Here is a 288358-nt window from a genome sequence, read left to right on the forward strand (position 1 = left end):
GATGCCATCACACAAACTGGCATTTAAAGGGAAAACATTCAAAAATGTATTGAATATGTGTTTTCTTTTCTTTTTTACAATAATTTGTTATGCCCATCACAAACACTGGCATTTAAAGGGTAAAATTTCAAAAATTCCTGCACCAGAATGCAGGAAATTAAGTTTTTGTAACAAAGTGTGTGTGTGTGTGTGTGTGTGTGTGTGTGTGTGTGTGTGTGTGTGTGTGTGTGTGTGTGTGTGTGTGTGTGTGTGTGTGTGTGTGTGTGTGTGTGTGTGTGTGTGTGTGTGTGTGTGTGTGTGTGTGTGTGTGTGTGTGTGTGTGAGTGAGAATGACGGACAATTGCTTGCTGTGTGAGAGAGAGAGAGAGAGATAGAGAGAGAGAATTTGCATTTGTACATTTGCTGAAATACAGTTCTTAATTTTCTCACTTGCTATGTGAGAATGTTAGTTATTATGTTCTCAATGCCCCTTGCATTGTATGAGTTGTGTGGAAGCGTTTGCTAGTTCTAGTGCTATCCCTTTGTACATTGTGGCTGTGTCTGACTAAAGTTAACAATAAATAATGGTATTAGGAATACATTTGCCTCCTGCGTGAACTGTGCATAGCTGAATAGACTGTATTTTAACGCCGGTCATATGGTGGTACTTGGAGAGCTAGCTATGTTTTCAGGTGGTACTTGGTGTAAAAAGTTTGAGAACCACTGGTCTAGGGATCAAATAAGTCCTATGAACAAAATGTTGATTAATCTGTTGGTGATCTGGGTTGCGTGAGGACAGCCGGACATTTTCCCAGACTGCATCCCAATCAAAATCTACATCCAACTCCGGGACATCCTTTCTCCAAATCGTATCCAGGGGGAGGTCCTTATACGAGGACGTAAGTAAATGGCGATAAAAGTCAGAAACGAAGCCTCTCGATGTCTCTTTGTCATAAAATAATTTGTGAAAGAGGTGACGCTCTAGTGGAACATCCCATGGAACACCATGAGCCCTCAGGGCTGCTCTTATTTGTAAATAAAAGAAAAAGGAGGTTCCGGGGAGATCATATCCGTTGGATAGATCTTGGAAAGATCGGAGACCAGAGTTATCGAAGATGTCCCCCAGCGTATGGATGCCTTTCTTTTCCCATCTAGGGTACCTAATAGGTTGTTGTCCAATAAGGAGTCAATTGTTATTAAATAGAGGGGAATGTGTGTGCCATTTATGGCGGTTAGTGTATGCTTTTTGGATGTCACGCCAGGTCTGGATCACATGTGTGATAAGAGGGCCAAATCGTAATTTGCATTGCTTAATTGAAATGTTGGTATAGTGGTATACACAATATCTTGAAGTCTATGTGGGGACACCATCTTCTCCTCCAATGGTCGCCAAGACACAGCTGCTTGAGCATCAAACCAAGTGATCAGAGGTCTCGGAGAGAAAGCTTGAAAATAATATTTAAAGTCTGGAAATGCTAAGCCTCCATCGAGTTTACTTCTTTGGGCAGTTGATCTCTTCAAGCGCGGGCGTTTATTATTCCAAACGAATTTATATGAGGCAGAGTGCAACTTCTGCCAATAACCAACAGGAGGAGGCAACGGGCTTCCCCTTATTTTCTGTTGTTGAAAACAATATCAGGTACAGATTGGTGAAAGTACACAAGCAAAATAACTTCCTTCTCTCTGTATTGTTAATACCGGTTTGTGTACATGTTACTTACATATGAATATATATTTGGGGATGATAGCAAATTATTATAATAATAATAATAATAATAATAATAATAATAATAATAATAATAATAATAATAATAATAATAATAATAATAATAATAGTAAACAATATAGGATGAATCGGATGCTTTCTAAATGTCTTTAGCAATCAATATAAATCTGATAACAATGATTTACATGCAACAGAATCACCATGATATACAGTTTAGTGTATTTCTAAAGATTTCGACGCTGAGAGGCATGCAGGTCCACCAGGGTACATATTCATACATATTCCAGTTCCATTTACAAATTAACAGCTCACTTACAGTGTGTATCAATAATCAAGTAAGGTTGACCTCTCAGCTGCAGTTTGCATGTCTGTCATTTGTCAGATGTGAACATAACTATCACATGTGCAACATAATGTGAACAGTTCTTTGTGTTTGAATATGTACATCTCAAATGAGATAGAGGACTTGCAGGTATATACTAGTGGGCTAGATTCAAGGTAACTGATGCACACACACACACAGATATACGAACACACACATGTCGCACAACTGTCTTTCTCTGTTTCATCTCATCTCTTTCTGTTGCTTTCTTTCTCAATCACCCCCTCTTTTCTCACTCTGATTATCTGTATTCTCTCTCTCTTCTCTCTTTTTCTGTGATTCTCCCTCTTCCGTCTCTCTCTCTCCTGTAGAACACGTCGCAGATCTTCCCTCCCACCACCGGGGGCGCTGAGCGGATGTGCGAGGAGCTGAATCTCCCCCTGTTAGGCCGCGTTCCTCTGGACCCCAGGATAGGACGCAGCTGTGACGAGGGGAAATCTTTCCTCAGCGAAGTACCAGACTCCCCCGCTGCCAAGGCCTATCACAGTATAGTACAACGTATGATCAAAAAGATACACGCATTCTTAAAGGGACAGTTCCTCACACTAGCTCCGGCTTGTTAGCCGACTAGATAATGCAAAGTCTTGACCCTATTGACCCAGCATTTGTTTCTGTGTGGCGACCGCCATATCCTGCTCCCATGAAGGACATTCATTGTTTTTGATGACTTGGTGATTTACATGTCTTGTTTGATTCCCAATTACATTGAATGAAAGAAGAAGTGATTGCCAACAAAAGGGGAAGCAGCAGACCAAAGAGGAACAGGAGGTTTATATGAATAAAGAACAATACATATAAGAATGAATGCTCTTTTCCAACATGGACCGGTTTTCTGTTCTGGGTTCACACACCTCATTTTTAACCGTTTGGAGAATTTCAAAATATATTGGTTCAGAACCCCAAAAAGTTGGTTCCCAGCTGGAACCAAAACAAATTGCAGGTTTTCCTTGCGAACCAAGTGGGTGTGTCGTATCCAGCTGGTCGGAAAGGGAGGATGGAGAAGGCAACAATGGAAAAGTCAAGTGAGAAATCATCGGGGGAAAGAATGTGCAGTGGTCTGTCATACAACACGAAAGGAATACTAGAGGGACCTTTCAGTTCGCCCCGGCGAGTTCGGAGTGCAGCTGTCAGTCTGTTTGTGTGGGGAATACTTATTACTGATCTGTCGACAAGGCAAGCTCGTCTTGGAATGGTTTAAAAAGCGATTGCATGCGAGAATTGAGCACCGCGAGGCATACAAGCGTCAGTACATTTAACATAATGGGCCAGTGGGAATCGCCCCGGACCGTTACCTGGAAGGCAAAAGCAACGGCCTCTCCCCGAAGTATTTACTAAACGACCTCTCCACTTAGATTCAGACAGTAGTTACACTAAACAACCTCTCCACTTAGATTCAGACAGTAGTTATACTAAACAACCTCTCCACTTAGATTCAGACAGTAGTTACACTAAACAACATCTCCACTTAGATTCAGATAGTAGTTACACTAAACAACCTCTCCACTTAGATTCAGACAGTAGTTATACTAAACAACCTCTCCACTTAGATTCAGACAGTAGTTACACTAAACAACCTCTCCACTTAGATTCAGACAGTAGTTACACTAAACAACCTCTCCACTTAGATTCAGATAGTAGTTACACTAAACAACCTCTCCACTTAGATTCAGACAGTAGTTACACTAAACAACCTCTCCACTTAGATTCAGACAGTAGTTATACTAAACAACCTCTCCACTTAGATTCAGACAGTAGTTACACTAAACAACCTCTCCACTTAGATTCAGACAGTAGTTACACTAAACAACCTCTTCACTTAGATTCAGACAGTAGTTACACTAAACAACCTCTCCACTTAGATTCAGACAGTAGTTACGCTAAACAACCTCTCCACTTAGATTCAGACAGTAGTTACACTAAACAACCTCTCCACTTAGATTCAGACAGTAGTTACACTAAACAACCTCTCCACTTAGATTCAGACAGTAGTTACACTAAACAACCTCTCCACTTAGATTCAGACAGTAGTTATACTAAACAACCTCTCCACTTAGATTCAGACAGTAGTTACACTAAACAACCTCTCCACTTAGATTCAGACAGTAGTTACACTAAACAACCTCTCCACTTAGATTCAGACAGTAGTTACACTAAACAACCTCTCCACTTAGATTCAGACAGTAGTTATACTAAACAACCTCTCCACTTAGATTCAGACAGTAGTTACACTAAACAACCTCTCCACTTAGATTCAGACAGTAGTTACACTAAACAACCTCTTCACTTAGATTCAGACAGTAGTTACACTAAACAACCTCTCCACTTAGATTCAGACAGTAGTTACACTAAACAACCTCTCCACTTAGATTCAGACAGTAGTTATACTAAACAACCTCTCCACTTAGATTCAGACAGTAGTTATACTAAACAACCTCTCCACTTAGATTCAGACAGTAGTTACACTAAACAACCTCTCCACTTAGATTCAGACAGTAGTTACACTAAACAACCTCTCCACTTAGATTCAGACAGTAGTTACACTAAACAACCTCTCCACTTAGATTCAGACAGTAGTTACACTAAACAACCTCTCCACTTAGATTCAGACAGTAGTTATACTAAACAACCTCTCCACTTAGATTCAGACAGTAGTTACACTAAACAACCTCTCCACTTAGATTCAGACAGTAGTTACACTAAACAACCTCTTCACTTAGATTCAGACAGTAGTTACACTAAACAACCTCTCCACTTAGATTCAGACAGTAGTTACACTAAACAACCTCTCCACTTAGATTCAGACAGTAGTTATACTAAACAACCTCTCCACTTAGATTCAGACAGTAGTTATACTAAACAACCTCTCCACTTAGATTCAGACAGTAGTTACACTAAACAACCTCTCCACTTAGATTCAGACAGTAGTTACACTAAACAACCTCTCCACTTAGATTCAGACAGTAGTTACACTAAACAACCTCTCCACTTAGATTCAGACAGTAGTTACACTAAACAACCTCTCCACTTAGATTCAGACAGTAGTTACACTAAACAACCTCTCCACTTAGATTCAGACAGTAGTTACACTAAACAACCTCTCCACTTAGATTCAGACAGTAGTTACACTAAACAACCTCTCCACTTAGATTCAGACAGTAGTTACACTAAACAACCTCTCCACTTAGATTCAGACAGTAGTTACACTAAACAACCTCTCCACTTAGATTCAGACAGTAGTTACACTAAACAACCTCTCCACTTAGATTCAGACAGTAGTTACACTAAACAACCTCTCCACTTAGATTCAGACAGTAGTTACACTAAACAACCTCTCCACTTAGATTCAGACAGTAGTTACACTAAACAACCTCTCCACTTAGATTCAGACAGTAGTTATACTAAACAACCTCTCCACTTAGATTCAGACAGTAGTTACACTAAACAACCTCTCCACTTAGATTCAGACAGTAGTTACGCTAATAGTATCGCGTAGTAATCTAATATACTGAGCTATATACTATAGCTAATGTCTATTTGTTATAATCTCTAATCTCTCCACTCCGAGAGAGAGAGAGACTCTCAGCCCTCACTATTGGATAAACTAAACAGATTTCTCACCTGTGAGCATTTCCATGATATAGTTAGTGTTAGCAGCTAACATTAGTTAAGGTTTTTACCACGACGTGGGCATACAGGAATGGCATGTTAGACGCATTGGACCCAGAGGAGTTGTCACAGAGCTGTCGAACGCAGGGCTGAATAGCTAGATGCCATAGCTTCTAAAGTGTAAGGTCCGCGCTGCTCTGTGTCTATTATGAAATGACAATTGTGCGTCGACACTGTTGACACGCCCACTACGCAAAGCGTGCTCTCTTTCAAACACACTGCTCCGGTCACGGATCCACTCAACTCATAGAATACGCATCAGGCTATTACTTGCATACTGTGCTCATAAATAATTTTTCCGGTTCGCACACACCTATTTTTAGGGGCAAATGCGAGTGAAATGGTCACACTGTAGAACCCTAAAGATGCAGAATAAAAGCACCCCCCCCCCCCATTAAAATATTGATTAATTAATTAACATTAAAAAAATGCAATATGGGTCCAAAATGTATGTTGTTTAAATTTTGCGTGCATATATTAGGCTTGCAGTCTATCCCCTCCCTACTTCCCATTTCCCCACATGGAATGTACCTGATTAGATAAATGACAGACTGGTGCTCTAGTGCGACATCTAGTGGCTGAATGTTATCTTTAGTACCTTAATACATAGGTATATCAATGACAATATGAGGTCACTGCACTGTAATAGCTTCTGACGCGAGTATAATAAAGGTTAAGGCATCTAACATGTTTGCACTATAATAGCTTCTAACATGTTTGCACTGTAATAGCTTCTCTTTCACTGACTATACATTTACATTTTGTCATTTAGCTGGCGCTTTTATCCAAAGCGACTTACAAGTTCTGTATGACAAGTCCGCAGGAAGGGTACAACTCTTTCAACTGAGTAACAATGATCAAACAATGACTATACCTGCTGTCAACTTTTGTGTAACAATTGTGTTAATCTTACCTGAGCTATCACCATCATCTTTAATGTCTTCATAATCCTTACACCTTATTCTCCCCAGGTATCCAGGACTACTGTTCAAACCGCGTGACAGAGGAGGAGAGCGCCGACTGAAGCCGCTGTGGAGGTGGCCATATTGGACCGGAACACGGGGATATGTCATGTGACCAGGGTCTGGAATCAAGAGGAATTCTTATTATAATTGGAAGAGGGAAACACACAGCATAACAACAAAGGAACATTCATAGCAGTATTATAGCTGCATGTACTGAAGCTTGCCAATCTAAACATAAGTAACTGCATTCAATACATTGGAAATGTGGGGAGCACTGTCTTCAGTGGGCATATGTTTCATTCCACTTGATGTTTTATTATCAGCATGCCACGCTTGAATGGAATACAGTAGATACTGCTGGGGTATCTGAAGGGAGATGTACAGTGAACTATATGTTTCAGACCAATGAGTGAAATTAGGTGCAGTGCGCTTAAGAAGCAGTATAGTTGTGCTGAAACCATTGCAGTTTAAATTAAATGCATAGCATATGTTGACCATAATTCTACCCTTGCTAGTTCTTTTTTTTTTCAACAATTCTCTTGTCAACTTCTATGTTCTGTGAATGTTGTATTGCTTTATTACAGTTTGTTGATCATATATGTTTGGTATGATGCACTTGACTAATTAATAAAATAATTATACATTTGTATATTTGCCAAGGCAATTAATTGCCTCAGCAACTGAAACAGGTTCTTATTTCATGAACATGTGAAACCAAGGTACAACCACTGAATTTTGTAATCTACAGACAGCAAGTTGGATAGTTTGGATGTATGTGTTTTATCTTTAAATAATCCAATAAGGTGGCAACGTCAGGCGTTTTCTTAATAATGGTTACATTCCTCACCAGAAATACAGGCAATATTTTCACAAGGCTTTCACTGTAGACGGGCCTTTTCTTTTTCAGATATGAAGATACACTCATGTAGTTCTCCCCGGTTTGGTCTGTATAATATATATATATATATATATAAGGGGCTGAGGGGAATGGTGATTGATGGCTTCTATGTTCCTGCCTGTTGGCTCCTCCCAATGGAGAGAAGAGGACTGACAGCTTCACACACGCAGCCCCACACACACGACTGTCTCCCAATTAAGCAATCGGCATGCCTCTCAAAGTCAAAGAGGACAGACAAAGAACGTCAGAGTGTGTCTTGGAATGTAGAGTGAGTGAGCTGTAGACATCTAAAACCGTGAGTTGACAACCGGTAAGCCGGACAGCGGCCCGGCCTAGTTAGGGACTGGACTACAATAAATGTAGTTCGGTGCTCCAATGGGAGCCAGTATGATTTTGTTGTTTTGCTTAATTTTCTGTTTTGCTTAAATAAATGGCGGGAAGCTAAAGCTATTTGACTGTTTGATTAATTGTACAACCATAATATTGCACCTTCCACCTACTCCTGTCTGCTACCTTTTTACAATATATATATATATTAATTTACAAGATTAAAAAAAGGTGGGGCACTGTCCCTGCATCCTGTGCTTAGTGCCGCCCAGGAAGATTGTTCCACAAGGAAGCATACTAGGACCGCTACTATTCCTAATTTATGCAAATGACATGTCGTCAGCTTGTGACTGCAACTTGTTCCTGTTTGCGGACGACTCAGCCCTGCTGGTCTCTGACAAGAACAAGTTACAGGTTGAAAAAGCCCTCAGCTCGGAACTAGGCAAAATCTGCATATGGCTCGCCGACAACAAACTATCATTACACATGGGCAAAACAGAGTCCATTCTCTTCGGTTCAAATAACAAACTCAGCAAGACTGACGACTTCTCGGTTACAGTGGGTGACAATATTGTCACAAGGAAAGATGAAATTACCTACCTGGGTTCCATCCTAGAGGCTAATCTTTCCTGTGACAAAATGGCATCCAATGTAATAAAAAAAGTCAACCAACGAACGCGATTCTTGTACCGGATCTCCTCTCTGGTAAACAAGAATACCCTGAAGACTCTAGCAGGAGCACTCATTCAAGGGTACTACGACTATGCTTGCACCTCATGGTACCAAAGCACCTCAAAGGCACTAAAAAACTAATTACAAACATCTCAAAACAAGCTAGTCAGACTACTACTTGACCTGACTCCTAGAACCCACCTCACCCCTGCCCACTTTGACAACCTAGGATGGCTTAGAGTAGACGACAGAGTACAGCAACTTGCAATGGGCCTGGTCTACAAGATACACTACGCGACCAAGGTACCCATGTACATGTCAAAATACTTCCCAAAGGTCAGTGAATACCACGATCACAACACCAGAGGGAGCTCCACAAATCATGTAAAACCCAGATTCGGCTCAAACAAGGGACTAAACACGTTTCGCAATTATGCCACATCAATGTGGAACGCCCTGCCTAAAGCTGTAAAGGAATGTGAATCACTACCCACCTTCAAAAACACTCTCAAAAAACACCTACGTGAGACTGCAATTCGAAACTGGCCCCTACAAATGTCCTAACCTAGTTGTACAGTAAATGACCAAGTAAGGCTTTGTCAACATTCCAATGTACAGTGTAAAATGTGTGTGTGTCCCCTACCCAACCCCCCCCCCCACCTCCAATGTACAGCCCTCACCCAACCCACCCAACCCCACCCCACCAACCTCCTCCAATGTACAGTTTCTACGCCAAATGTATATACACTCCTTTTCTGGACACTTTTGTATCACAAACAGTACTGTATTTGCAAATCTGATATGTCATAAATGTATAGATGTAGCAGTACTGTCTATCTGTATGTCATGTATGTCATATATGTTATGATGAATTGAAAATGGGGGACCCTGGTGGAAACAAGACGAAAGTCTTTCTCTGGTCTGCATCCCCTTAACAATTGTATGTATTGAGATGTACTGTACTGTACCCATTCTGCAATCTGTTAATAAACTTTTCAATCAATCAATCAATGGTTTAAAGCAGGGGTTCTCAAACTTATTTATACCACGACCCCATTTTATTTAGGATTTTTTGGTGACCCCACACTTAATGTATCGCGTAATTTCAACGTGGAAATAAGGAATATCAACATAAAAACACATTGAACTTGATCATGCATATTTATTAAATTAAATTACAGCACTAATGAATATCATAAACAAAAGCAACAGAATTGTTTCTGTATACACATTTATAAAACGAGGCATATTTAGCCCAGTCCAGTGAACTTGACTTTCTCGTCACACGAAAGATCAATTTGTGCCTCCTGCTCAGACAGTGGGAGGCCTGTTGCGTCATGCGTAATGAATGGATCTAGGATCCAGTTGTCCAAATTGTCCGCGTTCTGTGTAATAGTTCCGAAATTGTTCAATGAGCCCTTCTATGTGGCTACAGATGATGGGCTTCAAATTTTGCAACATTCTGTTCTTCCAAAAAGCCACCAAGCTGAGTAAATACCCCAAAATCTCTGCTGATTATCGCACAAACTGAGTTCTGCTCTCCATTTTAGCTGCGAGTCCAAACAGACTCCAGACGCATTGAGGCGGTCAAAGATCTCTGAAGACTAACAGGAGCACTCATTCAAGGGTACTTCGACTATGCTTGACCTCATGATACCAAAGCACCTCAAAGGCACTAAAAACAAGACTACAAACTGGTCAGACTACTGCTTGACCTTACTCCTAGAACCCACCTCACTCCTGCCCATTTTGACATCCTAGGATGGCTTAGAGTAGACGACAGAGTACAGCAACTTGCAATGGGCCTGGTCTACAAGATGCACTACACCACTAAGGTACCCATGTCGAAATACTTCCCAAAGGTCAGTGAATACCATGACCACAACACCCAAGGGAGTTCCACAAATCATGTTCAACCCAGATTCGGCTCCAACAGAGGACTAAACACGTTCCGCAATTATGTCACATCAATGTGGAACGCCCTACCCACAGCCGTAAAAAAAATTTGAATCACTACCCACCTTCAAAACCGCTCTCAAAGAGTACCTACGGGGGAGGCTGCAATTCGAAACTGGCACCTGTAAATGTCTGAACCCCACTCCCACCCCCTCCTAATGTGTTCCCTCCCCCTCGTATGTATATATTTACTGTTAGGATCTGTTTAACAGTATTGTATATCTGTATGTCATAAATGTCATTATGAATTGAAAATGGGGGACCCTGATGTAAACGATACGATGTAAAGTCTTTCTCTGGTCTGCAACCCCTTAACAATTGTGTGTATTGAACTGTACTGTACCCATTCTGCAATCTGTTAATTAAAGTTTTCAATCAATCAATGCTAGATATGCCAGCCATTCATTATCAGCACATTTCTCTGCCGATGGGTTGTTTTTGTCTGCAAGGAAAATCTGCACTTCTTCTCTCTCTCCGCACTTCAGATATATTATATAATTGATCTTTCATTTTTACATTGTCATGGTGTTCAATTGAACATGCCTCCTTTTGACCATGTGTTTGTTCGTCTGAATTCAAGACTTGGAAATTATCTTCTTTAGGCATCTCCTCATCTTTGCCTCCCATGTCTTTAAGAAATGTGTCTATCACTTGATAATCTTCTTCAGGTAGTTGCTATTCCATTTCTTTGTCATCGCTGACCGGTTGGTTGTCCTCTGCATCCACTTCCGTCAGGTCTTCAACACTGTCCAAGACCTGGAAAGAATCCAACATATCCATCGGATGGTCACTCTTACTTTCTTCATCCTCCTCCTCGTTGTCCTCTGGTTCATTCTGAGGAACTCTCCGGGATGGACCCAGCAGGCCACTCCCCATCAACCACTCCCTGGACTCAGGGAACATAAAATGTGATCGAATCATCATCGTCGTCATCTTCATCGTCATCCTCCTCATAATCATCTTCGCTGTCCTCTTGAGGCAGTCAGAACTGCATTTTGGGTCAACAGGCTGTCATCTTGGGCACTTTCTGTTTTATCAATGATTACATGAGACTTTAAGATGCAATTATTTATCAACCACTCACTGGAGGGGACGTAAATGGGGATCGAATCATCGTCCTCTTCTTCATCCTCCTCATCACCATCGTCCTCTTTGTCTTCCTCATCACCGTTCCCTTCATTCTGAGGAACTCTCTGGGAAGGATCCAGCAGGCCACTCTCCATTATCCACTCATTCAATATACATACAATATACACGACTGAGTAAAATGAGTAAACAGTGAGGTGTGTGGAGAGATCAGTGTCAAACTGATCTCAACAAATACAAACAAATCACACTACTACTGTATAACATGACCCCTTGCATAGAGAGTTCTGGCAAAGCCGATGATGCCATGCAGAATGCTTTATATCTTGCATCATTCATATTTTTAGCTGATGGCTGGCCATACAGGTGGCACATATTTGCTAAGACCATCAAAGGTAAACTGGTAGGGTAAAACTGCTACCCAGTTGTGTAAATGCAGTCAGGTAGTCCTTTTTTTCACAGGCAACAGTAAATGTTTTCCTCTTTCCCTTGCCATGAAAGGCACTAGTAGAGTCACAACCTGAGAAGGTATGGATCCCAATAAGTGCTGAACACACATTGGTGCCAAGGGCTGATGACACCTTAGCTATGTCAATGATCATTGTTTTGTTGCCAACTCCTGTGAAAAAATACAACCTACATGGCAGTTCTGCCTGCAGACTTGCAGCAATCACTGCCACATCTGTATCAGACCATTAAAATCTAATTAGAACTGATTTAAAGATGACAAAGATGAATTGAATGAAATTAACAATTTTTATTTCAATAAAATAATAATGACAGACGGGTAGAGGGAGACGAATACATATATTTGAAATATTATTATTCAATATTATCATTAAACATTGAACTATTTGTAGTCAGGGCTAGAACAACTACACCCACCCCAGTTAGTGGAGGTCTGAGAAAACATCGACCCATTGTTTATAATCATAAATCTACCTCAAAACATATCATTCGATGCAAACCTATGCACAACTATGCAGGGCAGGCATCTTATTTTCCTATTTGACCTTTGGATGAATAGAATATTGATTACTCCAGTGGGACAACAGAGTCAGAAAGATTGGATAATGCACAACAAATTACTCCAATCTTGTCAATCAGCGCCAGTGACTCACCTGCTTTTACAGCCATGTGTTCAATGGGCATTGCCCTACTCTGCAGAATTTGGTAATTTCTTCTCACTAATCCTATGACCCTTTCCACGTGAATACGCACATTTGTGAGTTTTCTTGTTTGCTCAACTTCATATGCTGGCTCTTCCCTTTTGTGAAAGCAGGCATCTTCAATGAAGCACAGTAAAATCCTACACTATCCCCTATAGTAAAGCCACGGTCTGCCAGAACAATGTCTCCGGGTAACAAATTATTTAGAAGGCTACTCTCTTCAGTTATTTGCTTGTCACTCACTCTCCCTCCCCAAGCACAAGAGATGTATGTGACATATCCTTGAGGAGCAATGCCAATGAGAAATGTAACTGTGTTATGGTGTTTATAATTGGACCAGGTTTGTGCTCTTGCCAGCAAATTAGATGGCCTTTCAAGGAAAACTTCAAAACAGTCCACTATTACGGCAACCTTGCATCCAAATGCTTGCCTGAATGACATTGGCATTGTAGCTTGCAGCACATCTCGCTCTGGCCACTCTATTATAAACTCTAATCTTTCATGAAGTATGCCAATTATCTTGTGCCAAATTTGAGAAACAGTGGAACAGGAAACATTGAACCTGAAGGCCAAATCTTGGAGTGGAAGGTTTAGTCTCAACCGAATTAAGACCAACATGAACTGTTTAAATTTGGAGAGTGCGGACAAAGAGCTAGAGTTGATGTCTGGCTCACATAGCTGAAACACTTGCATCAAAACTAAGAAATTGGGCAATCCTGTGTAAAATTTAGTCTTCTCTTCGTTGTTCTGAAAAGCATCTGGACTAAATTCTCTGTCCAGTACTTTTTTCCTGAGGTCACTCAGCTCCGCTACTGAGTGATTCAGAACATCCTCCATCTTCACAAGATCATCCATAGTCAGGTCTGTCTGGCATCCTGCATCTACATAGAATATATTTGGCAAAGGGGATAAGAGGGGAAAAGATAGTTTAGTTATATAATTTACTAATTGTATTTATCAAGGTGGTGGTAATTATTTTGGTTAAATTATGATGTAAACAAGTGACATACATAGTTGTCAAAATACTTAATGTAACATTGGCTACATGAAAGCTCCATGCATTATATTTAATTTACCTTTGTAGTATTCCGATTCTGAGGTCCAGCCGAGGTCCAGCAATGCCTCTGCTGCGTCTGTGCAGGTCTCATCTGCTTTTCTGGACCTCAACCTTTCCTCACGTTGACATGATGCCTCTGTCACTGGTTTACCTTGCTGGTAACCAAGATTAACTGTAGGAGCCCAGTCTGGAGAGTCTACATCGTTGGCAGCACTCGGGCGGCCTGAATAAAATAAATAGCAAAGTGATAAACACCCCCACAATGACAGCAAAGAGGGATAACAGTTAGTAGTTTCACATTGTTTAACAGTCTATGGCAGTGGTTCTCAAGCTTAGTCATATCAAGGAGCCTAATTCAGTCCACATTAGGGCCACAGACCCCATTTGATAAGATTTTGTGTCTCTACCACAAATCTGACAATCTTTTTTATTGTTATGATTTTGTCCAGAATTCCAGGACTAACTATCTGTATTTTAGGTAGAGATAAGAGAGAAACTATGATCAAAACAGTCATTCTACTACATTCTGTAATTGCGTTAACTTCTTGTAAAATAATAAATAATGCTGACGTTTAACAATTCATAAGTTTGCTGTGGACTCCCTGGACCCCTGTCCAGGGAGTACTGTATTTGCAAATCTGGTGTGTCATAAATGTATAGATGTAGCAGCAGTACTGTCTATCTGTATGTCATTATGATGAATTGAAAATGGGTGACCCTGATGTAAACAAGACGAAAGTCTTTCTCTGGTCTGCATCCCCTTAACAATTGTGTGTATTGAGCTGTACTGTACCCATTCTGCAATCTGTTAATAACATTTTCAATCAATCAGTCCTCAATCGGACCTCACATCCTCACGTTGAAAACCACTGGCCGTGATAGCTAGCTAATGTTAGCATAGCTAAAAACAAAGACACCGGAAGATAACGTTAGCTATCAATTCTAGCTGCGAAACACAAACACACAGGGTGATATCACTGATGTAACGTTATCTATGTTTCCAGCAATATTGCCTCCTGGTCTGTATTTTTGTCAGTTTTATCCAGCTATGTAAGTAGCTAAATTACTGTAGCCTTACCTTTCACAAAGTGGTCACTGCATATTGATAGTTTTTAGTTCATTGATGTAGTAAATATTTGTTGTCAATATCCTATGTATCCGTGCACCTATTGTCTGATGCACGCTGTAGCCAGGGCGTCTCTCAGTCTGTGACCTGATGATCCCGTTGCTGCATCCATCCTGATTTGGGGCTGTAGCTGTCTCTCGCTACATCTGGAGTCATTACATTTACATTTACATTTAGTCATTTAGCTGACGCTTTTATCCAAAGCGACTTACAAGTTCTGTACGACAAGCCATCAGGAAGAGCACAACTCTATCAGCTGAGTAACAATGTTCATCAAAGTGTTGAGTGCTACAGTGTAGGTTAGTTTATTAGGACAAGTGCATGACAGTATGGTTAGTTAGGGTTAGATTTTTTTTTTTTTTTTTTTTTTTTTTTAATTCAGATAATGGTTGAAGAAGTGAGTCTTTAGTCGACGGCGAAAGATTGGACGTGTTTCGGCTGTCCTAACTGGGGTGGGTAGTTCATTCCACCATTGTGGGGCAAGGACTGAGAATAGGCGACTTCTCTTTGATGACCCTCCCGGAGCTTGGATAGGAGTAGGTCTGAGGCGGCCAGAAGATGCAGAGCGTAGGGGTCTTGAGGGTGTGTAGTTAGAGACCATTGACCGGAGGTAGGCGGGAGCAGTTTCCTTCAGCCCCCTCTCACACACACACACACACATGCGCCTCACACATACACACATCCTCCTCTTCCGACGCGCACACGCACACATTCACGTACACACACACACACATCGCTCACCTACACTTACAAACACATACACACCAACTGTCATGAAAATCACGAAAGTACCCTTGACTAAGTGCTGGGTCAAACAGGTAAACTAGTTACATACAGAGAACTGTCATGAATATCACAAACCATTAGATGGATGTTAACCAGATGGCCCCCTTAGAAAACATCCATTAACAGACACACACACCACACAGACTAGCACACACACACCACACACACACACATACATACACACACAAATACATACACACACACACCCCTCCCCTTCTCTCTCTGTCCAAGAGGGCATATAACGCTGTCATGTCATGCATTCATTCTTCTGATGCTGGTGCGAGAGGCTGAGCCCATGGGCTGCAGGAGGAGAGTTCTCTTCTTCTCTGTGTGATGAAATAAAGACTCCGTGGTAAACAACTTGGTCGTCCCGCGAATCTTTGGTCGACTGGTCCATGACCATATCAATTCAAGAACTCACGAGGGACAGGTTATCCCTTTCAAATGGAGGTTCCAAAGTGAGAATTGATGTGGGCCAGCCGCAACCAAGGACGGAACGAGGAATGGAGACATGGGGGAGAAGACGATGCAGAAGATCCAGACATTCACTACCAGCTGTCTGCAGCGCGTCTGAACCAGGGATGAGATACCAGCAGCAGCCCCTCAGACGTCCGTGACCAGACCACCAGACGACCAGGTGACAGGCAGGAGGAGACAAAGGACAGACGGGCCAGGATGAAGAGAGGCAGACCGGAGGAGATGGCAGCTGAGCAGCAGAGGCCGGAGATCGACAGCAGCCAGGCACCGCAGATCATCTACGACAGGCAGATCATCCACGACGAGAACGGGGGAAGCGGCAGCAGGAGAGACACTGAGCTGAGCTGGAGAGACGGTGGGCTAGCTGGCGAGAGGTGGAGAGGACAGTCCAGAGACACTGAGGGAGCAGCAGACCAGAGGAGACACTTTTGTCTAGGGGGCCGCACCCTGGGACGGGGACCAACTCAGGAAGGGGCCCTTGCCCTCTAGAAGACGGGGCCGACCCAGGATGGGCGGTGTACTGTAACAGAGGGAAGGTAGCGCCCTGATGGACGTTGCGTGTGCCTGAGTAAGGGGGGTCCAGGGGGTTAGTGTATCGTCTGAAAAAGTTGCAAATCTGTGTTTCTCTCTTTCTTCTCTCTCTCTCTCCCGCTCCCCCCCCCCCCCCCCATCTCTCTCTCCTCTCCTGGTGTTGTTATCCCGTCTGGTATTAGATGTGATGCATGTAATGGTTGACAATCGACGGGTACAGATCCATCAATGAACTGTTGTGTTGACGTATTGATTTAACGTCAAAAGGGGGGTTGATAGTTTTTAGTTCATTGATGTAGTAAATATTTGTTGTCAATATCCTATGTATCTGTGCACCTATTGTCTGATGCACGCTGTAGCCAGGGCGTCTCTCAGTCTGTGACCTGATGATCCCGTTGCTGCATCCATCCTGATTTGGGGCTGTAGCTGTCTCTCGCTACATCTGGAGTCATTACTAGCCCCCTCTCACACACACACACACACACATGCGCCTCACACATACACACATCCTCCTCTTCCGATGCGCACACGCACACACACTCACGTACACACACACACACATCACTCACCTACACTTTTTTTTTTTTTTTGATCAAATTTTTTATTATTAATTACACGAAACAGGACAACACAATAACCACAGTAACAAAAAACATAACTTCACAGGAGAATAACAAACAATAATAATACAGAATAATAAATTATAAAGACAAAAGAAAAAGAACAGCGTCCAACCTATCAAATACAGATGGCAATTCAATAACAAAAATGTCTTCAAACATGCCAACCTTTCCCCACCTTTACAAGTGGAGTGACTTAAAAGATTGTTTATGAGAGTGTTGCCGCAGATTTACTGTAGATAGCCTAGGTCCCTTACACATGTTCAAGACTGCCAAACTCGCAGAAGGTAAAGTGTAAGAAGAAAGAAATTCTTCCTCCAAGTTGGTTAACAGGTCAATCAGTCTGCCGATATTAGTCCCTTGGGGAGATGGCATGTGAATTGACATATAGCGCAGAATAGCTAAATACCTACCCCCCCTAAAATCCCCCCAGTCAAAGTTAAGAAGGACAAGACAAAAACCAAGACAGACAAGACATTTCCTCCTCCCCCTCCCCAGAGACCGCCGGACCCCCCCGATCAAGCGCCCCAACCCCGCTCAGCCGCACACGGCGGTCTTTACCTTCTCAGCTGCTGCGAACCACAGGTCAATTCCAGCCTGCCCCACCCCGATCACCCGGGCCGTGGATATCTCAAGATAAATCACATCCAATAGAGTAAGGGACCAGTTAATCATTGTAAGCTTCTCAGGCTCCTTCCATCTCATTGCTATTAGCTTTTTCGCTGCTGTGACGCCCGCTAGGACAACCCTTTTCATTTGTACGGACGCGGGTAGTGTCGTTATATCGTTCAGGAGTAGCGTAACAGCTGTGAATGGGATAGTTAAGCCACACAGATCTGAAAGTTTGTCCGTTATTGACCTCCAGAAGCGGGCCACTGGTGGGCAATCCCAATACATATGCATATAAGTGCCAGTGGCCTTTTGAGAGCACAAAGTGCACCGAGAGTCGGTTATCAGTCCCATAGCAAATAGCTTCCTAGGTGTAAGATAGGTCCTATGAATATAATTAAAATTAATTTGCTGGTGATTGGGGTTGCGGGAAGATAATGCCACATTTGCCCAAACATCATCCCAGTCAAACTCGGGCTCCAACTCCGGGATATCCACACGCCAGATTGTATCCAATGATACATTTTTATACGTGGATTGAATTAAGAGCATATAAAAGTCTGAGACAAACCCTCTGGATGTCGTCCTGTCCACTATGAGCCTGAGGAAGGGGTGTGGGTGCAAAGCTTGAGCCCACGGTACGCCATGCGCCCTCAGTGCTGACCTTAGTTGAAGGTAAAGAAAGAAGGACTCGCCGGGTAGATCATAAAATTCTCTTAAGTCCTGAAACGCACGGAGGCCGTTCTTATCATAAATATCCTCCAGAGTATGCACTCCCCTCCTTTGCCATTGAGGAATATTAACCGGCTTGTGCCCAACAAGTAATTGCTGGTTATTAAAAATTGGAGAGTCCAGGTGCCATGGGCATTTAACCCCACACGACCTCTGTACATTACGCCACGTTTGGATCACGTGAGTTATGATCGGTCCATACCTCAGCCGGCATTTCGAAATAGAGACAGTGGAGTACACTACATCCTGCAATCTTAGCGGAGATACCGCCGCCGCTTCTAAGGAGCGCCACGATACAGCCTCTACAGGGTCTAGCCAGCACATCAGAGGTCTCAGTGAAAAGGACCAGAAATAAAGTTTAAAATCAGGGATTGCGAGGCCCCCCATCTTGTTTTCTACGTTGAGTAGTAGCCCTTTTGATTCTCGGGCGTTTGTTATTCCAGATAAACTTAGATACCATCGATTGTACCTTGCGCCAGTGGTCTATTGGAGGGGGCAGGGGGAGCATTGAGCTAATAAAATTTATCCTAGGCAGGATGTTCATTTTGATTATGGAAGCCCGGGCTTGTAAGGAGTTAGGAAGGGACGACCACCTGTCTAGATCCTGGCGTATCTTATCATAAGTACCCGTGAAGTTGTACTTAGTAATTTGGTTCAGCGTGGGGAATATCTCTATGCCCAAGTATTTAAAATGTTCTACTATGGGGATATCAGCTGGTAGTCGTACCGCCTTGGCCAGCTCATTAAGAGGTAGGCAGGCTGATTTGTTCCAGTTAATCTTAAAGCCTGACAATTTACCAAAGTCGTCGATTATCCTCAATAATTTTGTGGCCGACCGGGATGGGTCGTCCATGAAAATCAGCAGGTCATCCGCATAGAGAGCAATTTTGTGTGGAGTATTATTGACCATTATGGGGACGATGTCCTCCGATTGCCTAATAAATTGGGCCAAAGGTTCGAGGGAAAGCGCGAACAGTCCTGGGCTCAGAGGGCAACCCTGTCTAGAAGATCTGGAGACTGGAAAGAGTGTGGAACAGTTTTTGCCTGTCAGTATCATCGCAGACGGCGAGGCATACAGGACTTTAATCATATGAATAAAACTCTTCCCAAGACCCATGACCTCAAGTACCTTCCACAGGTATGACCACTCAAGTCTGTCAAACGCCTTCATGGCATCCAAAGACAGAACTGTGGATGGAGTTGTATTGTCTTTACTGTTATCGATTACATGCAACAGCCTCCTAAGATTATCTGCAGCCAGACGCCCCGGGATAAAACCAGTTTGATCGCAGTGTACCAATACAGACATAAATCTCTGCAGGCGACGGGCCAGCACCTTGGCAAACACTTTTAAATCGGCCCCGAGAAGACTCAAGGGTCTATAGCTACCACAATCATTGGGATCTTTGTCCTTCTTGAGAAGTAAAGAAATCAACGCCATATTGACATCTCTTGAGAACTCCCCTTGTTCGATAGCGTAATTGATCATGTCGAGCATCAATGGACCCAGTTGGTCCCAGAAAGCTAAATACACTTCGGGTGGAATACCATCCCAGCCTGGTGCCTTACCCCTCTGCATTTCAACAATCGTCTCCCTCAATTCCACGAGAGTAATCGGTCTCCCCAGTTCCTTGGCCTCTTCCTCAGAAATGTGGGGTATCTCAAGCCCACCAATGAACGATTCAAATTTAGAGTCATCAAGATTACCCTCTGAGCTATATAACTGTGAGTAAAACTCTTTAAAAGTGTCATTGATCTTTTTCGAATCAGTAGTGACTGCACCCTGGCTCGTCCTAATCGAGGGGATATCCGAGAAATGATCATTTGAGCGTATTTTCATTGCCAATAGATGGCTAGGTCTGGAGCCGTGAAAATAGTAATTTTGTCTTGTCCTATGTATCAAGAACTCAGACTGTTGTTTAAGTATGGAGTTTATTTCTTTTTTGACTATCTTACGTTGTGTGTTTAGTCGTTCATTATAGTTAGTTTGCAAGGACGCGTATAGGTCCGCATATAATGATTCCAGTCCTTCTAGCTTTTTTGACCGGGATTTTCGCAAATTGGAGGCAAATAGTGTGACATGACCCCTGATAAATCCTTTCAATGCGTTCCACAGGACCCTAGGGTCTTCTACTGTGCCAACGTTGATCTGCAAAAATTCAGCTAGTTTACTCCTGAACTCAGAACAGAAGTCATCGTTCTTTAGCAAGGTCGAATTAAAACGCCATCTGGGAGCTCTTGCGGAGAGCCTGCCAAAGGTTGCCTTAAGGAAAATCCCCTTGTGGTCTGAGAGAGCCAAGGGAACCAATGAGACATCGAAACTATCAAACATATTAGGGGACGCAAATGCATAGTCAATTCGAGAGAAGCTTTTGTGTCTGGCTGACAGGTGAGAGTAATCTTTGAGGGTGGGGTTGGTTAAGCGCCAAAGGTCTGTGAGCCCCGTGTCCTTGGCCCACATCCTAAGGGCCTTAGAGGCCTGTTTTTGGTCGCTCGTTTCAGAGGGCCCGGACCTATCCATCTCCGCATCCCAGCACGCATTAAAATCGCCACCCACAATGAGAGCGTATCCATTAAGTTCCAACATATTCTTCGTGATTGTATTATAGAACGCTGAATCAAATGTGTTAGGAGCATACAATGCTATTATAGCCATCTTCCTATGCAAGAATTCAACTTTTGCTATAGTAATCCTTCCCTCCGTGTCCGACCATACATCCAAGACTTTGATATCAAGGTTACGTCTTGTAACTATGACTACTCCTTTCGTCTTATCATCGGCTGAGGATGAGGAGATAACGTGATATTGCCGATTTGCCAGTCTTGACACGTCACCTACCAATAAATGCGTCTCACTAAGGAGAGCAAGGTCAATATCTCTCCTCTTCAATAGCCAAAGGACACTGGCACGCTTGTGTGGGGCGTTAAGCCCTCCTGCGTTCCAAATTAAAATATTCAATTTAGCCATGGTCGAGCTCGTCTAAATGCGTAGAGAACATACCAGTGCAGCCAGGCTGAGTACAGAGGCGCCGATCCAGGCGGGCCCAGACGGTCAATCCCAGGAGTTCAGAGGAGGAACAATTACACACATATAAGACAACAGTACATAAAACACATAAAAATACCACCCCAGCTACAACCCCCCCTCCTTCTACTCTAAACCCTAACCCACCCGTCCTATTATAAGCCCCCCTATACCCACTCTCCAATCCCCACCCTATGCCCCATCCACTGAGGATGGTCATCTTCCTATCACTTCCCACTAGAGACATGGATCCACTCACCTACACTTAAAAGCACATACACACCAACTGTCATGAAAATCACGAAAGTACCCTTGACTAAGTGCTGGGTCAAACAGGTAAACTAGTTACATACAGAGAACTGTCATGAATATCACAAACCATTAGATGGATGTTAACCAGATGGCCCCCTTAGAAAACATCCATTAACAGACACACACACCACACAGACTAGCACACACACACCACACACACACACATACATACACACACAAATACATACACACACACCCCTCCCCTTCTCTCTCTGTCCAAGAGGGCATATAACGCTGTCATGTCATGCATTCATTCTTCTGATGCTGGTGCGAGAGGCTGAGCCCATGGGCTGCAGGAGGAGAGTTCTCTTCTTCTCTGTGTGATGAAATAAAGACTCCGTGGTAAACAACTTGGTCGTCCCGCGAATCTTTGGTCGACTGGTCCATGACCATATCAATTCAAGAACTCACGAGGGACAGGTTATCCCTTTCAATATACGTGCGTTGACTGACTCGGCTGCTCCAGACTTCAGCCCGAGATTTCGGATCCACGTCTGCCGCTGTTTTTCTGTGACTTTTTTAAACTTCTCCCCTTTATGTATAACCACTTTCGGGACTCGAAAGTAGCCCTTGTTTTTTTCACGATTAGATCGATTGGTACAGCCGTAAGCCGCGCAAAACTTTGGCATTTTAATCAGAGAGTCTCCAACTATAAGTATCTTTGTTATCTGCAAATCACTTCCTGCCCCCCATCTGCAGTTCGTGCCACTTCCACTGGCGCGAACAATAGTATCCAGCTGCAGAGCCGCAGAGCGGCGCTCTCAGGACCGGTGGCGTGAATACTTTCGACAACAAATGTTTGTTTCCGCGTTCGAGTTTTGCGCTCTGATTGGCCAGGTCATGTGACATGTGCGCCAATCGTGGGTCTGCGCCTATTTCCGGGTCTAACAGTCCGCAAACTACCTGGCGTTCTATCGCCATGCTCTAAGACAAACTCTAACCTTAACCAACTTCGAAAGAGTGCCTAAGCTTAACCGTCGAAAGAAGGGCAGGCGTTCTATCGCCATGCTCTAAGACAAACTCTAACCTTAACCAACTTCAAAAGAGTGCCTAAGCTTAACCGTCGAAAGAAGGGCAGGCGTTCTATCGCCATGCTCTGAGAGAAACTCTAACCTTAACCAACTTCGAAAGAGCACCTAAGCTTAACCAGTGTAGAAACTTGCGGTCCCACGATTGGCGCACATGTCACATGACCAGAAATGCGTGGGCCAATCAGAGATGCGGAAACAAACATTTGTTGTCGAAAGTATTCAGGCGGACCGGTGTTGTGCCAAAATCCTACTCCCTGCCACAATCCCACTCCCCCCACTAAAACGGTACAAATTCAATAACTCGCGTGACTGACGGACATTTCCCGATAGCGCGATATCTCCGAACTCATCCACGTTGTTTACCTTACCTGTGCTGTATATAAGTACATTATTATGAAACTGTACATAATTATGTATATTAATATGTAAAACTACTAACTACTAAACTACTCCGCTCAGCAGCGCCACCCACCCAATGGCTAAATTGGAATATTGCACTCACTGACAGCTGTGAGATCCGCGTGAGGCCAGAGGATGTACATACTGTATGAGTAAATTAACTATACTTTTGCTCACACAATATCTTGAATGAATGTGTTTATTTATTTCGAACATAAATTGAAAATAAATAATAATAAACAGATTAAAAAACAAACAAGCAGGACTTGCAGGAGTAGGATTAAGTGTAAACGTATGTATTCCTACCCCCTTGATTGATTGATTGATTGATTGATTGATTGATTGAAAACTTTATTAACAGATTGCAGAATGGGTACAATACAGTACGGCTCAATACACACAATTGTTAAGGGGATGCAGACCAGAGAAAGACTTTCGTCTTGTTTACATCAGGGTCCCCCATTTTCAATTCATCATAACATATATGACATACATGACATACAGATAGACAGTATTCAGTATACCTTACATTTACATTTACATTTAGTCATTTAGCTGACGCTTTTATCCAAAGCGACTTACAAGTTCTGTACGACAGGTCATCAGGAAGGGTACTATTTCAGATAATGGTAGGGTATTATTTCAGATAATGGTTGAAGAAGTGCATCTTTAGTCGACGGCGAAAGATTGGACGGGATTCGGCTGTCCTAACTGGGGTGGGTAGTTCATTCCACCATTGTGGGGCAAGGACTGAGAATAGGCGGCTTCTCTTTGATGACCCTCCCGGGGCTTGGATAGGAGTAGGTCTGAGGCGGCCAGAAGATGCAGAGCGTAGGGGTCTTGAGGGTGTGTAGTTAGAGACCATTGACCGGAGATAGGCGGGAGCGGTTCCCTTTGCCGCACGGTATGCTAGGTCGAGGGCCTTGAAGCGGATACGTGCAGCAATAGGGAGCCAGTGCAGGTCCCTAAGAAGTGGGGTGACATGGGCCGACTTCGGTAGGTTTGAGATCAGGCGGGCCGCTGCGTTTTGAATGAGTTGAAGAGGCTTGGTGGCAGTGGCCGGGAGGCCAGCTAGCAGTGCGTTGCAGTAGTCGAGGCGGGAGATGACTGTTGATTGGACGAGGAGTTGGGTGGCTTCTTTTGTCAGGAAGGGGCGGATCCTTCTGACGTTGCTCAGAAGGAATCTGCAGGTTCTGGTTGTTGCTGCGATGTGAGCAGAGAAGTTCAACTGGTCGTCGAGGACAACACCAAGGTTCTTGGCGGTCGGGGACGAGGTCACAGCTGCATTCTCGACTGTGATGGAGAGGTCGTCAGGGGGGAGGATTTGGCCGGCAGGTGGAGCAATTCTGTTTTGCTTAGGTTCAGTTTGAGGTGGTTGGTCGTCATCCAGGCGGAGATGTCGGACAGACAGGCCGAGATCCGCTCAGAGACGTGGATATCTGAGGGAGGGAAAGGAGAGGAAGAGTTGAGTATCATCGGCATAACAATGATATGAGAAGCCATGAGACGTGATAATGTTACCCAGTGATCTAGTGTAGAGGGAGAAGAGAAGGGGTCCTAGGACCGAGCCCTGGGGGACACCGACAGAGTCCCTCTCCATGACACTTGGTAGGAGCGGTCATTGAGGTATGATGTCAGCCATGTCAGCGCAGATCCAGCCACTCCCATTCCTGCGAGGGCCGCGAGGAGGATCTGATGGTTGACTGTGTCGAAGGCTGCAGATAGATCTAGGAGAATCAGGACAGAGGAGAGGCCTTTCGCTTTTGCTAAGTGAAGTGCCTCTGTGACCGCAATGAGGGCCGTTTCTGTGGAGTGGCCAGTCCGGAAGCCAGACTGTTTAGGGCAGGGGTGGGCAATTATTTTTCCCGGGGGGCCGAATGAGCAACTGAAAATATGTTGGAGGGCCGGGCCAAAATTCCAACCTCAATTATGCATAATATACATTTTATTTCTATATAAAAAGCAGTAAATGGCATTGTTTTGACCCCTGGTAAGAGTGTATGTTATTATTTGGCAATTAAAAGGTGAGGTTAGCTTTCAAAAATATCGTTTATTCAAATAGAATTTATTTCCAAAATGATAAACAAAATGTGAAACATTAACAAAGGGCATGTATGAAAAAGTGCTATACAAATAAAGTTATTATTTTGAGTTTCATATACTATTGAAACAGGGATTTTCTTAGCTTTCTAAAGACATCACATCATCTTATAGCCAAAATAAACAAGACATGTCACTGAACTGTGTAAAGAAAAGTGTCCCAGTAGCCTTTTTTACTTTACATGCCTATATTAAACATTTAATGTTTTCAGAACTGTGCAAAAAAAAGAAAAAAATATCAAGTGTCCCATTTCACTTGTTATATTTCCACATTTTAGTGTTCTTCAGCTCTTTTTTTTTTTTCATTCAATGTGATAAATCCAGTCTCTGTTGAGCTTTAACAAGTCCATCAAAGTCAGGTTGCATGTCTGAGGTGGAGATGCGAAGCACAGCTGCCAGATGTTCACCAGTGAGAGAGGATCTGTACCTGGACTTGGTAAACGTCATGACTGAGAATGTCTGTTCACATATAGGTGGATCCAAAGAGAACCAACATCTTCTGAGCATGTCTCCTCATGTTTGGAAAGTTCTCCTCCTTGAGAGCAGAGTAGAACTCTAGCAGTGATGCTGACTTAAAGTGATCTTTCAGTAGTGAATCAGACTGCAGGTCAATGAGTTCAAGCTGAACAACTATCAACACTGCAGGTAAAGGGAGAGGAAACCAGCTGCATTTCATCCTCAACCTTTTTGAAATCTTGAAAACGCCTTGAAAATTCATCATGCAGTGCTCCCAACATGGATGAGTACCTGTGCCAGTGAGCAGCTGATGGTTTGACTTCTTTCAGGGTTTTCATGTATTTGAGATTGTTGCTGCCTAGTTGCCTTGAAATTAATTGCAACTTTGTCATGAAGGCTTTCACATGGCTATGCATTTCATGAGCAAAAATGCCCTTGCCCTGCAGTTGTGTGTTCAGTAGGGATGGGTACCGTTCACATTTGAACCGATACGGTACCGGTACCTGTGAATTGATACCGGTACCCAACGGTACCTTTTTTCTGTACTTTAGTCTCTAAAAATGTAATCTACCTACCTCAGTTGTGAAAAAAGAAATCCAAACTTCAAATAACCACACTTTCCACTGTTTTCGGCTTGCCCCGACTGCTTTGTTGTTGAATCAAGTAAAATCCTAGGTAAGCGTATATTGTGCGTGTGAACGTTGACATGAAAAGAAAAAAGTACAAAAAAAAAAAAAAAATATTAAAAAAAAAAAAAAAAAAAAAAAATTAATTTTTTTTTATTATCATGTAATCTTTCGCGGGCCGGTCAGACAATGCCCAGGTCTGGGTCTAGGAGGTCATTCTGTAAGAGATAAGCAGTAAGTTGGTTGGATACAGCCAGTGTGCAAACCATACAACGATTTTCAGGGGAGCCCCCCGGGGTGGCATCCGCGGTAATATCCCTGAGAGCGAATTGGGCTTCGGCTTGCGCAAACCAAGCGTTGGCACTCTGCGCAGCTTGAGTGAAACTGCGTTCAAAGTTCTGCGATCTGCGTTCTGTTGTTCAGTTGACATGTTCGATATAATCTCCGAAATACGTCCAAGATCACATCAGGAATGCAGTAATGATAGCGTAGACGGAGTCGTGTTCCGATGCAAAAACACTAGTTTATTACGCACGCTAAGTGTCGCACAAACAACACTTCCATTCAACTTTCACTCGTCTGTCTCTCTTTAACTACGTCATCCCCCGCTAAGGGTCATGGGAGATGTAGTAAACACCACAAAAGGCTAGAATGCCGTGAATTATGTCCCAGTAGCCACTACACGCAAATCATTAATCATACATCAAAATAGCCTAATTTTATTATTAACAGGTGTTAACAGGTGTTTTATTATCTGTCGGTGTTAACAGGGGTCGAATCGACTAAACACAACGCAACAAGATCACACCGGCTACACTACTATGTGTTCTACCCCATACTGCCCTGAGTGGGAGGGTAGTTTGTTTACCAGTGTTGTGGCTATGTTTGTGAAGAAAGTGTTTAAGTAATTGGCTACATCCAGTTTGTCTGTGATGAGCGTGTTGTCCGTCTTTATGTTTATGTTTGAGAACCTGGTTTTGAGTTTTTTACTGCAGCCTAGTTGATTATTGAGTAATTTCCAAAGTTCACATGGTTTATTTTTGTTTTCCTCAGTTTTGTCATTGATGAAATTTTTTTTAGCAGTTTTTATCATGGAGTTTACGTCATTTCTTAGTCTGTTTCTTTCTAGTTTGAGTTCAGTCACGTGGGCTTGGAGTTCACTGCTCGTGCTTTTGGTAAGCTTTGACTGACTTTTACGAAACTCAGAGCATTTTTTGTCTCTGGTTTTCATAGCGGTCAGTATTTCAGTGTGCATCCACGGCTCAGCGCGATTTTTTACTCTGGTGGTTCTTAGGGGGGCCATGTTGTTTAGTATTGTTGAGAATTTGGTTTTGAAGCCAAGCCAGGTTTCTTCAACCAGTGTACCATTGAGCTCATCTGACCAGATGACAAACATTTTGACAACAAATGTTTGTTTCCGCGTCTCTGATTGGCCAGGTAATTTCTGGTCATGTGACATGTACGCCCAATCGTGGGACCGCAAGTGTCTACACTGGTTAAGCTTAGGCGCTCTTTCGAAGTTGGTTAAGGTTAGAGTTTGTCTTAGAGCATGGCGATAGAACGCCTGCCCTTCTTTCGACGGTTAAGCTTAGGCATTCTTTCGAAGTTGGTTAAGGTTAGAGTTTGTCTTAGAGCATGGCGATAGAACGCCAGGTAGTTTGCAGGCTGTTAGACCCGGAAATAGGCGCAGAACTTGCTGTCCCACGATTGGCGCACATGTCACATGACCTGGCCAATAAGAGCGCAAAACTCGCACGCGGAAACAAACATTTGTTGTCGAAAGTATTCATGCAACCCGGGGATCGGGCCAGTCTCCAGGATATAGGGGATATCTAAAGTCCTGTATGCCTCGCCGTCTGCGATGATACTGACAGGCAAAAACTGTTCCACACTCTTTCCAGTCTCCAGATCTTCTAGACAGGGTTGTCCTCTGCCCAGGACTGTTCGCGCTTTCCCTCGAACCTTTGGCCCAATTTATTAGGCAATCGGAGGACATCGTCCCCATAATGGTCAATAATACTCCACACAAAATTGCTCTCTATGCGGATGACCTGCTGATTTTCATGGACGACCCCTCCCGGTCGGCCACAAAATTATTGAGGATAATCGACGACTTTGGTAAATTGTCAGGCTTTAAGATTAACTGGAACAAATCAGCCTGCCTACCTCTTAATGAGCTGGCCAAGGCGGTACGACTACCAGCTGATATCCCCATAGTAGAAAATTTTAAATACTTGGGCATAGAGATATTCCCCACGCTGAACCAAACTACTAAGTACAACTTCACGGGTACTTATGATAAAATACGCCAGGATCTAGACAGGTGGTCGTCCCTTCCTAACTCCTTACAAGCCCGGGCTTCCATAATCAAAATGAACATCCTGCCTAGGATAAATTTTATTAGCTCAATGCTCCCCCTGCCCCCTCCAATAGACCACTGGCGCAAGGTACAATCGATGGTATCTAAGTTTATCTGGAATAACAAACGCCCGAGAATCAAAAGGGCTACTACTCAACGTAGAAAACAAGATGGGGGCCTCGCAATCCCTGATTTTAAACTTTATTTCTGGTCCTTTTCACTGAGACCTCTGATGTGCTGGCTAGACCCTGTAGAGGCTGTATCGTGGCGCTCCTTAGAAGCGGCGGCGGTATCTCCACTAAGATTGCAGGATGTAGTGTACTCCACTGTCTCTATTTCGAAATGCCGGCTGAGGTATGGACCGATCATAACTCACGTGATCCAAACGTGGCGTAATGTACAGAGGTCGTGTGGGGTTAAATGCCCATGGCACCTGGACTCTCCAATTTTTAATAACCAGCAATTACTTGTTGGGCACAAGCCGGTTAATATTCCTCAATGGCAAAGGAGGGGAGTGCATACTCTGGAGGATATTTATGATAAGAACGGCCTCCGTGCGTTTCAGGACTTAAGAGAATTTTATGATCTTCCCGGCGAGTCCTTCTTTCTTTACCTTCAACTAAGGTCAGCACTGAGGGCGCATGGCGTACCGTGGGCTCAAGCCTTGCACCCACACCCCTTCCTCAGGCTCATAGTGGACAGGACGACATCCAGAGGGTTTGTCTCAGACTTTTATACGCTCTTAATTCAATCCACGTATAAAAATTTATCATTGGATACAATCTGGCGTGTGGATATCCCGGAGTTGGACCCCGAGTTTGACTGGGATGATGTTTGGGCAAATGTGGCATTATCTTCCCGCAACCCCAATCACCAGCAAATTAATTTTAATTATATTCATAGGACCTATCTTACACCTAGGAAGCTATATGCTATGGGTCTGATAACCGACTCTCGGTGCACTTTGTGCTCTCAAAAGGCCACTGGCACTTATATGCATATGTATTGGGATTGCCCACCAGTGGCCCGCTTCTGGAGGTCAATAACGGACAAACTTTCAGATCTGTGTGGCTTAACTATCCCATTCACAGCTGTTACGCTACTCCTGAACGATATAACGACACTACCCGCGTCCGTACAACTGAAAAGGGTTGTCCTAGCGGGCGTCACAGCAGCGAAGAAGCTAATAGCAATGAGATGGAAGGAGCCTGAGAAGCTTACAATGATTAACTGGTCCCTAACTCTATTGGATGTGATTTATCTTGAGATATCCACGGCCCGGGTGATTGGGGTAGGGCAGGCTGGAATTGACCTGTGGTTCGCAGCAGCTGAGAAGGTAAAGACCGCAGTGTGCGGCTGAGCGGGGTTGGGGCGCTTGACCGGGGGGGTCCGGCGGTCTCTGGGGAGGGGGAGGAGGAAATGTCTTGTCTGTCTTGGTTTTTGTCTTGTCCTTCTTAACTTTGACTGGGGGGATTTTAGGGGGGGTTGGTATTTAGCTATTCTGCGCTATATGTCAATTCACATGCCATCTCCCCAAGGGACTAATATTGGCAGACTGATTGACCTGTCAACCAACTTGGAGGAAGAATTTCTTTCTTCTTACACTTTACCTTCTGCGAGTTTGGCAGTCTTGAACATGTGTAAGGGACCTAGGCTATCTACAGTAAATCTGCGGCAACACTCTCATAAACAATCTTTTAAGTCACTCCACTTTGTAAAGGTGGGGAAAGGTTGCCATGTTTTGAAGACCCTTTTTGTTATTGAAGTAGCCATCTATATTTGATAGGTTGGACGCTGTTTCTTTTTCTTTTTGTCTTTATAATTTATTATTCTGTATTATTATTGTTTGTTATTCTCCTGTGAAGTTATGTTTTTTGTTACTGTGGTTATTGTGTTGTCCTGTTTCATGTAATTAATAATAAAAAAATTTGATCCAAAAAAAAAAAAGGATATAGGGGATATCTGCAGAGCCGCAAGCCCAACGTCTTGGCGGGGCTTCGGGGCTTGTACTAGGTTTGAGGAGGGTCTTCGGGGCTTGTACACGGTTTTACTGTGCGTGGGCGGGATGTCGGGGCCTGTACCTTGTTTTGTTGGGCGGGGCTTCGTAGTGCCTATTGGCCATTGGCTGACAGATCTGTCCGCCCCCCCGCTGCTGGACTGTAGTTGCGACCCAAACGACTGAGGCGCTCTCAATACCAACACCACAGGGGTCTCTCTCTATCTCTCCCTTACTAGTGCAACAGACACGAATACAGTACAGCTCAATACACACAATTGTTAAGGGGATGCAGACCAGAGAAAGACTTTCGTCTTGTTTACATCAGGGTCCCCCATTTTCAATGCATCATAACATAATGACATACATGACATACAGATAGACAGTACTGTTACATCTAGACATTTATGACATACCAGATCTACAAATATACAGCACTGTTTGTGATACAAAAAGAGTCTAAAAAGAGAGTATATACATTTGAGGGGGAAGAAACTGTACATTGGAAGAGGTTGGGTAAAACTGTACATTGGAGGTGGTTGGGTGGGGGGGACTGTGCATTGGAGGGGGTTGGGTTTGGACATTTAAGTTTGTGACATACAAGATATGCAAATATGGTTAGAGTTACATAGATGGAGAGACTGTTAACTGGTTAGAGTTACATCAGAATCAGTAAATAAGAGGTTGAATAAAATTATATGGGATATAAACTAAATTAAATATAGCACAATGTAACACAGTGGGGGGTGTCAGTGAGGGTCCCGAGCCTTGTTGATATGCCTCACTGCAGAGGGGAAGAAACTGTTCTTGTGGGGTGAGGTTTTGGCCCTGGTGGACCACAGCCTCCTTCCAGAGGGGAGTGACTCAAACAGGTTGTGACCGGGGTGGTAGGGGTCGGCCACAATCTTACCTGCACGCCTCAGAGTTCTGGAGAGGCGTACAGGTCCTGGAGAGATGGCAGATTGCAGCCGATCACTTTCTCAGCAGAGTGGATGACACGCTGCAGCCTGCCTTTGTCCTTGGCTGCAGCGTACCATAGTGTGATGGAGGTGAGGATGGACTCAATGTACCTATAAATACTAACTAGATAGTTGATGATAAACATTTAATTTCATTATCTGAAATATTCTAAAAATCTAATTGTTTTACCCTGTGCACCCCAGACACAAACGTTGGTTACAATTTTAATAATTTTCTAGAGCAGGGGTCAGCAACCTTTTTGACATGGAGTGCCTGTTTGAAATATAGTTGTAACTAGTGTGCCTCAACAATATTCCATGCATCGTAAAAAAGATTTCTCATAATCAGGTATTTTTAATGATAATCTTTACATTATTACATCATTATTGTTATTGTTATTATTAACAATATTATTATGATGGTTGTATCAACCCTAAATCTGAGTTGGGGGGGGGGGATGCAATGTAGACAAACAGCTGCATACAGTGCGACCATTTCACTCACATTTGCCCATTCATTTTTGGACACATCACACACCATCGGTGTGTGTACTGTACGTGTGCTATCATAGCTCCACCTACAGGCCTAATGGATAACACCAGGAGAACACCAGGATGTGAATGGAGGGTGAATGTGAGGTATATCGTGTAAATAAGTTTTGATTGATCGCAAGACTACTGTAAAAAAAAAAAATTATAATAAGTTACCAGAACTTAAAAATATTGAGTTCAGTTACTGTGCATTAAGGTTCAGTTTTCAATCCATAATAAGTTAACAGAAAAATAAGTACACAACCACATTAAATAAAACTTTATTGTCATTGTTTTAAGAACACAAGTTGACTTGGTAATACTCACATTTTGAGTAAAAAAAATTGCTTTTAACATGTGCAATGTTCAATGAAATAGAAAAATAAATAATAAAATTAGTTGATTAATCCCACTGGTCACAATGGTGACCGTAATAATGTTTTTGTTATAAGGCCCTGCAAATGTTACTGAATGATGTAGCAATGTATTTCCAGCTAAATTGAAATAAAGGGTCTCAATTAAATATGTGGTAGTAAAAAGAACCTGTGGGAGGATTTCAACAAGATAAATGTGACAACAGTGCAAAATATTTCACTATAATATTTATAAAAAAAAAAAAAAAAAAAAAATATATATATATATATTTTTTACTGCTGCCCCCTGTGCCTATGAAAACGCGTGCCTAGGATTGCCTACCCCTGTTCTAGAGGTTTAAATTGCTGGGGTGAAATTTACCTCAAGGAAACCAAATGTAATGTAAATTGTAAATTTGAGGATAGCAGGATGTTAAATGCACACGAGATTACTTTAGCCTTTCCTGAGCTAGACATTATCAAACAGATCTGGCATCTTTATGTCATGACAGCTAAAGCTTCTTTCGGTTTAGTGTCTGTGGCTGTGCAGGGATTCATGGGAAAAGAAACTGGTTGATACGTAATGGGCTGCTGGAGTTAATATGACTTGTACCTGAGGCCTGTCTGGACACATGACATAAGTGGTGGTCCACCTCTCACTTTACCATGACTGCACATAAACCTGGCACATAACATACTTCACATATATCATTTTTCTTTCACTCTAAGGAAATATGTCTCGCATACAGTAGACCCCCCCAGTACTTTGTGGAGACGAAGATGCGAGGCCCGTCTATGGACCTGCTGATGAGTACCAGTCTTCTCCTGACATATAAAATCAGTTTTTCACATTAGGATCTAACATCCCAACAGGCCACCTTGTTTATGGTTTGATTCAGTTTTAGTAGAATGTGAAAGACATGAATGATGTGACATACTATAAAATCAGTTTATTTACAGCGCAATGAAATAGTTCTGGATTACTGTACAGTTTAAAGTAATGTTTACCTTCTGTTGGTATCCACAGTTTAAAACCTGAGTCTCCCCTCTTGTCTGACACCCACTCTTAATGGTTTATATGGTATATATCAGTAAACACAATGGGTTTGATAAGCGATTGTTTTGATAATCAACCATGTGAGAAATTACTGTATATCAAGTGCAATGCTGCATATTTCCATCTCTAGATTCCACATACTATAAATACTGCCAACAATGTAGAATGCATTACAGTTACCAGGAATGGAAAGATTGTCTACATAACTTCAACGACATTGATCTACCCTTGTGCCTTTACTTTAGGAATGTTACAGGTTAGAAACTGGCTGACAACTTATTAAATGTACATGGAAATTTGAGGCTCTCACAGATTGAAACTTTATTAACAGATGCAGAATACAATACAGTACGACTCACTCAAGACACAGAACATGAGTATGCAAAATAAAAAATGAACACAGATTTGAGGGCGAATAGAGTTACGAGGTTTAGACAGATGATCTGTTTAATGCTTTCTCTTTTACAAGTCGATTATTCATTTCGATATAGAATATTCGTTGACAGCCCTACAAGTACAATTAGTTATTGCACACTACATCACCCCTGAGTGGAACATGGAAAGACAAACTTTCCCCCACTGTACCGAAAACCCGTACCGAACTTCAAAACCGAGGTACGTTCCCATTGTTTACTATGTAAAACCACACACATTGAGGATGATCTACAGAGTTAATTTATTAAAAATAAAAAATTATATCCTGCTTTCGTGGAAACATGTGCCAAACAATTGCCATTGTCCTTTTCCTTCCTTTAAAGTGTCCTTTTCTTGTGTGTTTAAAGTGACCTGTGGTGCGTTTGTGTGTGTGCGCGAGTGCAGTGTGGGGGCAGCTACAGAGTCCACCCGCATGCGCACTATGAAGCCCCGCCCAACAAAACAAGGTACAAGCCCTGACGCCCCGCCCACGCACAGTAAAACCGAGTACAAGCCCCGAAGTCCCGCCTCAAACAGAGTACAAGCCCCGAAGCCCCGCCCAGACGTTGGGCTTGCGGCTCTGCAGATATACCCTACTCCTCCCCTCTCTAACCCCGAAGCTAACTACCTAACCTACAAAACAACTTCCTACAACCTCACTATTCCCCATCCCTGTCAACCTCCATCTACACTATACTATATACCCCACACTCTATGAATCACGTGTATTTCAACTTTTCTATCTAAATTCCAACTCTGACCCTGTCCCTCACACCCTCACACCCTATCTTAAAACTCTTGACTTGACTTGACTTGACCCCCACACTTCTCAAAAAACCCATCACCACCTTCGCCTTATCTCCCCCTCCCCCACTCAGTATTTCCGTCATCCCCAACCCCCTGACCCCCATCTCCCTCAACCTTCCCTCCATCTCCCTCCTCTGCACAGCATAAGCCCTACACTCCATCAGTACATGCCCCACTGATTCCTCCTCCTCCTCACACCCCTCACAGAGCCCACTCTGATGCTTCCCAACCAGCTTCAGGGTTTTATTAAACCCACAGTGCCCTAGTCTCAACCTCATCCACACTATTTCCTCCCTCCTACCTCTCATACTACCCCCCTCCCGACCCCTAACACTACGCTGGACCTGGAAGAAGTGACGCCCTTTCACCCCCCCCCCCCTCCCACCTCTCCTGCCACACCTGAACTGCCCTCTCCCAAACCAACCCCTTCGCCTCGGCCTTACTGATCCTGACCTGCATTTCCACCGACCCCTTCCTCAAGGCCCCCTTAGCCAAATCATCCGCAGCCTCATTTCCCCTCACTCCTACATGCGCCGGGACCCACAAAAACGTCACCTCTTTCCCTTGGCTCACACACCTAGTCACACTCATCAGGACCTCATATAGCAAATCCTGCCGGCTACTGGAGCGAAAAGACCTCAGGCTAGCCAACACTGACGATGAGTCACTACATATCACCACCCTCCCCACCCGAGCAAGCTCCACCCACCTCAACGCCACCAGCACAGCCACCATCTCAACCGTGTACACACCCAGACCATTCGTAGTCCTCCTGCTTACCGCCACGCCCCTCCCTGGGACCACCACTCCAAACCCTGTCACCCCAGTCTCCGGATCCTTCGAACCATCTGTATATACCGCTGTATAGTCCCCATACGACTCACGCATCAATCCCTCATAGGCACTAACCAACTCCACCCTCTCCCCTGACCTCTTCACTTCCATCATCCTCCAATCCACCTCAGGCCACTCTAACATCCACGGAGCCACGGCTGGATATACCACCGAGGGGCTTATATTAAGACCCCCCACTCCAAACTCCACCGCCACTTCCTGCCCCACCCGGCCAAAATTTTTCTTCTTACCCTTCCCATTCTCCCAGAAATCCCTCAAAACCCCCTTTGTCAGGTGAGAGTCCCCATGTGCCTGCAGACTCGCCCAATAATTTGCCATTAACTGCCCTCTCCTTATCTCCAAGGGCATCTCCCCATTGCCACCTGAAGTGCCTGAATTGGAGTGGACTTGAAAACCCCACTACAAATCCTCAACGCCGTGCCTGAAGCACATCCACCTTTCTCAAATGCGACTGGGCCGCCGACCCATACGCCATGCACCCATAGTCTATCATAGACCTCACTAACGCTACATATACTGTCCTCAACGCCTCACTACTACTTCCCCAGTCCCTACCAGCCAAGCACTTCATTACACTCAACACCTTTTTCCCACTTTCCCCTATCCTCTTCACATGACCCTCCCAAGTGAGATGGGAGTCAAAGACCACCCCTAAGTATTTGAATGTTACAACCCTCTCCAGCTCCTGCCCATACAGCCTAAGCTTGAGCCCTTCCTGCACCCTCTTCCTTGTAAAGAACATGGTCTTCGTCTTTTCCACTGAAAACCTACACCCCCAATCTAACCCCCACTGCTCGACACTATCTATTGCTTCCTGAACCTTGCATACCCCATACTCTACACTCCTCCCCCTCTTCCACAAAGCACCATCATCCGCAAACAGGGATCTTCCTATCCCCCCCACTACCCATCCAAATACATCATTTATCATTATTACGTATAGGAGTGGGCTAATCACACTCCCCTGCGGGGTTCCATTACTAATTGGACCTGACTGGACGCGTGTAGCCTTTTTACAACGCATCCACGTTTCCGTCACGCTCTAAGACAAACTCTAACCTTAACCAACTTCGAAGAGTGCCTAAGCTTAACCAGTGTAGAAACTTGCCGTCCCACGATTGGCGCTCATGTCACATGACCTGGCCAATCAGAGCGCAAAGCGGGAACCCGGAAACGCGGATGCGTTGTAAAAAGGCTACAAGCTGACTGGACAGCACCCCCCCACTTTAACATGAATCTTCCTATCCGTAAGAAAACTCCTCACCCAGTTAAAAAAAAAAAATCCTATCCCCAAAGAATGCAGTTTTATTAATAAGCCCTCCCTCCACATCATGTCATATGCTTTCTCTATATCAAAGAACACATATACCACTGACTCCCTATTACTCTGAGCCCTCCTAACCTCATCTTCTAACCTCAGCACTGCATCCATTGTATTTCTCCCTCTCCTAAACCCACTCTGATATCCCTCCAGCACCCCTCTCCTCTCAAGCACATGCGTCAGCCTATCCGCCACCAGCCTCTCCATTACCTTGCATTATATTAGATGTCAAGGCAATAGGCCCCAGGGCTATTCAACTAAATTGTTCAGGGGGCCACATTGTCAGAAACCCAAGGGGCCAGGGGCCGGACTGCCACGGCGCCTCCCCGTGCTATGAATATATGTACACTTGACACAACACGCAACCACATTTTCACAACTTTTATTTAACTACATTGCAAAAGTAGTATACTTTTCAAAAAAAAGTGCTTCATTTATGTGCCACATCTGCAACATCTCCTGCAGAAAGTGCTTCATTTATGACTGTGCAACAACTGCAACATCTCCTCTTCAACATTTCAATATAAAAATAAAATAAAAAACAAAAAAGTGCATGATGTGCATCTGAACATTCTAACATCAACACTTGAACAAAAAAACACATTTATAGTGCAGCTGAGCTTATGAAAAAGTGCTTCATGTCTGTGCAACAACAGCAAATCACAGCATCTTATTAGCACTTATTGTCCACTCTTAACTCTCAAACATCAGGGGGGTGGGGGGCAGACAGGCCTAGCCTACATACACACAGGGGTGTAGCTCCAGATTCTGGGCCCCATGAAAGAATTTATTTGTAGGCCCCCAGTGAATGCGAGCGTGCGTAAGCGCGCGAGCGGAATTTTGTTTGGCAATTTTTTTATTGATGAAAACGCATAATATGGTTTTTACCTATACATTCGGATCAGCAGTTCAGCACCTGCACTGTTGGTGGGTGAGCCTAGTAAAGGATGTCGCATTGCGTTCATCTTCAATGAATGGACCAATGCAATAGTCTACCAAAGCCCCCCCTCTCTCTCTATATACACACACACACACACACACACACACACACACACACACACACACACACACACACACACACACACACACACACACACACACACACACACACACACACACACACACACACACACACACACACACACACACACACACACACACACACACACACACACACACACACACACACTTCAGAAACAAACATAGTATCAATGAGAGCATCAATAATACACGTGAGTGATGTCTAGTGAAAAAAAAAAAAAATAAAAATGTTGGGCCCCCCCCCCAGCCCTTGGAATCATCCTAAGCTACCCCCCCCCCCCCCCCAGCTACGCCCCTGCATACACACATCTAATGAGAGCGATTGCACTTATTTGACTGGGCAATGGCAGAGAAAGAGGGTTCATAGGAAGTGAGGGCTACCCGCAAACAGTGATGCAAATGCTCATTTGTCAAGGGGCACGGTTGCTTGTTTTAATGGCATTCATGTGAGAGAAACTGGATTCACAGGTGTATGTTGAGCCAAGCATTGTTAGCAAAGATATTGCCAGCGTTTTTATTTTGGGGAATGTCTTGACATGAATACACTTTATCCAAAATGTTGTGGTGGATTCATTCTCAAGTGCCTGCTTCAGAGCAGATGATGCTTGCATGTCAATTATTTCAAGTTGCAGGAGACCTTCATCAATGTGAAGTGATGCAAGGAACTCTTGTCCTTTTGTGGAAATAGCAGCTACATTGGCAAATGGGTTGCTCACAAAATGCATCAATTCTCTGGACATGTCAAATTCATCAAATCGACTTGCAAAGTTTTCCCTCAATTTATCAATGAAATCTGTCATTAATTGAGTGACGTTTGGCTAAATTGTGCGTGTTAACGTTGACATGAAAAGAAAAAAGTAAAAAAAAAAAAAAAAATTATTTATTTTTTATTTTTTTTTATTATCATGTAATCTTTGGCGGGCCGGTCAGAATCATCCCGCGGGCCGGATCTGGCCCGCGGGCCGCCAGTTGAATAGCCCTGCCCTATTGTAAAGGCTCAACAGCTCCCCCATAGCCCCACACCCCAAATTCTGCAGCATCCTATAGCACACCCTATCCTTACCTGGAGTGGTGGGCTTAGACCTTTTAATAGCTCTCACCATCTCCCCCAAGGAGAACGGCTTGTCTAACTCACCGTTCCCCCCCTCCTTCCTACACACCACCCCCGGGTGGAGACTCAAAGTTCCTTATCCCCTCTTCTGATAGATTATCAAGCCCATGTACTTTAGCAAATGCCCTGACTAGCATCTCCGCCTTCTCCCCATCCAATACTGCTCTCTCTTCCCCACTAACTAATACCGGGAGCCCCCACTGTCTTCTATCCCCTCCCATCTTCCTTATCATCCCCCACACTTCCCCCAACGGTGTCGTCCGCACTATCCTGCTGCAGAATCCCCTCCACGCTGCCCTCTTCGCCCCCCTTCACCGTCCTCCTCACTATCGCCTATGCTCTCCTATACTGGATCAAATACTCCATGGTAAGGTTCCTCTTTACTGCCTTGAACGCCCTATTCCTTTCCCTCACCGCCTCCTGACACTCCTCTGACCACCACGGGACCATCTTCCTCTCCCTCACTCCCCTACTCTGGGGAATAGCTCCCTCCGCTGCCTCTCTAACCACCGCAGTGACCTGTTCATTCATTTCATCAACCCGCGCCCTCAGATCAGCTCTCGCCATCTTCTCTTCACTATCTTTCTGAAATATATCCCAGTCTGCCTTTCCCATCACCCATCGCGGACTCCCACCTCTTGCACCCTGCCCCACCCTTCCTCCCAGCACGCACCTCACAGGGTAGTGGTCACTGCCCACTGTTGACTCTGACCACACCTCCCACTCACACCGCGCAGCCAAATGGGCTGAGACCAGCGTCAGGTCTAGCACTGACTCAGTTCCCACCGCCAAATTCACCCTGGTTCCCCTCCCATCATTAACACACACCAAACCCCTCTCATCCATCAGTTCTTCAACCGCTTCTCCATTAGCGTCCGTATGGGACCCCCCCATATCGTACTGTGGGCATTAAAATCCCCACACCAGATCTCCCTCCTCCTGTCCTGCCCCCCGACCCCCACTAGGACCCCAGCCTCCAGCCTCTTACATGGATTATAAAAATTAACCACCGCTACTCCCACTCTCTCTTCCCACAGCTCCACAACAATATACTCTAGCTCCTCCCCCACTTCCATCATCCTAAAAGGAACACCTTGCCTAACAAACGTAGCACACCCCCCACCCCTACCACTGCCCTCCCTATCTCTCCGAACCCCTGAATACCCACATAGCACAAAATCCAGACACGGCTTCAGCCAGGTCTCCTGTATACAGATAACATCTGGCTTGCTTTCCATCTCCCTCAAAAAAAATTTAAACTCCTGGCCATTGGCCAACAGGCTTCGAGCGTTCCATTGTATCAGAACAACCATACATCTCTCAAGCCTTCTGTGAGTCCCCGACCGCCTGAAGTTCCCCATGCACCTCCTCCCAGGGCAGTGCGAATGACCTCACATGCAAACAACCTTATAGGGATTTATCATTGGGAAAATGAATTATCGGCTATTGTAACAATTCTGAAATTGAAAAGCTTTCCATTTTTGCACAAAACAAGTTCCCTTCTATCACTAACATTATTGTTTAAGCATTTTTGGTTGAAATAAAATTGTGATTTTTTTAATTATTTAATTGCTAATATTTTCATGTTGAACTATAGATTGTGGATGAATACGTACAGAAAGGTACACCATGCAAATGTTAATGCGTTATTTGTTTTAAACGAGACGATTTAGAAATGGGCAATGGGGAAATACATTGCGTTGGACAGAGGGTGGAACACGAAAAACGACTGACGTAACCACTACACCTCCCTATAGTACTGTTACATTTGTGACATATACGATTATGCAAATATACAGTACTGTTACCCATAGATCCTAACAGAGAATATATACATATGATGGGGAGGAGACTGTACATTAGGAGGGGGTGGGTGGGAGAGAAAATATACATCAGCTCAAACTTGATACCAGGACAGGCATGGAGTTCACGTTTCACTCCTCCATTTATAGATCTTTTAAGAATGTTTTACAAATCATTTGTTGAACATGAACAAATAAATGGAGGTATAGTCGTTTTTTCATATCCATTTTTCAAAGCATCTACAAATGTGTTACTACACATTAAATAACATTATTTAATGATGAACAAATCAAGTACAAACAATGTTGATAATGAGTTATAAATCATTTGTAAATGTTATACAAATATAGTTATAAATGATTTAATAATCATTTACGAATGTATATAAATGGTTTGTTCATGATTAGTTCATTATCTACAAATACCTTATAAATGTCTTATAACTGAGTGTTATTATAAAGTGTTACTGAAAAATGTGTGCTATATAATGAGACGGAGCACTGTGGCAGTTTTGAAATCGCTAAATCCATAACACTAAAGATGAAATGCCTGCCCTACTGATTCCTGACTTTTCTTTAGACGGACTGCTCTAAAAAGAAAAAAGTTTAAATTCTCACGTGACACTTTTGAGGTCGAGGGCGCCTCGGCTATCCATGTGGTGCTGTAGGTCTCCTCCACTGACGTACTCAAGTCAAGTCAAGTCAAGAGTTTTAATTGTCACGGCATACAAGTATACAATGAAATGCGGGTGGACTCCATCACAAAGAACAGGTGTTCCTGAGGCAAACAAGGTGTCACTGTCAGCTCACTGTATCTTAGTAGATACACCGTATATACCATAGACTTTACATAACAGCTGTTGTCTTCTCATCACATGTACTGTACGTGTTCTTACTTTTGTCTGGAAGGAGCAGCACAAGTGAGAGAGGAAGGGGTTTCCCCCAGCCAGGGTGAGAACTCTCTGCTGCACCAACATGCTCTCTGTGTACTTTCCCACCAGCGCCGCCTTCACCACCTTCACTGCGGAGTATTCCCTTTGGCCCTTCAGCTCTGCCAGCAGCACCTGAGGTACGGTGGGAAGGAGAGAGAGCCAGTGAATATTGTCGACTTGTCACAATCAGAGCCAGAAACACTTTATTCACCAAATATAGCAAGTGTCCTGATGACTTGTCGTACAGAACTTGTAAGTCGCTTTGGATAAAAGTGTCAGCTAAATGACTAAATGTAAATGTAAAAATGTACAGGACTCTGTCTTGGTGACTTTCTAAGTCAGAAACGTTCTGAGGCTTAGAAGGTTCCACAGAACGACACATATACGGTACAATGACAACAGGACCTCACATAGTCTGAGACTCCAGGGGCATTATGGATGAAATGTTAAGAGTTTATAAACAACTAGGCGGCTAGGTGGCGCAGTGGGCAAGGCGCTCGCCACCAACGCAGGAGATGCTGGGTTCGAGCCCAGCTCTCTGCGTTGCTACCAACTTGGCTGGTCGTTCATACTAATACAATTGGCAGTATTAGGGGGTGGGAAGCTGGTGGGTGGGGATCGGACATTGTGGACAGCGACTCCTACAGGTCGGTTGGTGCGTCTGCGCAGTAGAATCAGGAAGCGATGAGGGCGGCGTGTCCCTCCCACGCAGACCCCCGACGCTGAGAGATTGCGCTGTGCAGGTGAAAAGATGCGACGGCTGCCTCCTCGAGTACCGGAGGGGACATGTGATGCAAGGCTTTGTCCACATTGGAGCCGGCTTGCGGGAGGCATGGCCTAACAACATTCGAGACAGGGGAGGGTAGAATTGGACAATACAAAATTGGGGACGGGAGAAAAATTGAAAAATGGGGATAAAAAGTAGATAAAAAAAAATAGTTTATAAACAACTGCCCCCGGGGCAAAATGGTGTGGAAATAGGGAGTCCTGATGTTTGTACTTTCAGCCAGAATGTGCCTGGATTCTCTTCCCATACAGAGCACAGGGACCTGTAGCCTATTATGCTATTGTATGTTTGTATGAACAAGAGGGCTTCAATTCAGTGGGAGGGGAGCATGGAACCTTTGGGTTAGGGATTGGGGGTCAGGGAGGAGGGCTCTAAGAACCTGTGGGTTAGGGATCAGGGAGGAGGACTCTAAGAACCTGTGGGTTAGGGATCAGGGAGGAGGACTCTAAGAACCTGTGGGTTAGGGGTCAGGGAGAGGACTCTAAGAACCTGTGGGTTAGGGATCAGGGAGGAGGACTCTAAGAACCTGTGGGTTAGGGGTCAGGGAGGAGGGCTCTAAGAACCTGTGGGTTAGGGATCAGGGAGGAGGGCTCTAAGAACCTGTGGGTTAGGGGTCAGGGAGGAGGGCTCTAAGAACCTGTGGGTTAGGGGTCAGGGAGGAGGACTCTAAGAACCTGTGGGTTAGGGATCAGGGAGGACTGGAGGACTCTAAGAACTTGTGGGTTAGGGGTCAGGGAGGAGGACTCTAAGAACCTGTGGGTTAGGGGTCAGGGAGGAGGGCTCTAAGAACCTGTGGGTTAGGGATCAGGGAGGAGGGCTCTAAGAACCTGTGGGTTAGGGATCAGGGAGGAGGACTCTAAGAACCTGTGGGTTAGGGATCAGGGAGGAGGACTCTAAGAACCTGTGGGTTAGGGGTCAGGGAGGAGGGCTCTAAGAACCTGTGGGTTAGGGATCAGGGAGGAGGACTCTAAGAACCTGTGGGTTAGGGATCAGGGAGGAGGAATCTAAGAACATGTGGGTTAGGGATCAGGGAGGAGGGCTCTAAGAACCTTTGGGTTAGGGGTCAGGGAGGAGGGCTCTAAGAACCTTTGGGTTAGGGGTCAGGGAGGAGGGCTCTAAGAACCTTTGGGTTAGGGATCAGGGAGGAGGACTCTAAGAACCTGTGGGTTAGGGATCAGGGAGGAGGAATCTAAGAACATGTGGGTTAGGGATCAGGGAGGAGGGCTCTAAGAACCTTTGGGTTAGGGGTCAGGGAGGAGGGCTCTAAGAACCTTTGGGTTAGGGGTCAGGGAGGAGGGCTCTAAGAACCTTTGGGTTAGGGGTCAGGGAGGAGGGCTCTAAGAACCTTTGGGTTAGGGGTCAGGGAGGAGGGCTCTAAGAACCTTTGGGTTAGAGGTTAGGGGTCAGGGAGGAGGGCTCTAAGAACCATTGGGTTAGGGGTCAGGGAGGAGGAATCTAGGAACCTTTGGGTTAGAGGTTAGGGAGGAGGGCTCTAAAAACCATTGGGTTAGGGGTCAGGGAGGAGGGCTCTAAGAACCATTGGGTTAGGGGTCAGGGAGAGGACTCTAAGAACAATTGGGTTAGGGGTCAGGGAGAGGACTCTAAGAACAATTGGGTTAGGGGTCAGGGAGAGGACTCTAAGCTTCCCTGGCATGTTGGAGTGAATAACAAGGGTAACAGCAAATATTCCCACCAGTGTATTGCCTCAGTTGGGAAACAGATTCAGTAAAAAAGGAAATGAAAACACTTGAAAACCACCCACAGTTACCCTGTTGTACCCACTGAAGTGGTGGTTGTACCACTTTGTTAGTTACATACAAAAACTGCAGTTTGTTTTTTTATCAAATATGAACAGTTATTTGTACATCGACTTAGGTGCAATGACCAGACTGGGGTTTCTTATGTAAATGCCTGACTATATTAGTAGGAGTACACACTATGCACGCATATCTAATCTAAAAACCAAAGAGGGCAGGTGCTGAGACAACAGCTTCAAGTTCCTGGGGACCACCATTTCCTCTAACCATAAATGGAACAACAATGTATTTATTTAACCTTTATTTAACCAGAAAAGTCTCAGACATTGAGATTAAAAATCGCTTTTACAAGAGTGTCCTGGTCAAGATAGGCAGCAGCACAGTTACAATTTCAAGTTTACAGACAAAAACTATTTAAAAAACAAACATATAGCAATTAAAACAAAAACAAGGACAATTCACAGAACCACTCACAGATGTGCTGGATTCCATATGACTTAGAAGTGTTTAAAAAAGTGTGTAAAAGCAACCAGTGAGACCAGCTCATGCAAATTCAGGTGTTTTTGTAGCTGATTCCTGGTGGAAGTAGCTGCATACCTGAACGCCATTTTTCCCAGTTCAGTACGGACCCGAAGGACAGTTAGTAAAAATAAGCCCTGGGAACGAAGACCATAACTGCCCATACTTTTTTGGAGAATGTACATCTGTAGGTAAGTTGGCAGCAGTCCAAGGATAGCCTTATAAATAAGGATATGTCAATGGTTGAGTCTGCGGGTGGACAGGGCAGACCATCCCACCCGAGAATACAAAGTACAGTGGTGGGTAAGGAACAATGTCAGCCACATAGTGAAGAAAGTGAAACCAACAACTGCGACAGCTCAGGAATTTGGGGGGGTTTCTAAATCAGGGATGTGTGACTTTTATAGAGCTGTGATAGTGTTCACAGTCAGTGTGGTATGGTAGCTGCTCATATGATGACTGGAAGGGGCTACAGGGTAGTGAAGGTAGCTTCAAAAACCATTAGTCAAGATCTACCAAGCATCAGTGATATATACAATTCCTGCTCGGAACTAGGCAAAATCTGCATATGGCTCGCTGATAACAAACTATCATTACACATGGGCAAAACAGAGTCCATTCTCTTCGGTTCAAATAACAAACTCAGCAAGACCGACGGCTTCTCAGTTACAGTGGGTGACAATATTGTCACAAGGAAAGACGGAATTACCTACCTGGGTTCCATCCTAGAGGCAAATCTTTCCTGTGACAAAATGGCATCCAATGTAATAAAAAAAGTCAACCAACGAACTAGATTCTTGTACCGGATCTCCTCTCTGGTAAACAAGAATACCCTGAAGACTCTGGCAGGAGCACTCATTCAAGGGTACTATGACTATGCGTGCACCTCATGGTACCAAAGCACCTCAAAGGCGCTTAAAACAAAATTACAAACATCACAGAACAAACTGGTCAGACTACTACTTGACCTGAACCCCAGAACCCACCTCACCCCTGCCCACTTTGACAACCTAGGATGGCTTAGAGTAGACGACAGAGTACAGCAACTTGCAATGGGCCTGGTCTACAAGATACACTATACGACCGGGGTGCCCATGTACATGTCAAAATACTTCCCAAGGGTCAGTGAATACCACAACCACTACACCAGAGGAAGCTCAACAAATCATGTTAAACCCAGATTCGGCTCAAACAAGGGACTAAACACGTTTCGCAATTATGCCACAACAATGTGGAATGCCCTACCCAAAGCTGTAAAGGAATGTCAATCCCTGCCCACATTCAAAATTGCTCTTAAAGAGGGGCGGCTACGTGGCGTAGTGGGCAAGGCGCTCGCCACGAATGCAGAGACGCTGGGCTCGCCTGTTCGAGCCCAGCGCTCCACATTGCTTTCAGTTTAGCTGGTCGTTCATACTAATACACATTGGCCGTATTAGGGGGTGGGAAACTGATGGGTGGGGATCGGGCGTTGTGGACAGCGACTCCTACAGGTCGGTTGGTGCGCCTGCGCAGTAGAATCAGGAAGTGTCTGGGGCAGCATGAGCCTCCCACGCGTTACTCCTCGCCACTGAGAGATCGAGCTGCGCAGGTGAAAAGATGCGACTGCTGTTATCTCAAGTACCGGAGGGGACTTGTGCTATGTATGACTTAGTCCACATTGCAGCCGGCTTGTGGGAGGCAAGAAACAGCGTTCGTGACAGGGGAGGGTTGAATTGGATGAAACGAAATTGGGATGGGAGAAAATGTAGAAAATGGGAGAAAAAGTGGATCAAAAAAAAAAACGCTCTTAAAGAGCACCTACGGGAGGCTGCAATTCGAAACTGGCCACCGTAAATGCCCAAAACCCCCACCACCTCCTAATAGACAGTCTCCTCCCCACCGCATGTATATATTCCCTCCCCGCCGTATGTATATTTCTCTCCCACCCACCCACCCCCTCCTAATGTACAGTCCCCTCCCCATCATATCATATGTATATACTCTGTCAGGATCTAGGGGTAACAGTACTGTATATTTGAATACCGTTTATGTCACAAATGTATCAGTACTAAATACCTATATGTCCCTATGCCATAAATGTCATGTATGTTGTGTATGTCATAAATGTCTATATGAATTGAAAATGGGGGACCCTGATGGAAACAAGACAAACGTCTTTCTCAGGTCTGCATCCCCTTAACAATTGTATGTATTGAGCCGTACTGTATTGTACCCATTCTGCAATCTGTTAAATAAAGTTTTCATTCATTCATTCATGCTTGTGAAAGATGAGTCTGAAAATAATCAGAAATCCCTCTCATCCAGGTAATGCAACTTTTTGTCCCTCCCTTCTAGAAGGTTTAAGGGTATTATATGTAAAACCACTGGCTTCAGTAACGGCTTGTATCCGAAGGCAGTGAGGACCCTTAACTCCTCACCATCTGTTCAGGATATGATGTCCAGATCAACCGTGTCCTCTAGGCGGGACCTCTTTAAAATGATGAAACATACTCCAGACACTTTATTATGTATGCCTATGAGTATTACGTTTATTTGCTTACTTTGTGTATTATTTCCATATCTATGCTGATGAGTATTTATTGTACTGTTATGTGTTTACCTGTGCACTCACCAAGACAAATTCCAATCAATGTTTCATCAACTTCTGAATCTGAAAGTGAGCAAATCAACAAATGATTGCACACTGCAGGGCTCCAATAGTCAATGATCTATGACAGTAGTAGTTGTGATGTTTCCAGCTCATGCTCCTCTGCCTGACTATATCACTCTGGTTAGCTGTAAGCTGCTTCTTCATGTGTGAAAGTTAAAAGGGATATTCCTACCCAATGTGCCACTTTGAGTATGAGGAAATAACAGGGAAACGTAAGGACAAACGGAGAAACTTCAACTGGATAGAGGCTGCACCCAGACTTACACTATGGTGCAGGAAGGCCCTGTTGTTATATTCAATGTTGCTGATCCAACTCCATTTATCATTGTTCTGTAAACCTGTACTACATAGTGTGTTGGCTCTTTCTGGTGGTCAAAAGGCTTCAGTGCACGCCATTGTTGATAACCCAAGATAATGTTCCTGTATAATTGATGTGACTACTGTGGTGACATATAAAGGGTTATCTATAAACTGTTCAAAACAAGAGAAATAACCCATTCTCACTCGCTCATTGTTTATTAAATACACATTGAAAAAAAAAACATTATAACATGTGAGTCTGAGGAGGGTGTGATGGAAAGGGTGGAACAAAGCAAGCACTGGCCTGGGTCGCCTACATGACAGTGGAGATTATTATGAATGGGGGTGATTTATAGTGAAGTCCCTGCAATCCATAGCCACGTCACTCTGAATAGATCTGTTAATAGGATTGCATGCATGGACAGAACTGAACCAAGAAGCTGTAGAAGACGACCCAGTGAATAATCTAGACACTGGCCAGCAGCACAACACAGCTGGGAAACTAGTCTTTCACCAGCACCGTACACCACTTTCAAAAATGTTTTCTTACAAAATTAGAATTATCTAGTCAAAAGAAAAGCCACACATTTCTCCAGAATAATTTGGGGACCCGTGTTGGGTACTGATGACCTCCTCTTTGAAAACCCCATCTTCCTTACTTTGTACAGACAGTAGGCTACAATGCAGTTATTTAGTTCATTCATTCATGGATTTTACAAAAACAAAACATTACATTCCCTTGAGAAACCATTTCAGTTATAGCATAAAGGCTTCTTATATCCGTATACGTTACAATGCAGTTAGCATAGCCAAGCTTTGCTCACATAAACAGCACTGAATTTAAAGCTGGCTGGTTGCTGTAGTGAACTTGTTCAGCTGTCTCTAGGCAGCATTGTTGGAAGTAGGATTCACAGGTAGTTGAGGAGGGGAAATCTTTGTTGTGTGAATTCGATCCTTTATAATCATTACATTTGTAATGTTTAATATTTGATTATGGAATGTCAACCCATCATTATGAACAAGAATAGCCTACATTAGACTGATTCATAACTTGTATCAAAGGAACACGCCAACATTATGGGAAATGCGCTTATACCGTCTTCTCCAGAGTCAGACAAGATACCAATTTCCTCTGTGGATTCAGTAGAAAGGTATCCGACTGAACACTAGCCTAGCTTAGCACAAATGAATGGAAGCGGATACGGACCAGTAGGCTAACCTTGCTTAAATCTCCGGGAGAGGTGTTTTTGGCCAATAGCTAAGTTAAAGGTCCGTATCCGCTCCCATTCATTAGTGCTAGGTTAGCTTTCTACTGAACCCACAGAGAAGGAATTGGTATCAATCTTCATGTCTGACTCTGGAGAAGACAGTAAGCGCATTTCCCATAATATTGCCGTGTTGCTTTAAGCTATTGAGTGTGTAACTATGTTTACTGGAATCCTCAATATTTATTTGAATTGTGTTGGCACAGAAGCCTATTATTTGATTGACACCTGAGGGATAAGGCTCAATGAATACAGCAGATTTGTTTATTTCCCCCCCCCCCCCCCCCCCCATATGGTTTATAGTGACATCGATGGGAATGGAGATAATTAGGATTAATGAAATATTGATCCCAAATAGTTAAATTCTAAAGGCCTATTCAGAATATGAAACTACCATCTGCACCCATTGTGAAATACTCTAGTCTGTCTAATTTGCAGTTTAAGTGGTTATCAAGTCAAATTCTGATGATTACACACAATCAATAAAATATATTTTTGCACTGTCATGTTTTTTTTTTTATTGCTCATAATGTCCGTCTGGTAGAAACAAAGACGGTGAAAACGGGACTGGACAATTCACTCGTTTGAGGTTCAGTGAAACAAAACAAGGTTGTACTGCACTGACTTTAAAGGAATAGTGTGCTCAAAACACAAAGTGTAGGTAACTACTAGATTTCAAGGTCATTAAGTTAAGTGCTCTTGTCTGACTTGAGACTAACTGTATACTGAATTTGAGGCCCAGACATGCCTAATAAGTCTCATGTCCTTAAAATATGTATTTTCTTTGTACAAAATATACTATTGTGTCTTATAGATGTATTGTTGACATACTTGATAATGTATTGTAATTAAGTTATTTCCAAATAATTTTCAGTTACAGTATCTGGCTAAGTAATCCTGCTTCTTGGGTTTAGTTTGTCCTTTGCCCAACCACCTGAAGCAAATGGAAGAGTGAATCAACACTTGATTCTGTATTCATTTTTTAGGACCGTTTTCCTTTCCCTGCTGCTATCCAGTTCATTATGCAGTCGAGAGTATATTACCTCTCATAAAACACAAGATAGAGAATGGTTCCAGTCAATTGTACTCTGAATTAATAATAAACACATCGTAAAGGCGAGTAGGAAAAAGTGCTATAAACAATTTATATTTTCACAATTTAAAGGTGCTATAAATAACATCCAGCCACTAGATGTCACACTAGAGCACGAGCATGTCGGATCAAAACAATGGTGCGCTTACAGTACATAGGATTACATCGGGTACGATAATTAGGATAATTACCACCAAACAAAGTTGAGATCAAACTCTTAGACTAGGCATTGTAGATCAAATATGAATCAAGATCTTGCAAATGTATGTGCTATTTATTTAGAAAAATTTCAGAATTATATTTTAGTTCAATTTTAGGTTGAGTGAGCAAGCTGCCATTTTCTTATTGAAAACAGGAACAGAGAAACGGGGACCTCTCAACTAGCAGCACATGTAACCAATCAGGTGCATTTAAAAAAATATTTAAATGGGGGGGGGGGGGGTCAATACTTGAATTCGGCACCTTTCTAAAAGCTCTGTGGATGTTTCTTTTTTATGATTCATCTACATACAAATTGTATCTATAGCACCTTTAAGCAGAAATAAAAAACACCAAGACCATGCTTGAGTCTAGCCCACACACACAGCAGTGTCAAAGATGCAAAGAAAACAGGCTTAATATATCAAATAAAATACAAAAAACCAAAACAAACAAACAAACAAAAAAAGCACTTGTTTCAGCTCCACTTCAAACTGATGTGTCCACTTCTGAAGCTCTTCAACACCAGTTCACATATATCTCAGCAGGGACGGACCAAGTTCTTCCAGCTAAGCTGCTCTAAAGATTAACACTGTATTTATTGTAAGAAAATACAAATGCTTATGGCCCAATTAAACAGGTGTTATGGCAAGACAGAAAACATCAAAGAAACATCTACAAGTTGATACTTTTCCTAATACTTTCTGCATGTTATGCATGCCATGGACACAGCAAGTGGGGGAATGACGATGATTATTGGGGACCCAAGCTATAGGAGGGCCTAATTATTGTATTAACAGGCCCCTCCTACAGCCTTATGTACCCAGTGTCACATCCTGTCATTGGGTACAGAATCCTTAACAGCTACTGATTTCCTGAATGCGAACAGGATTTCCGTCCCTGACGCAGCAGTATGGATGACCACTGGTGGCGTCCTCCAACATGTTATCATTACAGCCAGATCTCACAGTGCCTGGACATGGTTGGTTTGACATGAAACAAAAGGCAACTGATAAAACCCTATATAACCATCTGATATGGATCCGCCTGGTAGGTGGGTTAGTTAGTTATGGATCACTGTGTGCTGCTTGACTGCAGCGTAGACCACTTGGAACACGGTCCAGATCTGAAGTCTCTTCATTCACACAGGAAGCACCGCTCTGGTCCCCTGTAGCCACTTGTGGTTCATTCATTCTAATGTTCTGTCTGGATTGTATCCAGAGTGACTCATACACTATTTGTAGCTAAACTCTAGTGTCCGTATGTATTGCTATTGGATTGGCAACAGATTGCTTGACAGCTGATCTGGGAGGGAAGCAAATGTCTGTCCTGAGCAGGGGTGCAGTCGTGCACACACGCGGTTACACGGCGTGTTATTAGTAGGTCACTCAGGGCAGAAGTGCGCACAATGATAAGTACCCGGCCGTTGTAGAAAGCTACCCGGCCGGCGGCCGGCACTTCTCACCTAGACTTTGCATAATAATAGGAACCTACGAGAAGGTGGGGGGCTGCTTGATCTCCATTGTTATGCATAATAATCATCTGTTCTGTGCGCAACTGAGGGAACATGTATGCGCGTGCGTGTAACCAGTTCCCATATTACGACTGCACCACTGGTCCTGAGCATCGCTGTCCATTCGACCGGTGTCTTCAGTCTACCTCCCTTTGAGGCAAGACAACCTGCGAACACAAGACAAGTAGACTTAAATGTCTTTTACGGTTTCCTTGAAATAATAATGCACAGAGTTTTCTCTAGGTCATTTTGGTAAAAAGGTGCACTTCACTGAAAACATGCTAAGTTATTATGCGCATTAGGGCTGCAACTAATGACTAATTTGGTAGTCGACTAATCTGCCGATTATTTTTTCGATTAGTCGACTAATCGAAAACCAATGTAAACAACAACAAACCAAAAAAAAAAAAAAAAGGATTTTTTTTTTTTTAATTACCTATCTTTGTGAAAGTGGCTTCTCAGCTCTGGTCCAGCTGAAGACAGAGCAGAGGAACAGATTGGACATTGAGCACGACCTCAGAGTTGCTTGTCTACCATCACCCCAGACTTTGAGACTCTTGTCAGGACCAAACAACAACATCATAACATAATGATCCCATAGCAAATTAAAATAATGACTCATGAAACATTTGAATTTGGATCTTTAAGCCACTTTAAATGAAAATGTATTTGAAGAACAATACAGCAATCACTCATAACAAGATAAATAAATTAAATAATACAAATTAAAGTGGAAGTGTACTTTAAATAACTTTTGTTTGCCGTGTGTGAGAGGAGCCCGTGTGTGTGTGTATGTGTGTGTGTCTTACTCTGATCGCTGTGTGAGTGAGAGGAGTGTGTGTACTGTGTAATTTGTGTGTGTGTCTTACTCTGATCGCTGTGTGAGTGAGAGGTGTGTACTGTGTAATTTGTGTATGTGTGTGTGTCTTACTCTGATCGCTGTGTGTGAGTGAGAGGAGTGTGTATGTGTGTGTCTTACTCTGATCGCTGTGTGTGAGAGAGAGGAGTGTGAATGTGTGTGTGTCTTACTCTGATCGCTGTGTGTGAGTGAGAGGAGTGTGTATGTGTGTGTGTCTTACTCTGATCGCTGTGTGTGAGTGAGAGGAGTGTGTATGTGTGTGTCTTACTCTGATCGCTGTGTGTGAGTGAGCGGAGTACGTGTGTAATGTATTGTGTGTCTAGTCTGATCATCATCTCCTGCAGGGGAACAATGTTTTCAATGTCCAAAATTTGCTATGGGATCATCATGTTATGATGTTGTCTGGAACCCTGAGAAGCCACTCTCACAAAGATAGGTAGTGAAAAAAAAAAAAAAAAAAAAAAAAATTAAATATATATTTTTTTTAATGACTAATCGACGCAACAATTTCTCGTAGACGATTTTTTATAATCGACGTCGTCGATTATGTCGACTAATCGTTGCAGCCCTAATGCGCATAATCTCGCACATATCCCAAATTAATTTCGACAGTTATTGAGAGTTAAGGAGGTTGAATATCTCCTCCTGTGATGTCATCAGAGAACACTGAATCCTTGTGTTGTGGTAATTTATGATTGCAATAGGGATTGCTAGTTTTTTCATGTACATTTCATTGAGCTGTAATTAACACAACACAAGGATTCAGTGTCCTCTGATTGACATCACAGGTGGCAATATCCAAACTCATTGGGGCGACAGTGGCTCAGGAGGTAGAGCAGTCGTCTGGCAATCCGGTGGTTCCCGGTTCGATTCCCGCTCCTCCCGGGCAGCGTGTCGATGTGTCCCTGAGCAAGACACTTAACCCCTAATTGCTCCCGATGAGCAGGTTGGCACCTTGCATGGTTGCCTCCGCCGTCGGTGTGTGAATGTGAGTAACAAATTGTAAAGCGCTTTGGATAAAAGCGCTATATAAAAAAGCAGCCATTCATTAACACTCAATAACCTTGGGATACGTGTGAGATTATGTGCAAAAGAAATATGCATTGTTTTTCTGTTAAGTGCCCCATTACGGTGCACTATGTAGTTTGAGAATCAGAGAAGTGAAAAAATGCACAACTGAATGTATAAGGTATACAATAAGTATATATATATATAGAGAGAGAGAGAGAGAGAGAAGGTATAAACTTCATAACTGAATAAACAAACAGTCTGAGTCCCTGGAACACTGTCTCAAGCCAGAAAGCTGCCTAAGAAATGTGACATGTTGTTTAAAAGGTCAGGGCCCACACTTTTGGTTACAAGGCTACCCTTGGTCTTTTTGTATCACAAACAGTACTGTATTTGTAAATCTGGTATGTCATAAATGTATAGATGTAGCAGTACTGTCGATCTGTATGTCGTGTATGTCATATGTTATGTTATGGTGAATTGAAAATGGGGGACCCTGATGTAAACAAGATGAAAGTCTTTCTCTGGTCTGCATCCCCTTAACAATTGTGTGTATATTGAGCTGTACTGTATTGTACCCATTCTGCAATCTGTTAATAAAGTTTTCAATCAATCAATCAATCTTTGGGTCAGTGTCTCAAAATTATTTTGCTTTGATATCTGATGACAAATAGAATACTTGTAAGTATTAGGCTACTTGTATAGGAAATACATTTAGTAAACTAATTGCAGTCTCTGCAATTAGACAGACTGAGGTCCAAACGACACAGAACCACATTGCCCAGCATATTGTTGGCCAATGTGCAATCGATAGGAAATAAACTGGACGACATCAGAGCACGGATCCAATTCCAGAGGGACATTCGGGATTGTAACGTCCTCTGTTTCACAGAAACTTGGCTGAGTCCAGATGTCCCGAATCACGCAATAGAACCGGCAGACCACTTCTTCGTTCTCCGCAAGGACCGGACGGCAGAAGGGTCACTAAAGAAGAAAGGAGGCGGCATTGCCTTCATGATAAACAAGGAGTGGTGCGATTTAGGCAACACAAAGGAACTGTCTAACCACTGCTCCCCAGACCTGGAGTTTATCACGATAAAATGTCGACCCTTCTTCCTCCCAAGAGAGTTAACGTCCATCATCCTCATCGGAGTGTACATTCCACCACACGCGAACACTGGGGTCGCACTTTCAAAACTTCACGACGAGGTAAACAAACTCCAGGCAGCTAATGTTGACGCTGCCATTTTGGTTCTGGGTGATTTCAACAGCGCGCGTCTTAAAAAGGTGTTGCCGAATTTCTATCAGCATGTGACCTGTCCCACCAGAGGCGAGAACATATTAGACCATGTATACTCGCAATTTAAGAATGGGTACAAGTCACAGGCTCTTAGTCCATTCGGTAAAAGCGATCATGCCGCAATATTTCTTTTGCCAAAGTACAAACAAAGTCTCAAGCGAACGCCGGTGGTCTCGCGAGAGGTTAAGCGTTGGGCCGTGACGTCAGAGGAGTCACTCCAAGCTGTACTGGAATGCACAGACTGGAGTGTATTCCGTGATAACACAGCCAATATTAACGAATACACCGAAACGGTGATTGACTATGTCTGTACTCAGGTAGAAGAAACAATCCCCTCCACCAAAATTAAAATCTACCCAAATCAAAAGCCCTGGGTAGACAAATCCGTCCGTGAGGCTCTGAAAGTGCGCACATCAGCATACAACACCGGGCTGGTGACAGGCAACATGGAAGAACACAAGATGGCAAGATACAACGTCAGGAGAGCAGTAATAGAGGCAAAACGGCGTTACAGGGATAAAGTTGAACTTCAGTTTGAACAGGCTGACTCTAGAGGCATGTGGCAGGGCCTCAGAACAATGACAGACTACAAAGGCACCCCCCTCAAACTGAACAGTGACATCTCCTTAGCAAATGATCTCAATTCCTTCTATGCGAGGTTTGAGGCTGTGAATAACAACACCAGCCTACAAACCACGGCAATGGGGGGGGGGGGGGGGGGGGGGGGTCTGCTGATGGAGACCCAGTGTTCAGGGTAACAGAGCATGAGGTGAGACGGATCTTTAAAAAAGTGAATATCAGGAAGGCAGCAGGACCGGACGGCATCCCCGGCCGCGTCCTAAAAGTCTGTGCCGACCAACTGGCCCCGGTATTCACTGACATCTTCAACCTGTCCTTGGAACAGGCTGTCATCCCCACCTGTCTGAAGAAGTCCACCATCATCCCTGTACCCAAAAAATCTACGCCCGCTTGCCTCAACGACTACCGCCCTGTAGCCCTCACCTCCATAGCCATGAAGTGCTTTGAGAAGCTAGTGAAGGGCTACATCTGTTCCTCCCTCCCCATCAACCTGGACCCTCTGCAATTTGCATATCGCCCCAACAGGTCCACGGAGGACGCCATAGCCCATGTGCTGCACACAGCAGCATCACACCTGGACAAGAGGCAGGGGAACTATGTGAGAATGCTGTTCATCGACTACAGCTCAGCATTCAATACCATAGTCCCCTCCAAACTCATAGCCAAGCTCAGGGACCTGGGCTTGAACTATGACCTGTGCCAGTGGGTCTTGGACTTCCTGACGGGCAGACCCCAGGTGGTAAGAGCCGGCAACTGCACCTCCTCATCCATCACGCTCAACATAGGGGCCCCCCAGGGCTGTGTTCTGAGCCCCCTCCTCTACTCCCTGTACACTAGGGTGCATCAAATTGCAATGCAAAAATGTAATCTCAACATATCAATCTGTGTGGGGTTGCATTCTGTTCGGACAAACATAAAAATGATTTGTGCAAAGTTTGGGAAAGATTCGTTGAGATTTAGAGGTACCACACAGCATGTGAAATATATGAAAATTGGCCTTTTTGGGCATTTTACTAGATAACATGACAAGGCAATTTCAAAAACGGCAAGAAATAGTTTGAGAACAACATTTATTAACCCTAACATTTAAGAACAAAATGTTTGATAACAACATTGAAATAGTCTTTCAAACATGTCTCAAGCATCCTAGAGTCCTAGACCTGGTCCAGCTTGCGCTTGCAGCAGCGAAGATTTGGCTGTGTTGAGCGGTCATGCTCAACTGCCTGTAGCACATTCTGCAGGTGCTCCTCGCTCCTGGCTGCTGCCACAAAGTCTGACGTCAGTTTGACGCCACGCTCGGCACAGTCATTCACAACATTGATGGCACGTACATTCACTGCACCCATCTGAAATGCTGTACTGGTAACCCAATCCTCTACATCCAGTGAAAGAAACGCGGGATCGATGTGCAGCAGGTGCATGCCGAACCAGCAGTCTGGGTTGGCGAGGTCAGCCAAGCTGGTGGTCGGCGAGAGGGTTGGAAACTTTGGCTTGCCGAAGCCAGTGCCAAAGCGGAGCTGTGGGGCTTGCATGGATATATCAGCCGGCTTGTGCTCCAATATAGCATCTGCAAGTGCGCGCCGCTCGCCAACTGGCACCTTGGTGCTGAAGAGTGCCAGGGGCAGCATCTCGCCTGACAGGTACCATAGGTGCCGCTTCAGCGCCTTAATCGCTGATGCTGCGATGCCCTCGTCAACAGACTTGTATGCCAGCGTTTCCGTTAGCCGGTAATTACCGGTTTTTGACCGGCAAAATCTGTTTAAGTCCGACATATTTAATATCTCCGGTCTTAATGTCCGGTGAAAATAATTCCCTGAGTCTAAGCACAATTTGATTATTTGAATTGTATTAAAATAGGCTAAAATTAAATAGCCTATGCGATGAACGAAACGATCATTACATTTGTTTCCTCGTTGCTTCTAATAATGACAACGACGTCGTCAGCGAGAGCTTAGTGCTGGGTGTGCGAACTTATGTGAAGCTGCAGAGCCAGAGAGGCAACAGCACAATGCAGTATTCCAGCAGTACTCCAATTCAGCCATTTTCAGCCAATGTTGGGTGGGGGGCGCTGCTGTGCGGTTCCCAGAAAAGAGCCAATAACAGCTAAATCAGCTTCTCTGCAGCGCCATACTCTTTGCAAATAAGTCGTTGCGAGGTGGAGAGAGTCGTCACGCAAACCACGATAATGTTGCCGTCTCTCTGCTTTCTCAGTTCTTCGCTTGATATAATTAATACAAATGTCCAATATAACGGAATTCGTTAGCTCATAAAAATGTGATTATAACAGACTGCTGTTTAGTGTCGGACCGACTGCCGACTGTCTATTTTATTTCAAGTCAGCAGCAGCACGGAGTATCGAGGGACTTATTTTATTTGGAATATATTAATTAATGACTGTATACGCAAAAGTAGCCTAGTTTTAAGTAATAATATTATAAATCTACATGCCTTGAGGATGACATTCTTTATATAGCCTGCCTATTAATTGTTTTAAAGCTCAATAAACTATGACCGGAATTAATCTCATTTGTCCGGTAGATTGAAATCTTGCAGGTCACGGAGACCGGCAACAATTTTTTCTAACGGAAACCCTGTTGTATGCGTACAGGTTGTGGTAGAGTGTAAGGTCATTCCATGCCGCATCTATGGCCGTGTCGCAGGTCAACCACCACGTTGCGTAGATGTGCGTGATGAAGTTGGCAAACGCCCGAATCTTCAGCACCTGCTGCTGCGTAGTGATGGTCCCCTGAGGAAGCAAGGCAATGTGCTGCTCCATCAAGGCCAGCTTGAGAGTGTAGAGCAGCTTAGCCATCCACCGCGCCTTGTGCAGTGCTCCCGGTCGTTGGAAGTTAACTGGAGTGTGCTCTGCACTGTCTGCACTCAGATACACAAGACATAGCTGCGCGAACTCGCGATAGTCGCCTCGCTTGTAGTCGAGCACTCCTGCAGCGCACACAATTAGTTCAGCACGCAACTTGCCCAGGAACGGTGTTTCGGCATCGCCAGGAATGTAGCGGGCCAATGGGCCGCTGTCCTTGTGTGGCAACAGGTTCCAGTTGTCGCGCAGACGTGTAAACAATGTAACCTCTGGCGAGCGTGACGTCTCCACCTTGAGGTCAGTGAAGATGTGGCTGAGGAGCACCTCGCCGATGTGGTGCCGGCACCCGGACCAGAGCAGTGGTCGACCCAGTGAGAGCTGGATGGCAATGCAGGCTGCCGTGAGATGGCCAGTGTTTGACGCGGTGGTGTCAAATGCCATGTTGACAACCTGATCGGTGCAGCACCAGTCCTGCAGCAGCTTGCATGTCAGCCGGGCAATGATCGTTCCACATGCCTCATCAGTCCCCTTCATGTATGCTGGCACACCAAGCAGTTTGAGCCGCTCCGCGTCTCCGATCACCACTGTCAGACGCTCCTCCAACTGGCGCACATTGTTGAGCATTGGCGTCAACTTGCTGTCCCAGTGCAAGGTGCACATGGGAGGTGGTGTCCACTGTTCTTGCTGGTCCTCACTGATGGCCTGCAACACGTGGCGGCGTGCTCGGTCTGCTGTTGCGTAGGATGTGGAGACCATTGCCGAATTGCCACCGGATTCCTCGATCAGACCGCGCGTGAAGGCAGCCTGCTGCATTGGTGTGATCTTCAACCGTGTAGCCAGTGACACAAGACTCGGCCGGCTGAGAATGTCTGATGGAATGAAGGCTGTGGTGCCAGTCTTCTTACGCTCACGGTGGGTGTGTTCTCAGCCGGTGGAGCAGCTGTTTCATCTGCATTGCTGTCTTCATCACTTTCGCTTTCCAACACCACCGCCATGCTGGACCTCGCAGTCATCTCCTGCTGCTCCTTGGTAAAGCATGCCTGCTGCGCTGCTTCACGCTCCTGTCGCCGCTTCAACTTGGATTGCAGATTGGCATCCAATGCTCCAAATGTGGCCACTCTGTCGCCCTTCATGCTGGCCAGGAAAGCAATGTCCTCTGGATCACAGATCAGCTCCTCTGCATTTGGAGACCACAGCGGGAATGTGGCATCCAGCTTGTGCTCCATTGCGTCCACCAGTCGAGCTGTAGCCTCACTGGAGCGCCTGGCCTTTGGAATTTGCCGCAGCTTGTTGCTAGCATCGACAAGCGCTACTATCTTGACGCATGCTCGACGATCACTCACCATTGGAATATTGGCCTTTCCATAAAATGGCTGCACCTGCTCCAAAACGTCCTTAGCCGCATGGAACCGTGACAAGGCTCCGGTCAAACCTGGCCGCTTGGCATGCAGTTGCGTGTCGCAGTTGTACAGCATGCACCGCAAGATCTGGCGAACACTTGGCAGTTTGGCACCAGTGATGATGGCATCTGCATTGGTTATGCTGGGGCCCAGACCAAAGACCAGGCTGCGGCTGCTCTGGCGGGAGCCTAAGGGCGGCGACGCCATCTTGTGAGAACTGTATAGCTGGAGATATAGTTGGAGAGCTGGATCATGTGGTGGGTGATGGTGGAGTTGGGGGTATTGAGTAAACTGTGATGCAGAGCCACACAGGTAAAGCTATTTATAGGCCCATCCCGCCCATCCCCCCAAAAATTGCAGGACCAGGTGCGAGATGAAACAATGTTGCAACTCACACACACACACACACACAGACACACACAGACACTAACAGCAGGCCATGTTGGGAGAGGACAGCATGTACTGATGTACCGTTGCACATCTAAATCACCTCGTATTGCAAAAATATTTTGCATGTATTGTTTTTACATGGATGGTAACACTTTTAGCACCCATACAAATCAATATGCTGGAAATGTGTATTTTGATGCACCCTACTGTACACACATGACTGCGTAGCACAGCGGAACAACAACACCATCATCAAATTTGCTGATGACACAGTAGTGGTGGGCCTGATCTCTGCCAACGACGAAAGGGCCTACCTGGAAGAGGTAGAGAACCTGTCACAGTGGTGTCAGGAGAACTGCCTCTCCCTGAACGTCAGCAAAACAAAAGAGATGATTGTGGACTTCAGGAGGTCGGGGGTCAAGGACTACAGCCCCCTCAGCATCGACGGGGCACCGGTTGAGAGAGTGAACAGTTTCAAGTACCTCGGAGCCCACATATCCGAGGACTTGACATGGACCACACACATTGACAGTAGGGCTGGGCGATATAACGATAACGATAAATATCGCGATATATTTTAATAATCGATATCGAATATCGAAAAAAAAAAATCGAAAAATCGTTTTTTTTTTTTTACCTGCAACAGGGCAGTTTTAGTTTTTAGAGAGTGGACAGACTTGTCTTTCTTGCCTGCAACTTAAAGTAATGGCTTTGCTTGTCCAAATGACAATACTGACCAAATTCAGATTTCTTTTTCTCTTGTTTATTTGGTTTGCTTTCTAATTTAAAATACATTTTGAAACCGTCTGTACACAGTAGGCTATGTGTGCTAGCAGAACTAGACTCCAGTCACGAGTCACAGTGCACATGTGCGGTGGTTTGTCCACCAAAAAAGCGCCAAAAGATTGAAAATAAACTAGCAGAGCCAGAACTGTTCAACTCCTCTGGAGCCACAGCCAGCAGAGAAGCCGGTTTACTTTAGCTTTTAAACCAGCTGCAGCCTGAGAACTGGAGTGTGAGGGGATGTAACACTAAAGATGGCGGCAATGACAAAGAATTGCTGCCAAATAAACATACATCTGTTGTTAAAAAAAAAAAAAAAAAAATGTTTCGATAATTATCGATATCGAGAAATAAAATAAAATTATCATATCGTTATCGCGATATGATTTTTTTCCATATCGCCCAGCCCTAATTGACAGTGTTGTGAAGAAGGCACGACAACGCCTCTACTTCCTCAGGCGCCTAAGGAAGTTCCAAGTCAGTCAGAAGATCCTTAGGAACTTCTACTCATGTACAATAGAGAGCATCCTGACCGGCAACATCACCTCCTGGTTTGGGAATAGCACTGCACAAGACCGTAGCAGACTACAAAGAGTGACACGTTCAGCCGAACGCACAATTGGAGGGGGGCTTCCCACCCTCCAGAACATTTACAACAAGCGGTGCAAGGGGAAGGCTAAGAGAATTATTAAGGACTCGAGCCACCCGAACAACTGCCTCTTTGAACTGCTGCGGTCAGGCAAGCGATACCGGAGTCTTAAGGCGAGCACAGAAAGACTCAGAAGAAGCTTCTATCCCCAGGCCATCAGGCTGCTAAACGAACAATAATCGCTAAACGAACAATAATCACTATGCAACAACCATCAAATGCACACAGCACACACACCCACACGCACACACTCACTCAAACAAACAACACACTGCAGCACCCACTCTCCACACTTTAGATCACACAAACACACTTACACTTTATATTTATTGATAAAGGATTTGCACTACAACTCGTACACCTACTGTGAATTGTACCTAAATTGCACCTCGTCCCATTTCTCCATTTCTGCCTTGCACTATATAGTATTGTATATTAGTACACTGCACAGTATTGTATATTGTATGGTAACTACGTCTATTCTGCATCGAACATTGTACATATGTCTAAACTGAACACTGTGACCTCTTTTTTTTTTACTTCTAATTTTACTATGTTTTTATTTCATACTTATCTTGTCTTGCACAGTCTCTGGAGCGCAACAGTAAGAAGCATTTTGTACAAAAGTATTCTGTACTTTTGTATGACAACTATTAAAGAAACTTGAACTTGCAAATGTGAACAATTATCCATCCCCCGAAACCGCATGTTGCAACTTTACAGTATATTTAGATGTGAAGAACTAGTCAACAACTGTCTGACTGCACAGACGCCACAGTGAGAGCCACGCAGCTCCTCTAAAGACATGATTGTGTTCCATTAAACAGTAAACATCAGTAGCCTGCTGGGCTCATAAGAACTATGTTAGACAAAACATAAGGAACCTGCTATTCTCCGGCAAGGTTATATCACAGGGCTGGTGCATCATGTTCCATTCTAAGTCAACAGATATAGCCACTACACTGCAAAGACCGCTCTTAGTAACACACACACACACACACACACAACTACACAGTATGCGATTAACTGATGGGATATTCATACCCCGTCCATTCCTCTTTCCCAGATCATATTTCTGTTCTGTTCTCTTGATTGATTGATTGAAAACTTTATTAACAGATTGCAGAATGGGTACAGTACAGTACAGCTCAATACATACAATTGTTAAGGGGATGCAGACCAGAGAAAGACTTTCGTCTTGTTTACATCAGGGTCCCCCATTTTCAATTAATCGTAACATATGACATACATGACATACAGATAGACAGTACTGCTACATCTATACATTTATGACATACCAGATTTGCAAATACAGTACTGTTTGTGATACAAAAAGAGTCCAGAAAAAAAAGTATATACATTTAGCGTAGAAACTGTACATTGGATTGGGTAGGTGGGGGGGTGGGGGACTGTACAACTATACAAACAAAACTGTACATTGGAATATTGACAAGACCATACTTGGTAATTTACTGTACATTGGAGGGGGTTGTGTTAGGACATTTACAGGGGCCAGTTTCGAATTGCAGTCTCCCGTAGGTGTTTTTTGAGAGTGTTTTTGAAAGTGGGTAGTGATTCACATTCCTTTACACAGCTTTGGGTAGGGCATTCCACATTGATGTGGCATAATTGCTAAACGTGTTTAGTCCCTTGTTTGAGCCAAATCTGGGTTTAACATGATTTGTGGAGCTCCCTCTGGTGTTGTGATCGTGGTATTCACTGACCTTTGGGAAGTATTTTGACATGTACATGGGTACCTTGGTCGTGTAGTGTATCTTGTAGACCAGGCCCATTGCAAGTTGCTGTACTCTGTCGTCTACTCTAAGCCATCCTAGGTTGTCAAAGTGGGCAGGGGTGAGGTGGGTTCTAGGAGTAAGGTCAAGCAGTAGTCTGACCAGTTTGTTTTGAGATGTTTGTAATTTTGTTTTTAGCGCCTTTGAGGTGCTTTGGTACCATGAGGTGCAAGCATAGTCGTAGTACCCTTGAATGAGTGCTCCTGCCAGAGTCTTCAGGGTATTCTTGTTTACCAGTGAGGAGATCCGGTACAAGAATCGAGTTCGTTGGTTGACTTTTTTTTATTACATTGGATGCCATTTTGTCACAGGAAAGATTTGCCTCTAGGATGGAACCCAGGTAGGTAATATCTTCTTTCCTTGTGACAATATTGTCACCCACTGTAACTGAGAAGCCGTCTGTCTTGCTGAGTTTGTTATTTGAACGGAAGAGAATGGACTCTGTTTTGCCCATGTGTAATGATAGTTTATCAGCGAGCCATATGCAGATTTTGCCTAGTTCTGAGCTGAGGGTTTTTCTAGTTTATTGACTCAGCACTTCATACAGGGACTAACACTAGAGAACGGGTAAATTAGATTTCAGTTGCATTTGTTGTATTTTGTGGCTGTAAAATGTTTGTTTAAGTTACATTTACTGGAGGAAAACGGTTTAAGGAAGTTCCAAAAAGCGTATTTTCAATCTACAGATCATTGAGATCAAACTCTTCCAAGAATGTACATGAATACACCCCACATGGTAAAACAAAAGACATATTTAAGCATGGACAATTTTCCTACATTATTCTGTAAATGTAGTGTTACACACCTAATTAGATGACGGAGCGATGATGCCACTTTGATAAGAGATAATTTCACCTGGACCTTAGTCATCATCAGGTAATTTCACCTGGATCTTGGTCGTCATTTTGTCCTTCAAGACATCGCAACATACTTACTTTTTCACACAGGTGTCTGTGTGACCAAAAGGCGACAGCAATGTCCACTTCAGGACAGTATTTTCCCTCATCGCTGACCAGTATGAGCTCATTTCACTCCTCACATCCACCCCAGGCCTGTGCATCACCGGCTGCAACGCCTCCTCTTCTGGTCCCCTCATCACTCCAGGTACCCCTCGAACACATCAAGTTCTGTGTCTGTATCGTAGAGGACGGAAGCCGGGTCTGATAGCACTCCCAGATCCACCAACGCCTGGTCCATATCCTCGGGAAGGAACACTATCCCCACATTCAGGACGATGTACTCCATCAAAAAGGCATAGTAGAGGATCAGGACATTCACAAAAAACAGCCCCAGATAAAACATATATGGGAGTTCTTCGAAAAGTGATTCCACCGAATCTAGCCGAGCATAAATTGAGTGTGTCATAGAAAAGAGAGACAACCAAAACCTTGGCTTCTATTACTATGATGAGGAGCCAGCGTGGGACAGGTTGGGGTTAAGACATTGCATTGTATTATTGAGGCATGTGTCCTCAGGGAGAGGGAGAGAGGTGGAAAATAAGTGGGCAAGGAGAAAAGGGCCAGTGTCACCGCTAGAAGTGTGGCAGGGTTGCAGTGTCCATGTCCATCTCGGACTGCAGCAGCAGCACTGTCTGTGATTGAATCGCAGCCCCGTCTCTGAAGTTCTGTATATCCAGCTTGGCAAGTTTTGAAATATAGTTTATCTGTGAACACAAAACACAATCTGCTAGTCTCGAACGCATATCGTGCATAGCTAATGACGGACAGTCATAGTAGCTACATCAAAGTATCCTGCTGCTAGCTCGATGCATTCTTCTTGACAGATGATGTTCGGCGGGGTTGTTGCGGAACATGCAGCGTGCCAACTCGCTACGGCTAAAAACAAACAGTAGCTAGCGTCGCGCAACGCTCAAATAAACCTACGAATATGTCGACAAACGAAATAGTTTTAGTTCACATGTATACACGTCCGTATTTGGTAAGTTGTATTACAGTCCGAAATATTGCGATATAAAGCCGTTCGACAGTATTTTCGTCTTATTTCCCTAATAACATTTTCGCAAACTGCATCAAAACAGTCGGACCAGCAGCGCTGCTGAACTCTCTGCACCTGATTGGTTCGCCACTAGCAGGCTGTGTTGTGAAGGGTCAATAAAGACATCAATCAATGTAGTTCCGCCCTCAAGGGGGCACGTCGCATACGTTATACGTCGGTAAAAGGGATTTCACATTTGTAGTTTTTTCATTGGCTTTTGTATGCCAGATCAAGCCCTTATCGCCGCGAGAAAACAGCAAGTCCCACATTTCCCATTCACTCTAAACCTGTTACGCAATGTATCTTCACTGCTGCTATCGCCTGATTAGCCTCTGTTTGCTAGCTAACTAGCTATCGCTGTGGATATTTGGGGAAGTGGGTGTAATGGACTGATCCCACACATAACGTTAACGTGAGCAAAACAACAACGCAGCCGACACAAAGCATATTAACCGCAACAACCATGTTCGGGCGGTCACGGAGCTGGGTTGGAGGACAGGGCAAAACTAAAAATATCCATTCCCTGGACCATTTGAAGTGAGTAACGTTAAGGTTTGCCAGAACACCATCCTTATAGCGTAGCTCTGCTAACCTTAGCCTACATGGCGGTTGAGAAAGGTTGTCTAACCTGCAAGGAAGGTAGACTCAACGTTCCAGCTAGAGCAAACTTTGCCATGGAATTTCTATGAGCTAGACCTGTATGGTTATGTAGCAAGGCTGACGTTACTTCGTTATCTAGCTAGCCAATTTATATGCGAATATGATGCAGTTGTGTAGTTGCTACCAAGGCAAGCTTAGCAGTAGCGCTATTGATATGCTATATCTATATGTATGCATTGTGTATGTAATGCATAACAAAGCTCGTCAATATAGCTATCCTAGCAGCAGGTGTCACAGTGGGTGACAACAGCTAGCTCTGGCCAGGGTGACAGACAGCTCATGATAACATTGTGTTAGGTGTGTCATGCTTGCTGTAGAGGGTGATGATTCTTGAATAGCTCTCTCTCTATTTTTTCTCCCTCTTCCTAACTGTCTTTCTTCACCCTTCTACACAAATCTACCCCCCCCCCTGCCCTCCAGATATATGTACCATGTTCTGTCTAAGAACACCACGGTGACGGACCACAACAGAAACCTGCTGGTGGAGACTATTCGCTCAATCACAGAGATCCTCATCTGGGGAGACCAGAATGACAGCTCCGTATTTGAGTAAGAATAATCCAACATTTTCCCAATCCTAGGGATTTATGCCACCAATCTCATCCATGTGAAATCTTAGTAGAAAGATTCCTACACTGCGACGATATCAGCTTGTCACCTAGGAATAAAAAAAACAGAATCTGTTGATGAAAGCCATGATGCAGCTTTACTAGCCTACACACAGTTGCCACAGACCTGCAGCTTTTTAAACTTGGAAGCAAACCAAATGCTGGGACCACCTGATATTCTTTATTTATTATTATTGTTATTTTTTAAATATTTTGTATTTACATCAGAAGAGTATCAGGTATCAGCTGATATGTCGCAATCTTTTACTCGCTAATATCAGTATCGGCATTGGCCCTAAATATCTAGTATCAGTCAGGCTCTAGTTCTAACCCAGGACCTTCCATTTACCATTTTACTGTGAGGCAGCAGTGCTCTGCTGTTTACGTATTATTTTATTGATTGTTTATTAGATTCCCAGTCCCCTATAGAAACTGACAAAAGACAAAGATTACTAAGCCACTTACACTATCAAATCTTTCCTGTTATTCTTCACCATTGTGTCAACTAAAGCAGGAATGCCAGCAAAATACCCTAACGATAAACTCACATTATATACTATATATAGATAATCCTTGAAATAAGATGATGCTGTGGCTCATGGGGTAGATTGGTTGTAAATGTGTGACTGGCTCAGGAGGTAAGAGTGGTTGTAAAGGTGTGACTGTGGCTCAGGAGGTAAGTGGTTGTAAAGGTGTGACTGTGGCTCAGGAGGTAAGAGTGGTTGTAAAGGTGTGACTGTGTGTCTCAGGAGGTAAGAGTGGTTGTAAAGGTGTGACTGTGGCTCAGGAGGTAAGAGTGGTTGTAAAGCAGTGGCTGCCTGTGGCCCAGGAGGTAGAGTGGTTGTAAAGGTGTGACTGTGGCTCAGGAGGTAAGAGTGGTTGTAAAGGTGTGACTGGCTCAGGAGGTAAGAGTGGTTGTAAAGGTGTGACTGTGGCTCAGGAGGTAGAGTGGTTGTAAAGGTGTGACTGTGGCTCAGGAGGTAGAGTGGTTGTAAAGGTGTGACTGTGGCTCGGGAGGTAAGAGTGGTTGTAAAGGTGTGACTGTGGCTCAGCAGGTAGAGTGGTTGTAAAGGTGTGACTGGCTCAGGAGGTAGAGTGGTTGTAAAGGTGTGACTGTGGCTCGGGAGGTAAGAGTGGTTGTAAAGCAGTGGCTGCCTGTGGCCCAGGAGGTAGAGTGGTTGTAAAGGTGTGACTGTGGCTCAGGAGGTAAGAGTGGTTGTAAAGGTGTGACTGGCTCAGGAGGTAAGAGTGGTTGTAAAGGTGTGACTGTGGCTCAGGAGGTAGAGTGGTTGTAAAGGTGTGACTGGCTCAGGAGGTAGAGTGGTTGTAAAGGTGTGACTGTGGCTCAGGAGGTAGAGTGGTTGTAAAGGTGTGACTGTCGCTCAGGGGGTAAGAGTGGTTGTAAAGGTGTGACTGTGGCTCAGGAGGTAAGAGTGGTTGTAAAGGTGTGGCTCAGGAGGTAAGAGTGGTTGTAAATGTGTGACTGTGGCTCAGGAGGTAGAGTGGTTGTAAAGGTGTGACTGTGGCTCAGGAGGTAAGAGTGGTTGTAAAGGTGTGACTGTGGCTCAGGAGGTAAGAATGGTTGTAAAGGTGTGACTGTGGCTCAGGAGGTAAGAATGGTTGTAAAGGTGTGTCTCAGAAGATAGTGGTTGTAAAGGTGTGACCAGGGGTGCAGTGCTGGGCATAGGCGGTCAAACGACGTTTGGGCTTCGTCACTGAGGCCGAAGTGCGCGCATCCTATTATTATGCAAAGTCTAGGTGATAAGTGCCGGCGCGACGACACAAAAATGACTCGTCGCGCCGTATACCCCGGCCGCCGGCACTTATCACCTAGACTTTGCATAATAATAGGATACCGACAACCAAATACAAGCCCTGTAGGTGTGGTGGGGGGTTGCTTGATCTCCCGACTGGAAGGATATCATCTGTTCTGTGCGCAACCGAGGGAACATGTATGCGCGTGCGCGGGTGTTTGGCCTTCGCCCATATTACGACTGCACCCCTGGGTGTGACTGGCTCAGGATGTAAGAGTGGTTGTAAAGCAGTGGCTGCCTGTGGCTCAGGAGGTAGTGGTTGTAAGGTGTGTTTCATGAGGTAGAGTGGTTGTAAACGAGTGGCTCAGGAGGTAGAGTGGTTGTAAAGGTGTGTCTCAGGAGGTAGAGTGGTTGTAAAGGTGTGTCTCATGAGGTAGAGTGGTTGTAAAAGTGTGTCTCATGAGGTAGAGTGGTTGTAAAGGTGTGGCTCAGGAGGTAGAGTGGTTGTAAAGGTGTGGCTCAGGAGGTAGAGTGGTTGTAAAGGAGTGTCTCAAGACGTAGAGTGGTTGTAAAGGTGTGTCTCAGGAGGTAGAGTGGGTGTAAAGGTGTGTCTTAGGAGGTAGAGTGGTTGTAAAGGTGTGGCTCAGGAGGTATAGTGCTTGTAAAATAAACCCAGCATTGAATGACACCTATAAGCTGCCAACCTAAACCTCTACCCTCCTCCATTAGGCGAATTGTCTGTTAGTGATTTATTCCCATTCTGATGGTCCTACAACTGCAGTTATATATTTAATATGTTTAGCCACATTCCTGAATCATAGGAAGTTAAAGTAGAAAGTAAAACTCTCTCTCTCTCTCTCTCTCTCCCCCTCCCTGTGTGTGTAGCTTCTTCTTGGAGAAAAACATGTTTGCCTTCTTCCTGAACATCCTGCGTCAGAAGTCTGGTCGATACGTCTGTGTCCAGCTCCTCCAAACTCTCAACATTCTGTTTGAGAACATCAGCCACGAAACCTCCTTCTGTGAGTCCCTGTGTGTATGTGTACTATGTGTGTGTGTCCGTGTGCACGCGTGTGTGAGTATGCTGGTTGTACTGCCAACTCCCAGGTGTGAATGTGTGTTGTAGGGCTTTGCTGTCAGGAGTGTACGTGCACTGCACAGCGAGCCTTTCCTGGGTAAATAAAGGAGAAGAAACAAAATAACACATCACTGCAAGTGTTTTAATGATAAGACAGCAGCATGTGACCTGGTTGTAGGGCAGAGCTATTCAACTAAATTGTTCAGTGGGCCACATTGTCAGAAACCCAAGGGGCCAGGGGCCGGACTGCCACGGCGCCTCCCCGTGCTATGAATATATGTACACTTGACACAACACGCAACCACATTTTCACAACTTTTATTTAACTACATTGCAAAAGTAGTATACTTTTCAAAAAAGTGCTTCATTTATGTGCCACATCTGCAACATCTCCTGCAAAAAGTGCTTAATTTATGACTGTGCAACAACTGCAACATCTCCTTCAACATTTCAATATAAAAAAAAAAAAAAAAAAAAAAGTGCATGATGTGCATCTGAACATTCTAACATCAACACTTGAACAAAAAAACACATTTATAGTGCAGCTGAGCTTATGAAAAAGTGCTTCATGTCTGTGCAACAACAGCTAATCACAGCATCTTATTAGCACTTATTGTCCACTCTTAACTCTCAAACATCAGGGGGGGGTGGGGGGCAGACAGGCCTAGCCTACATACACACATCTAATGAGAGAGATTGCACTTCTTTGACTGGGCAATGGCAGAGAAAGAGGGTTCATAGGAAGTGAGGGCTACCCGCAAACAGTGATGCAAATGCTCATTTGTCAAGGAGGCACGGTTGCTTGTTTTAATGGCATTCATGTGAGAGAAACTGGATTCACAGGTGTATGTTGAGCCAAACATTGTTAGCACGGATATTGCCAGCGTTTTTATTTTGGGGAATGTGTTGACATGAATACACTTTATCCAAAATGTTGTGGTGGATTCATTCTCAAGTGCCTGCTTCAGAGCAGATGATGCTTGCATGTCAATTATTTCAAGTTGCAGGAGACCTTCATCAATTTGAAGTGATGCAAGGAACTCTTGTCCTTTTGTGGAAATAGCAGCTACATTGGCAAATGGGTTGCTCACAAAATGCATCAATTCTCTGGGCATGTCAAATTCATCAAATCGACTTGCAAAGTTTTCCCTCAATTTATCAATGAAATCTGTCATTAATTGAGTGACTTTTGGCTCAATTGTGCGTGTGAACGTTGACATGAAAAAAAAAAGTATTTTTATTGTACTGAAAATGTATATATTCATGTTCTATTCATGTCCACCAAGTGGCTTATGTGCACCGAGTGGGACGGTATGTCAAAACATGGCCTACAAGACCATGCTCCTTTTGTCTGTCCCTCAGCAAGGCTGGTCTCTTATTTTCCATTCTGCTCTTTTCTATTCTATTGACCTATTTCAAACCCGCCCTATTTTCTTGATCTTCCAATCACAACCGTTGATTCCCTCAAACAAAGCAACAGTTGTGTTCGGAGGACCAGGGGGTTCGAGATAGGGCAACTCTGTTCTGTTCCGTTTAATTTTTACCCTATATCCTCCTCTGTTCTTTATTCTGTTCCCCCGCCACACAGATTACCTGTTGTCCAACAACCACGTGAACTCCATCATTGTCCATAAATTTGACTTCTCGGACGAGGAGATCATGGCCTACTACATCTCCTTCCTGAAGACCTTGTCACTCAAACTCAATAACCACACAGTGCACTTCTTCTACAATGAGGTGAGGCCGGGGAGGGAGGGATGGATGGATGAATGCGAGAATGGTTAAAACATAGCAGGACTGCCACTCAAAACTCAGAAGGGGGAAGGAAGAGGTGTAAAACACTGGTTAAGTTAATAGGTAGAATGTTAGAGGGCTGTCACTCATTAATTTGCTGTACATTTGCTGTACATTTGCTGAGTCTTTACATTCCTTTTGTCTGCGTCAACTGGTTTCACGCAAGTGGTTCAGAGCTAAGATATGGGGAACGGTCTGCCACTCAAAACTCAACCACCACATCATCCACCTAACGAGAAATGGGAAGGGATTGGAGGGATGACTGGAGAGAAGCTAGGAGGGATGAATGGAGAGAAGGTAGGAGGGATGAATGGAGAGAAGGTAGGAGGGATGAATCGAGAGAAGGCAGGAGGGATGAATGGAGAGAAGGTAGCAGGGATGAATGGAGAGAAGGTAGGATGGATGAATGGAAAGAAGGTAGGAGGGATGAATGCAGGGTAGGAGGGATGCATGGAGAGAAGGTAGGAGGGATGAATGAAGATAAGGCAGGAGGGATGAATGGAAAGAAGGTAGGAGGGATGAATGCAGGGTAGGAGGGACGCATGGAGAGAAGGCAGGAGGGATGCATGGAGAGAAGGTAGGAGGGATGAATGGAGAGAAGGTAGCAGGGATGAATGGAGAGAAGGTAGGATGGATGAATGGAAAGAAGGTAGGAGGGATGAATGCAGGGTAGGAGGGATGCATGGAGAGAAGGTAGGAGGGATGAATGAAGATAAGGCAGGAGGGATGCATGGAGAGAAGGTAGGAGGGATGAATGGATAGAATGTAGGATCGATGAATGGAGAGAATGTAGGATGGATGAATAGAGAGAAGGTAGGAGGGATGCATGGAGAGAAGGTAGGAGGAAGGATTGCAGAGAAGGTAGGAGGGATGAATGGAGATAATGCAGGAGGGATGAATGGAAAGAAGGCAGGAGATAAGGTAGGAGGGATGAATGGAGAGAAGGTAGGAGGGATGAATGCAGAGAAGGTAGGAGGGATGTAGGGCTGGGCGATATGGAAAAAAATCATATCGCGATAACGATATGATAATTTTATTTTATTTCTCGATATCGATAATTATCGAATTGTTATAAGTATAAAAAAAAATATATATATATATATATATTTTTTTTTAACAACAGATGTATGTTTATTTTGCAGCAATTCTTTGTCATTGCCGCCATCTTTAGTGTTACATCCCCTCACACTCCAGTTCTCAGGCTGCAGCTGGTTTAAAAGCTAAAGTAAACCGGCTTCTCTGCTGGCTGTGGCTCCAGAGGAGTTGAACAGTTCTGGCTCTGCTAGTTTATTTTCGATCTTTTGGCGCTTTTTTGGTGGACAAACCACCGCACATGTGCACTGTGACTCGTGACTGGAGTCTAGCTCTGCTAGCACACATAGCCTACTGTGTACAGACGGTTTCAAAATGTATTTTAAATTAGAAAGCAAACAAAATAAATGGACAAGAGAAAAAGAAATCTGAATTTGGTCAGTATTGTCATTTGGACAAGCAAAGCCATTACTTTAAGTTGCAGGCAAGAAAGACAAGTCTGTCCACTGTCTCTGGTTTTAAAACTGCCCTGTTGCAGGTAAAAAAAAAAAAAAAAAACGATAATAATTTCGATATTCGATATCGATTATTAAAATATATCGCGATATTTATCGTTATCGTTATATCGCCCAGCCCTAGAGGGATGAATGGAGAGAAGGCAGGAGGGGAAGGAACAGTAGGATGGGGCTGTCGGTCAGAGTCCACATTGTGAACATGTTACACAGCAAGGTGCGAGCAGGAGCAAAGAGAGGAGAGACGGAGAGTGTTTGGACGGAGGGAGAAGTAAAGAAGAGATTTTGAAGCGCAAAAGAAAGATGTAGTTAACGGCAAGGAGTTGAAGATGGATAGATAACGACATAACTAACGGCATAACTAACTAGTGTTTAAGTCATTAAGCATAACAGAACTGTAGGAGCCAAAGCTATATAATTAGGTTATTGTATTATATGAATGTTTATATGTTTATTTTTATAACCTTACATTGAACCGGCATTAGGATTTAGGAATATTGATTGGATTTAGATAAAGTCATTGAACCGGCTTATTTGTCATAATAGAACATTCTAGAACATTTGTGATGTCACAGTATGATGTCATGACAGAACGTTGTAGAACATTTGTGATGTCACAGTATGATGTCATGATCGAACGTTCTGGAACATTGGTGATGTCACTGTATGATGTCATAACCGAACATTCTAGAACATTTGTGTCTCTATAATAGTCCACAATTCTCTTAGGGCAGGCAGTGTGTAGCTTGAAACAGGACTGAACAGGACTGAACATATAGACTAAACAACATAGACTGAAGCCTGCATTTCTCAACCAAGGTGCCAAGCCTACTGTTTTGCTGTGGAAAGATCCTGGAAAGTTGATTTACGGCTTTCCAGTGTGGAGGAATTTTCATGTGTCGAGTCGGCTGTGATTTTGGAGACTGGGAAAATACAGTTTTCTTACATTGTAGTAGTGACGTGAATATTTAGGAAAATAGCATTAGGACCACTTCTGTAAAGAAAGACTTCGCTGTGGAAGAGAAATAAACCATTTCGATATCTTTGTTTTACATTGGAGCGGCTGTGGACATTATTTTTCTTGTCAACGAACGTACTACTCACGAGTAAGCAACTTTAACCAGTAGAGTGGAACGTCGGCCCTCATAAGAACCTAACCTAATGTGCAAGTCATTAACCTCTTAAGCCTGATTGCCCCGGTACGAGATTTATTTCACGTCGTAAATAGATCAATACAGTCCGTATTAAGTAATGTTGCTTTTTTTTTTAAAATGTAGCCAAGAGTAAAGACCCTAACCCTATCAAAACAGCAATCAAAGTGTGTATTTTCAGCACTACGTTTGTTTACCAATGATTTTAAGTGTTATTAGCTAAATGTGAGCTTAAAAAAATCTCTGCGCATTGCACCGGAAAATGGACGATTTAGCCATGAGAAGAAGAAGCTACCATTGTAGTCCTAAGAAAGAGGAGACCCGGGTGGCTACGTGGCGTAGTGGGCAAGGCGCTCCCCACAAATGCGGAGACGCTGGGCTCGCCTGTTCGAGCCCAGCGCTCCACATTGCTTTCAGTTTAGCTGGTCGTTCATACTAATACACATTGGCCGTATTAGGGGGTGGGAAACTGATGGGTGGGGATCGGGCGTTGTGGACAGCGACTCCTACAGGTCGGTTGGTGCGCCTGCGCAGTAGAATCAGGAAATGTCAGGGGCAGCGTGAGCCTCCCACGCGTTACTCCTCGCCACTGAGAGATCGAGCTGCGCAGGTGAAAAGATGCGACTGCTGTTACCTCAAGTACCGGAGGGGACTTGTGCTATGTATGACTTAGTCCACATTGCAGCCGGCTTGTGGGAGGCAAGAAACAGCGTTCGTGACAGGGGAGGGTTGAATTGGATGATACGAAATTGGGATGGGAGAAAAAGTGGACCAAAAAAAAAAAGAAAGAGGAGACCCAGGGCTTTCGATGGATGTCTAAATTTCATAAAACTACACTACCCAGCTCACACTGGCCGCTGGCAACGGAAGTCCGACCATTTTTCATGTCATTTTTCACGTAATTTTTTCTTTTTTTTTTATCTACTTTTTCTCTCCATTTTTCTATTTTTCTCCCATCCCAATTTTGTGTTATCCAATTCTACCCTCCCCTGTCTCGAACGTTGTTAGACCATGCCTCCCACTGGTCGGCTGCAATGTGGACCAAGCCTTTCATCACGTGTCCCCTCCAGTACACGAGGAGGCAGCTGTCGCATCTTACGATCTCTCAGCGGCGAGGAGTAACGCGTGGGAGGCTCACGCTGCCCCCGTTGCTTCCTGATTCTGCTGTACAGGCGCACCAACCGACCTGTAGGAGTTGCTGTCCACAATGTCCGATCCCCACCCACCAGCTTTCCTACCCCCTAATACTGCCAATTGTATTAGTATGAACGACCAGCCAAGCCGGAGGCAACGCGGAGAGCTGGGCTCGAACCCAGCATCTCCTGCGTTAGTGGCGAGCGCCTTGCCCACTGCGCCACTTAGCCGCCCTTCACGTAATCTTTCTGATGTGATTTTTGTTTCTAATCTCACAGGTTGAACAAACCTCAACGTTATTGCCATAAAACACAACGTATATTGTTTCTTTACCTTTCTGTGAACGTCTAGAAAAAAAAATAAACGTTGCAATCCGGTAAAAAATGGTGGAGCTATAGACATTATACAAAAGTAACTGTACTATTTAATTCACAGTCTTTGCTGCCCTGTAAAGGGCGCCTGGTGGTACTAACCAGATTTAACTCTGCCATTGGAAAGAAGAGATTTGGCCCGATCCATAGATGTATGACTTGGCCATAATAAGGGAATTTATAGGCCTGATATTCTATATTCATATTTCAAATTGCATGTGTCCCGATGGCAGAATTCAGTACTGTATGTAAATCATTTGCCCTTTATTAATTTGCTTAGATTCTTAGTACACTTGATCTCAAGAAGGTGCTGAATGAGCTCAGTGGCAATTTTTCACTTTTGGTCAATGTTGGCATGGTGTTATTCACAGTCAAAGACGGAGAATTCTTTTTAAATAATAATCATTTATATTCTCCTTACAATTTACTCAAGCATAGTAACAGACACAATATATAGCGGCACGGTGGTGTAGTGGTTAACACTGTCGCCTCACAGCAAGAAGGTCCAGGGTTCTATTCCCACTTGGGGACCAGGTTTCCATGATGCCAGGTACCCAGGTGGGGTATCTCCCAGGCCTTTCTGTGTGGAGTTTGCATGTTCTCCCCGTGCTCGCAAGGCTTTCCCCCCGATAAGATAAACCCAATGGAAAAACATGCACAACAACAGATCGCTAACGCTGTGGCGTCCTTGACGAAGACTGGCAGGAGCACTTGGATTGGTCCCCGGGGCGCGGCTCACGTTGACGCCCTATCTGCTCCCGGCTGCCCATGGGGGGAAGGACGACGGGATGGGTTAGGCGCAGAGACTCAATCGCATCGGTGACTGAGAAAAAGACAATGCATGATGTGTGTGTGTATCCTGGTGTGTGTGCCGCTCCAATTGCATGTCCAGTTCGTTGCATGCCAAATAAAGACCCCTAAAGAGGTCCTGCATTATTATTATTAATATTTCGGACACTGGGAATACATTCCATGAGGTCCATAGATGCCCCTAGATACCAATAACATTGTAGAAGTGGAGCAATCTTCCATTTACTTGGGTATGTACTTTTAGGCGAATTTTCAGAAACTACGGCTAGGTCTTAACACATTGACCGCCAATCACGTTGTACGACGGGTTTCAAGGTCATGCGAACGGTAAGAGGACGCTGACGTCATTTTCAGCGTGAGTGTTTATTATTATTAATGCAAATTGCTCTGATCAATATATCACCCATACTACATAAAGCATTTACTGACGATCACGGAATTATAAACGAACCCCCCCCCTGTTAATCCACGCATGATGAGTCATAACGTTTAGGATCGTATTCAGTTGGATTTTTTTAATATAGCGTGTATCACGAATAAACTGCAATCGATAATCTATATTATGCGTTTAGGCCTATAACTAGCGTTCTGCAGAAAACGATAACATATTTATATTCTAGACGGTATTTTCGTATGAATCTATGAATGAAAAAGTATAACGTTCCTACATCCTGAACGATAGATAATCGATGTTGAATGGGCCATAGTAATGTCAATTTAGCAATACAATTTAAAAAGTTATAGCCCTGCAAAGAAGGTAAACATCTCCATAGGCTTAGAGTGGTGGCAGAGAGTGGTATGAGAGGGGCAAAATGCCTGGCGGTCAATGTGTTAAGAGGTTAAGCATAACATAACGAAGGTTATCCTATAACCCTAGTTATATGAATACTGGCCGAGCGTCTCGATCTAGCCATTATGAGATATCATCTCCATGCACCTATTGTGCACGTGAAAAAGCTGACTCATGCACGTCACTTGCACGTGACCACGCCCGCTCCCGTGTTTCCCTACAAAACACAGGGTGTGGTCACGCTCACGCCCTTCCAAGCAGGGTTAGAAAAAAAAAAAAAATTCAAGGGCTTTTTTTTGCCCCCCTTAATTGATTTTCAGGGGCTTTTTTTTGTATTTCGGGGGCACTGAATTTTTATGATAAACGGTAGGTGTGGGACGGTTCACAAAATGGACGGTTCGGTTCGTATCACGGTTTTCGGTTCGGTTCGATATACGTAAATTTTTATTAAAAAAAAAATAACACTCAAATCTAAACATGCTTCTCATATATATATATATATATATATATATATATATATATATAAAGGTTTACAGTGTTTACAGCCTTAAATAATGTTTGGCACACAAAGACCGAACTGACTGAAAAATATAGGCTACATTTGTCAAAGTATTAACTTAGTGCAAACAAACAATATGCTCAGCCAGCACTAGACTTTCCTTTCTATAATATAAACACAAAAAAACAATGTCAACCATGTTTAAATTCCCTGATTGTCAGTTCTTAATGGAAAGATTCGTTTTCTGCTTGAAATTATTATGTATCTCTACATTTATTTAGACTAACATTATTTAAATATTGAGTGCAACTGTGGTGGATTACGTAATTCGTTGAGTTGGAACTATCTATGGGTTGGCGCCGGGTCCCCACGGACATTTTAGCGTGTGGCACCTTCAGCTCCGGTAACGTTAGGAGGAGATCATAACATCAACAAGCAGCACGAAAGCGGCAATAGTCCCGGTTGGAGTTAGTAAAACACAGTTGTATGTTAGCCTTCTTGGATGTTGAATAAACGCCTATCATTGTCTTTAAACACCCCGCCTCTCAGACTCTCATTCCCTCCTTTGCTAGCTAGTGGCTACGATAACATTTCATTGACTGTATTAGCTGGGGCTAGTGCTACCATAGTTAAAACGTGCGTTGTATTGTACAAACTGCTAACGCTATGGCAAGATGTGTGTAGGCCTATGTAATGTTAATGGCTATGTTTTTAAAGTCGTAATGAAGATTGATTTAGATTGTGCTTGCCATTTGTACACAAACTGACTAGCACCTGCAGTGCTGCTGCTGCTGCAGCAGCCAGTGCTCACCTCCAAATGATTTTTTTTATTTGCGCGTCATCTGAACCGTACGATACACAGACGCTCCATTACCGGATAAATATATATATATAATTAGTAAACTGTCTGGGGCATTATGTGCCCCCCTTAACTGATTTTCGAGGGCATTTTGTCCATTTTCAAGGGCATTATGCCCCAAGCCCCCGTTAATTTCGAACCCTGCTTCCAAGTCTGAATTTCATGCGTGAAAAACATCCAAGGGTCCTCAGGGCGCTGAAGAGCGAGACGCTCAGCCAGTATTCAACTAGGGTTATAGGATAACCTTCGTTATATATTATCTGGCTTTCGCGTCTCGCTCTAGCCATTATGAGATCAAAAGGGGTAGAACGTCAAATGCACCCCCTGAGGGCCCATAAGCCCCTGAACAGGGAGGAGGGGAGACCCGTCCACCCGCCCCGTCCTAACGAGGGGGGGGGGGGGGGGCAGTCAACTCCGACCAATGTGTGAAAAAATTGTGGAGGCCGCTACTCCATGAGTGGAATGTGCCCTGACGCCCGTGGGGGAAACCTGTTCGGCCAAAGTGTAGCAGAGGGCAATACCCTCGCATAACCAATGTGACAGGCGTTGCTTGGACAACGCCTTACCCGCGTGGGAGCCACCGTAACAAACAAACAGTTGATCGGTAGCCCTGAGGTCCTGCGTGCGGCTAAGGTAACCCATCAGCGCACGGACAGGACACAACCGGTGAAGGCTCGCCTCCAACTCACTTGCGTGAGGGGGAGGGTGAAAAGCCTGGAGCACAATATCCCTGGAGCGATAAGAGCTCCGGATATTCTTTGGCACAAAGGCCGGATTAGGCCTCAGAGTCGCGCTGTTATCAGCCTGAATAGACAAGCACTCGGGCCGCACCGAGAGAGCACACAGCTCACCCACGTGTTTAGCGGAGGTGATGGCCAGAAGGAACGCGGTCTTGAAAGACAGTCGATCCAATGGCGCCCGCTCAAGAGGCTCAAAGAGGCTTTCCAGGACCAGTTGGAGGTCCCAGCTCGGGGACAGAGCACGTTCCATAGGCAGGAAACGTCTCACGAGAGGGTGGCTGAACAGCGTTCTGCCCTCAAAGCCCACATGACAAGACGATATAGCTGCGGCGTATACCTTCACCGTCGAGGCCGACAGCCTATCCAGGATAGACTGGAGGAAGGACAGAACCGAGTTCAGGGGGCACAACACCGGGTCCAGGCCCCCAGTCTCACACCACTCTCGAAACATACGCCACTTCCCTGCGTAAACCGCGGTAGTGGATGGAGCTTGTGCGCTCTGGATGGTGTTAACCACAGTAGAGTTGAGACACATCCCCTCCAAATTCACCCTTTCAGCAGCCAAGCCATTAGAGGCTGCCCCAGAACAGGAGGCAGAAACAGTGTGCCGTGTGCCTAAGAGAGGGCCCGCGGCGACCACGGAACAGGCCACGGCGGGGCCACCAAGAGTTGAATCGGGGCCGGGAACCGCACAGCTGTGCCCCGGTCCGGCGCGACCAGGATCAAAGTCCTGCGCTCCTGACGTACCCGCTCCAACAGCTGAGCTATCAGGTGTATGGGGGGGAACGCATACAGAATCCCGGGCGGCCACGGGTACATCAAGAAGGCATCCACTCCCAGAGATGGGTTGTCCTTCCGACTGACCGAGAACCACAGAGGGCACTGGTAGGACTGCCTGCTTGCAAACGGGTCCACCGCGGCCTCCCCGAATCGGTTCCAGACCTGTCTGACTATGTCTGGACGTAGTCCCCACTCGTCTGGACCGCCCCGTGACATCAAGTCTGCACCCACATTCTCCCTGCCGGGGATGTGGAGAGCCCTCAGGCTGCGCAGATTGTGAGACGCACATAGCCAGAGTTCGACCGCCACCCGGTGGAGACTGGGGGAGCGCACTCCTTCCTGTCTGTTGATATACGACGCCGTGCTGTCCGTCCTGATCAGAACATGCTCGCCCACCACATGATGGCCAAGCTGTTACTGAAATGTTTCAGACAAAAGGCTGTCTTTAAAATATTCCTCCACTACAACCTCCCCATAAATGTCATATATGCTGTTGCTCCCATAGTTTCAAGTTTCAAGTTTCTTTAATAGTTGTCATACAGAAGTACAGAATACTTTTGTACAAAATGCTTCTTACTGTTGCGCTCCAGAGACTGTGCATGACAAGATAAGTATGAAATAAAAACATAGTAAAAATTAGAAGAAAAAAAAGAGGTCACAGTGTTCAGTTTAGACATATGTACAATGTTCGTAGACGTAGTTACCATACAATATACAATACTGTGCAGTGTACTAATATACAATACTATATAGTGCAAGGCATAAATGGACGAGGTGCAGTTTAGGTACAATTCACAGTAGGTGTACGAGTTGTAGTGCAAATCCTTTATCAATAAATATAAAGTGTAAGTGTGTTTGTGTGATCTAAGTGTGGAGAGTGGGTGCTGCAGTGTGTTGTTTGTTTGAGTGAGTGTGTGTGTGCGTGTGGGTGTGTGTGCTGTGTGCATTTGGTGGTTGTTGCATAGTGATTATTGTTCGTTTAGCGATTATTGTTCGTTTAGCAGCCTGATGGCCTGGGGATAGAAGCTCCTTCTGAGTCTTTCTGTGCTCGCCATAAGACTCCGGTATCGCTTGCCTGACGGCAGCAGTTCAAAGAGGCAGTTGTTCGGGTGGCTCGAGTCCTTAATAATTCTCTTAGCCTTCCCCTTGCACCGCTTGTTGTAAATGTTCTGGAGGGTGGGAAGCCCCCCTCTAATTGTGCGTTCGGCTGAACGTGTCACTCTTTGTAGTCTGCTACGGTCTTGTGCAGTGCTATTCCCAAACCAGGAGGTGATGTTGCCAGTATGTAAGTCACATGTCATGGGTGGATGCCCATTAATTCATGCACAGGAATATTGACCACTATTATTTCCATGCTTTCATCTCTCTTTGGACAGCATGAAATATGGCCACTATGAGCTGACGTGACAGAAGCCGCCCCAATAGTAGTCAATGGACCTATCTAAAACCCACCCCCTATTTTCTTGATCCTCCAATCACAACTGTCAAACTTTGTTTGTCCGAGGGAAGCGACAGTTGTGATTTGAGGACTGAGAAAAGAGGGCAGGGTTTGAGATGGGTAAATTCTTGAAAGCCTCGCTCCGTTTCATTCCTGGATGTTTTTTCTGATGTAACTTCATTCCGTGGTCAGTTAGAATATGTTCAACTTCAACCCAAGTGATGGAAACACACTTGTGTTCGTTCGGCTTCTTTTTTATAAAAATATTTCAAAGGTTTGCCTATAATTGGATGGAAACATGGTTAGCTAGTGATATCTTATAGTTGGTCACTCACACCAAATATAATAGAACAGTTTATCATGAGTGTTCTGCACTAACCTCATATTTACCAAAAGGTTTTGAATACAATAAACTGTTGATTATCCTGTTGGTTCCTGTGCAATTTGAACACTTATCTTTTAGCATTTTCAATGGTTTATCTCGTCCCAGGTTCATGTCAATGTTTGCAGAAATGCACAAGAAACATTCCAACTAGAATTTACAGTAGAAAATAGTAATACATCAATCCAACAAGAGACCTATCTCAAGCCTCAGTTGTTTGAGATAGGACTATTGCAAAACATTTATTTTTGCAGGACAGTGACTTTATGTTATCTTTATGACATTGTTACTAACCATGCTTTGTTTCAGCAGTATTCTAGATCTAACATTGGCCTGTGTGTCTGGGGGAAAGTTATTGGTGTACTGTAGATGGTAGCACTCTGCTAGACCCTGATGCCCAAACCAGACCCAGGGATGTTATGTAGATCTGAGATAACTGGACAGGTGTAAGCAACATGGCCAACCATTCAACCTTTGCTGAGAAAAAATCAAAGTAGTTAATAAGACTATTATGTGTAATGTGTGATTTGACAGCAATTTTGAGACATTACACAATAGTGGTCATTTAAACTTTTAAAGGAACATGCCAACATTATGGGAAATGCGCTTACCGTCTTCTCCAGATTCAGACAAGAAGATCTTCAGTAGAAAGATATCCAGCTGCAAGCTAGACTAGTCCATCCTGTGTGATTTCTTTCCGTAGCCTTTGTTTGCGAAGACACTCTGATTGGCTAGCCCGCGTACAGCGAAGACCCTCTCTGATTGGTTTAGCTCCGAAGGGTCTCTTCCGCCTTGTACATAATATTCTCTGCTTTGAAGTGGTTATGCTTTGGCCCTCTTTCGAAGTGGGTTATGCTTAGTTAGGGTTAACCCTAACTCTAAGCATAACCCACTTCGAAAGAGGGCCAAAGCATATACTTCAAAGCAGAGAATATATATGTACAATTCGGACATTTCTATCCCAGAGCCCTTCGGAGCTAAACCAATCAGAGAGGGTCTTCGCTGTACGTGGGCTAGCCAATCAGAGAGCGTCTTCGCAAAAAAGGCTACGGAAAAAAATCACACGTCCATCCCTATCCGCTCCTACGGACCGTAGCCGCTTCCATTAATTTGTGCTAAGCTAGCTTGCAGCTGGATAGCTTTCTACTGAATGCACAGAGAGGAAATTGGTATCTATCTTCTTGTCTGACTCTGGAGAAGATGGTAAGTGCAGTTCCCATAATGTTGGTGTGTTACTTAACAACCATTTCTCAAGATGGAACAACCGATCACTAGCTTCTCCTATCGCTGTCAGATCTGCACCAGCTATATTTTACATCTTTAGAGAATAATTTCTGGACTTGGCTTTGGTATCAGGGTCCATTTTCTTCATTTGCTGTGACCTTCATATGACCCGGTGAACTCTGACCCCCACTGTGATTGGTTGGAGGTCTCTGCAAATGAGGAACAGCCTGGATGGAGGGACAAGGCATCCGCTCAGAGAGAGAGAGAGAGGAGGCTGCTAGATGCAGACATGTCCAATCCAATTCACTTACCGTAATGTGCTGGCATGCTGCTACATGCTGACTTGCTGCCCTGCTCTGTTCTACTGGGATGAAATGGCCCCTTAACAGGCTAGCTCCTAATCCACAGTTAGTGAGTTTGGAATTGACCTATCTCAAACCCGCCCTCTTTTCTTGATCCTCCAATCACAACTTTTGCTTACCTCGGAGGGAAGCAACAGTTGTGATTGGATGATCGAGAAAAGAGGGTGGCGTTTGAGATCGGTCAATTGACTGAAATACTGGACCATGCTTCTACTCTGGAAGGATACGTTCAATGGCATCTTACGTACTGGGACAGGGAGCTGATGTTGGTCTATTTTGCAAAACAGAAGACTAAAAGCTGACATTCTGTTATTTTACCACATATTCATCTGTTAATAAAAATTCAAATAAAAATCAATATTGAACTATAGAGGAATCAACAGCGAAGCAGGTTGACTTGAGCTCATTGTCCTAATACTGTAAATCTACGTGGCTTTTCTTTTACCCCTCAAGTCAGCTGCCTAGTATTACAAAGACTCCTTTAGGAACGGCTGAATTCACACTGGAGGCTGTGGCTTAATGCTTTGCATGTCCTCTTCTAATACCAGCGGGGGGGGGTCGAGTGACGTGATATTGGCCGGGTTACCTTTTCTTCATCTCTTATATCTCTGTCTCTTATGCTGTCTCGCTTTATTCCGTCCACATTTTGTTGTCTGTACATTCAGAGGGACAACGTAGTTTATCAGAGATGTTTTTTACGTTATCTTTTTTCTCCTATGAAAGGGAAGCGATAATATGTGACAGATTCTTAGACAAAACATGACTTTTGTGTTGGTTGTCCCAACTGACTGCCCCGTGGGTCGATACCTGTATGGTGGCAGAGTGAAGCAACTTGTCTTTAGACGATAGAGTTGTTAGAGGAAAAGTAGCCTGGGTGGTGCTGCTGTTATTATTAGATATATAAACACTAGATGACTCAAGGCGGAGTCTCCCGCATTTTAAGGTCACGATCTGCACAAACAAAAATACTCAACTAGCTGAAATCTTGACAGATTTACAAACGGTTTGGTTTATTACAAACGTTATTAACACTTTGAATGCCCATCACGACATAACTCGTGTTATCAGCCCAACGCCTGAATGCCCATCACGACAAATATCGTTTTATTTTTTTATTAGCGATCTGAATTCATATTTCATCAACCGAGTCTACCGTTGGGAAACCATCCCCATCAGGCACTCGGATGTGAAAAAAGCGCCCCCTATCGTCTCCCAGATGGTAATGCACCCTTTTGGAATGGACTCAATGAAAATGGATGAGAAAAAAAAACTCCGGAATCCATATTTTACTTCTCACGCATGTAACCGGAGATGATCCCAGTCATTGTGGAGCCTCAGGAATGCGTGGAATATGTGTTTACAGTACGTTGCATTGGATCAATAAAAGGATCGATTTTTGGAATGGCGATCAGGAATTGGAATAATCTTTGTGGATACCATCTGATCTCGGGTAATGAATCTATTTTACCAGTCTTAGGATAATCAGACCTGTTTTCACGGAGATATAAGCTTTTCCCCTATGTTTGATATGGCTGTTTGACTGTGCGAGCGATCAGGAACTAAGGGAATCGATTTTCAGCTCGCGGCACCAGCGTGCATACGTACACATACTATCGATAATCTAGCGTTTATTTGAAAACTATTCATAAATAGGCCGAAAAATGACCGTTCTAGAATATTCCAGTACAGGGCGTTTATCACGGAAAAACCATTGAAATGGATGGTGGGCATTCAAGCACTAAATGTGCGCCCCCTGCTGGGCACTGAAAGTGTTAACGTGGCTATGATTCTTGCTTGGAAGAATCTTTTTAATTATTATAATTTCTTTTCATATCAAAGTCCATTATAAGTATGGAGTATGATAACTACATCTCTGACGGTTGAAAATGTAGCAAGCTATGGTTATTTCAATAGTACATTCACCATAGACATGCATGTTATGAGTGGGCGTGCTCCACCCACGCAAGATGGCCGCCATGTGGCAACGTCGGTCTCCATTGGCCAGCAGCACGGGTGAGTCATCTAGTGATATATATCTATGGGAAAACTAGCCTGGGTGGTGCTTCTACTGGTTTTCAGTGACACTAAACATGGCCGTACACGGCCTGAAGTTCCACCCGCTCTAGTTTCCATTTCCAGGACCCCGGAAGCTGACTTTTAATTTCTTCATTGTGAAACGGGGCAGCAGCTCCGTGGTCCCTCCTCCCACTTTTAGGCCAGATCTCATCCCCTTTGCTTTAGACAGAATTCAGCTTCTCTCTCTCTCTCTCTCTGGTTGTTTGTTGCCATGCTCACCAGCGCCCCCCTCTCTGTCTCCCATACACAGCACACTAATGACTTTGCCCTGTACACCGAGGCCATAAAATTTTTCAACCACCCCGAGAGCATGGTCCGAATTGCAGTCCGCACCATCACACTCAACGTATACAAAGGTGAGTGGAAAAGGCAGCGGACACACACACACATGACTCCGGGACTGCCTGCTGCTTCTGTCAGTTCTATTTTCGTCCTCCTTGCTTCTGCCGGTGCTGGTGCATGATTAACCGACTACTTAAGAGTCATCTTCCTACTGAAAAACCCAAGCCGTAGTTATGTCCACACATGGCGGGAGACCTAACTTTTCTATCTACCAGCCTCTGTAGCTGGTAGATCCATAAACACACAGAACACTTTCATTATTCTACCAGGCAAATTACATATTACAATAGAAAAGTCATCTAAATAGTCGTCGTCGTTTAAACAAACTTACCAACCACATAGACACACTTGACCAGCATTTGGCTAGTGGTTTACTTCTTGCTTGAAGTAAATGGAACATGTTCTGGTCCACTCAGTGGTTACCATGACAAACCATGAAGGTATGGCAGTTCAGGACGAGCTTTAGGACCAGTGTGGTGCTAAGATTGTTCCGGTTGCGAAATGAGTTACTACTTCCAGGTCATGAACTAACGCAATTAAGTTAACACTATATAAAGTTCATATTTACATATCGCATCAAAGCGTTAACGTCGGCCTGTCATCGTCTGTACGTATGTCAGTTCACGACATATAAAACCATTTCCACAGCATAGCGTTTCAGTTTGTGAGCTTAGTATAACGTTAGCGAAGCATTGTACATGGGTTGCTAGCCAAGATGGCCGACATCTGCTAGCTAACTGTTGTTTCTATCAAGGTAGTCTGTTTCTAAATTGTACAGATTCACGTTACCATTTTGAAATGCAGCTTTATATTGTTTTAACTTATCACTTTAGTTTCAAACCGGAAGTCGTTCAAAACAAATATTGCAACCAGAATGATTTGGGCACCAGATTACCGTAGCTCTAGAGGAGGTCACTGATAACTTTCTTTTTTGATAACCCTTTTCAGATGGCTCATTGTCTGTATACAGAAGTTGAAGCAGCATCAGTTAGAATTCATTAAGTGTTCATCAAAGTCTTCACTAAGTTACAATGTATTCATACTTGCAAATGTTATATCACACACTTATACTATTCATAATTGCATAATTGTCAACACACAACATAACACACAGCCTACTAAAAACACACTAGTTCAGCAGCCCAACTGAATAGCAATAGCAAAGAAAACTCTTCATCCACGTCAAACTACATTACAGTGGGAGCCATTGTAGAAGTCCCTCACACTGCATCCTGCATTAACAAACAATTCAACCATCTCAAACCCCACCATCTTTTATTGATCCTCCAATCACAACTGTTGCTGTCCGTTGTTCTCTGCATTTTGCTGCAACTACGGCTCTCCCTCCCTTCCTCTGCTGGAGCTCTCACTGTGTGGGGTGTTTGTTCAGGCTTGTAGCCAGGGATAGAGGCTGGATGCTTGGGTTGGGTCTGGGAAAAAAGGCAGAGGTAATGTTGAAGAGGTGAGAGGGTGTCTTGGCTTTTGCACAGGGTCTGTTTCTCTACTACACTGTTAACCTTATTTACACGGCCAGCATCATGTTTGTTGATGGGGTGGGAAGTGCCTTCACATTCACTTTAAATGTTAAAGCTTTGTTATAAAAAATACCACTTCAATAGAACCAATATAATCAAAATAGCAGGCAGATTATGTAATTGTACAATGTAATGTATTTGTACAATATGTAATTGTGTAATGTAATATGTACGGGAACATATTATATGACAATATGACATATTTCCACTTGTTATTTGTATAATTTTGATTCCTAGTCATAACATGGGAGTCGATGCAGTTCTCCTGGTTTTCCCACCCCAGCCTCATCTCCGTTAAAGATGGCGGCAACAAGGCTTAATACACAACAGTGCTTCACTACTCTCATTGCACTGTTTCTCCACGGGACGCTCTCCTGTGCTGTCTTCTGTCTTGTCCGTTTGCCTCTCTGTTTATTCAGTCCTGCATGTAACAATTGCATACATTTGTCTTTTAGTTATAGACCTCTTGTATATGTACCAGGCGCGTATCTAACGGTGACAACGTAGTTAGAACTACTAACTATTAGTTTGTAGAATTAATAACTGTGTACTAAGTAACGCCATTGTGTGGGAAATGTTTGTGTGCTACTGTAGTCTGATATGGTAAGGAATCGGGTTAAAGAGGGAAGCATCAAATTGTTTTAAAGGCAACGTCCAATGTTTAAGTCCATGTCCACTGTTTATCAAGCATCTGAGTGTTCCTGGACCACATGGTGTGAAGCGTGTCACTACATGCAGGCCACGACGCAACAGTTTCACAGTTATCGCAATAGTCAACAATGTGTCACGCAACACTATTACGGAGGGTCATATGTTTTTGTTTTAAAACAGAAAAGCTCATCTTTAGAGCTTTTGGTCAATGTGGTTTATATTACGTAGATGATGTCACTAAATTTACATACTGGTAGTCACATTTTTAAAGCCTTGTTAACAGTAATACATAATGTAGACACAGGAATATATATGGATCACAACATAATGATGGTTATTTCTCTCTTTTGTAATTGATGCTTCCTGCTTATGTTGATTCCTACTGTCATGGGTGTTTTAGTACTGTACCTACAGGCAACAGAACCCCCTTCCTCCACCCACCCCACAGCTACAGTACACCCCTTTACTCACATTAACCCTGTGTCTGTTTCCCCTCTCCCTCAACCACTCCTGCTCCACCTCTCCCCCATCTCTCTCTCTCTCTCTATCTCTCCCTCCCTCCCTCCCTCTGCGCGTCCCATCTGCCTAACTCCAGTCTCATGTAAGTTTGTCCCATTCACTAGGTTTTATTTGTTATGAATGTACTGGTATGAATAATATTCTCTGTTATTCCTGTTGTAATTAATTATTGTATCGTCCACATACAGTAGAGGCAGACAGCCTGCATGGCTTTTTGTTTTGTTCCTGAGTTTAATTGTATCACACAACCTTTTATTTCAGATGGACACGTGGTGTGGTATTTGGTGGTGTTTTTCTTTCAGTTTTTTGGACCATATTGATACATTTTTGTATGATTATTATTAATTTGGTGGTCACTAAAATGTCTGCCTCTGTGTTTGTGTGAGTTCTTGAGTCATCCACACATGGACACTGGACGAGGAATTTGGCCAGGCTGTGTTTATTGTAACGCTTCTTCTTCATTTCCCAATTCTTTACTCCGATTCCCAATACATTTTTGTTCTATAGAAAGAAAGAAAAATCTTTTTTGATGCTCTTGTTTTAACAACCACGCCAGTCTCATTCTGTTTATGGAAACAGACCACTCATCTCTCTCCTGTATTCCCTGTAGTCCTAAATTAGTAGTCCTAACTTAACAGAACAACCTAACCTAACTTAACAACATCTCACCGTACCCCCATCTACTTTAAGTCTAGTCTAATCATTGTATTTCTGACATCAACACTTTTCACACTGGACCTTCTTGGCCCAGAGTTATCCTGAGCAGGAAAATTAAGGTGAAACTGAAAACAAAAAAAACAGGGCTAGCCTACTTAAAAGGGGAATGTCATCAATTTTAAGAATTCACGTGCTATTCCTTTTCATTAGGATACCGGTAGTTCAGTCAAGCCCTAAAATTCGGTTTTTATTCTAGTATGGCTTAGGTTTGAACCTCATGTGGGTGTAAATGGTTTGGTGATGTTTTACATTCAGGTGACAGTGGTGTATGTTTACACATATTGGCTGATCTCTCCTGGAGCACAGGAATAACACGTGGAATATTGTTATGGGTGGCATTCCCGATTTTAAGAAAAACATTTTATTTAACACATTGGTCGCCAAAATCGCTTTTCAGCGTTATTGCCCGCCATGCGTTGACCGCCAACATCGCTGTACAGCGTTTTTGAGATCAATATAAAATTTTCGCCATGGCATTCATAATTCATCCACCCAACCCCCGATGCCCTAGCGGGAACCTAGATGGGACTGCAACGGCTCAATACCGCCGCCTGGTGGATGGTCGGGCGAGTTACACTCTCGCAAAAACCGGACGTGTCATCGGTGCATCGAGGAAATTCCTCCGGCAGTCACATCTCGCTACGGGACTCCTGACAGACACTATAGTACATATGGATCGCGTTCTAAACTTAATAATCGATATGATTTCGGCGTTTATTGCGCCATACAAACCGGAAATGGACCTAGGCGATCGGCGTCGAATAATTGGGATCTTTCACCGCCAGTCTCATCGGCCCACGGTAAGAGAACTAACGTTATTTTCAGCCCGATTGTTTATTCATTTAACTGATTCATTCATTTAATCTGATCAATATATCACCCATACTACATAAAGCCGTTACTGATGATCAAGGAATTATAAACGACCCCCCCCCCTTTCCTCCACGCATGATGAAGCATAATGTATACCGATCATATACATTTGAATTTTTTAATATAGCGTGTATGGGAAAGAAACGCCATTGATAATCTATCATATGCGTTTGGGCCTATAAGTATAACTAGCGTTTTTGGAATTACTGCTGAAAAGATTAAAAACATACTTATATTCTCGAAGGTATTAACACAACAATGTATGAATGAAAAAGTATAACGTTCCCACATCCTGAACGATAGATAATCGATGTTGAATGGGCCATAGTAATGTCAATATAGCAATAACATTTAAAAAGTTATAGCCATGCAAAGAAGGTAAACATCTCCATAGGCTTTTAACGGTGGCAGAGAGGGGTATGAGATGGGCACAACCCTCGGCGGTCAATGTGTTAAGAAAGAAATGTAAGATTTCCAGAGAGCCCAGTGGTCTAAAACCCAGTTTCAGTGCAGTGTGAGAAGCCACTGCGCCCTAGCTTTACTGTCGACCTCACTCCCCTGCTTTACTGTCGACCTCACTCCCCTGCTTTACTGTCGACCTCACTCCCCTGCTTTACTGTCAACCTCACTCCCCTGCTTTACTGTCAACCTCACTCCCCTTCGATGCAATAATTCCCCTCCTGGGTTGACTTTACCAATCCATTCATAAAATTTTACATAATTCATTGGTTAATTCACTTAATTTGCTCTCGTTTTAATGGTTTGATATATTTTCCTGGGTGTGCGGGTTGCCAGAGGGGGGTGTGCTTGTGCACTGCAGGTGTGTAACCGTGGTTAACGACCTCTTTCCCCTGACCCCCTGCAGTGGACAACCAGCACATGCTGCACTACATCCGGGACAAGACGGCCGTCCCCTACTTCAGCAACCTGGTGTGGTTCATAGGGAGCCACGTCATCGAGCTGGACAAGTGTGTGCAGACGGACGAAGAGTACGTTCACTCGGACTCGTCTTCATCTCCGTCGCTCTCTATCCATCTGTCCGTCGACCCTATCTGTCCACCAAGTTGGGCTGGTTCATGTGCAGTCATAACCAGTGTTGTAGTCGAGTCACTAAATCTCCAGGTCGAGTCTCGACTAGTCCCCAGTGTTCAAGTTAGAGTTCAAGTCTGAGTCACCAAAGAGGAGCCAGAGTCGAGTCCCCATTACATTTACATTTAGTCATTTAGCTGACGCTTTTATCCAAAGCGACTTACAAGTTCTGTACGACAAGTCATCAGGAAGGGCACAAATCTATCGGCTGAGTAACAATATTCATCAAAGTGTTGAGTGCTACAGTGTAGGTTAGTATATTAGGACAAGTGCATGACAATAAGGTTAGTTAAGTTATGGTTAGATTTTGTATTTGTATTTTTATAAAAAAAGATTATTTCAGATAATGGTTGAAGAAGTGCGTCTTTAGTCGACGGCGAAAGATTTGACGGGTTTCCGCTGACCTAACTGGTGGGCAGTTCATTCCACCATTGTGGGGCAAGGACTGAGAATAGGCGGCTTCTCCTTGATGACCCTCCCGGAGCTCGGATAGGAGTGGGTCTGAGACGGCCAGAAGATGCAGAGTGTAGGGGTCTTGAGGTGTGTAGTTAGAGACCATTGACCGGAGGTAGGCGGGAGCGATTCCCTTTGCCGCATGGTATGCCAGGTCGAGGGCCTTGAAGCGGATTTGTGCGGCAATGGGGAGCCAGTGCAGGTCCCTAAGAAGTGGGGTGACATGGGCTGACTTCGGTAGGTTTGAGATCAGGCGGGCCACTGCGTTCTGAATGAGTTGAAGAGGCTTGGTGGCAGTGGTCGGAAGGCCAGCAAGCAGTGCATTGCAGTAGTCGAGGCGGGATATGACTGTTGATTGGACGAGGAGTTGGGTGGCTTCTTCTGACATTGCTCAGGAGGAATCTGCAGGTTCTGGTTGTCGCTGCGATGTGAGTGGAGAAGTTCAACTGGCCGTCGAGGACAACACCAAGGTTCTTGGCCGTCGGGGACACAGCTACCCTAGTCCGAGTCATCAAGGTTGAGTCCACTCCACTCTGGCAGTCAAAGAGCTGACATACAAATAAAAATAGGTCTACATTAAACATAAATGACAGCGGTCACCATTTCAAAGGGAGTTTATTTACTTTGTGACACAATAGCCAAAGAAATGCACTAGCCATCAATATCTTATGCCAAATGATTAGGACCTATTACAAAAAATAAATAAATAAATAACTATTTATCAATTAACAAGTCCGAGTCCGAGTCTGCACCGTCCGAATGCAGTCAATGCTCCGAGTCCGAGTCATCAGAGCTCTAGTCCAAGTCAAGTCACTAGTCCTGAAAATCAACACTTATGACAACACTGGTCATAACATCATTACACTGGCCCTCGCTCAGCCCTGACGCCAGCATTGAACGCTCAGTTCATCATCCACACACGCATCATCTGATCTCCTATGAAGCGCCTGCCAGCTTGTTTATTTATTACTTGTGTGTGTTGAGATTGATGAACTGGTGTTCTCACTTTGGCCAGTAGGGGTCAGACTTGTTGCAGCCCTTGACGCCCCGGCTCAGACTGGCGGACTAAGTTTGACTTTCAGTTTGTCAGTTTGTAACCTCAGTGTCTCTGTGGACGTGGTACCCATTCTTCCATAGCCCTGTATATCACCCAGTTTTAATGTTTTTTACATCATACAATTGATCAAACAAGCATATCTGGCCATAATTGGACATAAGTACATGGTTATTATATGTGGCTGTTCACAGAGACCCTCCCCCTATATTCCCTGCATACTCTCATCTGTTGTCTCTTGGGGTCCTAAACCATATAGTGTTTCTCGTGGAATGTCACAACCTAAAAAAACTAAAACTAAAAACTTAAAAGAGTAGTTCCTATCCACACAGAATACCCCATGTGGTCTCGCAACAAGGACGCCATTAGAGGCAGATTCAGATCTGTTTTCCACCCAGAATGCTACAAGAGATGCATGTTAGGTAACTCCTGCCATTGCACTAGCATTAGAAATGGAGCTGCCCACTACTAAATAATCAATGCAGAGGACACATTTCTGGTATAAATTAAAATGTACTTGGCAAATAAAGAGATTCTTCTACTACTTCTAATTCTACCCGAACACTACACTGCTTCCTCTTCGTGGCTGGAGGACTACAATTTATTGATCGTTGCCACTCGGTTAAATTATAACAGTCAAGACTTGACAGACGATTAATGAATGTTTCTATTGCACTCGAACCTGATCACACCAACGGCACAGCCTTCTTAGAGCACGTTTGGTTGTAGCCTCACCATGTGGCAGGTAGGAGGAGCCCATCAGACAGTCTCCTGCAGCGAGGAACAGGTTCACGAGCGGTGACCCTGATCTCTCAGACCTGTGTTTTGTATCCAGATACGTCCAGATCGTGTCTAGAACCAGTGGAGACGGCGGCCAGTTCACACCTGGCATCAGAATGCATCTCCATGTGCGTCTTGAGTGACCACTTGAGATCGGATTTATTCTCGTAATATTTTCATAATGCGTGATTCTCCGTGTCTTGACCCCCCCCCCCCCCTCTCTGCTCTCACCTTTCACGTGTGAAGTTGATAAGGAGGCGAGATGATCCTCACACAACAACGGCAGCTTGTTACCCAAAAGCTGAGGATATAGAAACGCAATGTAGAGAACTGTATTCTCTTTGCTAACGCTATTCGTTGTAGCTGAAGTTAATATGGGAGGGGGGTGTGATGGGAAATGTTAAAGGACAAAACAATAAGCCGTTTGTACAAATCATTCTGAGTCGTTATTAAAAAATAGAAACATAGTTTATTTCATCTGTGGCCACAAAATGAAAGTTCAGTTTACAGTCAGAGACAACATGTGTTCACACACTGAATCTGACCAGCAAAGTGAACAAGAGGTCTAGTCAGACGTACATTAATACACAGAAATAGACGTAACATTAGAACAGATATGACCGAAAGTATCAAATGGCCCAGTTAGGAGAATCAACCTTGGCTAGGCGGTGATGTTCACGATGTTCCTAACTGGAATGTTAAACAACCTTGCTAGGAGAGGAAAATATTAGGTCAAAGGTCATCCTCTCCCCACATTAAAGGGACAGTAGTGTCTTGCCAGTGTCTGAGCTCATTATACTAGCTGGGCATATCGAACTAGTCAAGCTGTACAAAGACAAAATGATATCTCAACACGGATCTATAATGATAATATTTCCCACGACGGGGGAGGGGGGGCGGGGGAGCAGTTCGATATTTTAACCTTTATTTACCCAGGGTAGGTTCGCTGAGCACAGATGCTCTTTTTCAGCTACGCCCTGCTTCACATTCACACAGTTCCATTCATACCTGGGAGCTGCCCAGTACAACCACAGTCTGACACCATTGGCCACTGAGCAACTCCACTGGAGCAGAACGGTTGCCGCCGTTCCTGAGAACGATAATCCCTACCTCCCCGCTGGCCAGCTTTCACACTACCAATCTCGTTTGTCCCCGAGCACACTTGAGGGAGCAACACCCCGATGTAAAAAGGAAATGTCTTTTATTTTCATTTTGTTTTCCGGGTATTTTACTTTGAAAAACTGCCACTTCCGCCCATGCCTCCTCACTCTTTCGTAGAATAACCGGTGATATCTCTGAAAAAATCTAAGCAAATGAATAAAGGGAAGATGATTAAACAAGGATTTGTAGATACAATAATAAATTATAATCCATTTTAATTATAAATTCATATTTGACCTTGAACTTGACATTGACCTTATTATGACCAAATCATACATCTATGGATAGGGAAAAAGCTCCTCTTTCCAATGGCAGTGTTAAATCTGGATTTAGTCATTTCCTCACGGTTTTACGATAAAAGAGATATAATTCGCATTTTTCTGATAAATTCTTATTTCCGGTAAATCTTAAAAACATTGGTAAAAATGAAAATATACACTTTGACTGCTGTTTTGATAGGGTTAAGGTCTTTACTCTTGGCTACATTTGAAAAAGAAACACAACATTAACCTCTTAAAATCCAAGGAATCCACATGTGGGCTCTTTTGAGGACGATTCGTGACGCGCCACTTTGCCGACCTCTAGCGGCTCAGGTGTGCATTTATTTTAATATAATATATATAGAATTAAAGCCCTATTTGTAGCCTGTCGATTGCCGTTTCAGGCGACAAAAAAAAGCGGTTCTTGAGTTACATGCCGATATGTGAGGCGTGCGCCAAAGTACACATTACCACCCCCGACTCCCGGGGCTCTACTGTAGCTCCGTCAATCATTTGGCGATCTCGAAAAAATTGACAGGTTTGTAGCCAATGAGTGTGGCTTTCCAGTGATACCCCACATGGGGATCTAATACGGTCTGTATTGATCGATTTATGATAAAAACAGCAGGGTCCCCCAATATAATGTGCCCTCTCAATACCACCTTAAGCTTCTTATGAAGCCTCTTAAAAGAGAGAAAGACGTAAGCGATTGGCTGAAATTGAAACACATCTTCCCTCGTTGGAGCAGGTTTACAGACTCTCACAATCCCAAACGGACCTAAATAATATTTAAAAATGTTAATATAAATACAACTCTATTCTGGGCAAGCAGGTTAGCACCCTCCTCCTTAAAACTCAGACAGAATCACTTGTTACAGCAAGCCTCTTCCGTGTTTTGGTGCAGTTGTGCTCACATTTGCAATCGTTCCGTGCCCGGGGACGCTGATTCGCTCCCCAAACCACCTTTTCAAGGGACGGAACGCAGTGTTCTCATTACACTACTTTGGGGCAATCGTGCTCTGAAACGGCCCCGGATGCCTAGTGATAAAGCTTCCTTAACCCCCACGTATATGCTCCTTCCTTGTGTATTCATTCCGTACTCTAAATTGCCTAAACCACTCATCATTAACTCAAGCATCCTTTACAACCTTCACAGCTTTAGCTCTACTAATGACAAACTTTGTGCTTTAATCACTCAAGACACATGTTAATGCCAAGTCTGAACAGGGCCCATCTCTCTCTGTCTCTTTCTCTCTGTCTCTCTATCTCTGTATGTCTGTCTCTATCTCTATGTGTGTCTCACTCTCCCCCCTCCTCCCCCCCTCTCTCTCTCTTAGACACAGGAACAGAGGGAAGTTGAGTGACATGGTAGCAGAACACCTGGACCACCTCCACTACCTGAACGACATCCTGACCATCAACTGTGAGTTCCTGAACGAAGTTCTAGCCGACCACCTGCTCAACAGGCTGTTCCTGCCCCTCTACGTCTTCTCACTGGTCAGCCCTGAGATGGTATGTTCCACTGTGTGTCTATGTGTATGTGACGTGTGTATGTATGTACTTTCTACGTTTTACTTGTGAGGACCAGGAGTTCAATCCGGACCTAAGAAGTGAGGACATTTTGTCTGGTCCTCTCTTTGAAATAGGCTATTTTGTGGGTCAGGGGTTAGGTTTAGGATTAGGGGTAGAATTAGGGTTAGGGTAAGCATAGAGTTTAGCCATACAGTGGTTATGGTTAAGGTTAGGGTAAGGGATTAGGGGATTAATGTAATTTGAATGGTCCTCATAGTTATAGTAATACATGACTGTGTGAGAGCTAGAGTGACCATCTCAAATGCTGCTGTATTTATTTTTCAGTCTGAAGACCGAAAGATCAACCCGCAGGTGTCCCTCTACCTGCTGTCTCAAGTAAGTCAAACACACACACACACACACACACACACACACATTTGAATACTTTATTTGGTTCCACAAATTATATTACATAAACAGGGAATCAAATGTATCGGGGCCAAGCAGCACTGAACACTTAAGGGTACACATAGCACCTCCTTCTCCACGTGGCTAAGCTGCCAATAATAGCTGAGACAGAGCAATATTTGGCTATTTGTTTGGCTTTTCTTTTAGACATTGCAGCAATTCTCAGACCGGTCATGGTGCATTTGTATACATGGCCAAGACTTCCGAATACAAGTACACTATATCTACACCTATACCCAAGGTCGGCCATCACATTGAGCAGTGGTTGGTATTTTATATACTTGTCCCGGAAGGCCTGGTCCATGTACAGATCAAAGGTACAGCCTACTTCTATGACCAGCACCTCCCTGTGGCTGGTGTCAACAAAAACAACATCCGGTGTATTTGGTATGTTAGCAAAGACATCGTTGGTAAGGCCAAACCACTCTGGTTGCACTCTAGCATGTTTGTACATTGCTGCACTAGATGGTGATATGTTCCGTACCGCATCAGACACAATGTCCACAATACGGTCATGACGAGCGATGTACATGTGTTTGTATGCATTACATCCATTTGTTATGTGTGCAATGGATTCTAGGTGTTGTGAATCCTGATGGTTTAAACTAGGGATGTCCGATATTATTGGCCTACCGATATTATCGGCCGATATTGGCATTAAAATGTGATATCGGAAATGATCGGTTTTCAAAAAGAAAAAAAAAAGGAATTAAACATTTATTTAACCTTTATTTACCCAGGCAAGCAAGTAAGAACAAATTCTGATTTTATTTATAGTCAAAAGTATGCATAATGTTGTGTTAATTCCACAACAAGAGATATGTAATGTTAATTACCTGAAATTATTCCGTTTTGGGGGGGGGGGCCTGCATATATTGGTATCGGTTGATATCGGTATCGGAAATTAAGAGTTGGACAATATCGGCATATCGGTATCGGTAAAAAAGCCAATATCGAACATCCCTAGTTTAAACAGAATGGACTGAGTTTGAGGATACCAAGTGGACAGATTGTATTTAGTGGGTAATACCTGCAGTCTTGCTTTGATGGTAAATTTAAAAACGTCCTCACCAACAGCGGCGTTCTTAAACACTGAGTGGGGGATCTTCCTTCTGCGTAGATCCAGCAGGAGAGAGGCCCTGGCCATTTCTCTGACGGTGACATCATCATTATTAAGCATGTGGAGCAGGTGGGCTAGCCTGGTGGTTATGTAGGTCCACTCGACATTGGGGACTCCCAGCCCTCCCTCTCCACATGGGAGAAAGCTCATGCCCCGTGTGGAGTGTGTGTTGAGGCCCACCCACTTATATTTTTATTTTTTTTGATCTTTTTTCCCCCTCCATTTTCCTCCGATTTTCTCCCATCCCAATGTTAGTCGTTATGCCAATTCCCAATCCCCTTCCTGGTCGCTGTGCACTTACCCCCCACAGTCGGTCTGGGAGAGTGGAGGCTATCACGTGCTTCCTCCGACACACGTCCAGCCAATCAACCGCTTCTTTTCACCTGGCAGCGCGGATTCTCATTGAGAGGGCGTAGCGTGTGGAAGGATCACACTATCCCACTCAAGTCCTATCCGCGCTTAGCAGGCGCCCCGACCGAACTGTAGGAGTCGCTGTTTACAACGACCCGGACCCACCCCGCCAGCTTCTCCCACCCTCTAATACTGCCAATTGTATTAGTGTGAACGGCCAGCCAAGCTGGTGACAACCCCGGAGCTGTGAGCTGGATTCGAACAGGCGAATCTAGCCGCTCCGGGGTTTGGTGACGAACGCAATCTCCGTTACGCCACCTGACCGCCGGCCCACCCACTTTTTTTTTTTTTTTTTCAAATAGTTTTTCTTTATTTTCCCTTTTCAACATGAAACAAGACAATACAATACAATAACAATACTAATAAACAAGACATCACAGGACAATAACAGTAATAATAATAATAATAATAATAATAATAACGACAATGACAAAACCATCAGTTAAATCAGAATAATGAAAAATAAAATAGTCATGTATAAATTAAATATATAAATTAATAAGAATATATATATATATATACATATACATACACACATACATATATATACATATATACATGCATATACCCACATGTATGTACCATAAGGCGAGATTACTTGAGCACCCGTCATCTCCAGTATCGACAACCAAGGTCCCTACCCCGTGAGGACCCCAAATCCGGCGCCCCAGCGAGCCAGAGCATCATGCCTCTTTAACACTCCGATTCACCAAGACCTCGAATCAGGGGCCCCCACCAGTCCGAGACCGCGTCTTGTTTGCTTTTCTCATATTTTTATATTCAGAGTTAATGATATTGTTTACACTGTTCATTTTTTCTCATACGTATTTTTAAATAAACAATAATAAATAATAACAACAATGACAACAACAACATCATTGTTATACAACAGACAGGCCTCTTACGCGTCTGTTGTACAACTTCTTCCACTAGGGAAACCCACCTCCAAAAAATACACAACCGGGGATAGACATCCCAAGACCCCCGGCCCCCACCCCTCCCCCAACCAAACAGCAAAACCACCAATCGACACGGCCAGCGACAGCATGCGGATATATTCACATACCGCCACTAGCCGTATCAATCAACAGCCCCTCTGCTCAATCGAGAAAACAGCGGAGACCAAAGGTCCCGGAACATCCACCCCCGGCCGCGCTCCTCCAAGGTCAATCTCTCCAATGGAAGAAGCTGGGATATCTGATCTTGAAACATCTCAAAAGTGGGCGAAGAGTCATTTTTCCAAAACAGGAGAATACATTTCTTGGCAAAGTATGTTATAACAATCAGCAGTCTATATTTTTTTGGATCCATCTGGATCTCTGGTAATTCATTAAGTAAATAGGCACATGGGGACAAGTCAAATTCCGTTTCTAATACAGATTTTGTAAATAAATGAATACAATTCCAGAATCGTTTTAGTTTATCACAGTGCCAAAACATGTGTAGAAATGTTCCTTCGTTAGTTTTACATCTAGGACAGTTTATTGAATTATCTCTAGACATTTTATGCATTTTTATTGGAGTTAAATACAATTTATGGATAAATTTAAAATTTGCTTCTTTGATTTTGTTACTTGTAAATGGAAAGTGTATTCTATCACAAATATTTAGCCATGTATTTTCTACAAATTTCATGGTTAGGTCTGTCTCCCAGATCCTCAACAAAGGCAAAAAAGATGAGTGACATTCTTTGGAGAAGATGTCATAAAATTCACTAATTTTACCTTTAATTGTGGTCGATGACATTAGTATTTCTTCTATTTCATGTAATTCTAGTCTTAGTTTATTTTCTCTTCTCAGTATGTGTATAATGTTTCTCATTTGTAAATATTTAAAGAAATCAGTATTTGGGATGGCATATTCTGTTCTTAAATCCATAAATGATTTTAACTGCATATTTGTATGAAACAGGTCTTTGAATTGACTTATCCCCAACTGAGCCCATTTGAGTATATTAATTGATCTTAGATGTTTATCTAGATCAGGATTGTGATAGATAGGAGAGTATATGGAGGTACAATTGGTGATACCCAGTTTTTTTGAGCAGTCCTTCCAAGCACATAGTGTGTTAAAAACAGTGAAGCAATTACCTATGTTTCTTATCTTTTTAAATTGTTTTATAAATATGAGAGAGTCCAATGGTAACGGGTCAACAAATTTAGCTTCTAACTGAAACCACTGTGAGTCCCGTCTTCCCAACGACCATGACAGTACATTTCTTAATTGGGCTGACCAAAAATAATGTTGGAGGTTGGGGAGACCGAGACCTCCCATGGATTCTGGTTTCATAAGTGTCAATAACTTTATCCTAGGCATTTTGTTGCACCAAATAAATTTTGAGATGGGTCTATTCATAGATTTGAAAAATTCTGTAGATAAGTAACATGGTAACATTTGAAAAAGGAAATTTAGTCTTGGAAGGACGTTCATTCTTATTACATTTATTCTTCCCAGCAGAGATAATGGGAGCGTGGACCATTTACACAGATCAGTTTTTATCTTTTCTATAAGAGGACAATAGTTTTCCCTGTACAAGTTATCTAGTTGCGGTGTAATGTTTATTCCCAAATATTTAAACCCTTCTGGAGACCAATTAAAGGGATATGTTTTATACATCGTTTCGGTTGGGGTCATATGCAGGAGACAAGCATTTGATTTATTAAAGTTTAACTTATATCCAGAGTATTTTCCAAATTGTTCTATTTCGTTATATAAGTGTGATAAGGACTGTTCTGGGTCTTTTATGTATAAAATAATGTCATCTGCGTATAAGGATATTTTATGTTCCTCCTTATTCATTTTCAGTCCTTTAATGTGAATATTGTCTCGTACACATGACGCCAGCAATTCAATCACCATCGCGAAGAGTGAACTCGACAGTGGGCATCCTTGTCTTGTCCCTCTCGTTAGTGTGAAAAAATCAGAGGAAGCTCCATTGGTAATGACAGCTGCTTTAGGATTTTTATAGATTGCTTTAATCCAAGCGATAAAGTTTGGTCCCATATTAAGCTTGTCAAGTATAGAAAAAAGAAAGTTCCATTCAACCCTATCGAAGGCCTTCTCTGCGTCCAGTGATAGGAGCAGAGAAGGGCTCCGACTGGTGTCCAAATGGTTTATTACATTTAAAAGTCTCCTTATATTGTCAGCAGAATATCTCCCTTTTATGAAACCCGATTGGTCTGGATTAATCAATTTAGGCAAAATATCTTCTAGTCTTTTTGCTAATAATTTGGTTATAATCTTGTAATCGTGATCTAAAAGACTAATAGGTCTATATGATGAACAATTTAAAGGATCTTTGCCACTTTTGTGCAATACTGTGATATGTGCTAGGTTCATTGATTGAGGGAGTATTCTATTGTGACAGAAATTATACATCATTGCCATAAAAATGGGATGAAGTTCAGTCCAAAATTCTTTATAAAATTCAGCAGAAAAACCATCTCGTCCTGGGCTTTTATTTATGGGCATTAACTTAATTGTGGCCAGAACCTCTTCTTTTGTAAATGATGAGTTAAGGTATTGCTGGTCTAATTCAGACAATTTTGACAATTTCTTATTTTGTAAGTACTGGTCCAGTTGTTCTTGTGAATGAGAACTTTGAGATTTGTAAAGTGTATTGTAGAATTCAAAGAAAGCTTGATTAATCTCTTTAGGTTGATATGTTATATTATCATTGAGATTAATTGCTTTAATAGTTCTTTCAGTTTGTTCTTTCTTTAATTGATGGGCCAGTAATTTACTTGGTTTATTGCCAAATTCGTAATGCTTTTGTCTAACGTAATTCATTTTTGTTGTAATTTCGTTTGAAATATTAAGGTTTAATTTGGCCCTGGCCACAATTAATTGTCTCCAATTGTCCTCTGTAGACGCTGTCTTATGAAGTGCTTCACATCTTATTACTTCTCTCTCAAGTTCTTGTGCTTGTGCTCTTTTTACTCGCTTTTTAAATGAACCATATGAAATTATTAGTCCTCTTAAAGTGGCTTTTGCAGCCTCCCAGATAATGTTAGGGTCAATGAGGGGGTCATTGTTTTCCTTTATGTAGTTTGTAATCCATGTTCGCGTTTTTACTTTAAATTCTTCATCTTGGAGTAATGAATTATCAAATTTCCATTGTTTGGTGAACGAGTTGTTCCTATTAAACTGAATAGTCATGCATATTCTGGCATGATCTGATAAAATGATTGGGCTAATTTCACATTCCTTTATCATGTATATATATTTTGAGTAAATAAAGGCATAGTCTATTCTACTATGAGTTATGTACATTTGAGAAGAAGCTGTAGTCTTTAATGCCTGGATGTAATTCACGCCAGACATCAATTAGGCCACTTTCTGCACATAACCCTTGAAGAACTTTTGAGGATTTGGAGCTATGGTTAGTTTGACTAGACTTATCCAATGCTGTCATTGTCAGATTAAAATCTCCCGCCATCACTCCAAAACCTTTACAGTTTTCATTGAACAGCAACACCATGTCAGACATAAATGTGGGTTCATCGGCATTGGGGGCATAAATGTTCAAAAAAGTAATGGATGTTCCCCAAATGCAGCCTGACACCAAGACAAACCGTCCGTTTGGGTCTGTAATTGTTTTTTCTACTGTAAATGGTATTGTTTTGTTAATCAAAATAGCCGTTCCCCTGCTATGACTTTTATATGATGAGAAATAGACCTGACCTACCCATTCTCTTTTTAACTTTGCGTGTTCAGTGTCTGACAAATATGTTTCTTGTAAAAAAGCCACATCTACTTTGTTTTCTTTTAGAAGGGATAACATTTTTTTCCTTTTAATAGGATTTCCCAAGCCTTTAATGTTCCACGAATTTATAATTATATCTGACATGGTAGTTGGTACAATCTTTGAGGAGTATCTATGACTGTATACATTTGCCTCGAAAATATTGCCATTGCTTTTATTAATAAACATGACCAAAAAACATAGAACACAAAACATGCATAGAATACACATACATAGAATAAAAAACATACATGAAATACATCAACCCACCCCAGCCATGGTTTTCTGAACCACGACATTTACCCCCTTACTCCTAGTAGGCCATAGAGAAACAATAATGGAAAAAACAAAATAACTGAAAAAGAATTAAATCTTTCTTATATTGGCCCCTGGAGCTCTTGTCTTCAGTGTAATAACTTCCTTTTATTTATTTGTATTTCTCTTTACACCCCCTCCCCTCTTCACTTCCCCCCATGTTGTTAAATATGAGTTGGTCACCTGATATTACTGAATGGTGAGGGGTGTTTCTTATTAGGCAGACTTTTTTTTCTTTTTTTTTCTTTTTTTTCTTATACTGTTGAGAGTTCTCCTCTCCACATACTTTTTACCATTCAGTCATTGTGACCTTCTAATGTTTGAGAGAAAAATATCAGTGCAAAACAGATGCATGTTAAATTCGTGCCATTCCTTGTACCCCCCTCCCTTCCTTTAGTCATGGTATCGTCCGTATGACGTCACACGTTGTTGCAGGAAGTACCGCTGCCAGACAGTAAATATACACGTTGAGGAGAAAAGAAAGAACAGCCGATCGCGACTGTATTGGCAAATCAATACCCCTTCCTCTGGGGTTTCAAAGTCAAGTGATTTGTCCGTATTATAACAGTCATAATGAGGGGGTGCAAACAAACAAAAAAAAACGTAAATGTCATCTTCTTACCTCCACCATGGGTAACGGTTTACGAGGCAAACCTCAGTCCAGCTCGTCGGCGAATGATTCTGCCTCTTTTGGATCGTCAAACAGGACAATTTTGTTTTTATGGAGGATTCGAAGCCGGTGAGGGTATGCAAATCCTCGAAACATGCCCTTTTCGATGAATATCTTGGTCATCCGGTCGAATTCTCTGCGTCTTCGACGTACCTCTGTGGGTAGGTCCTGGCGAATGGTGAGTTTGGCTTCCCCCTCTGTGATTGTAGATTTCTTTGCTGCTTGTAGGATCAGCTCTTTGTCCCCGATTCGTAAAAAGCGGATTAGGACTGGTCTGGGATATTTCCCAGCGTGTGGTTGTGATTGTGGTCGCGCTGGGCGAAACACTTGTTCCAGGTCGAGTGTTTTTTCCAATGAAAGCTTGAGCCAGTTGGGTAGTTTTTGCTGAATGTACTCAGGTAGAGTTTGGTCACCCTCCGATTTCTCTGGAAGCCCCAGCAAAACCAGATTTTTCCTCCTCCCTCTGTTTTCCAACTCATCCGTTTTCATCTCCATTGTTCTCAATGTCTTTTCGGCTCGGTGTAACTCTCGCTGGGTTGTTTGCAGGTTGTCCTCTAGTGCAGAAATCCTCTCTTCCGCCTCATCCAGGCGCTGCTTGTGTTTGTCGACTGCTTTGTTTGTTTTAGTCAGTCCTTCTTTAATCGCCGATACTTGGTTTGTCACCTTTTCCAGACGAGTATCGATACCGTCTAATCGGCCCAATATTGCAATGCGTTGAGATTTTAACTCTGACATAATTTCGACCAGCGTGGGGTCATTGTCTGTTTCAATTGTTTGGTCGTCGACGTCGACATCTGGTTTGTTTCGCTGGCCTTTCCTTGTTGTTGCCATCTTGCAAATCACCACGTTTTATCAAAAGCCTTTACTTAATTTAAGTTGAAACAAAATTATTGAAATTGTCCTTGAGTGGAGGTAAGAATTGCAAATTTAATCACTGAGACAGTGTAGAGCTCTTAGTTCAGGCAGCCATCTTGTTTCCCAGCAGCCTCGAGCGTTACCACATGGGAGAAAGCTCATGCCCCGTGTGGAGTGTGTGTTGAGGCCCACCCACTTATATTTTTATTTTTTTTGATCTTTTTTCCCCCTCCATTTTCCTCCGATTTTCTCCCATCCCAATGTTAGTCGTTATGCCAATTCCCAATCCCCTTCCTGGTCGCTGTGCACTTACCCCCCACAGTCGGTCTGGGAGAGTGGAGGCTATCACGTGCTTCCTCCGACACACGTCCAGCCAATCAACCGCTTCTTTTCACCTGGCAGCGCGGATTCTCATTGAGAGGGCGTAGCGTGTGGAAGGATCACACTATCCCACTCAAGTCCTATCCGCGCTTAGCAGGCGCCCCGACCGAACTGTAGGAGTCGCTGTTTACAACGACCCGGACCCACCCCGCCAGCTTCTCCCACCCTCTAATACTGCCAATTGTACTAGTGTGAACGGCCAGCCAAGCTGGTGACAACCCCGGAGCTGTGAGCTGGATTCGAACAGGCGAATCTAGCCGCTCCGGGGTTTGGTGACGAACGCAATCTCCGTTACGCCACCTGACCGCCGGCCCACCCACTTTCTGACCAGCTGAACAGTTTGTCATTTCTCTCAGTGCCTTGAGAGGGATGTGTACATTGGCAAAGATATGTTGAATTTTAGCCAGAGCCACCTCTCTCACAGCCTGAAACTTCATGAGGACGGGTCAAGTCAATCAGATGGAGACGATGGAGAAACTCTGTAGTGAGCTCCTCAACCTGCTCCCCCCACTCTCCAGCGATGTTAAACCTGTGGCCAAGGTATGGGTAGGTCTCATTACGGGAATACACCTTGATGGGTTGGCCTATTACAAGAAAGGAGGGGGGTTTGTCGTTCTTTGCCTTATACCAGCGGTTGCCTCCACTGCGGCGCTCATGGAGTACGGCGCACTTGGCTTGCTTCTCACACACACGCACGCACTCACTCACTCACTCACTCACTCACTCACTCACTCACTCACTCACTCACTCACTCACTCACTCACTCACTCACTCACTCACTCACTCACTCACTCACTCACTCACTCACTCACTCACTCACTCACTCACTCACTCACTCACTCACTCACTCACTCACTCACTCACTCACTCACTCACTCACTCACTCACTCACTCACTCACTCACTCACTCACTCACTCACTCACTCACTCACTCACTCACTCACTCACTCACTCACTCACTCACTCACTCACTCACTCACTCACTCACTCACTCACTCACTCACTCACTCACTCACTCACTCACTCACTCACTCACTCACTCACTCACTCACTCACTCACTCACTCACTCACTCACTCACTCACTCACTCACTCACTCACTCACTCACTCACTCACTCACTCACTCACTCACTCACTCACTCACTCACTCACTCACTCACTCACTCACTCACTCACTCACTCACTCACTCACTCACTCACTCACTCACTCACTCACTCACTCACTCACTCACTCACTCACTCACTCACTCACTCACTCACTCACTCACTCACTCACTCACTCACTCACTCACTCACTCACTCACTCACTCACTCACTCACTCACTCACTCACTCACTCACTCACTCACTCACTCACTCACTCACTCACTCACTCACTCACTCACTCACTCACTCACTCACTCACTCACTCACTCACTCACTCACTCACTCACTCACTCACTCACTCACTCACTCACTCACTCACTCACTCACTCACTCACTCACTCACTCACTCACTCACTCACTCACTCACTCACTCACTCACTCACTCACTCACTCACTTTGTTTGCTGGTGCTTTTATTAGCCCATCTAACATAGAGATGACCAGTCCCCTCCATCAAAACATCCACACTCACTGAAACAAGGATACGCACAGCATTCATCAAGACATTCAATGTTACACCAAGTGTCATGCTTGTGAGACACCACTAGGGGCAGAGTGTCTAGTGACTGACTGACTGACTGAGACAGATATTGGTTGAGTGAGTGATTGGTTGATTGATTGGTTGCTGATCTATGAGGTGCTTGTCATCTAAACATTATGGAGAAGGCAACTAAAAACTGTTTCCTGTCAGTCATATTTTGGGTGTATGTATGTAGTAGGGATGCACTGATACCAATGCTGTTATTGGATATCGCTCTGATACCAATGCTGTTATTGGATATTGCTCTGATACCAATGCTGTTATTGGATATTGCTCTGATACCAATGCTGTTATTGGATATTTCTCTGATGCCAATGCTGTTATTAGATATCGCTCTGATACTAATGATGTTATTGTATTTGGATATCGCTCTGATACTAATGCTGTTATTGGATATCGCTTTGATGCCAACCCTGTTATTGGATATCGCTCCGATACTAATGCTGTTATTGGATATCGCTCTGATACCAGGCTAAAATAGGGTATTGGTATCAGAGAATTTACCCAAGACTACAGTGTGGATCACATCAGTACTTGGTATCGGCCGATACTGAAAGTTTAGTACTCAGAAGGTATCGGCATGGAAAAAGTGTTATCAGTCAATCAGTGCATCTCTAGTACATAGGTCTGCGCACCATGACTTCAGGTCCTCTCTTCAATACATTCTACACAAACTCTTTAAGCAGACATTGACATTTCTGAAAAGACATTCTGTGTGTTGCAGGTGTTTCTTATCCTCCACTACCGGCCACTGGTCAACGCTCTAGCTGACGTGATCCTGAACGGAGACCTGTCCGTCTTCACAACCCAGACTGAACAGTCAACACACAAGACCACGGTGAGACACATACACACACACACACGCACACGGTGGTGCAGTGGTTAGCACCTCACAGCAAGGAGTTTGTGTGTTCTTCCCGTGTTTGCGTGGGTTTCCCACTGGATACTCTGGTTTCCTCCCACATCAAAAGACATGCATGCTAGGTTTGCTGCCATTGTGGTGAGATTCTTTTCTTTTTTACCCGTCATTTATTCTAGTCTTTGTGAGTGTGGGCACACACCGAATATCCGGTTAATCGCTCAGACCACCCACCAACTAACCATCCGTGAACAAATTTACTTGTGCTCATGCCTCTTGAGCCGCCAATTTGGGGTTAGCTTCGGAGATGGCATCTCCGTGGTGATAATCTGGGTTTAGCTTTGGACATAGCATCTTATCTCTGTGGTGATAATCTGGGTTTAGTTTTGGACATAGCATCTTATCTCCGTGGTGATAATCTGATAGCGAAGCTACTTTAGCATTAGTTGCAGTCCAGGGTACAAGAAACTTCCATCGACTGCTTTGTTGAATGTACTGCTTGTGTCTTCAATCCTGCTAATTTAGCCACCTCGCCTTCAGATCATGGCAGCAATGCTGGCTAGTTCATTACTTCTGTTTCTACTTCTTCTTTGTCCTCTGGCTGGGCTGCCACATAGTCAGATAAAGGACTTCTACTTATGCAAGCAATGATACACACATACACACACACACACACACACACACACACACACACACACACACACACACACACACACACACAGGGTCATGTTTTTCTCTGTTTCACCCACATGAAGGCATGACTATTATGTAAATGTTATACATAAGGCTTTCGATTGAAAATCTGTCTCTCTCTCTCTCTCTCTCTCTCTCTCTCTCTCTCTCTCTCTCTCTCTCTCTCTGTTGCTCTCTTTCCATAGATTGTCCATAGTTAACCCAAATCCACATATACAAATAAATAAAAAAAATCATTCGATATAGTCTGGCGAGAGGACATCCCAGAATTAGACCCTGAGTTTTAGTGGGATGATATTTGGGCTAATGTTACATTGGCTTCCCGTAACCCTAATCACCAGCAAATACGTTTTAATTATATTCATAGGACGTATCTCACACCTAGGAAACTATGCGCTATGGGGTTGGTGGCCGACTCTCGGTGCACTTTGTGCACTCTGGGAACCACTGGCACTTATTATGCACATGTTTTGGGAATGCCCACCGGTGGCTCGCTTTTGGAAATCTATAACAACTAAACTTTCAAACATATGTAACCTGAGAATTCCACTTGCAGCAGCAACACTACTCCTAAATGATATATCACTACTGCCGACCTCTATACAGCAAAAAATAATCATTCTGGCGGGCGTTACAGCAGGCAAGAAATTGATATGCCATGAGGTGGAAACAACCTGAGAAACTTTTGGATGTCATTTATATGGAGATCTCCACTGCTCGGTGATTGGAGTTGGGCAGTCCAACATTGAACTATGGGCCTCAGCGGCCGAGAAAGTAAAGGCCATCATCTAGCAGCGAGGCGGGGTCGGGGTGTTGGTCCTGAGGGGTCCTGAGGTGGGGGAAGGAATGGCTTTTTGTGAAATGGCTTTTGTAATGTCTGTGATAATTAGGGCTGTCTTAAATACTTCGAAGCTTCGAAGCTTCGTTCGATGGCACAAGCTTCGAACATAAAAAAAAAAATAGAAGTTGTAAAAAAAAAAAAAAAAAATGTGCCTCAAATCTTGCGCCTCCATTCCAATGAAACGAAAGTAAGCGGCGCCTTCCCGCCTCCATTCCAATGAAACGAAAGTAAGCGGCGCCTCGACTCCACCTTTCTACAACAAGCATGTGGAGATTATCTGTTGAAAACAACAAGGACATGTGCAGCAGACATGTCGACGAAGAAGCGAAGCAATGCCGTTTGTTATTTACGACTATGTCGGACAGATCTGTGTTCATTGTGCTGATTTTTTTAAGTGTCCCGACCCATATAAAAATATGTCTTAATAAAACGTGCTTAATTAAGTCGCATTCTGCCTTTGTCTCTATCAACTACATATAAATATTTATATAATTGTTTGCTTGATAGACGAAGGTTGCAACATAATTATGTAATGTCATGTCGTTGGCTGTGAGAGCAGCCCCACTGCACCCAGGCAGGGCAGCCGAGTGAAACCTTGTTGGCTGCGTCACAGTCACGAAAGGGGCTACTTAATTAATTAATCCAATCCACTTTATTTATAGAGCACATTTAAAAACAACAAAGTTTACCAAAGTGCTGTACAAGTCCCCCAACATAAGATAAAAAAAAATTGATTTATTTTTCTTTTTTTTTTAAACTTCGAATTAAAATCGAACCTCGGCCCCGAAGCTTCGATTGCCAAAAAAAGCTTCGAAGGTCAGCCCTAGTGATAATATAGTTTTATGTTTATATTCTGTTTTTATTATTTTCATTCAATCTAGCGTTGATTTCAGGAAGATTCGACATTTTGTATAGATAGATGACAGATAATGCTTGCTCTATTCAAATTTATGTTCATTAATTATGTTCATTAGGTACTGCATTGAGCATAAAATGCTGCAATCATAACATGGCAAAGCCCAGTAGGCAACAACAGATGGTCATATTGACCTGCTAAATGTAGTGTCCAACTTTACTTTTATAAAGGTTCATTAAAACATCCCTTGTTTTATTAAGCATTAAAACCAAACGATGGACCTAAATGCATCACAACAACAGACACATTGTACAACAGGTACATTGGTAAGCTACATTTTCCATTACTCAAAGATCATTCCCTGGATTCCGCTCACTTCTAAAGCCATATTTATTTGGACATTGACAATGTTCATAATTTTGCCTCTGTACACCACCACAATGGATTTGAAATTAAATGATCAAGATCTGCTTTAAGTGCAGACTTTCATCTTTAATTTACATCCAAATCAGGTGAACGGTGTAGGAATTAAAACATTTTTTAAATGTGCCTCCCCCTTTTTAACACTTTGAGTGCCAGCAGGGGGCGCACAATACAATGAGTGCGAGCACATTTCCTAACGCATAAACTATATCTTAAATTATGGCTATGTGTCTAATACGCCCGTCGCTTATCAATGACTTGCTTGCAGTCAACATTGTCGAAACGAATAGTTTTTTCATCGGTACATTTCCGTTTTATACCATTTTGAAAAACGCTCGTTTTTGGAAATTTCCAGAAAAAATTAGTGATTCTGCAGGAATCGCTCTTTACTGGAATACACAAAAAAAAATTCTGCCTATTTATGAATCGTTTTCAAATAAACGCTAGATTATCGATAGTATATGTGTACCGTAATTTTCGCACTATAAGCCGCACCTGAATATAAGCCGCAGCAGATAAATTGAATGATGTGTACATATATAAGCCGCAGGTGTTTTAATGTTTAATTACAGTCTTCCCACCAGCATTGGGACACAATACTGTCGGACAAATAACAAGAATTAACTCATTTACAAGTTGTATTAAGTTTAGCAAATAAGGGAACAGATAAATAACATTTCAATGCAGTCAAAAAAGCAATATTTAGATTTTTACATTTTCGGGTTTGGTCACGTCGAGTCACATATAAGCCGCACCGTTATATAAGCCGCAGGGTCGAAAAATTGGTAAAAAAGGCGCGGCTTATAGTCCGAAAATTACGGTACTTATGCACGCTAGAGAAGCGGGCTGAAAAATCAATTATCTTATTTCCTGATCAGCACACACACACACACACATACACATATAGGGCCCACGTTGATATATCTGTGAAAAAAGCTCTGATTACCCCAAGACTGGTAAAATAGATTCCTTACCTCAGATCAGATGTTCGCCAAAAAGATTATTCCAATTCCTGATCGCCATTCCAAATATCGATCGCGTTTATTGATCCAACGCTGGGTGCTCGAAACACATATTCCACGCTGTTCTGAGGGACCACAAAGACTGCAATCCAGTCCAATCCAATGTGTGCATTATCATCCGGGAGACGATAGGGGGCGGTATTTTCCCTGTTCGAGCTCAGAGAGAGTCCCAGTGGTAACGTGAGGCTAGATTGATGAAAAATGAATGGAAATCGCTAATAACAAAAAAAAACTATTAATAACGAGATTTCTCGTCGTTGGCACTGAACGGTTGGCATGAAATAACGAGAATTCTTGTCGTTGGCACTCAAAGTGTTAAGGGACCAAAAGTAATTGGACAATTGGGTGCTTGAACAAATTATATTGGATTGGATAAAGTGGGAAGGGATACCAGAAAATGTATTTTCTGTTTACTGCAGAGCGGAGCGACTGGGAGACCCATGTTACTGACCAAACACTCTATTTAACACTTATTTATACAAAAATAATACCACTTACAGCACGTTTTAATGCAAAGAAAACCAAATTTATGATATTTTCCAGGGCTTGCTCCCAGATCTCCGCTAATGTTGGCAATTCAGATCTTAGGAAGGGACTCTGTTGAAAGAGTGTCATCCTACTTGGGTATTTGATTTATCTTTCTGTCTATTTCTTCTTTCTCTTCCCTCTGCGTTTCTCTTGGTATCTTCTTCCATTTCACTCGCTCGCTCTTCTCTCTTTCTGTCTCCTGCTCTCTCCACCTCTCTTCTTTCTGTTCCTTTATTTTTCATCTAATTTCATCTTTCTTCTTCTCCCTTCTCTCCTTTTATTCTCTCCTTTTCACTTGATGTTTCTCTCTATCAACCTCTCCATCTTCTCTTTCCCATTCTTTCTCCTCTTATTTTCTTCCCCAACCGCTCTCTCTTTCCATCTCTCTCTATCTCTCTATCTCTCTTTCTCAACATGTCTCTCTCTGACCATCTGTTTTCATGCCCAGGTGGGTGTACTGTGGTAGTTGCCATTTCTGAGAACTCTGGTGGTTGTGGTGTGTGTGCGTGCCTGTTGTAAGAAGCAGCATGTCTATTCAGTGAATGCCAGTTGACTTCTGGTGCTTGTGGTTAACTAGACTGTGTGGTTTACCTTCAATGACGCCTTTCCTCCCTGTGTGGTTGGGATCCTTTTGTTTTGTTTTATATCTCGAGTGTAACAACACTCTTGTAGGGCTGTACCGAATAGTTCGAAGCTTCGTTCATAATGTTGACATTCTAATTCTAAATCAACATTCGAATATATATATTTTATTTTTTTATCTGTCTATTCATTCTGTTTAAAGCAATGGGGTTTTTCTTCACAGTTGCAGATAAAGATTAGGCTACACTAATATTATAGTATTATACTATTATAGTATATGACTCATCATAAAAATTTAAATAAAACATTTATCATAAATGATGTAGCCTATCTGCATCCGCTTGGTGCTCGGCGCTCCATCAAGACGTCACCATCACTTTCGTACCAACCGTGCCCTTATTGGATTATTTATGTTGACGAAACTGATGAGTTATATTCATTAACACTTTAAGTGCCACGCTTTAAAAGATAGGAGTCCGTCACCTTGTTTGTAGAGCTATAACTATATTCTATATTATAGCTATGGATACAATACTATGGTCATTTGACAATGACTTTCTTCCGGTCAAGATGCAAAAAAGAGAAAGAATTTCCATGCATACATTTGCACGTTATACCGTGGTGAATATAAGTGTTTTTAGATCGGTCTGGGGTAATTCCTGAAATGCTGAGGAATAGCCTTATACGTGTATTATACTATAACCATTGCCGTTTGTTGCCTGGACCCGCTATTATTCTCAAATCAAATCTATATCATAGGTATTATGTTTCATCATGAATGCATGAAAGGGGGCGGGCGGTATACGTTGTGGACTAACGTTACACACACACGTTCAGATCGAGGTGAAGACATGCTTGGATCAACGCAAGATTGATACCATATAGCCCTTACCTTGACTAGGATGTACCCCAAAAAGATATTCCAATTATCTGATCGCGATTCCATGTATTGATGTCCATCGTGTCGCCAACATAATCCATTACACATCATGCATCGGGAGCATTTGATTCTTCTCAATCCGACCGTTATAACCGCTCAGCTTAAGCAAATAATAATAATAAACTACCCGGAAATATTAGATCGACGCACAGGCCAAGATACAAGGTTTCAAAGGGTGCTCGATACCACTGTCTAGCTGGATCCGGCCGGTATTGCACTTTGGCGACCTCAGACTCATTCCCTATGGTAACAACAGGCTCCCTGGATGGATAATGAATAAAAATATCGGAAAAAGGGAAAAACGACCCAGAAAGGACTTAAGTCGTTTTTGGCACTCAACGGTCGGGCCCAGAAACGACTTAAGTCTTAAAAAAAGTTATTTAAATAAAAATAAATATATTACGTCATACAATATGACGACAGACATTCAAAGCTTCCTTCGAATACTTCAATAGAAGCTTTGAATGTTAAAAAATTACATTCGGTACAGCCCTACACTCTTGTGCTCCACAATGGGCTGAATGAATGAATGAATGAAAACTTTATTTAACAGATTGCAGAATGGGTACAATACAGTACGGCTCAATACATACAATTGTTAAGGGGATGCAGACCTGAGAAAGACGTTTGTCTTGTTTCCATCAGGGTCCCCCATTTTCAATTCATATAGACATATATGACATACATGACATACAGATAGTCAGTACTGCTACATCTATACATTTATGACATACCAGATTTGCAAATACAGTACTGTTTGTGATACAGAAGGAGTCAAGAAAAGGGAGTATATACATTTGACGTAGAAACTGTACATTGGAGGTTGGGTGGGGGGGGTTGGGTACATTGGGATATTGACAACCATACTGGGTAATTTACATTGGAGGTGGTTGGGGGGGGGGGGGGGGGGCGGGGGGCATACTGTATAAACAAGTAACACTGTACATTGAGGGGGGGGGGGGAGGAGACACTGTACAAACAAACACAATTGTACATTGAACTATTGACAAAACCATACTAGGTAAATGACTGTACATTGGAGGGGGTTGGAATGATTGGGTTAGGATATTTACAGGGGCCAGTGTTGAATTGCAGTCTCCCGTAGGTGTCCCTTGAGAGAGGTTTTGAAAGTGGGTAGTGATCCACATTCCTTTACAGCTTTGGGTAGGGCGTTCCACATTGATGTGGCATAATTGCGAAACGTGTTTAGTCCCTTATTTGAGCCGAATCTGGGTTTGACATGATTTGTGGAGCTCCCTCTGGTGTTGTGATCGTGGTATTCACTGACCTTTGGGAAGTATTTTGACATGTACATGGGTACCTTGGTCGTGTAGTGTATCTTGTAGACCAGGCCCATTGCAAGTTGTTGTACTCTGTCGTCTACTCTAAGCCATCCTAGGTTGTCGAAGTGGGCAGGGGTGAGGTGGGTTCTAGGAGTAAGGTCAAGCAGTAGTCTGACCAGTTTGTTTTGAGATGTTTGTAATTTTGTTTTTAGCGCCTTTGAGGTGCTTTGGTACCATGAGGTGCAAGCATAGTCGTAGTACCCCTGAATGAGTGCTCCTGCCAGAGTCTTCAGGGTGTTCTTGTTTACCAGAGAGGAGATCCGGTACAAGAATCGAGTTCGTTGGTTGACTTTTTTTATTACATTGGATGCCATTTTGTCACAGGAGAGATTAGCCTCTAGGATGGACCCCAGGTAGGTAATTTCATCTTTCCTTGTGACAATATTGTCACCCACTGTAACTGAGAAGCCGTCGGTCTTGCTGAGTTTGTTATTTGAACCGAAGAGAATGGACTCTGTTTTGCCCATGTGTAATGATAGTTTGTTATCAGCGAGCCATATGCAGATTCTGCCTAGTTCCGAGCTGAGGGTTTTTTCAACCTGTAACTTGTTCTTGTCAGAGACCAGCAGGGCTGAGTCGTCCGCAAACAGGAACAAGTTGCAGTCACAAGCTGACGACATGTCATTTGCATAAATTAGGAACAGTAGCGGTCCTAGTATGCTTCCTTGTGGAACACCACAGCTCACTGTGAGGGGGGGGGATAGGGTACCGTTTACCTCCACCATCTGTTCCCTCCCCTCAAGGTAGGATTGCATCCAGCTCACTGATAGACTATCAAAACCAATTGCTTTTAGCTTGTCAATCAGAATTGACAGGCTGTCACAGGGGCATTTCATTGTTTTTGTATTTTGGGGGCACTGAACATTGTTGACACCTAAAGGGGCACTTCACCAAAAAGTCTCCCACACATCCAAAAACTCAACGGTTTTACATGAATTTAGTTAGTTATTGCAAGTGAATTACTTTGAATATGGCCACCTGTAACTGAGGGGTACAATTCCCTGACTGTATTGTTAGATATGATATTTAATACCACTACCTCATGTACTTTAACTTCTGGCCACCCAGTACAAGATATAAGTATGATGAACACTTTCCCACCTGATGAAACGAACCAACACAAATGTACCAAATCGAAGGTTTAATACAGCAAAGGGTGTATACAACGATCACTTAATTACATTTATGATTTGAAATATGGAATATGCACTTTTATGGCAAATGAGTATTCGTAGGTAAATCAACATTGAATGTCCAATCTCTGGTTGCGCAGGGAGTAAGTATACAACCTGGAATATTTAGGAAACGATAGCGATGGTACTTAAATGATTATAGCTGGATACACTAAGGGGGGGGGGGGGGTCCCGCTGGTTGTAAGACAGTAGGAGGGGGGGGTTAGAGAAGCCGCTGGCGGTATCCCATCTGGCCGACGGTGTCTTGGGAGAATCCAAAGTCTTGGACACGGTGCCCACAGAACCTCGGGCCGCAGACGAATACAGCTGGACCCTCTGTGGAACGGTATCTGCCGGTCCACAACGGAGAGACGTGAGGCGACCTCACGTGTAGAGCGCCGTCTCACCTGGAGTCCTCTCCGGGGGGTAATTCCAACACTCAGCAGTGTTGGCCTTTATCCATGGAATAATCAAAGCACACAAAGCATAATCCAAGCCGTGGAAGGCTCGCCGTCATCTGGGTAGAGTAATCCAATATACAGGTCCAGTCGCTCTTGGCCCGGAGCTCCTCGGATGCAATCACCACTAGGGGTCTGACCAGCCTGGTTAAGCGTCCAGATAACGTCAGGAACGATGGGGGTACTGATAACTGTAGAACTCTAACCGAACGATGCACCATACATAAAATAGACTATTATTAGCTTAATAGAATACGTCCAACTCGACGGTATGGTGCCAAACTATGACCATTCAACTATTAATCTACACGATGTCTCTATGCCTATTCTGGGCCAAGTAGGCCTTACTACACCGCACGTGCGTCGTGGGGAGGCTTTTGCGTCTGTCACTCTGTTGGAGGGTAAAGAACTGGACTAAAAGAAAGTTCTACTTTACTGGCGCCATATATATATGCGCTATGAACAAATAGTACCATTCGTATTTCGCCCGACATATTACTGCGCGGAACCGGGGGTTGCCTCGACATGTTAGGCGGCACGATTGAACTTGGACCTAGGGGTATGGCAACCTGGCGCCAGGTTCTCGTCCAATGGTAGAATGAAACTATTATGGGCTGTTTAGTAGAAACGGGGATATTCAATGCATATTGTACAAGGAATATACAGGGGATATCAAACCATATACAAATACAATTAAATATATATATATAAATAAATATACATATTCGGTTTAATCTGATCCTTCACAACAGCCGCCCCCTAATTAGTCCCACCTAATTAGCTAAGCAGAGACAGATTAACCGCACTGTCTACCACTCAAGGTCCGCTGTAAGGGTCAGTCAACTCACAAAGTCATAGGGTCATGGTCATCATCGATAGTATCTGGGAGTCGGGGCAGTTCTATGAGCCTCGCCACGGGACGTGTGTAGGTGCGCCCTTGGACGAGTACTTCAGCTGCTCGGACCTTGCCATCGGCACCGGTGATCACTTTGCTTACGCGGCCAGCCGGCCACATAGCTCTGGGTAGTGACTGATCGATAATCATGACGACTGTTCCTTCTGTCAAATTGTCTCTCTCTTTTACCCACTTCTGGCGGGTCTGTAGAGACGGTAGGTAGTGAAGTAGGAAGCTGCTCCAAAACTTGTCAGCTAGTACTTGGCTGTACCTCCACATTCTTCGGCCGTTCGCTTCTTCAGGCCTGTACATTGTCTGGGGTAGCGCGGGGTCCAGCCGCCCCATTAGGAGTGTGTTGGGGGTGACTGGGTCGACATCTGCTACATCACTGGAGACGTAACCGAGGGGCTTTGAGTTCAATACTCCCTCGATCTCCGTGAGGACTGTCATTAGGACTTCCTCCGCCACAGTCTGGGCTCCGAGTACGGCATACAGGGCTGTCTTTATAGAACGTACTTCTCGTTCCCAGGTTCCACCGAAGTGGGGTGCGTTCGGGGGATTAAACTGGAAGTCAATCTGGGCTGGAGCGAGGTGGGTCTTAAGTTCTGGGCCCATAGCTTGGAAGCTCTCTCTCAGCTCTCTTTCTCCGCCTTTGAAGTTGGTCCCGTGATCAGACAACAATGTAGACGGTTTTCCTTTCCGTGATGTGAATCTCCGGAAGGCCATAAGGAATGAGTCTGTGCTCATGGTCGGAAGGAGCTCGATATGTATCGCTCTGGTGGTCATGCATTTGAATACAATACCCCACCGCTTCTCGGTGCCTCTTCCTCTCTTTATATACAACGGGCCAAAGCAGTCCATGCCTGTGGAGTGGAATGGCTTGTCGCCGATTCGGAGGCGACAGGGGGGTAGGTCAGCCATCCGTGGTATGCTGGGCTGCGCGCGCCACTTACGGCAGTCTAGACAGGTTCGCTGGAAGCGCCGTACTGCTTCTCTCCCTTGCAATATCCAATAACGACGTCTGATCTCCGCGAAGACTCTCTCTGCTCCTGCGTGGTGTACATCCTCATCGTATTTCTTTATGATCAGCTCTGTGACCTTGTGTCGGCTGTTCAAGACGATCGGGTGCTTAATGTCATCTGGTAGATCGGGGGCTCTCCGCAGGCGACCACCCACTCTGATGAGATTATGTGCGTCACTCTCTGGTGCCAGGTGAATCAGTCTGCTGTCTGATGGGACGGGGTTTCCTCCCTGTAGACAGTCTAGCTCATCGGGGAACGAGTCTCTCTGGGCTCGTTGTAGTAGAAGAAGTTCTGCTTCTTCGTAGTCAGCTGCTGACATGTCAGTGGTGGACTGAATCTCTGGGTGGTGCCGCAGGAATGTTCTTTGTTGCGCACTCTCTAGGGTAATGCAGTCATCTATGTTGGGGTCTGTGGAGGCGACAGTGCTCAGTCCACAGAACATAGGCTTCTTGTTCTCAGCCTCCTCGTTACTTGCTTCCCTCGGGGTGGGCGTAGGCCAATCTCCTTCCGGGAGCTTGAGGAATGCTGGTCCGTCACTGTAGATGTTGCGACGGGTTAGGTCATCCAGGGACATTCCCCGGGTGATGACGTCAGCTGGGTTGTGTTTGTAGTGGAGCGAGTCTGTTTTGAAGCGCCAGACTAATCCTAGTGTCATTTCTTGGGCTTCTCCTGGGATTGTCGCCATCCAGGTCTCGCTGCTGGCAGCCTTGTCTGCGGAGGAGAGGCTGCGCAATACTTGCGGGTCGCTGCTGGCCCACTGCCTGAGATCAAAGCCGCCTTTGATTAGGGAGGCGCGTAACTTGATTAGGAGAGCCTCGGCTTCTTCTTGAGTCGAGACGCTTTGTAAACAGTTGTCCACGTAGAAACTGTTCTTCACACTGTGTTGGACCTCTTCATCTGCTGCTGGGTCCTCTGTGACGTGTTTCTGTAGTGCAAATGTAGCACAGCACGGGCTGCATGTGGTTCCGAAGGGGAGTACTTCCCACTGGTAGATGGATGGGTTCTCATCTCCGATCTTCTCTCTCCATAGGAACCGTAGCAGAGGCTTGTCCTCCTCTACTAGTCTCACCTGCAAGAACATCCCTTTGATATCCCCGCTCATAGCCACCTTGTCCTGGCGGAAGCGCAGTAGCACGCCTAGTAGGGAGGGGCCGAGTGTGGGGCCGGGCAAGAGCTCTTTATTCAGATTTTGGGATCCGATCTGGTAGCTGCAGTTAAACACAATGCGATCCTTGCCGTTGTGATGGACCTTGTGATGCGGCACGTACCATGATTCGGTCGTCTGATCGGCCTCTTTAATGTCAATCTTTGTTACGTGTCCCGCTGTGATTAGCTTCTCAATCTCAGCTCGGTACACACTCTCTTGAGCGGGGTCTTTGGCTAGGCGCCGCTCTGTGTTCAGTAGATAGCGCTCCGTGGCGTCTTTCTTTGCGTGAAAGGTGGGCATTCCCTCTCGCCTCAGGAGTGGAGTTGCGTATCTCATCACTCCGCCGACTGTGACTCTCTTTGTCCCCTGCTCGAGTAGGTTGATGGCGTAAATGTCTTCTTTAGAGCGAATGTCTTTCCTTTCGTTCTTAAAGGGCATTGTCTCTAGGGTCCATAGCCTCTCGACATGCTGCAGGAGAGTGGTGTCTTCTTCTGTCGTTCTGGAGTGGAAGCAGCTAGTGGCTGCTGTTCGGTTGAGAGATTTAGCGAGGGGGCCTTGTAATGTCCATCCTAGGCGGGTCTCGACTGCTGCAGGACAGCCTCGGGGGCCTGTATGGACCCGGTCAATCGGGACTGAGTTCTGCATGGTCGGAGCCTATCAACAGGGTCGGGGTAGCGCCGTCTATGAGCGGGATAGGTAATTGGCGCAGGTGCACATATTTATCCATCAACTTGGTGACAGGGTAGGTGTACTGCGATAGTCCTATTTCTTGGCTGCTGAAAGCATTTGTGATCTTGTACCGTCGCTCTGCCTGCCCGTTGGCTGCGATAGTGAAGGAGACATTCTCGCCCTTTATCGTCTTTAAATCTCTTCTTATTGTCCTGCGATAGTCCTATTTCTTGGCTGCTGAAAGCATTTGTGATCTTGTACCGTCGCTCTGGCTGCCCGTTGGCTGCGATAGTGAAGGAGACATTCTCGCCCTTTATCGTCTTTAAATCTCTTCTTATTGTCCGAATCGTCATTTCGTTCTTGCTCCCCCGCAGTCCCAGCTGGGTCGCAGCGGAGGCGAGCAGAAGGGTCTTCTCTGACCCGTCATCAAGGACGGCGTAAGTGTCCATGACTTTATCTTGGTAGCTCAATGTCACACGGACTACCTTTAAGAGCACTTGGGCTCCGCTGCTGCTGGCGGGGTCAATGTACATGACACTTGCCTTGGTGCCGCTCCGTGGTGCAGGTATAGGCCGTCTTCCGTTACTATCGTGTAGTATATCTAGATGGGCTCCATCGCACCGGCTGCACCTTTTCTTTAGGCGGCATTCGGCTGCCATGTGGGGCCGCGCACATCGATAACAGCGCCGGTTGGACTTTATCCATTGGCTCACTTCTTCTGCATTCATCTTTGTGAATGAGTCGCATTGTGACAGCCAGTGTTCTTTCTCACAGTAGGGACACGCTATCTTCCACTTCTCTTTTCTCGAGGGGGTGCTGTGACTCCTACTGCTCGGTACTGACTCTGATTGGTGCATGACAGTCACCGATCTTCTTCCATCATTTATTCTCCTGGGTCCCTCTCTGGAGCTTGGCGTGCTCCGCCCGAAGGTGTCCAGTCGTAAGCTGCTGACCTCTCTCGCCAGGAAGTCGGCCAGATCAAGGAGGGATGGCTCGGGGCCGTCGGGATCTCGGTAGTCCCTCTGCCGCCTAAAGCGCTCCTGTCTTGCGGGTGGCAGCTTCTCCAAAATCCTCTCAACGTTAGAGTTGGCGTATAGCTCATGCATGCCCTTCTCCCGTTGAGCTCCCAGCATCCCCACCAGGGACTGCACTTTGATTGACAGGTCGTCTAGTGAGCGATTGTCTGTGGCTGGGGGTAGGCGGTCAATATGCCTTATCTCCTGGATTACGTAATCCCATATACGTCCATATCTCTGATCCAGCGCTGCAAGGGCCGCTGTGTATGGAGTCGAAGAGGTAGCATAGGCTAGCGCTATATTGTGCGCTCGCGGTACTTTCAGGTGCTTCAGTAATATTGCATACTTGTGGCGTTCATCAGCGACATCCACCATCATTGTCTCTAAGCACATCCGGAGCTCCGTGTACTGTGCTCGACTCTCATAGGCGAAGTCTGGGAATGACGGCGTGGCATTGTATGACGCCGTGGATGGCTGATACATCGGCGAGCGTTGGGGGAGAGACCTCCTGGGCGAGTCCCCTCTTGCGCCTCGCTGTGGGCTGGTACTGGCAGGGTACCATGGCCCGCTGGTCCAGGTACTGTTCCTCGGGGCTGGTCGTGCGTCGTGCTCACCCGTGAATAGAGTCGGGGGTCTGTAGCGCAGCGCCGCGGGGGTATAGCCTGGACTGTATGGGACCTCCTGGTCCGGTGGAGTACTGTGCTGTCGTCGGGCTTGGTTCTCCTCTTCTCCCTCTTCTTCCTCTATCAAATCTTCCAGATCCTGTAATCGTTTATTTAGCTTCTCCGCAGTGTATGCCGCTCCTTCCTTGTAGCTGGGTCTCGCTTGGACCGGTATGGGAAGGGGGTCTGCGGGGGGTCTAGACTCGGTCTGTTGGTCAAGTTCAGGGTCGCTTGCTCGTTGCGGTGACGCTGCTCTTGACTGTTGTCTCGACGAGTTCCTTGAGCCCCTGGCGGAGGGAGAGGGAGTTGTCCTTTTGATCAGCTGCTCTATTAGTTGCGCTTGTAGTCTGTCGCGCTCTGCGTCTCTTTGGGCACCGGCAGCGGCGCGCTGGGCGTCGGCGGCGGCGCGCTCTGCTTCTCTTTGGGCACCGGCAGCGGCGCGCTGGGCGTCGGCGGCGGCGCGTTCTGCTTCTCTTTGGGCACCGGCAGCGGCGCGCTGGGCGTCGGCCCGGTCTCTTGCCATATTCTCTTCCATCTGGAAGCGTCTCATCTCCAGATGTGTGCGCTGTTCTTCGCTCCGTTGCTGTGCTTGGAGGTGTTCGCGCTCGCTGGTCGCCTGTGCTTGGAGACGTTCGCGCTCGCTAAGCGTCTGTGCTTGGAGCCGATCGCGTTCGGTAGAGGCTGTCAGGCTGACGAGGAACGCCTGTTGTAGTGTCCGCTTCGCTGGGGGAAGGCGGTTGTGGAGGTGAGCCGCTCCTGCGTGAGCCGCTCCTGGGGGTACTCGTTGGGGAGTCCTGGAGCTCTAGTTCCTCGGCGCTCTCCTCCTCTTCTTCCGTGCAGAGTTCTCTCTCTGTAGGGTTGTCTTCCTCCCGGGGCTGTTCGGGGACTACTTCTTGAGTAGTGGCGGGGGGTAAAGGCATGTCAATTCCCTCCTGGTCCCCACCGTGAGCTTGGTCAGTTGCATTAGGACCTACTAGGGGCTCTGTGGTCGGGGAAACCTGGTCGTTAAGGTCAGACATAATTTTACTTTCTACTTTTACCGCGTTTACCGTTTGTCGAAGGCTAGGTAGTTGACTGACAGTGTAAGCCTCTAAGTACTGAGGTGTCTGTCGTCTGCGCCGCGGGCGTTCTAGGTTAGGAGGATCGTTTCGTGGAGTGTTCATCATAGGCCATTTCGATATTAATAACACTATATTAATATTACACTAGTTACCCTCCGGCTCGAAGGACCAATTGTAACTGAGGGGTACAATTCCCTGACTGTATTGTTAGATATGATATTTAATACCACTACCTCATGTACTTTAACTTCTGGCCACCCAGTACAAGATATAAGTATGATGAACACTTTCCCACCTGATGAAACGAACCAACACAAATGTACCAAATCGAAGGTTTAATACAGCAAAGGGTGTATACAACGATCACTTAATTACATTTATGATTTGAAATATGGAATATGCACTTTTATGGCAAATGAGTATTCGTAGGTAAATCAACATTGAATGTCCAATCTCTGGTTGCGCAGGGAGTAAGTATACAACCTGGAATATTTAGGAAACGATAGCGATGGTACTTAAATGATTATAGCTGGATACACTAAGGGGGGGGGGGGGGTCCCGCTGGTTGTAAGACAGTAGGAGGGGGGGGGTTAGAGAAGCCGCTGGCGGTATCCCATCTGGCCGACGGTGTCTTGGGAGAATCCAAAGTCTTGGACACGGTGCCCACAGAACCTCGGGCCGCAGACGAATACAGCTGGACCCTCTGTGGAACGGTATCTGCCGGTCCACAACGGAGAGACGTGAGGCGACCTCACGTGTAGAGCGCCGTCTCACCTGGAGTCCTCTCCGGGGGGTAATTCCAACACTCAGCAGTGTTGGCCTTTATCCATGGAATAATCAAAGCACACAAAGCATAATCCAAGCCGTGGAAGGCTCGCCGTCGTCTGGGTAGAGTAATCCAATATACAGGTCCAGTCGCTCTTGGCCCGGAGCTCCTCGGATGCAATCACCACTAGGGGTCTGACCAGCCTGGTTAAGCGTCCAGATAACGTCAGGAACGATGGGGGTACTGTTAACTGTAGAACTCTAACCGAACGATGCACCATACATAAAATAGACTATTATTAGCTTAATAGAATACGTCCAACTCGACGGTATGGTGCCAAACTATGACCATTCAACTATTAATCTACACGATGTCTCTATGCCTATTCTGGGCCAAGTAGGCCTTACTACACCGCACGTGCGTCATGGGGAGGCTTTTGCGTCTGTCACTCTGTTGGAGGGTAAAGAACTGGACTAAAAGAAAGTTCTACTTTACTGGCGCCATATATATATGCGCTATGAACAAATAGTACCATTCGTATTTCGCCCGACATATTACTGCGCGGAACCGGGGGTTGCCTCGACATGTTAGGCGGCACGATTGAACTTGGACCTAGGGGTATGGCAACCTGGCGCCAGGTTCTCGTCCAATGGTAGAATGAAACTATTATGGGCTGTTTAGTAGAAACGGGGATATTCAATGCATATTGTACAAGGAATATACAGGGGATATCAAACGATATACAAATACAATTAAATATATATATATAAATAAATATACATATTCGGTTTAATCTGATCCTTCACAACACCACCAGTGATGTTGTCTCGGACATTGAATCATTGTATTGTGTTAATTACAGCTCCATGAAATGATGGATGTAGATGAAAGAATAGCAATACCCTGTCTTATAGGGACTGCTCCCTTGTCATTTCATTGAGCTGTAATTAACACAATCATCACTGTCATCAATAACTGTCAAACTAAATGAATGTGTGCAAAACCATTTAGTTTAGAGTGCCTGAGATCATGTGCAAACTAAATCAGCCTTGTTTTTTGGTGATGTGTCCCTTTAACAGTAAGGCTGGGCGATATGGCCTCTAAATGATATCTCAATATTTTTTGGCCATATCATGATGCACAATATATATCGCGATATTTTTACATTTCCTCTAAAGCACTTAAAAATGCTTGATTTAACCCTTTGATGCATACAGTCACGCCAATATGATGATTATAATAAGTCCCTTAACATATACCAGTCTGTGCGCTGTGTCTTTGTTCTGCCAACAAATAGTGTCCACAGTGAAGGATCCCCTCACACCGGCCCTTTTTCTGCCTGGCGTCTCATGGCAAGCTTTACCATATGATCTGATCACCTTCGTCCTCCGCCCCAAACCCAGTCCAGGACTCCACTGTACTCTGCTTTACATTTCTGTTTGGTGTTCTGCTCTTTCATTCCCGTTGCGGTGAGAGGGCGCTCCTCGTCAGTGTTTGATCAGACAGGATTAATAAACCACATCTTTCACTCAAAATAATTATGTAATGACATTTTCATGCGCATTTTCTTTACCCCCTTAACTGATTTTAGAGAGCATATTGTATGATGTACACACACACACATGCACACACACGCACACGTACATACATACATACAGTACATACACATACATAAATTAAATGACAATAATAAAAGATGATTGAAAGGAAAGGAGATGCACTTGAGTGCGGAAAGTACAGAGGAGTTAGACTGCTGGAACATGGAATCAAGGTTTTTGAGAGGGTGTTGGAGGAAAGGCTGAGGAGATTGATAAGTGTGGACAGGAGACTGTGTGGATTCTGCTCAGGAAGATAACGACCGATGCAATTTTTGTATGGAGGCAGATGCAGGAAAAGTATAGAGAAGAAAAATAAATTATATCACGTTTTTGTAGACCTGGAAAAGGCATTTGACAAAATACCAAGGAGTGCTATAGAATGGGCGCTTATGAGGCAGAAGATACCAGAGAGACTTGTGAGAGCTGTAATGTCCCTGTATGGGGGAGCAACTTCGAGAGTCAAGACAGTAGATGGGACATCGGAGGACTTTGGCATTGGAGTAGGTGTGCACCAGGGTTCGGCTCTTAGCCCACTGCTCTTCATTACTATAATAGAGGAAGCAACAAGAGATTCACGAGGAGAAGCACCGTGGGAGCTGCTTTATGCTGATGATCTAGTGCTGACGGCAGATTCGGAGGAGGAAGTGAAGAGAATGTTTGTTGAGTGGAGGGATGGAATGAAGAAGAGGGGAATGAAGATAAATATCGACAAGACAAAGGTGATGATAACAGGGAGTGAACAGCGGAGCAGTGCAAGAATGTGACAATTTGACCATGTGACCGCGGCAACGCGGGAGAGCGGCAGTGCGGAAATAGGCTGTCTATTGCCATTCTCTAAGACAAACGCTAACCTTAACCAGCTCCTTAACAGCGCCTAAACTTAACCGTTCTAACCTTAACCAACTCCGAAACAATGCCTAACCTTAACCTTAACCATGCCTAACCTTAACCTTAACCATAGAAAGAATATTGCCATTCTCTAAGACAAACTCTAACCTTAACCAGCTCCTTAACAGCGCCTAAACTTAACCGTTCTAACCATAACCAACTCCGAAACAATGCCTAACCTTAACCTGAAATTGATGGGATTCGAACTTGTCAACAACGGACCGCAGGACCGCTGCGCTGCCAGTTGAGCTGAGCGCCGAATGAAAATCATGGCGGATTAGGGCGGTTACATAATGCCGCAAGCTCTGCCGCTCCGCTCTGCGGTTGCCGCGCCTGCCGCGGGGCGTGTCGCAGCCAATCAGGGAAAACGCGGAAGCAACGGCAGCACTGCTCCGCTGTTATTAAGCAATAGGCATCTTGGAGATGTGATGGACTGTGAGGCAGGAGTGGAAAGGACGGTGAGGGGAGAGTGGCGGCGGCGTGGAGGAAGTGGCGGAAAATTAGTAGGCTACTGGTGAATCGAAACATAGAGGTAAAGATCAGTGGAGGGATATATGAAGCATGTGTGTGATCAGTTCTCCTGTATGGTTCAGAAACATGGGTGTTGAATGCCCACGCTGGCTCTTAGGTCAGATCGATAACTTCATAACTCATTGGTCTGCTTATCTTGACCTCAAACAGCGTCCTGTGAAGTGGTTGACACGCAGAACCAACCGAGTCTACAAAATGTTGTTGTTACCACTGACCGACAAGAGACAGCGAATGCACCGTTCCGACCCCCGTCAGTCATCGACCTTAGGTCGAGTGATTGAAGTTGCGGAATCTTTTATTTTATTTGCACTGGTCCGTTACACGTATTATCACTATATGGCTTTACTTGATAATCCCATTATACAGAATCCACCTTTAGTCCTTAATGCAGGGATAAAGCCACTTATTCTATTTTGCATTAATACATAATCATATGTCTCCTAAGTACACGTATTATCACTATATGGCTTTACTTGATAATCCCATTATACAGAATCCACCTTTAGTCCTTAATGCAGGGATAAAGCCACTTATTCTATTTTGCATTATTAATCAAAAATGCAATAGGGTGAAGTTACAAGGCAAAACACATTTCATGCTTACCCGGTCGTCCGGTCGTCTGGTCAGAAGAAAGGATACAAATCATATTTATAAAGAGGTAAATTTAATTAGAAAAAGCTAGTTACAAGAAGAGACTGAAGTGGAAAGCACCCAATTCAGTTTAAAATAAGCAGAAAACAGAACAGCTCATCATGCACGGCTTGTGCCCAGTGTCTCGCACCATTCTTCTCATCTCTCAAAAAAGTCTGGCTCTTGAAAGGGCAACCGTCCCTTTTATATCCATCTTACAATATTTCCGATTGGTCTAAACACAGTGAAGTCACAGGCTGTCATTTTTGTTTAGCAAACCAGAGTACAATACGTAATTCGTATGAGCTCCTCCTTCTTGGTACTAACGTTACTTCTCGTTACCTAGTGGTTTTTAAGTAACAGAAAGTCCCTTATTCCTTCAGAACAGACAACTGCTTTGTCTGTGGGGATCACGTGACATGGTACCGGGCACGAAGCCATCCCTAGGATTTCTTATCAAGCTTCCTAAAAGATCTCCTCCAGAAAGCAGTTTTTACCCATCATTCTTTTAGTATTATTCTCTAATGACAGTTAATTCCTATTAATTATAAGCATGCCATTTATGAAAACTTTTACTGTACACATTAAACATTTAATTGTTATATAGTTTTTTAAGATTTCCCTCTATAGATTCAGGACTCCCTGTTCTTGGCCTTGCATTCCAGCCGGTCACTCCCTTACTGCATGGGGCCTCTTTCGTTCTGACTCACTCTAACAGTAAGAGAAACAGGCAGAACAGTACAGAACAGGCAGAACAGTAAGAGAATGCAGGCAGGACAGGCAAGGGTTATGATACCTTCTGTAGGTATCATCGCCAAGCATATCATTCTTTTTAAGCAGAGAATTATGAAACATATAATTAATATAGCATTATATATATATACCTTTATACCAACAGTATATATGTTTCCATAATTATTACATGTGAAAAATAGTTTATACGGCTATAGTGGCCCCTCTCTTCTCTATGGCCTCACATTCCGCAGGTTCACTCCCTTTTCACAGACACCGGCCCCTTCTATGGAGACATTTAAAGGCTCAGTTCCATTTTTTATAAGTAGAGCCATCATAGAGCTATTTATACTGGTCATATAGGAACGACCCAGGATGTCATTGTCCAAAAGTGTCACTTGTTCTGTGGCACTTCACAATGGGCAATGACAAAAAGGAGCTTCGAGTATCGGCCGATACCCAGTACCAATCCAATCCGTTACTTTTAATGAACAGTGTAGACTTGGACGGTCATTCTGGGGTCGGTAAACAAGAAAAATATTGAGATATAATCATTTTTTCTCCATTAGAGAGTTAACGTATCAAACGTTTTGCAAATCAAGTCACTGACCATTGATTTCTGGCTTGTTTCTTGGTATTTTCTTGGAAGTTCTCCGATACTGATATTCTATCCTAACTAGGGATGTCCGATATTATCGGCCGATATTGGCATTAAAATGTGATATCGGAAAATATCGGTATCGTTTTTTTATTTTGTTTTTTTTATATAACCTTTATTTACCCAGGCAAGCAAGTAAGAACAAATTCTGATTTTATTTATTGTCAAAAGTATGCATAATGTTGTGTTAATTCCACAACAAGATATATGTAATGTTAATTACCTGAAATTATTCCGTTTTTTGGGAGGGGAAACCCTGCATATATCGGTATCGGAAATTAAGAGTTGCACAATATCGGTATATCGGTATCGGTAAAAAAGCCAATATCGAGCATCCCTACCCTAATCCTAACCTGATATCGGACCGATATCCGATACCAGTGTCTGTATCTGTGCATCCCTAGTTGTTTGGTGAAATAAATGTGCAGAAGAAGTGTCAGGGAATAACCTGCAGCACTGAGATAAGACAATGATTTCAAACGCAGGCTTTACATTTGGGTTGTCAAAATTTACATTTGGGTTTGAATGAAAGGCAAATTCATATCTTCTGATGTAGATTTTAATGTCCCAACATTTCCCCCAACTGGTAAATGTGCACAGAAACCTTCTCTTTGCATATCTTTGCATTAACCTGAGTGTATAGTGCTTATTGTTATTTATTGTAAATGGGAAACAGAGCGGTAGTTGTGGATTATTTTTTTAGGACAGGAGGTCAAAAGGCACTTCCTGTCTCGCTGTGATGTGGCAGGAAATGAGGTCACATGATGAAACACTGAAAGAGGTGGCTCCTCTAACCCAGATCTTCTTCCTGGAAGAGAAGTGTGTGTGCGTGCGTGTGTGTATACATGTGTGTGTGTGTGCATGCGTCTTTTCAGCGTCTTTGGGTTTTGAAAAGTGCTTTATAAATAAAATGTATTATTAATTATTTATTATTATGTGTGTGTGTGTGTATATGAGATAGAAAAGGTACATGTTTTTGACCCACCACTCCATTTTTTGTGTCTTTGCATGGTGCGTGTTATACACCTGTTTGCTTGCAAGTGCACTAGTTGGATCTATGTGTATTTGCGTATGTTAAAACATTTTTTTTTTACATGCAGGTGTTTTTATTTCATAGGTAGATTGCATTCATCAGTTTATCTGAAAGTGCACTATTTTAATGCATGCGAGTGTGGGTGGAGGGCGGCTGTGATGTGTGTGCATCATGCTGCTCATTGACCTCCATTAATTTCTCAGCACTGGCTCAGAACGTGAGTGGTTTACCAGAACATAGCCTGTAAACAGGTGCCACACACATACACACACACATGCACACACGCACACACACGTCTGCAGTTTACTCTCTCTCTCTCACTCTCTCTGACCTATCCCTCTTTCTTGCTTTAAATGTCCCCTTTCTCTCCCTCCCTGTATCTCTCTCCCCCTCCCTCTGCCCCCCCCCCCCCCCCCACCATCTCTCAGTTCAGCTTATACAGCAGTTCAGCATAGTGAACATGTTATATTCTGTTTCTCCTCTATCCCCCCAGGCCAGTGCAGGTGGCGTGCGCCGATTCGCCAAGCCCTCGGAATCCCTTGAGCGTTCACTGGAGCTGTCCCGCCACCGGGGGCGCAAGCGAGCCCAGAAACGGCCCAACTACAAGAACCTGGGAGAGGAAGAAGAAGAGGACAGGACCGGAGGAGGAGTGGGAGGAGAGGAGGGCTGGGAGGAGGACGGCAGAGCGGGAGAGAGGGATGGAGGCCGAGAGAGGGAGAAGGGCAAAGGTACAGAGGGAGGAGGAGGTGGGAGTACAAAGGGCAGCAGAGCAAGTGGGGAGACAGCGGAAGGTGAGTGTCTGTGCAACAGGGAGTACAGGACTCTATGTGTGTTTGTGTGTGTGTGTCTGTGCGTGCGTGCTCACTACCACCAATCGGATCCAGTCTCCCATGATGCACCCTTATTACCCAGCAGTCACCACGGCAGAGTCCCCTCCTCTCCAAACTGACAAGAGAAAGAGAATAAACAAGGATAACAATTATTAACCGAAAGCTATTAACCATTAAACCATTAAAAACATACTGTATATGTAGAAAAAGAACGAGTGATAGACAGACGGAAAGAAAGTGAAAGAGCAAAAGATAGAATGAGGGAATGGGGGTGAAGAGATAAACCTTCTCTTGCCAGTTTTGAGATGAGGCCTCTTTCTGCTGCTTCCTGTCTTTTGACATCTCGTCATTCCCCATGGTTTCCACGGCTACCACCGATCACCACCACAATTACCATGGCAACCATGGTCTCCACGGTGATACACCATCCATCCTGTGCTCCTCACTTCTCCGCCTGTCTCTCACTCTCGTGTGTGTGTGTGTGTGTGTGTGTGTGTGTGTGTGTGTGTGTGTGTGTGTGTGTGTGTGTGTGTGTGTGTGTGTGTGTGTGTGTGTGTGTGTGTGTGTGTGTGTGTGTGTGTGTGTGTGTGTGTGTGTGTGTGTGTGTGTGTGTGTGTGTGTGTGTGTGTGTGTGTGTGTGTGTGTGTGTGTGTGTGTGTGTGTGTGTGTGTGTGTGTGTGTGTGTGTGTTCGTAAATACAAGGACATTCCACCAGTCTAGAGTGATCCCCTCTCTCCCTGGACTAAGCCAGATTGAATTGGACAGGTGACATGGGTCTGGGTTTCTTAACTGACTAAGGGAGCAATCACCCTGGAGGCTTTGAACAGGCAAAGAGCACTAGCTAGCCCACTACCTAGCAATTGTCACTATGCTAGTATAGAAAACCCCTGTCAAAGCACTGAGTGGTTCAAACACTTTTTCAAGCTATTTCTTTCAGTATCATGTACAAATCTACTTATGGTCAACACTGTTGGTAGAATTCCCCATGTAAAGGGACACAAAAAACAATGCTGATTTATTTTGCACATAATCTCACACACATACAGTAGAAAAACTAAACGGTTTTGCACACATTCAATTAGTTTTGACAGTTATTGAGTAAATTAGTTTGAATATGGCCACCATTGATTGATTGATTATTTTATTACCAGATTTAGGGCTGCAACGATTAGTCGACATAATCGACGACGTCGATCATAAAAACTCATTGACGCAGAATTTTTGCGTCTATTAGTAATTTTTTTTTGCACTACCTATCTTTGTGAAAGTGGCTCTGGTCCAGCTGAAGACAAAGCAGAGGAACAGATTGGACATTGAGCATGACCTCAGAGTTGCTTTCTCGTAGCATCACCCCAGACTTTGAGACTCTTGTCAGGAGCAAACAACATCCCCAGTTATCCCATTAGTTCCCTGGGATGTTAAACTAAGAAGTCTGCTATATATTTTTTTTAGTTATTTAAACACTTCCACTTTCATTTGTATTATTTAATTTATTTATCTTGTTGTATTGTTCAAATAAATTTTGATTTAAAGTTGCTTAAGATCCAAATTCAAATGTTTCATGAGTCATTATTTTAATTTGCTATGGGATCATCATGTTATGTTAAGTTAACTGTTAAGGCAGAGGGACTGGACAACAGGGTGACATTCACAGGTGTGCAGACTTGAGCATGTGAGGTAAAACATGCATTGGAGAAGGAGCCATGCCCACAGGAAGCAGAGATTGAGGGTGTGACAAAAATAATCGTTAGATTAGTCGACTAATCGAATGACAAAAATAATCGACAGATTAGTCGATTACCAAAATAATCGTTAGTTGCAGCCCTACCAGATTGCAGAATGGGTACAATACAGTACAGCTCAATACACACAATTGTTAAGGGGATGCAGACCAGAGAAAGACTTTCGTCTTGTTTACATCTGGGTCCCCCATTTTCAATTCATCATAACATATATGACATACATGACATACAGATAGACAATACTGCTACATCTATACATTTATGACATACCAGAAACTGGGAAACTGTACATTGGAGGTGGGTGGGGTGGGGTGGGGGCGGCGGTTTGGGTAGGCGGGGTGGGGGGTAACTGTACATTCGATTATCAACGAAACCTTACTTGGTCCCAAGAAGAGGGTCTCGTGTATTATTGGGTTAGGACATTTACTGTACATTGGAGGGGGTTGGGTTAGGACATTTACAGGGGCCAGTTTCGAATTGCAGCCTCCCGTAGGTGCTCTTTGAGAGTGGTTTTGAAAGTGGGTAATGATTTACATTCCTTTACCGCTGTGGGTACGGCGTTCCACATTGATGTGGCATAATTGTGAAACGTGTTTATTCCCTTGTTTGAGCCGAATCTGGGTTTAACATGATTTGTGGAGCTCCCTCTGGTGTTGTGGTCATGGTATTCACTGACCTTTGGGAAGTATTTTGACATGTACATGGGTACCTTAGTCGTGTAGTGTATCTTGTAGACCAGGCCCATTGCAAGTTGCTGTACTTTGTCGTCTACTCTAAGCCATCCTAGTCATGTCATTGGGGACATTGAATCCTTGTGTTGTGTTAATTACAGCTCAGTCAATTGACAAAGTAGCAGTCCCTATTATAGCACCATGAAATGATGTAGTTGGGAAAAAATAACTATTCCATGTCCTATAGGGACTGCTACCTTGTCATTTCACTGAGCTGTAATTAACACAACACAAGGATTCAATGTCTCCGATGACATCACTGGTGGCCATATTCAAACTAATTTACTCTCAATGAAACTAAAACTAGATGAATGTGTGCAAAACCATTTAGAGTGTGTGAGATCATGTGCAAAATAAATAAGCATTGTGCAGAGAGTAGGGGGAATTACTTTACACTGTCATGATCACTGGTGGTGTGTGTGTGCGTGTGTGTGAGAGAGTGTGGTGTCCATTTTTGTGAAATTCACATTCACACAATATTGTGTGTATTTATATAAATACTCACTCTTTGCTTGTGTGTGCGTGCAGAGATAGAGATGGTGGTGATGGAGAAGTGTAAAGTGGCTGAACTGACGGAACAGAACATCACAGACGAGGAGAAGACAGCTGCAGCTGCCCGAACGCACACACAGAGAAGCAGGTACCCCGTCACTGTCAAAATAAACCTGCTATCATGGTAAATGTTCCTACTGTATGTGAGAAACTGCGTTTTCAAATTCAAAACTGGAGGTCAGTTAGCCCTTCTATTCATTAGTCCTGATACTTTTTGAAACGCTAGCCCTATTTTCTACTTGCAAATGATGATGTTGACACATTATAATAGAGGATTCTGATTTACATAACTTCAAACTACTTCTATTTTACTTTGGATTCGTTCGACTTGATTTGCCCAGTCAGTCAGTCAGTCAGTCAGTCAGTCAGTCAGTCAGTCAGTCAGTCAGTCAGTCAGTCAGTCAGTCAGTCAGTCAGTCAGTCAGTCACACACTCACACACTCACACACTCACACACTCACACACTCACACACTCACACACTCACACACTCACACACACATACACACAAGAAAGAAAGAGCACAGATCATCATCATCTTCGTTTTACGTCCTTTCCCCCCCCCTACAGTGAGGTTGGACGGGGCGATGACTCCACGCCACTGGGCACGGTTTTGTGCCATGTCTTCATGTATCTCCAGATCCCTCATATAATTTCCCACACATTACCTCCACGTCTGCTTCGGTCTCCCTCCCAGCCTCCGCCCATCCACAATCATCTCCTCCACCCCTCTCAACATCCCCCCCCTCCTCCGATCTTCTCACATGTCCAAACCACCTGAGACGTCCATCACCTTGAAATCAATTTCCCTGACACCACAGATCTCATCTCATCTGACTCCCGCCACATACCTCAACATCTTCCGATCGCAGCTCCTTAACACCACCATCACCCATTTTGTCATTGCCCACGTTTCTGAACCATACAGGAGAACTGATCTCACACATGCTTCATATATTCCTCCTCTGATCTTTATCTCTATGTTTCGATTCACCAGTAGCCTACTGATTTCCCGCCACTTCCTCCACGCCGCCGCCACTCTCGCCCTCACCGTCCTTTCCACTCCCGCCGCACAGTCACATCTCCCAGATAGGCATCTAAAATCCCTCTCCCCTCAGATTTTCCAAACCTGAACATCTTTGGTGACACCATTTGTCACATTCTCTACACTGCACAGAGTTTACTCCCATTCCTCTTCCACAGACTCCATGTCATGTACAAAGGTCTAAGGACCACACAGAATAATAAGTGGAGCTGGCTACACATGAGCAAAAGCAGCCTCTCTCAGTAAATGCTTTCAAAACAGTCCCGGGCAGGTAGGTAATAATAAACACAAGACGTTGTTCCAAAAATAGTAAATTATATTTATTATGCCGGGTAGGGATTTAAACCTCCACTGATATTTAAATAGGCAACAAAGGGAAAAAACAACCCACAAACAATTAACAAACAGGGAGAGGGATAAAGGGAGAACACACAAGGTAAGTATAATACAAAGTAAACTAGATACGCGCCCACAGACACTCACCAACCAGCCAGAGGTTGGTACTGGGAAAACCCCCAGCAAAGGTACCAAAGGTACAATTCCACACTCAGTGGGATTAGGCCTAAAGCCAACAAGAGAATACTTACTCCAATGGAGGAGTGGCGCAGAGGCCAACAATATCTATATACATATACCAGTACTTTAGTCCACCCGAAGCAGTAGATAAGCACAGTATCAATTCCACCACAGTGGCAAACAATGGCAACCTCACTCTACTCTGGTCACTGGCAATTGACAGAATGAGGCGCCCAGACGTGTGTGTGCTGTCAGGTATTTGGCTACTCATCCCTCTCGAGGTGATTGCCAGCAGCTGTCATTCATTAGGCAATCAGCACTCTTCAGTGTAGGGACGGGCAGCACCTGAGAGGGAGAGAAAAGAGACAGCATTAGCTCTCATGTTCACACACACACATCACATACAAAACACAACACATTAAATATACTAACCTGATGTTCAGAAGGTGTCATAAATACAGTAATAATGGTAATGACCAACCCACGTACCCAGGTACGTCACACTCCACATGGGTATCTTCCTGACTGAATTATCTCTCCATCACTCCCTGTTATCATCACCTTCGTGAAAAGATGAACAGTGTAAAAGATTGGCACATTTCCACAACAGTGGACAATCTAATCAAAATGATGTGTGTGTGTGTGTGCGTGTGCGTGCAGACCGTTCCTAGACATGGTGTACAGTGCTCTGGACTGCACCAGTGACGACTACCATGCTCTCTTCGTCCTCTGCCTGCTCTACGCCGTCTCATACAGCAAAGGTACGGTTGGGTACCGTTGAAGCCCAAAGTGAGAACAATTTGGCTTTTGAGTACTTGATTAGAAATATAAAACAATGAATTTTTTTTTATAAAACCTTACAGAGGTGTTCCATAGACTCACAGGAATTGTGTAAAGTTGCCCAAATAGTGCTAGGAATAGCAATGCATGTCCCCTTTAAATCAGAATGTCAAAATAAATGTCTTTACTAGTGTTGCATGATACAGATCCTAGAAAGGTATCTTGATACCCAGCTGTTAAACACGATTCAATACTCTTTTCTTTTTTTTATCAGTATTGGTATCAATACTTTTAGAATAGCCTGGTGCTGTATTTTCTATGAGTGGATGCATGACCAGAGCAATAGCTTTAATAATACAATAATAATAATAATATATTTGATTTGTATGGCGCTTTATAGTTGTGGAGCAACTCCCAAAGTGCTACATTGTAAAATAACATAAAAGCTAGCAAGAGAGTACATTCTTTTAAACATTTGAATAATCGATTATGTTCGGTCACTGCATCGATGCTGAATGCATGGGATGCATCTTAGAATCGAGAAATGTCCACACCCCTAATAAACTGCTACCTGTTATGTTTTATCAGGTATAAATTGTGACCTGTTATGTTTTATCAGGTATAAATTGTGACCCGTTATGTTTTATCAGGTATAAACTGTGACCTGTTATGTTTTATCAGGTATAAACTGTGACCTGTTATGTTTGATCAGGTATAAATTGTGACCTGTTACAGTATGTTTTATCAGGTATAAATTGTGACCTGTTATGTTTTATCAGGTATAAAATGTGACCTGTTATGTTTTATCAGGTATAAACTGTGACCTGTTATGTTTTATCAGGTATAAATTGTGACCTGTTATGTTTTATCAGGTATAAACTGTGACCTGTTATGTTTTATCAGGTATAAACTGTTACCTGTTATGTTTTCTCAGGTATAAAGTATAAACTGTAACCGGTTATGTTTTCTCAGGTATAAACTCTGACCTGTTATGTTTTCTCAGGTATAAACTTTGACCGGTTATGTTTTATCGGGTATAAATTGTGACCTGTTATGTTTTATCAGGTATAAACTCTTACCAGTTATGTTTTCTCAGGTATAAACTGTTACCTGTTATGTTTTCTCAGGTATAAAGTATAAACTGTAACCGGTTATGTTTTCTCAGGTATAAACTCTGACCTGTTATGTTTTCTCAGGTATAAACTCTGACCTGTTATGTTTTCTCAGGTATAAAGTATAAACTGTTAGCGGTTATGTTTTCTCAGGTATAAACGTTGACCTGTTATGTTTTATCAGGTATAAACTGTTACCTGTTATGTTTTATCAGGTATAAACTCTGACCTGTTATGTTTTCTCAGGTATAAACTCTGACCTGTTATGTTTTCTCAGGTATAAACGTTGACCTGTTGGAGCGTCTCCAGTTGCCAGTTCCTGAGCAGGAGAGGAGCTCGTACAGCCTGGTCCTGGTGGAGAGACTGATCAGAATTCTGAGCCAAGCAGCACAGCCAGGTACCACACACAGACATGCACACCACACACACCCACACACACAGACATACACAGGTGGAAATGCACACACGCACACTCACAGGCGTGCACGTGCACACACACACACACACAGACACACACATGGCAACTTGTTTGTTGTTTAAAGAGAGCCAGCCACACCACACACTATACAATATACACTATACACTGCACCAGGGGTGTAAAGTACTTTAGTAATTGTGACCCAGTCTGGCGAAAATGCCTACAAGTCGCGGAGGTGAGATGACAGATCAAACAGTTATAGTATCTCTAATAACAATTATTTGTTTAAAAAAGGCTCTTTGTGAGACAAGTTTCTTCCCAACGCAGGGGCGGAGTTAATTTGCATGTGAAAGAAGGAGAGCGCTTCATCAACAACAGCTCGTCAAAGCTGTTAGCCAGAGTGCAGAGTGCTTTGGTCGACAAGAAATAAGTTCCAGCTGAAGCCGTATCTCTCTCTCTCTCTCTCTCGCCCACTATTGCGTTAGCTAACGCTAGCCTACCAGACCACGTGAGCGGATCGGCGCGGCCGAGAAATCCGCTCTTCGCTCTTTAAAGCTTGGTCCGCTCCGCTAATCACTCATGTTGACCCCGCCCCCAAGTCGCTCTCCGCTCGCTCCCCGCTCACCTTGAATCGAGCGCTCCCCGCGCCAGATCGCTCGGCAGTTTTTTTTCTTCTTTTTTTGGAGCATGGTGTAAATGAGCTCAAACTACAACAGTCTACACCCCCTGGGCCCCTTAACAATTGTTTGTATTGAGCCGCATTGTAATTGTAGCCATTCTGCAATGTTAAATAACGTTGTTTATCCATTCACTATCTCTATTAAGCGATGATAGGCTAGCCGAGCCACAATGCTATGGTCGCTGCCATTAACGTTAGCATGTAAGCTAACGTCAACAACAATGGCGTCGATATACTTTTTCTAACTGGAGTGAGTGTGGGCGTCTCTACAGTGACAAAGCCTGAACGAACAGCCTATCACAGGTTCACCCTTCTCATTGGTTGAAAATGGCCTTCATGTTTGTACATCGCCATCTGTTGCTTTGGCATTGTACTGCATGTATATATTACATCAGTGTTAAACCACTGTGAGCGGCCTGGAGTGGATTGGAGCGGAGGAGAACTCTCGCTCCGGACGTCGCGCCGACTCATTTTAAAACCCACTCCTCGCTCACGTCAAAACCGGCCGCTCCGCGCCCCGCGCCGCTCACGCTCCGATCCGCTCACATGCACTGTAGCCTACAGTCAGGCAGAGAGAGCTCTTACTAGTAAACAGGGGTGGGAGGGAACTGGGAAGCGGCGGAGCTGTATCTCTCTCTCTCTCTCTCTCTCGCCCACTATTGCATTAGATGCTAGCCTACAGTCAGGCACAGAGAGCTCTCTCACTAGTAAAGGCAGGGATAGCCTGATCAGCCAGATGGCCTTCTACAGAACGAGTCAATGAATGAATCACGCTAGAAATACATAACGCCTACATGCTGGCTATGTGTGTGTGTGTGTGTGTCTGTGGCACCTTGAAAAGTGCTTGAATTTTGCTTTGGAAAAGGTGATGAGGATTGTGTGTATGTGTAACTAAGAGGGATATGAGGACTGTGTGATTATAGTTGGTGCTCTCACCACTATGTAACTATGATTATAGTTAGTGCTCTCACCAGTATCTCACTATGATAGTTATCTGCTGTATAATGTCATGTAGACTTCACAGTTATTACTGTGACGGCACTTAATTATTTTAATGCTATTCAGGTGAAGGTAGTTGTCTACGCCCTGTCCAAACTAGCTCAAGTGTGAAAATCTTTGCAAGGCCTTTTTTTCCCCTTTAGTGTTCTAGAAAACAGACTGCTTTACAATATTTAAATTAATATATGATATTCAAAACATTCTCAGATTTCAAAGTATGACACATCATTTGAAAGCTTACATTCTGTACTTTCACAATCTGGAAAAATCTGGAAAATGGAGAATTGTAGGCATTTTTCGCCAGACTGGGTCACAATTGTACTTCATTACAATACTTAAGTACTGTTTTGGGGGATTTGTACTTTACTCGAGTATTATTACGTTTGTATACTTGTTATTTTACTCTATTACATTTCAGAGAAAAAAAACATACTTTTTACTCCTTACATTTAAAATGCAGACCTACAAAGTACAAATCTCGCAGGTCCTACCATTTTAATTAGTATATTTGTTTCTCTGGCCGAACTAACGTTAACATTATTAATCCTGCGTCCGCACTTTATTTAAAAACAGCCAATCAAATCCCCATCAATGGAAAATTAACCCGCTCATACCCATGCTGATTGGTCCTTGTGCAAGACTAGAACGAGGGGATCTTTGATTAAGCACCTGCTTTCAGAAGAATAGACAAGCTACAGAAGATGGCCACAAACGATAGTACGAGTGATGAAGAGGACGAAATGGAAAATTTCATTGCCTGGGAATAAAAAAACGTTTTTACTTTTACTTTTTAGTACATTTAAAAGTAGAAACTTTTTTACTTTTACTCAAGTGTGTTTTTAGCCAGATACTCTGACTTTTACTTGAGTATGATTTTGAGACGGTACCCATACTTTCACTTAAGTATAATTTCTGGGTACTTTTTACACCCCTGCACTGCACACTATCCACTGCAGTGCACACTATACACTGCACACCAGTGTTAATTTTGTCAGCTATTTTACGTTTTAGTCTTAGTCATGTGTCAAATGCTCTTTTTCGTTTTCATCATATTTAGTCACCTTCATCTTTTTTTCGTTTAGTCAAGTTTTAGTCAACTACAAGTCTGAGCATTTTAGTCTTTGTTTAGTCTCGATTTAGTCTTTTTTGTTTAGTCACAGCCACTCAGTTACAGCCTCATAAATTGGTGTGAGCTTTTTCTAAACAAAAACAAGCTAATGTTAGTGCTAGCTGGTTAGACTTATGTAAGCTATTTAATGTGTTCTATGTTATTATTGATGCTGACGTTATTAGGTGGAGTTGCAGGGCGCGCCCCTGTGACAGGTCCGTTGTTGAGTGGAAAGGGGAAGAAAACCATTATGTTGATGATCAGATATCAATTCTCCCGTGATTTTATTTTACTATAGTTTGAAAGTATAGGCGGACTATTCCTCGGTTACATTGGTGGCAGCGGTGGGATTGTTTCCTGCATCAGTGTCCACCGTGAGAAGTAAAGGGAATGCGAGAATGAATTAGAGATGATTTGACAGCTAGCTAGTTGCTAATGCTAACAGTAACGTAGCACTTAGTTTCAAACTAGTCTCCTCCTCGTCTTTCACTTTCAATAATACATTCTGCCAAGTCCAAGCCCACTGCATACAATACCACCAAGACCCTGTTGCTTCGCCCTGTTGCCTGTTCCATTAAACCCATGCTGTGTGCAGTAAGTTACTGCTATCTAGAATGCTGGCTAAGAACAAAACAAAGGAAATGGAAACAGAAATGCAGCTCTAATAATAAAATGAATTATTCTAAAAGGTATAATTATTTTGTCTCGTCTTAACACTTTCAGTGCCAGCAGGGGGCGCACGATTTAGTGCTTGAATGCCCACCATCCACTTCAATGTTAGCGTTAAAAAAACGCCTAATCTATATTTTAAATTATGGCTATGTGTCTAATCTGCCCGTCGCTTATCAATGACTCGTTTTCCAGTCAACATTGTCGAAGCGGATTGTTTTTTTATCGGTTCATTTTCGTTTTATAGCATTTTGAAAAGCCCTCGTTTTCAAGGAAAATATAAATATTTCGTTTACTGGAATATTCTAGAATACACAAACGTCATTTTTTTGCCTATTTATGAATCGTTTTCAAATAAACGCTAGATTATCGATAGTATATGTGTACGTATGCACGCTATATAGGCGATCTGAAAAATCGATTCTCTTATTTCCTGATCGCTCACACAGCCACACACACACATAGGGGAAAAGCTTATATCTCCGTGAAAACAGGTCTGATTATCCTAAGACTGGTAAAATAGATTCCTTACCTGAGATCGGATGTTATCCAAAAAGATTATTCCAATTCCTGATCGCCATTCCAAATATCGATCGTTTTTATTGATCCAACGCTACATACTGTACATATGTATTCCACGCTGTTCTGAGGGTCCACAATGAATCCGATCGGCTCGGGTTACATGCCTGAGAAGTAAAATGTGGATTCCGGATTTTTCTTTTCTCATCCATTTTCATTGAGTCCATTCCAAAAGGGTGCATTACCATCTGGGAGACGATAGGGGCGGTTTTTTCACATCTGAGCTCCTACAGGGGCTGCATACCAACGGGAGACTCGGTTGATGAAATATGAATTCAGATCGCTAATAAAACGCTAATAAACGTCGTGGGCATTCAGGCATTGGGCTGATAAAACGAATGCTTTGTGTCTTGTATCATTCACATTCTTAGCTGATGGCTGGTCATACAGGTGGCACACATATTTGCTAAGACCATCAAAGGTAGACTGGTCTACGGTAAAACTGCTACCCAGTTCTGTAAATGCAGTCAGGTACTCCTTTTTCTCACAAGCAACCGAAAATGTTTTCCTCCTGCCCTTGCCATGAAAGGTACTTATAGAGTTACAACTCCAATAGATCCCAATAAGTGCTGAACACACATTGGTGCCAAGGGCTGATGACGCCTAAGCCTAGCTAGTAGCTACACTAATATGAAAAATATACTATTTGATGCTGTGCTGAGAGACAGTTTAGCTGTGTTTTTATAGTTTACATAACTAGCATTCTAGTTTTCTTCAGATACTGTATGCCATCTAGTTAGCTCCCCCGGCCCCCAGGGGTGCCTGCTAGCTATATTGTCCTAGTGTGTGTGGGGGGAGGAAGAGGTGAGGGTAACACAAGCATTGGTTCTGAAAGCTAACATACTTTAAACATCACTATGAACTAGCAGAGCTACTTAAACATCACTGTAAAACAATACAACTAGATGGCATACAGTATCTGAAGCAAACTAGAATGCTAGTTATGTAAACTAAAAACACAGCTAAACTGTCTCAGCACAGCATCAAATAGTGTATCCACATCTTGAGCTGCAGAACATGTTGTGGCCCGTTTCTCAACTGTATCTAAGCGCTTTTTGTCGATAAAATGCCTTTAGCAAGTAGTGTGAAAACCAGCATCTCCAGAAACATTGGCAAACTTGATCTCTAAACAATGTTTGTATGTCTCCGCAATGGTATGATTCTCGCCTGGCAAGTTAAGCCACCGTTCTACGCAGTTTCTATATCTATCCCATCGTGTCTGTGTAAAGTCTTGTACACTTTCTTTCTGAACAGATGCGAGATGCATATAACATTGTTTAGAAACCTTTTTGTGAACTTTAGGTGTTTTTTTGTCCATTTTCTTGTCTTCTGTACTCGTCGATATGTACTCCGTGGATTCCGTGCTACTGCTAGACTGTTTACACAAATTTGTTGTCGTCCCTCGTCCGTAACCTGGCAACAAAGCAGCTGCTATTGGTCAAGCACAAGACACGTGACAGAACTCTCACCACTTACATCAAATATATCTACGCGATGACCAAAGTATCCGTTCGCGAGGAAAGATCTAGTCCCGACTTTAAAATTATAATTGCGCAAAACCGGCAGGATTGTAGATGGAGAACTTTTTATTCCTAAATCTACACAAATAGATCTTTCACCCAGAGTGAACATTTCGTAGTCCCCCAAGGTGGGAACGGGATGAAACGATAACTGGGTTCACCTTATGGCCTAACACATACAATGTCAAATAATGGTACAAACCTTTTCTCTAAACCTTATTTTGTCTTTGTGTGTTCTTTCCTTCTTTCTTTCTTTTGTGTGTGTGTATGTAGATGGTAAGGTGCGTCTAGCCACTCTGGAGCTGACCTGTCTGTTACTGAAGCAGTCTGTTATGTCTGTAAACCACTGTATCATCAAGGATGTTCACCTGGCCTGCCTGGAGGTACACACACACACTCGCTCTTTCTCACACGCACACTCTCTTTCTCTCTCACACATGCACACACAGTATGTACCCATATTGATACAAAGGTATAGACTTGACATGCTGTCAGGATCAACTATCTAAAAAGAAAAACACAACTTGAGATGAGAGGTCTCTTCAGGACATTGATAGTAGTAGTTTTAATAATTATGATATTGATAATAATGGAATAATAATAAACAATAGTAACTAGAAGAATGCGCTCAGTAGAGTGCAGACGTCTGCCAGGCCTCATGTTTCCACCGTGGAACCGGCACACGCAACATTGTAGTGGTGTAAGAGGACATCTGAGGACTGCTGGTCTGTGGATGAGACACAACAGCTACTGTGTGGTTAATATAGGACCTCTGGCTACAGACGGAGACGCACACAAGTCACTTCATGCAGAGTCCAAGTTAACTCCTTTGGTGTTTATCGAGTAGAAGTTATGCAGGTGTGGAAAAAGGCAGTACATGTGAAAAAGGATCAGATATTAAAGAGGAGCAGGTATCTCAGTCCCACAGGGATCACATATTAAAGAGGAGCAGGTATCTCAGTCCCACAGGGATCACATATTAAAGAGGAGCTAGTATCCCAGTCCCACAGGGATCACATATTAAAGAGGAGCAAGTATCCCAGTCCCACAGGGATCACATATTAAAGAGGAGCAGGTATCTCAGTTCCACAGGGATCACATATTAAAGAGGAGCTAGTATCCCAGTCCCACAGGGATCACATATTAAAGAGGAGCAGGTATCCCAGTCCCACAGGGATCACATATTAAAGAGGAGCAGGTATCCCAGTCCCACAGGGATCACATATTAAAGAGGAGCTAGTATCCCAGTCCCACAGGGATCACATATTAAAGAGGAGCAGGTATCCCAGTCCCACAGGGATCACATATTAAAGAGGAGCAGGTATCCCAGTCCCACAGGGATCACATATTAAAGAGGAGCAGGTATCCCAGTCCCACAGGGAGATGTATGTCTCTCATAGCGGGCACACGTTCAATGTTTAGCCTAAATGTAATAATAAAATAAGAAATAGCTTTGTCTATGCTCCCTTCAGAGAGAGCAATAGATGTTAAATAGTGTATGTGAGCTTGTCACAGCTTTACCCTATTAATCAAATGCATTACATACAGTACATGCATTAGGCTCAGGATATGAGCTTTATAATTGTATAGCACCTATTGTCAGAAGCATGATAAAATGCTTTCTTGGTTTACAACTGGAGACACTGTAATGTTTGTCTCATAATGTATGTGACATCCTTACATTGTGAGTATTTATTTTTTGTCCCCAAGGGGGCACTCTTGGTTCACTGCTGGAGTATACTATGGAAATACTGTACCACGAGACTAAGGGAGCCCAGAGGTGGCTGCAGGAGACGAGGAATAATATTTGTAGTAACTGAAGTTCCAGACACTAACTAAATAATTTTAATATTACTTTGTTGCATTGAAGTTTGATTCCAGAACATTGCAGAGACACCAACATATGCACTTATGAGTTGTGTAAAGCTGTTTACTGAAAGTAAACGTCCAGGGTAAACTGAAAGTAGCATATCAACTCTGGGAACTAACTGAAACTAAACTGAATTGAAAACAAAACCATGAGGTGGTTCTTTATAGACCCATAAATATGCCAGTTATTATAATTTTCTTTTTTAAACAAACATTGTAATCGACTACTCACACACAACCAAAAAACAGTACCTTTGGTAATAATAATGGCAACAATAATAATAATAAAAAATAATAGTTATAATAAATAGTATTGATAATAATAAAGTGTATTTATTTAGCACTTTTCAAAATAGTTACTTAACAAAAGAAGACTATCCCAGGAAAAACAGAAGACTGAGTCTGTGCTAACCGAATACAGAAGCCATGTTCGCTGTATTTTGGGGGGAAACAATATCTTTGACCTGTATTGGTCCCCATGATACCACATTGTTGGGTATGGCCTATGACACATGGCCATAGTGCAGGGTCTTGTGAGGTCAAACCTTTAGTGGTGGTGGTGGATACTGCTGCTTGTGGAGGTGGGTGACACGTCATCTTCATGATGGGCAGGTGTTATCGTCTCACTGAAGGTGGATGTTGATGGACAGGGTTCCTGCAAGTTTCAACAGGTTACATTTAAGACTTTAAGACCTTTTTAAGACCACTTTCAATATAATCTAATACGTATTTCATTGCCATACCAGCAAAGAACTATTAAGGAAAATGACTAAGAAGTAATTCCATATGTATTGGACTGATTTACCATACCACTATTACCATACTGCTTACTCTGCAGCCCGGACATTTCCCCCCCAAACACATTTAAACATGATACAGAGAAGTTATTGCAACATAGAAGTAATTTCCTAATCCAATAAAATGTTAAGACCTATCTGACTTTTTAAGACCCAAAATTCTGATTATTAAATGTAAGAATCCTGGACAAACAGTTATGAATATCAGCTTCTGCCCAGCAGAAGCTAACAGTGATACAATACTGCCCTGCAAAAGGTAACAGTGATACAATACTGCCCTGCAGAAGCTAATAGTGATACAATACTGCCCAGCAGAAGCTAACAGTGATACAATACTGCCCTGCAGAAGCTAACAGGGATACAATACTGCCCAGCAGAAGCTAACCGTGATACACTACTGCCCAGCGGAATCTAACAGTGATACAATACTGCCCTGCAGAAGCTAACAGTGATACAATACTGCCCTGCAGACTTGCAGAGGCTAACAGTGATACAATACTGCCCTGCAGAAGCTAACAGTGATAGGGTGACCATATTTTGATTTCCAAAAAAGAGGACATGCTGGTCCCAGCCTCAAGATACTTAATGATACTTTGCACAATCGAAGCAGGCATGGCCACCTTCATTTCACTATGTCTTGTGTATGTATGTGATTAATAAACCTCTTGAATCTCTGCTCAAAGTTTACTCAAAGATGCCTTATTGTTTTAACCTCAACCTCATTGATGTTCATGCACCCAGAAAAGCTGCAATTTTTTTTTTACTTGAACTTGAGGACTGCATACTTTTTTTGCAAAGCTTATCTTTATATGTTATGCTTATAGCACATGCATAAGCTTGGTCTCTTTTGAAAGATAATATTCTGAAGTTACTAATGCAAAAAGAAGGAAAATCACTTTTAGTGCTAATGAAATAGAGTAGCATAGGTCTGTACTTGAGTTGAACTTGTGTACTCGTATTTTTCTGTAGTGGTTGCAATATCCCAAATGTAACCACATAACATGCGCCCTGAAAAGCAGGAATTTTTTTACTTGAACTTGAGGACTGCATACTTTTTTTTGCAAAGCTTATCTTTATACTTTATGCTTATAGCACATGCATAAGCCTGGTCTCTTTTGAAAGATAACATTCTGAAGTGTCTTACACTAAAGAAAAATCACTTTTAGTGCTAATGAGTAACATAGGGCTGAATTTGAGTTGAACTTGAACTTGTGTACTCACATTTTTGTGTAGTAGCTGCAATATTCCAATTGTATAAGCTGGAAAACACAGCAAATCCATAGCCTGAAGTCTTGTAGTACAGGTCCAAATTTTATAAAAATCCGTTCAGAAATGAGTCTTCTAGAGACATCCAGGTAAACCGTGTGCCAAGAAAAAAGCTCTCCATCTCTCCATTTCCTCATCCAAGTAAATTCATTCGGAATTTTTATCACTTGCTGTCTTCGCTTGTCAATTTTCACCTAGATCCCTGATTCGCACACCCCCACGTGGGATATCACTGGAAAGCTACACTCATTGTTGGCTACAAGTTACAACGCTGACCAATAATTTTCGCAATCGGTGGATGATTGAAGCCTCGGGAGTCCAGGGTGATAATCTGACGCGTGTATGTAAAAAGTTGCACGCCTGACATATCGGCATGTAACTCGAGAACCGAGGCACGGATTTTGTCGAGTGAGATGGCATTAGAACGGCAACAAATATCGCTTTCATTCGGTAATGCAGCCCCAAGCCTTCAGATGCTCGCAAAGTGCCGTGAAACTGAAACTGAAAAACAATGAAACCCGGACATTTTCATGAATTTATAAAAAAAGAAAACGGACGGGCGTGAAAAGAGGACGTTTGGTCACCCTAGTGATACAATACTGCCCTGCAGAAGCTAACAGTGATATAATAGCATACTGCCCAGCAGAAGCTAACAGTGATACAATACTGCCCTGCAGGAGCTAACCGTGATACAATACTGCCCAGCAGAAGCTAACAGTGATACAATACTGCCCATCAGAAGCTAACAGTGATACAATACTGCCCAGCAGAAGCTAACGTTAGCTAACTAATTCGGCTGTCTAACGTTAGCTAACGAAGTCGGCGGGCTAATGTTAGCTAACGGATTCGGCTGGCTAACGTTAGCGTCCAGACTTTACAAACATAACTTACTTTTTCCTCCATCTTTTTTCTTATCTAGATGCATAAGTCCTCTTCATGTTGCTGGTTTATACTTCGGTCCTAATGTTGGTCGTTCCTGTACAGGGCTCTCGGCTAGGAACGGGAAGCAATGGATAGGAACTGGTGTTCTCTGAATGGCTGGAAGACTGTCAATCAAGTTCAATTGAGCACGCGCCTGATTCAAACAAATACGTGAAACAGCATGCATTAAAACAGTTACTGTCCAATTAACGACGTATAAGGTACTATTTCGCTCCCAAGAGTATTCTGTTTCACTAACCCAATGTAAGTGATGGCAAGCGAAATGTGTGTCACTTGAAAGGGGCACTGTTTTGCAGCGATACCCACTGGCATTTTTTTGGTTTGATTCAAAGAGGAAATATTCATTATAATGAAATAAAAAATATAATATTTTTTTAACATAATCTAAAAAATATGTTTTATGTAATATATGTGTTAGGTTTTTTGTTTCTGTTTTTTGGTGAAGCAGTGTTTCATCTGTTGTCATATAGAAGCCTCCTCTGGTCAACTGTCCTTTCTTAGGAACCTCCTAGAGAATCTATTTGGAACTTGAGTTTGGTAAATTGACCAACAGAACTGGCAGCTTCAGGCTCTTCCCTGTGAGGAACGCATTGGAACTGTATTCCTTGAGAAGTCTGTTAAATCAGGATGGAAAGCAGAATCAGGAGGATATTAATACATTTCCTGTCGTTGAGGAAGCGCTGGGAAACTGAGTGTATGGACTGTATTGCTAACCTCTTCCCGGTCTATCATAGCAGGCTCCGTTTTTGTACAGTTTGTTTTGTTAACATGGACTGTTAGATTGATTGATTGATTGAAAACTTTTTTAACAGATTGCAGAATGGGTACAATACAGTACAGCTCAATACACACAATTGTTAAGGGGATGCAGACCAGAGAAAGACTTTTGTCTTGTTTACATTAGGGTCCCCCATTTTCAATTCATAATGACATTAATGACATACGCAACATACAGATATATATCTTGACATTTCTGACATACATGACATACATGTATACAGTACTGTTACATTTGTGACATACAAGATATGCAAATATACAGTACTGTTATCCTAACAGAAAATCCTAACGGACAATATATACATACGAGGGGGAGGAAACTGTACATTAGGAGGGGGTGGGAGGGGCGGGTTGTACATTCACAGGGGCCATACAGATATACAGATATACTGTATATCATGACATTTATGACAATACATGACATACAGGTATACAGTACTGTTTCATTTGTGACATACAAGATATGCAAATATACAGTACTGTTAACCAGAGATCCTAACAGATAATATATACATACGAGGGAGAGGAAACTGTACATTAGGAGGGGGGGGTTGGGGGGTTTGGACATTTACGGGGGCCAGTTTCGAATTGCAGCCTCCCGTAGGTGCTCTTTGAGAGCGGTTTTGAAGGTGGGTAGGGATTCACATTTTTTTACGGCTGTGGGTAGGGCGTTCCACATTGATGTGGCATTGCGTAACGTGTTTAGATGCTTGTTTGTGCCGAATCTGGGTTGAACATGATTTGTGGAACTCCCTCTGGTGTTGTGGTCGTGGTATTCACTGACCTTTGGGAAGTATTTTGACATGTACATGGGTACCTTAGTGGTGTAGTGTATCTTGTAGACCAGGCCCATTGCAAGTTGCTGTACTCTGTCGTCTACTCTAAGCCATCCTAGGTTGTCAAAAGGGGCAGGGGTAAGGTGGGTTTTAGGAGTAAGGTCAAGTAGTAGTCTGACCAGTTTTTGTGATGTTTGTAATCTTGTTTTTAGTGCCTTTGAGGTGCTTTGGTACCATGTGGTGCAAGCATAGTCGTAGTACCCTTGAATGAGTGCTCCTGCTAGAGTCTTCAGGGTATTCTTGTTTACCAGAGAGGAGATCCGGTACAAGAATCTTGTTCGTTGGTTGACTTTTTTGATTACATTGGTTGCCATTTTGTCACAGGACAGATTTGCCTCTAGGATGGAACCCAGGTATGCAATTTCATCTTTCCTTGTGACAATATTGTCACCCACTGTAACAGAGAAGCCGTTGGTTTTGCTGAGTTTGTTATTTGATCCGAAGAGAATGGACTCTGTTTTACCCAGGTGTAATTAGGGATGGGTACATTTTAGAGACTAAAGTACCTAAAAAAGGTACCGTTGGGTACCGGTATCGATTCACAGGTACCAGTACCGGTACCGTATCGGTTCAAATGTGAAAGGTACCCATCCCTAGGTGTAATGATAGTTTATCAGTGAGCCAGGTGCATATTCTGCCGAGTTCTGAGCTGAGGTTTTTTTTCAACCTGTAACTTGTTCTTGTCAGAGACCAGCAGGGCTGAGTCGTCCGCGAACAGGAACAAGTTGCACTCACAAGCTGATGACATGTCATTTGCATAAATTAGGAACAGGAACGGTCCTAGTATACTTCCTTGTGGAACACCACAGCTCACTGGGAGGGGGGGGGGGGGTAGAGTACCGTTTACCTCTACCATCTGCTCTCTCCCCTCCAGGTAGGATTGCATCCAGCTCACTGATAAACTATAAAAACCAATTGCTTTTAGCTTGTCAATCAGAATGGGGTGATTGACAGTGTCGAAGGCCTTTTTGTAGGTCCAGCATGACCATGCCGCAGTATTTGCCTGTGTCCACCTCTTGTTGTTCAAATAGAGAAGGCATGTGTCAGTGGAGTGGGATGTTCTGAAGCCAGATTGGAATTCGTAGATTCGATTTTTTTCCACAAGGTACTTTTCGACCTGTTCGTAGGTTTTTTCTCCCATGATTTTCGAGATGGAGGTAAGAATAGAAACAGGGCGGTAGTTGCCTGGGTCTAATTTGCTGTCTTTTTGTGCAGTGGGGTCACTCTCGCAATTTTGAAGTCTTTGGGTACGTGTCCCTGTTTTATGGAGAGGTTTATTATGTGTGTGATGACTGGGGTGATGGCAGCTGCTGAGTCTCTGAGGAATTTGGAGGGGATGTTGTCATGGCCAGTGGCCTTGTTCGGTTGGAGGGCGCTCGGTTTTTTGAGTACCTCATCTGTTGTTACCAATTCAAGTTTGAAGTCGTCTTTGCAGACCCCTAGGTTTTTATAGTAGGCTAGGATGTGTTCTACCCCAAAATTGCCCTGAGTGGCAGAGTAGTTTATTAACCAGTGTTGTGGCTATGTTTGTAAAGAATATGTTTAGGTATTTGGCCACATCCAGCTTGTCTGTGATGAGTGTTTTCTGTCTTTATGTTTGTAAATCTGATTTTTAGTTTTTTGCTGCAGCCTAGTTGGTTGTTGAGTCATTTCCAAAGTTCACAGGGTTTGTTTTTGTTTTCCTCAGTTTTGTCATTGATGAATTTGTCATTGAGATCGTGTTGTATTGTTTTAATCTGCACGTGAAGACTGTGTCTCTTGATACTGATGGGCTACGGGCTGCAGCAGCAAGCTGAACAGCTAAACCGCTGTTTATGACGTACCTGTGGCAATTTTGGCAACCAATTTGGCATGACTAGCAGCACCACTGAAGCCAGCCAATACAACAACTTCAAGAATAAGATAGCGTATACAAATCATATAATTGAATCTTCATTATCTTGAATATCACTTTTTCCTAGCCATTATTTGACACTTTACAACACTTTACGTTTTTATTTATTTATTTACCCAGGCAAGCAATTAAGAACAAATTCTTATATACAAAAGCAGCCGGTCCAAAAAGCAAAGGCCTTTTAGGGAAGGGGGCGGGGGGGAGCCTGTAACAAAAAGGTTATGTACATGCATACAAGTAAATAAAATACAAAATTACAGTAGCAATAGTATACAAGGACGACAATAAATAAGGGAGAGAGAAGGAAGGGGAGAGAGGGAAAAAAGAGGGGGAGAGTGAGAACCAGAGGGAGAGAGAGAGAAAGAGAGAGAGAGAATAAAGGGGTAGATGGAGGGAGTTAGGTGAGGGGGCTTAGGGGGAGGAGAGAAGAGTGAGGGCTATGTGTGCGATTAGGAGGCAGTCAGCAGGTGCAACAGTCGGTTAAGATCTGTTGCAGATTTAGTTTAAAAGCGTTCTGTGGTGATAATGTATGGCGGTTCTGAGGGCAGTGTGGAGGAACGTCCCGGTGAGCCTAAACCGAACTCCAAAGTGACGACGGTAACATTCCAAAAGGACCCCGCGTTGATTTCCTGTCTCAATGTTTTGATTGATTGATTGAAAAGTTTATTAACAGATTGCAGAATGGGTACAGTACAGCTCAATACATACAATTGTTAAGGGGATGCAGACCAGAGAAAGACTTTCGTCTTGTTTACATCAGGGTCCCCCATTTTCAATTCATCATAACATATATGACATACATGACATACAGATAGACAGTACTGCTACATCTATACATTTATGACATATCAGATTTGCAAATACAGTACTGTTTGTGATACAAAAGTGTCCAGAAAAGGAGTGTATATACATTTGGCGTAGAAACTGTACATTGGAGGAGGTTGGATGGGTGGGGTGGGGTTGGGTGGGTTGGGTGAGGGCTGTACATTGGAGGGGGGGGGGGGGGTTGGGGGTTGGGTAGGGGACACATACACATTTTACACTGTACATTGGAATACTGACAAAGCCTTACTTGGTCATTTACTGTACAACTAGGTTAGGACAGTTGTAGGGGCCAGTTTCGAATTGCAGTCTCACGTAGGTGTTTTTTGAGTGTTTTTGAAAGTGGGTAGTGATTCACATTCCTTTACAGCTTTAGGTAGGGCGTTCCACATTGATGTGGCATAATTGCGAAACGTGTTTAGTCCCTTGTTTGAGCCGAATCTGGGTTTTACATGATTTGTGGAGCTCCCTCTGGTGTTGTGATCGTGGTATTCACTGACCTTTGGGAAGTATTTTGACATGTACATGGGTACCTTGGTCGCGTAGTGTATCTTGTAGACCAGGCCCATTGCAAGTTGCTGTACTCTGTCGTCTACTCTAAGCCATCCTAGGTTGTCAAAGTGGGCAGGGGTGAGGTGGGTTCTAGGAGTCAGGTCAAGTAGTAGTCTGACTAGCTTGTTTTGAGATGTTTGTAATTTGTTTTTTAGTGCCTTTGAGGTGCTTTGGTACCATGAGGTGCAAGCATAGTCGTAGTACCCTTGAATGAGTGCTCCTGCTAGAGTCTTCAGGGTATTCTTGTTTACCAGAGAGGAGATCCGGTACAAGAAACGTGTTCGTTGGTTGACTTTTTTTATTACATTGGATGCCATTTTGTCACAGGAAAGATTAGCCTCTAGGATGGAACCCAGGTAGGTAATTTCATCTTTCCTTGTGATAATATTGTCACCCACTGTAACCGAGAAGCCGTCGGTCTTGCTGAGTTTGTTATTTGAACCGAAGAGAATGGACTCTGTTTTGCCCTGTTTTGCCCATGTGTAATGATAGTTTGCTAATAACTGACAGGAAATACACTGGGTTCCAAACCGTTCCCACAGAGATTCCAGTGAAACGGTCTCTGAGCAACATGTGCACTTTACCCAGAAGAAGGTGTAACATTAGTGAGGGTTCTCAGTAAGCGCTGAGGATATTTCTACATCAGATCCTGTTCATCTGTCATCGTCTTTGATAAACACTATTTGTTCTCCTCCTCCTCCTCAGTCTATACTCATCTCTCTCTCTCTCTCTCTCTCTCTCTCTCTCTCTCTCTCTCTCTCTCTCTCTCTCTCTCTCTCTCTCTCTCGTGCCTGGTATTGCTTTGTCTCTCTCATTCTCATGGGAAACTGTTTGTTTAACTTCACATCCTTCTCTCATTTCAATGGAATGCCCCTCCTTTTTTTCTTCCCTCTTTATCTCTCTCTCTTCCTCCTCGCTGTTTCTTTATCTCTATATCTCTCTCCTTCCCTCCCTATTTAATAGTTGCTTTACTGGTCACCCTTGTGTTACAGTCAAGATAATCCGTTGTATTCCTGTACATGATGATGCCAAATGGATAAGCATTTCCACTAAGTTGTTAGAATGTGGTGTAGGGTGCTCCAGTAGCACACCATGTTACCGCGCTCGCGCGGGACTCCGTGCTGCGTCACGGATCTGGTTGACTCCGAGTTCGATTCCCGGACTCGCCGTCATTTGCCGAATGTCTCCCCCTGCTCTCTCTCCCGTTTCACCCTGCAACTGTCGGTCATGCTTGACCAGGAAAGCGATAAACGCTAAAAAATAAAGTTTAAAAAAAAAAAAAAAAATGTGGTGTAAGTGTGTGATGTTCACCTGTCCGTTGTGGGAAGGACTAGTTTTTAATTTAATTTAATTTCAAACCTTTATTTAAACTCGAAAGGCAACTCAAACATTTTTAATCATAACAATTAGACAAGCAAGGATATCAATCAATTAAAACATGTACAACTTGATTGACAAAGGTTGAAGTTGGAGATCAAGGTTTTAAACTGCAGCAGAGGGGAGAATCTTAGGACTGTTGGAGTTCATTCCATGAGCTAGGGGACATCATAACGAAATGCAGATTTAGCCTGTTCTGAGCAAACCTTAAGGACCAGCCAGTCACTAATACGGGTTCCATAGGTTCCAAAATTCCATACCAATAATGATGTAGTATAAGGAGGTAGCTTACCAATAAGGGCCTTAAAAATTAACAAATACCAGTGTGTTTAATATGTGGCTGTATCAGTTTTGGGAACGTGTTTGCGGGGAGCCTGTCTGGTAAATGAGTGTGTATGTGGAGAGCCTTTACTTCTACCCGTACTGCGGTTTTTACACCAGACCCATCAAACCACTCCTCAACTACTGACACTTCGCAGGAGAAACAAGAGACTATTTATTTGGGGTCATTGGACGAAAATTATTGTTGAATATAATCCCCAAGAGTAACAGGGTTGTATTGGCGCTCTCCATCAGGTCAGAGTGGAACTGAGCATCTCCGATGCAGTGGCGGGCAACTGAAGATACATCCATGTATGAGGAACTCTGTGCTGTAACATTGGTTGTTCATTCTCAGACTTTTTCATATCAAGGACCTGCATTTGATGAGATGTTGTCCCAGGGACCCCCCTCTGACAGTGTGTTGCTAGATCTGATGTAGTCCAGAATGATAAAAACTGTCTAAACACGAGTCTCCAGAATCTCCTGCAGCTACAGGAAACTGAATGGATTATTAATAGATCGCTCCTGGCTTCATCTGTGGTCCATTGATTGATTGAAAACCTTATTAACAGATTGCAGAATGGGTACAACAATACAGTACAGCTCAATACTAACAACTGCTAAGAGGATGAAGACCAGAAAAAGACTTTCGTCTTTTTTACATAAGGGTCCCCCATTTTCAATTCATCAGGACATTTATGACATACAAGACATACAAATATACAGTACTGTGTAAGAAAAAGAGATCATAAAAAAATATATTTTGACATTTACCGGGGCCAGTGGTCCAGTGAACAAAGCCTTCTGACATACACTTCTCTCTCTGATAAGGCAGGGGATTTAGAATTTTAAGCAGCAGTTTAACACTTTGATTGCCCAAGGTTAAATTCATGATATACCATCCCTTGCCAGCTCTATTTAACATGGAGAAGTTCCCCTTCTTTGCAGGGCTATAACTTTTTAAATTCTATTGCTAGATTGCCATTATTAGGGCCCATTCAATGTCCTATATGTATTGTTCATGGTGTAGCAACGTTAAACTTTTTCATTCACATATTCATACTAAAATATGGTCTAAAGTATAAGTATGTTTTCATCTCTTTCTTTTTTTTTTTTTTTTTATTTTTTTTATTATTGCAAAACAAAACTTATTAAAAGTCAGTACTCAACACACACTGTATAATGAAACTTTCAGTAAAGGTAGTTAAAATATATGCAAGTACAGAAACAGGATAAAACAAAAATAGTCAATAATAACATTTTAACCGTATACCGTGTATATCCAGCGAAGTTACAATTATATAAATGTTAGTATATAATATACCCCTAATACCTATTTTCTAAAACCCTACACACATATGCTCCAGCTCAAACCCCCCCCTCCCGGACCCCCTCTTGGATAGTACCTCCATTATCCCTCCCTCCTAACCAGACATCACCATTATAGGCTAGCTTTTATTCTCTCCACCACTTCTAACCACATTAACATTTTGGATTCATTGAGCCCCAGAATTCTTGCTGTTGATATTTCTTGATATATCACATCGAGATATGTAAGAAACCACACTTTCCGGCACATTTTTTCCGGTTGAAACCAACGTGATGCAATCAGTTTTTTAGCTACTGTGATACCCGATAAAACCAATCTTTTTAGTTGTGGGTTCACTGCAAACTCAAAAACATCATTCAATAGCAATACCGCGGGGTGTACAGGTATATTCCAAAATACGAGTATTGATAATTGTTGGGACACATCTTTCCAGAATGCCTTAACTGGTGGGCAGTCCCAATACATGTGCATAAATGTTCCTTCGTCCCCATTTGTACATTGGGAGCATTTGGAGTCTTGTATAAGCCCCATTTTGCACAGCCTTATAGGAGTCAAGTATGTCCTGTGAATATAGTTCAGATTGATTTGTTGATGATCCGGGTTCCTTGATGTAAGTCGGACATTTGCCCAGGCTCCTTGCCAATCAAAGTCATTTTCCAGGTCTGGTATATCCCTCCTCCAGACATTGTCTAGTTGAAGGGTTTCGTACGAGGACGTTAGTAATTGATAATAAAAACCTGATACAAAACCTCCCAATGTATCTCTTTCATAGAAAAATTTGTGGTATCTGTGGTGTTCAATTGGTATGTGTAATGGAACACCGTGAGATCTCATACAAAGTCGTAACTGTATGTAAAAAAGCCATGTGGACTCGGTGAGGTTAAACTTTATGCATATTTCGACATAACTACAGAGGTTTTCATCTCTTTCTGCAGCTTTCTCCAGAACGTGATTTATAGCCCCAAATGCATTATATTGATGATCAAATACAGTTTGGTAGGAATCTGTGCGAGATCAAACATTTCAACTGGACGTACTTCTAGAATTTACTACACGTCATCTGATGTTGACCGGATGGGCGAGGGGGCGTTTATAATTCCGTGGGCAACGTTATACCATTCATCTAATGTGGGTCATATGTTCATCATAGCAGTTTATATCGAACACGGTAATACTACACGCTAAAACTCACCCCAGTCTCCTCGGGCCGTTGGGCGATCAGCATGGAGTAGACAGTTTTCGATTATGGGATGTTGAAATGCCCGATCTATTTCCAGGTTGTGTAATAGTATATACGTCCAAATCATGTTGTTTTTTCGAGTTATTTCCACCGATCGATGTTCACTGTGTGAAGACAGAGTCTCTCTAACATTAGCGAGTGCCCGGACCCCATATGGAGTGAGTCCTGCCGGGTTAAAGGTTGATATCCGGTTTCGATCTGCCGATCGGCCACCAGATGGTGCTCTTGAACCGCTAGAGGGTTGAGAGGAGATCAGCACTGTGTGTCAAGGCTCCGGAACGGAAATATGATTTCGATCACAGATTTTTGAAATATTGATATCAAAGACGAGTTACGGCGTCCTCGGCAACTTGAGCATGGCGGGGAATGACGAGTTCCGGCGTTTTCGTGTTAAGAAAAGGAGAAATCACTAGCCTTTTTATTTGTATTTTTATTTTGCAACATCCGATAATTTAGGGTTAACAAAATTGTCCCATTAACCCCACATGCAGTATGAAGGACACAATTACTGGCAAAAAGAAAGCACCAGGGCTTGTCAAAATGAGGTAATTATGCTAATGTTTGTGAACAAAATATTAGTTTTTGAGAACTTCTGCTCTACATAGTACATAGACTTTCAAATATAGCTGGCCAGTACATTGGGGTTTGTCAGTGACCACTTCAACTCTTACTACACAGTAGGAAACACATATATTTCACAATGTGCAGTAGTACCGTGGACTGTCCAGGACATCAGGATTTACACTCATGATGAATCATTTATGAATACATGAATGAGTCAATGTAACGCTGAAGGGAAGTCTCCTTGCACAAGACGGCACATGTGAAATGAAAGGTGGAAAAAAAACGCCCCACCTAGATGTCAAATACTTCCTGTACCATTCCTTATATCCGTGTTATTCATAGTATCTAGTGCTTACTAACAAGTAGTGCATTTTGTATTTTCCAGTATTTCAGTGGTGTGTATCTTGCCCCTTTCCTATAAATGACATAACGGTAGATAACACAGAGTACTGATGACAATGTACAATGAGTGACATTGGACAGTAGGGTGGAAGTGGACACTTCAGAGACACCGTTTACTCACCAGCTACTCTAATTCAGAAAGTACATTGAACTTTCAGTTTGATCTCATTCTGAAAAAAGTCCACCATGTCCTAACACTAACAGTCTCATAGCCCCATTCAATAAAACACATGATTCACTCTCTGAATGGCTCCACTTCGCAATGAACCAACCAGTCTAATTTGGAAAGTAATGTACAATAAAATGGCAGTTTCCTACCTGTTGTTAATAAGTCTGAATTAGGGCTGAACGATTAATTGAGATTGTATCAAAATCGCAATATGACCTTGTGCAATATTCAAATTGCAGGAGGCCTCAATATTTTATAAAGGTGACATTCTAAATGAAGTGTTGTGGTGCTGCAGAGATCACATCCTATAAGAAAAAGAAAGCAAATGGTATAAGAAACGAATGGTATAAGAAAACAAATCCTATACGAAACAAATGGGGGGAAAGAATGGTATAAAAAAGCAAGTAAACAAATGGTGTGTCAAGTCCAGGGCCCTCATTTATCAACAATTCTTAGAAAGTGTTCTATCGTTGTTCTTAAGCACAGAATTTAGAATGTGTGTACGCACAGAAAAATCGGGATTCATCACACGTGCGTACACGGGTTGTACGCTACGCACACTCCGTGTTGATAAATACCATTAGGTTCTACGCTCCACGCTTGTGCACGATTTTAAGTATTTGCATATAGCACCGCCCGTAATTAACCATATACGGTAATGGAACACCCCCATGAAATGTGGAAAAATGGACTAAGCCGAGCGAAGCGTGTTATGGAGAAATACGTGACAGGCTGACAGACATGTACACGTACGGTGATGTCGGATATGATATCTATTAACTTCCTAAAGACCATATTATCTAATAAAGACCGTGCTGGAATATGACTGCCTTTTTCCGTTTCCTTCTATTAATACCCAGGGATTAAAGTTCTCCTCAATTTTATTCCAAATCGTGACGGATTTTCCGTAAATGTTCTACCTGCATATGATTTGTAGAGGCATACACAATCTATTTTGATGTCGGTATTGGGTAGCCTATATAAACAATAATACGAGAGCATACAAGAACAATGAATCTCACTGCCATGTATGATGTTGTAGCCTGGCTATACGCCATGTATAGTCTGCCTATATGTGATCAATAAAAATGCGAACTTGAATCCCATCATCATATTTATATGTTGTGTCTGTCCACTATGTTTGTTACTTTGTTATTCCCCCCCCCCTATCTATGTAAAGCGACCTTGGGTCTCTTGAAAGGCGCTATATAAAATGAAGCTATTATTATTATTATCACGTCTGTGCGCGGAGCTCACAAAAAGAAAATACTGTCTTTTGACGTTTCAACGGAGGTAATCTATTCTAACCAACAAATTGAAGTAGAAAGCATTTCGTTGTGGCCAATCTTATTTGGAAACATGACACACAAAATAATAGTATTTCGCTTTTTATTTGAAACAATATTTAATCAGGTTTGGAGGTGGGTGTTCTGCGTCTGCCCCCGTGCCAAACAAGCAGGCCAACCTCTTGTAATAATTAAACTGTCGCTATTTTACAATGAACTATAATGAATTACGGGTCATACAGAAGTTGAACACGGCAGTGTTGAAACGAATGCACGGAAGCTTATTTCCGCGTTGCAGACTGCAATATTAAAATTCTACCAGGTATGCATGCCCTGAGCTGTGCGTAGATATACGCACAAAGTCAAGTTCACGTTCAAATTGATAGTCCCACACTTTGCTTAGAAACGATCGTACGCACGGGTTACGCACATATCTCTGCATACGCAACATTGATAAATGAGGGCCCAGGCACGCACACCAGGTTTTTCAAATTTATTGGCAGCCTGGTATAAGAAAGCAAATGGTATAAGAAACTAATTGTATAAGAAAACAAATCATATAAGAAACAAATGATATAAGAAAACGACTTTTGTTTGGTGCAGGACCAAATATAATTAATATAACATATGAATCATGTCGCAATTGACTGCAACAGTCAAAGCAGTCATTGCAAAAATAAATTGCAATCGTTCACCCTGAATCGTATATATGTTTAACCTTAAGCCTTTCCCCTGAAGCTTTTCTCTTCGCAATACACCTGGTTGTTATGAAAAGAGCTACCAATACAATGCAGCTGAACTATGTTTATATAAGGAAGCATGTGCATCCCTTGTGGATTCAGGCATCTTTCTATCCTTGTGGTCACATTTGGTCCTCATAAGGATAGAAACACAATTACACAGAGAAACCACTAGTCTCTGAGACTGAATCTTTTTCATCTCTTCTGAGTAATGCCAGTGCTTTTTCAGTGTTCTACTTCCACTGTCTTCACTCTTTATCAGTCTAATTGTCTTTGTCTTTCTACTCCTCCTCCTCTCTCTCTCTGTCCAGCATCTCTCCCTCCCCCTTAACCACACCCCCTCAGTCTTCTCTCTCTCTCTCTCTCTGTCCATCATCTCTCCCTCCCCCTTAACCACACTGCCTCAGTCTTCTCTCTCTATCCACCAGCCTCCCCCACTCTCACTTTTTCTAAATCTCTCATTCCCATCTCACCCTCTATCTCTCTTCTATACACCTTTTTCCCATCTCTTTCAACCTCTCTCTCTCTCCCTCATGCGTGTGAGTTCATCCACTTATGATTAATACTGTTTATATTATCTGTTCCTATTTTCAGGGTGCTCGGGAAGAAAGCCTGCATTTGCTGAGGAGATTCTACAAGGCAAGTGTTCCTAGTAACACACACAAAATGTAAATGTAATATCCTTAATACACTCCTACCACCTAAATATACATATCCTGCTGATGATTCTCTCATAGGTTTTTCCATAATTGGAATGTTAAGCATTAAAGACGGAATGTCATAACTAGAGCCTGACTGATATATGGGGTATTATCGGCCAGTATTGGCTTATGGCCGATATATTGGTATGAGCATGCAGTGTTACCCATATCCCGCAGGCAGGTCTCTTACGGGCAAGCAAAGGTACAGTATTCTGATGGAGTCCACTCTACACTTAGCATCCCATTAATTCAGATAGTTTTATTTGCCATATGCAACAAGTACAATGGAATTCTTACTCTCCGTTGGCTCCACAGCATCATGGAATAAAAAGGCAACAATTTACAGAATAAAAAAGCAGGTATTTATATACAATAAAATAAACAATAAACTGTCTGCAGTATGTGCAATAGAATAAGTACAACTAAGTATGCTTGGTAGCTAGCAGGCAGCTATGTGTTAGCAGAAGGCCTTTGTGTACGCGCGCATGTCACTAGAGGGTTTGATAGACAGCTCGCCCGTTCCAATCATTTGGCATGGTTGTTCGTTTGATTGGATGTCGTCGTTTTAGCTCATGCCCCTTATCTGAACGACGGATTCTTCGTCTGTGTCAAGCGTCCTTTTTTTAATTATTATTATGGATTACTGTGAAGATATAATAACAATTCTAAAATGTTGCCAAAAATCACCTATTGATCCTTTAATTAGAATACATACAGCTGGCTGTTACAGAAGTCCTTTCTTAATAGTGTTCCCCACTGGTTTGTTGGTTATTTGCGGTGGTGGCTGGCCGGTGTCCATTAGATGGGTGGAAAAGACTACACATACCCCACAAGAAGCACTGTTTATGTCATTGTGTCAGTTTATGGGAAACCTTTTGTGGGCGGTCTGATAGCGTGGTGGGGTGCTCTGGTGTGAAGCACTAACGTGTGGCGTTCCTTGTACAAACTTTCACATGTAGCTGGTGTCTAAATGATCGCCGTGTCTCTCCAAGGGGAAGAGGAAGCACTTTTATATCAATCAGTGGCCTCTTCCAACGCTATCGTTCCAAGTAAATATATGTATGGAAAACACTTAAACACCCTCTAATTAAAGCTGAAAGTCTGTACTTTAACCTCATAGTCATTGTTCCATTTCAAATCCAATGTGCCGATACACAGAGCCAAAACAACAACAACAAAATGTATTTGATGGATACTTGGCAAAACAAAACAGAATATCAGCCGATATATCGGAATTATCTTACTCCCAAATATCTGTATTGGCATCAGCCCCAAAAATCCAACATTGGTCGGTTTCCCTATAGTCATAACAATTGGCAGATAAACAATGGGAAGTGAGTGTATGATGCTGCACTTGCAATTGCAAACATACATTCAGACAATAGAAGATTATTGATTAATTGATTGATTGATAAACGTTATTATCCCACATGGGGAATTCAGTTGTGTAGCAACACACAATACAACAAACTCATACAATATATGTCCTAAGCAGGCATTCTAAGCTAAATTATACTAATTTAAACTACATGCATCCATATTGGTACCATAACCATGATTGCCAGCATCACTGCTGCTGTCAGCTTCATCAGTAACTAGGGAATAAAGACAGAAGGACCCCTGACTGACAGGCAGAGACAGGCAGACTGATAACAATGGGCAGAAATATGGATAGAGAGAGACAGAAAGGGCAGCAGACAGACAGGCACACAGGCCAACAAGCAAGCAGGCAGATAGAATACATATCCCAGGCAACTGACTGAGACGGACAGTTTTTTATGATCCTTCAATAACTCTTGACAAGTTTATACGATGACTTGAGGCTTTGTATGATAACAAAGCCTGTAGCAAGCTTTTTGATCAAATTGTCTGACTTGACAGACATCCAAACCTTCATCCCAGCATAAACCACCGCCCACCCAGGAGTTAAGTCAAGGGGATCTCTCCTCTGTGTGTCTGTGTGAGAGAGGGAAGTGCTCATTCGTGTGTGTGTGTGTGTGGGTGTGTGTGTTTGCATTCATGTGTGTGTGTGCACGCATTTGCCTTTGTTAATTCATATAATGGAAACCATTTCCCAGAAGCTCTTAGGGCAGAACCAAGGGAGTTTCCCTGAAACCTTAATCAATCGGCTCCCTTTTGTACTATAACCTATGGACCCCGGTAGGAAAATGCCAGGTCATGGACGGATAGAGTTGGAAGAGACCACAGGGGACATACAAGTGCTTTCTCTTTCCCTTTGGGAGACATGGGTGATCATTTAGATACCAGCTACCCCACACATACTAGGCATGTGAACCAGCATTACGACCCGCCCAAAATGACCAGAACTTGACTAGGGGTAATATGATGATCAAGCCAACAGTGCTGATTCCACAACTAACATAGAGAGGCCTAGAAACCATAACCTTGAACTGAACAGCATACTACCTGAACCTAGTGACTACTACCTAAACCCTAATGCAGGCAGCATACTACCTAAACCCAGTGAGTGTGAATCCTAACTATCTAACTGCCCTAATGGAGGCAGCATACTAACTAAACCTAGTGACTACTACCATGACCCTAATGGAGGCAGCATACTACCTAAACCTAGTTAGTGTGAATCTTAACTATCTACCTGCCCTAATGGAGGCAGCATACTACCTAAACCTAGTTAGTGTGTATCTTAACTATCTAACTGCCATAATGGAGGCAGCATACTACCTAAACCTAGTTATTGTGTATCTTAACTATCTAACTGCCTTAACACATTGGTTGCCAGCCGGATATGGCGATTCATTGCTTGGATGCCACCACGTTAATGAATGGGAGGACGAGCACATTTGCGAACGCATAAACTATATCTTAAATTATGGCTATGTGTCTAATACACCCGTCGCTTATCAATGACTTGCTTGCAGTCAACATGTATGAAACGGATTGTTTTTTCATCAATACATTTCCGTTTTATACCGTTTTGAATACGAGTATAGTTATCGGAGAGTTCTAGTAATTTCAGAGAAATTCCGTGAAAATAGCCATTTACTGGAATACACAAAACACGTTGTCATTTTCCGGCTGATTTATGAATCCTTTTCAAATAAACGCTAGATTATCGAGAGTATTTGTGTTCTTATGCACGATACAAAAGCCGGCTGAAAAATCATTTATTTGTGCCGCGCTCTGTGCCTAACGCCACACACACACACGTTGTGAAATCTGTGAAAAACAACTCTGATTAACCCAAAACTGGTAACATAGATTCCTTACCTCAGATCAGATGTTCTGCAAAAAGATGAATCCAATTCCTGATCGCCATTCCAAATATTGATCGCGTTTATTGATCCAACGTTATAGTCCGAAACGCATGATCCAAGCTGCTTCCAGCCTCGCCAGTGTATCTGGTAACACGACTCTGCTTGCCAGAGGTGGGGAAACCTTGGGGCAGAGTTTTTCTCTGCACTTTTTCACTCAATCCAATCCAATGATGTGCATTACCATCCGGGAGACGATAGGGGGCGTTATTTGCCCTTTTCGAGCTCGGAGCCATTCCCAATGATAATGTCAGGCTGGACGGATGAAAAATGTATGGATATCGCTAATAAAAGAAATAACGATTAAATAACGAGAAATCTCGTTATTGGCAACCAACGCATGGCGGCCAACAACGATGTGTTAATGGAGGCAGCATATTACCTAAACCTAGTTATTGTGTATCTTAACTATCTAACTGCCTTAATGGAGGCAGCATACTACCTAAACGTAGTTATTGTGTATCTTAACTATCTAACTGCCTTAATGGAGGCAGCATACTACCTAAACGTAGTTATTGTGTATCTTAACTATCTAACTGCCATAATGCAGCGAGCATTGTCACGTTCTCTCTCATGGACATTCGACCAGCTCCCGCCTACCTAGTTGATGGCATTCAGATTAAATGCCGGTTGATGATGTTCTTCCATGGTACCATTAAAAAAAAGCAATGTTCCAGAACCAATAACTCTGGCTTGGTGAAATTACTTTCACTGTGATTTTATGGTCAAACTGATTCAACAACTGAAAGGTCATCATTGTAGATATAAATATCCTTATGCAGCTACAATCTTTCAGCTTATATTTTACAATGACATCATGCTATTCAGAGGAACACTAGATAGATGGATGGAAGGAGAACACCACCCTAATTAAGAATTCCAATATGTTATTTCCATGGCCTATAGGAAAGTTCAATCAGTATTATGTGTGAACATGAGCTACTCTCTCTCCCAATGCCAGAGAAGTAAGACTCAACATTGTGATGTCATCAGGTATAAAGTCTGGAGCTGCTCCATAGACAATGAATGGGAGACAGATTTTGTGGACCCACAGAATGTTTGTTTTAATACCCAAGATTAGCTTTATTCTTGTATCCATATACTCGGAACATCCCCCTGGGTGCTCTGTGTCATCTCTAACAACTCTCTCAATTCTATTTCTATGGAGTAGCAGCTTCAGACTTTATACCTGATGATTTTATTTTTTTAATATTTGGGAGATAGTTATTTGTTTTTCTGAAATTGGCCATACAGTAGTAACCCTTTAAATCTTCTCTGGGGAAGGATGGTTTCACAGCAGCTTTGACGGGAACAGGGTGGAAAGGATTCCCAACCTGAGCATGACATAAGAGCAAAATGTGTCAATATGGTCAATTGCAGCGATATTAATGCATGATTAACATGAGTAAGCACTAGTCACTGTCCCCGTTATCTCTCCAACACCATGTGGTTGCTATGTCATCACATGGGAATGTCTCTTACGGATCATTTAGACGCTGCTGGCATGTTGTGGAATGTAGATGGACAAGATTTACAAAGATCAGGCACGCCGGCTTGTAACGGAATGATTACAGGTTTGAGCCCCATTACGGTTTTGGCAGGGGAGGCGAACTACTAAAGCTGCCATCGTTAAGGTGCTCTTGAGCAAGGCACTAAACACACTCCGGGGGAATGAGGGGACTGGTTCTACTGGGCAAACTGGATCTGGGTGACATTAAAAGAAAGAAAGAAAAACAGTATATAATGTATAATGATATCACTATAGTTCTCTGTTCTTAAATGTCAATAAATCAATTCATCACAGGGGGAGGAGATCTTTCTGGACATGTTTGAAGATGAGTACAGGAGCATGACGGTTAGTTGGCATACTAACACACACACACATTGTGTACGTCCTTTAGAAAACCGTAGTGTAATGTCCCTCAGCTTCTGATTATATTTCTTGTGTGCGTGTGCAGAGTAAACCTTTGAATGTGGAATACCTGATGATGGATGCATCCGTCCTGCTGCCCCCTACTGGCACCCCACTGACCGGCATCGACTTCGTCAAGAGGCTGCCCTGTGGAGATGTGGAGAAGACACGCAGGGTAGGAATAGACACGCACACGCACGCACACACAGACACACAGATAGGAGAAGACATGCAGGGTAGGAAATAGACACACACACACGCACACACAGACACACAGATAGGAGAAGACATGCAGGGTAGGAATAGACACACACGCACACACAGATAGGAGAAGACATGCAGGGTAGGAATAGACACACGCACACACAGACACACAGATAGGAGAAGACATGCAGGGTAGGAATAGACACGCACACACAGACACACAGATAGGAGTTGAGATCATTTGCTAAGGAGATGTCACTGTTCAGTTTGAGGGGGGTTCCTTTGTAGTCTGTCATTGTTCTGAGGCCCTGCCACATGCCTCTAGAGTCAGCCTGTTCAAACTGAAGTTCAACTTTATCCTTGTAACGCCGTTTTGCCTCTATTTCTGCTCTCCTGACGTTGTATCTTGCCATCTTGTGTTCTTCCATGTTGCCTGTCACCAGCCCGGTGTTGTATGCTGATGTGCGCACTTTCAGAGCCTCACGGACGGATTTGTCTACCCAGGGCTTTTGGTTTGGGTAGATATTAATTTTGGTGGTGGGGATTATTACTTCTACCTGAGTACAGACATAGTCAATCACCGTTTCGGTGTATTCGTTAATATTGGCTGTGTTATCACGGAGTACACTCCATTCTGTGCTTCCCAGCACTGCTTGGAGTGACTCTACTGACGTCACGGTCCAACGCTTAACCTCTCGCGAGACCACCGGCGTTCGCTTGAGACACTGTTTGTACTTAGGCAAAAGAAAAATTGCTGCGTGATCGCTTTTACCGAATGGACTAAGAGCCTGTGACTTGTACCCATTCTTAAATTGCGAGTATACATGGTCTAATATGTTCTCGCCTCTGGTGGGACAGGTCACATGCTGATAGAAATTCGGCAGCACCTTTTTATGTACATGAGTAGAAGTTCCTAAGGATCTTCTGACTGACTTGGAACTTCCTTAGGCGCCTGAGGAAGTAGAGGCGTTGTCGTGCCTTCTTCACAACACTGTCAATGTGTGTGGTCCATGTCAAGTCCTCGGATATGTGGGCTCCGAGGTACTTGAAACTGTTCACTCTCTCAACTGGTGCCCCGTCGATGCTGAGGGGGCTGTAGTCCTTGACCCCCGACCTCCTGAAGTCCACAATCATCTCTTTTGTTTTGCTGACGTTCAGGGAGAGGCAGTTCTCCTGACACCACTGTGACAGGTTCTCTACCTCTTCCAGGTAGGCCCTTTCGTCGTTGGCAGAGATCAGGCCCACCACTACTGTGTCATCAGCAAATTTGATGATGGTGTTGTTGTTCCTCTGTGCTACGCAGTCATGTGTGTACAGGGAGTAGAGGAGGGGGCTCAGAACACAGCCCTGGGGGGCCCCTATGTTGAGCGTGATGGATGAGGAGGTGCAGTTGCCGGCTCTTACCACCTGGGGTCTGCCCGTCAGGAAGTCCAGGACCCACTGGCACTTATGGCGAGCACAGAAAGACTCAGAAGGAGCTTCTATCCCCAGGCCATCAGGCTGCTAAACGAACAATAATCGCTAAACGAACAATAATCACTATGCAACAACCATCAAATGCACACAGCACACACACCCACACGCACACACACACTCACTCAAACAAACAACACACTGCAGCACCCACTCTCCACACTTTAGATCACACAAACACACTTACACTTTATATTTATTGATAAAGGATTTGCACTACAACTCGTACACCTACTGTGAATTGTACCTAAACTGCACCTCGTCCATTTATGCCTTGCACTATATAGTATTGTATATTAGTACACTGCACAGTATTGTATATTGTATGGTAACTACGTCTACGAACATTGTACATATGTCTAAACTGAACACTGTGACCTCTTTTTTTTCTTCTAATTTTTACTATGTTTTTATTTCATACTTATCTTGTCATGCACAGTCTCTGGAGCGCAACAGTAAGAAGCATTTTGTACAAAAGTATTCTGTACTTCTGTATGACAACTATTAAAGAAACTTGAAACTTGAAACTTGAGAAGACATGCAGGGTAGGAAATAGACACGCACGCACACACGCACACACACACACACAGATAGGAGAAGACACGCAGGGTAGGAATAGACACTTGACACTGCACTCCCTTGGGTCCAATACACCCGCTAATCGTAAACTATAAGGTTCATTGTTATAGCACCACCATCTGGACAAATGGCACCAAATTTTACACTGCACTCCCTTGGGTCCTAAGAAATACACTTGCAGAGTGTGTCGTAGATCGGATGAACAGTTCTTGAGATGTGCGAAGGACAGACACACTACAGCGCCACCATCTAGCCACCATCTATGTGACTGTTGCATGAGCAAATTAATGGATCTTTTATTTCTTCATATGAAAATCCTAATACGTATTGAAATGTATTTAATTAAGTAGGTTTTAGTTGATTAAAAGGTATGAAAATATAAAGACATGCTTATTAGTTGTTGCCGTTTATATTACCATTGTGACTTTTCTCGGATGATAACAAGCATATTTGAGTATAAAAGTATCTGTGTCCATTGCATTATCCATGCTTTCCCAAATTCATATTTGAATGTGGGCTCATCCCTAGTATCAAATCAATGTCATCTTTAACATCATGTTGATTTGTGTGTGTGTGTGTGTCTTTTTCCATGCAGGCGATACGTGTGTTCTTCATGCTGAGGTCGTTATCACTGCAGCTCCAAGGAGAACCAGAGAACCAGCTCCCTCTGACCAGATCTGAAGACCTGATCAAGACTGACGACGTCCTGGACCTCAGTGAGACATACACACTCACAGAAATACAGACATCTACAGTACTAAACAGCCACACACACACACACATTTAGAATATTTTATTTATGTCCACATAAAAACAAGGTTTAAAGGACACAAATATTAACAGTGCACTTGTACATTGTGGGATTATTCGGATACAATCATGCCACAGTGGCAATCAAAGTTACAGACTCACACGGATGATGAACCTGACAATCAACACACAGCTCATGGGTACAGATAGCAGCGTCTTTTCCAAATTGCCCGGCTGCCAATAATTGCTGACACTGAGCAATATTTAGCTAATTGTTTGGCTCTTCTCTTCGGAAGACCGGCCAACTAAAGGCCTCTAACACCCAACTTATGGACATGACCCAGGCTTCCAAATATGAAGACTAAAAGTTTACAGTTGTAGCCGAGTTGTGAAATGGTATGGTCTAACAGTTGATATTTTAACATTTTGGTTGTAAATGCTTCCTCTAGACTGTAGTCAAACGTGCAACCAACTTCCAGGATGAGAACCTCTCTGTTATTCTCATTAACAATAACAACATCGGGGGTGTTTGCTGAAATGTCAGAACAGTGAATTGTCCCTACACAGATTGAGCATATATGGCTTCACACTGGTGTGTTTATACAGCTTATATGTTGCAGGTGACCCGAATGTGCAACTGACACTGTCTGCAATCAGGTTCACGATCCTATCATGCCTACAAATGTAGAGCCCTTTGTATGCATGACAGCCATTGAGTATGTGAGACATGGTTTCTGTTGTCTGTTCGTGACCATGGTGTATGCAGTGTGGGCTATGACTGCCAGGGAACCAGATGGAAAGGTTGAGCATTGATGGTAAAACCTGTAGCCTAGCTTTTAAAGTAAAAATGATGATGCTCTCATCAATAGCTACATTTTTAAAAACTGCGTGCGAGACAGAGTGGTCAGCGGCAGGGAGACAAGCAAGCTTCCCTTGCAGTTTAAGCTCAGTCCAGTGTTGACGTTGGCGTTGTTGTTGTGCCGACATGAGATGGCCACGGGCATTGGTAAGTGGCAGTTCATGCACACACACACACACACACACACCTACACACACCTACACACACACACACACACACACACACAAAATATGAATTGGTACACAAACAGTGCTATGGAAAATAGCTCAACGTGTCCTCCTGAACAGTGGTGATGTCTGTCCAGACACACACAAACACAAATAATAGGAATGGTCTTCTGTTTATGCATGCAGATGTGTAGATGATATTATAGAAATGTACTGTTTCTGTTGTTGGTTGTATCCTGGAGGATATCACACTGTACAGACACAGGATGATAGTGTGAAAGGAGGAGATTGTACACACATTATTTAGTTTAGGTGCTCATCTTTTCTCTGTGTGTGTGTGTGTGTGCGTGTGCGTGTGTGTTTCCACCTAGTGTTCTCCTGCGAGTATAAGTGTGACTTAAAGGAAAACTCCAACATTTTGGGAAATTAGCTTATTTAACATCTTCCCTGGAGTTAGACAAGAAGATACATACCTTTTTTGTCTCTGTGCGTGCATTTAGCTTAGGGAACAGTCGCTCCGTTAGCATAGCTTAGCTTCATCACTGGAAGTGAGGCGGATCCGGAGCCTTACAGTGTATAGTTTGATTGATTGATTGAAAAGTTTATTAACAGATTGCAGAATACACTCCAAATACAACTCCAAAACGTTCATGTAAACATGTTGTGACCTGTGTATTCACCACATGGAGAAATAAAAAATAATTGAATTAGACAATTACGTTTTATAAGCAAATATACTCGGAACTATTTTTTTGCCCAACCACTCCTCTCTGAGCGCAGCCAGTGATTTCAACGTGACGCCGTGTTTGTTTACATTCTCATTCATTCAAAAGATCCGAACCGATTGAAGTTTATGGATACCATGACTTGAAATCCTCTTACCTTGACGATTAAAAGCCTCCCCAATTTAGAAAACAGTAATCCAATGGCTGGTATATTGTTATACCGGACGCTCTGAGCTAACCGGAGCTAACGCAGAACAGGAGGATGGTAAAGCATATATAATGACTTCCTTTCTGGGGTTGTCAAAATAAAAGTGCAACGTTTGTATTTTATTTTTTTATTCTTTTTTAAAACAAACATATAAACAAACATGACAACACACGATAAGATATACAAGCATTAATTGTCAGGGCACATCCAATGAGATCACATTTTGGTTAGTTGTTTTATATAAGATATACCCATAATACCTGTTATCTAAAAAAAACCCTACATACATATGCTCAGCTCGAAACCCCCCCTCCCGGACCCCACCTTGAGAAGTACCTCCACTATCCCTCGCACCTAACCAGACACTACCATTATAAGCTAGCTTTTATTCTCTCCACCACTTCTAACCACATTGACATTTTGGATTCATTGAGACCCAGAATTCTTGCTGTAGATATTTCATGGTAAATTACATCGAGATATGTAAGAAACCAAACTTTACGGCACATTTTTTCCGGTTGAAACCAGCGTGATGCGATCAGCTTTTTGGCTACTGTGATACCCGATAAAACCAATCTCTTTAGCTGTGGATTCACTGCAAACTCAAAAACATCATTCAACAGCAATACCGAGGGGTGTACAGGTATATTCCAAGATACGAGTTTTGATATTTGTTGGGTCACATCTTTCCAGAATGCCTTAACTGGTGAGCAGTCCCAATACATGTGCATAAATGTCCCTTCGTCCCCATTTGTACATTGGGTGCATTTGGAATCTTGTTTGAGCCCCATTCGGCACAGTCTTATAGGAGTCAAGTATGTCCTGTGAATATAGTTAAGATTGATTTGTTGATGATCCGGGTTCCTTGATGTAAGTCGGACATTTGCCCAGGCTCCTTGCCAATCAAAGTCATTTTCCAGGTCTGGTATATCCCTCCTCCAGACAGAGTCAAGTTGGAGGGTTTCATACGAGGACGTTAGTAATTGATGATAAAATTCTGAAACAAAACCTCTCGATGTCTCTCTTGAGTAGAAGAATTTGTGGTATCTGTGGTGTTCAATTGGTCTGTCTAATGGAACACCGTGAGACTTCAAACATAGCTCTAACTGTTTGTGAAAAAGCCATGTGGACTTGGTGAGATTAAATTTTTTGCGTATTTCTTTATCACTACAAAAACCCTGTTTGTTAAAAATATCCCCTAATGAGTGTATGCCTTGCTTTTCCCATATAGGGAATCTTATAGGTCGTTTTCCAATTAAGAGAGCATTGTTATTGAATAAGGGAGTATGGTTGTGCCATTCTTGTGGGTTAGGATTTTTTTTTTGTGATTCACGCCATATCCGGATCGCATGAGTAATTATGGGGCCAAATTTTCGTTCACAGTGCTTGATTGGTAGTTTAGTGTGTGCTATGTCCTTCAGTCTATGTGGGGCTACTATGTTTTCTTCTATTTTCCTCCAAGATGCTAATGCTTGGGAGTCAAACCATGTTGTCAATGGACTTAATGAGTACGCCTTAAAATATAGGAAAAAATCTGGAAATGCCATGCCACCATCTGCTTTATTTCTCTGTGCGGTGGATCTTTTTATACGTGGTGGTTTGTTATTCCAAATAAATTTGTATGTGGAGGAGTGTAATCTTTTCCAGTAACCCTCTGGAGGGGGTAACGGTAGCATTGAACAGAAGAAGTTGATTTTAGGTAGTACATCCATCTTAACTATTGATATCCGTGCTTGTACTGTGTTCTTAAGTTTTGCCCATCTATCAAGGTCGTCTTTGATTTTGTTTTGGATTTTTGTGTAGTTGTGCTTCACCGTTTGTCTTATGGTAGGGAATATTTCCACTCCCAAGCATCTGAAATGTTTTACCATCGGTATCTGTCCTGGGAGGGTTGTATCTTTTTTTGCAGGGGTGTTAAGTGGAAGGAAAGCCGACTTCGGCCAATTTATCTTAAATCCCGATAAATCACCAAAGTCCTCAATCAACTTGAGCAGATGAGGCAATGTGGTGTTGGGGTTTTTCATGAACAATATTACATCGTCCGCATATAAACAAATTTTTTGTTGTGTGCCCTTGATTACGATAGGTTCTATGGATTGGGATTGTCTTATATATTGTGCTAACGGCTCTAATGATAGATTGAACAGACCGGGACTAAGAGGGCAACCTTGTCTGGCTGAGCGCGATACCGGAAAGATATCGGAGATGATTGTGCCTGTTATAATCATGGCCGATGGGTCTTTGTATAATACTTTAATCATATCGATGAATCCTTTTCCTAACCCCATCCTTTCTAGCACTGCCCACAGATACGACCATTCCAGCCTGTCAAAGGCCTTCATAGCATCCAGGGACAGTATCGCCTTAGGTATGGTATCCTCTTTGTCGGCATCAAGTACGTGCAGTATACGTCTTATGTTCTCAGTGATCAGGCGGCCTCCTATGAAGCCAGTTTGGTCCGGGTGAACTAAAGACGTCATATGCTTTTGTAATCTGATGGCTAATACCTTAGAGTACAGTTTGATATCTGTTCCGAGGAGGCTTACAGGTCTATAACTACCGCACTCGTTGGGGTCTTTGTCTTTTTTAAGGAGGACTGTTATGAGTGCAATATTGTCGGTTTTATGGAAGTTCCCCTCTTTGACTGAGTATAAGATCATATTTAGTAATAAGGGGCCAATTATGTCCCAACAAGAAAGGTACATTTCTGATGGGAAACCGTCTCTTCCTGGAGCCTTACCACTTTTCATTGCGGTTATGGCCATCTTGAGTTCCTCTAGTGTGATCGGTATTTCTAACTGTTTAGCGTCATCCTCTGAAAGTTTAGGGAGAATAATTTGATTAAGAAATGTGTCCATTTTGTTTTGATCGAAGGTCATTTCTGATTTATATAAATCGGAGTAGAATACTTTGAATGTATCGTTTATTTTTACCGGATCTGTTACAAGTACTTGTTGTGCTCTAATGGTAGTTATATCTGCAAATGTTGCATTAATTCTTAATCGCATGGCTAATAGGTGGCTGGGTTTGGAACCATGAGAGTACTGCTGTTGTCTTGTGCTGCGTATTTGTATTTCCGATTGTTGTCTGTATATGTCATTGATCTCTATTTTTAGTACGTTAACTTGATTTTCTAGTCGAGTTGAGTTGTTGTATTTCAGAGAATTAAATAACGTTGAGTAAAGCGTTTCCAGCTCATCCAGTTTTGTGTTTTGATTCTTGCGCATTTTGGAGGAAAAGCTATCCGTGAAGTCTTTGATCATTCCCTTTACCGACATCCATATTATTCTGGGGTCTTGCACCGAGTTTGCATTCTCCCGTTGGAATACTATAAGAGCTTCTTTGAGTTGTGTAATGAATTCCTTGTTGTTAAGCAGCAATGAGTTAAATCGCCATCTTGGGGCTCGGGAGGATAGTATACCAAATGTACCTTTAAGGAGTAAATAACAGTGATCTGATAGTGCGTTGGGTATCATTTCCACTTCATAATTATCAAATAGTTTCTGTGATGCAAAGACATAATCTATTCTGGATAGTGTCTTATGTCTCGCAGATCGACAAGAGTACTTTCGGGTCGTGGGGTTAAGTAACCGCCATAAGTCCTTTACACCTGTAATCTTTGACCAATCCTTTAATGCCTTCGATGAATTCTTTTGTTCGCTGGAAAAGGCGAGGTAAGATTTGTCTATCCTTGGGTTCCAGATGGCATTAAAATCCGCTCCTATTATAAATGAGTAATCGGGAATGTCTAACATTGCATTGGTTAGTGTAGTGAAGAAATCTTCTTCGTACAAATTTGGGGCGTATACCGCTATCAACGCTATTTTCCTGTTCTTATGTTCAATCTTAGCTATAGTTATCCGACCTTCTACATCAGACCATACTCCCTTTAGTACAATATTCAACTTACGTTTAACGACTATTGCTACACCCCGAGTTCTCGTACCAATAGAGGAGTGACTGATATTATGGTATATGTTGTCCGCTAATTTACCTATGTCTTTCCCTAGAATGTGTGTTTCGCTTAGCAGAGCAATGTCCACATGTTCTTTTTTCATCAGTGTGAGCACGCTTTTGCGTTTAAGTTGGTTATTTATTCCCCCGGTGTTCCATATCATTATATTCAAACTAGCCATAGTCTATACATGTTGCATTGTAATTTTTGGTAATGCTTCTAGAGTGCGAGGCAATACTAGATATACATCCCACTAGTGAGGTCCCGTTGAGAGCCGAGCTTAAAAACATACATATATACAAATAAAAATCCCCTACCCTTCCCTCCCACCGAGAGTCGTACAGGATTGTGTTCCATGAACACAACCTTTGCGTATGACTCTCTCCCTTGCACCACCGGATATCCCAGAATGATCCAATTATCCTTAACATTCCTATGTATACCATAGGATCTAACACTCTAAATTCTACCATAAGTAGAATGTCGACTGTGGCTTGGCCACTTACCCGTAAAAAATAAATAAATAAAAATTTAAATGAGATAAACTAAAAATAAAGACCAAAAATAAGCTTCAATTGTCATGCCTTAATCACTTACATTTTATATGAACTTGTAATTTATAGTAATTTATAGTAACCCATGAATAATATGAAGGTATTGAACTGAAGAGAGAGCCTCAATAAATCAGAGAGAGCGGATGAAAAAGAAAGAAAAAAAAAAACAAGTAAAAGGAAGAGAACATTAACTTAGATCTTAAAAGAGCATTGCTATGCTTAAACATCTAAAGTATTAATTGGAGAAGTAGTGAAATTATTTCCCATTAATAAAAAAACAATTTTTAAATACGTATATGCAGCATTTCCCCCGACCGGGGTGGGCGATGATCGTTGTGTAGAGTGATCTTTCAGCCGGCCGGCTATGATGGCTCTGTGGTTTTGCATCTAGATAGCTGTTGATTATTCCCCCGAGGGGCTTCTGGTAGAATGAATGACCACGTATTGCTGATATTCCAGAATGTTCCATATATCAAAGAATGCTTCGGTGTTCTAGATTATTCCAATATGTCATTTTTACATTGTCTGAATGTTCCAGTATGTTCTGGAGTGTTCCAATCTTAAATCCAATATGTCCGCAATAATATACACGTCGGGGAAAGTATTCAAAAACTCTGAGCACGTAGGTCTCTCTGTCCCAAATCCTTGATTATTAAAGGTTGTACTATATGGTGACCTTGCATAACTGAGATTTAAAAGGCCATTTATACATTAATCTGCTCCTGTTCAGACAGGAATTTGGCTGCCTCTTCAGGCGATTTGAGGAGAACTTTTGCTCCTTGTTTGTCGACGGCGCGAAGTATTGCAGGGTATATTAGTAGGGGTCTGTATTTCCCCAGGTATAGTTGAGACATCACCGTCTTGAACTTGGCACGCAGTTCCACTACCTCACGACAATGATCTTCAAAGCAGTGTATTGGTACCTCCATGTGTTTCAGATTGCCTTTCATCCTGCGAATTCCACGCATAATCATTTCTTTTATTCTGACTTGGCGCAGTACAACTAATATCACTCTGGGCTTAGCGTTGCTGTCACTGGAGCGGGGTCCCAATCTGAAGCTCTCATCCACCTCCGGTATTTTAGGAAGGATTCCTGTTCCCAAGATTTTCTGTAATTCTGTGGCAAACTCTTCAGGGTTTTCACATCTCACTGATTCGTCCAGACCGACAATGCGAATATTCAGCCTGCGTTTTTGATATTCCATCTCGAATATTTTGGCTTTCTGTTCTTTATTGATTCGCGTGAGCTCCTCCGTTATTTCGCTGAGCTCCGTCTTGATTTCATTGTAGTTCCCCTTCATCTCGGCAGTTAGGTTAACTGTGTTAGCCTCTACTTCCTTGTAGATGTGAGTGAATTTGATTTCGTGGGCTTCCACTACTTTCTCCAGAGCCTCGGTGCGTTTATTCTGTGCTTCGGCGTCCGCTCTCAGCGCATCAATTTTGCCTTCAATAGATTCTTTAATAGCATCTACTTTTTGAGTTATTATCTTCTGTGATTCTGTGATCATTTCCTCCATTCCCTCCATTCTCTTCTCCATTGTCTTCCCCATTTCTTCCATTTTCCGGATGATATGTTCGGTATCTGCGGAGGTCTTTGATGGGGTTGAACTTGAAGCGGCCTCTGTCGAGTCAATACTTTCTGCTGTCCGCTGTACGTATCCTGGGTCACGTAGCGGGATCTCTTCGACTAGTTTTTGGTCTTTCCCTGGGTTTTTCCTTGATGGCATCTCGATTCTTTTGGTCAATATAGTTAGTTGATAGTCTCAGTTGATATATGCGTCAAGTTTTAAACGCATTAATGGTATATAATTATGATTTTAAAACGAAAAAAAAAATAACGGGTGAGCAGCTGTGTCACATGCGACCTACTCCATTCTACAGCTAAACCGGAAGAAGTGCAACGTTTATAGCAGCGGAAAACGTTTATTTTGTACATTATCTAACGTTAACACGAACCTAAACTAACTTTTCAATCAATCAATCAAACTATACACTGTAAGGCTCCGGATCCGCCTCACTTCCAGTGATGAAGCTAAGCTATGCTAACGGAGCGACTGTTCCCTAAGCTAAATGCATGCACAGAGACAAAAAAGGTAGGTATCTTCTTGTCTAACTCCAGGGAAGATGTTAAATAAGCTAATTTCCCAAAATGTTGGAGTTTTCCTTTAACTATTCAACCATTGTAGATAAGCTGGTTTGGTGTTCGATGCTTGTGTCCCATTCATGGTGGTGTCGTGTTTGTCGGATAAACACGTTTCCGACCCGGAAATAGCATGTCTATGATAGCGGAGTATGGAATGGCAATGTTCTGAATACAACCTCTATTCCAACAGTGAATTAGTGAGGAGTGAATAATTTTTTTGGGGGTTCGATCATATCTCACTCACCTGAAAGTTATTGCAATAAAATAGAACGTGGTTAGTTTCTTTACCTTTCTGTGAACGTCTAGAAAAACGCTGCTCAATCAGTTGAAAAATGGCGGAGCTATTTACATTACAAAAAAGTAAGTATACAGTAGATTTCATTCACTGTTTTTGCTGCCCTGCCAGAGTTCAATCCAGCCATAATAAGGTAATTTATAGGCCTGATATTCTATATTCATATTTCAAATTGCATGTGTCCGGGATGCAAAATTCAGTATTGTATCTACGAAACCCCCTGTAAATCATCTGCCCTTTATTCATTTGCTTAGATTTTTTTGTACACTTGATCTCAAGAAGGTGCTGATACTGTTGAATGAGCTCAGTTGTCAATGTTTCACTTCTGGTCAATGTTACTTACTTACGCCTATCGCTCCTTTTGGGGGAGCATAGGCCGTCGACAACAGTTTGCCAGGGTCCTCTGTCCTGTGCTTTGCTTTCAATGACAATGGTCAATGTTAGCATGGTGTTATTCACCGTCAAAGATGGGGGGGGGGGGGGGGGGGTTTAAGAAGAATTTGATATTCTCCTTTGGTTCATTACAATTGAATTCACACAAGCCTAGTAACCGACACAATATTTCTCACCATGGGAATACATTCCTTGATATCCATAGATGTCCCTAGATACCAAGAACATGCAAATGGCCTTGTAGAAGTGGAGCAATCTTCCATTTACTTAGGTATGTATTTTTAGGTGAATTTTCTGAAAATATGGCTTAACTCATTGGGTGCCACCCTCTTTCCCCATCTGTACTCAATGGCGCCAGCGTTATTGACAATTTTAGCGATGTTTCCAGACTAGGGATGTCCGATATTATCGGCCGACCGATATTATCGGCCGATATCGGCAGTAAAATGTGATATCGGAAAATATCGGTATCGGTTTAAAAACAAAAAAAAACAATAACAATATTTGTTATATATATATCCAGTGAAATTATTAGTTACCTGAAATTATTCAGTTTTTTGGACGGGGAAACCCTGCATATATCGGTATCGGTTGATATCGGTATCGGAAATTAAGAGTTGGACAATATCGGAATATCGGTATCGGTAAAAAAGCCAATATCGAGCATCCCTATTCCAGACCCATCGTGTGTTCTGTATTATAGCTATGGAGACAATAGTATGGCTAATTTGACAGGCATTGGTCATAGTCCATCACTGACTAATCAGTTAATTTCTACATACTGTAGTTTGTGAGCTATTACACGCTAAACATCGCCCCTTTCCAAAATAATCCAGTCTTCTTTATAGATGGCGAGATATGACGCGTTATATTAGGGCTGGGCGATATGACCAAAAACGTTATCGCGATAAAATTATAAAATTATTTTCATATAATTCGATATCGATAATTATCGTCGATATAATGTCTGTCAAGTTTAATTAACTTATTACGCTGCTGCGAATGTCTCGAGTCGAGTTGATGTCGTCATCAGTCCGCGCACGTTAGCAGTTAGCCGACAAGCGGAATATCTCATGACAATGTAATAAATATGACACTAAAATACTCTCTTCCGCCACAATATATTGAAACGACGTCCACTGTATACCCCACACTACTATAAACGTGGCCTCAGAATTCACGCCACACACATACACGGCACGTAAATATATAAAACATCGCCGTGCAAGCTAGTTATCCTAGCCAGCCTGTTGCTTCTAAGCGGTGTATTCCATGACAATGTACTAAATATGACACTAAAATACTCTCTTCCGCCACAATATATTGAAACGACGTCCACTGTATACCCCACACTACTATAAACGTGGCCTCAGAATTCACGCCACACACATACTCTGCACGTAAATATATAAAACATCGCCGTGCAAGCTAGTTATCCTAGCCAGCCTGTTGCTTCTAAGCGGTGTATTCCATGACAATGTGCTAAATATGACACTAAAATACTCTCTTCCGCCACAATATATTGAAACGACGTCCACTGTATACCCCACACTACTATAAACGTGGCCTCAGAATTCACGCCACACACATACTCTGCACGTAAATATATAAAACATCGCCGTGCAAGCTAATTAGCCTAGCAAGCCTTGTTGTTGAGTGAGTCCTACCTCTGGGTCTCCTTCCGGGTCTCCTTCGCTCTCGGCCATCTCCTTCACTGATTGGTTGTTCGATATATCGAAACTTTGCGACCACGTTTCATGTTTATTTCGAGGAAATAATTTATCGCGATAGTTATCGTTGAATGAATGAATGAATGAAAACTTTATTTAACAGATTGCAGAATGGGTACAATACAGTACGGCTCAATACATACAATTGTTAAGGGGATGCAGACCTGAGAAAGACGTTTGTCTTGTTTCCATCAGGGTCCCCCATTTTCAATTCATATAGACATTTATGACATACACAACATACATGACATTTATGGCATAGGGACATATAGGTATTTAGTACTGATACATTTGTGACATAAGCGGTATTCAAATATACAGTACTGTTACCCCTAGATCCTGACAGAGTATATACATATGATGGGGAGGGGACTGTACATTAGGAGGGGGTGGGTGGGTGGGAGGGAAATATACATACGGCGGGGAGGGAATATATACATGCGGTGGGGAGGAGACTGTCTATTAGGAGGTGGTGGGGGTTTTGGGCATTTACGGTGGCCAGTTTCGAATTGCAGCCTCCCGTAGGTGCTCTTTAAGAGCGGTTTTGAATGTGGGCAGGGATTCACATTTCTTTACAGCTTTGGGTAGGGCGTTCCACATTGTTGTGGCATAATTGCGAAACGTGTTTAGTCCCTTGTTTGAGCCGAATCTGGGTTTAACATGATTTGTTGAGCTTCCTCTGGTGTAGTGGTTGTGGTATTCACTGACCTTTGGGAAGTATTTTGACATGTACATGGGCACCCCGGTCGTATAGTGTATCTTGAAGACCAGGCCCATTGCAAGTTGCTGTACTCTGTCGTCTACTCTAAGCCATCCTAGGTTGTCAAAGTGGGCAGGGGTGAGGTGGGTTCTGGGGTTCAGGTCAAGTAGTAGTCTGACCAGTTTGTTTTGTGATGTTTGTAATTTTGTTTTAAGCGCCTTTGTTACAAAGGATCAGATTAAACCGAATATATATATTTATTTATTGATATATATTGCATAGTATTTGTATATCGTTTGATATCCATTGTATATTCCTTGTACATATACACGGAATATCCCTTTAGTCCAGCCCATAATGTTTCATTCTCCTATTGGACAGTGGTCCACCGGCGCCAGGGACCGGCCCCCCGAGCCAGGTTCAAAGTCACCGACACGACATGTCTGTACTTGCCCGGCCCCTGCCCAGGGATACGGCGACAGAAATGAGAGTGGCACTATTTGTTCACCGTGCGTATAAATACGGCGCAGGTGAATGTAGAAGCCCCTTAGCCCCTTACCTCCGTACCCTTCGTCCTTTTAGTATGTTACCCACTAAGTGAAGCCTCACCCACGATACAACGTGCGGTGAAGTATGGCCTGTTTGGCCTCAGAATAGAGCATCGAGACCGCGTGCGAATTAGTAACTGAATTGTCAGAGTTTGGCGCTATACCGTCGAGTGCGACATATTTCTATTGAGTCTTTAATAGTCTATTTGTGTATAGTGTATCGTGCGGTTAGAATTCTATAGTGACCAGCATCTCCAACGCTTTCTCGTATTAGCTAGAGTTCTTATCCAGGCTGGGCCGACCACATGGCGCTTTCACCCGAGGAGACCTAGGCGAGAACCGTATGGACATGTACACTGGATTAATCTACCCGACGACTACATAGCCTTTGCGGCTGGAATATATTTGCTTTGGTCCTATGATTTATGGAGCGGATAATCGCCGACGCCTGCACGTGTTGGATTTACCCCGAGAGGAGTCAAGTCGAGTCGGCGCTCAGAGAGCCTGAGGCCGCCTAGCTTTCTTCACTGTAGAGCTACAGTCTACACGAGAACCAAGCTGTATTCGTCTGTGGATCAAGAGACTACTGCACCGGCTTCTGTACCTGAAGTCTCCCTAGTCATCGTTGACCAGACGTCCTACTACCGACAGATCTTCTACCCCCTTGCTGGCTTACAACCAGTGGGAACCCTTTCCAGTATCTCCCGCTATTACTAGTGTACCATAGATAATTCCCTAAGATTCAGGTTGTATAATTACCTCCTGCGTAACCAGAGAATGGACATTCGTTATTGATTTGCCTACGCATACTCCTTTGCCTTACAAGTGCATTCAAAGAATAATGTAAAGTATCCTATGTACCTTTTGCTCCATTAAATACTTGATTAATACCTTTGACTGGAACCGATTTCATTGTGGGAAGTGTTCATCATATTCATATATCGTGTACTGTATGGCCAGTAATTAAAGTACATAAAGCGGTAGTGGTTTAATGATACCATACTTATCAATACAGTCAGGGAATTGTACCCCTCAGTTACAGCCTTTGAGGTGCTTTGGTACCATGAGGTGCACGCATAATCATAGTACCCTTGAATGAGTGCTCCTGCCAGAGTCTTCAGGGTATTCTTGTTTACCAGAGAGGAGATCCGGTACAAGAATCTAGTTCGTTGGTTGACTTTTTTTATTACATTGGATGCCATTTTGTCACAGGAAAGATTTGCCTCTAGGATGGAACCCAGGTAGGTAATTTCATCTTTCCTTGTGACAATATTGTCACCCACTGTAACTGAGAAGCCGTCGGTCTTGCTGAGTTTGTTATTTGAACCGAAGAGAATGGACTCTGTTTTGCCCATGTGTAATGATAGTTTGTTATCAGCGAGCCATATGCAGATTTTGCCTAGTTCCGTGCTGAGGGTTTTTTCAACCTGCAATTTGTTCTTGTCAGAGACCAGCAGGGCTGAGTCGTCCGCAAACAGGAACAAGTTGCAGTCACAGGCTGACGACATGTCATTTGCATAAATTAGGAAGAGTAGCGGTCCTAGTATGCTTCCTTGTGGAACACCACAGCTCACTGTGAGGGGGGGGGATAGAGTACCGTTTACCTCTACCATCTGTTCTCTCCCCTCCAGGTAGGATTGCATCCAGCTCACCGATAAGCTATCAAAACCAATTGCTTTTAGCTTGTCCATTAGAATGGAGTGATTGACAGTGTCGAAGGCCTTTTGTAGGTCCAGCATGACCATGCCGCAGTATTTGCCCGCGTCCACCTCTTGTTTGATGTGGTCGTTCAAATAGAGGAGGCATGTGTCAGTGGAGTGGGACGTTCTGAAGCCAGATTGGAATTCGTAGATTAGATTTTTTTCCGCCAGGTACTTTTCGACCTGTTCGTAGACTATTTTCTCCATGACTTTCGAGATGGAGGTAAGAATAGAAACAGGGCGGTAGTTGCCTGGGTCTAGTTTGCTGCCCTTTTTGTGCAGAGGGGTCACTCTCGCAATTTTGAAGTCCTTGGGGACGTGCCCTTGTTTTATAGAGAGGTTTATTATGTGTGTGATGACTGGGGTGATGGCGGCTGCTGCGTCTCTGAGGAATTTGGAGGCGATGTTGTCATGGCCAGTGGCCTTGTTAGGTTGGAGGGCGCTCAATTTTTTGAGTACCTCATCGGTTGTTACCATTTCAAGTTTGAAGTCGTCTTTGTGGACCCTAGGTTTTTGTAGTATGCTACTAATCGTTATCGTTTTATCGCCCAGCCCTACGTTATATGCAATATGCCCAAATCATTCTGTTTGATCGCCTGAAACCCCAGATACTTCCAAATCAAAGGTATATACCATGTACATATGCGTCTTCACAAAATCATCAAGGGGGGGGTCGTTTTTAACTAGAAACTGCGATCGTGTTTGTCTGGCATATTTTACGTCCGGTAAAACACGACACTGTGATCAATACAGAAGCATGTTTTACCTAAAAAAAATACCAGCAGGTTACCTAAGATGGACCTTACCTCAGTCAGAAAGTACTCCAAAAGGAATAAATCCCATGGCGATCGCAATTACTTGTGTATATTGGGCATGGATACCATACGGGAAAGAATAGCTCTGAGGCACCAAATCTTCCACTGATTGCTATGTTGTGATCCACTCCTAGGCGGAAACAGCTGGAGTGGATCACAAGACAAGCGATATTCCCAGTTCAAAGGGTAGGCGATACTGCCACCTGGTGAGATTCGATCGTTATTGCAATTCCAACGTAGGCAGATGAGCCAGGGAGACCTAGAGAGCTCCGGCTGAGTGTATAGAACGGGGATCAAAAGAAAAAGATCAAAGTATACTCTGGTTTTGGCGCTCAATGCATGGCGGCGAAACCCGACTATACTCGGGTATGGCGCCCAATGAGTTAAGAGGTTAAAGGGAAAATCCACCCTGAAATTGACATATTATGTTATTTATATAATACTGTATAGCTTGGTTTAATATTGTGAAGATGAGTTTTCCTCAAGCTGAACACCAGAGAGAAAATACTCTATTGATGACATCATGAAGAGACATAGTGGAACTTCTAGGATACTATGACAGTAACCATGGTGATTCTATACTGGGATATGATGACTATGACGGTATCCATGGTGATTTTATACTGGGATATGATGACACTATGACGGTAACCATGGTGATTTTATACTGGGATATGATGACACTATGCCAGTATCCATGGTGATTTTATTCTAGGATAAGATTACACTATGACAGTAACCATGATGATTTTATACTGGGATATGATGACACTGCCAGTATCCATGGTGATTTTATACTGGGGTATGATGACACTATGCCAGTATCCATGGTGATTTTATACTGGTATATGATGACACTATGCCAGTATCCATGGTGATTTTATACTAGGATAAGATTACACTATGACAGTAACCATGATGATTTTATACTGGGATATGATGACTATGACAGTATCCATGGTGATTCTATACTGGGATATGATGACTATGACGGTATCCATGGTGATTTTATACTGGGATATGATGACACTATGACGGTAACCATGGTGATTTTATACTGGGATATGATGACACTATGCCAGTATCCATGGTGATTTTATTCTAGGATAAGATTACACTATGACAGTAACCATGATGATTTTATACTGGGATATGATGACACTGCCAGTATCCATGGTGATTTTATACTGGGGTATGATGACACTATGCCAGTATCCATGGTGATTTTATACTGGTATATGATGACACTATGCCAGTATCCATGGTGATTTTATACTAGGATAAGATTACACTATGACAGTAACCATGATGATTTTATACTGGGATATGATGACTATGACAGTATCCATGGTGATTTTATACTGGGGTATGATGACACTATGCCAGTATCCATGGTGATTTTATACTGTGTTATGATGACACTATGACAGTAACCATGGTGATTCTATACTGGGATATGATGACACTATGACTGATGATTGTGATTTTATACTGGGGTATTGGTAAATTTTCTTATTCGAGGGCAGTAAGCTGTAGATTAGAATAAAACAATGTAAATGCTACAGTATTCAAACTATATTTGAACAACTGTGTGCAAATTGCACATTGAAATACCAAGAATACCTGTTAGCGAGACTGTTCCTGTATTCCTAGTACTGTAATTCCTAGTACTGTAATGGGGTGTAGGGGTGCAGGATCTCGGTGAGGTAGAGTGGGGCCAGACCATTTATTGCTTTATATGCAAACAGGATCTTAACCTCTTAACAGGCGCCCCCAAAAAGTGGCAATTTTTGTTTTAGTTTTTGAGGACTGCATACTTTTTTTGCAAACCAAAATACTGTACTTTATACTTATAGCACATGCATACGCCTGGTCTCTTTTGAAAGATAACATTCTGAGGTTTCTCATACAGAAAGATCACTTTTAGTGCTAATGAAATAGAGTAACATAGGTCTGAACTTGAGTTGTAGAAAATGTAATTGCAATATCCAAAAATAGTATATCCAGAGACATTGGTATACGCTGAAAGATAGCCTGGAGTCTTGTGTAGTACATGTCCAAATGTCATAAAGATCAGTTCAGTAATGAGTGATTATGAGCGATTTTGGTAAACTATGTACAAAAGAAAAAGCTCTCCAGGATTCCATTTCCTCATTGACTTCAATTAATTCAGTGTCTTTTTCTTTTCCGGTTTTCGCTCGTGATTTTTCACCTAGATCCCTGATTTGCACATCCCCATCCCCACATTGGGTATCATTGCAAAGCCACACTCATTGGCTACAACCCTGTCCAATATTTGTCGATCACCAAATGATTGACTGAGCTAGAGGCTCGGGAGTCGGGGGTGGTAATCTGACTCTGCCGTGTACAATGGAGCACGCCTCACATATCGGCATGTAACTGAACAGATTTTGTCGCCTGAGGTGGCAATCGACAGGGAACAAATAGGGCTTTAATTCTATATATTATTGTATTTAAAAAATGCAGACCCGAGCCAAAGTGGCGTGTGTCACGCCGGTGGGAAAATCGTCCTAAATAGGGACCGGGCCGTTGCCTGTCAAGAGGATGGATCCAGAACTGCACATGCAGCCAATGAAGGGAGGCGAGGACAGGAGTGAGGTGCTCCCGTTTGCGTGTCCCTGTCAACAGTCAAATTTAATCATCAGTTTACACTACAGTGTAGTGTCTAAGGCTACGTTTAGACGGAGAGAGTCTGAACAGAAACCGCAAAAGTCGTCTTACGGTCTCACTTTTAATTTTGCGTTTAGACTAGCGTTTTGGGATGGAATTCTCCGTGCAGACGAGGCTGTAACAACTCGAGACGACTGAGCCCCGCTGTCACACGATTGGCGCATATGTCACATGACGTGCTGTGAAGACCCGCCCTACTCTGCCTCTGATTCGCAGACTGTGGGTGGGGAATGTGATTGGACCAAAGCAGAGTCACTCACAGACAGTGGGTCCAGTCACGCCGCGGGACAGATTCTTGTGTATTTAAAAGTACTGCCAATGTAGCCTTCAGGTGATCGCCATGGATAGAATCAGACATGCTTTGTTTTTTACGCTTCTAGGCTACTGGCGCATGCCTGTGATGTAAGCAGTACGCGCGACGAGAGCCTTGACAACCCTTTCGTCATCGTTTTATGCGGTTTGACAGTTTAGATGATAGCGCAAAGGTTTATCGTTTCTAGGAATTCCACCCTGGAAGGTAGTCTCACTTTTTTGCGGTTTCACCTCGTAAAAACGCTGTTTCCGTATAAACGAAAGGCACATCCGAAAAAATATTTTTGCGGATTCACCTGCTAGCGTTTCTGTCTAAACGGGGCCTAAGTGAATGTTAAAGGTGACTGTTTGTTTAAAGTGAGTGTGTGCATGTGGGTGCAATGAATGTAGATGGGTGGTTATTAGTGATTCATAGTCATTGAGCATCCTGATGGCCTGATCTTCTGACTCACTTTGAACTTCCTTCATGCGACCTAAGGAAGTAGAGGTGCTGCCGCTGACGTGCCTTCTTCACTACACTGTCTATGTGTGTGTGGTCCATGTCAATTGTCAAGTCCTCGGATATGTGGACTCTTGAGGTACTTGAAAACACAGTAGCAGGGCTCTACGCTAACCTTTTTCCCAAGGAGCACATGTGCTCCTAAATGAGAAGATTTAGGAGCACACAAAGAAATTTAGGAGCACACACAAATATTTAGGAGCACAGTGAAAATATTTCAAGTAACATACATTTATTTTTGAAAAAGAAAATAAACTCTGTGTACTGTGCGTGCATGTGCAAACGGGACACACATCTGTGCAATAGCACATACCACCAAAGTCACTGGCCCACTGTGTGCGTCTGTGTTTATCTGCATGTGCAAATGGGAATGGGACACAGACATTTGAACTATTAAGTGATTAATGCCTACTGTGGCAAAGTTGTAGCCAACAACTAGGCCTAATAAAAAAGGCAGTGACATTGAACTACTGTTACAAAAGTAACAGTCACTTAACTTTAGCTTTTGCCCCTTTTATGCATACAATGCCTATGTTTTGGCTAGTGTTGCTCTTCTAGAAAAATTATCCTTTCAGGGTTGCCTATTGAAATACTGTACACCTCCAGTACAGAAACATTGTTTATGAGTTTGCGTGTCAGGTAGACCATTGATTGACAGTCGATTCTGCCAATTACGTCACACCGCTTGCACCCATCTGTTGATAACGCTAGCCAAGTTAGCACACACATTATACACACACGCACAGTGGGCCAGTGACTTTGGTGTAGGGGTGTAACAATGCATCGCAATGCATCGATCCTAAGGGGAAAATTCAACTGCATCAATTTGAAAATGTTAGAATCGATTATCGCAATTTTAATGTGTATACAGTGTTATGTTATTCTCATGTCCGTTACAGCCAACACAACGACATATGCTACTGCATCAACGTTATGATTAACAAAGCAAGGCATTCGTTTTGTTGCATTAACGTTATATTACTATTGCTATCGATAAATCTAGGTGTTCTAAAATCTATTGCTATTGTAAGACTAGAATAAGTTACATAAAACTTAATGTTACTGTCTCGGAAAAGCCTTGCATAGCGCAATGGCGGACTTTCCAGAAGTAAAAAAGCAAATGAGAGGTTCCGATTGGTAATTTCCTTTCTTTCCCTTGAAACCAGTCACGTCACTCTACTGTCATTGGACCGTTGGCTTGAGTGCAATGTGGGACTTGTAGTTTTTTTAACGATTAGCAGCGGAGAGAAAAAAGCACGACTGAGGCTGTAATCTTCACTCGCACACAGAGTAATTGATTTTTCCGGTTCGCACACACATATTCTTAGGGGCAAATGCGAGTAAAATGGTTGCACTGTAGAGCCCTGAGTAGACCTATATACTATAGGTGATCATTCTCTTTAGCTAGCCACTGTTCTATGTACTCGCCAGAGAACCCACGCTCTAGCTCTTCTTTCTAGCCCAACGTTCATTGGATCATTCAAACTATATACTTAAACAACTGTGTGCAAAATGTGCATTGAAATACCAAGAATACCTGTTAGTGAGACTGTTCCTGTATTCCTAGTACTCTGCATTGATTTGCGATTTAATCATCAGTTTACACTGAAGCCAGCTTCTAAAGAATAGAGCCCTCTTGTTTTCCTGGGAGGAGTCACAGTTCACGGTTGACTTCTGAGTAAACATAGTCATCCCCTAACAATGACACAAGGTCACTACTCGGAACCATGCTCACTACTTTGGAATTGACTGAAAGTAGATGCATTTCTACCGCCCCCCCCACCCCAAACAATCTTTTATAATAAATGGATCAAATAGGTGTAGTGTCTAAGTGAATGTTAAAGGTGACTGTTTTGTTTAAAGTGATTGATTGATTGATTGAAAACTTTATTAACAGATTGCAGAATGGGTACAGTACAGTATGGCTCAATACACACGATTGTTAAGGGGATGCAGACCAGAGAAAGACTTTCATCTTGTTTACATCAGGGTCCCCCATTTTCAATTCATCATAACATATATGACACACATGACATACAGATAGACAATACTGCTAACGTCACGGTAGCCAAATGCGTCAATTTTTATATGATTCTATCACATTTTCACAACAATAGCCAATATAACTTACCCTGCACCGTTTTCATTGAGGTTTCTTACAAATTAACGATGCTTTATGTTGTCCTTTATATGCGGATTATCATTAAAATCTTAAATTGTACCATATGTCCCCCTTTAGACAACATATGTAACGCTACCAGCACACTTTTGTTATGCTAATTTGCTAGCCATTCTCGGCCACAGTGTATTTAGGTCGCCTAACGCTGCTGTGTTCAGATCACATTCCCTCACCTTTAATCCGGTGCTGACCTGCGAACTAGGTGGCAAAGGGTCTTGGGATTTGTAGGCTTGAGTTTTGACAGATCATTTTCACCTTTTAAACCAATGCTGCCATCTACTGACAACAAAAAGGTAGTTGTCCAAACGTCCATTTTCAGAAAACATCGTCGCCCAGAACAGATTCTAACAATTTCAACTTCTTACTGGTACATACGTTCATATCTAATAGTCTTTAGATGAAATTTGATATATATATACTCTAAAATAAGTATGATTTCACATCATCTACCTTCCAAAGGCGAACTCCGGCTGGGCTGTGAGTAATTACCCAGAATGTCACGCAAAAAGGGGCGTGGCCGAATATGGGTAGGTTGATTCGGAGTGGACGATAATGGCTTACGTTCCGTTACATCTATACATTTATGACATACCAGATTTACAAATACGGTATTGTTTGTGATACAATAAGAGTCTAAAAAAGAGAGTATATACATTTGACGAAGAAACTACATTGGAGGAGGGTTGGGTGATGTGGGGGGGGGGGTAACTGTACATTGGAGGGGGTTGGGTTAGGACATTTACATGGGCCAGTTTCGAATTGCAGTCTCCCGTAGGTGCTCTTTGAGAGTGGTTTTGAAAGTGGGTAGTGATTCACATTCCTTTACAGCTGTGGGTAGGGCGTTCCACATTGATGTGGCATAATTGCTAAATGTGTTTAGTCCCTTGTTTAGTGAGTGTGTGCATGTGGGTGTGGGTGCAATGAATGTCGATGGGTGGTTATTAGTGATTCATAGTCATTGAGCATCCTGATGACCTGATCTTCTGACTCACTTTGAACTTCCTTCATGTGACCTAAGGAAGTAGAGGCGCTGACGTGCCTTCTTCACTACACTGTGTGTCTCCATGTCAAGTCCTCGGATATGTGGACTCTTGAGGTACTTGAAAACACATTAGACCTATACTATAGGTCAGTGTTTCTCAAAGTGGGGGGCGCGCCGGGCGCAGAGGCATGACAGGGGGGGCCTTGAGATTTATTAAAAAAATAAAATAAGATTTTTTTTTTCTTTTTTTTTTTTTGATTACAGAAAATTATCACTAAAGTGCTATCTGTTGCAGCTGCACTGTTCTCCATGAAAATACCATTTCTCAAAATCTGAAAAAATCATTATTTAATAAAACACAGAAAAGGATCACCAAGTTACTCTGGATAAAAAAAAAACTTTACAGACAACATTGAGACAAAGCTTCCTGACACATCTCCATCCAAACTCTTGGAAGAACTCTTTGAAATCTCATCTGATACCACCTAGAGAGCTAGTTTCAGAGTGTGGTGCTGAGTACCAAGTATCTCATCTCATGGCCCACCAAGTATCTCATGATGCAGCAGTTAAGGTGTTGATACCATTCAGCACCACATACAGTATCTGTGTGAAGCTGGCTTTTCATCCATGACAGCTCTGAAAACAAAATATAGGGCCAATTTGAAAGGTCACGATATTGGTGTTATTTCAATAAATTTAAACATGGCCCATTTCATGACTATTTTGTTGGGGCGAGGGCCCAAAATATTTTGGTCCGCCAAAGGGGGGCCTGACAGAAAAAGTTTGAGAAGCACTGCTATAGGTGATCATTCTCTTTAGCTAGCCACTGTGCTATGTACTCACCAGAGAACCCGTGCTCTAGCTCTTCTCTCTAGCCGAACTTTCATTGGATCATTCAAACTATACTTAAACAACTGTGTGCAAAATGTGCATTGAAATACCAAGAATACCTGTCAGTGAGGCTGTTCCTGTATTCCTAGTACTCTGCATGGATTTGCACACACACACACACACACACACACACTCACACACCAACCCACACCCAAAGATGAGGTATGGATGTAGTGCAAATCTTTTTGTTATAAAGGGATCAAATAGCTGTAGTGTTAAACGTGTTTTACTTGCTTCGGTTGGTCCTTCAGCCACTCCTGTGCTTGTGACTGATCTGCATCTCTATAGTACTTCAGAGTGCAATGGTATGGTGTCTCTGGGTCACTTGCTTCTGGCATGTTCGATGTGATAAATGCCTCCCATTCCAAGGCTGGGTTTAAAGTGTCTTAAGAGAATGTTAAAGGTGACTGTTTGTTTAAAGTGAGTGTGTGCATGTGGGTGTGGGTGCAATGAATGTAGATGGGTGGTTAGTGATTCATTGAGCATCCTGATGGCCTTGGGATAGGAGCTCCTTTTGAGTTTCTGTACTGGCCAGGAGACTCCGGTAGCGCTTGCCTGATTGCAGCAGTGCAAAGAGGCAGTTGTTTGGGTGGCTAGAGTATTTGACTATTCTCTTAGCCTTGGCCCTGCAACGCTTGGTGTAAATGTCCTGGAGAGTGGGAAGCCCACCTCCAGTTGTGCATTCGAGCCAGTCATGTGCAGTGTTATTCCCAAACCAGGAGGTGATGTTACCAGTCAGGATGCTCTCTATTGTGCATGAGTAGAAGTTCTTTAAGATCTTCTGACTCACTTTGAAATCCCTTCATGCGACCTAAGGAAGTAGAGGCGCTGACGTGCCTTCTTCACTACACTGTCTATGTGTGTGGTCCATGTCAAGTCCTCGGATATGTGAACTCTTGAGGTACTTGAAAACACAGTAGACCTATATACTATAGCAGGGGTTCCCAAACTTTTCAGGCCGCGAACCCCAAATAACGGTGTCAGAGAGCCCCACTATTATAGGAGGTAAAAAAAATATTATTATTATTATTTTTTTTATATAAATGGACATTTATGGTTGAAACATGCAAACGTTCAAAGCATTCTGGTGCAGGAATTTTTTTATTTGTACCCTTTAAATGCCAGTGTTTGTGATGGCATCACAAATTATTGTTAAAATACAGGCTAGCAATATGTATGATTAGCAACAACACTGATTTTGATGGATTTTCTGTTTTTTTGTAATGTCAGATTGAAAAAAAATAAAAAATACAATCTTTTATTCAACTTCAGCCCTGATCATAACACCACATATTCATTTTATAATTCTAACCCTTTAAATGCCAGTGTGTGGTGATGGCATATATTTGCAATATATCAAATGCAAAGTCGATTTTTCTGGGGGGGATTATTACAGGCTAGCATGTGTCAATGATTAGCAACAGTTTTTTGTAAGGGTCCCGCCTCCACCAATCACATGCGGCTCCCTTTGTGTGTGTGTGAGAGAGAGAGAGAGAGAGAGAGATAGTTATCCAACTTGTGTGAGTTGCAGTGATCTCCTGGTTGTTCCCCACCTAGGTTATCTAACTATTGCGCTGCTGCAACTAGAAACACTGGCCTGGCCTGCTTCTAAGTTCAGTGGCCTGACTGCATAAATTTTATTTATTTATTTATTTATTTATTTTTGATTATTATTTAAAATATTTAATCATCTGGTGACCCCCCCCCCCCCCCCACACCACACACACACTTTGGGAACCCCTGTACTATAGGATAGGTGATCATTCTCTTTAGCTAGCCACTGTTCTATGTACTCGCCAGAGAACCCACGCAACTTTCATTGGATCATTCAAACTAACAACTGTGTGCAAAATGTGCATTGAAATACCAAGAATACCTGTTAGCGAGACTGTTCCTGTATTCCTAGTACTCTGCATGGATTTGCGATTTAATCATCAGTTTACACTAAAGAATAAAGAATAGAGCCCTCTTGTATTCCTGTGGGATGAGTCACAGTACACGGTTGACTTCTGAGTAAACATAGTTGTTGTGAAGGGCCAGATTAAACCGAATATATATATTTATTTATATATATATATTTAATTGTATTTGTATATTCTCTAATATTCCCTGATATCCCTTGTATATTCCTTGTACAATATGCATTGAATATCCATTCTAGCCTACTGAACATCCCATAATAGTCTCCATTCTACTATTGGTCGAGACCTTGGTGCCAGGCTGCCATACCCCTCAGACCCAGTTCAAACGTACCGCTCCACATGTACGAACAAGTCCTAGTTCCGCGTAGGAATCTGGCTACCGCACCACTAATGGGACTATTTGTTCATAGTGCGTATATATACTGCGCTACTAAAGTAGGACTTCCTTTTCAGTCCAGTTTCTTACCCTCCAATAGAGTCACAGACGTAAAGCCTCCCCGCGACGCCACGTGTGGGAGTAAGGCCAAGTTCGCCTACCATCGGTATTGAGACATCGTGTATATTAATATTTGAATAGTCATATTTGGCACTATATCGTCGAGTTGGACGTAGTCTATTAAGCTAATAATAGTCTGTTAATATATAGTGTTTCGTGCGGTGAGAATACTACCGTAGTCAGTACCCCATCGTTTCGGGCAGAGAACTGGCTGCTTATCCAGGGTGGTTGACCCCACGTGAAGCTGCACCCGAGGAGCCCCAGAGCCGACGAGCGAGTGGACCTGTATACCGGATTATTCTACCGACGACAGCCCGCCTTCCCAGGCACGGATTATGCTTTGTATACTTTGATTATTCCATGGATAAAGACCCCCGACACTGCCGTGTGTTGGAACCCCCCCCCCCCTGGAGAGGACGCAAGGTGAGGAGACGCTCTGCAAGACGAGGTCGCTTCACGTCTCTCCTCCGTGGACCGGATGACGCCGGCCCACAAAGAGTCCACCTGCTTTCATCTGTGGTCCAAGGATCGCCGGCGCATTGAACGGCACTACAGTGGGTTCACCTGGGATACCCTTGGCCGGATGAGGCAGCCGGATTCTACCCCCCCCCCCCCCTCCTACTCCTGTCGGCTTACAAGCGACCGGATTAACCCCCCCTAGTGTGTCCAGTATATAATCATTAAAGTATCATTGCTGTTATTCCTTAAACTATTCCAGGTCGTATATGTACCACCTGCGCCTTCAGAGATTGGACATTCTCTATTGATATACCGACGAATACTCTGCCATAAAAGTGCATACTAATTTCCATTCATAAATGTGATTGATTTGATTAAGTGCTTGCTCTACACACCATCGCTGTGTAGAAATAAAGACCTATTTCTAATTCGTACATTTGTGTTGGATCCGTTTCATCTACGTGACAGTGTTCATCATAATATATTTATGCCGTGTACTGGGTGGCCGAATATTAAGTACAAAGGTAGTGGTAGTAAGTATCATATCTAGTAATACAGTCAGGGAATTGTACCCCTCAGTTACAATTGGTCCTTCGAGCCGGATGGTAATTAGTGTAATATTAATATAGTGTTATTAATATTGAAATGGCCTATGATGAACACTCCACGAAACGATCCTCCTAACCAACGCCCGCAGCGCGAACGACGGCTCCCTCAGTACTTAGAGGCTTACGCTGTCAGTCAACAACCTAGTCTTCTACTAACAGTAAACGCGGTAAAACTAGAAAGTAAAAGTATGTCTAACCCCAACGCCCAGACTACCCCGACCATAGAGGCCCCTACGGGTTCTAATGTAACTGACCAAGTTCACGGTGGGGACCAGTGGGAACCAGACATGACTTCACACCCCGCCAGTACTGAAGAAGTAGTCCCCGATGAGTCCCGGGAGGAATACAACGCTACCGAGAGAGAACTCGGCACGGAAGAAGACGGGGAGAGCACCGTGGAGATAGAGCTCCAAGGCTCCGCAAGGAGTACCCCGAGGGAAGGCTCCCCTATACAACCGCCTTCTCCCAGCGAGGCAGAGAGGACCCTACAGCAGGCCTTCCTCATCAGCCTGAACGCCGCTGCTGAACGCGACCGACTGCAGATCCAGCAGCGGAGCGAAGAAGAGCATATACGTCTAGAACTAAGACGCATTCAGAGAGAAGAGAATGTGGCCCGAGACCGAGCAGACAGCCAGCGAGCAGCTGCTGGTGCTCTACGGGACGCAGAGCGCGACAGACAGCAAGCGCAACTAATAGAACAGCTGATCAGACGGACAACACCCTCTCCCTCCGCCAGAGGCTCCAGGAACTCGTCTAGACACACCTCCAGGGCGGCATCCCCTAGCCGAGTAAACAACCCTGAACTTGACCAACAGACGAGGTCTATACCCCCCACAGACCACCTCCCCCCACCGGTCCAAGCGAGACCTAGCAACCGGGAAGGAGCAGCATATCCTGTGGAGAGGCTAAACCAGAGACTACAAGCACTGGATGACCTAACTGAAGAGGAAGAGGAGGAGAACCACGCCCGACGACAGCACAGTACTCTACCGGACCAGGAGGTCCGGTACAGCCCAGGCTATACTCCCGCGGAGCTGCGCTACAGACCCCCGACTCTATACCCGGGTGAGCACGACGCACGACCCGCACCGAGGAACAGCACCTGGACAAGCGGGCCATGGTACACTGCCGGTACCAGCCCATACCAAGGAGCGGGAGGAGACTCGCCTAGGAGGCCTCTCCCCCAACGCTCGCCGATGTATCCACAGTCAGCGTCATACATTGGCACGCCTATGGTACCCGACTTCACCCAAGAGAACCGGGCCCAGTATACGGAACTCCGCATGTGTCTGGAGACCATGTTGGTGGATGTATTGGATGAACGCCATAAATACGCCATCCTACTGAAGCACTTAAAGGTGCCCCGCGCACATAATATAGCGCTCGCCTACGCGACTTCCACCACCCCATACACAGCAGCGCTGGTAGCATTGGACCAGAGGTATGGGCGCATATGGGATTACGTGATCCAGGAGATCCGACACATCGACCGCTTACCCCCAGCAATAGACAATCGAGCACTGGACGACCTGTCCATCAGAGTGCAGTCCCTGGTAGGGATGTTGGGAGCGCAGAGAGAGAAGGGGAGGCATGAACTTTACGCCAACTCAAATGTGGAAAGGATCTTGGAGAAGCTGCCGCCCGCTCGACAGGAGCGTTTTAGGCGACAGAGGGACCACCGAGACCCGAATGGCCCCGAACCGAACCTCCTCGATCTAGCAGACTTCCTGGCGAGAGAAGTCAGCAGCCTACGGCTAGATACATTCGGACGGAGCACCCCTGGCTCCAGAGAAGGAACCAGACGACTAAATGATGGAAGAAGATCGGTGACTGTGATGCACCAATCGGAGTCAGTACCGAGCAGCAGGAGCCACAGTACCCCCTCCAGAACGGAGAAGTGGAAGATAGTGTGCCCCTACTGTGAGAAAGAACACTGGCTAGCGCAATGTGACTCCTTCCCCAAGCTGAACGCGGAGGAAGCAAGTCAATGGATAAAGTCCAACAAGCGCTGTTTTCGCTGTGCGCGCTCACACATGGCAGCCGAATGCCGCTTAAAGAAAAGGTGCACCAAGTGCGATGGAGCCCATCTGGACATACTTCACGACAGTAACAGACGGCGCCCTTCACCCGCACCATCCAGCAGCAAAGCGAGCGTCATGTACATCGATCCCGCCAGCAGCAGTGGAGCCCGAGTACTCCTAAAAGTAGTGCGTGTGACACTAAGCTACCAGAATAAAGTCCTGGACACTTACGCCGTCCTCGATGACGGGTCAGAGAAGACCCTGCTGCTCGCCTCCGCTGCGGCCCAGCTAGGGCTGCGGGGAAGCGAAACCCAAATGACAATTCGGACAATAAGACGAGATTTGAAGACGATAAAGGGCGAGAATGTCTCATTCTCTATCGCAGCAAGCGGCCAGCCTGAGCGACGGTACCAGATTACAGACGCTTTCACCAGCCAAGAAATAGGACTGTCGCGGTACACATACCCCGTCGCCAAGCTGATGGAGAAATATGCACATCTGCGCAAGTTACCGATCCCGCTCATAGACAATGCTATGCCGACCCTGTTGATAGGCTCCGACCATGCAGACCTCATTGTCCCGATAGACCGGGTTCATACCGGACCCCGAGGCTGTCCTGCAGCAGTCGAGACCCGTTTGGGATGGACTCTCCAAGGCCCGCTCGCCAAATCTCTCAACCGAAGTACAGCCACTAGATGTCTCCACTCCCGAGTCACAGAGGGAGAAACCGCACTCCTGCAACACGTAGAGCGGCTATGGACCTTGGAACAAATGCCCTTTAAGAACGGAAAGAAAGACATTCGCTCTAACGATGACATTTACGCCATTCACCTCCTCGAGACAGGGACCAAGAGAGTCCCGGTCAACGGCGTGTTGAGATACGCCACGCCACTCCTGCGGCGAGAAGGAATGCCTACTTTCCACGCCAAGACAGACGCCACAGAACGGTACCTGCTGAACACGGAGCGGCGCTTAGCCAAGAACCCCGCCCAAGAGAGTGTATACCGCGCTGAGATTGAGAAGCTCATCACAGCGGGACACGTCACAAAGATGGACATTAAAGAGGCTGACCAGACCACTGAATCATGGTACGTGCCTCACCACAAGGTCCATCACAACGGTAAAGACCGCATAGTATTTAACTGCAGCTACCAGATCGGATCCCAAAATCTGAATAAAGAGTTACTGCCCGGTCCCACACTCGGCCCCTCCCTACTCGGCGTTCTACTCCGCTTCCGCCAGGAAAAGGTGGCCATCAGCGGGGACATTAAAGGAATGTTCCTGCAGGTGAGATTAGTAGAGGCGGACAAGCCCCTGTTACGGTTCCTATGTAGAGAGAAGCCAGGAGATGAGCACCCAGCCATCTACCAATGGGAAGTCCTCCCCTTCGGAACGACGTGCAGCCCCTGCTGTGCTACATTTGCACTACAGAAACATGTAGCAGAGGACCCAGCAGCGGACGAAGAGGTCCGACACAGCGTAAAGAACAGCTTCTACGTAGACAACTGTCTACAAAGCCTTTCAACCCAAGAAGAAGCCGAGGCTCTCCTGATTAAACTCCGCGCCTCATTGATCAAAGGCGGCTTTGATCTCAGGCAGTGGGCCAGCAGCGATCCGCAAGTACTGCGCAGCCTCTCCTCCGAGGACAAGGCAGCCAGCAGCGAGACCTGGATGGCTACAATCCCGGGAGAAGCCCAGGAGATGACCCTGGGATTGGTGTGGCGATTCAAAACAGATTCGCTTCACTACAGACACAAGCCCCTGACTACGGAGCAGGGAAGGCCGGCGGCGGCGCCGACCACCGGACGGAGTGTGTACACAACACTCGCCCGACAATATGACCCACTAGTATGTATTCTACCGTACACCACCAGGGCAAAAATGATTGTACGAGCATTGTGGGACAAGGACCAGGGCTGGGACGACCCCATTCCCGCACACCTTGCATCCACCTGGAGAGAGTGGGAGATGGAGCTCCACTCACTCCCAGGCGTTAATATGCGCCGAAGCTACTTCCCACCCACGGTGAGGCCAGAGACATGTAAAATGGACTTACACGTCTTCAGTGACGCCTCAGAGGTCGCATACGGATCAGTAGCCTACTTGCGGGCCCAAGAGAAGGGGGGAGAGATCTACACAGCATTTGTCCTCGCCCGCTCGAGAATAGCCCCACGCAAGCAACAATCTATCCCACGTCTAGAGCTCTGCGCAGCCCTAGCCGGAGCGCACCTAGCCACGCTCATCCAACGTGAGCTCACCATACCGGTGTCTAGAACAATCCTGTGGTCAGATTCCACGACGGTACTCGCCTGGATCAAATCGGACTCATGCAAGTACAAAGTCTTCGTGGGAGTCAGAGTCACCGAGATTCAAGACTTAACCGAAGAGTTAACCGGAGAAACAGAGTGGCGCTACGTTGATACAAAACAGAACCCAGCTGACGTCATCACCCGGGGGATGCCCCTAGATGACCTCACCCGTCACAATGCTTACAGTGACGGCCCCGCATTCCTAAGACTCCCGGAAGGACAGTGGCCCATGCCTATCCCGAGGGAAGCAAGTCCAGAGGAGGTGGAAAATAAGAAGTCTGTGTTCTGTGGATTGAGCACTGTTATCTCCGCAGACCCCAACACACTCCTGATGGGGCGGCTAGATCCTGCATTACCCCAGACAATGTACCGGCCTGAAGAAGCGAACGGCCGACGAATGTGGAGGTACAGCCAAGTATTAGCCGACAAGTTTTGGAGCAGTTTCCTACTGCACTACCTACCGTCTCTACAGACCCGCCAGAAGTGGGTAAAGGAGAGAGACAATTTGACAGAAGGAACAGTCGTCATGATTATTGATCAATCACTGCCCAGAGCTATGTGGCCGGCCGGCCGCGTAAGCAAAGTGATCACCGGTGCCGACGGCAAGGTCCGAGCAGCTGAAGTGCTCGTCCAGGGTCGCACTTACACCCGTCCCGTGGCGAGGCTCATAGAACTGCCCCGACTCCCAGACACAATCGATGATGACCATGACCCTATAACCCTATGACTTTGTGAAGTTGACTGACCCCTACAGCAAACCCTTATGTGTAAATAGACAACGCGATTAATCTGTCTCTGTTTAACTGATTAGGTCTGGGACCAATCAGGGGGTGGCTGTTGTGAAGGGCCAGATTAAACCGAATATATATATTTATTTATATATATATATTTAATTGTATTTGTATATTCTCTAATATTCCCTGATATCCCTTGTATATTCCTTGTACAATATGCATTGAATATCCATTCTAGCCTACTGAACATCCCATAATAGTCTCCATTCTACTATTGGTCGAGACCTTGGTGCCAGGCTGCCATACCCCTCAGACCCAGTTCAAACGTACCGCTCCACATGTACGAACAAGTCCTAGTTCCGCGTAGGAATCTGGCTACCGCACCACTAATGGGACTATTTGTTCATAGTGCGTATATATACTGCGCTACTAAAGTAGGACTTCCTTTTCAGTCCAGTTTCTTACCCTCCAATAGAGTCACAGACGTAAAGCCTCCCCGCGACGCCACGTGTGGGAGTAAGGCCAAGTTCGCCTACCATCGGTATTGAGACATCGTGTATATTAATATTTGAATAGTCATATTTGGCACTATATCGTCGAGTTGGACGTAGTCTATTAAGCTAATAATAGTCTGTTAATATATAGTGCTTCGTGCGGTGAGAATACTACCGTAGTCAGTACCCCATCGTTTCGGGCAGAGAACTGGCTGCTTATCCAGGGTGGTTGACCCCACGTGAAGCTGCACCCGAGGAGCCCCAGAGCCGACGAGCGAGTGGACCTGTATACCGGATTATTCTACCGACGACAGCCCGCCTTCCCAGGCACGGATTATGCTTTGTATACTTTGATTATTCCATGGATAAAGACCCCCGACACTGCCGTGTGTTGGAACCCCCCCCCCCTGGAGAGGACGCAAGGTGAGGAGACGCTCTGCAAGACGAGGTCGCTTCACGTCTCTCCTCCGTGGACCGGATGACGCTGGCCCACAAAGAGTCCACCTGCTTTCATCTGTGGTCCAAGGATCGCCGGCGCATTGAACGGCACTACAGTGGGTTCACCTGGGATACCCTTGGCCGGATGAGGCAGCCGGATTCTACCCCCCCCCCCCTCCTACTCCTGTCGGCTTACAAGCGACCGGATTAACCCCCCCTAGTGTGTCCAGTATATAATCATTAAAGTATCATTGCTGTTATTCCTTAAACTATTCCAGGTCGTATATGTACCACCTGCGCCTTCAGAGATTGGACATTCTCTATTGATATACCGACGAATACTCTTGCCATAAAAGTGCATACTAATTTCCATTCATAAATGTGATTGATTTGATTAAGTGCTTGCTCTACACACCATCGCTGTGTAGAAATAAAGACCTATTTCTAATTCGTACATTTGTGTTGGATCCGTTTCATCTACGTGACAGTGTTCATCATAATATATTTATGCCGTGTACTGGGTGGCCGAATATTAAGTACAAAGGTAGTGGTAGTAAGTATCATATCTAGTAATACAGTCAGGGAATTGTACCCCTCAGTTACAATAGTCATCCCCTAACAATGACACAAGGTCACTACTCGGAACCATGCTCACTACTTTGGAATTGAACGAAAATAGATGCATTTCCATGCATGTGATCCTCCAATGACTACAATTGAATTTGATCCTCCAATGACTACAATGGAATTTGATCCTCCAATGAGTATCAAATGTCACTTATTTTCAACCAGATTATTTGGGCTTTTGTCAACATCGGCTGGCCATCTCTGTCAGTTTGTCTGTCTGTCCAACTCTCTCCACCTTTCTGACAATTTTCTCTATGATGCTGACTGACTCTCTGTTTCAGTCTCACTGCCTGTCTCTAACTGACAGTCACTATTTGTCTGATCGGTTTTCCTCTCGGTCTGTCTGTCTAGCTTTTGTATATGTTTTTATTTTGGGCCATAAACTCAGACCAGTTGAGTCATTGTTATATATATATATACAGAAGCTGAATCACTCTCATATCCTCTGTTTGCGTGCATCAACAAGAAACCGAAGTAGTTTCCTGGTGGTTTTATCGATTCTGTGAACATGGTTTTAATCTATTGTCTGTTCCACTGAAGTACCGTGTGTGCGTGTGCGTGTGTGTGTGCGCGCGCGACGGTTTTTGCAGATACTTTCTCGGCTGTGTCTATATAAATGATGAAAATGGTCATATGAAGTTCGGTCATTATCTCTGATTCAGCTCATTCTAAAGCCCCCATTTGTAATTTTCTTTCACCATATAAATGTGGGGTATATTCACATTCTTTGAAGAGTTTGATCTCTAGATGGAAAATAAAGCATTACATCACACGCAGGAGTGGGTTGTGAGAATTAGACCATGCCTAGGGGTGGTCGTTAGACCCCCCCTAGGCATGATCTAATTCTCACAACCCACGACTGCACGTGGTGTAATGGCTTTTATACAACTGGCGCATTCATCCAACCTTATTGCTATACAATAAACACATTAATTGAAGATTTATTGAGAGAACCATCCGCAGAAAAAGTAGTTCCCAAAAAAATAAAAGAGAAGTTGCCTCCATGTGGAAGCAGCTCGGAAGTGCATCCAACTGTTCTCAGTAAGACATCCAACAAACTAAGACATCCAACTGTCTTTCAACTAGACATCCAACAAACTAACACATCCAACTTTTCTTTTGTTTTGAACCTACTTTCTATAGAACTTCATTTTTATTTTTATTTTTTTGTGCTATAGTATATTATATTTGATATTTGTATTAGTTTTTTTTTGCATTACAATAGACAATACGAACGTGACATACATACACTTATCGACAAACAAACAAAAGACAAAAAATAAAACCAGACCAACACCAAAAAATATGTAGACAGAAATATATAATAATAATAATAATAATAATAATAATAATAATAATAATAATAATAATAATAATAATAATAATAATAATAATAATAATAATAATAATAATAATAATAATAATAATAATAATAATAATAATAATAATTAAATTAAAAAATAAATAAATAAAAATATGTATATATATATATATAAATAAAAAAATATCAAAAAATTAAAAGTTCTCAGAGTATTTCGTTCCTATACAGTGTCCTTGTTTCAGGAGGAATATATATAATAATAATAATAATAATTATATATATAATAATAATATATATAACATAATATATAATAATATATATATATATCATTATATATAATAATAATAATAATTAAATTAAAAATTAAATTAAAAAAAAAATATATATATATATAAAGATCAAAAAATAAAAAGTTCTCAGAGTATTTCGTTCCTATACAGTGTCCTTGTTTCAGGAGGTGAGAGACGTAGTCAACCGTTCCACATACGAGATAAAGGGTTGCCACACCACATCAAATTTCCCACTTGATCCCCGTAAAGTATATTTAATCTTTTCAACTTTTAGATGGTACAAGAACTTCATTATTAGATGCTTCTATAGAAGGTAGGTAAAACAAATAAAAAAAAGTTTTCTTTGCCCTATAGGGGGGGGGGGGGGGGGGAGTTTTCTTTGCCCTATAAGAGGTTTTTATTTTTTAAACTTACTTTCTATAGAAGCAGCTGGGCGGTGCACTGTTTTAAGTGAGCGTGGGTTATTGAATTGATTGATTGATTGATTGCTAATTTTATTACTGTCCGCTTGTTTCCAACTGGTTACGTTTAGGCACTCTTTCGAAGTCGCTCTCTTTCGAAGTTGGTTAAGGTTAGAGTTTGGAATCAGGGCTGGTGGTCTATCGCCCTGCTCTAAAGACAAACTCTAACCTTAACTAACTTCGAAAGAGAGCGACTTCGAAAGAGTGCCTAAACTTAACCAGTTGGAAACAAGGCGGACAGTAATACAATTTGCAATTAATCAATCAATCAATTCGCGCAATTTTTATTTTGTTCCACAATGACTCATGACCCATCAATTACATCATCCAACATTGTTTAAGAAACTAACACATTCGCTGTGACAATCGTTTTTCATTTAGTCTTGACCCTATCACCATATCCTTTCGTAATGTTTACTATCCGACGTGTCCGCCATCTTGCTTTCACTTCTAAAAACTCTCATGGCGGAGTGATAGTAATGCGGTTGTGGGCGGGTCCTGGGACCAAGAGCGTGGGGTTATTACAAATACCCACGTGTAAGTTGACTGTTTCAGCCAATCAGAATCGAGAAATTTGCATGCCGTTGTATAATACGTTTTTTGTAACCTTCTTAACTATCATAGAGCAGCATCACAATGTATAGCAGGGATGCACCAAAACACAGGAGGACACATGCAACCCTTCCCTTGCCTATAGCCTCTTTCACAGGCATTCCCCCATTCAAAAAGTTAATAATTAATGTTGTGTTTGTTGTTTATAAAGCATATACTGTGTACTGTATACTGTAAATATATGTTGTCTTTGTAAAATTTCAAAAGATATATACAACATAATACAATGTGTGTTAAACATAATGTAATATGTCATATTATATCTTATATATATTATATAGAATTTGTCTCTTGATTTTCACCAGATAACAGTGACCTGATAGCCTGTATGGTGGTCAGTAGAGATGGTGGCCAGGCCCAGAGGTTCCTAGCTGTAGATATTTACCAGATGAGTTTGGTCGAACCTGAAACCAAGCGGCTCGGCTGGGGCGTGGTCAAGTTCGCTGGCCTGCTTCAGGTAAGAAGAATTATGTTTTCCAAGCAGCTTACATAACAGCAGACTTTCTTGAATATCTCAACCATGTCTTACTGAGAAGTGACTGTTATGAAGCGTTTCCTCTGTGTCATATCCATAGAGGATACCGTACCGTATGTACTTCCTTTCATGTATGCTATGAATGCAGTGTAAACCCTGCTCTGTCCTGGCGCAGGTTGATAGTCAAAGTTATCTCTTCCTCTACCCCCTTCTGTTTCCTCTCTCCCCTCTCCCGACCTCATCCCTTCCCCTCTCTCTGTGTGTGTCTCTCTCTCTCTCTCTCTCTCTCTCTCTCTCTCCCTCTCTCTCTCTCTCTCTTTTCCCTCTTTTCACCTCCCTTTCAATCCATCTCTTTCCTTCTCTCTCTCTCTCTCTCCCTCTCCCCTCTCTCTCCCTGCCCTTCTCTCCATCTCTCTCTTGTCTCTCTTCTTGACATATCAGCTATCTGTATATAGTATTATGTATACATATTCACACTGTACATGCAATATATACATTTATCTATATGTGCATATATATATATATATATTATATATACCCATAACTACTCATATCAGTTAAACCACTGGCTAGACTGGTTTATTACCATAGTGTATTCATACTTGTACCACTGTATATAATACCGTACATACATTAGCTTAGCATATTTACTCCGTAGCTTCACTAATCTAATCTGATCCCTCCCTCTCTCTAGGATATGCAGGTGTCGGGTGTCGAGGACGACAGCAGAGCTCTGAACATCATCATCCATAAGCCCTTCTCCAACCCTCACGCCAAGCCGCTGCCCATCCTGCAGGCTAACTTCATATTCGCTGACCACATCCGCTGCATCATCGCCAAGCAGAGACTGGCCAAAGGTCGCATCCAGGCCCGGCGTATGAAGATGCAGAGAATCTCGGGTAGGGCTGCGCAGTGATTCAATATTTTCATTCCGTGGGACCACATCATATAGAATTGTTTTAATCGTGAGACATTGCGGGACACCATCTGTCTGTTAGTGATAACAAGCACATGCTACAGTAACTCAAATGTCTCACTTCGAGCATCGCTGAACCAGAATCCAAACCACGTTGAGGTGTAAGAGCTCACGCAGGGGGGCTCCAGTAGCTCACCGCATATCTCGGCGCTATTTCTCCGTCGGGGAAAACCGTGCTGCTCCTCCCATCCCCCACCCTCCAGCTACTGCAGTCTCTCTGTCTACGCGTCTCCTAGTCTGAGTCAAACCGGAAGAACTCACAACTATAAAGTATATTCCTTAGCAACGGCTGCTAGCCCATAGCAACCCCACCCTATCTCATCACTATAGCAATGGCTTCTCCCCTCCCTAGCCGACCAGCTATCTTTGTTGATGCTAAAGCACCTCGGCCGATGACCTCAGTGCTGCTGGCTGCTATCGCTCCCACAGAGCCTGTGCCCAGACCCTGTCTGTCTTTGATTCCAAAGTTCAACACACAATACAATGTTTAAACTAATATCTCTATAGATATGTACTTTACCTACATGTTATAACTCTTTAGACCAGGGGTCAGGAACCTTTTTGACTGGGAGAGCCATAAAAGCCAAATATTTCTAAATATATTTCATTGAGAGCCATATAGTATTTTTAACGTATAATAAATTAAATGTCTTACTTTTAATGCAACTTCTGGTGCTGCATGGTTTTGCTGATGGCCTTGTAGTCTGGTTCATACGTGGTGAGGTTGAGCTTCATGCAGGCGTTGAGGCTTCCATCAGTTAAACGTGAGCGTAGGTTGGTCTTAATGTTCCTCATATGCGAGAATGACTGCTCACATGCATATGTAGAGCCAAACATGGTCAATACGACAATACTCACACGCTGCATTGTGTGGTATGTCACAGGAAGCTCGTTCCAAGTTTTAAGAATCAGCTGGTCTTCAGGTTGAAGATTTTTCATTTCTGTCCACTTGTGTTCCTTCGCCAGCTCTGCTCGCTGTCGCGCAAGTCTTTCCAACTCTCCATTAAGTGACTTGAACTTACTCATCCACATGTCTGATGCCTTCAGGTCAGCAACTTCCAGCTCAAAGTCTCCGATAGAGACCCCGGGCATGCATGTCAGGTCGATTTTGTCCACTGCACACTCATGTTGATGAGTGATGAACTTGAAAAGACCAGTGCGCGCACGAAATTCTCCAAAACGTGCTTTGAATGACTGCAGGAGATTGGACGTAAAGCCAGCTAGCTGCTGAAGATCCAGATGTTGAGTGGAGTCACTTGCTAAGCATGCATCTCTAAATTATTGCAGTCTTTCAAAGTGCAGAAGACGACCTGTTTCAATGTCCCTGATAAAGACTTCCAGCTTGCTTTCAAATACAAACACTGCTTGTTGAAGGGATGAGATTGTATGTCCAATACCTTGCATTTTCACATTGAGCTGGTTCAGATGGCCAGTTATGTCCACGAGATAGTGAAACTGCAGGAGCCAGTCAGTGTTGTCTAGCTCAGGATGCTTGACGCCTTTCATTTCAAGGAAAGTCCGGATTTCACTCGGGCAAGCTGCAAAATGGCTGAGCACCTTCCCCCTTGACAACCAACGCACGTTGCTGTGTAAAAGCAGACCGGGATAATGATTCCCAACTTCCTCTAACAGAGCTTTAAACTGGCGATCATTTAAAGCTCGGGTAACAATAAAATTGACCACTCGAATGACCAGCGACATCACCTCACCAAGCTCCTGGCCACACGTCTGAGCGCAAAGCTCCTCCTGGTGCAGGATGCAATGAAAACTTAGGATGGCTCTCTTTTCATGTTCACGGAGAAGCGCTACAAATCATTTGTTCTTCCCCAACATACAGGGTGCACCATCAGTACAGACAGAAATAAGTTTATCCATCTGTAGTTTTTTTTTCTTTAGCAAACTCCATGAAAGACGTGAATAAATCCTCTCCTCTTGTTGTCCCTTTCATTGGCAAAACAGCCAAGCTTTCCTCATGCAGTGTGTCACCTACAGCATACCTGGCAATTATACTGCACTGAGATAGATGGCTAACGTCTGTTGACTCATCTAACGCGAGAGAAAAGTATGTCCCGGCGTTTATGTCCTTAATTTGTGTTTCCTCGACTTGATTTGCCATCATGATGCTACGATCGTGCACAGTTCTTGCTGACAGGGGCATGTCTTTTATTCGTTTGATTATCTTGTCTTTATTTGGGAAGTCATCAAACAGTTCATTGGCCACATCAAGCATTAATGTTTTGGCATACTCGCCATCTGTGAATGGCTTTCCATTCCTTACTATTGCCAACAAAGCACCCGCAAAGCTAGCGGAATTCCCGTCACCTTGCTTGGTCCACACACGTAGTTGCTGCTGACTCGTCTGCACTCTCCGCTGTAGCTCCTCGCATGCTCTTTTCCTGCTGTCCCCCGCTGGATATTTAGCTGCAAATGAAATATGGTTATTTGATTGTCAGTAACGGCATTCGTATTGAACACTAAAAACGGTTATCAGCCCGATCGGTGTAAAAGCATTGCAGGATCAAGCAAATATTTACGTCTGATCATTCTTACCTGTGATCGGGAGTATTCCAAAAATAATTTTCCAATTGTTTGATCGACATCTGGTACATCCACGGCATAATCCACCACAACATATCAGGCATATTTGATGCGCTTCAATGGAACCGGCAGAACGGCTGCCCTCGCCCGACAAGGAAACCGGAGATGTTTGGCCGTCTCACAGGCGAAGATACGAGGGTACAAAGGGTGCTCGATACCGCCGTCTATCGTGATGCGTCCGGTATTGCACTTTTACATTCTCAGGCTGATTCCCCATGTTAACCCCGAGTCTGTGTGCCTGTAATGAATAGAAATATCGAATAAAAGAAATAACGAGTATACTCGTTGTTGGCATTCAACGATTGGCACCCAATAACGAGTATACTCGTCATTGGCAGTGAATGAATTAATTTACTTTTGTGGGTTTTTTTTCATTTGGGTATGTTAATTATCAAAAGCACATACAAACCATAAGAATGCCTCTGTACATGCAAACAAGGGAAGATTAACAAGAAGCCTGTTATATAAATGCAAACAAGTAGCCAGTATTATTCACACACACACACGCGCGCACATCGAACAAACATAACTACACACAGACATGCAGCCAGTAACACCACTCTTTGCTTGACTTGGAATTGGAGGTGCCAGGTTTTACACCACACACACACACACATACTGTATATACACATCTCCCATCCTTGTGTTGTTAGATCTGTTGGACCCGCCTGTTTAGCCCTAAGCAGCAGAGATGCTGGTTCATTGACCAGCGGCCATTTCGCTCTTATGTCATGCTCAGGTTGGGATTCCCCTGAGGGGTCCTTTCTCTGAGGGTGGAAATGAATCCCGACCTGAGCACGACATAGGAGCAAAATGGCCACCGCGTGAATATGGTCCATTTTAAATTACTATGTGGATTAAACATACAATTTAGATTGGCGGCATGAGGACCATGTAGACTCAATCACCGGATGACGTGCTTCTTCCAAGCCATGGTTGTGCTGTAATGTCATAATGGATGCATCAGAGCAGAGACACCGTCATTGTTTCAAATTATGGAAAATCTCGGCTGGTGTATCTTTTAATGACAGCTGGCCCCAGGAAAGTACACTTAGTTCAGTCATGTAGCTGACGCTTTTATCCAAAGCCACTAATTCCATAGATATATATAAAGACTAGATGGAGGGTGGCTGAGTGTCGCAGTGGGCAAGGCGCTCGCCACCAACGCAGGAGATACTGGTATCGAGCCCAGCTCTCGGCGTTGCTTCCGGCTTGGTCGGCCGTCGCACTAACACAATTGGCAGTGTTAGAGGGTGGGAAAGCCGGTGGGTGGGTCCTGGTCATTGTAAACAGCGACTCCTACAGTTCGGTCGGGGCGCCTGCTCAGCGAGGAAAGGATCTAAGGGGGTTAGTGTGATCCTTCCACACGTTACACCCTCTCAGTGAGAGTCCGCGCTGCCAGGTGAAAAGAAGCGGTTGATTGGCTACACATGTGTCGGAGGAAGCATGTGATAGTCTCCGCCCTCCCAGACCGACTGTAGGGGGTAGGTGCGCAGCGACCAGGAAGGGGATTGGGAATTGGCATAACGACTGATTGGGATGGGAGAAAAACAGAGGAAAAAGGTGGGGGGAAAAACATTTAAAAAAATCATCTAGTCTTTATATATATCTATGACTAATTCTGCCTACAGTGAGTATGTGCAAAGTGTAACCCCTCTTATATGTATCTCTCTCTATATCTCTCTCTCTCTAGCTCTGTTGGACCTGCCAGTCCAGCCCACTGTGACGGAGGTGTTGGGGTTTGGTCAGACGGCCAACGCCTCGCCCAGCGGCCTGCCCTTCCGTTTCTACGAGCAGTCCCGGCGAGCGCCCAACGACCCCACAGCCAGCAGATCGGTCTTCGCCTCCGTGGATAAAGTACCAGGTAACGTGGCTTTGTTTGATTCCAGAGCATTTATTTCATTCTGCTTTCCAAATAGGAACATAAAGTGGCTGCTGAGATGTTTTCGGGTGTTACAATCGAGCATAATTGACTTGCCCTAAGGCCTAAGCAGTCACAGGAAAATATGGCTTGTTTTCCCGGTAGGCCTTGTAGGGCTGGGCGATAAAACGATAACGATAACTATCGCGATAAATTATTTCCTCGAAATAAACATGAAACGTGGTCGCAAAGTTTCGATATATCGATTTTCCAAGCTTGGATATGAGCACACGCACTAACAACCAATCAGTGAAGGAGATGGCGGACAGCGGAAGGAGACCCGCGCTGCACCTCTGGGTAGAGAGGTAGGACTCTCAAGTAGTAAACAAGGCTGGCTAGGATAATTAGCTTGCACAGCGCTATTTTATAGTTTACGTGCCGAGTGGGTGTGTGGCGTAAATTCTGAGGCCACGGTTATAGTAGTGTGGAGTATACGGTGGACGTCGTTGCAATGTATTGGGGCGGAACAGAGTATTTTAGGGTCATATTTAGTACTTTGTAAACAAGGCTGGCTAGGATAATTAGCTTGCACGGCGCTATTTTATAGTTTACGTGCCGAGTGGGTGTGTGGCGTGAATTCTGACTCCACGGTTATAGTAGTGTGGGGTATACGGTGGACGTCGTTGCAATGTATTGGGGCGGAACAGAGTATTTTAGGGTCATATTTAGTACTTTGTAAACAAGGCTGGCTAGGATAATTAGCTTGCACGGCGCTATTTTATAGTTTACGTGCCGAGTGGGTGTGTGGCGTGAATTCTGACTCCACGGTTATAGTAGTGTGGGGTATACGGTGGACGTCGTTGCAATGTATTGGGGCGGAACAGAGTATTTTAGGGTCATATTTAGTACATTGTCATGGGATACACCGCTTGTCGGCTAACTGCTAACATGCGCGGACTGATGACGACATCAACTCGAGACATTCGCAGCAGCAAAACAAGTCTATTAATAGCCCGTCCATCGGCGCCGGGCATAAGAAGTTAATTAAACTTGACAGACATTATATCGACGATAATTATCGATATCGAGTTATATGAAAATAATTTTATAATTTTATCGCAATAACGTTTTTGGCCATATCGCCCAGCCCTAAGGCCTTGATTGCAAAATGGTGGACACAGGAAGGCGGACAAGTTTTACCAAAAATAACAATATTTATTTGAACAACTAACTAAGAACAAAAAGAGTGGAGAGCTGGGTGCTCCAGTCTCCATGGTTCAGCATATAACAAAAAAAGGAAGCATATGGACAAAAATAAAGCCAGGAGCAAAATAGTCAAAAAGCAGTGAGAGCACAGGTGAGAGCACTTCTGGTGAGACAAGACTCTGGAGACACCGTGAGACTGCACTCTGGTCTGCTTTCATAGGGCGTGGTGCCTCATCACCACACCTCTGTTCAATTATAAGGGCGGCCATGTTAAATACAAGAAAAAACAGAAAACAGTGTGAAACCACTTAGTGACACCACACTTAGGCCATGTCCACACGTATCTGGATCTTTTGCAAAACTGATATTTTCAGGCTCTGTTTAAAAAAATATCCTCGTCCACATGGCAGCGTAGAAAAAAAAATCCATCCAGACGCAAATACATAAACGCATATAAATTGCTCCAACAAGCATGCCGGGCCAGTAGGTGGCGATAAGCGATATCTCAAATACCATAGCGGTACCGAGCTGACAGGACGATTGAGAAACGATGTGTTTCTCTATAGGTCATTCAAACTGTATCCTTTTATATGACTGTGACGGCACCACACATGTGAACAGTAACAATGCAATTGTTTTGTTTTTTTTATCTACTTTTTCTCCCATTTTCTATTTTTCTCCCATCCCAATTTCCTATCGTCCAATTCTACCCTCCCCTGTCTCGAACGCTGTTAGGCCATGCCTCCCACAGGCCGGCTGCAATGTGGACGAAGCCTTGCATCACGTGTCCCCTCCGGTACTCGAGGAGGCAGCTGTTGCATCTTTTCTTTTTTTAAACTTTATTTTTTAGCGTTTATCGCTTTTCTGGTCAAGCATGACCGACAGATACAGGGTGAAACGGGATATAGATCAGGGGAAGACATTCTGGCAAATGACGGCGGGTCCGGGAATCGAACTCGGAGTCCACCAGATCCGTGACGCAGCACGGTTTTCCCCGACGCAGAAATAGCGCGGAGATATGCGGTGAGCTACTGGAGCTCCCAGCTGTTGCATCTTTTCACCTGCACAGCACGATCTCTCAGCGGCGGGGGTCTGCGTGGAAGGGACACGCCGCCCCCGCTACTTCCTGATTCTACTGCGCAGGCGCACCAACCGACCTGTAGGAGTCGCTGTCCACAACGTCCGATCCCCACCCACCATCTTCCCACCCCTAATACTGCCAATTGTATTAGTATGAACGACCAGCCAAGCTGGTAGCAATGCCGAGAGCTGGGCTCGAACCCAGCATCTCCTGCATTAGTGCAGAGCGCCTTGCCCACTGTGCCACTTAGCCGCAATAACAATGCAATTGTTGTAATTATTATTATTATAATTTTTTTTATTATGTTTTTGGTAGATTTTTATTTGTACTACCGGGCAGTCCGGTAGAGAGAGAGACAGAGGAAGAACAGGAGACAGAGCGGGGGAAGACATTCGGCAAAGGACGCCGGGTCCGGGAACCGAACCCGGATCGGCCGCTTCGCAACGCAGCGTGTTACATGGGTCGCCACTTGGGTGCCCAATTGTTGTAATTATTATACCTAATGTAGTGAGTCTTCTTTTCTTTTCTTTTTTTTCACTTTTTCTCCTCCTTTTTCTGTGTTTTTCTCCCATCCCAATTTTAGTCATGCTAATTCCCCCCTCCCCTGTCTTGATCGTTGCTCGCATGTGCCCCCCACTGGTTGGTCGTAGGGAGGGTAGATAGATACTATCGCATGTCCCCTCCGATACATGCGGAGTCAGCCCGCCACTTCTTTTCACCTGCCAGCGCGGACTCTCATTGGCGAGGTGTAACGTGTGGGAGGCTCACACTACCCTCGCGCGCTCCTGTCCTCGCTGTGCAGGCGCCCTGACCGACCTGTAGGAGTCGCTGTTTACAACGACCAGATTACCACCCATCGACTTCCCTCCCACTGACTCTGCCAATTGAGTCAGTATGACGGCCGGCCCAAGCCGGAGGCAACGCTGACAGCCGGATTCAATACCGGTGTCTCTCGCGTTGGTGACGAGCGCTTAGACCGCTGCGCCACCCAGCCGCCCTGTAGTGACTCTTCTTGAAGCGGATTCAGCTTTCTTTTGCTCCGATTTGACATATCTTATTTAACATTACTGTATGATATAAGTGTGTATTAAAAGACAGAGCTGTTAATGGGTATGAATGTCTGTGTCCACGGGCAAGCTATATTCACGTAACTCACATATTCAAATGATTCCTGTAATTACTGTACAGTAACTATTCAACTAATAATGTTAAGTTATTATTAGGTCATCGTGGGACCACTCACGCGTGATGCCAACATCCTCAACTATCCGCAACATCAGAGCGCATCAGGTGCAGACCTCTTCTGTCTGGCGTCTATTTATTAACTAAATTTAGAATGCAATTTGGCTTTTAACTGAAGCCGGGCGCAAAACTAGACATGTTTAGCAAAACATTAAATATCTTTGCAACAGTTTGTGATAAGGACTTGCCTTATTTTGTTTCGGAATCTCGATATTGTGATCTCAAGGTCTCAACATTGACATTGTATCTCTCGTGAAATAAGCGGACAACGAAAAAGCGTGTATTTATCAACCTCAAAAACTTTCTAAACACGGTTTATATTAACTTAATAAATAAACAAAAACGAAAAATCTACTTATGTCAACGAAAATGTCCAGTAGGCCTAACTAAATAACAGATACATCCCTATTACGCAAGCAGCGTCTGATGGCCGAATCTGTTGGCACTGGAGTAGATGCAGTACTGTTAAATCCAGACATTTATGATATACAAGATATACAAATATACAGTACTGCTTAAGAGGCAGAGATCAATAAAAGAAAATATATACATTCGAGGGGGAAGAAACTGTACATGCTATTTCTGTCTCATTTCAGCACCAGGCGCTGTCCATCTTATTACCTGCATGCGCTTCAAGGGTACAGGCGCCTATTGCCATAGAACAACAGTCTGAGCATGCATAGTGAGCTGTGGCGTCATCGTTTATCTAGACCAGTGGTGCCCAACCAGTCGATCGCGATCGACAGGTAGATCGCGGGCTGATTTCAAGTAGATCTTGATTAATAAAATTTGATTATTACAAAAAATATTTTTTTCTTTTTTTTTTGCAAAATCAACTCTGCCTCTCCTTGTTAACTACAACAAGCAATGCTGTTTGTTATTTAAGATGAGGTCGGACTCGGCACTGACAGATTTGTGTTCATTATGCTGCTTTTATAAAGCCTCAAATGACGGCTTACAATATACAATTTTGGCTGGTAGCTCTCGGCTAGGTGGTAAATTAAAAAGTAGATCTTGGTTCAAAAAAGGTTAGGCACCCCTGATCTAGACTATGCGTTTACAGTGGCTACACGGATCCACTGAACCGATATTTTGGAAAATCTTCACTTTAAAATGCGTTTTCGAAAATCTCCATTTATGTTTCTGAAAACGTGGAAGAAATGTGCGTTTTGCAAAAGATCTGGATTCGTGTGGACATGGCCTTAAACCACAATGTGAATATACACCACAGACAGTAAGTATTCCCTCCACCATGTGAAAGTAACACATAACATCGGGTAACAAGTTTGAACTGTTCTTAATCTGACACAAGCAGAAATAGAGCGAGCTCTGCATCTCTTTTCAAGCCCATGCATGTGCAACAAACATTGGCACAAACAACAGCTCCTTGCATCAATAAGCAATCAGATGTTTTAGACCTGGCAAGTGGTGTTCCTGAGTTCACATTGGGAAACAATACACAAACTGCACACACACACACACACACACACAGGGTAGTATTACATCTAGTTATGTTATAGGGTAGGGTATAGATGGTAGTATTACATCTAGTTATAGGGTAGGGTTTAGATGGTAATATTACATCTAGTTGTAGGGTATAGATGGTATTATTACATCTAGTTATAGGGTATAGAGAGGGTATATATTTTAGTATTACACCTAGTTATAGGGTATAGAGAGTATAGAGGGTATAGATGGTAGTATTACATCTAGTTATAGGGTAGGGTATATATGGTAGTATTACATCTAGTTATAGGGTAGGGTATAGATCAGGGGTAGGCAACCCTAGGCACGCGTGCCTGCATAGGCACACGGGGGCATTTTCATAGGCACACGGGGGCAGCATTCAAAATATATATATATATATATATATATATATGTGCCCAGGTATGGACTTCAGGGTCATGTTGAGGAATCTTCATTTTTTTTTTTTTTACATATTATGAAAGTACAGATTCATACCTTCAAAATAAGCCATCACTTGAACATTTTGGTGGGATACTTTGCAAGCTACTTCCTATGATTCATGGTGATTATCACAAAACGTATTCAGAGATAATAGCCTTCAAGAGACGAGCAGGCTATTCAGTGACAATAGTGAAACAACTACAACACTACCCAGAAGTCATTGTAATCCATGGCCCCCCTCTCTCTAGGGCAATTAACACCTGGCAGCTTTCCAGTCTGAGGCTCTTTGTTATTAAAATGAGTCTGGTGACTGGTAGTGGTAGTGAAAGGGACCCTGATAATAAACAAGAAACTTAATCAAGTTTCAAGATTTTATTAGCATTTAAAATAACACGAGATAAAAATAGACATGCTAAAGTCAATGTTCAATGTTCTGATGGCCTCTCCAGAAGCATTTAGATGTAAATACATGTAGTGTGGTAGTGAAAGACACAACAACTAGGTTAACCTTCTGTAGTCTGGTAGTGAAAGGTTAACCTTCTGTAGTGTGGTAGTGAAAGGGTTAACCTTCTGTAGTGTGGTAGTGAAAGGGACCCTGATAATAAACAAGAGACAAAATCAAGTTTCAAGATTTTATTAGCATTTAAAATAACACGAGATAAAAATAGACATGCTAAAGTCAATGTTCAATGTTCTGATGGCCTCTCCAGAAGCATTTAGATGTAAATACATGTAGTGTGGTAGTGAAAGACACAACAACTAGGTTAACCTTCTGTAGTCTGGTAGTGAAAGGTTAACCTTCTGTAGTGTGGTAGTGAAAGGGTTAACCTTCTGTAGTGTGGTAGTGAAAGGTTAACCTTCTGTAGTGTGGTAGTGAAAGGTTAACCTTCTGTAGTGTGGTAGTGAAAGGGTTAACCTTCTGTAGTGTGGTAGTGAAAGGGACCCTGATAATAAACAAGAGACAAAATCAAGTTTCCAGATGATCACCGTGGTCTTTTTGAACCGCCGCTGGATATTTTGGCTGGTGGTGCCGGGCATGTTACGTCCTGGGCTTCCTCATCACAGAACTCTCTGATCTTGTGGAACAGATAGTGTTGTCTTGCAGAGTCCAGTCCCGGTGGTGGCAGCACAGGAAGTCCATCTATAGGCGGCAGGACACGGACGTCACGGAGCAGCTGGAATCTGGTTTCAGCGCCATCAATAGACATCTTTGCCACAACCACACCAGGTTCCTTGGAATCAAAGCTGCAATAATAAAGTGAAACGTTAGTACAGGGCACATAACAATATCAATGCATTTGTATCATTTACCAATGACATTCTTTGCACTAAAGTGTGAATAATTAATTACAGTAAATACACAACACACAGTGACCACACCCACCTAAAGTGCTGGTACTGCTTGATCTGTGGCAGTGGCTTGAAGTAAGGCCCCAGATGTTCCTGCCAGTTGTAGGACTGCACGATTACAGTGCCATCTTCCTTTCCCACTAGCTGTGGTATGTTGATTCCAGCCACTGAGCTGTCCCTTACGACTGCTGCAATCTCATCAAGAGTGTTCACCTTGGTCTTTCTGAAACGCTGCTTGAGAAGCCCAAAGAAACTGTCCGGGGAAAACTTTGTGTGGCCTACAATCAGCAGGTGGAGATTGACACGATGGTGAAGACCATGTAGCGCTCGCCACGCTAAGTACCACAACATGTACTTGTTCTTGTTTTGGCCACTGCAGTTGTCACAGTGAAGGTCAACATCTGTCTCCCCAAGACCATGGTCTTTGAAGAAGTGGTGCAGGTAGCTTATGACGGCGTTGCTACCTTTGCTGGACTCCATCCCCTCATCCACCAAATAGTTGACTTGCCGTGGAATCGCCTCACAGCAAACACCGAATATGCTGCACTTGCGTGGAGCCAAGAAGTACATGGGCCCTGGTTGAAGGGGGTCTGATGGGTAGTGCACCTGCAATAAATGAATAAGGATTTTAGAAAGAAAAAAAAGGGAGCAATGCAGTAGTTATAACAATTATAACATGATGTTGTGAAAGAGGGCTTGGTATGTAGTCACCTTTTGAGCGTAGTCGAAACTGTAATGCATTGTCAAGGGCTTGCTTGCCGGTGGCACATGACCACCCAGAGAAAGACCATCACCGATCTCCTTGGCGGCTTTAAGCATGCCCTTGTAGGCAGCCCGCTCTGAGGTTACATGCGCCAGATGTTGTTCCTGCTGCTTCAGCTTTGCAGACTTCTCAGCCTCTGGCAGATTGGCACTTTTGAAAATCTGAAAAAAAAAAGTTAAGTAAATGATGATTAATATTAATAATAATAAACTGTATTTGTATAACACTTTTCATACAGAAGTTGCAGTTCAAAGTTCATAACACTGTGATGTTCACTAACCAGATAATTGTTCTTCTGACACACCCAGCAAAGATCAGACATTGGTTTGATTGCTCTGATATGACTCAGTAATTGCCTCCAGAGGGACTTAAATGTGGACAGGCCCACTGCTCGCTGGTCTGAAAGATTAATAAGAACACATGTTAGCACAATGTCATTCATTTTCAAGCTTTGTTTTTATTTGACAAAGACCTATTTGACCTATTTCTTTGACAAAGATTTGCTTACACCTACCAACTGGCATTGCCTTGGTATATAAACGCCACACAGATGCCTTCGTGACGCAAGATGGTAACAGCTGACCGGTAAAGTTCTTTTGGTGTGCCTGGCGTCCAGGGAGGTGAACAGCATGATCTTCTGCATAATTCAACACAAATTGAACTACTTTTTCGATATCTTCATATTTTATGCAATGCTTGTTGTTGTGTGGTGATCGCTTTTTTGTGCGAAGACACATGCCATTTTCTGACATGTGTTTGCTTATTGCAATCAAGCGATCCTTACCTATTCTTGGGAGAGAAGAGGGGGGGGGGGGGGAGACAGAGAGAGAGATAGTTAGATCATCATCATCACAAGTACCGGTACCTGTCTGTACCACACCCAGTCTACATGATTGTGGAGACAGAGACAGAGAAGTTAGATCATCATCATCATCAATCATCATCATCACAAGTACCGGTACCTGTCTGTACCACACCCAGTCTACATGATTGTGGAGACAGAGAGAGATAGTTAGATCATCATCATCAATCATCATCATCATCACAAGTACCGGTACCTGTCTGTACCACACCCAGTCTACATGATTGTGGAGACAGAGAGAGATAGTTAGATCATCATCATCAATCATCATCATCATCACAAGTACCGGTACCTGTCAAGTACCGGTACTTTATACTATACTATGCTACTATACTCTACTATAATGTACTATAATTAGTTTTAATAAAATGGGGGACCCTGATAATAAACAAGACTAATCAAGTTTCAAGATTTTATTATCATTTAAAAAAAAATAGGCATGATGTACTATTAGTTTTAAATAGACAATAATAATAACTTACCCGTGGATGAAGAGGAAAGCTTCACGGCAGATTTGTATCGCCCCGAAGAAATAGTTTGTGTAAGCACGTTGTCTTTTTTTGGAAAACGATTTATTTCCGATAGTCCATTCTGACTTTCGACCAAAAGCCTGGAGCTGCGCCATAATAATCAAGTCTTTATGATCCTCTTCGAGAGCCGCTATCTCAAAACGCCTTGTGTAAACTTCATCACGGTCCAATTTTGTGATACATGACCGCCGATTAAGAATGTCATTTTCTTTATCAACCTGGACGCATTTACAAGTAAATCGCAAAAGTCTTTCCATTTGGCGTTCGTGGTTCTCGTCAGATTCAACTTCCACAACGCACATTACGTGTTCTACCTTGTCTCCAAATCCGTTAGGTGTGTTGTCACCATCATCAGATTCTGGCTCTGCCTCGTCTTCAAATCCGTTAGTTTTGTCACCATCACCACCATCACCATCATTTTCTGGCTCTGCCTCGTCTTCAATAGTGTTGTCACCATCATCATCATCTGCCTCTAACTCGTCACAACTGTCTTCTTCTTCTGAACCAGAATCTGAGTTTCTTTTTGGATTTTTCTTCTGCGGAAAGAAATCCGTGATGAATGTTCCTAAAGCGCGTTCGTCTTCAACACAGTGTGCTCCGAAGTGAGCAAACCGGTTTAATGCCTCGGCAAGTGCCCTCGCTGTGGGTTGCTGACTGGGTTCCATGGTGACTGGCAAACATGCACTGCCCTGCTCTCTGTTTAATACTCACCGATCAATGGCATCAACTTAATGACGTCACCGCCTGACCAATAAGCATTTAGATGTAAATACATGTAGTGTGGTAGTGAAAGACACAACAACTAGGTTAACCTTCTGTAGTGTGGTAGTGAAAGGTTAACCTTCTGTAGTGTGGTAGTGACGGATAAAAAAACGGATAAATAGTTTTTTTCACCATATTTCTAATATTTATTTTGGCTAAATACCAATTATAAATATCTCGACGAATTACCTCTGAATATGAATCAAAAAAAAATATTAAAGATTCGCTCACTAGTTCTACCAGAAACGGAGTTGAGGCGAAGCATTACTAAGCTTCTGTAGTGTGGCAGTGAAAGGGTTAACGCGCCCTCATCGCGCAGTTTACATCAGGGCCCCCACAATAATGAAAAAGCCGATGAAAAAGCCATTTTTTATCACTCCGTTTCCGTATTAAATTAATTTACTTTTAGCCATTAGGTTGGAAAAAATGCACCCTACCGAAATTCGTTCGCTCATAAAATTCGAACTGTGTTTTAATGGTTTTTAATTAAGTTAAAACACACGTTTTATAAAGGCCGTAAAGGCCTCTTTTTTTTAATCTTTTTTTTAGACACTGCGTTACGTTGCTTATAAATCATCTGAACTTATAACATTAAGATAGTGTATTAATAGTGTGTTATTCTAAAGCTAATGACGTCTGTGTGTTAACACCTATTAAGTACAGTACTTAACCCCTGTGGACAGGCCCCACAGCCCGCGCGTGTAGTTTTTTCTCCTCACTTGGAAGAAAATTTGTGGAACTATTATAACAATAATTACCTCATTTACAAGTTGTATTTAAGTTTGCAACTAAGGGCAAATAAGGGAACACATCAATGACAATTCAAATATGTAAAAAAAATCAAGATATCGATTTTTAGGATTTTCTAAACAGCAAGACATTTTCTTCATTTCAGAGCACCTCCCCCTTTGCGGATCAAATCGGGTTTGGTCACGGCGAGTCACATATATCCTTTTTTTTTTTTTTTTTTTTTTTTGAAATATTATAGTGAAATATTTTGCACTGTTGTCACATTTATCTTGTTGAAATCCTCCCACAGGTTATTTTTACTACCACATATTTAATTGAGACCCTTTATTTGTTTATTATTTCAATTTAGCTGGAAATACATTGCTACATCATTCAGTAACATTTGCAGAGCCTTAGGTAGTATTACATCTAGTTATAGGGTAGGGTATAGATGGTAGTATTACATCTAGTTATAGGGTAGGGTTTAGATGGTAGTATTACATCTAGTTATAGGGTAGGGTATATATGGTAGTATTACATCTAGTTATAGGGTAGTATTACATCTAGTTATAGGGTAGGGTATATGTGGTAGTATTACATCTAGTTATAGGATAGTATTACATCTAGTTGTAGGGTATATATGCATTACTAGTGTAGCATCATAACCTTCTAGCTATTTCATGTCATCTAAAAGTTTGTAGTTTGTTTGAACTCTGTGTGAATTTGACCTTTAGTGTGAATGTGAAATAAAATGTAATTTCCACTCTGCTGAAGAAACCTCAGTCCTCAGATCGTTATCGCTGTCTGGTGAAATTCTCCATCTTACTTTTACTGTTAATTTAAGGTAAAATTGTAGGACAGGCCAAAATGAACAATCAACAGATTGTTCCATGTCTATTATTCATAACTATTAGATCACAATTAGATCATAGTTAATTTCCAATGTCTGTTCTACATAACGATTAGATCATACTTAATTTACAATGTCTGTTCTACATAACTCTTAGATAATAGTTTATTTACAATGTCTGTTCTACATAACTATTAAATCACAATCAGATCATCGATTATTTACAATATCAGCTCTACAGTACATACCTATTAGATCACAGTTAATTTACAATGTCTGTTCTACATAACTATTAGATCACAATTAGATCATAGTTGATTTTTTATTTGAAATCTTTATTTCGAACATGTAAATGAATACAAACAAAATAAATAACTAAACAAAATCAAAACATAACTCAAACAAAATAATAACTAAACAAAAGCTAAACATAACTCAATTTACATGTTCGAAAAGGAGTAGGAAGTAGTATACACTTATTTAATCCTACCCCTTTTAGTTCATTTCTGATGTCAGTTCTTCATAACTCTTAGATCACAATTAGATCATTGGTCATTTCTAATGACAGTTCTGCCAAATCTGAACAGATGCTAGAGGAAAGATGCTGCAATGAAACTCGAGAGACAAAACCAGACAAAAACACACTAACAAAAAATATCTTTGACTCACACAAGCACACGTATACACAAAGAATTTCTCCACACAATACAATGTAATCGTTACTCGCTTCTCCTTTCCTCAATCTGTGGCTTAGATTCACCAGAATTACTCACACTCACACACAGGCAGTCATACTCAGTTCCTTAGTTACATTTAGTAGTGGTTTTTGATTGAGACGGTGTGTGTGTGTGTGGGGTGTGGTGTGTGTGCGTGCGTGCATACTGTGCTATTATCAAGGTTTATTACATGGCGTTTTCACATTCGCCGAAATGCTTGCTTGTGATTGGTCAATAGCGCTCGTCAGAGGTCCGATATTACTCGATAACGGACCTCTGTGGAACAATAATGACCGCTGTGCGCAGCTGTTCGCAATCAAGCCCCACTGACACACACTGTTTCAGTGCAATTAGACGCATCTGCCGGGCTGCCGGCGATAATAATAATCACTTTATTTGGGCTGACAGAGCCACAGAACAACTGCGTCTGCATTTGATCTCGTCTTGTCGATTTTGTAAAATGAATTAGGTATATTGTTAGTAATTAGCCATGTAATAAGCGGGATAATGTATAGCTATACTCGGTCATCATCGCAAAATAATTGACCTTCACTGACGTTTAAAACACCTCGCCGAGGCGGCTCGGTATGTTTAACTCCGTGTCGGTCAATTATTTTGCGACAATGACCTTGTAGCTATACATTATCCCTTACGTATTTAATGTCTTAACAAGGAAGTGAGGTCATTATCAGCAGGCAAACTGGAGATACAAAGTGTGTGCGTGTGTCTGGTCTCGTTCTCACAGCCTAGAGAGGAAGCGTCTCTAAACCACGCTGCAGAAATATCAACTGTGCCGAGTGGACCGTGTTCACAGGCCCTGTGGGCCGCAGGTGTAATACGTGGCACAGTAGCCTTCAGCCCAGGTCACGTACCGCTAAGGCTCGTTGTGAGAGGCGTTCAGATGGCAGGTCTCTCTAGGAGGAGGACAGCTTGCAGGGTCTGCGGACAGACACACAGACCGGTGTGGGGGGAGGTGTTGCTTTGCAGAAGATGCTGAATGTCACTGTGCTACAGGAGCCGGTTATGTTGTCTGCGTCGGCTTGCTTGTGTCTTCATGCAGCTGTCTGGCGTGTCTCTTTATATCCGACTGCTGTTCCAATGTGTCCCTTGCCAGTTTGTAATTGTGTGTGTGTGGACATAAATACATTTTTTCAACTTTGTGTGTATGTTGTCTGTCCAGGCTTCGCGGTGGCTCACTGCGTGTCCCAGCACAGTCCCTCGCCCCTCTCCTCCCCCTCCCCTCCCTCCAGTGGGAGTGGCAGCACGGGACGCTGTGACTCTGTTACCGCCAGCACTATATCAGCACAGAGTCCCACAGGTAACAAGCACAGAGACACCAGCACTATATCAGCACAGAGTCCCACAGGTAACAAGCACAGAGACACCAGCACTATATCAGCACAGAGTCCCACAGGTAACAAGCACAGAGACACCAGCACTATATCAGCACAGAGTCCCACAGGTAACAAGCACAGAGACACCAGCACTATATCAGCACAGAGTCCCACAGGTAACAAGCACAGAGACACCAGCACTATATCAGCACAGAGACACCAGCACTATATCAGCACAGAGACACCAGCACTATATCAGCACAGAGACACCAGCACTATATCAGCACAGAGACACCAGCACTATATCAGCACAGAGCCCAGGTAACACACACAGACACCAGCTCAGGGCTGAAACGATTCCTTGAGTAACTCAATTACTTAAAAAAAAACATAGATGCAAATTCTGTTAAATCCATATAACTATATACAGAGCACTGTGTTTCACACAGATAGTTATTACTGTCGCACAACGTGCTCACGCTCTGGACACGTGAAGAAGACGTGATCTGAGATACGGAGAGAGAGAGAGAGATGTTTGTTTTTCTCCCTGGCTACTTCCTCACCAGCTCTGGAAAAATAAGCAGCTGAGCATTTGCTCTTCATGGCTCTTTGCTCTTCATGGTGACATCATGAATACTATAATATAGGTGTTTTTCACACAGTGCACAGGACTGCCGCTGTCGGCTATAGGTGGCAAATTGTACTCACTCACTCACTCACTCCTACATGGATGTTTTTGTGGGACATGATATCACCATGGTACTAACCTGTTCGCTGTTTACAAACATACCGTGTTCGAGCCAATCAGCAATACCAACTGAGTCACGTGACTAAGTCGCCACGGACCTGCACGACCTGGTGCGTGAAAAAAATTCGACAGGGCTATATGAAACCATGACACTCCCCTGACTAAAAGTAGTTTCAAACGAAAATGGCTGGATGTCATTTACGTAGCCAAATCAGCATGGCTGTGAGTGTGAGTCTTTCACATTTTACACATCTAGCTTTGGCATGGATTGATTGTTTAGATTGCTAGCATGGCTAACAAATTCATGGCTAACAGTCTGATGTATACGGCGAACAGGTCTATTGTCCAGCACTTGCTGTAATGCAAATAAAGACCTGTAGGCCGCCAGGACATGATTGTGTTGTTGATCTAGTTGCTACAGCTGTCAAGAGAGACATTCAAATATGTTTGCACAAATACTCATACATGATTGGCTGAATGGTTCAATGCACTTCTAGCAACGCCTTTCTCTGCATCTCCCTAAATCGAGCATTATTCACATTATCCCGCATTCAATTGCGAAATATTAACACAAAATTCTGCCTGATCCCGACATAAGAGTCTCCGAGCCCTGCTACAGTGTGCTCCTCTTTAGCTACTTTAACCCAGACTGGTTAGCATGATACCGGCTGGTGCTTTCTGAAATTGTTGGAGTTTTGGCGTGACCTACAGTATGTTTAACGTGGAACATGGCATTATCATACCAGAGTCAAAGTCGCAGAGCAGTGTTTCCTACAATCAAGGCTGATGGCCTCGTTTTTGGATCTTCAGAGCTCCAGAGTGTGGAGCTCTTGCAGAGCTAACTGGCTACACAGCGTTAGCTGCCTCTCAATGCGGCGAAACTCCTTTTTTCGTCTTAGCTAAACGCTCGCAGGAGGGATCATCTTTGTTCCCTGTCCAGATGACAGCAGAAGGAAATTCAATTTTAAGCACCAATTTGCACGAACCATCTTAAAACAAAGGTGCACCTCAGTTATAGGTATCAAACTATGGAACTCTTTGCAGAATGATGTAAAGAGTTCTACTAATATATTTCACTTCAAAAAGTTGTACAAAGAAAAGAAAAATAGACAGTATAGCATAGGGCTGACCTTCGAAGCTTTTTTTTGGCATTCGAAGCTTCGGGGCTGAGAAGCTTCGAGATAAAAAAAAAATTATAAATAAATAAAAATATATATATATATTTTTTTTTATGTTGTGGGACTTGTACAGCACTTTGGTCAACTTTGTTGTTTTTAAATGTGCTCTATAAATAAAGTGGATTGGATTGGATTAATTAATTAAATTAATAATGAGTCGGGAGCTGGGCTGCCTGGGCGGCTGCTCTCCGTTACACAGCCAACAACATTACATTACATAATTATGTTGCAACCTTCGTCTATAAAGCAAACAATTATATAAATATTTATATGTAGTTAATAGAGACAAAGGCAGAATTCGACTTAATTTTTTATTAAGACATGTTTTTATATGGGTCGGGACACTATAAAAAATACTATAGAGAATTGTCAGTGCTGTAAAGTTTAAACCTTTTTAAATCTTAGACAAACTAAACACTTTGCTTTCATGAAATATTGTAAGCCGTCATTTATAAAAGCAGCACAATGAACACAAATCTGTCAGTGCCGAGTCCGACCTCATCTTTTTTTTGTATCCACTTTTTCTCCTTTTTTTTCTATTTTTCTCCCATCCCAATTACCCGCTGTGCCAATTCTCCCCTCCCCTGTCTTGAACGTTGCTCGCATATGCCCCCCACTGGCCGGTTGTAGGGAGGATAGAAGCCTTGCATCACGTGTCTCCTCCGATACACGAGGAGGCAGCCTGTCACATCTTTTCACCTGCCAGCGCGGACTCTCATTGGCGAGGTGTAACGTGTGGGAGGCTCACACTACCCCCGCCATTTCCTGTCTCTGCTGTGGAGGCGTCCCCAACCGACCTGTAGCAGTCGCTGTCCACAACGTCCAGATTACCACCCATCGACTTCCACCCGCTAACTCTGCCAATTGACTGGCCCAAGCCGGAGGCAACGCCGACAGCCGGAGTCGAACCCGGTGTCTCTTGCGTTGGTGACGAGCGCAATATCCGCTGCGCTACCCAGCCGCAGAGTCCGACCTCATCTTAACGCATCCTGCGCCATAAACGTCGTACAACGTGATTCAAGTTCATGCTAATTCTGCCATTCCACGGCGTACAACGTTATTGAGATCATATTTCATTTTTTCGCCATGTTATTCATAATTCCCTCACGGAGCCTGGTCTGATGCAGTGGGAGCCTGCACAACTCTGCAACGCTTCAATACTGCCGCCTGGTGGATGATCGGCGAGTTACAACCGGAAATGGATCTCACGTGATCTCGGTGCGTCTGGGAAATGCGTCCGGCACTCACATAATGTTGCGGGACTACAGACCCACACTGGTGTGCATGGATCGCTGCCATAACTCAATAATCGACATGATTTGGGCGTTTATTATTATTATACAAACCGGAAATGGATCGAGTCGATCGCCGTCAAATAAGTGGGATCTTTTTCATCCAGTCTCGTCAGCGAACGGTAAGAGGACGCTGATGTCATTTTCAAGGCGATTGTACATTTCTTTGTTTACAAACCAACTGATCAATAAATCAACCCATACTACATAAAGCATTTACTGACGATCACAGACTTATAAACGACCCCCCCCCCCCCCCCCCCCGTTCATCCGCGCATGATGAGTCATAACGTTTAGGATCGTATTCAGTTGGATTTTTTAATATAGCGTTTATCACGAATAAACTGCAATCGATAATCTATATTATGCGTTTAGGCCTATAACTAGCGTTCTAGGAATTACTGCAGAAAACGATAAAAACATATTTATATTCTAGACGGTATTTTCGTATGAATCTATGAATGAAAAAGTACAACGTTCCTACATCCTGAACGATAGATAATCGATGTTGAATGGGCCATAGTAATGTCAATTTATCAATACAATTTAAAAAGTTATAGCCCTGCAAAGAAGGTAAACATCTCCATAGGCTTAGACTGGTGGCAGTGATCATACATTGATGGATAGAAGCGTGGCAGGGAATGTGTTAAATAACAAACGGCATTGCTTGTTTTAACAGAGATAGGCAGAGTTAATGAGGCGTATGACGTTCGTTGCATTGGAGGCGCACGATTTAGCAGGAAGAAAAATAATTCATACATTTTATTAATTAAAGAATTAATATTAGTGGATCATATTAAGTGAACTCTATGTACTGAAGACAGTGTTGGACTGTAACAATTCCATGTACGAATAAATACAATTTTAATTAAATTAAAATCTTGATCGAAACAGAAAATACCAGAGGGTTAATGAAAGCCTTGTTTGTTAGGAGTCCATACCTGCCAAGCCTTTCTTCCCACTCTGCTCCATTTTGGTAATTTCTCCTGTTAATTTCCAGTTTACCAAAAGAAAATTTGTATTGAGTTGTATAGTGAAATCCGGCTTTGTATGGGGGATGTGTTGCCAGATTAGATTATAATCCCCTTCAGTCAGCCTCTGGAAAAAAAGGAATGAGGACAAAACTACCAAAATTAAATCAAAATCAAAAGTTCACAATTTCAAACGAACTTCGGCACACTCCAATCTGTGATGTCAGAGTACCTTTTTGGAGGAACTATCCAAGTCTGTATGAATATTAAAAAGAAATGTGATATGTTGTCTAATGCTGCTGCCGGCAGGGCCTGGTGGTGTGGCTCTGTGGCGTAAGGTGATGCCTGGTGAGAGAATGTGACATACTGTATCCTGTGGGTCAATATTGACCGCGCTGTGCCAACGGGCTAGCCTGTGCCGCTGTGGCACGGGTGGCAGTCTGCCTCTTGAATATTTCATTATATAAAGTACCTCAACGAGATACTTGGTTAAAATCACCTAAGATAATAAGTTCCTTTGTTTTGATAGATTTTATGACATTGGTGATACTGTAGGTATGCTCGTGTTTTTGTCCAGAGGCTTATATGTAACAATGATAGTAATAGCATGCTGACACACATAAAATTGACAACCAACTATAACGTCTCCGTTTCAGTTTCAATTTGTGTTACAGAGTGTACATCATTTTTACTCTCGTAAAGAGCCACACCACCACCACCAATTTTATCGGTGCGGTCTCTACGATATAGATTGTAGTTTTCTATGTCAAGAAAGGAATCGGGGGGGGTGCTCCAGTAGCACACCATGTTACCGCGCTGCGTCGCGGGACTCCGTGCTGCGTCACGGATCTGGTTGACTCCGAGTTCGATTCCCGGACTCGCCGTCATTTGCCGAATGTCTCCCCCTGCTCTCTCTCCCGTTTCACCCTACAACTGTCGGTCATGCTTGACCAGAAAAGCGATAAACGCTAAAAAATAAAGTAAAAAAAAAAAAAAGAAAAAAGGAATCGGGGATGGTAGAGTTTAACCATGTTACAGAAATTGTCATTATATGGGCTTTTGGATGCAGAAGCATTCATTTAATGTTGTCCAGCTTGGGGGTGAGGCTCCGGGTGTTTAGATGGCAAACTTTGAAACCTTGTATTTTGCCAAGTTGATACATGATGGTACAGTAGATGGATTCTTTCTGGGGCGAGACATCACTTTCGCTTTTGCCTTTGTCACAGGAGGTGAGACAGGTAGGCCTGAAGAGGAGGGAGGGGGGGTAATATTATCTACTGTGGGAGTGTTGGAGGAGCAGTGATCAGCAGGACCCACAGTGGGATGCTCAACATAATGACCAGGTGAGGATTCTAGTGCAGGGTCATGCTGAGGTAAGTATCAGAGTTAAAAGCAATGTGTTGGATAAAATTACCTGTGAACTGTTTAATGCCCCTTAGACTGGTATGTAGCCCATCTGGTTTATAGAGGTCAAATCTGGTCCAAAGATAATCAACATTGCTAATAAAACCATGTGCAGTTGCAGTACAAAATGATTTTAGCCATTCATGGAGGCTAAAAAGACATCTTGCGACAGTGTAATAACGGCTTGGTTGTATGTTACTATTGTACTTACATTTGCACTCTGGTTGGATGACAAACTTATTTTCGTTGTATTGTACTTGTGCTGTATGATGACAATACATTTGAATCTAATCTAATCTCAATTTGGGAGATTATATAAAAGATTATCATTTGGAGTTGCAAATCGCTGCTACGTCGTGCTACGGAGCGCGCACACTCGAGTCTGTGTGTACAGCAGTATCAGCTGCTGCATCGTTAATGAACTATATATTTATATGGAATTCTTTAATATATTCTTAGTCTATTCCAGTATATTGCGCGATTGGGTTATTAAGATGTAGCACGTGAGGCAGGTGGCTTAGTGAAGATACTGTACATTGATTGATTGATTGATTGAAAACTTTTTTTATTTTTGTAACTTACATTTTTTATTAACACTTTAACTGCCGAAGGTTAAATTCATGATATACCATCCCTTGCCAGCTCTATTTGTCTATGGAGAAGTTCCCCTTCTTTGCAGGGCTATAACTTTTTAAATTCTATTGCTAGATTGCCATTATTAGGGCCCATTCAATGTCCTATATGTATTGTTCAGGGTGTATGAACGTTAAACTTTTTCATTCACATATTCATACTAAAATATGATCTAAAGTATAAGTATGTTTTCATCTCTTTCTGCAGCTTTCTCCAGAACGTGATTTATAGCCCCAAATGCATTATATTGATGATCAAATACAGTTTGGTAGCGATCGGTGCCAGATGAAAAATTTCAAATGGACGTGCTTCTAGAAGTTTCTACGTATCATCTGATGATGACCGGATGGGCGGGGGATCGTTTATAATTCCGTGGGCAACGTTATACCATTCATCTAATGTGGGTCAAATGTTCATCATAGCAGTTAGTGTCGAACACGGTAATACTACACGCTAAAACTCACCCCAGTCTCCGCGGGCTGTTGGGCGATCAGCGTGGGGTAGACAGTTTTCCATTATGGGATGTCGAAATACCCGGTCCATTTCCAGGTTGTATAATAGTATATACGTCCAAATAACGTTGTTTATTGAGTTAGGGCGAGCAATCTATTATCGAGTGTTTCAAGATGGAGTCGCGGGAGCTATAGAGAGTGGCCGGAAGTAATATGGGTGATCACCACTTCATCCACATGACTTCCTGTTTGGCGCTTCTGCCGATCGGCCACCAGATGGCGCTCTTGAACCGCTAGAGGGTTGAGAGGAGGCCAGCACTGTGTCTCAGGGCTGCGGAGGAAAAATATGATTTCGATCACAGATTTTTGAAATATTGATATTAAAGACGAGTTAGGGCGTCCTCGGCAACTTTAGCATGGCTAGGAAAGACGCCTAAACATGTTTTCGGCACTTAAAGTGTTAACATTTATAGACAAACAACACTTACACCATACCTACAATGACAACAACACAACAGTACATCCACATGGGCCCCTTGACTTCGACCGCGCTCAGCCTCCCAGACCTCCATGAGAGGGGTCCCCGCCCTCCCGCCATCCACCCCCAGAAACAGGGCTCCTCCACATCCCAGGGCCGTCTCACGCGTGGCCGAGTATTCAGCAACACGGGTACCTTGAATTTGATTGGGCCAGGCCCCGTAGAGGCCTGTCACCCAGCACCCCACCCCACGGCCGACGACCCCACTACATCCAAGACCCCACTCTCCCGGGCCAAACCGCGGAAACGATGGTCCCCCTCCCCCGACATCCCCCCCCTGAGTTAAGCCCATAGGAGCCCCCCATATCCCAGGCCGATGCGCGCGCCGCTGGGCCCCCGGCGACATGGGTCCCTTGAATCAATTGGGCTAGCCCCGTAGAGGAAAGGATAGGGGACTCCCCCCCCACCGAGCCAAGCCCGCTATTTCCCATGCCACCGAGAGCCCCACGCCCACCGACCCCCCAACCCACAGGACCCCGCCGGGCAGAGCCCAGCCGCTCCGATCCCCCTGAGAGAAACCCCTCCCTCCCGCCCCCCTCCCCGAGAAACAGAACACCCCCATATCCTGGTCCACCATGCGCGGAGCCGAGCACCCAGAGCTCCCACCCGCCCCCGCCCGACCGCCAGGCCCCCGAGAACCCCAAGCCCAGGCCTGCAGAAGGCCAAAGCACCACGCCTCAATGATTCCGCATGTTCCCTGTCATCCTATTTGTGTGTCCTGTGTGCTAGTGTCTACAGTTTAGTCTAGTACGTGTTATTTGTACTATATCTCCCGAATCAAGTCCCAACCTCCCCAACTAATGCGTTTACCTTGTCTGTATTCCCAGCGGTCTGTGTGTTATCTGCATTGTGTTTTTCTAACCATAACCTCCATTCACTATCAAATAATATGCTTAGTTGTGCGTCATGTGTGTTAGTTTCTACAGTTTAGTCTAGTACGTGTTATTTGTATTATATGTCCCGAATCAAGTCCCAATTTCCCCATCTAATGTGTTTACCCTGTCTGTATTCCCAGTGGTCTGTGTGTTGTCTGCAGTGTGTCTCGAATCATAACCTCCATTCACTATCACATTATATGCATATGGTATTGAATCTTGGTCGGTGTGTATACCTCAGTGCTCGAGTCCTGCTTGGTGTGTGAAACCTCGTTATTCAAGTTCTGGCTGGTCTGGTTGGTCTCGGTGCTCGGATCTCGGTTGGTGTGTGTGGCCTCGTGTTCGCATCTTGGCCGGCCCGGGCGACCTCCGCGCCTGCATCTTGTGTGTCCCTCCCCTGGGGGCCGTCCGTTTCACCTCTTCCGAACCAGCTTGTATCACTTGCTGCGTCATATTCCTTGTGTTAACTTCCATGTTAGCTTGCAGCTCCTTCTCCAGCCAGGCCTTGCTGCGGTCCAACACCACGTTAGCTTGTATCCCCGCTGCTTCATATTCATCGTGTTAACTTCCATGTTAGCTTGCAGCTCCTTCTCCAGCCAGGCCTCGCTGCGGTCCAATGCCACGTTAGCTTGCATCCCCTGCTGCGTCGTATCCACCGTGTTAACCTCCATGTTAGCTTGCAGCTCCCTCTCCAGCCAGGCCTCGCTGCGGTCCAACGCCACATTAGCTTGTATCACTTGCTGCGTCGTATCCACCGTGTTAACTTCCATGTTAGCTTGCAGCTCCTTCTCCAGCCAGGCCTGCGTGCTAGCTTGGATAGTCCGTATGTTAAAGCTTGGTTAGCTAGCTCGTTAGCCCGTGTGCTAGCCCGCATGTCCTGGGCGATCTGCATTCTAACTTGGATGTCGGCCTGTATGCTAGCTGCCCACTGCGTCATGCTAGTCTGAATCATCTCCAGCGCCACCATTTGTACTCCTTCTGGGGTCGCTTTTCTCTCGCCTTTTCTCGTGTTCAACCCTCCTCCTCTCTTATATCCTTGAATTGTCACTTTTTATTTCGCTTTGAATTATTTTACTTCCTTTTCTTGATATTCACCGACCGGGAGCTCTTTCATGTGGCTGCTCACCAGAACGTCGCAAACCGGAAGTCTACAGATTGAAAACTTTATTAACAGATTGCAGAATGGTTACAATAGGGTGGTGCAGTGGGCAAGGCGCTCGCCACTAACGCAGGATATGCTGGTATCGAGCCCAGCTCTCGGCGTTGCTTCCGGCTTGGCCGGCCGTCATACTAACACAATTGGCAGTGTTAGAGGGTGGGAAAGCCGGTGGGTGGGGATTGGACGTTGTGGACAGCGACTCCTACAGGTCGGTTGGGTGACGCCTATACAGCAGAAACAGGAAGTATCGGGGGCAGCGTGAGCCTCCCACGCGTTACTCCTCGCCACTGAGAGTTCGAGCTATCTGGTGAAAAGATGCGACACGCTGCCTCCTCGTGTACCGGAGGGGACACGTGATGCAAGGCTTCTATCCTCACTACAGCCGACCAGTGGGAGGCATAGTCTAGCAATGTTCAAGACAGGGGAGGGGAGAATTGGAATTACGAAATTGGGATGGGAGAAAAATTGAAAAATAAGGAGAAAGTGGATCAGAATGGTTACAATACAGTACGGCTCAATACACACAATTGTTAACACTTTGAGTGCCAACGACGAGATTTCTTGTTAGTTCATGTCTGTCTGTCTGTCTGTCTGTCTGTCCAGCTGCTTGTGTAGCACTTCATATCTACACACTGTATACCTGCCAACGAGACGAGAGATCTCGTTTTTGATATTTTTTTTTTTATTAGCGATTACCATTCATATTTCATCAATCTAGCCTCACGTTACCACTGGAACTCTCTCTGAGCTCCATTGGGAAAATACCGCCCCCTATCGTCTCTCCGGATGGTACTGCACCCCTTTGGATTGGATTGAATGAAACTGATGGAGAAAAAAATTTCCTGCTTCCACATTTTACTTGTCAGACAAGTAACCCGAGACGATCGAAGTCATTGCCGAGCCGCAGAACAGCGGAGAGTGTCTGTTTCCAGTACCCAGCGTTGGATCAATAAACGCGATCGATATTTGGAATGGCGATCAGGAATTGGAATAATCTTTTTGGAGAACATCTGATCTGAGGTAAGGAATCTATTTTACCAGGATAATCAGAGCTTTTTTCACATATATATCAACGTGTGCCCTATGTGTGTGTGTGTGTGTGTGTGTGTGCTTATCAGGAAATGGATAATCGATGTTTCAGCCCGCTTCTATAGCGTGCATAAGTACACATATACTATCGATAATCTAGCGTTTATTTGAAAACGATTCATAAATAGGCCGAAAAATGACAGTTTTTTGTGTATTCCAGTATATTCCAGTAAAGGGCGATTATCACAGAATCTTCTGAAATTTTCTGGAACTTTCATAAAACGAGCGTTTTTCAAAATGGTATCAAACGGAAATGAACCGATTAAAAAAAAAATCCATTTCGACAATGTTGACTGCAAACAAGTCATTGATAAGCGACAGCCATATTATACACATAGTCATAATTTAAGATATAGTTTATGCGTTCGCAAATATGAGAGCTCTATCATTGAAGTGGGCGTTGGCACGCAACGGGGTTCCAGGGCACCGCATGGCTGGCACGGAAAGTGTTAAGGGGATGCAGACCAGAGAAAGACTTTCGTCTTGTTTACATCAGGGTCCCACATTTTCAATTCATCATGACATTTATGACATACATGACATACAGATATACAGTACTGTTACATCCAGACATTTATGACATGCAAGATATACAAATATACAGTACTGTTTAAGAGACAGAGATCATAAAAGAAAATATATACATTCAAGGGGGAAGAAACTACATTGGAGGGGGTTGAGTGTGTGTGTGGGGGGGGTTGTAGATTGTAAATGTTGCCGCCCTCTTCAGCGTTACGAATCGTTACGTCCAGTTGCTAGGTCACAGCTGGAATACAATCTCCTCTCAGTGCCTGGGATGGAACCACTGACCTTCCTGTTACTGGTTCGTCTCCAGGCCGTCCTGCCACCAGTGTTGTAAAGAGAGGTTGTTGGTGGACATGCCACCTGTAGCCCGTCTGTCTGTCTGTCTGTCTGTCTGTCTGTCTGTCTGTCCAGCTGCTTGTGTAGCACTTCATATCTACACACTGTATACCTGCATAATGATTTTTGCCAACATAGATCTGTTCCCCTATAGTTTAAAAGTATGTGAAGGGTCATGGAGCCTCCTTGTTACAGTAAACAGTAACTTATCATCCTAGTTGTTAACCCTCCTTCTCTATTGATTCTCTGCTTTGTCTATTCTTTGTCTCTTCTTTCTGTCTCTTCTTTCTCTCCTTTCTTTCTCTCCTTTCTGTCTCCTTTCTGTCTCCTTTCTGTCTCTTCTTTCTGTCTCTCCATCCTCCTTCCCTCTCTTTTCCTCAGTTGTTATATCTTTAGTTATTGGTTGTTAACTCTCTCCCCCTCTCTCTCACCTGTTGCCTCCCCGCTCCTCTCCTCTCTCTCTCCATCTCCTTCTCTTTCTGTCTCTCTCTCCTTTTGCCTCCTCTCTCTCTCTCTGTATCCCCCTCTCCTCTCTTCCAGATGACGGTACGTTCCAGGAGCACACCCCTCCCTCCTCCTCGGGCGGTGAGGGCGAGGGAGGTGATGTGACTTCGGTCTCCTCTCCTCCTCCGGTCTCCATGCTCGCCCTGGCTCCCAGCCTCACCCCGGCCTCCCAGCCCAGCATCTCCCTCCTTACCGATGACAACGCAGACACCCTCAGTGTGGAGTTGCTCACCCTGCTGCCCCCCTCTGACCCCCCGCACCTCCACCCCTGCACTACACACTCCCCCGCTATGCACTCCCTCAAGGGGGCTGATGCCTCCATCGCAGAGGAGGAGGAGGAGGAGGAGGAAGGGCAGGAGAACACAAAAAGAGAAGAGGGTGGAGAGAGGGAAAAGGGAGAGGAGAAGGTGAAAGACGAAGAGGAGTCACCGATGGACGAAACGGAGGCTACCGTCGAGGAGGAAACCACAACGTCAGAGTTGGCCATGTCCACCATTGAACCAGAGGACACGCCCCTCCCTGTGGCCGCAGCAGAGGGGGAGGAGTCAACTGAGATGGACACACCTCCGAGGGAGGGCCCAAATGCAGACACTCCCTTTGTTGCGGGCGAGGAGGAGTCGACACCTTCAGAGTCTCGAGAGGAACCGGACGACGCAGATCAGACTGACTTACCTGATTCCCCTGAATTGGATTAGAACACCACACACACACACACTGCACACACACAAACGAAAATGTCAGCCCCATTGAAGGCCTGGAACTTTGTGCTAAAGGCTGATATTTCCACACACGGACAAGGGGAATGATGAGAGGAGATAGTTGAACTATCCGGCTTGGCTATATAGTATATTTTGATGTTGCTACTCGTAGTTTAATTAGTTGCGTGAATATAGTCGATAAGGAGCTTTTGGAGGCATCTCAAAATGTTGTGTTTGCACATGAAGAAAGACTCTTTTTACTCATAGGAATGACTTAGAAGAGGTGGACACTGGTTTACTGTATTTGATGCTCGAAGCACAGATGCATTGCTGTGCAGTGTATGTGTTTTTGTTTGTCTGAGTGTGTGCGTGTTTTTGTGTGTACGAGTGTGTGTGTTTTTGTTTGTGTGAGTGTGTGCAGGTTTTTGTGTGTACGAGTGTGTGTTTTTGTTTGTGTGAGTGTGTGCAGGTTTTTGTGTGTCTTGAGTGTACCAGCAATTTTTTTTCTTTTTTTTTTCTAGTATTCACCTTATATCAACGACGACTTGTCACTTCAAAGAAACACACACTCAAACCTTGATTCTAGGATATTTATGCACTTGTAATTTCTGTGTCTTCTGTTCCTGGATGATTCACACGGAGGAGCTCTTCATGAATTAACATGTATGCACCATGACTTTACAGCAAGGGTTCTTTAACCTTTCCAGCACGGGACGCTAACTGAGTAAAGCAGTGTCACTCTGGGGACCAGGCGCAGTCAAACTACTGGAGCAGGTGATGACCCACCAGAGACCAGCCCGCTGCAGCTCCCAACTAGGGCTGAACTATTTGGGAAGAAATATCTTAATTGTGATTTACTTTTTACTGATATTGCAATTGTGATATAATTTACAATATTAGAGAGAGTAATATTATTTCTCAGTTTAATAGAAAAATGTGAAGATGATGATTTTTTCTTTCAGGGATCTGTATCAAACGGATGTTTTCTTAAGTCTGTAGAATAGGATCTGTGGGCCGGGGCGTCTCCGCAGCACCGCGGTACTTCGCTTAGAACGGTATGTCGACACGCATTTCACCTTTAACTAATATTGCACCTCCTGCGATTTGGATGAAAACATTTTGATTGACGGTTGGGCTCCCCGTCTCGACCCTGTCGTCAAACCTGAAGTGTGACTTCTAGTGCGGTGGTGGACACCGCTGCCCTGGAGGAGCTTCACACAAACACACACGGCCACTAGCTGTCTTACCACTGCATCTCTGACTCCTGTTCTGGCTCATAGCACTTACTGCCACCCAGTAATCTGCCAGTGTGTGCGCGTGTGTGCGTGTGCATGAATGCGTGCCTGTGCACAGATAAACGTACTACCGCTGAACTGACCTTGCCATCATGGCAGACAGTCTTTTTCTCAGTTGATGTGTTTCTCTTTGTATTCCCCTGTATGATAATTATAATGATCCATTCATTTAACATAATTTAAATTTGTTTTTAGTAACTGTTAACAGGTTGATTGATTGCTTGCTTGGCCTCTGATGGCACCCTGTAATCCATTCTTAGTTTTCACTTGATGTCAGAATTGCCATCTCTGGCAAAAGCAATCCATAGTGTTTGGCATGAGTTTATTGGGTTAATTCATGATCGCTAAGGTCTTCTATGCCTCGGGACCCAGAGGTCCTCACACCAACACTGAATAATGATGCATTGGGTGGGTGTGTGACTGTAGGGTATAAGTGGCATTAGTGCATTTGATGGTTTATAAGGTGTCATTTGAGTCGTGACCAAGAGGACGTCCATCCGTTTGCCCTGTATATAGAGCATTCAAGCGCCAGCTGCCAGCAGTCCTGCTGTAACATACAACGTTGTATGAGAATGTCAGAGCTATTGGAAAAGTATCATTCAGATGGTTTAAAAAAATAAATAAGAGCAAAACGTTTTTTCGGTTCAATTTCAATAGCCATTCATTTTGGAAAACACTTAAATCAATCACCATCACCGGGTTGAATGTATCTACAGGTTGCCCCCGGCGCTGATCGACAGACTGTTTCAGACTCTGTGAATCTGAAGCATAACTGTTGAGCAACAGAATGTAAATCTGATCTGGCTGCAGATTTTCCCATCTTGTTTGTACAGTAGTTACAGCATATTGATCCAACAAAGGCAGGCGACAGTGTGTGTGTAGTTTCTGTACAACCATAGCTTCTTGAAAACTGTTGTCATTCAACCCCAAAATGATGCGCAAATGTAACACGCAGCTGCCTGTTTTTCATAATGTAAATGTTTGTCATCATTTTAAACTAATCCTAGAATGAATCCTCCTCTATGTGGACATATTGCACATTTTGTGTATTCATTTAAAGAAAATTGGCATCACAAATGAATATTCTTATATCAACATATACTTATAGTCTTGCAAGGAAATTGTCAATCAAACAAAACTAAAAAGGGGCGAATGTTTTCGTCTTAAGGGGCGGACTTCCCCTCCTGTCAATTGAATGAAGCTTTACTACTGCAATAATCTAAGAGCTAACCAATGTGGGGAGAGATGAATGTAATGGACAGTTTATCTCTCCAATCAGCGGTATCGGTGAAACTATATGAATGGGATCAATGTATTTTAGCCATTCGTTTTCTTTTTTCTTTTAAGATGCGAAGCACTTCTACGACCGGCAATGTCAGTCAGTCAGTCATTCGTTCATCCAGTAATTCAGCTACTCACACTTAGCCACTTTGCCCCTAGTGGCGGCTCACAGGCATGGCATTTTGTGGGAAATTCTGTTCTGAAAAATCTACGGTATGAGAGAACGCTTCACATCTATGACACTGTGTGTCCTCGTTTTTGTATTTTAGTTTTTTTTTCTCATGCGTTGACTTGAAACTCTTGGCACACATGCTGATCCTGAAACATCGGCGCATGTGTCTTTAAACTACCCCCCCCCCCTGTTCCATAGTGTTATTGCTTGTTTTTCCATCTACTCTATTGTTCTCTCTTCCCCCCCCCCCCCCTTTCTCTTTCCCCTCGTCCTCCATTGTCCATATTCACATGGCTGCCTTTCTGCTCTTACGTCACACTCAGGTTGGGATTGACATACAGAGCAAAATGGCCACTGTGTGAATATGGTCAAGGTGGGTGTGAGTCTTGGAGCTTGATCACTCTTATTTTTTAAGTCTGTACATTGACAAGTTGAGTGAAATCAAAGCAATACTTCTCCTTTCTACCCCCCCCCCCCCCTCCTCTCAGTATTCTCACCTTGCTCCTGTAAATAGCAGCCTGATGATGATTACTGACTGTATTGTTGTTATTATTATGATGATACGTCTCTTTGATTGTTGTGTGTGTGTCATATGTTTGTACGCTCTGTAAATGCTCTGCTTTTAAACCTGTAATTATTATTAATGGATTAAAACAAACAGAAATAATTAAAGAACTGCAATAAATTATTCTACTTTACCTTGTGGATATGTTTCATTTGTTACAGGTGCTGCTTGCTTTTTTCCGCCATGTGATCTGTTTCCCCATTCACTTCAGAAGGCTACTAACACGAACCTCGGTAGGGTTTCAAATTACATAAGGGGGGGGGGGGGCGGGGGGCTGTGCCGTGAGCTGCTCCTGTTGTAAAAGTAGATGTCCAGGTCATGAAGGAAAGTAGGAAGCTTTTATGGAGAAATGGGACACCCCGTCTTTCTCTCCATGTTTCCTACTACTTTTCTCTGTCTGTCTCTATATTATATTAAGTTTGTCCACACCCTCTTTGTGTGTGTGTGTCTGTCTCTCTCTCTAGCTCTCTCTCTCAAAGCTTAATAGTGAAGACTGGAATGTAAACCACACACAGGTTGCGCGGCAGCCTACAGAAAAAGACGGAACGAGGAGGAGGTGTCGCTCTCAAGCGTGACAAAACACCACACACTCGCACATGCACACATGCAGACAGACGGCTCTGACTAGAAAATACCTACTGGCACCCGGAACTCTCACTCTCTCTGAACCCCTACGTTAAACCTACTGGAACACCGTGATCACAGACACCCTTACAGTAAGCTACATTGTTAGATACTGTACTGAAACACATTGGTACTATTATTACACTTATGAGGACATCCCATTGATACTGTACTGAAACACATTGGTACTATTATTACACTTATGAGGACATCCCATTGATACTGTACTGAAACACATTGGTACTATTATTACACTTATGAGGACATCCCATTGACTTATAGTAATTTCCTTGCCCCACAGGTCCACTCAAGTTCAAGCTTTACTGTCAATATTACCATAATGTATAGGATATGTAGAGGGTCAATATTACCATAATGTATAGGATATGTAGAGGGTCAATATTACCATAATGTATAGGATATGTAGAGGTTCAATATTACCATAATGTATAGGATATGTAGAGGTTCAATATTACCATAATGTATAGGATATGTAGAGGGTCAATATTACCATAATGTATAGGATATGTAGAGGTTCAATATTACCATAATGTATAGGATATGTAGAGGCTCAATATTACCATAATGTATAGGTTATGTAGAGGGTCGAAATGTGTTTATCAGACCTCCAGTGACATGAAATATTTAATTTTGATTTGTTTTGAAAAGCAGCCAGAAGGTACAATATAATGTTTCCAAAGGATGATACATTTTAGCAGCATATTCCATAAAATGGAACCGTTAAAAGTGCTTAGTGCAGAGTGTGATTTAGCAGCATTAGAGGTGTTCTATTTTTATTACAAAGTGCTTAGTGAATAACAGTCCAGACCTTTTTTGGAGCAGAGGGGAGAGTGGTTTGGTTATTTATTTCCAAAGTGATTGGTGCATTACAGTGACTTTCTGGAGGCAGGGGGGAGAGAGTTCAGCATCCTGACAGCCTGATGGATGAAACTTTTGGAGCTGATTCTCACATGTGTATGTATGTTGGTATTACTATACTTATGGTATTGATTTGTATGGGCGGCACAGTGGTTAGCACTGCTGCCTCACAGCAAGAAGGTCCTGGGTTCAAACCCCAGCAGGGGGCCTTTCTGTGTGGAGCTTGCATGTTCTCCCTGTGTTCGCGTGGGTTTCTTCCAGGTACTCTGGTTTCCTCCCACACCAGGCAGTGACTACAGATAAAAACTAATTCTGCCACATTTACATTGATGTGTAAACTGAATAATAATTAATGTGCACTGCCCCTGGGTAAATTAAAATGATTCAAATGACTCCTCTCTTACCTGGTATCCAACCACCTATTGGCTTATGATCAGTCAAAGACTACGACCATGTCTTAAATTTCTGTCATCCTTCTTCCTCCTGTCACATTTAAAGGGGAACACTCGAATAAAAAAAATGACTTATTTCCATGGCCTATGACAGTTCAATCAATATTTGTGAACATGAGTTACTCTCGCCCAAAGCCAGAAACTAGAGGAGTGAGACTCAAACTTGATTTGTGACAAACTATTGTAGTTGTATCAGTTCTGAAACACAACATGTACCTATGAACATTCCCCTGAGTGCTCTCAATGTCATCTATCAAATATTTTACAATTCATTGGCTGTAGAGCATCTTCAGCCTTTATACTTGATGACATCACCGTTTTAGCACTCTAGATTTTGGATTTGGGAGATAGTTGTACATTTTCACTAATATTTCTGTACTGTCTTAGTCCAGGGGAATAACGTGTATGAATTCTGAAATTGCAATCACATAACCTTCACATATTCCACATAACACACAATCACATATTCCACATAACACTCACAAAGACACGCACACACAATTACATCCCCATAACCTTCACATATTCCACATAACACACAATCACGACACCTTCACATATTCCACATAACACAAAAACACACACAATTACATCCACATAACCTTCACATAATCCACATAACACACACACACATAGCCTTCTCTGTATGCACACCATATTCACACACACACGTTATCTCTCTCACATGCACACGCTCCCTCTCTCACACATACACTTACATCTATGTAGCCTTCTGTCCACATAGCCTTCTCATAGTCTGCATATGATATCATAGCTATAACTCATAGTCTGTACGTCAAGGTACCACTTAGTTTCGTCTACTCTCCTGTATAAATACTGTGTCAGCTTGTCATCTTTAGAGATCTAGGCTATAGGGCCATTACTGTACCCTGGTTCTCTCTGTGTTGCAACATGTAATTCTGTCAATGAACTATCCTTAATCAAATACTCTGTTGTCCGCCTCCATCAATAAGCTGGTCAAATTATTCCACATCTGATGGATATATTATTTCAGTGTGTATGATAATGTCATGTTGATAATATGGGAATGTCATGGTGATTATTACAGTGTGTATGATAATGTCATGTTTATTGTTGCAGTGTGTATGAGAATGTCATGTTGATTACAGTATGATAATGTAATGGTGATTATTACAGTGTGTATGAGAATGTCATGTTGATTACAATATGATAATGTAATGGTGATTATTACAGTGTATGATGTCATGTTTATTGTTGCAGTGTGTATGAGAATGTCATGATGACTATAGTGTGTATGATTATGCTGGTTGTGTTTGAGCTCTGTATCTTCATGTGGTGTGTGTATGTTCCGTCATCCTGTAGTGTGTATGAGTTGACTCTGTCACAGTCCCTCTCTTCGAGGAAGTGTCTGTTTATGCTAACACACGTGTGAGAGCGTCTTCCCGGTAAGGGGAAGGTACTGAAACACTTTGATGTGTTTTTCTGTCCAAACCACAGTTACAAGGTGTTGGATGTGCCCGTACAGACACTGAGAGAGAGAGAAGCAATACAACTGCCCGTCAGTCCTTGTCCATGGGAGATCTTAGGCTTTCTACTGTAGGCTTCAGGCAGGTCTACTTGAGATAAGATAAGATATTCCTTTATTGAGCCCCTTGGGGGAATTCAGGCATCATAGCGGGAGGGGGGAGGGGAGGTACAGGTAGTAGAAGACATACAGGTACATGTGACAGAATTATAGTACAGTGGATAAGTAAAAATAGAATAAAAAGGCACTGTAAACAATATACAATATAATTAACTCTGGACATATGGGCAACAAGGTGCGAGATGAGGGTATGCCCTCTCAGTTGTATTTGCCCTAAAATAAATAGTTACAATATATAATCTAAAAAAAAAACTAAATGCTAAATATATGCAATATATAATCTAAATCGAATCTAATATATAATCTAAAAAGCTAAATGCTAAATATATGATCTGATGAAGTATACAGTATACTTCACACCCAATGACATAACTTTGATAGTTCCACATTATAATAGACATGCATTGTACAGTCACAACATACAATTTAGCGGGTGGTGTAAAGAATGGTTGCAGCAACAAAGATAATTCCAGTGTGGTGTGGTTATGGCTAGTTTAAGCAGCCACACCTGCCCTAGATCAAGCTAATTAGACAACAGTTTCTGTCGTTACAGCCAAACCATGCCCATAGCTGCCAGTAACAGCAAGGGAATTACATGTTATTTTTTAGATTTAGGTCAAGGGTACTAGGAGAAGGGCCTAAAAGCATTGGAAATAACCTCACAAGAAGGACTAATAGTCATTTACCTGACGCTTTTATCCAAAAGCATTACAAGTTCTGTATGACAAGTCATCAGGAAGGGCACAACTCTATCAGCTGAGTAACAATGTTCATCAAAGTGTTAGGTGCTACAGTGTAGGTTAGTAGGACAAGTGCATGACACTAAGGTATAGTTAGGGTTAGATTTATTTGTGCATCTTTAGTCGACGGCGAAAGATTGGACAGGTTTCGGCTGTCCTAACTGTGGTTGGCAGTCCGTTCCACCATTGTGTGGCAAGGACTGAGAATAGGCGGCTTCTCCTTGACCCTCCTGGAGCTCGGATAGGAGTGGGTCTGAGACGGCCAGAAGATGCAGAGCGTAGGGGTCTTGAGGGTGTGTAGTTAGAGACCATTGACCGGAGGTAGGCGGGAGCGGTTCCCTTTGCCGCACGGTATGCCAGGTCGAGGGCCTTGAAGCGGATTTGTGAGGCAATGGGAGGTGGAACCGTGGGAATAGGGGGCAGGCCTGGGTACGAGGAAATGAATAGTGCGGAATTCGTATATAATACCCCATTTGGTGATGATCGTTGCATTTTTTACACTGTATTAACTTGCTTTCCATCTTGAAAACTCATGCTAACTCTAACTACTGAGTTAGTCTTCTATTCATTACAAACAAACTGCTGTTGCTGCTGGTGACGTAAAACGCATCACTCCTCGTTTCCCATGACCCAATGGTGATTATTTCACACACACGCACATACACACAATCATGTAGACAGAATGGCAGCATCCAGCTTTTTGTCAGACATACCTGCCTACTGTGTCACTCACTCTTGTCTGCGCGACACACCCGAGACTCTTGTCTGCGCGACACACCCGAGACACAATCAAAAACACGTCATTCTTAGTCATAAAATTACTCAGAATCTTGTGCACATTTGTGTACGTATACCTTCGTGGATATATATTGAGGAAACCACTAAAACCACAACACATCCACTAAATGTCTTAAAAGTGTACCAGATATCCTGTTACTTTCCATAAACCCAGACTTAAACTTACAGTAACCATAGACCTTAACTTAACCCCAGCCTCGACTAACCGTAAACCCTGTAACCATAACCTTACCCTAGGTCTAACCCATTCTAACACGAAAATAAGCCAATTTTCTAAGTAAGAACCCTCCACACACATCTCCCTGTGTTGAAATGTGTTCACACAAAGAAATCCGGAGATGAAGGTGCAGACCATTGGAGGGAATGTGGGAATGAATCATATCTTATGGGGTTGCCCATCCATTCTCCCTCTATGGACACAAGTACTGTACATGGGGGAAATGCATTAGTAGCAAGTAGAAATACCATTAAAATTCAAAGTGATGTACTTGGGGAAAACAGATTTCGATAAAAGGGATCACAAGTATATTGTCAACATAGGGTGGCAACCAAAAAGGCTCTCACAAGGAAGTGGACGAGTCAGATGGTACCGATGGAGGGAGAACGGATGGACGTGATCCATGAGATCTATGTGATGGGAAGACTGACGCACTGAGACTACAGAAGGAAAGGTTTGAGGAGAGGTGAGGCCAGACTTTGTGTGACTGTGTGAAATACGGGGAGAAAAGAATGACCAACACCCCTTTTTTTGTGTCATTTTCATTTATACGTTTCTTTTTCTTTTTGAATTAAAGTGTTGTTTCTGTTTGTCTGTTGAAAGAAAATTACAAAAAAATAAATGTGGTGCCATTGTGTATTTATATGACCAGGTAACTAAGAACATGGTAAATATTATTTCAACACGTGATGCCTTGGAATTGTATGTTAAAAGTGTTACAATAAAGACTTAAAAAATCTTAAAATGAATAAAAGTAAAATTCAACATCAAGCTAGAAATGTCTTAGTACTACATGACATGCATCTGTAACGGGGCAAAGGTAAAAGTACAAGAACACATACATACAAACATGCGCACGCACACACCTTTGATTTTGACTCCCTCACACTGGTCACCTCCCCCCCTGCTTCTGGTAAGTGTGTGTGGCTGAGCATAATAGGGACCATTTACTATCAGAATAACCCCGCCCACCTGGCTCTTTACCCTACTTAGATGAGTCACTGTGGTAACCAAACTTGTCAGATGGAAGCAGCAGTTGTAATTGGAGGGTCGGTGAGAGATAGGTCAAGACTGGGGTTGTTAGGTTTCTCCACCTGTCTGTAAGTCTGGTTGTAATAAGTAATTATTTTTTACAAAATGTAGTTATCTTTTTTCCCCCAGTGCTTTGTCTCTCTTTGTCAAACACATGTACACATACTGTCTGCCTTAATACAGGTAGTATTAGTACACATACTGTCTGCCTTAATACAGGTAGTATTAGTACACATACTGTGCCTTAATACAGGTAGTATTAGTACACAGTCTGCCTTAATACAGGTAGTATTAGTACACATACTGGCTGCCTTAATACAGGTAGTATTAGTACACATACTGTCTGCCTTAATACAGGTAGCATTAGTACAGTCTGCCTTAATACAGGTAGTATTCGTACACATACTGTCTGCCTTAATACAGGTAGCATTAGTACACATACTGTCTGCCTTAATACAGGTAGCATTAGTACATAATACTGTCTGCCTTAATACAGGTATTAGTACACATACTGTCTTCCTTAATACAGATAGTATTAGTATACACATAGTCTGCCTTAATACCAGTAGTATTAGTACACCGTCTGCCTTAATACAGGCAGTAGTGCTCCCTTACTTTCTCTGGAGCCCAGGATTGGAACAAGCTGCCTATCCCCATCAAGCAGAGCTCGAGCCTCCACAGCTTCAAGAGAAGCACCAGGAAGTGGCTCGTGGACAGAAAAGAGGAATAGCCCCCTATACTTTGAATGGGTTTCCAATCAGTTTTTAGTTATTGTGTGATATAAAATGTTAAGCTATAGGTTAGTCCTCTAATGTTTTAAATGTATGTGTTTTGTGTCATTGTCGTGTTTTTGTTGTGGCTTAACAGCCCTGGGACCATGACGGAAATAAGTCTTACTCTCTCATGTTATCCTTTGGATCCTTGCGTTTTTAATCAATCAATAAAATAAAATCAGTATTAGTACACATACTATCTGCCTTAATACAGGTAGCATTAGTACACATACTGTCTGCCTTAATACAGGTAGCATTAGTACACATACTATCTGCCTTAATACAGGTAGCATTAGTACACATACTGTCTGCCTTAATACAGGTAGCATTATAGTCCAGTCGTCATATGAAAAAACCTAGGACAAATTGCAACAGTAGCAAAATCAACTGATTTTGTATCCTCATTATGTCCTTAGTGAGGGGAAAAAAGTCCCAAGGAATCCCATCATGGGAAAGTTTTGAAAACGACCTATATATATTCATATCGAAAAATGCCTGTTATAACATAGTGGTGAACATTTTACTTTTAGATATCAATATAAAAACTCACAAGCTGATTACACACACAAAGACAAGAAAAAAAGTCAATCACAACTTCATTGAATTATTCTGTTTACTCATGCAAATCACACATTATCTTATTTGATATGCACCAATTAGCATACACGCCAGAACTAATCAAACCATTTCCATTAACATATTGAGGTAGAAGGCCAAGGGACCATTTGAAAAATGGTGATGGCCATATTTCCCTCCCCAAAAAATCGTCTTAACTTTGAATAATTAGGTATGTAGCCCCCTTTCCAATGAGGTAACATGACATGGTTGGTCTCATTGGAAACCAGAGGTTGTCTAGAATCAAATGGTATCTTTACTTTTGAGCTACCTCAAAATTTGAACGAGTCACAATCTCTGAAAGACAGTGTCGTCAGTGATCCTGCCAGCAATCAAGTACATTGAAAAAAAACACATTTCCCATGATGGGATTCCTTGGGACTTTTTTTCTCTCACTAAAGACATATTGAGGATACAAAATCAGTTGAGTTTGCTAATGTTGCAATTTGTCCTAGGTTTAGCCTAATTCTGGCCTATAATGACTGGACTATTAGTACACATACTGTCTGCCTTAATACAGGTAGCATTAGTACACATACTGTACTGTCTGCCTTAATACAGGTAGTATTAGTACACCACGTATCCACATACCGTCTGCTTTAATACACGTAGCATTAGTACACTATCAAAAACCACAAGTACAAGAATTGTGCTTTCAAAAAATTCCAATACACTTTATTTTCCATCAAATAGTTTTGAAACGCAATAATGATACAAAAATATATAATAATAACAATCATTAATATTATATTTCTTCCTATAGACTCTATAGGAACAATAGTGAGGTTTGTGTCTGCTTAGCAGACAGGACAATCAAACGGACTAAATGTCTCTTAATACAGTATTACTAAACACCAGGCCTGATAAATCAAATACCACCTCACATCCTCTACAACACCTGATCTGGGATCGGCTGGGATTCTGACTGGTGTCATAGAACCAACAGTCCCAAAAGTGCATTTCCTGTCCATCAGACTAGAGCAATCAATAAATGTGTTTGGATTTGAAATCAGTGGTATTTGAGCTATTAGGCCCGGCAAATATCCTGCAAGTACCATGTAAACATTCACATTAGAGTGTTCAAGTTTGCTACAAAACCAATTTAATATGCGACTAATATAACACCTGGAATGACATGCCCATTGGTACCAATGCAAACACTGGCCTTGCTTACAGCTGCAAGGCCTGGGGAGAAGACAAGGTGATTTAAGCCTTACTCTCCACTGAGTCGAACATTCACAGGCCACTATTAACCATAAACGGGCAACAAATGGCCACATAAGTGACAATAAATAAGACACAATCGATCCCACCAATTCTCCCATAATACTATCCCTGTAGTAGTCTCTTAATGCAACTGCTTTGAAATACTCAGTACTACAGTATGTCCATCTGAGCAAGGACCTTGAGCTTCTAGAGGTCATGTTTATTGAAATGTCATACATCGGCTCTGTCAGAGAGCTTTTTGGAGAGAGCCTTTGGTAGAGTCTGAGCTTGAGGATAATGTGTCAGGCGGGTAAGAGGTTCGATTCTGCAGCATTTCAGTTCAAAACGTGCCGCCTTTATAAACACAGTGTTTGGCTCCAACCTATAGCAGAGTGGCCCTCCCCACCGGGCCCCGTGACCGTTCATCTGTAAGGCCCGTCTTAGTGATGATGCCATCATGAAGACATGTTGCGATGTCATATCCTGTAGGGGAACTCCGACAGAAAGTCTTGGAGGACACGGTTGACTGGCAGCTCCAAGAACCGAGTCCTGTCGCCGCAGGCCTCCATGATGCGCTTCCTGCACAGCTCCTGCAGCGTGGGCTTCCACTTCCTGTACGGAGCGCGCAGGCTCCTCTTGGCGGAGGTGATGTAATGTTCTAGGAGAGCGAAGATGCTCGCGAAGGACCGCTCGCTGCCCGCCAGGCTGAACCGCTGACACTTGTAGACGATGCGCACACTGACGGGCCTGTTGTCGCCCCTGTAGGACAGGGTGAAGAACACGTCTTTCTGCCGGCTGTCTCGGACCAGGAAGGCGCCCGGGTGGGCGTCCCCGAGCATGCGGTGAGCCTCCTCCACCCCCAGGGGGCCCCAGTAAAAGCCGCTGCGCTCCAGCTCGGAGGCCGTGTCCACGATGATCTGAAAGTCCTTTTGGGAGCGGAATAGTGGGAAGTGGGTCGGAAGCGCGACTGGGACAGGAACCTGTCGGGGGACTGGGTCGGGCTCGGGGAGCTGCAGCAGCAGGCTCGGGTCGACACGCCTGAGTGGTGATGATGATGATGATGAGGAAAATGGTAGTGACTGTGAGTGGGTGTTTTCATGGCCTTCCACGGTGCTCTGGGCTACCATCCTACACAGGAGAGCGGGTCCAGACCCTCTCCCATCGTTACCCACCGCACTGTCATCCTGAGAACGAGAGACGGAGAGAGTGTTATTATTAATGCTGCCTACCTACAATAGTCCGTTTAATATCAAGTGCAACCTAACCCATCTAAAATGAGCTTAGACAAAGTTTACATATAGTCCCCCTGAAAGAGACAGGACAGAGAGAGAGAGAGAGAGAGTTGTTTTTGTTTTAAGTCAAGTGCATTATTTCAATAAACAGAAAACATCCTTCTTCTGTCATTGATAAGTAGAGTTGTAATGGTCACATTTACTACTGTGCAATGTCAACATTTCACATTATCATCACAGCCCACTGAAAAGTGTGTGTGTGCACTGCATACACCAAGATATCATCACTATTAGCACCATAACATATGCCTGTGTATGTGTGCATATTCTGTGTGTATTGTAATGTGTATGCGTGCGTGAATGTGTGCATGAGCAATATAGAGCCGTGTCTGTGGCTAGAATGAGTTTCCATTGAGTGGTAGTGACTGGTTGGCCTACTGTGGTTTGGCTACAATATGATAAGCAATGATATCAACATGCGTCAGCAAGGACACATGAAAATGTACACATGCACGCAGAAACACACTATGCAGTGCTAAATAGTAGGGGTGTAAAGGTACACGTATCCGTACCGAACCGTTTCAGTACTGGACCTTAGGTTCAGTACGGCTGTGTACCGAACGAATACAATGGCACTAACGACCGCCCACCAGGGGCTGTTTTTTTTCACAATCTAATATAATTATTTCTCTTTTTTTTTCTTTTAACAAGTCGATTATTAATTTCAATATAGAATATTCATTGACAGCCCTACAAGTACAATTAGTTACTGCACACTACATCACCCCTGAGTGGAACATGGAAAGCCAAACATTCCCCCACTGTACCGAAAACCCGTACCGAACCGTGACTTCAAAACAGAGGTACGTCGTAACATACCGAACCGTGGTTTTTGTGTACCGTTACACCCCTACTAAATAGTGATAGCGTACTGGCACATTCACACAATGTACTAATGCAGTGATGATGGTTTGACATGTTGATGTCAGTTGCACAGTAGTAAGTCTGACCATTGCAACTCTACTTCACTATCGGCAACACAAGGATGAGGAGTCCTTAGTTACAGCCCAAGTGACTGAAGTAACGGTAGGTCAAAAAGGTCATGTTTAATAAATAAACAATTTAAGATAATGAAATGGCACTTAAATGACCAATCAGACCAGTGTAAGAGGTCACTCTCACACCATATTCTCAATAAATGAAAAATAAATAAAGAATTCCATTATTTTAATGCCATTTCAGATTGAGGAGCCAAAACAAACGTGTTTCACTCGTTTATGGTGTACTGTATGAAAGACGTAACAAATCGGAATCTGACACCTATAACATTAGCTGGTATACCCAACCTCTACTATGGTCAACAGCATAGTATGAGGTTGGGAAACAAATGCTTGTTGGTTTTGTTATTACATTGCCTTTGTAGCGCGAAGTTGCAATGTTCAGGCGATCGTTTGTAAAGTGCAATGTTTATAATATTTTCCTCAAATTGAGCTACGTGATCTAACACGTGATTGCATTTTCAGGTGCAATCCAATAGCATAAAACTGCAGTGCCGCAGCCCCATACATAGGAGGGGCCTGTACTGTGCGTTGGGGGCCTGTACTGTGCGGTGCACTACTGCGCATGCGAGAAACAAAGTAAAGTAATTCTAATCTAGTCTAAGGGTTAAGTTTAGGCCCTCATCCAGAAGAGGTTAAGTTTAGAGTAACAGTCACTCAGGGCTGGTAATCCAATTGATATTCAGTTTAAGAGAAAAAAAAATCTAGTCTATAGACAATTGGTTGCATTGAATGTTTTATTTGGTTACTCCTAATCCAATTGATATTCAGTTTAAGACACAAATATTTTGGACATTAGGTCCTATTTTCCGTATCGCTGCTGTCGGGACAAAACCTCATAACTCCATTTTTTGAATTTTTTTTAATTATATAAATCAACTCCGTAGATCATCCTCCATATGCGTGTGTGGGTTTTACAAAGTTTAAACAATGGGAAAGCATTAAACCGATCATCTGTCTAAACCTCCTAACTCTATTCACCCTCAAATCTGTGTTAGTTTTTTTCATCTGCTGAAAAGTTGGGTTTTTGGAGTTATGAGGTTTTGTCCCGACAGCAGCGGTATGTTACTTTATGTTTCTAGTCCTATATGTCCTATATTATATGTTACTTTGTTTCTCGAATGCGCAGTAGTGCACCGCACAGTACAGGCCCCTCCTATGTATGGGGCTGCGGCACTGCAGTTTTACCCTACTCGTGCAATCAGGTTCCAAGCCCGAATTTTTGGCTTCCTATGAATGAATGAATGAAAACTTTATTTAACAGATTGCAGAATGGGTACAATACAGTACGGCTCAATACACACAATTGTTAAGGGGATGCAGACCTGAGAAAGACGTTTGTCTTGTTTACATCAGGGTCCCCCATTTTCAATTCATATAGACATTTATGACATACACAACATACATGACATTTATGGCATAGGGACATATAGGTATTTAGTACTGATACATTTGTGACATAAACGGTATTCAAATATACAGTACTGTTACCCCTAGATCCTGACAGAGTATATACATATGATGGGGAGGGGACTGTACATTAGGAGGGGGTGGGTGGGTGGGAGGGAATATATACATGCGGTGGGGAGGAGACTGTCTATTAGGAGGTGGTGGGGGTTTTGGGCATTTACGGTGGCCAGTTTCGAATTGCAGCCTCCCGTAGGTGCTCTTTAAGAGCGGTTTTGAATGTGGGTAGGGATTCACATTCCTTTACACTTACAGCTTTGGGTAGGGCGTTCCACATTGATGTGGCATAATTGCAAAACGTGTTTAGTCCCTTGTTTGAGCCGAATCTGGGTTTAACATGATTTGTTGAGCTTCCTCTGGTGTTGTGGTATTCACTGACCTTTGGGAAGTATTTTGACATGTACATGGGTACCTTAGTCGTATAGTGTATCTTGTAGACCAGGCCCATTGCAAGTTGCTGTACTCTGTTGTCTACTCTAAGCCATCCTAGGTTGTCAAAGTGGGCAGGGGTGAGGTGGGTTCTGGGGGTAAGGTCAAGTAGTAGTCTGACCAGTTTGTTTTGTGATGTTTGTAATCTTGTTTTAAGCGCCTTTGAGGTGCTTTGGTACCATGAGGTGCACGCATAGTCGTAGTACCCTTGAATGAGTGCTCCTGCCAGAGTCTTCGGGTATTCTTGTTTACCAGAGAGGAGATCCGGTACAAGAATCGAGTTCATTGGTTGACTTTTTTTATTACATTGGATGCCATTTTGTCACAGGAAAGATTTGCCTCTAGGATGGAACCCAGGTAGGTAATTTCGTCTTTCCTTGTGACAATGTTGTCACCCACTGTAACTGAGAAGCCGTCGGTCTTGCTGAGTTTGTTATTTGAACCGAAGAGAATGGACTCTGTTTTGCCCATGTGTTTCCCTAGTTGAAGTTACCAGCTGGACAATCACGTGTCAGAGGAAAAGCTATGCAAAGTTTGCAAACGCTGGAATATAAATAATAATAAATCAAATTTATATAGCGCCTTTCATAGAACCCAAGGTCGCTTCACAATCAGGACAAAAAATAGGGCTAGGGAAATAGGGGGGGGAAAGGGGATGAGGGAATGTAAGGGATAATAAATGGACCTAATCTAAACTAATTGATGGGGGAAAGCCTTGGTGAAGAGGTGTGTTTTTAGAGGCTAGGGAAATAGGGGGGAAAACATTGCACTTTACAAACGATCAACTGAATATTGCAACTTCTTCACTACAACCCGAGTAATGTAATAAAGCCAACGAAGTAATTTCACGTCTTTATTTATTAAAGTTATTAAACTGACGTGTAGGTGTTAAGTTGTAGGTCTTAGAAACCTCTGATAGAAAACAGACTATCCATTGTCAAAGAAAGGCATATATCCTATGACTTTCCAATCAACTTAAAATAAAGAGTAAATCAATTAGAATGTGAGTTATACACCTGAAATGCTGTACCGTTATTCACATTGATGTTGTCCCATTTGCCACTGCGTTGTAATCGATGACAAACTTAAAAAGTCTGAGCGCCGGTTGTCATGTTTTAGCATAATGGCTGATATTACACATTATGGAATATCAGCCATTCTATGGTTAAAAACATGGCAACCGACGTGACGGCAGTTGCATAATGCATATTGTGCAAATGCAGTGGCGTACAGTAGCCTACAGCAACATGTAGCCCTAGAATAATGGAATACATGCAATGTATGGAATATCAGCCATTCTATGTTTCCATCACGAGAACACGCCGCTGCATTTTGCACAATATCAATATGCATATTACAACTGCCGTCAATAGCGCCAAGAAACATGGCAAATGATGTTTGCACATAAACTGCCTTGACTTTAGCTTTTCCAAAACCCTGCGCATGTTCTAGTCTAGTCTAGTACAATAATTCTTACCGTACGTTCCAACCAAAGTGACGATAGTCTCCGCGGTTTAGAAATCCCTCTTTAGTCTGCGATTCAAAAGTGCAGCTGTTACTGTTGGAATACGCCCCACTATTATTTCCAAAAAGAGTGCGGTAAGTATTGATGTGATGATACAGTGGGGTTCGACTTGGATTTGATCGTGAGCTCTTGGCTGAAGAAGCCACAGCGCAGCGCCTTTTAAACACTGCGCGACAGAGTTCTCAGTAGTAGCTACCCCTGTATTGTAGCCCCGCCCGCCCGGAGCCCCGCCCGCCCGGAGCCGAGTCTAGGAATTCGAGACTCCTCCTCGCACATGCGCACCCGCGGCTCTGTTTAGAAGCAGACCTGGGATTTCTTGGAAGCAGTGGCACTAAAACGAAAGTGAAAGTCGTTTTGGATTCTACGAGGGGTGAATTCGAAACCTAGCCGCATTTCTGGCAAGACGCTCTCTGATTGGCCGACGCCTGTTTCTACACTGGTTAAGCTTAGGCACTCTTTCGAAGTTGGTTAAGGTTAGAGTTTGTCTTAGAGCATGGCGATAGAACGCCAGGTAGTTTGCAGGCTGTTTGACGTGGAAATGGGCAAAGACACAGCTCGTCACGCGATTGGGCAAACGCGTCAGTGGCCAATCAGAGAGCGTCAGTCAGTGCCAATCAGAGAGCGTCTGCCAGAAATGCGGCTAGGTTTCGAAATCACGCTTCTACGAGCAGCCTATTTCTTTTTTATTGGCGAAGTGTTAAAGACGACCACTTAACCACATGTCATTGGGACATGTGCAGAAAGACAGGTGATCGATTCAAGTAGGCTCACATCACATGGCCTGAATATTGTTATTGATCATCACAAACATACAGTTTATCATTTGTTTATTCCTCCTATTTCCTCTAAATATTAGGCACCCTTGCCTAGTCTCCTATCATCATGTACTTATCATTTACTTATCAATTTAGTATGGGATTTGCTATGGAAAATGTATTTTGATAATATATTCCTTTATTGATCCCCTTGGGGAAATTCGGTGCCATAGCAGATTGATTGATTGATTGATTGATTGATTGATTGATTGATTGATTGAAAACTTTATTAAAGATTGCAGAATGGGTACAGTACAGTACAGCTCAATACATACAATTGTTAAGGGGATGCAGACCAGAGAAAGACTTTCGTCTTGTTTACATCAGGGTCCCCCATTTTCAATTCATCATAACATATAGACACACATGACATACAGATAGACAGTACTGCTACATTTATGACATACCAGATTTGCAAATACAGTACTGTTTGTGATACAAAAAGAGTCCAGAAAAGAGAGTATATACATTTGACGTAGAAACTGTACATTGGAGGAGGTTGGGTAGGTGGGGTGGGGGGGGAGAGACTGTACATTGGAGGTGGTTGGGTGGGGGGTTGGGTAGGGGGTGGGTGGGGGACACTGTACACTGTACATTGGAATATTGACAAAGCCATACTTGGTCATTTACTGTACATCGGAGGGGGTTGGGTTAGGACATTTGCAGGGGCCAGTTTCGAATTGCAGCCTCCCGTAGGTGTTCTTTGAGAGTGCTTTTGAAAGTGCAGGGATTCACATTCCTTTACAGCTTTGGGTAGGGCGTTCCACATTGATGTGGCATAATTGCGAAACGTGTTTAGTCCCTTGTTTGAGCCGAATCTGGGTTTAACATGATTTGTTGAGCTTCCTCTGGTGTAGTGGTTGTGGTATTCACTGACCTTTGGGAAGTATTTTGACATGTACATGGGTACCTTAGTCGTATAGTGTATCTTGTAGACCAGGCCCATTGCAAGTTGCTGTACTCTGTCGTCTACTCTAAGCCATCCTAGGTTGTCAAAGTGGGCAGGGGTGAGGTGGGTTCTAGGAGTCAGGTCAAGCAGTAGTCTGACCAGTTTGTTTTGAGATATTTGTAATTTTGTTTTTAGTGCCTTTGAGGTGCTTTGGTACCATGAGGTGCAAGCATAGTCGTAGTACCCTTGAATGAGTTCTCCTGCCAGAGTCTTCAGGGTATTCTTGTTTACCAGAGAGGAGATCCGGTACAAGAATCGAGTTCGTTGGTTGACTTTTTTTTATTACATTGGATGCCATTTTGTCACAGGAGAGATTAGCCTCTAGGATGGAACCCAGATAGGTAATTTCATCTTTCCTTGGGGGATGGGAGAGGGGAGGTACAGGAATGGGCAGGGTAATAGTAGAAATACATAGATAAAGGCAATACAATTAGATCTGAATATAAAACAATATGAGAAGGGGAAAAAAACATAAGCAATATAATTAACTCTGAATATAAGAATATGAGAAAAGTAAACATTAGTAATCAAAGATGCAGATGAGGGTTTGTATGCCCTATCAGTTATATTATACGTTATAATAAATATGGGCAATAAAGAATTTTAATCTGAATATATACTATGAGTAAGAGTTTAACAGATTAAACAAGCAACAAGCAACAATCTAAACAAGCTGTTCAGAATTATTGCATTGTGTGATGTCATAGCAGGATGCATTATGCCCCCTTAAAAATGGTGTATAAAACAATCAGACATAATTAGTCATTACAATCATTTTTATAAAGATAGGAGAGATTTTATAGAGTGGAGATTTGAGAGAAATTATTCAGATAACCTATAAGCTTAGTATTCAATTACGTCATCATTGCAGACTTCTTGGTAGGCAAACAACAGTTGATTATGTAAGGGATAATGAATGTATAGGTACGACGAGGTCATTGTCGCAAAATAATTGACCGACACAGAGTTTAGAATACAGAGGCGCCTCGCCGAGGTGTTTTAAACGTAGTGAAGGTCAATTATTTTGCAACAATGACAGAGTATAGCTATACATTATCCCGCTTATTACATGGCTAACTTACTAACAATATACCTAATTCATTTTACACCATCGACAAGACGAGATCAAATGCAGACGCAGTTGTTCTGTGGCTCCGTCCGCTGTCAGCCCAAATAAAGTTATTATTATCGCCGGCAGCCGGCAGGTTTGTGGACTGATTGCAATGATGCAGTGTGTGTCAGTGGGCTTGATTGCTACAGCTGCGAACAGCGGTCATTATTGCTCGGCAGAGGTCCGTTATTACTCGTTATTACCTCTGACGAGCGCTATTGACCAATCACAATCAAGCATGTCGGCGAATGTTAAAACGCCATGTAATAAAATCAAATAACAGGTGGTCATCATTATAACAACCACTGTGCTGTGTTGATGGCATTGCTCCATACTGGTAGGAAATGTAGTAGTAGTAGTAGTAGTAGTAGTAGTAGTATACTACTAGTAGTAGTAGTAGTAGTAGTAGTCGTTAAACCCAGATTCGGCTCAAATAAGGGACTAAACACGTTTCGCAATTATGCCACATCAATGTGGAACGCCCTACCCAAAGCTGTAAAGGAATGTGGATCACTACCCACTTTCAAAACCTCTCTCAAGAGACACCTACGGGAGACTGCAATTCAACACTGGCCCCTGTAAATATCCTAACCCAACCCCCTCCAATGTACAGTCATTTACCTAGTATGGTTTTGTCAATAGTCAAATGTACAATTTTGTTTGTTTGTACAGAGTCTCCCCCCCCTCAATGTACAGTTTTGCTTGTTTATACAGTGTGCCCCCCCCCCAACCACCTCCAATGTAAATTACCCAGTATGGTTGTCAATATCCCAGTGTACCCAACCCCCCCCCACCCAACCTCCTCCAATGTACAGTTTCTACGTCAAATGTATATACTCCCTTTTCTTGACTCCTTCTGTATCACAAACAGTACTGTATTTGCAAATCTGGTATGTCATAATGTATAGATGTAGCAGTACTGACTATCTGTATGTCATGTATGTCATATATGTCCTGATGAATTGAAAATGGGGGACCCTGATGTAAACAAGACGAAAGTCTTTCTCTGGTCTGCATCCCCTTAACAATTGTGTGTATTGAGCTGTACTGTATTGTACCCATTCTGCAATCTGTTTATTCAGTCATCATCTGTTCATCTCACACAATACACCATCATTTAACAATATTTGATTTTACAGTGACTGAAAAGCACCATTTTCTTAAAAGACCAAAAGCGAATTACACATTCTTAACTGTATATTATCAGCATTGTTCCACAAGTTAACCCCAATAATAGAAATACACCTCCTTTTAATCCCTTTCTTAGATTTTTGAACAGTAAATTTACAAATATCTCTCAAATCATATTTTCTTTCATGTTGAAAAAAAACCTTTGCACCCCGTCTGGGAGTAACTTTGCTTTAGCTCTGTACATTATTTGCATAGTTTTATAATAAACCAAATCATTAAATTTCATAATATGAGACTTTATAAACAATGGATTTGTGTGTTCATAGTAACCAGTCTTGAAAAGGTTCCGAATGGCCCGCTTTTGCAGTAAGACTATTGGATTTACTGTATTTTTAAATGTCGAAATGCATGCCATGTTATTCCAATACTAAGTACCCGACAGTTTTATCAGCGTGGCCCCCTAGTGGTTGATATCAGTGAGATTACCATAACTTTCATGTTACAGATGTGGGCCAATTTGGTGATTTGGTCATACAGGACACATGTTCCCACCCCTTTTCGGAAGTGCAGATTTAGCATGATAATGATGAAGATGGCCTTCTTACATGAGAGGCCCACATGACTCATAACTGTTTCAGCAGAAATCTTTTTCTATATCCTCATCCTTGTATAGCCTTGTAATGTCTGTGTCTGCCAGATTACAGTGGGTCCATTTTTCTCCAAGAAAGGGTTAATTTTGTGTCGACATACTGACCATATTAATTGAACAGCTCTACATCATCCTACACGACTAAGGTACCCATGTACATGTCAAAATACTTCCCAAAGGTCAGTGAATACCACGACCACGACACCAGAGGGAGCTCCACAAATCATGTTAAACCCAGATTCGGCTCAAACAAGGGACTAAACACGTTTCACAATTATGCCACATCAATGTGGAATGCCCTACCCAAAGATGTAAAGGAATGTGAATCACTACCCACTTTCAAAACCACTCTCAAAGAGCACCTACGGGAGACTGCAATTCGAAACTGGCCCCTGTAAATGTCCTAACCCAACCCCCTCCAATGTACAGTAAATGTCCTAACCCAATAATACACAAGACCCTCTTCTTGGAACCAAGTATGGTTTCGTCGATATTCCAATGTACAGTTTTGCTTGTACAGTTGTACAGTTTCCCCCACCCCGCCAACCCTTACTAACCTTACTGTCATGCACTTGTCCTAATATACTAACCTACACTGTAGCACCCAACACTTTGATGAACATTGTTACTCAGCTGATAGAGTTGTGCCCTTTCTGAGTGATGACTTGTCGCACAGAACTTGTAAGTCGCTTTGGATAAAAGCGTCAGCTAAATGACTAAATGTAAATGTGTTAAGTATACTGGGTATGCTGGGTGTTAAGTATACTGGGTATACTTGGTGTTAGATATACTGGGTGTTAAGTATACTGGGTGTTATGTATACTGGGTGTTAAGTATACTGGGTATACTGAGTGTTAGGTATACTGGGGGTTACGTATACTGGGTGTTAAGTATACTGGGTGTACTGGTGTTAAGTATACTGGGTGTTAGGTATACTGGGTATACTGAGTGTTGGGTATACTGGGTGTTAGGTATACTGTGTGTTACGTATACTGGGTGTTAAGTGTACTGGGTATTAAGTATATTGGTATTGGGTGTTAAGTATACTGGGTGTTAAGTACTGGGTGTTGAGTATACTGAGTGTTAAGTATACTGGGTGTACACCCACCTCTTCCTCTGGTCATTGCACACATGCATCTGCAGTATCAGTGTTCTTACTATTGACACTATACTGTATGAATAGTTCTCAGTGCAGTGCACTCACCTCCATAGCAGTATGATCTGTCTGCCACCTCCTCAACTTCAGTTGTATGAAATGGAAAAAACAAGTACAGCAAGTAAAAGAAGGATCTTGGCCTTTGACCAACATTTCACCCTGTAAACTGCAGACGAATAAAAGAAAACGCAAAAGTAGAGAGAGGGAGAGAGAGACTAGCAAAGAAAAGTTAGACAGTCTAAAGAATGTTAAGTCTAGATGTGAAAGAGGCAGACAGAGAGACAGACAGACATGCCACAGAAAGCTATACTGTCATTGTTCTAATCTATTGTCATGTTAGTGAGAGACTGTCAGGCAGTCTGGAGACAGTTAAGGAAATGTCAGAGAGAGAGAGAGAGAGAGAGAGAGAGAGAGAGAGAGAGAGAGAGAGAGAGAGAGAGAGAGAGAGAGAGAGACTGCAGCACCAGAAAGCTAAGGTAAGAGTCAGACTTGTCATGATGTCAGTGTGAAGGTTAGTTTCGTTTATTTATCAGGACCATGATGACTGGCAAACACTAACAGCTGTCGTCATAGTATCTCTCTGAGTCTGATTTGATTTCAGCGTTGTCTGTCTCAACTGTGTGTTTGTCAGCACAATGTATGTGTTTGCACATAATATGTGCATGTGTGTGGTTATGCATGTATTTGCAAGTGTAAAAGTTCCTTACATAAGTTGGTATGTGTCCAGGTGTCCTTGTGACCAGCATCCACATGTTAATGGAAGTGTGTGTTTGTGTGTGTATGCTGCATGAGTTTCATTTCTCCGAAAACAGCGAGAGGCAAGAGGCTGTAGCCTGGGCCCTGTTTCTTGTACGTGGTTCAACTAAGTCGATCAAGATGTCATTATCCAGCTTCAGTTAACCCGATGTTTGAAGCCGGGATTTTCCTGTTCCAAGAAGGTGGATTCAGTCTCGTTAACTCAAGCCAGACTTGATTCTCAGGATCAGTGCGCGCGCCCGCCTCAGCTGAGAAGACAGCAGGGCCCTGTTTCTTGTACGTGGTTCAACTAAGTCGATCAAGATGTCATTATCCAGCTTCAGTTAACCCGATGTTTGAAGCCGGGATTTTCCTGTTTCACGAAGGTGGATTCAGTCTCGTTAACTCAAGCCAGACTTGCGACTCAGGCTAAATGCGCGCGGCCGTTTTAGGTGAAAAGCCAGCACGTATCGATGGCAGAGATCCTGATTCTCTAGCGGCATTGATTGATTAATTGATTTAAAACTTTATTAACATATTGCAGTACGGCTCAATCGCCTCGCCGACAAGTTAAATGCGTTATCTATAGGCTAATTTTAAGTCCCTCATTACCTCAATCAATCAGATTATATTTCTTTAAACTTGCCTGCTGGATTGAATAATCAAATGAGATCTTGCTAGCGAAAATCATTAGTTAACTGTTATACAGAATTACGATACGGCTCTCTTACCCATTGATTGATGTATAGTCAATCTTTAACTTATCTCCAATGTGGTCTAACGGGTTGTTCTTTTGACTTTCACACAGACGACCGGGGTTCAAGACCCTAGTCGTCTCCTTCTTTTTGCAATATAGGAATAATTCAATTTGGTGCACGTTGAGAGCTATATAAAGAATGACATCCTCAATGCATGTAGATTTATAATATTTTAACTTAAAACCAGGCTACTTTGGCGTATAATCATTAATATTATATTCAAAAAAATCATATTGGAAAGACCGGGATTTGAACCCGGGTCACTGGGTTGGCAGGCTTGAGCACTACCGCTGGACCACTGTGCCAGATGGGATAAATTCATTGTTTATACATTAATGAACGAGAGACCCGTGTTTAGAATATCCTTTGTTATGAATGAAGTTTATCTCTTTATCCTCATTCATTAATGTGACGTCAACGGCTCATTCAATTTCTCAAATCCGTCAAACAGCGCATCTCATCAGACATCTTAATCCCAGTTACAATTGAAATAACCACATAATGTGTACATCGCACGAGCGAGCGCCACCGTCGCCACGGTATATATAACGTGCATTATTTAGGACAAAGTGAATTTAGTATCAGCATTTTGGGTCTATTTTACATTTCAAAAGCCCCCTCTGGAAGAATGGAGCACAAGAACGTAATTCAGAATGGTATAATGCAGATCGTAGACTGTGGGAATAGTTTCAGGAAACGGGCCGTCACTTCTTTGCGGGGGCGTGGCGATGGTTCAGGCTAAGTTGAACTTGAACTCTGCTTTCGACCAGGCTCAAACTTTTGGATATGTTGTCATGGTGATTTGGAAAATCCACGTACATGAAACCGGAAAGTCCGGCTAACCCAGTTATCCAGTTAAAGTTATCCGGCTAACTCAGTTATCCAGGTACAAGAAACAGGGCCCTGTGCAGGGGCGGAGCTATAGGCGCGGCAGGGGAGGCAGCGGCCTTAGGGCCCGCCCACCGTCTGGCGGGAGGGGGGCCCCGGGACTGAATGGAGTTGCCGTTCGCGTGTGGGACTGGATCGAACACAACTGGTGGTAACGGCAACTGGGACTGGTGCGTTTGTTTTGATTCTAGGCTCCTCCCGTTTTGCCAGTACTGTGGTACGAGTACGACTGATAGCGTGTGGTTTAGGAACAGGGCGTTTTGCACAAATCCAGCGCTCCCTTTCCTTGGCTGTGACGTAGCCACGTAAATCTCTCAAGCAGCGCGGAGGTGATATTTTTCTCTGATGTCACGTTCACGTTACGTGGGAAGAATCGGAAGAATCAGCTTCCGACTGGGAAAAACCATTCACGTCAGCCTCCTAGTTGTAATTCCTACTAGGACATATGGGATTTTTTATAGACCCCGATATCTCCCACTTCGCGTCACGAATTGCGGAAGTATGGATGTGGGCGTTTTGATCGAGTCAATGCGTGAAGGCTTCCTAGTTGTAGCAACGAGATGTCCTCTGGTTCTTCCACTTCTTCCCACGTAACGTGAACGCGACATCAGAGAAACACAACATAATAAGTCACCTGAAACATGAATGAATGAAAACTTTATTAACAGATTGCAGAATGGGTACAGTACAGTACAGCTCAATACATACAATTGTTAAGGGGATGCAGACCAGAGAAAGACTTTCGTCTTGTTTACATCAGGGTCCCCCACATCACCACCGTGGTGTATTAAAATCCGACGACGCCGAGCAGCTAAAGGGGACATTTACCAGCACAAAGTGTGGATATATTATGATTTAACAAGTCTTATCTGTCCAGGACGATGACAACATTATTGCAGGTAAGCTACCTAGTACTACTAACGTTATCACGCTAGCTTGGATGCTAACTAACGTAATGTGAATGAATGAATGAAAACTTTATTTAACAGATTGCAGAATGGGTACAATACAGTACGGCTCGTTAAGGGGATGCAGACCAGAGAAAGACGTTTGTCTTGTTTACATCAGGGTCCCCCATTTTCAATTCATAGTGATCATAGAAAACATATACGTTACCACCTAGCCACAATCTATGGTATTTCTAGGTTACCACATGGGTGGCGCATGTGAACACTTTGTGAATTATGTGAGGGTGTATCATGATGATGGTAATTTGGCACTTAACGAACGTTACCTATCTCTTTGCCGTTTTGCATAGTGCACTGCATAGTACCAGAGATGACAAAAGTTATGTGGTAACATAGGTCGCATCACTGCCAGTAGTCGGCATATTACCCAATTCTGACTCTGGTATTAGTCAACTAACGTACTGTTAGCCAGCTACTGTAATAACGAAACTGAAATATCTAATGATGATAGTCAATCATAAAGACAGAAAACACTCTCATCACAGACAAGCTGGATCTGGCCAAATACCTAAACATGTCATGGTGAATGAATGAAAACTTTATTTAACAGATTGCAGAATGGGTACAATACAGTACAGCTCAATACATACAATTGTTAAGGGGATGCAGACCAGAGAAACACTTTCGTCTTGTTTACATCAGGGTCCCCCATTTTCAATTCATTATAACATAATGACATACAGATAGACAGTAGTGCTACATCTATACATGACATACCAGATTTGCAAATACAGTACTGTTTGTGATACGAAAAGAGTCCAGAAAAGAGAGTATATACATTTGACGTATTATTATTGTATTGTGATATGTTTTGTTTCATGTTGGATTTTTTTTTTTTTTTTTTTAATAATAATACAATAAATATCGGGGGGGGGGGGCCCGAGCTGTCAATCTCGCCTCGGGGCCCGTGGGGCATTCCAACCGCCACTGGCCCTGTGCCCTGTTTCTTGTACGTGGTTCAACTAAGTCGATCAAGATGTCATTATCCAGCTTCAGTTAACCCGATGTTTGAAGCCGGGATTTTCCTGTTTCACGAAGGTGGATTCAGTCTCGTTAACTCAAGCCAGACTTGCGACTCAGGCTAAATGCACGCGGCCGTTTTAGGTGAAAAGCCAGCACGTATCGATGGCAGAGATCCTGATTCTCAACGGCATTGATTGATTAATTGATTTAAGACTTTATTGACAGATTGCAATACGGCTCAATCGCCTCGCCGACAAGTTAAATGCGTTATCTATAGGCTAATTCTAAGTCCCTCATTACCTCAATCAATCAGATTATATTTCTTTAAACTTGCCTGCTGGATTGAATAATCAAATGAGATCTTGCTAGCGAAAATAATTAGTTAACTGTTATACAGAATTACGATACGGCTCTCTTACCCATTGATTGATGTATAGTCAATCTTTAACTTATCTCCAATGTGGTCTAACGGGTTATTCTTTTGACTTTCACACGGACGACCGGGGTTCAAGACCCTAGTCGTCTCCTTCTTTTTGCAATATAGGAATAATTCAATTTGGTGCACGTTGAGAGCTATATAAAGAATGACATCCTCAATGCATGTAGATTTATAATATTTTAACTTAAAACCAGGCTACTTTGGCGTATAATCATTAATATTATATTCAAAAAAATCATATTGGAAACACCGGGATTTGAACCCCGGTCACTGGGTTGGCAGGCTTGAGCACTACCGCTGGGCCACTGGGCCAGATGGGATAAATTCATTGTTTATACATTAATGAACGAGAGACCCGTGTTTAGAATATCCTTTGTTTTGAATGAAGTTTATCTCTTTATCCTCATTCATTAATGTGACGTCAACGGCTCATTCAATTTCTCAAATCCGTCAAACAGCGCATCTCATCAGACATCTTAATCCCAGTTACAATTAAAATAACCACATAATGTGTACATCGCACGAGCGAGCGCCACCGTCGCCACGGTATATATAACGTGCATTATTTAGGACAAAGTGAATTTAGTATCAGCATTTTGGGTCTATTTTACATTTCAAAAGCCCCCTCTGGAAGAATGGAGCACAAAAACGTAATTCAGAATGGTATAATGCAGATCGTAGACTGTGGGAATAGTTTCAGGAAACGGGCTGTCACTTCTTTGCGGGGGTGTGGCGATGGTTCAGGCTAACTTGACTTGAACTCTGCTTTCGACCAGGCTCAAACTTTTGGATATGTTGTCATGGTGATTTGGAAAATCCACGTACATGAAACCGGAAAGTCCGGCTAACCCAGTTATCCAGTTAAAGTTATCCGGCTAACTCAGTTATCCAGGTACAAGAAACAGGGCTGTTGGTGCGCCTGCGCAGTAGAATCAGGAAGTGTCGGGGGCAGCGTGAGCCTCCCACGCGTTACTCCTCGACACTGAGAGATCGAGCTGCGCAGGTGAAAAGATGCGACTGCTGTTACCTCAAGTACCGGAGGGGACTTGTGCTATGTATGACTTAGTCCACATTGCAGCCGGCTTGTGGGAGGCAAGAAACAGCGTTCGTGACAGGGGAGGGTTGAATTGGATGATACGAAATTGGGATGGGAGAAAAATATAGAAAAATGAAAGAAAAAGTGGATAAAAAAAAAAGAAACAGGGCTGTTGTTTATGTGTGTGTGTGTGTGTGTTTGTTTGTTTGTTTGTTTGTTTGTGAGTGAGTGTGTGTGAGTGTATAGAATCTGAGCCTTGTTATTAAATGATATAAGCCAATTTGTTTTTCCAAAGATTACTAGTCATTTTTGATAATACAAATTTCAGCCCCTCGTCTTTTTTTTTTTTATTATTGGTCTTTTTCCCCCTCCATTTTTCCTCAGATTTTCTCCCATCCCAATGTTAGTCGTATGCCAATTCCCAGTCCCTTCCTGATCGCTGCGCACTTACTCCCCACAGTCAGATCATCTGGGAGAGTGGAGGCTACCACGTGCTTCCTCCGACACACGTCCAGCCAATCACAGCTTCTTTTCACCTGGCAGCGCGGATTCTCATTGAGAGGGCGTAGCGTGTGGGAGGACCACACTATCCCCCTCACGTCCAATCCGCGCTTAGCAGGCGCCCCGACCGAACTGTAGGAGTCGCTGTTTACAACGACCCGGACCCACCCCGCCAGCTTCTCCCACCCTCTGATACAGCCAATTGTATCAGTGCAGACGGCCAGCCAAGCTGGTGACAACCCCGGAGCTGTGAGGAGCTCACAGCTCCGGGGCTGGTGACGAACGCAATCTCCGCTCGGCCACCTAACCGCCCTTCAGCCCCTCGTCTTAATGTAAATCACACAATCTTTCCTGCAGTGTGTTTATAGACTTGTCATTTTCAGTTGGGGGATGATACATTTGAGCAAGATAACGCTTTGCAGAGTAAAACCAGTATCTGAAATAGATCTGACCGTTGGTCTAATCTGTTCTGTTCTAAGGACAAGGATTGCAGTGTGGTGTGTGTATGTACATATGTTTTTGTGTCTACCAAGATTATTATAGTTAATTAAAACTAAGCTAAATACTAAAACTAGAAGTAAAAAAAATAAAAACTTAAAAGTTAACTGAAATGAAAATATAACTTTATAACAAAAACAAACAATATTGTGTACTTATACAACTAACTAAAATAAAATGAAAATATGCATAATTATAATATAATAAAATAACACAATTCGGAAATTAATTGAAAACAAAAATTCTAAACGGAAAATCCTAAACTATAATAACCTTTGTGTGTACGTACGTAAACATGAATGCACGTGTGCATGTGTGTATAATGTGCATGTTCCTGTATGTGTGTGCATGTAAACATACGCACGTGTGCATGCATATACAATATGTGTATGTGTGTGTGCGTGCGTGCATGCTTTTAAGTGGATTAGGGAGTAAGTAGGACTTTCACTTTCCCATAGATAAAATCACATTCAGAATAATTTGTGTGTGAGCCTTATCTTAGCCTTATCATGTATGTGTTGGTAAGTCTTATCTGAATTCAGTCCTTACTGTACCCAATATAAAAAGGAGTGATAAAGAGTGTGTGGTATATTTCTGCATCAAAATGTGATTCCCAACAAAGGTCTACAGCTACTGGGAGAAAAGGTTCATGTGTAAATTTGGTAAAAGCAGAAAGACAGTTATTTCAGTACTACTTAAATATAGTTTAAATACAGAGTTTCTTCTAGAAATCACTATAAGGGTTAAAGTCAGAGGCTCTGGTTTCAAACTGTGTCTCACCCCCCCTGGAGAGGAGAGGTGAGAGAACACAGGATGAGACCACCCTTAGGCGGCGGTTACACCTTTCGTATCATCTTCGTATTGTTTTCATATGCGTATCGCCGCGACGTCGTGCGCCTCGAGTCACACTTTCGTTTTTTTTCCGTTTTTGTCACCCGAGCACACTGATGTAGTACACTGCCAAAGCAGTAGGTGGCAGTAGGTGGCAAACATGAAGGCAATTTCAACCAATCAGAACGAATGTGCCAATACACTTCCTGGAAGCTCCAGAAAAGAAAATGTCAATAAGGCAGGCGCCTATGCTGCGCCACCATCTTGCCTATTTACTCAATGCAGCAATTATTTTTCAGCAAAGCCTAATAAAAGTGCAATAAACAAAACGGATACATTCACTGTGTGTTCTGCCTGTCATTTGTTGATGAAACAAAACTAACATCAACACAAGTGACCACCAAGAGCGGATAGTTTAGTCTAAAAAACGATCGGTAGCATTGTTAGCTGCATGCTAACGTCAATGGAGTATGCCATTATAACAATATAGCATTGTGGCTAGAAGCTAACGTTAGCTCACGCTACTTAGCCAGCACCAAAACTGATGATATCGCGAGCTATCAGTAGTTAGATAACATTAGAGACAACGCTGTGTGTATTAAACAAAGGTGAATAGATGACTGGGCCATTTTGTTTAATGCTTGTTAAGTTGAAAGAGGAGATCTGAGCTAACAGGGTCTGAATCCTGATAGCTCACGTTAGCCAGCTGCTCATGCAATCGGTAATGCTAGCAGAATGAATGGATGTAAACTTTATTTAACATATTGCATATGGGTACAATACAATACGGCTCAATACAAACAATTGTTAAGGGAATGCAGACTGTTGTAGCTTGGACTGGGGTCCTTATAACAATAACTTGACAACACATGGTAGCTGAAGCTATTTGGGACACGGAGCTGCCTATGTCCCAAACACACACACACACTGTTGTCACCGGAAGGGCACGCAGATGGTATCTACTGCGCATGGGCGTTTTCGCAACAACGGCTAGCGTGCTGACTACACGCTGTTGTCGATTCGTTTTTTTTGCGTATCTCCAAACGCAAACACAATTTTGCGTTTCAGCCGTATCCACAAAAAAACGTCAAAAAACGCATTTCTGTGTAATAGGGACATCAAACGTCGTCAAAAACATATAAAAAAACGCCAGGAATACACTAGTCTAACCATGGCCTTAGGCTGCGGTTAGACTTTCGTTTCATTTTCGTTTCATTGTCAGATGAGTTTTCGCCGCAACGTAGCAGCCTCGAGTCACACTTTCATTTTTGTCACCTGAGCACAGTGATGTAGTACAATGCCAAAGCAGTAGGTGGCAGTAGGTGGCGAACGTGAAGGCAATTTCAACCAATCAGAACTTGAATGTGCCAATACACTCCCTGCAAAGAATATGTCAACAAGGCGGGCGCCTATGGGCGCCACCATCTTGCCTATTTACCCAATGCAGCAATTCTTTTTCAGCAAAGCCTAATAAAAGTGCAATAAACAAAACGGATACATTCACTGTGTGTTCTGCCTGTCATTTGTTGATGAAACAAAACTAACATCAACACAAGTGACCACCAAGAGCGGATAGTTTAGTCTAAAAAAAGATCGGTAGCTACATTGTTAGCTGCATGCTAACGTCAATGGAATATGCCATTATAACTGTATAGCATTGTGGCTAGAAGCTAACGTTAGCTCACGCTAGTTAGCCAGCACCAAACTGATGATATCGGGAGCTATCAGTAGTTAGATAACATTAGAGACAACGCTGTGTGTATTAAACAAAGGTGAATAGATGACTGGGCCATTTTGTTTAATGCTTGTTAAGTTGAAAGAGGAGCTTTGAGCTAACAGGGTCTGATAGCTAACGCTAGCTCATGTTAGCCAGTGGCAGTGCTCAACCAATCGTTAATGCTAGCAGAATGAATGGATGTAAACTTTATTTAACATATTGCATAATGGGTACAAATACAATACGGCTCAATACAAACAATTGTTAAGGGAATGCAGACTGTTGTAGCTTGGACTGGGGTCCTTATAACAATAACTTGACAACACATGGTAGCTGCAGCTATTTGGGACACGCTCTGTCCCAAACACACACCCACACACACACACTCTGTTGTCACCGGAAGGGCACGCAGATGGTATCTACTGCGCATGGGCGTTTTCGCAACGACGGCTCCGTGAAGGCTACACGACTGTTGTCGGTGAGTTTTGGCGCTGCTCAAAAACGGAAAACACAATTTAGCGTTTCAGTAGGGGCCACATCGTATCCGCCAAAAAACGCATTTCTGTGTAAAAGGGACATGAAACGTATTCAAAAACGTATAAAAACGAGCACAAAAACAGACAGTGTAACAATCGCCTTAATTTGCACATAGTTCTAGAGGGGATTTAATCACTCCCCCACTTCCCTCTGGCTCTCTGCAACCGTAAATACTCTGGACCATATTTAGGTCTTGTGACAAGGTAAATTGGCATTTGAATAGTTCATCTGTTCTTCCAGTCTTCTACTAAAGGCTAAAAATAGCATCTGAAAAGGGGGGGGGGGGGCATAAAATGTTCTCGGGGGGGGGCACAATGGTTTTTCAACACAAGTTCCCTTTTATACGTTTCAGCTGGGACAATGGCACTGTGGCTTGCTTGGCGCTGCCCACGGTGCTGAACTAAACAGCAGAGAGGCAATTGAAAAATCTAATTTCTCTCTATCTTAAGAACATTCACTTATACAAAAACAGACTGAACGGATATATATAACAGACCTGCTGGGGCAGTGGACTGAGAGCAGGGGACACAAACAGGCTGGATAAGATGGTCAGGAAGGCCAGTAGCGTGGTTGGGGTGGAGCTGGACTCTAGCGAGGGTGGCGGAGAGGAGCAACCTTGCTAAGCTCCAGGCCATCAGGGAAAACCCCTCCCACCCACTATACACAGACTTGGCTGACAGGAGGAGCATGTTATAGGCTCACACTACCTAAATGCAGCACTGAACGGCACAGGAAGTCCTTCATTCCGACAGCCATCAGACTATACAATGCATCACTGTGCCTCACTGCATCACTAATCACAGAGTGACAGTTACCATCCTCAGCATCGACGGGGCACCGGTTGAGAGAGTGAACAGTTTCAAGTACCTCGGAGCCCACATATCCGAGGACTTGACATGGACCACACACATTGACAGTGTTGTGAAGAAGGCACGACAACGCCTCTACTTCCTCAGGCGCCTAAGGAAGTTCCAAGTCAGTCAGAAGATCCTTAGGAACTTCTACTCATGTACAATAGAGAGCATCCTGACCGGCAACATCACCTCCTGGTTTGGGAATAGCACTGCACAAGACCGTAGCAGACTACAAAGAGTGACACGTTCAGCCGAACGCACAATTGAAGGGGGGCTTCCCACCCTCCAGAACATTTACAACAAGCGGTGCAAGGGGAAGGCTAAGAGAATTATTAAGGACTCGAGCCACCCGAACAACTGCCTCTTTGAACTGCTGCCGTCAGGCAAGCGATACCGAAGTCTTAAGGCGAGCACAGAAAGACTCAGAAGGAGCTTCTATCCCCAGGCCATCAGGCTGCTAAACGAACAACGAACAATAATCGCTAAACGAACAATAATCACTATGCAACAACCATCAAATGCACACAGCACACACACCCACACGCACACACTCACTCAAACAAACAACACACTGCAGCACCCACGCTCCACACTTTAGATCACACAAACACACTTACACTTTATATTTATTGATAAAGGATTTGCACTACAACTCGTACACCTACTGTGAATTGTACCTAAACTGCACCTCGTCCATTTAAGCCTTGCACTATATAGTATTGTATATTAGTACACTGCACAGTATTGTATATTGTATGGTAACTACGTCTACGAACATTGTACATATGTCTAAACTGAACACTGTGACCTCTTTTTTTTTACTTCTAATCTTTACTATGTTTTTATTTCATACTTATCTTGTCATGCACAGTCTCTGGAGCGCAACAGTAAGAAGCATTTTGTACAAAAGTATTCTGTACCTCTGTATGACAACTATTAAAGAAACTTGAAACTTGAAACTTGAAACTTCCTGGACTCTTACTTTTTAAACAGCACTGTGCAATATTACACCTACTGTAGACTTCAGTATATTTTTACTGTATTTATTTACTGTATCTTTTATTCTATTTTATTCTATTTAATTGTATTCTATTCTTAGGCCATTTGTTTTGTTATTCTTATTCGTGACTTGTTCTGTTTAACACTTTGATCGCCAGGGTTAAATTCATAATTTACCATCCCTCGCCAGCCCTATTTAACATGGAGAAGTTCCCCTTCTTTGCAGGGCTATAACTTTTTAAATTGTATTGCTAAATTGACATTACTATGGCCCATTCAACATCCTATATCTATTGTTCATGGTGTAGCAACGTTATACTTTTTCATTCACATATTCATACTAAAATACGGTCTAAAGTATAAGTATGTTTTTATCGTTTTCTGCAGCTTTCTCCAGAACTTGATTTATAGCCCCAAATGCATTATATTGATGATGAAATACAGTTTGATAGGAATCTGTGCGAGATAAAAAATGTCAACTGGACGTGCTTCTAGGAGTTACTAAGTATGATCTGATGTTGACCGGATGGGCGGGGGGTTGTTTATAATTCCGTGGCCAACGTTATATCATTCATCTAGTGTGGGTGATATGACCATTAGAGCAGTTAGTATCGAACGCGGTGAAAAATAACGCTGGATCTTACCGTATCTTCCTCGCGCCGTTGGACGATGAGCGTGGAACTGAAATATTTCTATTATGGGATGTAGAAATATCCGATCCAATAAATAGGACTCAGCAAAACCCCCACAACAGCTACCGACTGACCTTCATTGATGAACCGGGCAAGAGGAGGGAGAAGTGACAACATCTCACGGCGGATGTCAAGGACATTATCCAATGAGGAAAGTGAATATTACTAGGATTCAAACGCAGGCTTAAAGGGAGATAACTTATATATAAGTAATATACAAGGTATATAAAACAATAAACGTAGATTCTCAGCTTTAATCTGGCCCTTCACAACATTAGCATTAGTTGTTTAACAGCACGCTTGCAGGACCGCTTGGAACCCGTTCACCGCAGTGAACGTTCACCAAACCATCCCCCCCTGGCGCCGACACACAACATGGTTGTGTAACAACAACCCAGCATTACTAACACTAATACCCGTGCCTGATGACACAGGGCTCACCGTTGTACAAGCCAGCCCGATAGCCAAACCATGTACGCTGCCCCTCGATCTGCTGTCGTCAGATGAGGAAACATCAACATAGGCCCGTCGTGTCGCTGAACATGCTTCGAAGATGCCAGGGGCAACAAACCTCCGGTAAGCTTTCAACATTACGCAATTCCTCCAATCTTTTTCATACTACTAGTTACATAAGGTGCACTGCATCCAATATGATGGAACGAAAATAGAGGAAAGGTGTGTTGGTGACCATGGCCATGGTCTTATATAAGACTTATAGGCTACGCCTCCATAGAGGCGGGACCCGGTCAGGTGTGGGTGTACAAGTTGTTTTCGTGGTGGAGTACAGTAGGTACAGGAGATAAGGGGGGGGGGGGGGGGGGGGGGGCATAAAATGTTCTCGGGGGGGGGGGGGCACAATGGTTTTTCAACACAAGTTCCCTTTTATACGTTTCAGCTGGGACAACGGCACTGTGGCTTGCTTGGCGCTGCCCACGGTGCTGAACTAAACAGCAGAGAGGCAATTGAAAAATCTAATTTCTCTCTATCTTAAGAACATTCACTTATACAAAAACAGACTGAACGGATATATATAACAGACCTGCTGGGGCAGTGGACTGAGAGCAGGGGACACAAACAGGCTGGATAAGATGGTCAGGAAGGCCAGTAGCGTGGTTGGGGTGGAGCTGGACTCTAGCGAGGGTGGCGGAGAGGAGCAACCTTGCTAAGCTCCAGGCCATCAGGGAAAACCCCTCCCACCCACTATACACAGACTTGGCTGACAGGAGGAGCATGTTATAGGCTCACACTACCTAAATGCTGCACTGAACGGCACAGGAAGTCCTTCATTCCGACAGCCATCAGACTATACAATGCATCACTGTGCCTCACTGCATCACTAATCACAGAGTGACAGTTACCATCTTCCTGGACTCTTACTTTTTAAACAGCACTGTGCAATATTACACCTACTGTAGATTTCAGTATATTTTTACTGTATTTATTTACTGTATCTTTTATTCTATTTAATTTTATTCTATTCTTAGGCCATTTGTTTTGTTATTCTTATTCGTGACTTGTTCTGTTTAACACTTTGATCGCCAGGGTTAAATTCATAATTTACCATCCCTCGCCAGCCCTATTTAACATGGAGAAGTTCCCCTTCTTTGCAGGGCTATAACTTTTTAAATTGTATTGCTAAATTGACATTACTATGGCCCATTCAACATCCTATATCTATTGTTCATGGTGTAGCAACGTTATACTTTTTCATTCACATATTCATACTAAAATACGGTCTAAAGTATAAGTATGTTTTTATCGTTTTCTGCAGCTTTCTCCAGAACTTGATTTATAGCCCCAAATGCATTATATTGATGATGAAATACAGTTTGATAGGAATCTGTGCAAGATAAAAAATGTCAACTGGACGTGCTTCTAGGAGTTACTAAGTATGATCTGATGTTGACCGGATGGGCGGGGGGTTGTTTATAATTCCGTGGCCAACGTTATATCATTCATCTAGTGTGGGTGATATGACCATTAGAGCAGTTAGTATCGAACGCGGTGAAAAATAACGCTGGATCTTACCGTATCTTCCTCGCGCCGTTGGACGATGAGCGTGGAACTGAAATATTTCTATTATGGGATGTAGAAATATCCGATCCAATAAATAGGACTCAGCAAAACCCCCACAACAGCTACCGACTGACCTTCATTGATGAACCGGGCAAGAGGAGGGAGAAGTGACGACATCTCACGGCGGATGTCAAGGACATTATCCAATGAGGAAAGTGAATATTACTAGGATTCAAACGCAGGCTTAAAGGGAGATAACTTATATATATAAGTAATATACAAGGTATATAAAACAATAAACGTAGATTCTCAGCTTTAATCTGGCCCTTCACAACATTAGCATTAGTTGTTTAACAGCACGCTTGCAGGACCGCTTGGAACCCGTTCACCGCAGTGAACGTTCACCAAACCATCCCCCCCTGGCGCCGACACACAACATGGTTGTGTAACAACAACCCAGCATTACTAACACTAATACCCGTGCCTGATGACACAGGGCTCACCGTTGTACAAGCCAGCCCGATAGCCAAACCATGTACGCTGCCCCTCGATCTGCTGTCGTCAGACGAGGAAACATCAACATAGGCCCGTCGTGTCGCTGAACATGCTTCGAAGATGCCAGGGGCAACAAACCTCCGGTAAGCTTTCAACATTACGCAATTCCTCCAATCTTTTTCATACTACTAGTTACATAAGGTGCACTGCATCCAATATGATGGAACGAAAATAGAGGAAAGGTGTGTTGGTGACCATGGCCATGGTCTTATAGGCTACGCCTCCATAGAGGCGGGACCCGGTCAGGTGTGGGTGTACAAGTTGTTTTCGTGGTGGAGTACAGTAGGTACAGGAGATAAGGGGTATCTCAATAGGCTTAAGAGCGGGACGCGATAAGCCAGATACGAAATATAACAACGAGACGGCGCGGAGAGAATTGTAGAGCTGAACTCTGTTAGAAATAGAAAGTAATTCAAGAACTTGTTCAATTCATTTAGTTTGTGTTTCTTGGAATGAATAAACACAGCTGTTTTTAAGTCAAGAATCTCGTCCGACTCTGATTCATTCAAACCACTATTGAGTGAGTATATAAGGGTTTTACAACGCAGAGAAAGGAGACCACTATACACCAGCTTAGAATTATCACTGCAAAGCTTTAGGCTTGTAACGACAAGTGTACATCTGTAGCAGTAATATCAAGCAAGTTATTGCAGATGCTCTTCTTGTATATTGTGTGTACATACTATGCACAATGCACATCCTATGATGAGTCTAGAACAGTGTTGTTCAAAGTGTGCATGGGAAGATTAAAATTATTCTCTGGAAGTATCATATGAAGCCAAAGCCCATTCGAGTCCAATGTCCATTGAACATTATAGGCTTAATAGTATTTAAAAAGAAAACACTGCTGGCTGTAGTGGCAGAGCTGGTTCTTTATGATGTAATCCACTGAAGAAGAAGAAGAAGAAGAAGATGAAGATGAAGATGAAGATGAAGAAGAAGATGAAGAAGAAGAAGAAGAAGAAGAAGAAGAAGAAGAAGAAGAAGAAGAAGAAGAAGAAGAAGAAGAAGAAGAAGAAGAAGAAGAAGAAGAAGAAGAAGAAGAAGAAGAAGAAGAAGAAGAAGAAGAAGAAGAAGAAGAGTCTTTAATTGTCATGCAGATTAACACACAAATGCGAGATGGGCGACACACAGGAACACACACACACATGCACTCACCGATGAAATGTCTCTCTGCACTTGACCCATCCCGTCGTCCTTCCCCCCCAAGGGCAGCCGGGAGCAGACATGGGCTGTGGCGTGAGTGTTAAGTACTGTCGTGGAATATATTATCATGTCCTTATAGATCTGTGTTGAGATATCATAATAATAATGGATTGGATTTATATAGCGCTCTTCTCTGACTGACTGTTGCTCTGACTCAGAGCGCTTCACAGAGTCCATTATTCGTTCATACACAGTCATACCGGTGGTGGTAAGCTACAATTGCAGCCAGAGCTGCCCTGAGGCAGACTCACGGAAGCGTGGCGAATAATCAACGCCTACGGCCCCTCCGACCACCACCAACATTCATTCACATGCATACACATTCATACGAGGCAAGTAGGTTAAGTGTCTTGCCCAAGGACACAACGGCAATGGGATGGACATGGGCTTGAGCGGGATTCGAACCACCAACCCTTCGATCATTGGACGCCCCGCTCTACCCCTGAGCCACGCCGCCCCACGTTATGTTATACAGCGTGACTTTCAGTGTGACCAGCTTGACTGGTTAATGTGTGTATGTCTCTTTAAGAAGACTCCAACATCTCCCCAGCCATAACAAAATTGTTGTTGCTTCCAGTGACTGAGAACCATTTTTGTTTACCTTCATCATCATATCTGATATTATGTTACGTCTGACAACTGTGTATTTAACATATGTCTGAACAGAACTCTTGGTCAGTCTATGGCCAGACGCTAATGTGTTAACATGTTGTCTCTGACTGTAAACTGTCCTTTCATTGTGGCCACGGTGAAATAAACGTTCTTATTATTATTAATAATGACTCAGAATGATTTGTAAACGGCTCATCGTTTAGTCTTTTAATATTTCCCATTACAGAACCAATCCAAGTGCTCCTGCCCGTCTTCGCCAGGGACGCGACAGCGTTAGCGATCTGTTGTGCATGTTTTTCCATTGGGTTTCTCTTATCCGGGGGGGGGGGGGGGGGGGGGGGGGACCCTTGCGAGCACAGGGAGAACATGCCCGGGAGATACCCCACCTGGGTACCTGGCAACTTGGCACCCTGGTCCCCAAGTGGGAATCGAACACAGGACCTTCTAGCTGTGAGGCGACAGTGTTAACCACTACACCACCGTGCCGCCACTGCAGCCCAAAGGCCGTTTTCTTTGTGTGTATTTGCTGCTCCCCATTTGCTACAGTATACACAAGGGGTAGGCACAGAAAACACACGCCTTTCTACTCTTCATTCATAGATTAAGAAAGCAGAGCATCGCCTACAGTCAGTAGACAGTTAGCTAGTTATAGGCGCAAACAGCTTAGAATAAAGCTCTGTTGCACTGATATGAGTGTTCAGTTGGAGAACTAACCGTGTGCAGAGCTTTGTGTATCGTACGCCATGAAATACACTTTTCAAGCTTTTAAAATCTTCTCTCTTCACTATTTAATAGGGACATTCTGAACGGTAAAGAGAGGGCAGGGAGATATAATGTACCTTGTGTTATGGTTTGTAACCGACCTCAAACGCAACGGCACAGACAGGAAGTTCAGAGTTAGCCAAAAGCTAGGGCGTATTTATTTACAGAGTCAAAAGATGGATGAGGTACAGTAATCAAACAAACGGGGATCTGGCATGTGACGATGTAGCGGCTCTGCAGATACTCCCAGTAGATAGTGGTGAGGAATTGGCATGTGACGTTGTAGCGGCTCTGCAGATACTCCCAGCTTTCACTCACGGTGGAAAAACGAAGAGAGAGAGAGAGATCAGAAACAGCCCAACGAACACACAGAGGCAGAGAGGTGACTGAGTCCAGTATTAATCCCAAGTGACTTGATCTTCGGTGTACCACACACAAGTTAGCTGAGTCCAGTAAAAAACAACACAGTATTCTTCAGTGTTACTCTAACACACAAATTAGCTGAGTCCAGTGCGAAACAAAACGGAATTCTTCAGTGTTATCCTAACACACAAAATAGCTGAGTCCAGTACAAAACAAAAATGGTAATTCTTCAGTGTTCACCAAACACACAAAAAACTGATAATCCAAAAAGGACTGTTTCCAAAAACTCACCAGAGCGCAACGCGTAAAGCGGGCAGATAACGAGGCGCAGCTCCAAACGGGGAACCAGGTTCTCCACAGCGGTTCTCCACAAAAAGGTCCTGGAGAGAAAGAAGACAGGAACAGCGACGGGGAATGGCAGGTATATGCAGTTGTATTCCAGAACGACCCAACATCGATAGCAAGGAGGTCTATATAAAGCCTTCAGGGGCGCTAATTACAAACTGTGACAGCTGCGGGATGAGATTGATACTTGCTCCAAAGCGTGTGGCGGGGAAGGCACCAATCAACACGGCACCTTAAAGGAACGGAGCGCGTGGCGGGGAATGCATCAATCAACATAGTAACTTAAAGGAACGGAGCGTGTGGCGGGGAGCGGACCAAACCTCACACCTTGAGCAATTTCCTTCAGCATTTTAATTCGCATAGAGAAAATAATTCTATGCCCAGCTGGTTTATACATTATGTTTGACGTATCACCATGGCGATGTAGTCATGGAGAGTAGTATTACACATTAGTGGCCAACGGTCATCAGTAGTATTATAACCCATAGTGTGCTCTGGCTAAACGCTTTAGACCAGCAGAGCTGCGTTGGAGTTGGTTAAAGAGAAGACGAGCACAAGCAGATTCTGGATGATAGAGCTGTTCCACTTGTTCTAGGCGCACTTGTTTTAACAGCTTGAATGGAAGTGGTTTGGAGAAATTGGTTGTATTTCCATGAATCAGTAATGCTTCTAGTAAGCAGGTACAGTTCACTGTACAGTCCCCGGGCTGTTTCTTTTATTGCATACTTTATCATTCTGAAAGAGGAAGGCGAGCAGCACATGTGCACAAATACACAAACATTACACTTGATTGTGTAATGTCTGTGATATGAAGGCATACAGGTAGTATGACCTATCTAGTAACTGTGAACGTGTGACTGCAACAGCAGCATTTCCACAAATGTGTAAATGCTTACAGAAAGCACTATGGTATATTATTTGGATATGTTGCCGCCTACTGCACCATAACAATCATCCTTGAGGCCATTGAAATCACTGAAGCCCTATTAGTTTCTAATGGTTCCTGGGGAGCTGTTGATAAATTAATGTTGCCAGGCAATATTTTATATCCCAGGGAATAAGGACATTGCTAATATTGCTTGGCAACACATCCAATAACAGGAAGTAAGAACTGGATCACCAGATGCTCACATAATAAGAGGATAGGTCAGTGTTGTCCTAGACATGTTAAAAATGAAACAACAGCAAGTGAAACAACAAACTACTTCAAATCTGGGAAGGTTGGAGAAAAAAAAGAAAGAGAAAGTACAAGTGTAATAAAGACATTTCTGGGAAGGTTGGAGAAAAAAAAGAAAGAGAAAGTACAAGTGTAATAAAGACATTTCTATCAATCTATAAGCATTCCAGTAAAGTCTACTGCTATTACATGGGCGGAATTCTGTGCAAAGGTTTGTTATTGTTGTCATGTTTAAATGAAGAAGGTTCAGACCTGCCCTGCTCCACAGACACTTAGTGAAGCAGTAGAATTGATCAAGTGTCAGCAGTCTTCAAGTCAAGTCAAGTCAAGTGAATGAATGAATGAATGAAAACTTTATTTAACAGATTGCAGAATGGGTACAATACAGTACGGCTCAATACATACAATTGTTAAGGGGATGCAGACCTGAGAAAGACGTTTGTCTTGTTTCCATCAGGGTCCCCCATTTTCAATTCATATAGACATATATGACATACATGACATACAGATAGTCAGTACTGCTACATCTATACATTTATGACATACCAGATTTGCAAATACAGTACTGTTTGTGATACAGAAGGAGTCAAGAAAAGGGAGTATATACATTTGACGTAGAAACTGTACATTGGAGGAGGTTGGGTGGGGGGGGTTGGGTACATTGGGATATTGACAACCATACTGGGTAATTTACATTGGAGGTGGTTGGGGGGGGGGGGGGGCGGGGGGCACACTGTATAAACAAGTAACACTGTACATTGAGGGGGGGGGGGGGAGGAGACACTGTACAAACAAACACAATTGTACATTGAACTATTGACAAAACCATACTAGGTAAATGACTGTACATTGGAGGGGGTTGGGTTAGGATATTTACAGGGGCCAGTGTTGAATTGCAGTCTCCCGTAGGTGTCCCTTGAGAGAGGTTTTGAAAGTGGGTAGTGATCCACATTCCTTTACAGCTTTGGGTAGGGCGTTCCACATTGATGTGGCATAATTGCGAAACGTGTTTAGTCCCTTATTTGAGCCGAATCTGGGTTTAACATGATTTGTGGAGCTCCCTCTGGTGTTGTGATCGTGGTATTCACTGACCTTTGGGAAGTATTTTGACATGTACATGGGTACCTTGGTCGTGTAGTGTATCTTGTAGACCAGGCCCATTGCAAGTTGTTGTACTCTGTCGTCTACTCTAAGCCATCCTAGGTTGTCAAAGTGGGCAGGGGTGAGGTGGGTTCTAGGAGTAAGGTCAAGCAGTAGTCTGACCAGTTTGTTTTGAGATGTTTGTAATTTTGTTTTTAGCGCCTTTGAGGTGCTTTGGTACCATGAGGTGCAAGCATAGTCGTAGTACCCCTGAATGAGTGCTCCTGCCAGAGTCTTCAGGGTGTTCTTGTTTACCAGAGAGGAGATCCGGTACAAGAATCGAGTTCGTTGGTTGACTTTTTTTATTACATTGGATGCCATTTTGTCACAGGAGAGATTAGCCTCTAGGATGGAACCCAGGTAGGTAATTTCATCTTTCCTTGTGACAATATTGTCACCCACTGTAACTGAGAAGCCGTCGGTCTTGCTGAGTTTGTTATTTGAACCGAAGAGAATGGACTCTGTTTTGCCCATGTGTAATGATAGTTTGTTATCAGCGAGCCATATGCAGATTCTGCCTAGTTCCGAGCTGAGGGTTTTTTCAACCTGTAACTTGTTCTTGTCAGAGACCAGCAGGGCTGAGTCGTCAGCAAACAGGAACAAGTTGCAGTCACAAGCTGACGACATGTCATTTGCATAAATTAGGAACAGTAGCGGTCCTAGTATGCTTCCTTGTGGAACACCACAGCTCACTGTGAGGGGGGGGGATAGGGTAGTCAAGAGTTTTATTTGTCACGGCATACAAGTATACAGTGAAATATATACCTCTATATCTTCTTGAAACCGATCCCCCCACCCCACTTTTGTGCCAGGCAGACACTCTGACCTGACTGCTGCTGTGACCTCACTGTCACCCTTCTCCCGAACTATGAATCACTAAAGACACTTTTTAACTGCTGCTGTGACCTCACTGTCACCCTTCTCCCGAACTATGAATCACTAAAGCCACTTTTTAACTGCTGCAGTGTCACCTCCATTTATATTGTAAACACTGAATCGGAAAGTGCAATGTTACTGTGCCTTGTATATATTATATTGATCTACTTTTACCTTATTCTTTAGGACTCGCTTGTATTTAAATGTTTTAGTTAAGTATTGTGTGATTTTGTGTAAAGGGCGGACTAGCAAAGTAAGATTTGCATTGTATGGCAAACTGTCTGTTTAACTGCGCACATGACAATAAACAATCTTGAATCTTGAATCTACTGTAAGGTCATCTACAAGTAAGCTAGTGGCCACTGCTGTCCCTGTGCCCACTATCAACACCACCATTCCTCCCAGGTGTCAGGCTCCTCATTCACTTTCATTCATGTTGAAGACCTAGTCAAAATATCATATTTCTGAAGTATAAACAAATGACTGCTGTACAGATTTCAATCAAACAGACAATCTGAGTCAAGGGTATGTGTTTGTTATGGTATTTTATGTGTCTTCACTCATTTATTACCTTGAAACTAGTAGATTTGTTGTAGGTTTATCTGTTCAAGTAATAGTACTGCTGCTGCATTTCTATATATGTTCTAGTAATAATACTGCTGCTGTGTTTCTATAAAGGTGTTCTAGTAATAACACTGCTGCTGTGTTTCTATAAAGGTGTTCTAGTAATAATACTGCTGCTGTGTTTCTATAAAGGTGTTCTAGTAATAATACTGCTGCTGTGTTTCTATAAAGGTGTTCTAGTAATAATACTGCTGCTGTGTTTCTATAAAGGTGTTCTAGTAATAATACTGCTGCTGTGTTTCTATAAAGGTGTTCTAGTAATAACACTGCTGCTGTGTTTCTATAAAGGTGTTCTAGTAATAACACTGCTGCTGTGTTTCTATAAAGGTGTTCTAGTAATAACACTGCTGCTGTGTTTCTATAAAGGTGTTCTAGTAATAATACTGCTGCTGTGTTTCTATAAAGGTGTTCTAGTAATAATACTGCTGCTGTGTTTCTATAAAGGTGTTCTAGTAATAATACTGCTGCTGTGTTTCTATAAAGGTGTCCTAGTACGAGTAGTAGTACACTACTCAAAGCACTTTACAATTGAATGATTGCAACGATTGCATACATTTCTTTTCCAGGAGAGATAAACCCAGAGGTTTTGTGTTTAAAATGCCCCGGACTTAGGCCATGGTATAGACTAGTGTATTCCTGGCGTTTTTTTTATACGTTTTTGACAACGTTTGATGTCCCTATTACACAGAAATGCGTTTTTTGGCGTTTTTTTGTGGATACGGCTGAAACGCAAAATTGTGTTTGCGTTTGGAGATACGCAAAAAAAACGAATCGACAACAGCGTGTAGTCAGCACGCTAGCCGTTGTTGCGAAAACGCCCATGCGCAGTAGATACCATCGCGTGCCCTTCCGGTGACAACAGTGTGTGTGTTTGGGACATAGCTCCTCCGTGTCCCAAATAGCTTCAGCTACCATGTGTTGTCAAGTTATTGTTATAAGGACCCCAGTCCAAGCTACAACACTCTGCATTCCCTTAACAATTGTTTGTATTGAGCCGTATTGTATTGTACCCATATGCAATATGTTAAATAAAGTTTACATCCATTCATTCTGCTAGCATTACCGATTGCATGAGCAGCTGGCTAACGTGAGCTATCAGGATTCAGACCCTGTTAGCTCAGAGCTACTCTTTCAACTTAACAAGCATTAAACAAAATGGCCCAGTCATCTATTCACCTTTGTTTAATACACACAGCGTTGTCTCTAATGTTATCTAACTACTGATAGCTCGCGATATCATCAGTTTTGGTGCTGGCTAAGTAGCGTGAGCTAACGTTAGCTTCTAGCCACAATGCTATATTGTTATAATGGCATACTCCATTGACGTTAGCATGCAGCTAACAATGCTACCGATCGTTTTTTAGACTAAACTATCCGCTCTTGGTGGTCACTTGTGTTGATGTTAGTTTTGTTTCATCAACAAATGACAGGCAGAACACACAGTGAATGTATCCGTTTTGTTTATTGCACTTTTATTAGGCTTTGCTGAAAAAGAATTGCTGCATTGAGTAAATAGGCAAGGTGGTGGCGCAGCATAGGCGCCTGCCTTATTGACATTTTCTTTGCTGGAGCTTCCAGGAAGTGTATTGGCACATTCGTTCTGATTGGTTGAAATTGCCTTCATGTTTGCCACCTACTGCCACCTACTGCTTTGGCAGTGTACTACATCAGTGTGCTCGGGTGACAAAAACGAAAAAAAAACGAAAGTGTGACTCGAGGCGCACGACGTCGCGGCGATACGCATATGAAAACAATACGAAGATGATACGAAAGGTGTAACCGCCGCCTTAAACTCCTTTCACTAGGTCACAGTTTTGACACATTGCTAGATGAAGGGAGCACACGATGGGCACCCCCCTCTACACTTGGCCACTACCCACTGATTGAGGTTGACATCCTCCTGTGATTCAGTCGACAGAATGGTTGGATTTGAGATCGTAGCAGTTTCTCTGACGTAAACAGTAGCCGAGAGTTTACATCTTACATCCACATTCAACTGCCCCGATGGCATGACCTGCAGGGTTCTAGAATGGAATGATGGTTGGTTCTCATAGTGAAACTGAACGACAGGAATGTTGGCCACTTGAGGTGAAAGGTCTCGCCGTGTTATTGTTCAAGCCTTCCATTTCCTGGGAATAGATTGGGATGTGTTTGGGGATGAAGCAGCGCATTGAGAAATAAACAAATAGCTTGCCGGCAAAAATAGTCATCAATAAAAGTATATTTGACATGACGTGTTGGTGTCATCATCTTGGTGATGACGTGTCTGTGTCTTGTCTCTCATGGGGGGGGGGGGGGGACTCCTGGCGCTGTAATCATATTATAGTGCGGAAAAAGAGGATTTTGTGCCCCTCTCCGTACTAACAACAACAGCAAGGCATGGCAGCTATTCTAAATTTCCAGTGTGCTGATTACAATTGTATGTGTGTGTGTGTGCGCGTGCGTGTGTGTGTGCATGCCTAGCATAGGCGGCGGGTATATATAGGCTAGGGGGGGCTATGCCTACCCAGAATATTATGCTCGGAATCTTGAAATGTATATAATATGTGCGCAGGCTGCTGGCTATTGTGTGTGTCTTGTGCTGCAGCCGGCTGGCCAAGGTGTCAACGACGAAGGTGTCAATCGGTGGCAGCGTTTAACATTCCAGGTACAGGCAGTAACCAATCACGCATAGGCTCAGGTTAAATAATGTAGCCAATCACATCATTCACATGATCATCCTGATCCCGCAGGCCGAGTAAAGCAAACATCTGCGAGTGCGTTCCGAATTTCAGCCCGCCGATCGCTTTGTAGCGAACACCAGCGCACTATTTTGAGTCAAATTTCAAAAAGCAAAATGGATATATACGGTATTTTTCCAAGGCATAAACAAAGTAATTTAGAAGCTGCACCGGGCTGGCCCTGGGCATAACTACCGATCACCTGAGGCTGTATGTTGTTTTATCTTGGCAAACAAGGGCTTGCTCTAAGAGGACATGATGAGAGCCCGAGTTCATCAAATCGTGGACACTTTTTAGAGCTACTGTATGTACATTGTTTTCAAAGCATGATGAGATCTAAATTACGAAAAACTTTCACTTCATTGCACCTTGTGATTCAAGTTGTGAACGGTCTTTCTCACCAAGACGAAACGTCGCATTTATCTGCATTAAGGTAAGACAATGGTTAATATTGGATGCCTTCATTTGAACACTTAATTTGCACTATATGAAATGAGTGGGGCTCGCTGTAGTAGCCTAGTAGTGTGTGTGTGTATATGAAATCAGAACCTGGACAGCATCATTTGCGTGCAACAATTTTTTTTTTTTATAGTTAGTTCATATTTCATGATCAGTGAACCGTTAATCATATTGGATGCCTTCATTTGAACAATTAATTTGCACTATATATAAATGAGTGGGGCTCGCTGTAGTATAGCCTAGTAGTGTGTGTGTGTGTATATGAAATCAGAACCTGGACAGTTTGCATGCAACCAAAAATAAAAGGTCAACATTTTCAAGCTCCACGCGGGGGGCGTTCCCTTTACAGCCTTCCCTGACCTAAAGTCCACGCGCCGCCTATGATGCCTAGGCGTTAAAGGCTTCGCATATGAAACTGCAAGTGACATCATCCCCTTACAGGCGCTTTTCCATGCATTTTTGCATGTACAGTATGAATGAAAGGGACTGTTTACAACTGTGTGTGCACAATATGTTATGTTATCTCTCTCTCTCTCTCTTTGCCTCACCCTCTCATGACAACTGTGTGTCTGCACACTATGTTATGGGTTGTTACTGCCTTGTCAGTCTCTCTGTCTGCAGTAAATATGAGTTGGCACACACACACTCTCTCTCTCTCGCTCTCTCTCTCTCTCTCTCTCTCTCTCTCTCTCTCTCTCTCTCTCTCTCTCGCTCTTTGCCTCGCCCTCTCATGAAAGTTGTCTACATTCCTTCTCTAACCTAATCACTTCTCTAAGAACCTGCACCCAAACCAACCAAATGTCCTCACTTCCCCCCAAATTCTTATGGTCAGTCCTCAAAAGTATAGTATACTATACAGACACAGCACCAGAGAAAGGCAATTTACAAGAAAACAAAACTGAAAGCACTCTTACTCTGCCCAGAAACCAATGTTCCTGCAAGCCTCTGGATATTTCTGATTGGCTCATTCATGAGGCTGGCATTTGGTTGGTTTAAACCGAGGCAGTACGCGACTCGCGTGGGATAGTAGTTCTGCTGGTTTTTAAAGAAACCTTCTCTTTCTTTGTACTCTCTCTATGTAATGGAAGTATCGGGGGCATTCATCATTTCTGTAAAAAGTGAAAAACGGAAGTTCTAAAAATAGGAACATGTCCGTTTCCTTGGAAAAAGGTAATCTTGGAAACACCATGCAATGCAACATAATGATACTGAGGAATTATGAAATTAGCAATTTTTTTTGTTTTTGTTTTCTGCACTCTGTCTCTCTCTCTCTCCCTCTCTCTCTCTCGCACGCTTTCTCTCACCAACATTTATTTTCAGAATGTTTGAGCTCTTCCTTGAAACCACGTGACTTGCCTGCAGATAATTATCTGTTACATGGGTGTGTGTGTGTAGTTGTGTGAGTGTGCGTGAACTCGACATTTACTATTTACACAGGGCAACATGAGTGCAGGGGCGTATTTGACGCCGGGGACGGCGGATAGTGTCCCCCCCACGTTTTACCGTCCAAAGAGCTGAGTCTGACTACCTGTTCTATTATTATGCAAAGAGCAGTAGATGGGGGTCGCATTCTTGCCCTGCAAGGGCCAAGTACCCACTCGCTAAAGTACTTGTCTTTGCATAATAATAGCTCGGGTCGTCAGCCTAGGTGTGTGTTAAAATACGTCAAACATATTGTTTACACTGTCTTTCTTCTATTATAACCCTCCCAAATCATATTCAGAAAGTATCACAGAGACTTCTATTGACCAAGGAATTAGTTATTATTTCGCGGTTTATTCACATAACGTTATATTGTTTACACTGTCTTTCTTCTATTATAACCCTCCCAAATCATATTCAGAAAGTATCACAGAGACTTCTATTGACCAAGGAATTAGTTATTATTTCGCGGTTTATTCACATAACGTTATATTGTTTACACTGTCTTTCTTCTATTATAACCCTCCCAAATCATATTCAGAAAGTATCACAGAGACTTCTATTGACCAAGGAATTAGTTATTATTTCGCGGTTTATTCACATAACGTTATATTGTTTACACTGTCTTTCTTCTATTATAACCCTCCCAAATCATATTCATAAAGGCACACACACAACATATTCCAGTTAACGGTATATTTTTTTAATGATTCGTTATGGCGTAATCAATACTTCCATGCGTATAAATTGCGTTCGCAACCTCCGTGTTTTGGGGGTAGTCATCAGAAACCTCGGATCCGGGATTCGCTCCCATCCGTCGGGCAAGAACTGTGGGTTTTCAGCCTCTCTCTCTGGAGCTTAACTCTTTCAGTGCCACTCACGAGATTTCTCGTGTTTTTTTATAGGTGGTTGCTAGCCACTCACGAGATTTCTCAGATTATTTTTTTTTTTTGCGATCTGAAAAAATATTGCATCACCCGAGCCTACCCGAGTATAGCCGAGGGGCGCCGACGATCACTGTGGAAAAAAGCGCCCCCTGTCGTCTCCCAGATGACATAAGTGATTTTGGAATGGACTCAATGAAAATGAATGGGGAAAAAAATCCGGTACTCCACATTTTCCAGTTCAC

At 43.3% G+C, this 288358-nt stretch overlaps 5 protein-coding genes across 5 annotated transcripts in view; 2 read left to right on the top strand and 3 right to left on the bottom strand.

Annotated features, from left to right (window-relative positions):
• Nucleotides 1–7365, top strand: part of nubp1 (nucleotide binding protein 1 (MinD homolog, E. coli)) — a 46558-nt gene extending 39193 nt beyond the window's left edge. Inside the window, exons 9-10 of the mRNA XM_084328675.1 lie at nucleotides 2399–2585; nucleotides 6725–7365. Coding sequence (XP_084184801.1) covers nucleotides 2399–2585; nucleotides 6725–6777 — 240 coding nt within the window. The 3' untranslated portion in view covers nucleotides 6778–7365. The remainder of the gene's footprint in view (nucleotides 1–2398; nucleotides 2586–6724) is intronic.
• Nucleotides 7366–49819: 42454 nt separating this feature from the next.
• On the bottom strand, nucleotides 49820–65944 carry dexi (Dexi homolog (mouse)). The gene is made up of 2 exons (XM_084328716.1): nucleotides 64848–65944; nucleotides 49820–52500 (listed from the first exon to the last, which is right to left on the bottom strand). The coding sequence occupies exon 1, from the start codon at nucleotides 65275–65277 to the stop codon at nucleotides 65008–65010; it is 270 nt and encodes an 89-aa protein (XP_084184842.1). The 5' UTR covers nucleotides 65278–65944; the 3' UTR covers nucleotides 49820–52500; nucleotides 64848–65007.
• Nucleotides 65945–66282: 338 nt separating this feature from the next.
• Nucleotides 66283–240126, top strand: clec16a (C-type lectin domain containing 16A). The gene is made up of 23 exons (XM_084329463.1): nucleotides 66283–66444; nucleotides 66988–67116; nucleotides 69815–69948; nucleotides 71593–71741; nucleotides 86209–86314; nucleotides 91461–91584; nucleotides 96730–96904; nucleotides 97250–97300; nucleotides 108278–108391; nucleotides 131072–131369; nucleotides 134410–134521; nucleotides 136653–136753; nucleotides 138162–138281; nucleotides 144130–144239; nucleotides 161638–161682; nucleotides 166842–166892; nucleotides 166996–167124; nucleotides 169801–169921; nucleotides 205399–205550; nucleotides 206263–206467; nucleotides 210836–211006; nucleotides 224183–224320; nucleotides 236077–240126. The coding sequence occupies exons 1-23, from the start codon at nucleotides 66371–66373 to the stop codon at nucleotides 236733–236735; spliced, it is 3468 nt and encodes a 1155-aa protein (XP_084185589.1). The 5' UTR covers nucleotides 66283–66370; the 3' UTR covers nucleotides 236736–240126.
• On the bottom strand, nucleotides 212339–219209 carry LOC311239838 (uncharacterized protein; the record flags this gene model as incomplete). The annotated part of the gene is made up of 5 exons (XM_084328287.1): nucleotides 219068–219209; nucleotides 218834–218952; nucleotides 218502–218714; nucleotides 218146–218396; nucleotides 212339–212372 (listed from the first exon to the last, which is right to left on the bottom strand). The coding sequence occupies exons 1-5, from the start codon at nucleotides 219075–219077 to the stop codon at nucleotides 212339–212341; spliced, it is 627 nt and encodes a 208-aa protein (XP_084184413.1). The 5' UTR covers nucleotides 219078–219209.
• Nucleotides 240127–248529: 8403 nt separating the features above from the next.
• socs1a (suppressor of cytokine signaling 1a) lies at nucleotides 248530–254839 on the bottom strand. The gene is made up of 2 exons (XM_084329473.1): nucleotides 254678–254839; nucleotides 248530–250198 (listed from the first exon to the last, which is right to left on the bottom strand). The coding sequence occupies exon 2, from the start codon at nucleotides 250139–250141 to the stop codon at nucleotides 249491–249493; it is 651 nt and encodes a 216-aa protein (XP_084185599.1). The 5' UTR covers nucleotides 250142–250198; nucleotides 254678–254839; the 3' UTR covers nucleotides 248530–249490.
• Nucleotides 254840–288358: the final 33519 nt, after the last annotated feature.

This window comes from Notolepis coatsorum (genome assembly GCF_963971535.1).
Source record: "Notolepis coatsorum genome assembly, chromosome: 14".
NCBI lineage: Eukaryota > Metazoa > Chordata > Actinopteri > Aulopiformes > Paralepididae > Notolepis > Notolepis coatsorum.

Bases quoted from the DNA above. Each gene is read 5' to 3' on its own strand.
- clec16a (XM_084329463.1), top strand. From the start codon at position 66,371: ATGTTCGGGCGGTCACGGAGCTGGGTTGGAGGACAGGGCAAAACTAAA. The intron at 134,522-136,652 runs GTACCCCGTCAC...GTGTGCGTGCAG, and splicing joins ACGCACACACAGAGAAGCAG to ACCGTTCCTAGACATGGTGT. The intron at 206,468-210,835 runs GTAGGGCTGCGC...CTCTCTCTCTAG, and splicing joins GAAGATGCAGAGAATCTCGG to CTCTGTTGGACCTGCCAGTC.
- dexi (XM_084328716.1), bottom strand. From the start codon at position 65,277: ATGACACACTCAATTTATGCTCGGCTAGATTCGGTGGAATCACTTTTC.
- socs1a (XM_084329473.1), bottom strand. From the start codon at position 250,141: ATGGTAGCCCAGAGCACCGTGGAAGGCCATGAAAACACCCACTCACAG.